Source organism: Achroia grisella, unplaced genomic scaffold, assembly GCF_030625045.1.
Source record: "Achroia grisella isolate CSIRO2021 unplaced genomic scaffold, CSIRO_AGI_Agris_v1 utg461, whole genome shotgun sequence".
In the NCBI taxonomy this organism is placed as follows: domain Eukaryota; kingdom Metazoa; phylum Arthropoda; class Insecta; order Lepidoptera; family Pyralidae; genus Achroia; species Achroia grisella.
Window position 1 is genome coordinate 558589 of NW_026712871.1, and position 288358 is coordinate 846946.

General features: G+C 34.2%; 8 protein-coding genes across 11 annotated transcripts; 4 read left to right on the forward strand and 4 right to left on the reverse strand.

Annotated features, from left to right (window-relative positions):
• Positions 1-4333: 4333 nt before the first annotated feature.
• LOC131845357 (uncharacterized) lies at positions 4334-6265 on the forward strand. The gene is made up of 3 exons (XM_059194412.1): positions 4334-4499; positions 4846-4972; positions 6182-6265. The coding sequence occupies exons 1-3, from the start codon at positions 4474-4476 to the stop codon at positions 6263-6265; spliced, it is 237 nt and encodes a 78-aa protein (XP_059050395.1). The 5' UTR covers positions 4334-4473.
• Positions 6266-15013: 8748 nt separating this feature from the next.
• Positions 15014-30004, forward strand: LOC131845250 (putative uncharacterized protein DDB_G0286901). Its single transcript, XM_059194288.1, has 15 exons — positions 15014-15046; positions 17033-17212; positions 17956-17980; positions 18253-18276; positions 18784-18831; positions 20487-20531; positions 22156-22176; positions 22852-22959; positions 23597-23791; positions 24248-24301; positions 24830-24880; positions 25786-25830; positions 26642-26662; positions 26876-26923; positions 27321-30004. The coding sequence occupies exons 1-15, from the start codon at positions 15014-15016 to the stop codon at positions 30002-30004; spliced, it is 3582 nt and encodes a 1193-aa protein (XP_059050271.1).
• Positions 30005-34507: 4503 nt separating this feature from the next.
• On the forward strand, positions 34508-37154 carry LOC131845251 (uncharacterized). The gene is made up of 3 exons (XM_059194290.1): positions 34508-34523; positions 34950-36949; positions 37068-37154. The coding sequence occupies exons 1-3, from the start codon at positions 34508-34510 to the stop codon at positions 37152-37154; spliced, it is 2103 nt and encodes a 700-aa protein (XP_059050273.1).
• On the reverse strand, positions 37151-42152 carry LOC131845252 (circumsporozoite protein-like). Its single transcript, XM_059194291.1, has 4 exons — positions 42035-42152; positions 38982-39227; positions 37960-38187; positions 37151-37332 (listed from the first exon to the last, which is right to left on the reverse strand). Exons 1-4 carry the CDS (start codon positions 42150-42152, stop codon positions 37151-37153), a joined length of 774 nt encoding a protein of 257 aa, XP_059050274.1.
• Positions 42153-52537: 10385 nt separating this feature from the next.
• LOC131845351 (uncharacterized) lies at positions 52538-98911 on the reverse strand. 2 transcript variants are annotated; one of them, XM_059194402.1, is made up of 10 exons: positions 98763-98911; positions 98397-98671; positions 65948-66034; positions 62780-63517; positions 60955-61139; positions 58534-58637; positions 56532-56684; positions 55255-55346; positions 54479-54639; positions 52538-53743 (listed from the first exon to the last, which is right to left on the reverse strand). In XM_059194402.1, the coding sequence occupies exons 3-10, from the start codon at positions 66015-66017 to the stop codon at positions 52817-52819; spliced, it is 2430 nt and encodes an 809-aa protein (XP_059050385.1). In that variant the 5' UTR covers positions 66018-66034; positions 98397-98671; positions 98763-98911; the 3' UTR covers positions 52538-52816. The 2 variants fall into 2 exon arrangements, with proteins under 2 accessions (XP_059050385.1, XP_059050384.1); XM_059194401.1 differs by having other exon boundaries at positions 98397-98911.
• Positions 98912-109529: 10618 nt separating this feature from the next.
• Positions 109530-117132, reverse strand: LOC131845356 (ras-related protein Rab-24-like). Its single transcript, XM_059194411.1, has 5 exons — positions 116686-117132; positions 115666-115754; positions 112493-112619; positions 110099-110246; positions 109530-109683 (listed from the first exon to the last, which is right to left on the reverse strand). The coding sequence occupies exons 1-5, from the start codon at positions 116797-116799 to the stop codon at positions 109556-109558; spliced, it is 606 nt and encodes a 201-aa protein (XP_059050394.1). The 5' UTR covers positions 116800-117132; the 3' UTR covers positions 109530-109555.
• Positions 117133-123672: 6540 nt separating this feature from the next.
• Positions 123673-153733, forward strand: LOC131845361 (zinc finger protein 397-like). The gene is made up of 19 exons (XM_059194415.1): positions 123673-124088; positions 126526-126682; positions 127738-127839; positions 131825-131944; positions 135952-136074; positions 137144-137194; positions 141400-141573; positions 144384-144475; positions 146212-146299; positions 147406-147483; positions 147856-147947; positions 148734-148878; positions 149651-149740; positions 150048-150186; positions 150680-150865; positions 151736-151864; positions 152161-152276; positions 152782-153002; positions 153510-153733. Exons 2-19 carry the CDS (start codon positions 126550-126552, stop codon positions 153585-153587), a joined length of 2157 nt encoding a protein of 718 aa, XP_059050398.1. The 5' UTR covers positions 123673-124088; positions 126526-126549; the 3' UTR covers positions 153588-153733.
• Positions 153734-158289: 4556 nt separating this feature from the next.
• LOC131845353 (cytotoxic granule associated RNA binding protein TIA1) lies at positions 158290-268401 on the reverse strand. 3 transcript variants are annotated; one of them, XM_059194408.1, is made up of 9 exons: positions 268372-268401; positions 189773-189860; positions 180367-180442; positions 176090-176192; positions 168519-168699; positions 166908-167037; positions 164169-164347; positions 163090-163222; positions 158290-161851 (listed from the first exon to the last, which is right to left on the reverse strand). In XM_059194408.1, exons 4-9 carry the CDS (start codon positions 176166-176168, stop codon positions 161792-161794), a joined length of 762 nt encoding a protein of 253 aa, XP_059050391.1. In that variant the 5' UTR covers positions 176169-176192; positions 180367-180442; positions 189773-189860; positions 268372-268401; the 3' UTR covers positions 158290-161791. The 3 variants fall into 3 exon arrangements, with proteins under 3 accessions (XP_059050391.1, XP_059050388.1, XP_059050387.1); XM_059194405.1 differs by lacking the exon at positions 268372-268401 and adding an exon at positions 252713-253141 and having other exon boundaries at positions 158290-161833; XM_059194404.1 differs by lacking the exon at positions 268372-268401 and adding an exon at positions 252713-253141.
• Positions 268402-288358: the final 19957 nt, after the last annotated feature.

Here is a 288358-nt window from a genome sequence, read left to right on the forward strand (position 1 = left end):
TCGTAGAAAACACACAGACCGATACAAACAATCATACTCATAAAGAATAATAATATTTGTGTCGTGTGAGAAATCAAACCCGCTAGACCACCGTGGCCGTCAAACACATAATTCGAAAAAAATTAAAAACCATAAATGCACTTAAAAAAATTAATACATCCGTTCCTTCGACATGTTAATGTTGTTCATATTTTGCAGTCATGTGTTACTTTTGCCCTAGGTTTCACATTGTACTAATCGCAATATTTTTTCAGTATTTTCAAGTTCTGTAGACTGCAGAAAATATAATATAGAATCTGAGGCATTAAAAATTTATGGAGAAGATTTACGTACCGTCCTCACCAGATTTAGAAAGACACCGGATTATCTAATAATATTAACTGACAAGGTAACTAATCTATAACTAACTGCGCCTCGTGTTTTAACTAGTACTTCCCGTGAAGTCGTAGAGTAATGTTATTTAGCCTATATTTTGCCACGCATAACCATATTCTGGAATCACCTTCCAGCAATGGTATTTCCGAACCAATACTATATTGAAACCTTCAAGAAAAGAGCTTATTCCTTCTTAAAAGGCCGGCAACGCACTTGCAATTCCCCTGGTATTGCGGGTGCTCATGTGCGGCGGTAATCACTTACCATCAGGTGAGCCGCAAGCTTGTTTGTTGCCCTCCGCTATAAAAAAATAAGACTCAGAAATAACGTGGCTTCTTATTAGTATATTTTTCTAAATCGGTTCAGTATAATAAAAGAGTAGCGACTTTAAAATGCCTTTGTGGGTGCTCAAAGGCGGCGATAATCACTTACCATCAGGTGAGCCGCAAGCTCGTCTGTCCCCTTTAAAAAATTAGACTCACAAATTTCTATTGGTAGTTATTCCTAAATCGGTTCAGTACAATAAAAGCTTAGCAACGGTACAATGTCGACTGCGTGTGTACCTCAGTCTCACCCATTTAACCCGCTAAGTAGCTTGCTTTATAATTTGTGTTTCGGTTGTAGACTGAGAAAATGTAGTTTTTTTTCGGACTACTCTAATGCTGTAGTCCGTAGCTGGCATACAGCTTCTGATCTTCTGACCTGGTTTTTAGTAACTATATTATATTAGTATATGTATCGATAATAACGTTTTAAATCATCATAATCTCAGCCCGTTTTAAATACTCAATTAAAAATCTATAAGATAATCTATTCTCCCAAATTTGAATTTGAAAATGACAGTTTCATTTTTAAATTCAAATTTGTGATATATTGTTTTAAATATGAACAAAAGTTCATTTGAAAAGGATAAGAGCCTAGTTTCTTGTCAGTTTTTAGCTCGAAAACACACCAAACTGACTTTAATTTTGACATATAAAAGTCCGTTTGTAGACCTACGTGAATAAAGATATTTTGATGGATTCATTGATTGTAAAAACTTTGTACCCCTCTTTACGAAAATTGCGTGGAGTATGAAATTTATGAAATATAAAAGAAAACTTCATATACTCCGGCTGGAGATAAACCATTGAGCGCGTAAATTTCCTTAATAACGCCATCTAGTAACAGTGTGACTAACTAAATATACCTTAACATTGATACCAAATATTTTTATAGAAAAAGGATTTACACGAAACATATCTAGACATAATGTTACAAGTTTTGGGTAATTATGAACATAGATTGGAGGTGAAACTGAAAGAAATCATTGGAATAGCACCAGACACTGAAGCCAAGTCTAGAGAAACTCTTCGGTAAGAAGGCATACCCACCAATTTCTGTAGCAGGGTTCCTTAATGGAATGTTGCAAACTGTGCACATTTTTATTTTTCTACCAATTTTAAATGTATTTTCTATATAGAATTGTCATTTTTATTATTGTCACTTTTGCCTTGCTACTGTTTGGGCCGTTTAAGTATTACGTAAGCAGATTTATAATACATACAGAATATACATAGAAAACACCCCGACCGATACAATCATACTAATGAATACAAATGTTTGTACTGTGCACCATCGAACACGCGACCATCGGAACTTAAGCGGTGTACTAAACAGGAGGCCCACAATAATTTACAGTTCAACGTATAACTACTTAGTTCTCTATTATAATTTGACACTGTTAATTTGTTTTTAGGAAAAAATCTAATTTGCGAAACGACCACAATAAAACCGGAGTAGAACTGCTGGATGGCTACCACAAGCTACATGAACATCTATCAGTACAGGAGAAAAATTCATACGTGGATTTAGCTTTTGAATATGCTGGGTTAGTAACTCTAATACAATTATTGCGTGTTCTGAGAAATGAAGTGGTTGCAGTTCTGTTCCTGTATACAGCCGTAGGTTACTTACCATAAGGCTGGCCGTCAACTTGTTGTTGTTAGAATTTATTATGATTTATTTATTACCTAGCTGACCCCACAAACTCCGTTCCGCCTCAAAATTAAATATGTCGAAGGTTTTTTGAAGTTTAGCTACGCATTTGTTTGACAGGATCAGCAGTTTGTATGGGAAAATAAAATTGTTATTTTTACTATTTCACATATAATTTCTTCATATTTTATCACCGTTTAAACCTTCCCTGGACTTCCACGAATATTTCGAGACTAAAATTAGCCAAATCGGTTCAGCCGTTCTCGAGTTTTAGCGAGACTAACGAACAGCAATTCATTTTATATATATATATAGACTAGCTACTCGCCTCGGCTTCGTCCGGGTGTACAAGTATTATATATATAAATCTTCCTCTAGAATCCCTATTAAAAAAACCGCTTCAAATCCGTTGCGTAGTTTTAAAGATTTAAGCATATATAGGTACGGACAGACAGCGACAGCGACTGTTTTATACTATGTAGTGATGAATTTCATTAAAACGAATGAGTGGTTAAACTGCAGAGCACTTTAAACCTACATCTATGCACATAAATACACATTTATATATACATACAGATATGGTATAGCGGTGTATAAATAGCTACTACACACAGGATCTTAACCAGACCTACAGAGCGTCCACGAACTTGTATAGTCCTTGCAGTCAAGGCAACAAATACCCATAAAATCCACTGACCTGCAATCCAATCTAGAGTACTGTTAAAGAACACGCACACCGGTTCCAGGCAGAAGACCTCCGGGTGGCAGGAAAACGGTTACAGCCTCTTGCGGAATATAACGAACTCCACTCGCGAAATAGTTTGTATTAACAGTACACACAGACGGTATCTCCATCTAGGAGTAATTTTTAGAACTATTCTGCAATACATCTAGAACTGTTGTTGCAAAAAATAATTATTTAATATAGAAAATGCAGAGCACAATGTCTAATTCTTATGACATTTTTTATAATGGAAAACAAAAGACGGCGTCGTACTTTAACTTTTTTATTTAAAAAAAACGTACACTTTAATATCGGCCAGTTAGTTTATATTTCAGAACTGCAGTGCGTTAGCGGTGCCCTCAGACTAAATTCGAATCCGTCAGCGGGAGTTGGCCTTCAGCCGCTCATAAGTCCTTCCTTTGGTTTGTGCTATCTGTACTCGCCCTCTATTGTCCGGTGAAGCTGTAGGCCAGCTGTGTTAAAAAGCATTAGACTAGTCTGAAAAAAAAATTCAGTGCGTACTTCGACCGGAATATACAGTCTATAGGTGACCGATAGATCATATATCTGAAGCCTCTCAAAAGTAAACATAGTTTGTGGAAGATAAAATAATATTTAAGCAACAACTACTGCCAGGCAACACTGACGATAAGTGTCACATTGCATTATAGTCTTTGACATATCACAAAAGTTCTAACACTTCCATCCGAGCAACTGCCTTGCATTCCCTATTTTTGTATATTTAGAATAGAATAGAATAGAATAGAAACATATTTTTCTTAATTTTTATTATATTATAATTATTTAATTAACCTGATTTGTCAAAAAAAAATATCACGATATTACTTTGTTGATATATTTTTTTTAATATCTTAGTTAGAACTAACATATTCAACATTATTATTACTTAGTTGATATTATTTGAGAAAAAAATGTTTCTATTCTATTTTATTCTATTCTATTCTAAATATACAAAAATAGGGAATGCAAGGCAGTTGCTCGGATGGAAGTGTTAGAACTTTTGTGATATGTCAAAGACTATAATGCAATGTGACACTTATCGTCAGTGTTGCCTGGCAGTAGTTGTTGACTGTCGTTCACCAAATTCCGTATCCTAAATTTATTTAATTCGTAAACAAGTTTCCTTAATTTTGTCTTTGGCAAATGCACCAACGTGCCAAGCCACGAAAAGAAAAAAATATATAAAATGAAAAATTCGTAGAAGTTATAAATATTGTGAACTATTTAAACTGTGATATTGTGCATTAGCTAGTGTATAGGGTGTCATTTGGTTAAGCCTTTTCGCTAGTGATATCTATTGCTACATCTCCATTTATACGATATACCAACACTTGAAGAGCTTGGATAAAATAAGGAATGAATACATTAGAGGAAGTATGAAAGTGGCGCCGGTGTCGGAGAGGTTGAAGAGTAATCGTCTATCATGGTATGGGTATGTAATGTGTAGGAATGAAGATAATATTTTAAGGAAGGTGTTATATATGAATTTGGATGGTTATAAGGGCAGAGGAAGGTCAAAAAAGAGATGGATGGAAGGTGAAAGATGATATGATAAGAAAGGGAGTAAATGACGAGATGATTGCGAACAGGGATGAATGGAAAAGAAAAACATATTACGCCGACCACAAATAAATGGGATAAGAAAGCGGCAGATGATGTACGAATATCTTTAAGTGTAAGGAGCCCTGTACACATGACTTTTAAGGAGACAGCTTTTTAACTGGTCAATTGTATGTTGTTATATTCAGGCACGTGATTCATGCGATCATAAAGGGTTTAGGTGATGACAATGATGCTGTGCAATCTACGAGGCTACCATACGGAGGAGATGCTGGTATAAAACAGACTACAACAGAACATGTATCTGTACATGAGGTAATTTTCTTCAAGTTAATTAATTTTGAAATCCATAATATAACAGAGTGGCAATCACTACAAACAATGCCACCAATGTAGGAACAGGCCGACCATTCCGGGGATTTTTTATAAATATGTACCAATAGGACATGACGTCGTCCTCAAGAACTTCTCAGCTTGTTTTTTTTTTAAATTGAATATAATGGAATGATTCTCTCGCCTTTGATAAGAATTTGGGCTTGCGAAGCACTAGTGGAGGATGATAAGATGAGTCCATCGTGGAAAATTAACCAGGAATTTATCACGAATGTTTCCAGGGGGTACTGCGTGGATGTCAACCTGACATAGTACATTGCTAACAATGGTATCATCGGTCTATAATTAACAATCGACTTCATATTTATATCAGTTGTCTAGTACCCATAACACAAGTTCCGCTTAGCTTGGAAATAGTTGGTGACTTGTATTCAATGTTCAGGATTATTATTATTATTTATGATGGGGGAAGGGGACTTTATAGGGATTGTTTACCTCATCATCATATATCACGGGTACACATGCAATCCTTTTAGGAAACCATTCAAATCCAGATGAACTGCTAAACCATCGAGATCTTTAAATATTTTTTTTATACTACGATGGTGGTAAACAAGCATACGGGCCATCTGATAGTAAATGGTTACTTTAACGTACGGACGTCAGAGATTAGGGGTGTCACGTGCGCGTTGCCGAACCTTAAGAAACCTTAATATACCCTTCTCGAAAAACGCAATGCTGATAATCATTAAACAATCAGGTTACTCAAATAAATACTCTAATAGACTACTGCTATTGAGTAAAAACAACATATGCATGATGACTAGGGTCCTCACAGAACACTGCAAATTAAACAAGCATATGGCAAAACTAGGCCTATGCACGACAAGTATCTGCAGATTCTGCCAAACTGAAGAGTAAACGCCGCTTCACATCCTATGTGGTTGTATCCCACTCATGTATAAACGAAATATCTCCTTTGGAAAGTTTACACTCTTTCCCGAGGGGATAAAAACCATCGCTCCAAGAATATCCTTCAATTCTTGTCCCTGACGGGTCTAGGTAGCGAACTTTGAAAAAGGGCGAGCACAATAGATCTATGTAGGTCGCAGTGCTACAGGTGCTACAAACATCTGGCAATAGCCCACACAACCCAATAAAAAAAAATCATTAAACAAACCTTTTTTGCAGGTGACCACTCATTCTGAAGATAAATACATAAGTACAGCACCAGCTCACTGGAGTCGTAACCAACCCAAGAGTCATTCTCAATAATTTAGAAGAAAAAGCAAAATTAAATATGTTATAATAACTACTACATTTTAACTACCGTTTACCATCGACAGGGATTCATCCCCACATTCTATAACCTAAGTGGTCTCAGGTAACAGTGTGGTTTCAGAGGAGCTTCATCCCGTGGACACTTAGATTGTGGAATCAACTACTTGCCAAGGTTTTCTCGAGAGACTACAGCTTGAGGTTTTTCAAGGATTAAGGTATTTTAAAGATCGGCAACGCGCGCGTGATACCCCTGGTTTTTCAGGTCTCTATTGGATACGGTAATCGTTTACCATCAGATGGGCCGTATGCTTGTTTGCCACCATGGTAGTATAAAAAAAATCCTTTTTTACTACATTTAACATTTCTAATTTACGAGTCAGTGTTTGTAGCAAAACTCCTCCGAAACGGCATGGCCGATTCTTACAAAACTTTGTGTGTATATTTACTAGGTCTTAGTTTTCGTACCCCTAAGTGATAAGAGGCCACAGGCCGACGCTGTTACTAATCCATCACCCTTCCCCCTTCTTCAATAGGTACTTTCCATTGAATTTATTTTTCGATCGTGTTAGTCGCAGCTAGCTTTTACAGCTTCACCTATACACTATAGGGGGCGAGTGCAGATGGCACTCCAAACCCGCGGAAGACCTTATAGAGCGGCTGAAAGCCAACTCCCGCCTGACTATGTTATGGTATTATCGGGATCAAAACCTTTTCATCGAAATGTACACATACATGTGTTTGCAACATTTATCGTTGTGTGTACACAAATGGGTGTGTAAAATATGTTTTATATATGTACGTACTTAACACAATAAGTAGGTACCTACAAAGCTTAGTACTTTATACGTAACTATAAAATACATATTACATAACATTATTAGCCAGCGTTATACAGCCGTAGAAGAGGGTACCGTCACGGCAGATGGGGTGACAAACGGTATTGTCGACGATGTGGTCACCGTAACGTGATACGTTCACAGTTCGCTTACTAATATGAAAGTAGACATGTTTGTTACACTTTCACGCAAAAACTACTAAACCGATCATCATGAAATTTTGTACACATGTTCTTGGAGGTATTAGAATGAAATTAGGATACTTTATACATATAAAAAAAGAAATTTAGCGCCATATAGCAGCCAGTAATGAAGTTATAAATATATTGTCTATAGTTTCAGCAAATTGAAATTTTTGAGGTTAGGTATCAGTATATAAGATGGAACGTTCCTATATTTAATGGATTCAATGCGAGCGAAGCCGCGGGTAAGCGGTAGCTAGTAATATAATATAATAAACGCGAAAGTCTGTAATTATGGATGTATGTAACTTTTTCAGGCAAAAACTATTGAACGGATTTTGATGAAACTTTACAGTAATATAGCTTATGTATCAGAATAACACATAGGCTGTATTTTTTATTGAATTTTAACGCGGGTGAAACCGGAAACAGCTTGTTATCTATATATGGTACATATTAATATGTGAAGTAAAAACTCTGTACCCCTTTTTACGGCAGACGGTGGAGTATGAAATTCGCACACTTATAATTTATATAGAAAAGTGCAATATACGCATATATCCGTTAGGCAGGAGTTGGCCTTCAGCCGCTCCATAAGTCCTTCCGCGGGTTTGGAGTGCCATCTGCACTCGCCCCCTAACGTCCGGTGAAGCTGTAAAGGCCAGCTGCGGCCAACAGCATTAGAGTAGTCCTAAAAGAAAGCAATATATGCGTAAAAATGCAATTATTTAATAAAAAAAAACCGCATTAGTATGTATTTATCACAAGCACATATGTATTTTTGTTTATTGTCGAAGTTCGTGGTCAAATTGAGAATAGATTAATATTGTTTGTCTATAATAGTATTTGTCTATAGTTTTATGTCGACAGCCTCGGTGGTTCAGTGGTTTAATACACCGCTTTACTATCCGATAGTCGTGGAATCGATTCCTCGCACGGTACAAACATTTGTATTCATGAGTATGATTGTTTGTATCAGTCTGGGTGTTTTCTATGTATATTATGTATTTATTTATAAAAAAATGTATCCATGTATTTATATCAGTTGTCTAGTACCGATAACACAAGCTCTGCTTAGCTTGGGACTAGGTGATGCTGTGTAAATTGTCCTGAGATATTATTATTATTATTATATGATAGAAAATAATGTTTAAACTTGTAATTTAAATTAATTATGTCTACTTTCAACCACTGGGAGACAACTAGTTATTCAGCGCTCTCCTGTTAGCCCATATCTCGATCATCTTATATATAAAATTCTCGTGTCACAGTTTTCGTTCCCATACTCCTCCGAAACGGCTTGACCGATTGTCATGAAATTTTGTGGGCGTATTGAGTAGGTCTGAGAATCGGCCAACATCTATTTTTCATCCCCCTAAATGTTAGGGGTAGTCCACCCCAACATTTTTTTTTTATATTTTCAGACAAAATTTTTAGTTTCTATTTTTTTATGATAAAACATACAATCCTAAATTTTCACCCTTCTATCATCAACCCCTATTTTTTTATAGCGTTATTAATTTATATGGCAAAACAACGTTAGCCGGGACAGCTAGTATATATATATATATATATATGCCTGTATCATATATATATGTATATTCTAGGCCTGGCTAAGAATTATCAAATAATTAACATGATTTGTATGAATCGATCTGTATTGTTAATGCAATAACGTTATCAACAACCGAATTTTATTGATTAATTTGTGCCTTTCATTGTTATTTGTCATGCAAATTATTGATTTGCGTCAGTAAATAAATAGTTTCAGTTGATTAAACATTCAATATAATAGATAAATAATAAAGTTTCATGGCTGTATCGTATTTGAACAGCATTGTTTTTGTTGCTCTAATGTACATACATAATAATGTGTGAGTCACAAAGGATGCTCTACCTATTCCTTCCGTAAAATGCAGTAAAATGATGAAACTCTATTTCTTTTTCATTTCCTAAATTAAGTTTTATTTATTTAGGTTGGTAGGTAGGTGGTGTAGGTTGTTTTTGAATTTGTCTCACACATTTAATCATCACTGACATCAACAGCTAACATTATCAATTACAATAATGTAAATATCTATTATACACTCGCGAGCAACCAAATCAACTCAAGCTCTACCTCTGCTTCCTACCTACCTCTTATTATAAAATTGAAGAATTTATAAATGATAATAATGTTTTTGTACAAAATATCTAACTTAAAATTCATAGCGCTGACAATGTTATCTGATTGAATAGAGATTAAGTGCGTAGCGGTTTCTATGTCATTGTCCCTAGTCCTTGTTAAATCAATATTTATTTAAAAGAGCAACACACGAGTTTCTTGCTTATTCTTCTTGTGATGAATCTGCATTCCGAATGAGCGGTAGAATAAAAAAAACTTGAGTATTCAAAAGTTTATTTGAATAAAGATTATTTCTATTTCTGCATTTAAACATTATTTTAAGTGAAAGTATACAACATTTTAATTAAAATGATACATTGTGCTGGAACTGGAACATATAGCAATACCAAATACTGAACCAATAAATTTTATAAGTCTGAACGTGTTTTATTTGTGTCAATTTTGAACAAGACTCCTTTACCCAAAATTTCTTCCATTTTTCTCCCATTTAAGTTCAGACGCCAATAATAAAAAAGAATTCATATATACTGAAGTTTCAAGCTTTTAAATAACATTAACATTATTTTTATTTCAATGTTGTTTACTTTTATTTAGAACAATGTTTTAATGTAGAGGTAGTGCTTGAGTCGATTTGGTTGCTCGCGAGTGTATATAACCAATCTAAGAAAGAAAATTGTTTATTTGGTACATTGAAAATAATTTTTAAATTTTAATTTACATTTTTATATTAATAATTACAGTACCAAATAGGTCTCTGCTCAGCATATGTCGTGACGGGTGCCACGACGCTGGTTTTCAGCGGATACCTTCATATATAATAAAATAATAATACACATACATACATACATATATAAACTAAATTTATCACATACACACGTAAGTTGATTATAATTATATTTAACCTTATAACAGCATAAATGACCAAAATTACGCTCGGGACCAATATAAACGGGGAGCAATACATCTTCCACTCACGCTACATTTTCATATATATTCAATAATCTTAAACCTAATATTATAAATGTGAAAGTAGGGATGTCTGTTACGCTTTCACGCAAAATCTACTGAACCGATCATCATGAAATTTTGTATACATGATCTTGGAGGTATTACAATGAACATAGGATACTTGATATTAAAAAAAAAAAATAGGCTTTGTTCAGTATATATCTAGTACAATATTGGTGTAATACAGAAATAAAAATTTTTGAAATTACACTTTAATACCACAGTTTTATAGTAGACTTTCCAAAATTTGTAATTTTTGAGTTAAGCCAGTATTAATAATAAGTGTGCGATATATTAACATATAATTTTTTATTTAAGTCATATACAGAATATCCCACAAAAATTCAATTGATTATTTCAATATTTTCAATACATCAATCAATCAAAGTGTGTTTCTATTATATACTTATGATATGTCAACTTTACAGTCGGTGTAGAGTCCTTTCGAGCCTTGACGTGACGTGAAGTAAAGCTTGCAGGAATGTATAATGCTGCTGAAGGAGACGACGTACCGAGTTTTGTGGCGAAGGGTTTAAATGTAATAATAATAATCCCAGGACAATTCACACAGCGCCATCTAGACCCAAGTTAAGCTAGCTAAAGCTTGTGTTATGGGTACTAGATAACTGTTACAAATACATATATTTTTTTCATAAACACATACATATTATACATAGAAAACAACCAGACCGATACAAAAAATCATACTCGGGGATACAAATGTTTGTACCGTGCGAGGAATCGAACCCGCGACCATAGGAAGTAAGGCAGTGTGCTAAACCAATTAGCCCACCGAGGTCGTCAAATAAACTTCCTCCAGTCACATTTGATAACCTCGACGTAGCCAGCATGCTTAAGGACATTGTCACCTTAAAAAAGAATTTGGCAGATGTGGCGCTGTTTCAAAGCGTTAGAAGAATCTTTCATGAATTGGGCAAGGAAGTGAACAGTATAAAAGAATGGAGGTCACCCGATGACGCTACCGCTGGTGCCCGGCCAGCGTATGCCATTAAAGTCTGTGAACCATTCCATTATCATCCCTTAAAAAGAAAGACTGTAGTCTGAGGACCCGGGGGTTCATATCTCGATCAATACTGTCATACGATCATTCCACGTTTGTGTAATAAATAGAGGCCGGATTATATGCATTTGCATATTTTAGCCATTCTCAGAGGTAATAGCATATTTTATCTAAGATCTAGTTATGATGCATATTATCGGTACAATTACAATATTTTTCACTCACCCTGCGTTCCAAAATGCGACCAAATTTAATATAATAACAGTCGCAAAATATACGGGCTATTGAGTAATAATTGTGACTTTTTACTGCATTTCGGAACGCAGTCAGTAGCCGCGCTCGTTTTTTTTTTGACAGTTATAATAATAAAATGAAAGATAGACCTATCACGCATATAAATTGTTACAAGTTCATACTTGCTTACGTTTGTAAAAAAATTACAAATTTTAATGTTACTGTACCTATTATCGTCTCTCAAGAAATAATTTACTAATTTTATGCTGATTTTGAAATAAAAAAAAAGGTGATAAATTTTGCATATTCTACCAATTTTCGTGCATATTTCAAGCATATTTGCATGCATATAACAAGCTTTTTATGTTGCATATAATCCGGTCTCTAGTAATAAATATGTACATGATTAAAGGAAGTGATGTGCAATTGCATGCATACGGAAGTAATATAAACCATAGAGCAGAGAAGCATAGAGCCAGAGACCCTAGTGTCTCTGGCTCTTGCAGTATGGTTTTTGCTAACAAGAAGCGAACAGGCGCTGGAATGTTCTTGTATGTGGGTACATATCACTCCCTTCTGAATGTAGGAGTTAACGAGAAACGTCTTGTAATTAAGAAATTTACCAAAGTTTTCTTAAATACTATCAATTAGTTATTTTTAAACTTTCGTGTTTAATATACATCTAAATATATATAACTCAAACGTGACTGATATAGTGATCTATCAACGCACAGCCCCACTGGACGCATCGGGCTGAAATTTGGTATGCAGGTAGATGTTATGACGTAAGCATCCGCTAAGAAAGAAATTTTGATTAATTCTACCCCCAAAGGGATAAAATAGGGGATGAAAGTTTATATGAAATTTTGTCAATTTTAAACCGATCGGGCTGAGACTTTGCATGCATAAAGCTACTATGCAGGCATAGGCATCCCCTAAGAAAGGATTTTGATAAATTCCACCCCTCAGGGGATAAATTAATGCGGGCGAAACCGCGGGAAAAAGCTAGTTATTTATATTAAAAACCGGGTCTCCACACGAACTAATTTTATGGCAAATAAAGTTTTAAATAAATTTACCTCTCTCGACGTTTCACTAGGTTGCACTAGCCGTGGTCACGAGCTGACTGGAGTATAGTCCTATCAGTTACTTCTGGAAAATACATAAAAATGAGACAAAAACGATTTCACTCACGATTGCGTGTGCAAGATTGTGTTGTGTAAACACAATTGTCGTCATAATTAACAAATTTTCAATTAAACAATATACATACATATTGGTATTGTTTCTTTGGACACTGAGTAAAAGAATTCTGGATTACACCAGTTAATACTAAGTCTGACGTTAATACGTGCTGCGGCTACGAAAGAATTGTCTTCAAACGCATTATCCATGTTTACAAATAATTGTCTGTCTCTCTGTCTATTTGTCTATATGTTACACTAGCTGCGTCCGCGACTTCGTCCACCTGATATTGTGACCAAATAAATATCTTGACCAAATGATTAAAAAAATAACCTAACCCAAAAAACTAAAGACAAAGTTTCATTGTTCTATATTAAAAAATGACAATACTTCCTTACAACTATTCATTTCACCTTTTAACTCCTTACAATCCATTTTTTGATAAAAAGTAGCTTATGTCCTTTCTCAGGATCTAGACTATCTGTGTACCAAATTTCACTTAAATATGTTCAGTAGTTTTGGCGAGACAGACAGACATATAGTTAATTTCGCATTTAAAATATTAGTAATGTTATATTTTCAACAATAAACGACTGAACATATCTTGATGAAAATTTAAGCAATAAACGAAAACGAAAGTGAAAGTATTTTTTTTATTTAAAGATGATGAGACTATTTTTTTTTACTAAAATAGTAATAGCATATGCTGGTAGTCACTCTATTCTTTCTAATAGAATTTAACAATGAATCTGTATTTTGTAATCATGTACAAGCTTATATCAACACAATAACATCTGAGTTTCTGCCTTTGCAAACGCAGATATATTGATTTGATTTATGACAGATAAACGGGTGGAAGATATTGAACTTTACAGGATATGAAAGATGACAGTTTAGTCTTCTGAAATGGCAACCCATAAGTGATATCATGGGCGTCACATGATCACATGATGTAACTACCGGCCCACCTGATGGTAAATATGTCCCCTACACATGAACAGCACTGTGAAGTATGGAGATCAAGATGACGAGCAAAGAAAACGGTACCGGTATGGTCGTAAATATATTGTATTTGACTTGAAAGAAAGAAGAAAGAGAGAAAGAAAGAAATAATAAAATTTATTTCTTTTATAAAAAATTTTTTTTTCTTCTATTATAAAAAACATAGATAATAAAAAAGGTACAAAAAATAGTCCGCAACATCGAATTTATCATGGAATTGACCACGACCACATATCGAATAACATAACAAGTCACCTGCAATTATTCTATTGTTGGAGATACTCATAGGCCACTTGACGGTAACTTACCATCTGGTGTACTGAAATCGTAAAATCCATACAACGACCACTTGTAGTTTCCAGCAGCTCACCTGCAATTATCCTGGTGTTGGAGATGCTCATTAGTGACGGCAATCACATACCATCAGTGTGCTGGAAATCGTAAAATCAAAAATAGATGCTTTCGAGATGTGGCGTTGGCGCGAAATGTTAGGAATATCATGAACGGAGAGCCGCACTAATGCATCTACATTGGAACTGGGTATCAGAGCTGATCTCTCTACTGTGTACTTCCAACGTCTGCCAACTTTGTTCGGCCACGTGGCCCATCGGAAACCAGATAATTTGGCAAAATGTTTAATTATAGGCCACGTAGACGGAAGAAGAGGCAGAGGTAGGGCAACTGTACGATGGACTGATTCTGTTCGAGATGCCGTCAAGCGAAATATTCAGTCGGCGGTCCACTTAGCTCAGGATAAAGATGCCTGGAGAGTTTTGGTTGGAAGAAGCATTTCTGATGGTGACGACTCTTGAGCTTGAGGAATCGACAAAGAGGGGTTTCATCCTATGCTATAAAAAAGCGATGGGTTGATCATTTGTACCATACCATATACCAGTAAAGTTAAAGGCAGGACATGTGGAATCGCAAAGGAGATCTTTGATGGCTGCCAAAACATATTTATTTGTTTTTTAAACAATTCTCTCTACTCCACAACAGTGTGGAAATTAATTGACACTTAATTATTCAAAACATAAATTACATTTTATTATAATAAAATGGAAACATCTGTACAAATCAATGGAGAGTAAACATTAAATTTCATATAAATATGGCCACAAAAAAGTATTGAGGAGTAGTGAATCATAAAACATGATGCTTAAATTCCTCGTTTTGGCAGCTCTGGTGAGTTAAATATTTTTCATTAATGAATTTGTACATAATTAAATTTAATCAATAAAATCTTTATTATATATATTTCTGAATTTTATTCCAATAATTTTTGAAAAATGAAAGTGTTCAAAAATTATTGGAATAAAATTCAGAAATGTTCCATTCCTACTATCTCGCTTTAATTTAAAAATGGAATTAGGCGAGGAAATTAAATTAATATTAGTAATGGAATGAAATTAGGCAATGTCAATTTAAAAATAATTAATAATTAAAATATTTATAATATCACCTAATTAAATTAAATTGTGCAATTTCAAGTTAAAATATAATTAAAATATTTATAATTTTAACTAATTAAACAAGTAGTTTATTGGTGGTTGATTAACATTATTAGTTGGAAAACTAAGCTTGAGTGTATATTTTAACTCAGTCTAACAAGGTTTAGACTGTAAAAATATATAACATCCACCGTATGCACAATATTGAAATTGTTGCAAATACAGATGAGACCTAGGTTCCTTGTCATCACTTGGGCTTAATTATAGTCGCAGCAGATATTGTTGTTACTCTAGAAACCAATATGGATGGGAACCTATACTTGAGTAGCAAAAACAAAACAACACTAAAGCCATTAAGTACCTACTGCGATATTCAAATGATACGCTGTCAATTGGATCAAAAATGTAACGAAAATATATTATAACGATTTCTGATTGGTTTAGCAATTAGTCCGTACAATACTGTATTTGTGGCAATCGCTGAAGTAAAAATACTATAGTAAAAATAACGATACTTTTACAACTAAAAATAAAAAACAACGGTGAACTCGATATGAAATGTCGAAATAAGCGTAACGACCTAAGTATAGTGGGCTGCTTATGTGAAGATGTCATATCTTTTCATAAAAAATACTGTAACTGTAAAGTTTTTATTTAACGCGTGTTAAGTAATAACATGTGGAATTAAAACGTTATTTTAATTACTTTTAATTGTATGAGGACTCCCTAAGACAACCATCGAAATTATTTTGCTTGGAGTTTTATGAGATTATAGAACTAAAAGAACCATATAAAAGTGACTTATTACTAGGTACCTAATTTGTCAATCTAGTACTGATCAAGATAACCTGTAAAAAGAGTTTTGAATAGTAACTTTGTATTAGCAAGCACAATGTAGTATAAACCACAGGAAATTGAGTTAACCTTAAAAGGCAGGATTTGTATGTTCAAGACCTCAGAGATGTTGTACAGGATGCCCGTGCAAACAAACATAGTCTGGTCTTCAAACTAGTATGTTCTAAATACCTAAACTAATTAATAAACATTAAAATAATGATGTCTCTGAACACTACACATAGCGCCATCTAGTCGCAAGTTAATCAGGGTGCTAGACAACTGATATAAAAAGATATAGTAGATACAAATGTTTGTAACGTACGAGAAATTGAACCCGCGACTATCAAATTCAAATTCAAATTAAAAAATAATTTATTCATGTAGGACATTTTAGCCGCTTATGAACGTCAAGTTTTTACATTATATTTTTTTTCCCCTACCGTCCAGTTCGGTATATAGATCCAATCGAGAAGAACTGACAAGAAACTCAATTGAATTACTTTTTTTTAAAAGTCGGTTTATTTACAATGTAAATAAGAAATATTTATATAGGTGTCTATGTCTAACATTAAATGAAAATCCCGTACACGAACAACTATTGCCATGCACGCTCGTCATTCAAGTAATCGTATAGTGAGTAATAGGCTTTGCTCAGTAAATATGATCAACAGACTATCGGAAGTAAATCACTATACTGAACCGCTAGACTACTGAGACTGTAAATTTTTTTAATTTGTTTTTTTTACTATTAAAATTGGTAAAAAAGGTTGACTGGGTTCTCTCCCAGTCACCCTTTGGGATGTGCAGAGATACTTGATTACGGCTAAAATAATTAAAATTCATTATGATTTGTCTGACTGAATTTTGCATTATATTGTTACAGGTCGTCGCCGTTAGCCCCACCCCCACTTTTCTGTTGGGGGGGAAAGGATTAACGAAGTTATGGAGACCATGGTGGTCCGGATGGTGCCGACACGACGGATTAGCACGTAAAGGAGTTGGAAGGCCTCTCATAGGAGGTGGCCATGGATCATACATCGATGATGATTACAAATACCAAGAAGTAAGGTCTTTTTTATATATATGTAGCAGACTTGGCCACGCGTTGCTGTGACTAAGGCAATAAAATAACATTGCGACTATAAATTGAGATGTAAGCTATCCTATCTTTCAAGTTGGATCAAATTACATACAATGTGCAAATCAAATTTGCAATCGCTTTAATTTAGGAGTTCATCGCGGACACGTAATTTTTATATATATAAATTGATAAAGGATATAGATGAGAATTCATTCTTTTATCACAGAAATGAAACAACGATTATTCTCTCATCCTGTAGTCCTCTTAACCTGTAATTTCACTGCCTCATCTGCACCCTCCAACCGAAATACATTTGACAAAGCAAGCTGCTTGGCAGCTGAAATAGGTCAGACTGAGGTACACCCACTGTCGAGTTTGTAATCTACCTCCTATATACAGTTATAAAATTGAATTGAATTTTCAATGTGTTAATTAGGTGGCATGATTGTATCAGTTTTTTGTGTATTAATTAGTTATTTAATGGTTAACTAGTTATTTAGTAGTTAACCAGTTATTAAGTAGTTATCTAGTTATTAAGTAGTGAACTAGTTCTTAAGTATTTAACTAGTTATTTAGTAGTTAATTAGTTGTTTTTTTATTTAGTAGCTTTTTTAGTTATTTAGTAGTTAACTAGTTATTAAGTAGTTAATTAGTTACCATTTTTATTGTCATGGTAAAAGATTTAGTTTCTAATTAATTAATTTGGTTTTAATTTTTGTTTTCAGGGTGACAGAGTACTGGCACCTTTTGGTAAGTCCTATTGACATTTTTGTAAAATTAATTAGTTTTTTTGTTAACTGAAATATCTAATATTTCTGAGAATTAATATTGTTTTTTAATTTGTAAAACGGTGATAGCAAAACGTTTTTCTTTTTAATTTGAATAAATATTATAAATATTCAATTCTATTTCTATTACATAATTTTTCTTTATAATAAATAAAAAAATGTTACCTCGTAATAATTGTTTGTTTTTTAATACTTTTTTTTCTAAAGAAAACTAACTTTGTATTTTATTTCTAGGTTACCTGGCTAAGGGAATCACTGGTAAGTGAATATTTTGTCACTACTTTATTGTTCACTATACCTAAGTTCTGTAATTATCTCATACGATCATTAATAACACAAAAATGCTTCAATTTGTTAATTAAGTAAAGAGAACCTATGACATGGGGTTCTAAGTTGAATTTTCTAAAATGTCTTTGCGGAAGAATATTATTTTATCTATACTAACATTCTAAAGACTAAAGATTTGACTGTTTGTTTGCATTGATTAAGCTCCGGAATAAAAGGGCTGATTTAAGATTTTTTTATTAATAGAATTCTACATTATCCCAGATATAAATAATTGATTTTTCATATATTTACTAAAAGAGAAATTGTAAAGTTTTGTACTCGGCGTAATATACGTAATTTTGAGTAGCTATTAATCCTAATTTTACTTAATTCAGTAATCGTTACTGTTATATATTTATTTCTACTTCATCAGATTAGTTTTTTTTTTAGTAAATTCATTTTATGTAATTTTCTAACGTATATATTTATTTATTATAGATGTCGCCGGAAATGCAGCTGACATATTGTTGGATATTTCACAATTGAGTAAGTTTATTTGTTAAACTTAATAATAACAACAAAACTAACGCTTGACAACATTAAACATTAGATATTATTTTTTTATATAATTTCATTGGTATATTAGCGGTCATTTTTGACAGCCTCGGTGGTCTAGTGGTTTAGCACACCGCTTTACTATCCGATGTTCGCGGGTTCGATTCCTCGCACGGTACAAACATTTGTATTCATGAGTATGATTGTATCAGTCTGGGTGTTTTCTATGTATTATATGTATTTATTTACAAAAAAAATATCCATGTATTTATATCAGTTGTCTAGTACCCATAACACAAGCTCTGCTTACCTTGGGACTAGATGACGCTGTGTGAATTGTCCTGAGATATTATTATTATTATTATTTTGACGGTAAATGGTAGCCGTGACATATATAAATGAACTGTACTACAAGCATCATTATTATTTGATATCTGGTCCCAAGATAAGCAGAGCTTGTGTTATGTTTACTAGACAACTGATATGAACACATACAGATATATACATTTTTTTTTTAAATAAATAAATATTTTAATAGAATGAAATAGAAAACACACAGACCGATACAAACAATGATATTGATTAATACAAGTGTCTATACCGTGCGAGGAATCGAACCCGCATTGGAAGTAAAGCGGTGTACTATACGGCTAGACCACCAAGCCCGTCAAGATGTAATGCATTCGAGTGTGGAACTCTACCTCACGACTTTTTTCGGACTACTCTAATGGTGTTGGCTGCAGCTGGCCTTTACAGCTTCACCGGACGTTAGGAGGCGAGTGCAGATGGCACTCCAAACCCGCGGAAGGACTTATGGAGCGGCTGAAGGCCAACTCCTGCCTGACGGATATGGCCTCACATACTACATGCTAGTTCTAGTATTGGAATATTCAAAATCCGATTAAAAACATATTATCTTTCGTAATGCTGACGTATTTTTATATTTATATATTTATGTATATATTATAATTACAATTTAACTTATATCTTATAATTTATTTATGTACCATTTATGTATGTCTATTGATACTTATAATTAATATCATTAAAACAATATTTTAATATCTCCTCTTTTCTTACACGTATGTATGACTATTCTATTTAATACACTATCCTATAACATTTTCTAGGTTTGCTGGAAGCAATCTCCAGATAAGCTGATCCTTGTACATTTATTGTATATAATTTTATTTACTATGTGCGTAATTTTATTTACAATAAAGAATAAAGAGTGCATGTAGTTCATATCCGACATCATTGTTTAACCGAGATTCATCGTACAAAGTAAGCTGCTTGGCGGCTAATATTGTTGAGACTGACTAATATTGTGTGGGGTACACACGCATTCTACATGTTATAGAATGCGAGTGTACCCCACACACGCATTCTATAACATGTAGCTCGGAAGGAATTGAAATTATACTCAGATTATGAATTTATTAGAACTATATAGGTCTTCTCTACATATAACAGCAGGGGGTTTTTCGAAATGGGTATATTAATGTTTCTTAAGGGGCAGCGACGTGCACGTAACACCCCTGGTGTTACAGGTACGTTGACCATTTACGATCAGACAGGTCGTATGCTTGTTTACCGCTGCTGTGGTATAATAAAGTATGATTAAATAAATAAATATTATTTTTCAGAATTTCCCGGCGCTTTCGATGACGTCGTCAACGTTGTCATCAGCGGTAAGTTTTTTTATAAACGATTAAAATAAGGGATCAATTATATCTTACGTCACACTTAGATAGCGGGGAAGTATGACAAAGAGTGACAATGGGTCCTTAATTTCGTGACGTCACCTTTCAAAATATATAGTATGTATTAAAGCAGAAAATTTTAACTAATACGGAAATCTTTAAAATGTTCAATTCGTCTATTGGTTCCGTAGTGTACCTATTAGTGAAATATGTAACTTCACATAAGGAAGACGAGTATGTCACAATTATGTGATCTAGAGTGACCTATGTGGCAAATAGGGATGGAAATTTATAAAATTTGTGTGACGAAAGTTGTGGTTGTGTGTCGATTTTTAATCGTAGTTAAAACTTAAATTTACTATATTTAAGTTTTAACTTCCCCCTCCCTCAGATAATGATTAATTCTTTTTTTTTCTAGTGGCACGAGCTCTTGCCCGTATCATTGACAGCCTGATTCCAAATCGTGAGTATTAATTAAAAAAAAAAAGAAAAATTAAGAAATAAACAAATACGTTTTAAATAAATCTGAGGACAAAGGAGACACCGTATAATGCCATGTGTCGAAGATAGCTGTCATGGAAGAAACGATCGCTCACGTAATCCTGGAGTACTTGGCCATATAACGCACACAAATCTTCGGAACGGTGAGATTGCTCAGTGAAGCCTGTGAAGACATAAGGAGGCTTGTGGTTCTTGGAGGAGTTTGGCTGGTTACTTTAGTAGTTTCCGCTCTACACGTACAACGGCCCAGATGAGAGACTAAATGCTGAGAATTACATTTTGCAATAGTTGGCATATCGTAGCTATATTATATACTAGCTGTGCCCGCGGTTTTCCTCACGTGAAATTTATAGCCTATATGTTATTATGATGTATAAGCTATATTACTGTAAAGTTTCATCAAAATCCGTTCAGTGGAATTTGCTTAAAAGAGTAACAAACATCCATCCATACTCAACTTTCGCGTTTATAATATTAATAAGATTTGGAATGGCAAAGAAGGCGGCTAACCTGATGGTAAGTGGTAACCGTGGCCTATATACATGAACAGCACTACGGACATCACGTTATCATGTGACAGCCGTGATACCAATTAGGTGTTGCCATTCTAGAGGACTAATATGACGCCTCTTACCCTGTAATATCACTGCCCAATCTGCACCCTACAACCGAAACAGCTTACAAAGTAAGATGCTTGGCTGAAATAGGTGAGACTGAGGTACACACGCAGAAAACATTTTCCTATACGTCGCGTCGCTAGGCTTTTATTGTATTTATAACTAGCTATACACGCGACTTCGTCCGCTTGGAACTTAACTTTATTTTAAAGGTAACTAAACTAAAATAGAGGTAGCCTAAGTTCTATCTACATCAGCTGTCTGTCAATAAAAGTTCCGTCAAAATCGGTCCAGCCATTTCAGAGATTTGCCGGAACAAACTGACAGACAGACAACAATTGTAAAAAATGTTATTTTGGTGTATGTACCGTATTTATATTCATATGCGTCTAGTAAAAAACCGTTATTTCAGTATTACAAACAGACACTCCAATTTTATTTGTATGTATGTATAGATAATGAATTTATTATTAATATTCTTTATTTTTTTTCAGTTGGAAAAATTTTGGCCAGAAGTGAGTATTTAAGTTCATTATTATTTTAATAAGTAGAAAAATTTGAAATTAATTACTTAGTTATCGAATAACTAGAGTAGAAAATTATTAAAGTACTAATATAGCCATTAAAAATAGGGGTTATTCTTAAAAAGTTATCGAAAAACTAGAGTAGAAAATACTACTAGTACTAATGTAGCTATTAATTAGGGGTTGTTGTTAGAAGGGTGAATATTTAGGGTTGTATGTATTTTTAATGACGAAAATTTTTTTAATGAAATCATAAAAAGACTAATGTAAAAAAAAATTCAAATAATAAAACCCCTTTATTACTTAAGAGCATGAAAAATAGTTTACGTTCTATTCTGAAGATACACAAAAAGTTTCATAGGAATCGGTCGACCCATTTCGGAATTTTTATATACGTATTAGATAACTGGAACAATTAAAAACATCTTTATTCGGTTTTTTAAAAGTATTTTTTTTATATTCATTTGATTGAAAAATATCCTATTTTTTGCATCCGTCCATATAAATTCTGATAAATATTCGTTGTTTTAACACTAGTTGAATAAACAAATTAATACTAATATAAAATATTACGAAAAAAATGTCGAATTTTTTTTCTTTTTTTTTTACATTAATTCAACATGGCGGACATAAAAACTTGGTTATAAAAAAGATTTTACTATTGATGTTTCATAATTTTCTTTTTCACAGTCGTCATTTCAATCGCCAAGATCATTATCTGCGTGTTGGGATCTCCAGGACTCACTGGAAAACTTCTTGGTGACAGGAGGCCAGGTAACTATCATGACTTCATATCTATTTCAATAAAAATAACATTTTCTAAATATTTATAAGACCTACTTCAAGGATGCACCGTTTAAAGTTACTTATTAAAAATGTAATTCTGAACAATGTTTATTTAAAAGAGCAACACACAAGTTTCTTGCTCGTTCTTCTTATGATAAGTCTGTGTTCTGAATAACAAGGTAGAATAAAAAAATGTGACCATTAAAAAGTGTTTATATTAAGTTTATTCGAATAAATTATTGAATAATCACTACATAGTATAAAACAAAGTCGCTGTCGCTGTCTGTCCGTCCCTATGTATGCTTAAATCTTTAAAACTACGCAACGCATTTTGATGCGGTTTTTTTAAATAAAGTGATTCAAGATTTTTACTTGTCAGTTATCCAATGTCGAGAATATAAAGTAATTAAAGTGTTAATATTGCTATTAAAAATAAGGGTTGATGATAGAAGATTCAAATTTAGGGTTGTATATACATTGAATTTAAAATAAAAAATTGGTGTGGACCACCCTTATCACCCCTATCTCTTCTCTCTCTATCTCTTCTCCTTGCATTCTCCCGCGTCAATTTGTCTTCTACAGTTTCATTATTAATCATATCAATTATTTTATCGTTATGTTCCAGGCTTAGGAAACCCAAAAGACATCCCAGCAATTTGCGTGAATGACTACGGCAAGAAATGGGGCTGGAGAAACTATGGAGGTGGATACTCCTGCGCTAACGATGTTGTCAAATTCTACGAATTGATTGACGTCCGTGCCCAGATTGATGTGGTCATTGGAAAGTACACAAATGGAAAAGGCATTGCATCCCTGTCAGGTGAGTTCACACACAGTACATTTTATAGAGGTTAGTCAAAATCAAGACAGATTCAGAGTAAAAGAAAAAGGCAAACTTAAAGTTAAAATAAAAATCAAAGTTAACGTAAGAGTCAAGGTCAAAGTAAAAATCAAGACAGATCAAAGTCCAAGTTAGAGGCAGTATCAAAGTCTAAGATAAACAAAGTTGAAGTCCTATAATCAAAGTCAAAGGCAATGTTAAAGGCAAAATCAAAATCAAAGTCAAATAAGAGGCAAGGTCAAAGTCAAAGGCAAAATCATTATTTCAGTCACAGTGAAAGTTATTTATTAATTTCAGTAATTCATTACATTGTTCTGACTATAGTTTTCTATTTTACTTTGACTCAAGAAGTCGTGAGATCAAATCTGGTTGACCCTATAGAAACTTTGTATCTCCATATATATTATATAACACCTGCATAATTTTCTGTTTCAGTTTCTGACAGACTCGTAGTGGACTTGGTCATCGAATTGGGAGTTCTGTTTGAACGTAAGTATATTCTTATTACATTTTCTTCTCTCATACGTATGTTCTTCTCCATACATTTCAAGAAAATTTGAGGTTTATACATGCCATTAGCTAGAGGTATGCTGCTTTATGAGATTAAATTAACAAAAAAAGTGACAATCCAAGTAATGGAAAGTTTGTCCTCTGCGTACTACCATGGTCATAATAGTTATATATCTTTATACATTCCCACTGTCATAATAATAATAATATACATATATTAAGTTAGCAGCATGTATATATGTATACACGCACCCACTCCAACATAGTAAAATATATTGCTACATACAGCTAAGATACAGCGCTGATTTTCAGCGGAGGTTTTGAGGCCTAATATCGTGTTCCACTCTCATTTCACTACCATATCTCGCAATACAAGCTGCCTGGTGGCTGAAATAGGCGAGACTAAGGACTAGGAACTATATAGCGTGTATAGTCATCCAATTAAGCCCTCTTGGACCTTTGGTAATTACGATTGTTATGATTATATATGAATATTTTTTCTTTCAGGCAAGAATGGTGGATGGTGCCGTGATGATGTCTTAACCGCTTTCGTTAAAGGTGAGTTCGTTTACTCCTTACTTGTGAAGAAATACTAATTTTTATGAGACTATTTAATATTCTTTTATATTCGCATTGTGGAGAGACATTGCATTTCTGTGGGTCTAAGTTCAAAACTCGATAAACGTAGCTATTGTTAGCTAGTTATTTGAATAAAGAATTTCTCAATATATTTTAAAATTAGAAGATCTCACTTTTTTCTTCACATGCAACCTTTTTTTCTAATGCTGTTGGCCGCAGCTGGCCTTTATAGCTTCACCGGACGATAGGCGAATGCAGATGGCACTCCAAACCCGCGGAAGGACTTATGGAGCGGCTGAAGGCCAACTCCTGCCTGACGGATACGGCCTCACATACTACATGCTAGTTCTAGTATTGGAATATTCAAAAGCCGATTAAAAACATATTATCTTTCGTAATGCTGACGTATTTTTCTATTTATACATTTATGTATATATTATAATGACAATTTAACTTATATCTTATAATTTATTTATGTACCATTTATGTATGTCTATTGATGGATTTATGGAGTTGAAGGGAAACTCCTGCATAATTTTAGTGTAAGAGTGCCTCTTCGTAATTTAAATCCCTGTTTAAAATGGACAGAAGCTCTTTGCTGTTAATATAAACATTTTGTTAATAGAGCAGAACCGGCCAGTAATGGGGTTTAACAGGGTAGAACCGGCTAGACTGGGTAGTATGAGTTTGAACGGGGCTAGAGTGAGGTGGAACGGGATGAAACGTAGAACAATGAGATTGAATGTGTTAGAACAGGTTGAATGAGTAGCAGCTAGTTCGTTAGTTAGTTCAGAAAACGCGGTATGTTGTAAAACGAAGTATATATTATACAAAGAATAAAGTATAATGTACTTAATTTAATAGAATTACGTATTATTTTTCAGTATCCACAATCATCGGTGTTGTTGGCAACGCGCATTCTGATGGACGTAAGTATTGGTTATATGACATTTCCCTGAGGTTGCCATGAGGTGGCACGATTACTAATTCTGTTGGACTTGGATCCAAAGGCTGAGTGAGTTCGAACCTGCCAGATACCGAAATCCTTTGTCAATAATAATAATAACCCAGGATAATTCACACAGCGCAATCTAGTCGTAACCAAAGTTCTAGACAACTGGTAGATATACTTAAACTTTTTTTGTAAATACTAATAATAATAATTTTTATTTTAAATTTGTACTAATACCTACAAAGTTCTTACAATTTACATTATATACATAGAAAAGGCTGATACTTTGTATCAGCCTTTTATATGTATATAATGTCAATCATACCGATAAATATATATAGTAATATAAAGAAAATTAATACAAATATTTGTATCGTGAGAGAAATTGAAGCCGCTACCATTGGAAGTAAAGCAGTGTCCTAATAGCTAAACCATCGAGGTCGTCACTGATGGAAACACTGATATTAAAAATAATTAATACTAGAGACGGCGGTAGGTTCGCTCCTTACCGTGTTGTATTCAATACGGAGCGAAATGTGGACATGTCAAATGTTGCGTTCACCACCACGGCCACAGTTGACTATACCTCTGACCACCCCACCTGGAATATTATTATATAATCGTTAAGGTTTATTATTATATATATCGTGTTATGACTATCACAATTCGACATTTTGTCATGAAATGAGAATTGTTACTATAGTTTCGTTTACAAACCCCTGACAAAAATCTGTCAGCAAATATTTTTAAACGCTTTTTATGCTTTATTTTTCGTTTGTTTTTTGCAGTTGGTGAAGATCTCGTTGACGGTAAGTTGTTTTAATTTTGTTTTTTTGGAAGTAATAAAGTATTCATTTCACATTTACTAAAAAAAACACTTAAAATACGCTTAAATTCTTGACACTTTGTTTTAAATAAAGTTAATAATTAGCGAGTAAAGGAAAGTACAGTTGAGTAGGAGTGTTTGACGAACTTTATTTGTTTACAATACAGCATATATAATAAATAAATTTATTTTTCAGCTATCATCGCCTATGCCGAAATCAGTTTCAAGGTTAAGGGATATACTGGTAAGATATCTTACTAATATTATTTTTGTACTTTTAAATTATATGTATATAATTAAAAAGAAATATAGAAAAAGACTTACAATGCAGAGTTATATGTTAGACCTCCAGCTCAGGTCATCATAATTTCGATACCCGTTTTGATTGGACGGGGAATCAATCGGCATAGTGAGCGACAGTTGCCCTTTCTACCAGGCGCGCCGTAAGCTTGTTTGCCAGTCCAATTACTTAAAAACGGTACACGGCGTAGAGAAATAGCCTATAGTCTACATCATTCCACTTATAATATGACAAAAAATTGAAATTAATACAAAAAATATAAACTCTCTACTAGTTTATACTAGAACTATAAATTGAACTTAGTAAAAAAACTATTCTAATTATTTTTTATCTCTTTCAGACTTAATATCATTGGGTATACAAATAAAGAAGAGAATTCGCGGTTATGGAAGACACAACTTCAATGGCGCTATCAGATGTGACTCTGGTTCAGATAGCAATTCCAACTCCAATAGCAATTCCAACAGTAACTCTAACAGCAACTCCAATAGCAACTCGAACAGTAATTCGAACAGTAACTCGAATAGCAACTCCAATAGCAATTCTAACTCAAACAGCAGTTCTAATAATAATTCCAGCAGCAATAATTCGAACAGTAACTCGAATAGCAATTCAAATAGCAACTCAAACAGCAGCTCTAACAATAATTCCAGCAGCAATAATTCTAACAGTAACTCGAATAGCAACTCCAATAGCAATTCTAACTCAAACAGCAGTTCTAATAATAATTCCAGTACCAATAATTCAAACAGTAACTCGAATAGCAATTCAAATAGCAACTCAAACAGCAGCTCTAACAATAATTCCAGCAGCAATAATTCTAACAGTAACTCGAATAGCAACTCCAATAGCAATTCTAACTCAAACAGCAGTTCTAATAATAATTCCAGTACCAATAATTCAAACAGTAACTCGAATAGCAACTCAAACAGCAGTTCTAACAATAATTCCAGTAGCAATAATTCTAGCAGTAACTCGAATAGCAATTCAAATGCTAACTCCAATTCAAACAGCAGCTCTAGCAATAATTCCAGCAGCAATAATTCTAGCAGTAACTCGAATAGCAATTCAAATGCTAACTCCAATTCAAACAGCAGCTCTAACAATAATTCTAGCAGTAACTCGAATAGCAATTCAAATGCTAACTCCAATTCAAACAGCAGCTCTAACAATAATTCCAGCAGCAATAATTCTAGCAGTAACTCGAATAGCAATTCAAATGCTAACTCCAATTCAAACAGCAGCTCTAACAATAATTCTAGCAGTAACTCGAATAGCAATTCAAATGCTAACTCCAATTCAAACAGCAGCTCTAACAATAATTCTAGCAGTAACTCGAATAGCAATTCAAATGCTAACTCCAATTCAAACAGCAGCTCTAACAATAATTCCAGCAGCAATAATTCTAGCAGTAACTCGAATAGCAATTCAAATGCTAACTCCAATTCAAACAGCAGCTCTAACAATAATTCTAGCAGTAACTCGAATAGCAATTCAAATGCTAACTCCAATTCAAACAGCAGCTCTAACAATAATTCTAGCAGTAACTCGAATAGCAATTCAAATGCTAACTCCAATTCAAACAGCAGCTCTAACAATAATTCCAGCAGCAATAATTCTAGCAGTAACTCGAATAGCAATTCAAATGCTAACTCCAATTCAAACAGTAGCTCTAGCAATAATTCCAGCAGCAATAATTCTAGCAGTAACTCGAATAGCAATTCAAATGCTAACTCCAATTCAAACAGCAGCTCTAACAATAATTCTAGCAGTAACTCGAATAGCAATTCTAATGCTAACTCCAATTCAAACAGCAGCTCTAGCAATAATTCCAGCAGCAATAATTCTAGCAGTAACTCGAATAGCAATTCAAATGCTAACTCCAATTCAAACAGCAGCTCTAACAATAATTCCAGTAGCAATAATTCTAGCAGTAACTCGAATAGCAATTCAAATGCTAACTCCAATTCAAACAGCAGCTCTAACAATAATTCTAGCAGTAACTCGAATAGCAATTCTAATGCTAACTCCAATTCAAACAGCAGCTCTAGCAATAATTCCAGCAGCAATAATTCTAGCAGTAACTCGAATAGCAATTCAAATGCTAACTCCAATTCAAACAGCTGCTCTAACAATAATTCCAGTAGCAATAATTCTAGCAGTAACTCGAATAGCAATTCAAATGCTAACTCCAATTCAAACAGCAGCTCTAGCAATAATTCTAACAGTAACTCGAATAGCAATTCAAATGCTAACTCCAATTCAAACAGCAGCTCTAACAATAATTCTAACAGTAACTCGAATAGCAATTCGAGTTCTGAATCAAACGAAAATTCCAGTGAGGAATCAGGTGAAAATTCTAAAGAGTCTAATGGTGGCAAACATAGGAGACACCATGGCAAGGGTAAAGGTAAAGGTAAAGGCAAAAAGCACTCCGGTGGCTGCAACAACAATTCCAATAGCAACTCAAGCAGCAATGAAAATAATTCCAGTAATGCAAATTCCAGTTCTAACTCAAGTAGCAATGCAAATTCTAGTTCTAACTCGAGTAGCAATGCAAATAGCTCAAGCAATGCAAATTCCAGTTCTAACTCGAGTAGCAATGCAAATAGCTCAAGCAATGCAAATTCCAGTTCTAACTCAAACAGCAATTCAAATAGCTCGAGCAATGCAAATTCCAGTTCTAACTCAAACAGCAATTCAAATAGCTCGAGCAATGCAAATTCCAGTTCTAACTCAAACAGCAATTCAAATAGCTCAAGCAATGCAAATTCTAGTTCTAACTCGAGTAGCAATGCAAATAGCTCAAGCAATGCAAATTCCAGTTCTAACTCAAACAGCAATTCAAATAGCTCGAGCAATTCCAACTCAAACAGTAATTCTAATAGCAGTTCGAGTTCTGAATCAAACGAAAATTCTAGCGAGGAATCCGGTTCTAAGGAAAATTCTAAAGAGTCCAAGGGTAAACACCATTGGAAACATGGTAAAGGTAAAAGACACCCAAAGGGATCTAGGGGATGTTAATAACACTGTTGTATCAACAACCACTGATCCGATGATGACTTGTAATATTAATAATGACATTTGTATTGTAATTTTACAATTATTATTGTTTGCAATTTATTTCCACAAGATTAATGTACAATCTGTTGTAAAAAATTCTTGTTAAATGTTTTAATTTTCTGTTCAATAAATATCCTTATATTTGATTTTCGTTTTTTACTTATTTTCATACTAGCGCAATCTTTCAGGCGTCCATAGGCTACGGTAACCATTTACCATCAGATGGGCCGTATGCTTGTTTGCCTCGAATTTACGTACGTAAATTCGACAGAATAGAATCAAGAATATGCTATTGCAATTTTATCAAAAGCAAATAGTCTAATCAGTGTTCGTAACCCAAACAGACCAGTCCACACAAGCACGTTCACGAGTATGACGGATGAGCCAGCCATCATTGCACTCGACCATATTAGAGGGAACACGTTGGTCTGGCCTTATTAGCTGTTTCAGTTGAAATTACAGGATATCAGTCGTGTTATATTAGCCTTCGTAATGACGTATGAGTAGAATCATCACATGATGACGTGATGTCCGCAGTGTAATCAAGTTTATAGGCAATTGTTACCACTTACCATCAGGTAGGCCGTTAGCTTGTTTGCATTGCAATCTATACATATAAATAAATAATTCTATGACCAGAGTGGTTACTATGACTACTCCGCATGTTTATTATCTGTTAGGGAAAATACTTAATGTGGAAACGTCTGTCTCGTACCTGTATGGTTCTGCGGATTTCTTGGGCTTCAGGGTCTCGAAGATATTTTCGCTAGCTTTCCAGTTTCACAGTAGGTTTAACTCAGTTCTAATTTATTTTAATTCACAACAAATGCGCGCGCGTCATGGCCGCCGTACGGTCAGTTCAGTACTAGGTAAGGGATGGGAAGTAAAAGCGCGGGAACAGAAACTAAAGGACTCTAATATAATAATCTGTGCTTACGATGGTACAGGGTAGATTTTGAACATTATTTAAAATTAACTGAAAAAGTGTGTTTCATTGAATACTGATACGTATTCGTACGGTATCTAAATACATATAACTCAAAGATGACTGACGTAGTGATCTATCAACGTACAGCTTAAACCACTGGACGGATCGGGGTGAAATTTGGCATGCAGGTAGATGTTATGACGTAGGCATCCGCTAAGAAAGGATTTTGATTAACCCTACACCCAAGGGGATAAAATAGGGGATGCAAGTTTGTATGAAACTTTGTCAATTTTAAACCGATCGGGCTGAGACTTTGCATGCATAAAGCTACTATGACGTAGGGGATGCCTAAGAATGGATATTGATAAATTCCACCCCTAAGGGGATAAATTAAGGCGAGCAAAGCCGCGAGCCGCGAGCAAAAGCCAGTAACTTATAAAATAATAGTGTTAAAGTGTTGATGTGTCTCGCGTACCTATTCGACCGATCCTTTCCATTGTGTAATACCGGTATCTGCTCTGTCTCCACCGTTTACTGAATTTGGTAAGCCACTACCACTAGCCACTAGTTATATTAGTGACGACCTTCCTAACATTACACACTACCATGCGTGCCGGGTCATTGTGCGTCGGGGACAGAAATCCCAAGTACCTATCATCCTCCACTGGTGCCCTGCCAGCGTAAACCGTTAGCGCAGGCAGGTGCACCATTCCATTATCATCAATAAAGAAAAAAAAACACCAAGTAGCGTCCGGGATTTGTTATACGAGTTTAAGGAGCCCCTTTTAGATATAGCAGCACTCACCTTCACAACTTGTGCCACTCTCCTTGCCTCACTAAACGGCATGAACTCGGGAATGCCTCCAATATTTACAAATACATTTTCACTTATTTGTGTTTCGTCTTCTTTATTTCGAATGGTTGTCACCAATTTTGATCTGTGATTTTGCCAACGGATAATAATGACTCGAACTTTCACCGTATGTTACGTCAGTCCATCCATCAATTTACTTGTCAATGTTACCACCTTACATTAGATAGCCAGTATTAACATGTTTGTTGTTGTTTACATAGTACAAACAATGTCACAGCGTCTGTCTGTTCACTTATATCTTTTAATTTACGCAACGGAAAAGTTTAAATTACAAATCTTAATGAAAACTGCATTCATTTTGTTAGAACGAGGTTTGCAATCGATGTCTAGACTGGCTGGTATGGCAGATGAAGTAGGGTAGGGCGGGGCTAGAAGTCCGTCGGGTAAGAAGTCCCAACATTCATATCACAATATAGAACCGCGTTAGAATAAAATAATCTACCTAGTTTTGAGCGGGGTGAGGGGCAAGCACAAAGCTGCAAGTCGAAGGTTGCCGCAGAATGCATATGCGAGTAACACAGTTAATAAACATTTTTTGCACTCGAAAGTAATGAAAATGTGTGTTTTGGTTTCGTTTATAGTGCCGCACTAAAAATAAATAAAATATTAAGGTAAGTTTGAAATGCAATATTATTGTATCTGTATGTAATGCATGCCAACAATATTTTCTTGCAGTTCACCATTTTTTTTAGAACCTTTAAAATCACTAGAGATAGGTAAGGATCAAAAAGTACACCGATGGGACTTCTTGCCCCATATGTTTAATTTCGTTGAACATGTTTAATAATAGAGTTTATTTGTTGTTATAGTAATATCAAGGGGTTTGATGCATCAGGCATTAGTCCATATAATACACACATATTTACAGATGCAGACTATGCTCCAAATAATGTAACAGATTGTACTAGTGTTGGTGATAATACCGAAAGTATATTTTCGGTTGATAAAATTATTGAGTCCGAGCAAACTCCAACAGATCAATCCAATATTATACAACAATCGAGAGCAATATCTCCTCAATCTTGTACATCAAAAGAAGTATTTCCCCTGAAGCCGTTCTACCTGTGGCCAAAGCTGGACCCCGAAAAACCCAAAATCATGAAGATTTAAAAGATTTCATCTATTTCATTATAAATTAAGACATTTGGAATTATTAGTATTATATTAAAAAACAAGCTTTTATGTCTGTTTAAGATCAAAATTAAAAATAATTCAATTTTGGTTTTGTTTAATTGAGTCTTGCTTGATTTTATGTTAATTATATTACAATTTTATATTATAGAATATAAAAGTATTAATAAATGTTGATTTTCAAATAATCATATTTAATTTTCCGTATTTGACCATAAATACTTAGCTACTAGGGTTAATGAATTTCTCACCTTCAGGATATGTCAGTTAACACATCGTGACATATTCACCAGGAATTAATTAGGATGGTTTCCAGGGAAACCTGAGGTCAACCTGATGGTACATTATACCATATTAGGCCTTATTACCAACAATTCCCATCCCCCAAGCAAAAGGGTTATAAGGCCCAAATTTCATTTTGCGGGTGAATGAAAAATGAAAAATCATCCGATTGAGCTGTGTGTCGAAATCGAAGATGTCCAGCACCTGTTGATGGACTATGATAAGAATCGAGCAGAGAGAGAACTATTTATTAAAACTTTTGAAATCAACAAATATGATACGGGCACTATTCAGAGCATACTACATGCATAGCATACGAACATAAAGCATACTTCTGAGAGTGCGCTGTGTTTGTGTGCGCTGATGAAAGTTTTTTTAATAAATAGATACCTCTCAGTTGGAAATTGCTTATTATTATTAAAATTTTTTGAAATTTGGGAGATTTATTGCATAAATCAAGCGATTGTAGTTAGTGCAAGGGATGGTTTTTCTCCCTCTCTTGTCTATCTTTTTCATGTACACTCTTTTACTCGGGTAAAGGCCGTTTCTCGCGTGAAAGAGTACTTGTAAAGGCAGATATTTTATAGTTTTAGTAACTAGTGCTAGTTGACATGGTATGTTGTAAGAAAAACAATAGAATTTCAGATACTCCTCAAAATTTTATTAAAAAGCCACTGAGTTGTATGCAAGTGTTTTCTAGTCTCAGAAAAAGCCTAATGGTGTTCATTTTCTCAACCCAACCTAAATTATTATGCCATGTCAATAATGGTACTTAAATTTAATCAGTACTAATATTTAATCTGTGGTATTAAAAACTCATACAGCTATGACGTGATCATATTACTGCACCTACATTTGGTGTGATATTGCGAATCTGTGGCGAATTTAATTTGCGCGGGAAAATTAAATAGTAGACATATTGTTTTGTTGAATTCCCGATTGCTAACTATTTTACATTTACAAAGGGATAAAATAGGGTATGAAAGTTTATATGAAACTTTGTCAATTTTGAACCGATCGGGCTGAGACTTTGCATGCATAAAGCTACTATGACGTAGGCATCCCTTAAGAAAGGATTTTGATAAATTCCACCCCTAAGGGGATAAATTAACGCGGCGAAACCGCGGGCAAAAACTAGTATATTATGTATAGGTAAAGACAAACATGAGTATCAATAGTCTATATCAATATAGACTTTATTCGGATTTCCAATATTCTCTAAATGATCCTAATATTTAAGCCAAAGATAATGATATTAAAAACAGGTTATTAAGTAAAAATATGTATGATTAGTCAAACATTTATTAACAGAAACTTGTAATAAAACAAAAAACTGTATGAAAAATAGCAAACGATGTGTCATATTTAACATTAATCGGAACACTTAAATTATATTTCATAGCCAATAGATTCTGCCACACAATTACTGAATCTGATCTTATAAATACATCACTGTTAGATGGTTTCTTCATGTTTATTTTTTTGGTTTTTCTGCGATTAATATCCGCTAGAGTCCACCCTGGAATCATCTCTAAATGCTTCGCTAAAATGATCACTAGAATTGCTATTATAGTTCGTATTACTATTGTAAATACAGGTTTAATATCGGTTTCTGCACTAGTTGGAATTACTGAGCTATTTGAGTCAATTATTGATGGCAGTAACAGAGTCGCTATTTTAATTTGATTCAGAACTTGCCTCGCTCGAGCTATTTGAGCTACTGTTGGAATTACTACCTCCATTTGAGCTTGAACTACTTGAGCCACCCGAACTACTGCTTGAGCTGCTCCTAGAATTTCCTGAGCTATTTGAACTGCCCGAGCCATTTGAACTGCCGGAGTTATTTGAACTACCTGAGCCATTTGAACTGCCCGAGCCATTTGAACTGCCCGAACCATTTGAACTGCCCGAGCCATTTGAACTGCCCGAGCCATTTGAACTGCCCGAGCCATTTGAACTGCCTGAGTTATTTGAACTGCCTGAGCCATTTGAACTGCCCGAGCCATTTGAACTGCCCGAGTTATTTGAACTGCCTGAGCCATTTGAACTGCCCGAGCCATTTGAACTGCCTGAGCTATTTGAACTGCCAGAGCCATTTGAACTGCCCGAGCCATTTGAACTGCCTGAGCTATTTGAACTGCCTGAGTTATTTGAACTGCCTGAGCCATTTGAACTGCCCGAGCCATTTGAACTGCCCGAGCCATTTGAACTGCCTGAGCTATTTGAACTGCCAGAGCCATTTGAACTGCCCGAGTTATTTGAACTGCCCGAGTTATTTGAACTGCCCGAGCCATTTGAACTGCCAGAGCCATTTGAACTGCCCGAGCCATTTGAACTGCCTGAGTTATTTGAACTGCCTGAGCCATTTGAACTGCCCGAGCCATTTGAACTGCCCGAGCCATTTGAACTGCCTGAGCTATTTGAACTGCCAGAGCCATTTGAACTGCCCGAGTTATTTGAACTGCCCGAGCCATTTGAACTGCCAGAGCCATTTGAACTGCCCGAGCCATTTGAACTGCCTGAGTTATTTGAACTGCCTGAGCCATTTGAACTGCCCGAGCCATTTGAACCGCCCGAGCCATTTGAACTGCCTGAGTTATTTGAACTGCCGGAGCCATTTGAACTGCCCGAGCCATTTGAACTGCCCGAGCCATTTGAACTGCCTGAGTTATTTGAACTGCCTGAGCCATTTGAACTGCCTGAGCCATTTGAACTGCCTGAGTTATTTGAACTGCCCGAGCTATTTGAACTGCCCGAGCCATTTGAATTTCCTGAGCCATTTGAACTGCCTGAGTTATTTGAACTGCCTGAGCCATTTGAACTGCCCGAGCCATTTGAACTGCCTGAGTTATTTGAACTGCCTGAGCCATTTGAACTACCTGAGCCATTTGAACTGCCTGAGTCATTTGAACTGCCTGAGTCATTTGAACTGCCAGAGCTATTTGAATTGCCTGAGCCATTTGAACTACCTGAGCCATTTGAACTGCCTGAGCCATTTGAACTGCCTGAGTTATTTGAACTGCCTGAGCCATTTGAACTGCCTGAGTTATTTGAACTACCTGAGCCGTTTGAACTGCCCGAGCCATTTGAACTGCCTGAGCTATTTGAACTGCCTGAGCCATTTGAACTGCCTGAGCTATTTGAACTGTCTGAGCCATTTGAATTTCCTGAACCATTTGAACTGCCTGAGTTATTTGAACTGCCCGAGCTATTTGAACTGCCCGATCCATTTGAACTGCCTGAGCCATTTGAACTGCCCGAGCCATTTGAATTTCCTGAGCCATTTGAACTGCCTGAGTTATTTGAACTGCCTGAGCCATTTGAACTGCCCGAGCCATTCGAACTGCCTGAGTTATTTGAACTGCCTGAGCCATTTGAACTGCCTGAGCCATTTGAACTGCCTGAGCCATTTGAACTGCCTGAGCCATTTGAATTGCCTGAGCCATTTGAACTGCCTGAGTCATTTGAACTGCCTGAGCCATTTGAACTGCCTGAGTCATTTGAACTGCCCGAGCCATTTGAATTTCCTGAGCCATTTGAACTGCCCGAGCCATTTGAATTGCCTGAGTCATCTGAACTGCCATCGGAATCATTGTTTGAGCTTGAATTGCCTGAGTTATTAGAACTGTCCCCAGAATTACTGCCAGAATTGCCGATGGAGTTTCCACCATTTCCTGCAACATATACAAATGTATTGTCACGGTTGTATTTAAAGGAATATTTAAAATTCCACATGTATATATAAATTTATGTAATAATTTATAATAAACACCTTATACGGCACGATGAATTTATGAATATTATTATAGAAGGAAAGAGAGGGAGAGGAGAACCAAGTTACAGCTTTATTAAGCAAATTAAAGACAAAATGGGAGTCGTGTCGTATCAATACTTAAAGAGCATGATAGAACATCGCGGAAAGCGGCAAGAGCTCCACCGAAAAAAGTGTAGCTCTTAAATGAATGTGCTCATTTATTGCTGGTTCATGGCAAGGTTTATCCACATGAGGATAGGTTGGTCTGAATTGCAAACGTGATATCACCAAGTGGCAATACTCTGAGTCTGTTACTTCATCTACAACAGTTACCGTATAATTAAATAGTTTAATTCTGCTACCATTAGCATGTTTAAAACCATAAATATTCGGTAGTACGGAAATCCGATTACTTTAAAAATCTCTCCGCACAATGTAAATATGATTATGTATATTCCTTATTCTTTATTGTACACACCCATAGTAAGTGAAATTATATACAATAAATGTAATGTACAAGAGCGAGCTTATCTCTAAAAAGAGATTTCTTCCAGCAAACCTAGAAAATGTTATAGGATAGTGTATTAAATGGAATAGTCATATATACATGTACAAAAAGAGGAGATATTAAAATATTGTTCTAATGATATTAACTATAAGTATTAATAGACATACATAAATATATGAATATATAGACATATATATGATTATGTATAGTTTTACTGTTATTTTATAAATTCATGTTATTAAGTAACAATAAATTTCCCTTCTTTATTTAAAAATATGAATTGTGTGCGTATCGAACCCGCTACCATCGGAAGAAAAGCTAGCTTTTCTTCCGATGGTAAGCTAGAAAACGTAAGGTAAAGCTAGTTTTGTACCTAGGTACAAAACTACGTAGGTCGTCCATATACGAATAAATTATTAATCGATTATACGGTATTAACCTGCCGATCCACGATTTCCTGCACTTCCGGCAACTGCTGCACCGGCGGCAATAGACGACCCAACAGCTGCGCCTTCTGCAGACTGAGCAGCTCCAGCTGAACCTGAGACTGCGGCTGCTCCAGCAATTCCTGAAGCACCACCTGCTGCTCTAGACCCAACAGCACCAGCATTGGAAACAGATTCGGCAGCGCCTGCGGCTCCTAATGCACCTTGAGCTGCAACTGCACCTGAAAGAAGTAGTGAAACTTATTTAAATTAAGATCAAAACAAAACATCTTAAATTTAAATTACACATTATCAGTCGAGTTTGTTGAAATTAGCTTGTTATTAAGACCTAACAAATTAATTTTAACGAAATAGTTTTCTGTGAGAGGCACAATAAAGATTTTAAATTTTATTTTATTTTCAAACTTAATAATGTGTACCCAATCAAATTAGATGCTTTTTTTGTTGAATAACTCGCTACGTTCGATCCCCTGTCTTGTTCCAACGGGAATCGATCTTACGATGCTTAAGTCGAGGTTCGAACTCCTAACGATGCCAGACTAAAGTTATATCCATCAGGTAGGAGGTGGCCACCAGCCGCTCAATGAAATGGCTGAATGATTCGCCGCGGGTTTGTAGTGCCATCTGCACTCGCCCCCTATCATACGGTGAAGCTCTAAACGAACTAAAGTTTGAAAAAAAAAACATGCTCAGGCATCGAACGATCGATACCATAAGCATAATATGACGACATAAAGTGACATATGTCGACAGCTTTTTTGTTTTTATCAAATCAAATTAAAATACCTTTATTCGGGTATGTCTATTGCAGGCTCTTATGATATATCTAATCTACTCTACTCACTGATCTATTATAGTTAATTTAGCAATTTGGTTTGGTTTAGATCTGGCAATTCTTTTGCTGACTGCCACGATACAGGTTCGCTTAGTGCGGGGTTGAATGTATAATCAGTTTTGATATATTTGTATGTTTTAAAAATAAAAAAGGGTTAATTTCCCATTTCAGCCATCTTACCTGCAGCACCAGCAGGGCCTGCACCTCCAGCTGCACCTGCGGCTCCTAGCGCTGCAGCTGCTCCAGCGCTGCCAGCAGCTCTAGCACCTGCACCAACACCTAAAGCGCCAGCTGCCGCTATTGAACCAGCTGCACCACCGGCTGTTGATGATCCAACACTTCCTGCAGCTTGCACAGATTTAGTAACTCCAATTGCTCCTTTAGATGCTGATACGCTAGCTGCAATAGCTGCCTCTCCACCAACACCTGCACGGACGGAGAATAATAATAATAATAATCTCAGGACAATTAACACAGCGCCATCTAGACCCATTTTTGTAAATACATACATATTATACATAGAAAATAGATGTTATTCATAAACGAAACAAATACATGCATATTACACTAAACTTGGATGCGATTAGCGGTGCAGCTGTTTTAATTAATATTTAATTACAATTTGATCCCTGTCAATTAGGAAGTAAAAGATTTTTAGAGCTATTACGTATAAAAACTATCCCTGAACAATTCACACAGCGCCGTCTAGTTCCACGCTAAGCAGAGCTTGTATGTATGGGTATTAAACAATTGATATAAATACTAGATAACATGCTATATAGCAGCTATATATACACATAATATACATAGAAAAGACCCAATTCGTATCCCTTATGAAATACCCCTAGTGGCAGTTGAATCTAAAAGGTATTTGGGTATGGACCGTCAACCAGGTGATGGTATATAATGAATTTCTAGCGAGTAATGCGGTAATGCAATTGAGGAGTTCGTAACATTGCGAACAATTCCTCAGAACAATCTTGGTTCCTCGCCAACGTATACCGTTAGCGCAGGCTGGTACACCATTACATTATCAACAAAGTAGAGGATGAAAACTTGAGAATAAAGTTACATAATTAATTAATTTAATTACCGAATGTTGGCAGGCAGACCGCTGAACCAACCTGAAATAAAATAAAAAGAAATCAATAAAAATAAACTTACACAAGACAGTTCAAGCGATTACTTCAATTTAGATAAAATTTGCTACAACTCTATTGTCAGATAAAAGATGGTCGCCATCCTAGAGATAGCAATCATCATCATCATCTTAGCCCGGAAAACGTCCACTACTGAACAAAGGCCTCCCCCCAAGATCTCCACGATGATCCGTCCTGCGCTACTCCCATCCAATGCCTTCCAGCGATCTTGACCAGATCGTCGGTCCACCTTGCTGGAGTCCTTCGCGAGAGATAGCAATGATTAAACTTAATTTTATTTCAGTTAATCATTATAATTATGTATATTATTTATTGTTCTTTGAAATACAATAACAAATTTAATTATAGATAGAGTGAGCAAAGACGATGTTATATCTAAAAGAGATCTCTACCAGTCAACCTAACATTGAGTGGAATAGCTGGGTAACACTAGCGCAACTGAAAGGAAAATGTAAAATAATAACCCATGACTATTCACACAGCGCCATCCAGTCCCAAATCAAATCAAGCTATCTATATTCATGTAGGTCTACTACAGACTCTTCAAATCTACCGTCATTTTGGGGTGCTTTGGATGTAACAAGAACTCCGCTCTTATTTTTTCGAAATGAGATTGTACAGGATTACAAAATTACAGATTCATTACAGCCATGTTAAGTAGAACTAACAGAACTATACAACTGATATAAATACTTCAGTACACTGTTTTGTATCTGGAAATAATGTACATAGCTCTCGTGATATGTCAAATTTACTGTCAGTTCGAAGTGCTTTCGAGGTAGTCTTCTTATGAGAGGTATGTATATTATTTACAGATATAAAAAAATGAGACTGACAAAAGACTCAGCTTTTAGTCTTTTCAAATGAGCTTGTTACAAAGCGGAATGATTACAAATTTGAGCGGAAGCTGTGTTATGGGCACTAGACAACGGATACGATTACTTGCAATAATGTAAATACATACATAGTATACATAGAAAACACACAGACCGATACAAACAATCATAATCATGAACACAAAAGTTTGTAACGTACATACAAGTAATTGAACCTGCGTTTAAAATACATCTTTCCTATAAAATCTCACAATTTTGAAGAATAAAAAAGTATTTATTTATTTGCGAAGAATACGATCACTGATAAATTTCATTCGTTCTTCTAAATGAAAGAACAGTGATAAAAAAAAATGATAAAGAGTATTAGAAAATAGTAGTTACCAGCGAGAGAAGCAGGGCGAATCTCATGTTGATGAACATGTTGTATCTATTGCAGAGGATGTCCCAGCACTTAATGATGAAATCGAATCTTAGACCATTTATATATCTACAGTTACAATGTAATTACGTAGTTACCATTTTGTTTGTTCGTGCTGTATTATATTATATTAATAACAGCATGGGAAAAGTAAACATAGATTTGGATACGTATATAAAAATGTACAGTCTGTATGTGAAACGTTATAAATTTTCAAGTATTATAATTTGTAAATTAACATAGTAATAATAACCCAGGATATCATCATCATCATCATCTGTTTTATCCTTATCCCATTTATTTAGATTAGCGTAATATAATTCTCTTTTCCATTCATCCCTGTTCGCAGTCATCTCGTTATTTATTCCCTTTCTTGCATCATCTTTCACTAGGTCCATTCATTTCTTTTTCGGCCTTCCTCTACCCTTATATCCACATTCATATGTATATTATCTTCATTCCTACGCATTACATGCCCATACCACGACAGACATATTAAATACTAACTGTGCTGAAAATAAAATGCTAAAAAAAAGCTGAATATAAAGCATAAAGCAAATAAAAAAGCTAAAAATTTTTAGCTTATGTGTAATTCTGATATATAAGCTATAACACTGTAAAGTTTCATCAAAATCCGTTTGTACTTTTTGCGTGAAAGAATAACAAACATCCATCAACACTTTCGCGTTTTATTACTAAGATAGTAATAACCCAGGACAATTCGAACAAAATTGTTTTTTCTTAGTTGGAATGTTAGCTCTAGATAAATATAGCTCCTGAACAAATTCGAGAGGCACTCCAATTCAATCGCTCCCGGACAAATGTGATCATTGAACATGATCTTAGTTTTATCCAAATTTATCCAAAGACCAATGCAATGATACGACACAGCCAGGCAGTTGAGCATCTGTTGGTAGTTCTGCAGCGATTCAGCCATGATCACAATGTCATCAGCAAATCGTAAGTGAGAGATATTCTCGCGGTGACATTAATGCCGTAACTTGTCCAATCCAGCATTCTTGACATATTAGATCGAACCGGCGACCATCGGAAGTAAGTCGATGTGAACCGCTAGAAACCACCGAGGCAGTCGGAAATTTTAATCTTATTCTTGTGTGTTGCTAATTTGTATTTTCCCAAACATCCTAAAAACATCTTAAAAACAATCACATTTGTTTAAAAGCAATAGCTACAATTATTGTGTATATAATAATATATTCTATAGTCCTCTTATTTCTGAATCTTATATATAATAATATATATATATATTATAAAATTCTCGTGTTTGTTACTTACCATACTCCTCCGAAACGGTTTGACAAATTTATATTAAATTTTATATGCATATCAGTAAGGCTGAGAATCGGCTATTATCTACTTTTCATACATCTAAGTGATAAGTGTTGTCTACCCTTAACATTTATTTTTAATTTTTTGGTAATATTTTTTATACTGTAGCATTAAAAATAGATACAACCCTAAATTGACACCCTTCTATCACCAACCCCTGTTTTTAATAGCGATTATAAGACAAAACAACGTTTGCAGGGTTAGCTTAGTAAAATTATATATTTAAAAGACTAATTAAATTTATTTTTAATTTAATTGGATTATTATTTTTATTTCTATTTAAAATCAAAGTCGGCGTGCAACAAATAAAGAATACATAGCGATTTTTTATTTGATTTTCTTGTTCTTATTTTTATATGCAATGATTCTTTAATTTAATTAATTGTTATATTTGATTCGATATAATAAAGTTATGCTGCTCTCAGCATCGTCATTATTGTATAATGATATATGATGTTATAAATATAATTCTAGTCTGTTTAAATTAAATTTAGTACACAGTACTAATTTGGTACAGACCCTGAGAAAGGACGTAGGCTACTTTTTTATGCTAAAAAATGGTTGTAAGGAGTTGAAAGGTTGCATGAATGTAAAATAAAATAGGGGATGAAACTTTGTATACAAATACGTCATTTTTGATGCAAGAAATATGAAACTATTTACTTTAGTTTTTTGGATTAATTTTTTTTTTGTTTATTTGGTCAAATTCACTGTTTCACGCGGAGTCGCGAGCACAGCCAGTATGTTTTAACTAATGCTGATGTTATTTATTCATTACGTAAATAGACAACTGTATCAATAGAAACTAATAATAAATTAAGCTATTCTGCTGAACAAACATACAAAGCTACGCTAGAACACGTAGGTTTATAACGCGACCTCGGATTTGGCACATTTACTCCCTTTTAATACCACTAGTTGCTCGTCCCGGATTCTCTTTGCTACAAGCATATTGTAGAATCACCTTCCAGCAATGGTATTTCCGATACGATATTGAGACCTTCAAGAAAAGAGCTTATTCCCTTTTAAAAGTCCTACAACGTACTTGCAAATGCCCTGGTGTTGCGGATGGTCATAGGCGGCGGTAATCACTTACCATCAGGTGAGCTGCATGCTCGTTTGTCCCGTGTTATAAAAAAAAAATCCTTCTTAATAATATTAAAAATGCGAAGGTAACTCTGTCTGTCTGTTTGTCCCGTTTTCACGCCAAAATCGGTCCAGCCATTTCAGAGATTAGCCAGAACAAACATACTTATAAAAATTTTAATTTTTTTCCGATACTGCATAAGTATGCAGTATCGGAAAAAAATTAAAATTTTAAATTTTCGTATGCATTTAGTGAAGTTGATATGAAATTACAAACAGACACTTCTATTTTATTTATTTGTATAGATAATCTATACGATATTATAAAGGAGTAAAGATAGAATAGCATATACTTTATTGGTATAGTATTGAAAAGATATAAACAATAGGTATGTTAATGAACACATGTATATATTCTAGTAAAATTAAAATTAAATTAACATGATGTGACCTTTTATAATTATTAATTAAATTTTTATTAATTCAAATTCAAATTCAAAATATCTTTATTCATGTAGGTCTATTACAGACTCTTATGATATGTCAAATCTACCGTCAGTTCGGAATGATATCGAGATGAGAAGAACTGACAAGAAACGCAGCTCGTATTTTTTTCAAATAATAGTGGAACATGTTTATAATATACAGTCATTAAAATTCAAATTTGGGAGAATAAAGTAACCACCAGCATATGCTATCGCAAAGAACAAAAAAAAGTTAATCAGTGTTCACAACCTGAACAGACCGGTCCCCACAAGCAGCACCCGTTCACAAGTATGACGTATGAGCCAGCCATCATTGTACTCAACCATATTTGAGGGAGCACATCGACCCGGCCCACCACGCCGCCACAAGTTTGAACTTTATAGCGAGCATGACTGTTTCAGGTTACTCCTAGATATTATTAATTAATTTATTCATTATATTTCTAAAACAGTTAGTAATTGAACAAATGTAATAGAAACATAGATACAATAAAAATATAAACGGAAGGAAGAAATTTCTATAATCAAAAAATTTTTTGATTTGATTGATAATCAAATCAAATAATTTTTCTGAATATTATAATTCAAGCATTTGCGGACTTATTTTTACATATTGCGCCAAAACTGGTCACATCATTTAAATTTTACTGGACTACATTGTTTTTTTTTATGCTTACAGGAGTATATACTTAGTTACAATAAAGAAAGCATGTTCAGGGTAATCTTCAGTACTATTGATATATTATAAACATTTCTTCCTTCCTTTTACATTTTTATTGTATCTATGTTTCTAATATATTTGACACTGTTTTAGAAATATACTCTTTATTCAAATATGCTTAATGTAAAATTTTGAATGGTCACATTTTTTATTCTACCACTCATTCGGACTCACTTATCACAAGAAGAATGACAAAGACACTTGCGTGTTGTTCTTATGAATAAATCTTATAAATAAATATTGTTCAGAATTTAATTTTGAAGTATTTTGTGTAAATGCTAACTGCCAAAATAGCAAAGTTGACATGTTATTTATTTTATTGTGGGTTTTAGGCTATTATCAGGTACTAAGACCTGTAGCACTGTCGAGATCTATTGCGCTCGCCTTTTTTAGAGTTCGCTGGCAGAGACAAGAATAGAAGGATATTCTTAGAAGCGATGGTTTTGTCTTTGGATATAGTGCATACTTTCCAAATGAGATATTTCATTTATGCATGAGTGGGTTACAACCACACAGGATCTGTAGTGGCGTTTCCTCTTCTGTTAAGTTAATATAGTACAGAAAGGATAGCCTATGTCAAATTCTATTAATATCTATTCAGCCGTTGAGCCATGAAAAGGTGACAGTTGAACAAACAGATGCACTATCGAAGTTATAATATTAATTACATATTTAAAACCTTTAATCTATACGTACAAATAAATTTGGAGTGTTTTTTGTAATATTGAAATAACCGTTTTTTACTACATGCATATGAATATAAATACGGTACTTACACCAAAATACATTTTTTTACATTTTTTGTCTGTCTGTCTGTTTGCTCAGGCTAATCTCTGGACCTATTTTGACAGGAGCTTTATTGACAGGTAGCTGATGTAATAGGGAGTAACTTAGGTTACTTATATTTTAGAATAAAATAAAGTTAAATTCCACCCGAACGAAGTCGCGTGTTCAGCTAATCTAATATAATACTTGTATATAAATAACACAATGGATAATATATAATATTAATATTAATATATAAACGTCATCAACGACACCTATAGTTATGTTTTTTATATAATAGGAATGGTAAATAACTGAATAGTTCGCCTGATGGTAAGCGATAACCGTCGTCTATATATAGATACATTAACAGTACCCCATCATGTACCACCACCCATATGTTGTCCTTCTGGAAGATTAAGCTCTCAGATCACAATTGTATCTCACCTTTAAAAAAAACCACACCCATTGCCATTACAGAGGCCTAATAAATAAGGACTATGTCATGCCTTTGATCCTGTAATTTCACTGCCTAATTTGCACCCTACAACCAAAACTGCTTACAGAGCAAGCTGCTTTTTTTTATATTAAAAATTGAGCGCGTTTAAGAACAAATCTCACCTGATGTTAAGTGATGATGTGGTCTAAACTGTTACACGCAAGCTCAAATAATACCTATTCACTCTTGACTTAAAAGACCCAATGTTGTAAGAGGCAGGAAAAATAGACGCTGGTAGAGAGTTCCACTCCTTAGCTGCTCGCATAAGGAAAGATGATGCAAAACGGTTAGTTCGAGCAGCTGGGTATGTCAATAGTGTAGGGGTGGGGCCGCTCTCTATGTCTTGTTGTACGTTGATGGAACGGTGAATGAGGAGGAGGACTGAGGTTGTGCAGTTCTTGAGCACATTCGCCAAAATGGAGCCTACAGAACACCGATAGACAAGTTACTTTACGTCGGTGATTAAGACTTTGAAACGTCTTAGCTACAAGTGATTCGTCCCCGATAAGTCTCCTTGCTCGTCTGTCGATTGAGTCGGCGGCTGAAATAGATAAGCCGAATTATAATTAGATTTTTAGAAAACCTGTCTCAGTAAACTAAATAAATATATAATCTTCAAAACGTCTGCATTAGATTCATATTTGGTTTACGTCAATACGACCGCATTTCATAATTCCGTACTCAGCTCAAGTGGCTCCCAGTTCGTTCTCACCGAGATTGGCATGTTATCTCTTTACTCTATTCTATCCTTTTTAACCCTATTACTCCATTATACCTTAAAGAATCTTTCACATTTCTCGGTGAGGTGCAGAATAGTGGCCTGCGAAGTGCAGATAACCTCTTGTTAAAAACTCCCACTCATACCTCTAGTTGCAAATCCTTCTCTGTACAGGCTGTGCGCCTGTGGAACTCGCTACCACCCTCCATACGTAATGCAATGAGCATTACGTATGGAGGGTGGTATCTTTAAGAACTTAGTAAAATCTCACTTTCTCTCCCTGTAAATACTCGCATGTTCACTTCTTCTCCACTTCTTTTGCTTCTAGTGTGTTATTTGTGTAATATTTATATGTATGTATACTTTTTATGTGTGTATATATGTATGTATGTATTTATCAATTTTAAATTATTTACGTAAGTGTATATATATATATATATATATTTTATATTTTGTTACCTTATTTCCACTCACGTGCCGCCTACTTTATTTTTATTTATACTCTCTTTCCTAAAGTTGTCTGAAAGAAATTGCGTTAGCGATAAGACCGCCATCTGTACTTTCTTCTTTCTTTAATGTATTGTTATATATTATTTTCTTTTTATGTATCTACTTTTAATATTGGTGCAATAAAGAATTATAAATAAATAAATAAATAGAATAGAATAGGAAAAATAATTAATTTAAGCACTTTATAGTCATAGTTATTTTATTTTATTATTAATCTTTATTGCACTATAACAACAAAAAAACATATATACAAAATAAAACAATATTTAGTATATGGGTACAAAAGGCGGTCTTATCGCTTATGCGATCTCTTCCAGACAACCTTTGGGTAGATGAGAAAAGACTGAGGGTGGTGGGTGGCGTATGATAATTATCATTTTTTTAATCTACCGCTCATCCAGAAAGCTATCTTATCACAAGAAGAACGACCAACAAACTTGCTTTGCTCTTTTATTACATTTCCAATTCGAAACCACCAAAGCACCAACTAGCACCAATTTATTAGGGTCAGATATTAAGTACACAATAGGATAGAAACAGTTGTAGTGATTAAAAGTAATTAAAGAAATTCTCGGTAATGTAAATATTAATATATAAAAATATTGTCTTTTCTACGTGATAGAAGCCTGAACACCTGAACTGATTTTAATAAAATTTTATATGCAGTTGGTTGGTTTGAGAATGGGTTGTTAACTTATTATGTATTTTATATACCCCTAAGTGATCATAAGGAAAATTAAAACATCTTTATTCAAGGAAGTATATTACTGACTCTTATGATATGTCAAATCTACCGTCAGTTCGGAGTGCTTACGAGATGAAAAGAACTAACAAGAAACTCAGCTCTAATAAGAATAGAATCCTAAACCCACTAAACCAATTTTGATGACATTTTATATGTATACTCAGTAAGACTGTGTAGGTTGTTATAATATTTTATATCCCTATGTGATAGGGTGACCGACCCCAAAAAAAATTTTTTTGTCATCTTTTTTTATGCATTAATAATTATTTATTTATTTATTCTTTTGCACACAAAAATGTATACATGGCGGACTTAATGCCTGATGGCATTCTCTACCAGTCAACAGTCGCGGTGATCAGAGATAATAAGGTGGTGCACTTTAATAATTAATTGAAAGAAAAACAAAAATTATAACAAATAGATACAGAAAAATAGTACATATATATACAGATGCAAATATAAAAAATACTATTATACCAATATAAAATATATAAGTTTATGAATTACATATAAATAAAATATAAATTTAAACTACATATAATAAATATTCATATAATCTCATGGAGTTTATATAATATCATATCTCAATAGAAGTTTGGTTGAATACTATTAAAGAAATTTGGAATAATGTTCACGCAAGGACCTCTTCAAGGTAAATTTGGTTTGACATCATCTAAGGCCAACAGGCAGTGCATTCCAAAGGTTAATGGCAGAAATAGTGAAAGATTGAGATGAGAAATTAGAGCGATGAGAAGGAGCATAAAGAAGGAGATTAGATGAAGAGCGAAGATCACGAGAATGTGATGAACTTAGAAATTGAAATCTTTCTTTGAGGTACTGAGGAGCTAGTGGATCGTATAGAACAGAAAAGAGTTATTATATACTATACAACCCTAAATTTTCACCCTTCTACCATTAACCCCTATTTTTAAATAGCAATATTAATTTACATAACAAAACAACCAAGACATCTAGTATAAATATAAATTATCTAAAGTTATTTCAAAATGACCACCTTAGTTGCACTTATTAATATTTATTCTTTGTGTAAATTATATCTAAATATAATTTTATTATTTAGTTTCCATTATAAAACTTTTAAACTACCGCAGAATGGAATATTACCATAATAATGACATACAAACAATGGCTTTATTCGTTCTTATTGTTAAACAATTATTAACACAGATGTAGTAATACAACTCCAGGTAACTACGCGTAAGTTATTTGTAGTTACACTTCAAGTTGTTGTAATGTCAAATATATGTTTATAGAGGGGAAGGGAATTGCTAGTAATGTGGACTGATGACCCCATTGCTAGCAATATACGCGGTTCCCCTTGGAAACCATCCTGGAAAATTCCTGGTGAATTTACTCATCATATCTCCTCCACTGGTGCCCCGCCAGCGTAAACCGTTAGCGCAGACAGGTGCTTAATTTCAACTTAAAAAAAAATACATTTTTATAAGTGCAATAAAAAGATAAATGAAATGAGCTGATATGAGAGGAATAAAATGAAAATAAATAACGCAACCTACAACCGAAACAGATCAAGCAGTTTGGCGACTGAAGTAGGTGAGACTGAGGTGTTCACACAGACTAGTTTTTACAGTCTACATCTGAAAAATATCATGTATTAAAGCAATCTTAATATTATTTCTTTTCAGTATGCAATTTCAATCTAAAAGACCAAGAAACCTATTTTTCTAAAACAAACGTTGGTACAACTTTACATCATTTAAATTGTAAAAACACGAGTTAAAAATTCTTATCAATTTTGTTTATTAATTAACTAGCTACTCGCCCCGGCTTCGCCCGGGTGTACTTGTATTATACATATAAACCTTCCTCTAGAATCACTCTACCTAAAAAAAATGCATCAAAATCCGTTGCCTAGTTTTAAAGATTTAAGCTAACATGGGGACGGACAGACAGCGACAGCGACTTTGTTTTATACTATGTAATGATATATATATATATATATATATTTGTTCATTACGTGCATCACCTACCATTTTCTTATCTTAATGTTACTTTCTCTACTGGTAGTCTGGAAGAGATTGCTTAGCGATAAGACCGCCATATGTATCAGTTTATGTAATATACAATTATGCGTTTTCCTTATCTGGTGCAATAAACTGTATAAATAAATAAATTAAGCAACAATTTTTATACTACGTTCAGGATGGCATTTTTTTTCATATAATAATATCAAAGGTACCTTCTCCTGCGCTAACGGTATACGCTGGCGGGACCCCAGTGGAGGATGATAGGATGAACATGAGGTCAGGTCAGTTAACACATCGTGACAAATACAGGAATTTATCAGGATGGTTTCCAGGAGTAACCGTGGAGGTGAACCTGGCGCGGTACTTTGCTATTTGGTCAACAGTCCACAACTAACAATACCATCCTGCCAAGGCAGGATGGTATTTTAATTTAATAAATACGAATTATTTCGCGTTCTGGACCGATCGTAGTGGAGATCTTTGGGGGATGCCTGTGTTCAGCAGTGGACGTCTTCCGGGCTGACATGATGAACTATTGCGCCTCAGAGATATCTAATTTTAGTTGTATATCAGATCTCTACATCAAATTTTAATAGAAAGAAGATTAATTAGAGAAAAGCCATGACATATACACTTTATTGCAAGCAACTGTACAGTCAACTTATTTATTTCTAAGTTATTCGATGTAATATTTACTTTTTAAGAAAAACATTGTCACGTGTTTTATATTTCAAAATACTCAAGGACATCTTTATAATAAACATATATTTGTTATTCGATCGTAGAATATCTGAAGTCTTAAATAATTCGCAACACTTGTTACAATATTAGTATTTCCAACGAGAATTAACAATTCGAGAATACACAAATACATTTTATTTCCTTTTAGGCATATTTTTAAACTACAATATACTAGCAAGCTCCTATCAGATTTGTGTGGGCAGGGAAAGAAACACGAGCGGTGAAGGTGAGTGTTCACGTACGTCGGTAAGGGGCACCTTAAACCTACACCATCAATATATCATAATGTAGTGGTCCACCCGCCTGCGCTAACGGTATACGCTGGCGGGGTACCAGTGGAGGATGGTAAGATGAACATGAGGTCAGGTCAGTTAGCACATCGTGGTTTGTTGAACGGATTCGAACTCACAATCTCTCCCAGTCGGGGCAATAAACCACTGCCACAACGCTCGCATAAAGAAAGGAAATTAAAATTAAACATTAAAATTAGTTAAAATTACATTTAATTCTAAAAATACTGTACAATTAAATACTTTACATATATTTATTTACCCGAGCGCAAAAGCCATCAAAATTGTATAACGTTATTTTAATGTTTTATTAATTTCTGTACATATTTATATTGATCATGTTTTTATACTATGATAGTGGCAACAAGTAAACGGCCCATTCGTTGGTAAAAAGTTACCGTAGCCTATAGACGCCTGAAACACCAGGGGTGTGCGTTGCCGATCCTTAAGAAACCTTAATATACCCTTCTTAAAACTCGATGTATTAATTATTTCATTTGTCTCTCCTTCTATAATCAACACGCCAACCAAACCACAAACCATGTTCAGTTCACTAAGAAATCCAATTATAATCGTATTATTAAAGGCTATCTCAAAACTACCGGTCAAACCTCTATCAAATTTATATCCGACCATACGAGAAAAATGAGATTTATAAAAAAAAAAATATGAAACTTCTTTTTTTGTGTTTGATCGTTCTAATTTTTTAACTTCTTCCGAACGGCACAAGAAGACAACCTTTATAATAAGTATATGTAAAACAAATCATTCGACACAGCCGCAAGTATTGGCACAAGTTTGTATGGAATTAAAATGTTCAGGTACCCGTAATTATATATTAAGAGACAATTTCAAGGTATCTGAAGAATTTCCAATATTTTCCAATCCTATTAAGGAATACAGATGACATGAATGCATAATAATTATAAAACCTGGACAATTGACAAAGCGTCATCTAGTCCCATGCAAAGCAGAACTTACGCTTATGGTATTAGACATCTGATATAATACATAATATACATAAAAAACACCCAGATTCTCAGAGTTATAATAAAACACAAATTTTGTATCATTATAAAAGCATTCTGGCATGATTTTTGGATATCTTTGTGTTCTTTTAGGGGCCGTCCATTGATCACGTGAGCCTCAAAAGGACGGGAGGAGAGGAGTTCGGGAAAAATCACGAAATACCACAAGAGGCAGGGCGATATAGTAAGATATCACGTGTATTTATTTTTGCGTCATAAACGATTTCTAAACCGAGTCTCTTTTCTAGAACGTTGACTTTTCTAGAATAAATTTAGATTATATTTTATACCTGAATTTACCGATATTTTAAAAATTTCCGAATTCTTTGATAATGCTAAAAAATACACGTACTTTTGGGTGTTGGAAAATTAATCTCACGACGTATCAATAAAGGAGGATGGTGTTAAATACTCTAAAAAAACGTGATTAATAGATGGCCCTCTACATAAAAAATTTCGTGAAATTTGTACAATATTGTAGACTTATTTTCTAAGTAACGTACGCCAAATTATGTTCTATTATTAATTCATTAAACAGGCAAATTCTCGGTTCTCTAATTAAAATTTATTATTATTAAATTTATTTGTTTATTTATTTCATATTTACACAATATTAACTCCAAAGCCTAATTTCTAAGTATCATGAGCTTTATTTTACTTCTTAGAATCAGGCCAATAAATAATATCCTCATTATTGGGACTATCATCACTAACTCTATATTGTTCTCTTTGTCTGTTATTATAATCTGACCTATGATTATTATCCCTAGAATCAGAATTAGCATTACCATAAGTATCATATCTATAACTATTCGTTGTTGGACGACTAAAATCATTTACCCTATAACTATTTTGACCGTATGAATCGTCACTATTCTCGTAATTTGGTTCATAATTTGAATTAGCATTACTATTATAATTCTGTCGATTATTTCTATCGTAACTCGTACTTTGATCTCTATTATTATTAGAATTTCTATTATTGCTTCCATAATTGTCATAATTTTCATTATTTACATTATAATTATTTTGTTGCCTATTATTATCGTAATAACTTTGACTTGAACTTTCATAATTATTATATCTGTTGTTTTCATTATTATTCTGTTGTTTATTTCTATCGTAATTATTTTGTTGTCTATTATTATTGTAATAACTCTGACTAGTAGTTTCATAATTATTATACCTGTTGTAGCCATTATTATTCTGTTGTTTATTTCTATCATAATTATTTTGTTGCGCATTATTATCATAATTACTCTGACTTGCACCTTCATAATTATTATATTTATTGTTATTATAACTATTCTGTTCTTTATTTCTGTCATAATTATTATTATCATAATTGTCATATCTTTTATTATCATTGTCTTGATGATTTCTATCATAGTTGTTTATTTTTTCGTCATTTTGCTGTGTCGTGGCTAGTTCACCAAATACTACAGCAGCGATGAATGCTCTGTGGACCCTGGCGTATAAGGCTGGCGTATTGGCAGCTCCGCATGATCTCCCAACTGAGGTCACAGCAACCACTCTCCAAACGCAGCCATCTTTGATCTGGGCTGGTCCTCCGGAGTCGCCCTGCAAGTTCGACAATTTTTTTTATGAAATTAGATTGACAAACAAGTAAACAAATTGAAATAGGAAAAAGGGCCGCTTGTAGAGTGGAGGTGATTATTAGCTCTGTGAGCTGGTCCAGTTGCAAGCAGCATTGGAGACCCAATGGCTAAATAGATGTGAATAGTCAGTAATTACCGTTGCACATGAGCACCACAATATCAGGGGTCTTTTAGGTGAGTTACTGGACTTTTAGGAAGGAATCTGCTCCTTTTTTAAGCTTTTTTATAATAGGCATATCAGTTCGTAAATATATATTACGGGTGGTAACTGATTCCATAATGTAGTTGTATGTGGTAAAAAGTTCTAGAATAATGCACGGTGATGAACCATCTTCGTCCACTAATTTAACTATTTTTTATTAATATCAATCATTTTTCTAAGATAAAACTAATTTTTAAATAATATTACCGAGTGGAAGTCCCGTCACAATTGATTTTTTTTAACCAGATCAAATAGATAAGTAATAATTATAAATATTTACTATACAATTAAAAAAAATACATTAATAAAAGGCGACTTTATCGCTCAAAGCAATCTCTTACAAAATTGACAAACGGGTCGCTTAAACCTACACCCGGGTCACAAATCCCGGGAACTGCTCGGAGTTTCCCTCTCTACCACACGATGGACCCGGCACCCGCACGCTACCCTGAAACGCTAAAATGTTTGTTTCTCTTTAAAAAAAATGACACATACCTGACAAGTGTCCTTCCCGCCCTTCCTCTCGCCAGCACAGATCTGGCTCTCCGATAATGGACCTTGAGGCAGTTTCCTGGTGACGCCCAGGATCCGTCTGCAGTCTTCCATATCCCATATAGGAATTGAAACGCCTCGCAATTCCAAAGACTGGTCGCCCCCTGAAGATTGTTTAAATCATGATAAGGTTTTTTTTTAATTTAATTCTGACCACTAATGGCTAATATTATAAATACCTTACAGACTAACATACATATGAATAATATTATAATTGCTATGAGTATTAGACATCTACCCAGATTCTCAGAGTAATAACAAAACGCAAATATTTGTAACATTATAAAAGCATTCTCACATGATTTTTGGATACCTTTGTGTTCTTTTAGGGGCCGTCCATTGGTCACGTGAACCTCGAAAGGGCGGGGAGGAGGGGAATTCGGCAAAAATCACGAAATATAAGAAGGCATGTAAATCTAAATATATGTATATAAATAAAATTGGGGTGTCTGTAATATTGAAATAACCGTTTTTTACTACATGTATATGAATATAAATACGGTACATATACCAAAATAAGATTTTTACAATTTTTGTCTGTCTGTTCCGGCTTATCTCTGAAATGGCTGGACAGATTTTGACGGGACTTTTTTTGACAGGTAGATAATGTAATAAGGAGTATCTTATGCTACTTTTATTTTAGAAATATAAAGTAATTCTACGCGGACGGAGTCGCGGGTACAGCTAGTATAAAATAAAAAAAGGTAACATATTATTACCATATTCCGTGCGACCCCATCCGGTAGCCACTACATGTTCTCCAACTGCAGGCGGTACTCCCAAACAGGCTGGCTGAATGACCTCGGAGAATCTGTAATAACATTATATAGAAAATAACTTAGCTGGTAGAGAATACATATAAATACAATAAATGATAGAAAAAAATGGAACAAATTTCTATTAACTAGTGGTCAAAATTCTAAAATATACAAAAATATTTTTAATTAAATTTATCTGAAGGTATCCTTTCGTGTTTTATATTTTTTAATACCCATTCCCATAAAAGACCCATTGTCTTTCTCTAAACGATACTTAGGAAAAGCAAGTTTGTCTTTAAATAAAGTATTAATAACAATCACATTTCAGGACAATTCACACAGCGCCATCTAATCCCAAGCTAAGTAGAGCTTGTGTTATGGTTACTAGACAACTGATATAAATACACATATACTTTTTTTCTGGTAAATACAAACATAATATATATCGAAAACACTCAGACCGATACAAACAATGATACTTATAAATACAAATGTTTGTACCAAGAGAGGAAAAGTTAATTTTAAACTTAACCGAGAGAGGAATTCCGAAGAAGAATCGAACCCGCGACCATCGGGTGTAAAGCGGTGCGCTGAACCGCTAGACCACCGAGATCGTCAAATATTGTAATGAATGTGGCTGTTTTTTGTAAAAAAAAAGGTTAATGTGACTGAAGCGGAAATAAAACGATGGAATGTAGATATTTCCGAAAAGGGCTCACAGCGAAGAAGTTACAACTAGTCAAAACTGACATAAAAAACTGATATTTAAAATACAAAGTTTATAAAAAAAATGGTAGACAAGCTGCCCCAGCGACATTTAACAATTACGATGGAAAAAAGAACAAATGGTACGTGATGATGCGGCTTGAATGCTCAGATGGTAGATGATGTTGCGGCTCGAATTATAGATGGTAGGTGTTGATGGATTCAGCAGATTACAGGGTTTTTGAAAATGTTAGATTACTATTGGGGAAGATTATTAATTGGCATAGGACAATTTTATATGACAAGTAACATGTAAAATTACACCGTTAATCTTCCTAAATAAATAAATAAATAAATAAATAAATAAATAAATATTCTTCAATTTAATGGGTAAATATTGTGATAAATTACAATTTTGGTGGAGTGAACAAATATACGTTCGATCAGTTGATTTTTTAGGTCTCAAAGTTTATGTGAATCAATGTTATTTGCTGCAAAAGCAACGTTCTTACTATTTTTGAAACAATACTCACGTGACAGTCCTGGCCAGTTTGAGCAGCGCTGTGTCGTAGTACGATTGAGCCTGAGTATACTTCGGATGTCGATACACCGCTGCCACTTTGACCACCAGAGCACCGGTATCGTCCAGATATGTGGAGCCCATTTGTACCACTCTTGGTCCTCCCCTAGATTTTGAAATAACTCTATAAATCTTCTAAAAAACACTGAAAATCAGCGCTGCAGTAACACGCTGCAGCACCAGCTGAGTGGAGCTTTAAATAAACATATATATATATTTATGGTTAATTTTATAGCCATATTCTAAACTATGAAAAATTAACTTATCTGTGTCTATAAATTGGTGCTAGTTGGTGGTTTGTAAATGTAAAATTACAATTATTATTTAGAAGAGCAACACGCAAGTTTCTTGCTCGTTCTTCTTGTGATGAGACAGCTTTCCGAATGAGCGATTAAAAGAATGATAACTATGACTATTCAAAAGTGCTTAAATTAAGTTTATTTGAATAAATGATTTTCTATTCTATTCTAAACCAAAGAAATTCGTCATTCTTGAAGTTAGAATGAAACTTATGTCTTTGGAGTTTTTTTGTTAGTTTTGTTAAATACCTTCCTAATATTAGGTATAGATGTGAAAGTACCTTTCTCTGACTGTCTGCTTACATGCCAAAATTACTGAACCGATTTAAATAAAATTTGGTACTCAAATAGTTCTAGATCCAGAGAAAAGACATAGCTTCTGGTGAATTCGCCACGGTGGGCAAACTGACATACTTTCATAGGTCAGGTAGTCGGGTCAGTTTACCCCACTGACCACGATGGTTTCCAAGGTCCGCGTGGTCGACCTGACATAGTGTATTGCTAGTAATGGGGCTAATATCCTCATTATTAACAAACAGGCGATGTATGGAACACCCCCTGAACCACCACGTCATTTTGGGGCTACTATTATCATATTCATATTAATTAACAACCACCCCCCCCTGAACTTGAACTAAAAGGTCATGCTATGATATGTTTAAAAAAATTCAAAATATCTTTATTCATGTAGACTGTATTACAGACTCTTATGATATGTCAATACTACCGTCAGTTCGGAATGATTTTGAGATGAGAGGAACTGACAAGAAACTCTCGTATTCTTTTCAAATTAATATTATACATGTTTACAATAATACAATAATACAGATGTTTTTTTTTTTCAAACTTGGGTGAATAGAGTGACCATTGTTATCTGATTGAATAATTCATTGTCATTGGGCTCCCTAAAATATGGTCGAGCGCAGTGATGGCTGGCTCATCCGTCATACTCGTGAACGAGTGCTGCTTGTAGGGACTGGTCTGCTCTTATCACTACGACTGATTTAATCTTATTGTGTTTTTATATTTGAGCCTAAATAAATTAGTGCAGGTCGGTAGTTTGTATTCACACGTTTCGACTTGTAAAATGTGAACTTACAAGGATTGTTTAAAAGAGCAACACACAAGTTTCTTGCTTATTCTTCTTGTGATGAGACAGCTTTCCGAATAAGCGGTAGATTTAAAAAATGTTGACTATTCAAAAGTGCTTAAATTAAGTTTATTTGAATAAATGATTTTCTATTTTATTCTATTCTAATGTTTGAGTGTGTAGCGGTTTGCTATGTTGATTGTCGCATGAGTAATAAAATAATTTCTTGCTCGTTCTTCTTATGATGAGTCTGCGTTCCGAATGAGTGGTAGAATAAAAAATAAAAAATGTGACCATTCAAAAATGCTTGTAATAATTATTTTTTATGACAATTCACACAGCGCCGTCTAGATCCAAGTTAAGCTAGCTAAAGCTTGTGTTATGGGTACTAGATAACTGATACATATACATAGTTTTTTTTTAAAACACCCAGACCAAGAAAGTCTGCTCGTTTTGTTTTCAAATAAATGTTATACATGTTTACAATAATACACAGTCATTAAAATCAAATTTGGGAGAATAGAGTGACTACCAGAATAAAATTATCGTTTAAGAATAAAACTCACGTGACCACACTGTTGTCTTTATTCTGATAAGCGCAGTGGCCAGCCGTTAGAACGAACTTGTCGCTGAGCAGAGAACCACCACACTTCCAGGAGTATCCACCACCCTGAAAGGCAAACGAAACCAATTATGAATCTGTAGCATCGCACGTTATTTTTCTTTCCCACTACTATAATGCTGTTGGCCGCAGTTGAACTTTGCAGTTTCACTTGATAGAGGGCGAGTGCAGATGGCACGTCAAACCAATGGAAGGACTTATGGCGTGGCTGAAGGCCAACTTCCGCCTGATGGATAGATTTTCTGATTGATGTCTGATGACACTACAAGGAACCGAACCTCGAACTCGGCCCAGGCCGTCCAGGAGCGCGCTTATATTGTTGTGTCACCCACTGTATTCGACCATCTGATTACATAGTAAACATTTATTTTAAACTTATATAAGTAGTAAATAAAAAATGGAAAGTCGTTCAACATATATTACTCGATTGTAATATTTTACTTATTCATATACCGTGGGTATATGAATATGTTCAGCAGCAAGTGTCTAGCTCACTCTTTGTCAGTGAACCACAGTGAAATTTCTTGGTTAGCAGATTCCGCGCTATTTGAACCATGTATGATCCGAGACGCGATCCGTTTGCGTCTGGTGGCATACAGGTCGAAATTCAAAACAGCAACACTTAAGTTTATTGCTAGTTAGTCATTATATGAGTGGGTTGCTATCCGAATTAGCGGTAGAATAAAAAAATATTGTAGACTATTCAATAGTGCTCACGTTAAGTTTATATGAGAAAATAATTTTCTCATATAAACTTAACGTGTACATATAACTTAGAATTCATCCCCACAAGTTAGAACCTAAGTGGTCGCGGAGAGTGCGGTTTCAGAGGTGCTTCCTCCCGCGTACACTTAGATTGTGGAATGAACTACCTGCTGAGGTTTTCTCGAGAGACCACTGCATGGGGTTCTTCAAGTAGAGTATACTAAGATTTCTTAAGGGTCGGCAACACGTGACACCTCTGATGTTTCTGGCGTCTATAGGCTACGCTAACCGTTTACCATCAGATGGGCCGTATGCTTGTTTGCCACCATCTTTACATAGTATAAAATGACGTCGTTTTCGCAATCTGTTCTTTTAGATCTTATAAACTACGCAACGGATTTTAATGCTCTTTTTAGCAATAGATAGTGATTCAAGAAGAAGATTTATATGTACAATATATGTACACCCTATGCGAAGCCGGGGTGGATAGCTAGTAGTATATAAAATTCAATTTAATTTAATAATAATTTATTTATTTACCAAAATTGTATCATATATTCACAAATAGCATTGATTCCTACACTAGGTTACGCCTGTCCTGTAGGAACCAGAATACAATATCCAAAACTATCTAACCAAAGTAATATAATAATGAGTGAGGCGGTGAGTGAGTACGTGTGACTGTAGGGTCTCTATGTGTGTAGGTACTGTATGAGTATGGTTGGTTTATGAAATTACCCTGAGTATGTTTTCAGGATCATCATAATTCATATTTTTTAAAAGATTGCTTACATTTTTTTCTCAAGAAGGGTATATTAAGGTTTCTTAAAGGTCGGTCGACAACGCGCACGTGACACCCCTGTTGCTGCAGGCGTCCATAGACTATGGTAACCATTTACCATCAGATGGTCCGTATGCTTGTTTGCCACCATAGTAGTATAAAATAAATACTTTTACCTCTTTGGCCGTGCAGTTTTTTATATTTGATAATTCGTTAACTTTACTGTAAACTAGCTGTTACTACTTCTTATACTAGGTAAGGGAGGGGAACGAAAGGCGCGGGAACAGAAAACTAACGGACTCTAATATGTATAATAATCTGTGCTTACGATGATACAGGGTAGATTTTTAACTTTTTTTTTCCAAAATAAATGTAGCCTAAGTTACTCCTTATTACATCAGCTATCTGCCAAAAAAAGTCCCGTCAAAATCGTTCTAGCCATTTCAGAGATTAGCCGGAATAAACAGACAGACAGACAAAAATTGTAAAAAATCTTAGTTTGGTGTATGTACTGTATTTACATATATTCATATGCATGTAGTAAAAAATGGTTATTTCAATATTACAAACAGACACTCCAATTTTATTTATATGTATAGATAAATGGAATTGAGGGAAGCGCCTGGGAAAACTATTTCAGTAGCAGGGTTAGGAAGGGTACAGAAACGCTTGGTTCTAGTTCTTTATTTGGCAGTTTTTTAAGTAAATTGTGGCCATAGACGACAGCCCCCATAAAGTACAACTTTCGGACGCTTAGAACTTTCGCAACGTTATAAAGGAATGTTGTGGTGTATTTAAAAGGCTTGCTAATCATAACTTTTAGTATAGAACGTTGAGCTCTTACGAATATAAAAAAAAACAAAATGTGATAGTACTTACAACGGTCTTCGTCCATCCTAGCAAAACCATATGTGGGAACTCCCGTATGCTCACTGCCTTCCCTCCAACCACAAGTGGCACTGGAGGAGCGCACTGGGTCACATTAAACTGGACAGGGTCTGGAGACGGCAGCAGTGGAATCGCTTGCAAATTTGTCACACTCCTCGATTTGTATTTGTCACACACTGAAACGAATGTTAATAGTGATTAGATAAACAAAATGGGATGTTAGGATGCTACTAATCAAGGCCATATGCTAAAACTACACACTACTACAATGCGTATGCTTCATTTGTTAGTTCGAGTTATGCTTAGTCCGAAAGAGGCAGGTAACGGGCAGTATCGGACTGATACCTATTACCAAAAAGCTTAAACAATATAGACTTAGGTGGTATGGACATAAAATCAGGTGGGCATCGACTCCATATTTGACCCTAGGGTCTCCACCCTTTTATTGGATTGTTAGGGCAATCCGAAGCTCACCGGGGAGGCATTAGGGTCTGGAGGTGGCGTGCAGAGACTGTTCCCTGCACGCCTAGATGGAGGTCCCTTCGATGGGAACCATGCCGGTGGTCTTGGTGAATGCTTTGCGTATCCCATGGCCACGGCGATTATGTCGAGGAGGAACAGTCGTCAGGTTTTTAGCAGGTAGGAGTCCGGCAGTATCCATTCGTCCCTAAGCGGATGGTTCTCCATGATGGATTTTCCTGACATAAAAAAAAAAAAAGGTGGTATGGACATATTCTGCGTAAACCTAAAAACCACGCTCTGAGAAAGTGCCTTTCCATAGCTACAAAGAAAAGAGGACGAGGTAGTAGGTCACTAACTAATTGGCTGACTAATGTCCATAGGAGGATATGAAGGAGTTGGGCCTGTTAAATGACGATGCTTACCAGCGAAATGTATGGCGCCCCAAGATATCGCTGGTATACCTATCGCTCCCACTTCGACCGCATATATATTAACCACATCTTTTGTTAATTCGTCAAATAATTTATTAATTGATTTTGTATAGAAAACTTGTCTCCTATGTTGAGATATACAGAAAATAATACCATTAACATCATTAAGTCAATATGTTAACTGCTAGGCAATTAAGTCGTCATTACTAGTAGGTATATCAAACACAAACTCAAAATAAGTGAAAAGTTAAGAAAATTTTCCAGTAATCAATAGAAATAAAAATAATCTTTATTAAAATTAATTGAATATAATCACTTTTGAATAGTACTAGATCATATTCTTTTTATTCTACCTCTCATTCGGAACGCAGATCACAAGAGCAAGAAATTTACGTGTTGCTATTTTTAATTTGTTCCCGAATTCACAACACAGACATGTAACTTTAGAATAAATATATATTATCTGGCAATATATAATCAATATGTAATATTTATATATCAAAATACTAGTGGTCTTATCTATAAAATACGCCATAAAACCATGTTGCTCCCTAATAATATAGTTTTCTATGGATGACAGAATTTTAGAAAATGTCATATGTTTGAAAAATTCCCAATCTGTCCTTTGTAACAAACCTTTCAAACAAACAATTCACAAAACGCCATCTAGTCCCAAGCTAAGCAGAACTCGTATTATGTGTACTAGACAACTGGTAGAAATACTTAATCATTTTTTTGTAAATACATACATAATATACATATAAACTAGTCAGACCGATACAAATACTCACACTTATATTTACAAATGTTTGCATAATGCGAGTTGAAACCACAACCATAGCAAAGAAGACGGTGCGCTAAATCTTAAGACCGGGGGTCGGAGAAATTTATAATATTAATGAGCATATGAAAATAAAACTTACTTCTTTCAGAGACTTCAATGTATCTTCTCTTCTCAACGTTGCTCATAGAATCCTCATCAGGTCCAGTCAGCATAGGAGGACTTGTATCAGGACCCTCTGGAAACCGTATAACACTACCATCCGTAGGCCTCGGAAATACTGCTAAAGGTCTTTTAGTTGCAGGTTTATTCGTTATTGGAGGCCCATAAGAATCAACCAATGCAGGTCTAACTCCAGGAACATTGTATAGTGGATTATAAGTCGTGTACCGATTATAGTAATTGGTAGTATCAAAATTAGGACTTGGCGTGTATTGATCGGCAATGAAATTATCAGCGTTATCCTGCCATCGTGTTCTACTACCAACACTTGGATTACCGCTCCCCACATTTCCCATTCTATAATCTTCTCGTACATTTGCTACAGTCGTGCTAACCATTTTAGTTGTAGCTTTAGTTGTACGTTTCGCAGGTTTGGAAGTTGTTACGAAGTTGAAATTAAATACTGGAACTGCTGTTACTATCCTTCTTTTAGGTTTATCTCTGGTTACTTGCCTATCTCTATGTGTGTCAGCGTTGCTTGCAACAGCTGATGGTTTCGTGTTTTGTCCTCTTTTCTCCTGTGTGGTAGTGTTACTGTTATCATTTCGATGATTGTATGCATATTTTGGACTTTTTGTTGTACGTTCCTCTTGTATGGGATTAGTTGTCGATCTACTGGTTTGGTAGTAAAACTGTGGTCGAAGTTCTGAGAATATGTCTGGAAAATTTACAATTTAGTATCAATAATATTGTCTTGTTTATATTTTAGTGATATTTATTAGATGCGATAGTCTAATTAATAAATAATGACGGACAAATCACACAGTGCCTTGGTGGGAAGGATTGTGAGAAATATTGACTAATGACTTCATTGCAAGCAATGGAGTTATTAGTCATTTTCCACTGGTGTCCCGCTAGCACACAACGTTAGCGCGGGAGGGTGTACCACTCCACTAACATCTATTAAAAAAATTCAAGCAGCGCCATCTAGTCCCTACTCAGAGCAGTGATTGTATTTGTTTGCAATGGCAATTAATATAAACACACACATAATATACAAAAAATCCAATTATTGAATTTGGATTTTTGTGTATTATGTATATATGTATCAGAGCCTTTCATACTAATATTGAAGCGGAGTTTACGTTCAAACATCGAAGTATGTAACATCTAATTTGGTTATAGTTTATATTAGTAAGCATGCTTCTAATGTTTTATAATAAAAGTAGCAGTCCAGACCAGCCCCGGCTTTTGGCATGTAACCAAAATTTCCAATATTATAAATTTTAACAGACACATATATTCCCTTGGATATTGATGTATCCTCATAGTACATCACTATGGTCTATTGTCAAGAATTTCCGCAGTATGCGCGATATAAGGATTTCATTTAGTATTTTTTCCTAAAATTTAATCGTATTTTAAAGTCGTCATCACGCACGCGACAACCCTGGAGTCTCAGGCGTCCATAAGCTACGGTAACCGTTTACTATCAGATGGGCTGTATGCTTGTTTGCCACTATCTAAATATATATAACTCAAAGGTGACTGACATAGTTATCTATCAACGCACAGCTCAAACCACGGGACGGATCGGGCTGAAATTTGGCATGCAGGTAGATGTTATGACGTAGGCATCCCCTAAGAAAGGATTTTGATTAATTCCAAACCCTAAGGGGATAAATTAACGCGAGCGAAGCCGCGGGCAAAAGCTAGTCGTAGTATAAAAACAAAGATTATCGAAGTTTTCTATCGACTATGTTCATTAAGGATAATTTACAAACAAACAAATGTTTCCTATTTATTATATTAGTATTTAAGTTGAAAATCATTTGTTTTTATGTCCACTGGACGCGACTACCATAATTAGTCTATAATGAAATTGTAGGTATAATTCTCACAATAAAACTACGTAACAATTAAATCTTATGGAATCTGCCGATCGTTTGCGGTTTCTGATTTGTTTGTTTGTATCTAAAAAGATGTATAGACTAATATATAATGTTCTCGTGTTACAGTGTTAGTTGCAAAACTTCTTCGATACTTAACTAATTTTGATGTAATTTTATATGTATACTCAGTAAGTCTAAAGATAGGTTGTTATAATAATAATAATTTATTAATAACTAGCTACTCGCCCCGGCTTTGCCTGGGTGTACATGTATTTTAAATATAAACCTTCCTCTTGAATCACTCTATTCATTAAAAACAAACGGCTTCAAAATCCGTTGCATAGTTTTAAAGATTACAACCTACAGACCGCGATAGCGACTTTGTTTTATACTATGTAATTATTTTGCAATAGCATATTATGCTGGTGGTCACTCTTTCCCCCTAAATTTGAATTTACAAATTAATCTGTATTATTATAAACATGTACAACATTTATTTGAAAAGAACACAAGCTGAGTTGCTTGTGAGTTCTTCTCATCTCGAAATCTTTCCGACTGACGGTAAATTTGACATATCATAAGAGTCTGTAATAGACCTACATGAATAAAGATATTTAGAATTTATTTTTAACTCCATTGCACACAGGTAAACAAAAAACATAAGAACTATATTTTACAAAAGGCAATATATAGCAGATATGGCAGTAAAATTATAGTATATAGAGACATGGCATCTTAGTTCTATGGCATCACATGATAAAGTGATGTCCGTAAAATAAATCCACGGGATCTTACTACATTTTATTTATTTTTATAGAGTTCCTTATATTACGACAGTATTTCAACCGCCATGATCACGGGTAAACCAAAGAGCAGCGGGTAAGATGGTAAATAAAATTATAGACAGAGATATTTATCTACCTTTTGTTGCTGTTATTGAAAAATATAATTGACTGCATAAAATTTAAAATAAAAAAAAACATTCCATTTCAGAAGTAAATAACAAGATAGGCCGTCTGCATGTTTCGCCTTTCAATAACAAAAAAAATCAACTCTAAATTTCAGGTATGTACTGTTTGTCTTCCTAATAACTGTCTCTCAGGCACACACCACTGTTCTCACTCATCGTTCACAACCTAACGCCCGCATGACGCCAGCAGTGTGCGCTAGAGACAACCTAATGCTTCCTTTTCTTTCACACATACTACAGGATACATACATTCGTCCTGAGCAAATAATTATGTTTTGTTACTAACCATAAAACTGTGCTTGTACCCGCGTCGTTATTGTAAAAACAAACAACAAATATATTGTTTTATCCACCATCTTGATACCATAATCGCCTGAAACAAATAAAAGTATAATATTAACCACAGAGCATTTTTTTAAATAATAAATATTTGGCCGCCGGCTTTTTTTCGTACTACTCTAATGCTGTTAGACGCAGTTGGCCTTTATAGCTTCACCGGGCGATATGCGCGAGTACAGATAGCACTTCAAACCAAAGGAAGGAGTTATACAGCGATTAGGCCAACTACGGCCTGGCGGACACGACTTTATTCTGAGGGCACCGCTAGGGGTTCGAACCCGAGGTTCGTCAGTAATTTCAACGACTATAACCGTATTTGTGGTAAACAAATTACTTCTAAAAAAATGCAATATTTGCGAAGGTGTATATATATATACATGATATTAATCCTTATCCAAATAAATATGTTATTTATTATAAGTATTTGAAGAAAATTGTTCTTTACACCGTTTGATTTCGACGAACATTTTAGAAGACATCTTATTTTTAATAAAAGAACATCAAATATTGGGCCTGTGTAAGACAGTCGGGTTGCAAGTGACTATAAAATAAAAAAAAAACCTTATGGCGGGAATTAGAAATTCGATTTTTAAATATTTGAACCTATTCGTTTTTGAATTGCGTCGTTCAACAATTCAATTTTGAATGACCGAAATATGTGTGGCAGAGGTTCTCTTACATATTTGCATCAATTCCATTTTTGTTTTTAATTGCATCGTACTAAAATACAATTTTGAATGATCGAAATAGATGAAACAAAGGTACCCACGCAGACGGTTTCACAAAGATCTACCTATTTCATTTCGTGTTATGAATCCGTTGAGGTCAACGGAAAGATTGAACATGAGCAAATAAATATTGAATGTTTATACAAGGAAAATGTTGGACATAACAAATTTTACCAAAATAAGTCTGCCGGACCACTTCAAATTCCTTTTGCCAAAATCAGTTAAGTTATACGAGATTACAACTTCAAGCCCCGAGCCAAGATCTAAATTCGACAAGCATTTCCTCTCGGGAGAAAAATTCTAGAATTGTTAACATAGTTATGCATAAGGTTTATTTTTTATTAAAAACGTTATACCATTACAAGTCTACCTCGGTAAATATATTCATTATCATCATCATCATCATCATTATCATCTTAACCCGAAAGACGTCCACTGCTAAACAAAGGCCTCCCCCAAAGATCTCCACGACGATCGGTCCTGCGCTGCTCGCATCCAATGCCTCACAGCGATTTTGACCAGATCGTCGGTCCACCTTGTTGTAGGCCTTCCCACGCTGCGTCTTCCGGTCCGCGGTCGCCACTCAAAGACTTTACTGTCCTACGAGCTATGTGCCCTGCCCATTGCCACTTCAGTTTTGCAATTCTTCAGGCTATGTCGGCACTCTGGTTCTTCTGTGGATTTCCTCATTTCTGATTCGATCACGCAGAGAAACTCCGAGCATAGCCCTTTCCATCGCCCTCTGAGTGACTTTGAGCTTATTCATGAGGATATATTAGTGCGACGGCGACTGTTGACTGGTAGAGAATACCATCAGGCATTAAGTCTGCCATGTATACAATTTTGTGTGAAACTGTTAATTATCGTGTGAGGCACCATTAATTAAAAATGGTAAGGCAATAATGATGTTTCTTTGTCAAAGGCATTTAGAGTAACCTGAAACGGAACGGCAGAGTTCAGAGTCTAAATAATCTTTGTGACATTGACAAGTAGACTGATGGATGGATTGAACTGACGCGACGTAGCGAGAGTTTGGAGCGAAAAGTTGCAAAATATATTTACCTATATATCATATATTTATTTATTTTATTTATTTATTTAATTAACACAATATAAACTTACAGCTAATTGCCAACACGTTTATATTTTAAAACTATTTAACTATACAATGATAAAAATATTCTTATTTTATTTATTATGGAAGGCAATTATTATTATTATGTACTCTATTAATATATATAATTACATTTATTTATATTACTCTATTAACTACTAACCAAATTTGTGTTGCCCCTTCCAGTTTCTACATCAGAAAGACTAAAATTACTTGGTCTTTTGGATATACTTTTTGTCTCCAGTGATACATGACGCTGGTATAAATGGTCGTAAAAATAACGACCGATTGCCATAGAAGAAAAGAAGAAGAAGTTGTAATGTTTGTTATTATCAACAAATAAGAGAAATATAATTGTGAATATTGTAGGCATTGGGGGGTTTATTAGTTGGGACTGGGAGCATACCTCAAGTAGTGAAGGTGAGTGTTAATGCATTCTAAAAGGGCCCTTTAATGCTACACCCATGACAGAAGTCACGGGCACTACTTGGGATTCTCACCCTGAATTATCGGTGATCAGCATCAGGGCCTAACTCGTCATCATAACTACTGATTTTAATAAGAAGAACAATGTTTCCTAGATATTAATTTGAAAACAAACACTCTGCTTTAATTTATGAATGCGTAGATATTCACTAGGTACAGATGTCCCACGCAGTTACCTAAGCCGGAAATGAAATATGTAAAACATATAATTTATACTTATATTATACAACACATACATATCGTGTCAATGTTATGGTTGGACTTAAAATAGTTTTTTTATACAAACGTGTATAATTTATATTATAAGGAAAATCATAAATAAATAATTGTAATTTACAAAACGATATATAAATTTAAAAATACGAGTATTCATTAGTAGTTAATAGTAGACCCCGCAAACATAATCTTCAATATAAATTAAAATTGCTATTAAAAAATAAAGGTTTATGGTAGAAGGGTGAACTTTTAGGGTTGTATGTATTTTAATGAAACACCACATTAAAATTTTTTGTCCAAAATAAAAAAAGTTAGGGGTTGACAACCCTTACCACAAAGGGGTATAAAAATAGATAATCTATTCTCAGATCTAACTTTGTGAGTTTTGTGCATACTAATTCGAATAGTAAATAAGTAACGGACCACCTGATGGTAAATAGTATGATGTGGGAAATGTCTTGTATTAAAATCAATATATATGAGATGTTACATGCTTGAATGATTCATAACAATTAACTAATTCTACATTACAAAGGCATAAATGACACATCAGAAAGGTAAGCAGTGAATAACTTAATTACTACGACGTAATATTTGAATATGATATGTTTATAAATAACAACATGGTCAACAGATCAGTTCTAGCTAGACATTGAAATTTTAAAATTGAGGACAGATCTGACATTTGTTTTTTTTTAACAAGGGTCTTAAACAAAGCTATACTATATTGATATAATTTATATAGCTACTATATAACAGTGATACCCATCGGCTATATACATGATCATCACGTTATCAAACCCGTGATACAAACTAAAAAAAAAATTCATTGAATTGTTTTTATATATCACAAGAATCGAAGTTCATATCAATCACTTGAATTCACTGTAGTCATTGCTTTTTATGATGTACCTATAGAGAAAATTACGAATAATCTGTTTCTAAAAATAGTTAATACTATTATTTTGCGGACAAAAAATGAGACCACAACGTCTGCGAATAACGATTATAGACTAAGAGCTGGAGTGCATTTTGATATAAAAAAATTGTATTTCATACTCGATGTATCACCAGAACCTATTTTACCCTCATCTGATAAAAAAAAACCCCTAAATAAACAATTAACACAACGCCGACACACACGTGATGCACACATGATATTCTCCGTAATAAATGCGGTAGAAAATATACAGAGATGCTATCTATCTCCGTAAAGTCAATAGGTCGAGTGTGTCACAAAGACTGATATGTTTTTTTTAATCTTATTAATAAACTGGGATTAGTAAATCCATAACTAAACTGAGAGAATTACTAGCTTCCTATCTCCAAGTCAATGAAGTATTTCCTTTCAATAACAAGTTACTTGCGGTTGGAGAATCAACTAATCTAACTAACATATATTAACTATGTGGTTACAATAATGTATATATATATGTATATTATGTATTATTGTAACTACATAGTAAGTGATGGATATATAATAAATAAGTAACCCTGGACAATTAATACAGCACCATCTAGTCCCACGGTAAGCAGAGCTTTTATTATATGTACTAGACAACTGATACAATACTTAAGATACATTTTTTATAAATACATACATATTATACATAGTAAATATTCAGACCGATACAAACAATCACACTTATGAATATAAATATTTGTACCGCGACCATCGGAAGTAAAGCTGTCTGCTAAACCGCTAGACCACCGTGGCCGTCAACATATACATGAACAGTTACGAGCATCACGTTATCATGTGATACCTGTGATACCACGTATCCGTCAGGCGGGAGTTGTCCCCCGCTCAAAGTCCTTCCTTTGGTTTGGAGTGCCATCTGCACTCGCCCCCTATCGTGCGGTGAAGTTGTAAAGGCCAGCTGCGGCCAACAGCATTAGAGTAGTCCGAAAAAAAACCCCACAATACTACTCATACGTTGCCATTCTAAGAGGAGAGGACTAAGATGTAATGCCTTGTATCCAATTATTTCTCTGCTCTTCAAATTCAAATTCAAAATATCTTTATTCATATAGGTTTATTACAGACTCTTATGATATGTCAAAACTACCGCCAGTTCGGAATGATTTCGAGCTGAGAAGAACTTACAAATTCCGATCGTATTCATTTCAAATAAATATTGTACATGTTTACAACAATACAGATTCATTTTTAAATTCAAATTTGAGAGAATAGAGTGATAACCAACATATTCGTGCCTGTAACTTCTTGATAATAATGTCTTTGAAGAAAAAAATCTAATTTAAAATTACAGTTGTGCAGTAGCAAGATCATAAATTACAACAGGTTGCCTAGAAAATATTATAGGCGTTTTAAATTTATTGTCTGTACCTACTATATACTGTACATATACCTATTACTGTAAAGTTTTATCAAAATCCGTTCAGTAATTGTTGCGTGAAAGAATAACAAACATACATCTATCCATATATAATCACAAACTTACGCGTTTATAATATTAGTAAAATATTAAAACAACTTTGAGAGTAGATTAGACACCTAAATTGTCCTGTTTTTATTATTACAGCCAATCCAAGCAATGTACATATAAGAGCAAAGGTTGTTTGTTAATTTACACGTGCCATTACTTATTTTAGTACTTACTTACGAGTAGATTTGTAGTAGGTTTATTATTACTTGTATTATGAATTACAATATGTTTTTTTTTATTGAGGGTTTTAGGCTATTGTCAGGTGCTAAGTTACGACCTGTAGCAATGCGATATATAGGTCTATTGTGCTCGCTCTTTATCAAAGTTTCCTACCTAGACCCGTCAGGCACATGAATTGAAGGATATTCTTAGGAGCGATGGTTTTTACCTCAGGATAGAGTGTTTACATTTCAAAGGAGATATTTCGTTTACGCATGAGTGGACTACAACCACATAGGAGGTGGCATATCCTCTTCTGCTTGGCAAAAAGCAAATTGTTAAGCTAGGGCCTACTTTTAGCTAAAGAGCCCTAAACTTAACACTCAAAATAATTTATTCACGTAGGACCATTCAACCTCTTATGACATTTTTTATATATTTTATCTTAGATTTAGGTGTTATTTTGCGAAATTCCATATGATTTTGTTTAATTCCGCTACAATTAGCATGTATGAGACCATTGGCTTTGCGGCGTGATATCGTCCTTCTTGTCGCATATATCCGGACATTGTCAACACCACCGTACCACCCGCCAGAAACTGAAATATATCCTGATCATCTGAATTCATCGCCTGAGGACTTTTTGCCTGCATTATGGAACCACCTTCCAACAATCGTATTTCCGAACCGATACTATATTGAAACCTTCAAGAAAAGAGCTTATTCCTTTTTAAAACGCTGACGACGCACTTGCAATTCCCCTGGTGCTGCAGGTTAGTAATTTACCATCAGGTGAGCCGCATAGAGTTTGTGTTATAAAAAAAAACATTTTTTATATAATTTTCTTAGATTTAGTGTTTTTTCGAAACTCCATTCTATTACTTAATGGATTTATATGATTTTGTTTCATTTGCCGCATCAGCATATCGTCCTTCTTGTTCAACACCAGACCTCTGAGCACCGGACGATTCATCGCCTGATGATACCTCGTTCAGATGGAAACACTCCAATATACCCATTTACCGCCACGTGTAGGATCTTATAGCGTTAGTCATTTAATCACCAATAGAGAAGGCCTGCTTTTCAGAAGCGGACTACTCTAATGTTTCCGCACTGAATATTTGTAGTTTCCCGCATGTTAATGGTATTGTAATTACACAAAATAATTTAAATCCTTTAAGTAATATTCTTCATTCATCATTTCATTCATCATTTCATTCATCATTTCATTCATCATTTCATTCATCATTTCATTCATCTTAACCATCAGATGGCAATTATGAGTAGCTATGACGTGGTCTGGTGTTTTGTGCAGTCATGCTCACTATAATGTCCAGACTTGTGGCGGCGTGGTGGGCCGGGTCATTGGGCTCCCTAAAATATGGTCAAGCGCAGTGGTGGCTGGCTCATCCGTCATACTCGTGAACGGGTGCTGCTTGTGTGGACTGGTCTGCTCTAATCACTATGATTTATTTTCTCTTATTAATTGTTTAACCAGTTGTTGTATATTAAATGTTTTTTCTATTTTATTATTTCATTGAATTAGTGCTAATCGGTGGTTTGTATTCACACACTTAAACTTAAATTGTAAGTAAGAATAAATTATTTAAAAGAGCAACACACATCTTCTTGTGATGAGAGAGCATTCCGAATGAGCGGTAGATTAAAAAAAAATGTAATGACTATTCAAAAGTGCTTCAATGTAAGTTTATTTGAATAAATGATTTTCTATTCTATTCTATTCTATTCTATTCTATTCTTACCATCCACCTTTCCTTCCTACCAACCATACGGTAACTTCAATTGAGAAGAACTGGCTAGAAACTCAACTAGTACATTTTTTTATCAATTGCCTCCTTAAACTTATTATAAGATATTTTTTATTAATAAAATCCTAAGTATATATGGGTAATGACTTATTTATTGAACCATGTGTAGTAATGACGTATGTTCATTCAGTTAAAGGAAATGACTAAGGAATAATGGTGAACAATTATAAATATTTATGACTAGCTGTATCTGCGACTTCGCCCGCGTGGAATTTAACTTTATTTTTCTAAAATAAAAATAGCCTAAGTCATTTATTTATTTATTTTATATTTACACTTTTTTGCACCAGTTACAGAAAATATAAGTTTTTATTTATTTAAATGCTCTCGTTGAGTATTACAGTATAATACCAAAGCACTCATCAAGGATTAAACTTACGCGATACATATATTAATAGTAATAATAATTATAATAACAATAGAAACAATTATATAAATTACAATAACAATAGTAATTTAGACAAGAATAATACCTATTCTAATATTGTGACTCCACAAAATTTGTTACCACTTTGTGAAACTATTTACTAATTAAGTTATATGTAACTTACTTAAGTAACTTACTTAATTACTAATTAAGTAAGTTACTCCTTATTACATCAGCTACCTGCCAAAAAAGATCCCGGCAAAATCGGTCCAGCCATTTCAGAGATTAGCCGGAACAAACAGACAGACAGACAAAAATTGTAAAAAATGTCATTTTGGTGTATGTACCGTATTTATATTCATATCCATGTAGTAAAAGCGGTTATTTCAATATTATCACAGATATTACAAACAGACACTCCAATTTTATTTATATGTATAGATTGTAGCATCGTATAGGCGCAGTTGTAGGTACCTACTGTTATAATAGTGGAAAACATGGCGCATATTAACCACTTTATTTTATTTATTACTTTATTACATACTAAAGTTTGACGGCCTCGGTGGTCTAGCGATTTAGCACACCGCCTTACTACCGATGGTCGTGGGTTCGATTCCTCGCGCGCCTCGCACGGTACAAACATTTATATTCATGAGTATGATTGTCTGGAAGTTTCATGTATATCTTATATTTCTCGTGTCACAATGTCAGTTACCATACTCCTCCGAAACGGCTTGACCGATTTTTATAAAATTTTATATGCATATTCACTAGGTATTAGCATTGAACGCACTACTTTTATTTTATGGATTTTTTTTATAATGTGACATTAAAAATACATATAACCCTAAATTTTCATAGTCCATAGAGTAAGACAAAATATTTTGCTGTTAATTCAAATGTATCCTGTAAAGTAATGAAATGTGTGTGTAAGTACAAAAGTAGGAAACCTGGAAATTTACATCCGGGCTGATGTATTATGTAAAAAAACATTGAATTTTCACCCTTGTACCTTTTTTATAGCGATTTTATTCTACATGGCAAAACAACCTTTGTGCGAAAAAATGGAACAAATAAAAATTTGCCGATAATTGTACGTCAGTTCAAAGTTACATCGCCCATTCGATCCCGACCTGTCCGAAACGAAACTCTGAGCGGCCGGACTGGAAGTTATTACTTATCTATGGTATAACTATGTAATATTATCTTATCTGTGGTATAACCAAACGTCGTTAATACAAAGATGATGTTTAATAAGAAATAAACATATTTATAGCATCATAATTATAGTACAAAACCACATTATCAGTGCACAAACGATTATAGCACTTAATACGTAATGATACGGGTTTATTTTGATTGCAAATGTGTAATATAATGATATAACATGAGATTCATCTACAATTAATAAAGGTTATGTCTTAGACGAAGCATCTTTATCTATACATATAAATAAAATTGGAGTGTCTGTTTGTAATATTAAAATAACCGTTTTTACTACATGCATATGAATATAAATACGGTACATACACCAAAATAACAATTTTTGTCTGTCTGTTTGTTCCGGCTAATCTTTGAAATGGCTGGACCGATTTTGATGGGACTTTTTTTGGCAGTTAGCTGATATAATAAGGAGTAATTTAGGCTATTTTTATTATAAAAAAATAAAGTTAATTTCCACGCGGACGCAGTTGCGGGTACAGCTAGTATAGTATAAAATGAAGTCGCTTCCGCTATCTGTTCGTTTAGATCAGAGGTTCCCAAACTTTTTTGTGTCGTAGACCCCTCGCCATGTTTTTCGTATTTAGATAGACCCCCATTCTTACCTGGTATTGATTTTTTGTAATTGTAGTAAAGTTTAGAGTTAAAAACAATGTAAAAATAACCAGATGACCACTATCGTAGACCCCTTATAGAGCAAGAGCCCACGACGGCCAGACATACGTCTTATTAGTAAATGTGAAAGTTCTTGTATGTGTGTCCCCAACACAGGTAAGAACGATCCCCAAACATGAAACCTGGATCGTGGTTCTATGGCAGGTAACAGGTAACAAAGGTGTAAAAATTTTCATATCAAATTCGTTATTTTAAGAAACTCTTTTTCAGATATTGTTCGTAGCAGTATTATAACTTGCGCTGCTCATTGCATTGACACTTAGTGTGGTTCCAACCCCCCGCCGGACCCCCTTAAACTATACTATTTTATAAATAAACTTACGTCATTTTAATAAAGCTGAAATTTATATATATTATTGAGAGAACTATTAAACTGAGTTTCCTAAATTGCCAGACAGTTTTCTTGGTTCTTCATCCTACCAGACTCATTGAAACAGTATATTGGGTAACAACGTTGTATACAATTTCATATCAAATTCGTTATTTTAAGATGCTCCATTTTTTCACATATTGCTAGTAACAGTATTGTAACTTGCTCTGCTCGTTGCCAGACCCTTAGTGTGGTTCCAACCCCCCGACGGACCCCCCCAAACTATATTATTTTATAAATAAACTTACATTATTTTTATAACGCTGAAATTTATATATGTTATTGAGAGAACTATTAGACTGTGTTTCTTAAATTGCTAGACAGTTTTGTAGGTTCTATCATGCTACCAGACTCATTGAAACCGTATATTGGGTAACAATGGCGTATACTATTTATTGTGTCGTATGCCGTCAATGGCACACGTGCCATTGGTTCCCCTACCCTGGCATACGCTGTACCAATCACAGTTTTCAGCCATTACAATATTTAATTGTCTTTATCTCAGGCGTCCATAGGCTACCGTAACCATTTCCCAAGGGGGGAAGGGGATTGTTAGTAATGTGGACTCTTGACCCCATTGCTATCAATGTACTATGTCAGGTTGACCTCCACGTGGTTCCCCCTGGAAACCATCGTGATAAATTACATGTGAATTTGTCACGATGGGCTAACTGACCTGACCTCATGCTCATCTTATCATCCTCCACTGGTGCCCCGCCAGCGTAAACCGTTAGCGCAGGCGGGTGCACCATTTCATTATCACATAAAAAAAAAACCATTTCCCAATAAAATGTATAACAATGGTATTCACTCCAACCACTTTCATAACTCTTAGGAAAGAATAAAAAAACCCGGTTCCTCACCATCAATACCATTTGTGTTGTTGAGTTAAAATGGTAATCACATTAAATGTCTCATAATTAAACCAGTTCCAATACAAGTAACGACGTCGAACTGTTTTTGTGGTCAATTGTAGATAGATACACGATTTGATACTAGTTAATTTACCTATACAATTATAAATATATATAAAATTGGAAATAACCGTTTTTTACTACATGCATATCAATATCGTGCGAGTAATCGAACCCGCGACCACTGAAGGTAAAGCGGGGTGCTAAAGTACTAGATCACAGAGGCCGTAAAAAGTTTGTCGTCTTTCTTGCTAATTTCCGAAACAGCTGGACCGATTTTGACGGGACTTTCATTCGTAAATAGCTAATATTATAGGAAGTAACTTAGAATACCTTTGTAACCTTAAATCAAGTCAAAACAGTTAAATCATAGTTACTGAGCATAGCTTATTACTCACTAAACGATTACTTGAATGACGAGCGTGCATGGCAATAGTTGTTCATGCACAGGACTTTTATTTAATGTTAGACATAGACACCTACATGCACACAACGTAAATAAACTAGCTTTTAAAATAAATAAATAAAATATTCAATTGAGTTTCTTGCCAGTTCTTCCCAATTGGATCTATATACTGAACGGTAGGGATCTAATAATAATATAAAAAAATGAACGTTCAAAGTTGCTATAATATCCGACATGAATAAATTATTTTTGCATTTGAATACTCAGAAGGCTGTATTAAGGTTTTTTAAAGTCGACAACGCGCACGTGACACCCCTACTATTTCAAGTGTCTATAGGCTACGATAACTATTTGCCATCAGGTGGGCCGTATGTTTGTTTGCCACCTTCGTAGCATATATTATGTAAGCAGACCCGGCCATGCGTTGTTGTGGCATTAAAATAATATTGCGACTATAAATTGAGTTGTAAGCTATCCTTTCAAGTTGGATCAAATTACACACAATGTGCAAATCAAATTTGCAATCGGTTCAGTATTATAGGAGTCCATCGCGGACAAACAACGTGACACGTAATTTTTATAAATCACTACCTACTCGGTCCGACTTCGCATGTATTATATATATAAACCTTCCTTTTGAATTACTCTATCTATTAAAAACCGCTTCAAAATCCGTTGCGTAGTTTTAAAGATTTAAGCATACATAGGGACAGACAGCGACAGCGACTTTATTTTATACTATGTAATGATGATGGTACTGAAGCCTGGTTTCATGGCTTAAAAAGAAAACTCTTATGGACAACCTGTGCTTTCTTCGGTCAGAGGGCATACTATGGAGTTCACATCAACTTGTATTATTATTAACTACTAGCTGTATCTGCGACTTCATCCACGTGGAATTGAACAAAAAAGTTAATTAGAGAATTTTTCTAAATTAGCCTAAGTTACTCCTTATTACATCCGCTACCTGCCAAAAAAAGTCCCGTCAAAATTGGTCCAGCCATTCAGAGATTAGCTGAAACAAATAGACAGACCGACAAAAATTGTAAAAAATGTTATTTTGGTGTATGTACCGTATTTATATTCATATGCATGTAGTAAAAACGGTTATTTCAATATCACAAACAGACACTCCAATTTTATTTATATGTATATGTAGATATCAATAGGCACTTGTATGTACTTGTATGTATGTTGTATGAATGTGTATGTATATGTACTATTTCAACCTTATAGCGGAAGTAACAATCGCCAATGCCGATAACATTGTAATATTTAATTGTTATGTTTTTATGCATTACCACAATATAAAAAATGTACTTAAATTACAAGCTATAGCGGGGAGAAGGTACCTCGACTACCTTGCGTATTAGTATCACTACATAATTACATAATATAATATAAAGTCACTGGCGCTGTTTGTCTGTCCCTATGTATACTTAAATCTAACTACGCGATGAATTTTAAAGCGGTTTTTTTTATAGATAGAGTGGCTCTATAATACATATGGCACAAATTGAAGTCATATCTTCTTAGTCTTCATATTAAATCTATTAAAAATAAATCTCATTTTGAAGTTAAATAGGTGAAGGTAAAAACAAACATTTAGATGGAACTTTAAGAGGGAGGCCAAGAGGCGAATACAGCTGGGCTGGGCGGCTTTTGGGAATCTTCGTCAAGTCTTCTCATTGTCGCTACCAAGCCTTAAAACCAAGGTTCAAGTCCAACCAGTTCGTCCTACCCGTTATGACATACGGTGCCGAAACGTGGACACTGACGATACGACTGGTCCACCAACTCAAAGTCGCTCTACGAGCTATGGTATAAGCTATGTTACTGTAAAGTTTCATCAAAATAGTTTTTGCGTGAAAGAGTAACAATCATGCATCTATACTCACAAACTTTGATAAAAAAGATTGGGATAAAGGCAAGAAAATGATGATGATGATGAATATTAGTAAGATTACCACCATTGTACCATATTCTGACATATATATATATATATATATATATATAAACACCTCTTTGGGCACTTTGTTGATCACGCCACAACCTAAACACTTGCCGATTCCACCTTTTGCACTGAATAACTTGACTCCTATCGCGTATATCTCAGGCGGTATGGCAACGTCGCATTCTATTTTGCGATGTGGCCATATATATTCGTCGATAGTACGATATACTCGACACTTTTTTTACTAATAATTCGTGACTGACTGGCTCCGAACGGCTAAATTTTTGGTATACACAAAGACTTTTTGGCTCTGAATATATTTCAAAAATCAATTAATTATGTTGATCACTTTATATACTCGTCCTTACTGCAATACTTACTTTCATCCGAATATATACAGATACCGTAACGGTCTATCAATTATGAATTTATTAATTTACTAATGTAGATATTTTATATTCGCAATGCTCCATACATAGTAACTCCACCGTTGCAGGGGGGAGCACCGTACACCGCACCCCGCGCACACAAACAAATTAGATATTTTTTGATTACACAAAGACTTTTTGGCTCTGTATATATATTTCAAAGATCAATTAATTGTGTTGATCACTTTATATACTGGTCCTTACTGCGATACTTATTTTAATCCGAATATATATAGATACCGTAACGGTCTATCAATTATGAATTTACTAATCTAGATATTTTATATTCGCAATGCTCCATACATGCAAGCTCCAGCAACGGTGGAGGCAGGGGGGAGCACCGTACACTGCACCCCGCGCACACAAACAAATTAGAATAAATTAAATTCATAAGATTATTTATGTATTTCGACTGCCTCGGTGGTCACACCGCTTTACATCCGATGGTCGCGGGTTCGATTTCTCGCACGGTGCAAACATATGTACTCATCGGTCATCGATTGATTTCATCGGTCTGGGTGTTTTATATGTATATTATATATGTATTTACAAGATAAAAATATCTATTTATATCAGTTCAGTATCAGTCTGTGTTAATTGTCCAGCGCTATTTATTATATTTTTATAAACGGTTATCTTTTTCCATCGCACCGCTCGCTATCGACAGTGAATTCATAGAAATGTCACTCTAAAAACAAAAATAGTTTTGTATTTCAAATACTAAATGCAAAATAGGTATTTTCAAAATAATTTTTCAAAATAAAGTACCTTTTGAATTTTTGTCCAAACCTCAGATATTTTATTTATTTTACATAGGTATATCAATCATTACATAGTGTAGTATAAAACAAAGTCGATGTCGCATCTAACAGTACATAAATAAAGAAAGAAGACTTTTTGGCTCTGATACCGTAACGGTCTATCAATTATGAATTTATTATACCTAATCTAGATATTTTATATTCGCAATGCTACATACATTGTAATATCCGCCTCCATTCATTGTAACGGTGGAGGGACTAAATAGTTGAATAAAACTGAATAAGCAGTTGCTCCACTCTATAGGTATGCGTCGTCGTCGTATGCTGTTCATTTTTTCACTCGTTTTGGCGCCAAGAGAGGGTCACATAGTCGTGGTCAAGTTAAGAACTTATAATTTAATTTTGATGACAATAGATACAAGTAAAAAGTAGGTATTATATTAATGTACGTAAGTACTGTACTTAAAAATATTTATTCTTTATTGTACATTTGAAAAACTTAACACTTAAGGACTTGTACATATACACGTACATACTGCCATTTTCTCTTAAAGACATCCAGAGAAGCACTATTTATCAAATACGCGGGGTGCACCGACCTTTGACCTTATAACAGCTGATTCGCGCGTAACGAATTACATTGCTACTTACATTACTATTTTATAGTGGATATTTCACTATAAAATATTATTATTTCTTTAGATTATGACATAATAGCATAGTTTACATGATTTTAAGGGAAACATACGATAAAAAAAATTCCCGTAAAATGTAAAAGATAAAAAATGGTTATTGTTGGTTATCCTTGAGAGATAGACATATACCATCACGGACTTTTTTGTTGACCTTATTTTGATACATCTCAAAGCACTAGACAATACGCATTTTCATTAAACAGTATTGTATTTTTTTTTATTTATTTAACTTTAATGCACAAAAAAATTTGTACATGTGGCGGACTTAATATCTTGCCGCGTTATTTACCAGGCAACCATGAGTGGTGCAGCGAAAGATTATTGGCGGTGCACTAATATAAATAAGAAATGTCAAAAAAAGATATATAAATACAAAGCAAAATATACATTTCTATAAAAAAATAACAATATACATACATAAATATATAACCCATAAATGTATAAATAAATACATAATGACCCGATAATCAAATTATAAGTACAGTCTCAAATTGAAAGTAAGAAAAACAGAAAATATAGAGAGAACTATAGGGATATAACAGAAAGATGTTAAAAAAGGAGAAGGACAGTAAAAAAGTTACAAATTTAAATAATATTCCCGCAATTTCTGTTTAAATGAATTTATTACATTATTATATATTTTAGGCATACGACTAGCCTTATGACTGTTACTTTTTTTTTAATCTATACATCTATACATGTAAATAAAATTGGAGTGTCTGTTTGTAATATTGAAATAACCGTTTTTACTACTTGCATATGAATATAAATACGGTACATACACCAAAATAACATATTTTACAAGTTTTGTCTGTCTGTCTGTCTGTTTGTTCCGGCTAATCTCTGAAATAGCTGGACCGATTTTGACGGGACTTTTTTTGGCAAGTAGCTGATGTAATAAGGAGTAACTTACGCTACTGTTATTTTAGAAAAATAAAATAAAATTTCACGCGGACGAAGTCGCTGGGGACAGCTAGTCTATAGATATACCGAGATTTAATATTTAAGTTGCTATTATGTTGTTGACAAAATTTTACTGTAATGTTACTATTACGTTATCCTACACAATTTGTATTATTTTGGATGAATAAATAAATAAATAAATAATAATCTATACATCTATACATATAAATAAAATTGGAGTGTCTGTTTGTAATATTGAAATAACCGTTTTTTACTACATGCATATGAATATATATAAGGTACATATACCAAAATAACAATTTTTATAATTTTAGTCTGTCTGTCTGTCGGTCTGTTTGTTCCGGCTAATCTCTGAAATGGCTGGACCGATTTTGACGGTACTTTTTTTTGGCAGGTAGCTGATTTATAAGGAGTAACTTAGGTTACTTTTATTTTAGAAAAATAAAGTTTAATTCCACGCGGACGAAGTCGCGGGAACAGCTTGTTTTTAATAAAAACATCTTTTTTGTGGTACTTGAGAATGTTGAAGCCTGTTGTTTGTAATATTGAAATAACCGTTTTTTACTACTTGCATATGAATATAAATACGGTACATAATACACCAAAATAACATATTTTACAATTTTTGTCCGTCTGTCTGTTTGTTCCGGCTAATCTCTGAAATGGCTGGACCGATTTTGACGGGACTTTTTTTGGCAGGTAGCTGATGTAATAAGGCTACTACCTAGTAACTTAGGCTACTTTTATTTTAGAAAAATAAAGTTAAAAACCACGTGGACGAAGTCGCGGGAACAGCTAGTGTATAATATATTAGAGATACCTACGTGTTTTTTTATTGACGATTAGCTGTACACGGGATTTCGTCCGTGTGGAATTTAACTTTATTTTTCTAAAATATAAGAAGTTAAATTCCACGCGGACGAAGTCGCGTGTACAGCTAGTTGTCGGTAGTCTAGCGATTTAGCTAGCACACTGCTTTGATTCCTGCTTGGTGGTCGAGGGTTCGATTCCTCGCACGCTGCAAACATTTGTATTCATGAGTATGATTGTTTGTAACGGTCTGGGTGTTTTCTATGTATAGATAATATATATGTATTTACGAAAAAAATCTTTGTATTTATATCAGTTGTCTAGTACCCATAACATAATCTTCAGCTAGCTTAACTTGGGTCTAGATGAAGCTGTGTGAATTGTCCTGAGATTACTATTATTATTAATTGGTACACAGGTAAACTACTAACTAGGCCATATTGGTGTTGTTTGTTATGGTGAAAAAACTAGTATATGTATAAGTTACACGTACAATTTCAAAGACTTATTTCTTCAAAACTACTGGCTATTCTGAAATAAAACTTTAGGGTTTGTATATGTAATGTTTGCATATAAAATATGATTAAAGGTTACCAGTGTATTTACACTTTTACTGAACAAACAGAGTTGTTTAATAGTGAAAATATTGTGTGGAAGACATCAATTACTTTCAGTACATGTATAGCTTTTCTCTTTTCCTAATTATTATTATTATTAAGTTTAAAGTGGTTGAATTTTACGTAAGGGGTATTTATACATTATTTCTAATTTACCATTTATTTTAAGTTTTTTAAACTCTATTCATCGAGACCTATCTAATGAGTCCAAACACGATATTTCTGCTGTAAGTTTTCGAAGAGTATGTTCATCATCTGACTGGTGCCAGCATGAAGTCAAGGTTAACAGATAACTAATTACTTTTATTTCGTCAAAATCTTTAGATTACGTGTAATAAATTCATAATATCGCTACCTATTCAAATCAAAACAAGTATTAGGTACTTCATGTACTAGTATATAAATTCATCAACACACAAGTAAATGATTTTTAAATATATTCAGAGCCAAAAAATCTTTGTGCATTTAAAAAAAATTGCCGATACGGATTCACTATTGCAGGAAATTGTTGAAAAAATATATATCGCGTATAGGTATCTACTACTATCGACGAATACATTTGGCAACAACGCGCAACATATGCGATGTTGCCGTTCCGGCCGAGACCATGCCGGAACGGCAACATCGCATATTAGAATACAAAGATAGTGATAGAAAGAGAGAGACAGTGGAATCAGCAATATCTACGGATCGTGGCTGGATCAACTAAGTGTGCAAGTTTATATAAATGTATATATATATATATATATATACATTTGTCTTTAATTCAAAGGAAATATAAATAATGAACGCATCACATTTAAAACAGTATAAATAGTTAATAATTTAATAATAAGTTAATAGTTTAATAAGTACGTACGTAATATTATCACATGGTAACAGCACGTATTATGGCAAAAATAAACATCGGCTGATTTGAAAAGATTTATTATAGTAATAATAGTAATCTCAGGACAATTCACACAGCTTCATCTAGACCCAAGTTAAGCTAGCTGAAGATTATGTTATGGGTACTAGACAACTGATATAAATACAAAGATTTTTTTTTCGTAAATACATATATATTATCTATACATAGAAAACACCCAGACCGTTACAAACAATCATACTCATGAATACAAATGTTTGCAGCGTGCGAGGAATCGAACCCTCGACCACCAAGCAGGAATCAAAGCAGTGTGCTAGCTAAATCGCTAGACTACCGACAACTAGCTGTACACGCGACTTCGTCCGCGTGGAATTTAACTTCTTATATTTTAGAAAAATAAAGTTAAATTCCACACGGACGAAATCCGTGTACAGCTAGTCATCAATAAAAAAACACGTAGGTATCTCTAATATATTATACAGTAGCTGTTCCCGCGACTTCGTCCACGTGGTTTTTAACTTTATTTTTCTAAAATAAAAGTAGCCTAAGTTACTAGGTAGTAGCCTTATTACATCAGCTACCTGCCAAAAAAAGTCCCGTCAAAATCGGTCCAGCCATTTCAGAGATTAGCCGGAACAAACAGACAGACGGACAAAAATTGTAAAATATGTTATTTTGGTGTATTATGTACCGTATTTATATTCATATGCAAGTAGTAAAAAACGGTTATTTCAATATTACAAACAACAGGCTTCAACATTCTCAAGTACCACAAAAAAGATGTTTTTATTAAAAACAAGCTGTTCCCGCGACTTCGTCCGCGTGGAATTAAACTTTATTTTTCTAAAATAAAAGTAACCTAAGTTACTCCTTATAAATCAGCTACCTGCCAAAAAAAAGTACCGTCAAAATCGGTCCAGCCATTTCAGAGATTAGCCGGAACAAACAGACCGACAGGCAGACAGACTAAAATTATAAAAATTGTTATTTTGGTATATGTACCTTATATATATTCATATGCATGTAGTAAAAAACGGTTATTTCAATATTACAAACAGACACTCCAATTTTATTTGTATGTATAGATGTATAGATTATTGTTTATTTATTTATTTATTCATCCAAAATAATACAAATTGTGTAGGATAACGTAATAGTAACATTACAGTAGAATTTTGTCAACAACATAATAGCAACTTAAATATTAAATCTCGGTATATCTATAGACTAGCTGGCCCCAGCGACTTCGTCCGCGTGGAATTTAACTTTATTTTTCTAAAATAAAAGTAGCCTAAGTTACTCCTTATTACATCAGCTACTTGCCAAAAAAAAGTCCCGTCAAAATCGGTCCAGCTATTTCAGAGATTAGCCGGAACAAACAGACAGACAGACAGACAAAACTTGTAAAATATGTTATTTTGGTGTATGTACCGTATTTATATTCATATGCAAGTAGTAAAAAACGGTTATTTCAATATTACAAACAGACACTCCAATTTTATTTACATGTATAGATGTATAGATTAAAAAAAAAGTAACAGTCATAAGGCTAGTCGTATGCCTAATATATATAATAATGTAATAAATTCATTTAAACAGAAATTGCGGGAACATTATTTAAATTTGTAACTTTTTTACTGTCCTTCTCCATTTTTCACATCTTTCTGTTATATCCCTATAGTTCTCTCTATATTTTCTGTTTTTCTTACTTTCAATTTGAGACTGTACTTATAATTTGATTATCAGATCATTATGTATTTATTAGATATTAACTATTATATTATGCATAAAAAATATTTGTAATAATAAAGAAAATACATTTAAAATGTTTTACTTGTTGTGTTAGTTATTTAAGATCTTACTATAATTGTTAGTTGCTTTACAATTTAGAAAGTACAATAGGTAATGTAAATTAAAATTAATTGAATACTTAACAACGTTTTGTTCGATTAAATTCATTTAATTATTAAATTAGTTAATTTAAAATTAGAATAAAGACAAAAAAAAAATAACAAAAAAAAATCGGTGGCGGGAATCGAACCTTGAGCGTCCGTTTGGTAAGTTGATTTGAAATTCAAAGGCTTATTTCTTCGAAATTACTGGTCATTTTGAAATAATACTTAGGGTTCGCATACCCTTATCGGATACTACTACTACACGGAGTTTCGTCAAAATAAAATATCTAGGTTAGGTATAATAAATTCATAATTAATAGACCGTTACGGTATCTGTATATATTCGGATCAAAACAAGTACTATGAAATAAGAACGAGTATATAAATTGATTAACACAAGTAATTGATTTTTGAAATATATTCAGAGCCAAAAAGTCTTGTTTCTTTATTTATGTACTTGTTAGATGCGACAGCGACTTTGTTTTATACTATACTATGTAATGATTGATATACCTAAAATAAATAAAATATCTGAGGTTTGGACAAAAACTCAAAGGGTAATTTATTTTGAAAAAGTATTTTGAAAATACCTATTTTGCTTTTAGTGTTATAGTACTTTAACTGTTATGTTTTAAGTAACAATGTTTAATTATAATTAATACTACTGCACCAACACTCCGATCGTGCAAAAAAATTTGCTGTTTCATTATTTTTTAGTTCAATTAGTGGTCTACCTAAGTCCTGGGCTAAGGGGGGGAGAGTCATGACGCCCCCATGACTCCCATGACCTCCATGACGCTCCCCCTGGATCCGCCGTTGCGTCTTCTCTTTATTCGCTCAGTAACGTTGTTACAAAAGAAAAGATTCCCGTCCAAAAAATAATAAGTATTGAGGTTTGATCTGGAGTCACGTTACTCCAGACTGATTTCTATAAATATTTAGATTAGATAGACTATTATTCTTGAAATACTAGCTAGACATTATTAAGTTACTGTAGCCATAATGTAGTAGCCCAAACGTGCCAATGAGGAAGCCCTTGGCAAATGCTGCACCCTGATTGGCCCGTTTGAATTGGATCAAGAAGTGGTCGTATGCCAAAAAGGTGGATTTGTATAAAATCGTGTATAAATCGCTTAATTATTATTATTACTCGTCGTGACAGTTGTGGCTCAAAACGGATCAACATTTATATATGGTCAGCTGGCATTAGATCAACAAAAGGCCTCCGGATCAACAAGTGAAAAAGGATCAACAAAAAACTACCTATACGGCACGTCTGAGCCACAAAGTGCCCAAGGGGATATATATATATATATATATATATATATATATATATATATATATATATAAACACCTCTTTGGGCACTTTGTTGATCACGCCACAACCTACACACTTGCTGATTCCACCTTTTGCACTGAATAACTTGACTTCTATCGCGTATATCTCAGGCGGTATGGCAACGTCGCATTCTATTTTGCGATGTGGCCATATATATTCGTCGATAGTACGATATACTCGACACATTTTTTACTAATAATTCGTGCATGACTGGCTCCGAACGGCTAAATTTTTGGTATACACAAAGACTTTTTGGATCTGAATATATTTCAAAAATCAATTAATTATGTTGATCACTTTATATACTCGTCCTTACTGCGATACTTATTTTCATCCGAATATATATAGATACCGTAACGGTCTATCAATTATGAATTTATTAATTTACTAATCTAGATATTTTATATTCGCAATGCTCCATACATGCAAGCTCCAGCAACGGTGGAGGCAGGGTCCCCCTGCACCGTACACCGCACCCCGCGCACACAAACAAATTAGATATTTTTTGAATACACAAAGACTTTTTGGCTCTGTATATATATTTCAAAAATCAGTTAATTGTGTTGATCACTTTATATACTGGTCCTTACTGCGATACTTATTTTAATCCGAATATATATAGATACCGTAACGGTCTATCAATTATGAATTTACTAATCTAGATATTTTATATTCGCAATGCTCCATACATGCAAGCTCCAGCAACGGTGGAGGCAGGGGGAGCACCGTACACCGCACCCCGCGCACACAAACAAATTAGAATAAATTAAATTCATAAGATTATTTATATATTTCGACTGCCTCGGTGGTCACACCGCTTTACATCCGATGGTCGCGGGTTCGATTTCTCGCACGGTGCAAACATTTGTACTCATCGGTCATCGATTGTTTTCATCGGTCTGGGTGTTTTATATGTATATTATATATGTATTTACAAAATAAAAATCTCTATTTATATCAGTTCAGTATCAGTCTGTGTTAATTGTCCAGGGCTATTTATTATATTTTTATAAACGGTTATCTTTTTCCATCGCACCGCTCGCTATCGACAGTGAATTCATAGAAATCTCACTCTAAAAACAAAAATAGTTTTGTGTTTTGTATTTCAAATACTAAATGCAAAATAGGTATTTTCAAAATACTTTTTCAAAATAAAGTACCTTTTGAATTTTTGTCCAAACCTCAGATATTTTATTTATTTTAGGTATATCAATCATTACATAGTAATATAAAAACAAAGTCGCTGTCGCATCTAACAGTACATAAACAAAGAAAGAAGACTTTGGCTCTGATACCGTAACGGCCTATGAATTATGAATTTATTATACCTAATCTAGATATTTTATATTTGCAATGCTACGTACATTGTAATATCCGCCTGCATTCATTGTAACGGAGGAGGGACTAAATAGTTGAATAAAACTGAATAAGCAGTTGCTCCACTCTATAGGTACTGCGTCGTCGTCGTATGCTGTTCATTTTTTCTCTCGTTTTGGCGCCAAGAGAGGGTCACATAGTCGTGGTCAAGTTAAGAACTTATAATTTAATTTTGATAACAATAGATACAAGTAAAAAGTAGGTATTATATTAATGTACGTAAGTACTGTACTTAAAAATATTTATTCTTTATTGTACATTTGAAAAACTTAACACTTAAGGACTTGTGTGTGACATATACACGTACATACTGCCATTTTCTCTTAAAGACATCCAGAGAAGTACTATTTATCAAATACGCGGGGTGCACCGACCTTTGACCTTATAACACCTGATTCGCGCGTAACGAATTACATTGCTACTTTTTGGTATTTTATAGTGGATATTTCACTATAAAATATTATTATTTCTTTAGATTATGACATAATAACATAGTTTACATGATTTTAAGGGAAACATACGATAAAAAAAATTCCCGTAAAATGTAAAAGATAAAAAATGGTTATTGTTGGTTATCCTTAAGACATCTCAAAGCACTAGACAATACGCATTTTCATTAAACAGTATTGTATTTTTTTTATTTCTTTAACTTTAATGCACAAAAAATTTGTACATGTGGCGGACTTAATATTTTGCCGCGTTATTTACCAGGCAACCATGAGTGGTGCAGCGAAAGATTATTGGCGGTGCACTAATATAAATAAAAATGTCAAAAAAATATTTATAAAGATAATAAAGATAAGCAAAATATACATTTCTATAACAATATACATACATAAATATATATGTAAATATAACCCATAAATGTATAAATAAATACATAATGATCCGATAATCAAATTATAAGTACAGTCTCAAATTGAAAGTAAGAAAAACAGAAAATATAGAGAGAACTATAGGCATATAACAGAAAGATGTGAAAAAAGGAGAAGGACAGTAAAAAAGTTACAAATTTAAATAATGTTCCCTCAATTTCTGTTTAAATGAATTTATTACATTATTATATATATTAGGCATACGACTAGCCTTATGACTGTTACTTTTTTTTTAATCTATACATCTATACATGTAAATAAAATTGGAGTGTCTGTTTGCAATATTGAAATAACCGTTTTTACTACTTGCATATGAATATAAATACGGTATACACCAAAATAACATATTTTACAAGTTTTGTCTGTCTGTCTGTCTGTTTGTTCCGGCTAATCTCTGAAATAGCTGGACCGATTTTGACGGGACTTTTTTTGGCAAGTAGCTGATGTAATAAGGAGTAACTTACGCTACTGTTATTTTAGAAAAATAAAATAAAATTTCACGCGGACGAAGTCGCTGGGGCCAGCTAGTCTATAGATATACCGAGATTTAATATTTAAGTTGCTATTATGTTGTTGACAAAATTTTACTGTAATGTTACTATTACGTTATCTTACACAATTTGTATTATTTTGGATGAATAAATAAATAAATAAATAACAATCTATACATCTATACATTTAATAAAAATTAGAGTGTCTGTTTGTAATATTGAAATAACCGTTTTTTACTACATGCATATGAATATATATAAGGTACATATACCAAAATAACAATTTTTATAATTTTTGTCTGTCTGTCTGTCGGTCTGTTTGTTCCGGCTAATCTCTGAAATGGCTGGACCGATTTTGACGGTACTTTTTTTGGCAGGTAGCTGATTTATAAGGAGTAACTTAGGCTACTTTTATTTTAGAAAAATAAAGTTAAATTCCACGCGGACGAAGTCGCGGGAACAGCTTGTTTTTAATAAAAACGGTTTATTTGATAGAAAAAACATCTTTTTTGTGGTACTTGAGAATGTTGAAGCCTGTTGTTTGTAATATTGAAATAACCGTTTTTTACTACTTGCATATGAATATAAATACAGTACATACACCAAAATAACATATTTTACAATTTTTGTCCGTCTGTCTGTTTGTTCCGGCTAATCTCTGAAATGGCTGGACCGATTTTGACGGGACTTTTTTTGGCAGGTAGCTGATGTAATAAGGAGTAACTTAGGCTACTTTTATTTTAGAAAAATAAAGTTAAAAACCACGTGGACGAAGTCGCGGGAACAGCTAATGTATAATATATTAGAGATACCTACGTGTTTTTTTATTGATGACTAGCTGTACACGGGATTTCGTCCGTGTTGAATTTAACTTTATTTTTCTAAAATATAAGAAGTTAAATTCCACGCGGACGAAGTCGCGTGTACAGCTAGTTGTCGGTAGTCTAGCGATTTAGCTAGCACACTGCTTTGATTCCTGCTTGGTGGTCGAGGGTTCGATTCCTCGCACGCTGCAAACATTTGTATTCATGAGTATGATTGTTTGTAACGGTCTGGGTGTTTTCTATGTATAGATAATATATATGTATTTACGAAAAAAAATCTTTGTATTTATATCAGTACCCATAACATAATCTTCAGCTAGCTTAACTTGGGTCTAGATGAAGCTGTGTGAATTGTCCTGAGATTACTATTATTACTATAATAAATATTTTCAAATCAGCCGATGTTTATTTTTGCCATAATACGTGCTGTTACCATGTGATAATATTACGTACGTACTTATTAAACTATTAACTTATTATTAAATTGTTTGTAACGATCTGGGTGTTTTCTATGTATAGATAATATATATGTATTTACGAAAAAAATCTTTGTATTTATATCAGTTGTCTAGTACCCATAACATAATCTTCAGCTAGCTTAACTTGGGTCTAGATGAAGCTGTGTGAATTGTCCTGAGATTACTATTATTATTAATTGGTACACAGGTAAACTACTAACTAGGCCATATTGGTGTTGTTTGTTATGGTGAAAAAACTAGTATATATATATAAGTTACACGTACAATTTCAAAGACTTATTTCTTGAAAACTACTGGCTATTCTGAAATAAAACTTTAGGGTTTGTATATGTAATGTTTGCATATAAAATATGATTAAAGGTTACCAGTGTATTTACACTTTTACTGAACAAACAGAGTAGTTTAATACTGAAAATATTGTGTGGAAGGCATCAATTACTTTCAGTGCATGTATAGCTTTCTCTTTTCCTAATTATTATTATTATTAAGTTTAAAGTGGTTGAATTTTACGTAAGGGGTATTTATACATTATTTCTAATTTACCATTTATTTTAAGTTTTTTAAACTCTATTCATCGAGACCTATCTAATGAGTCCAAACACGATATTTCTGCTGTAAGTTTTCGAAGAGTATGTTCATCATCTGATAATACTGGTGCCAGCATGAAGTCAAGGTTAACAGATAACTAATTACTTTTATTTCGTCAAAATCTTTAGATTACGTATAATAAATTCATAATATCGCTACCTATTCAAATCAAAACAAGTATTAGGTACTTCGTGTACTAGTATATAAATTCATCAACACACAAGTAAATGATTTTTAAATATATTCAGAGCCAAAAAATCTTTGTGCATTTAAAAAAAATTGCCGATACGGATTCACTATTGCAGGAAATTGTTGAAAAAATATATATCGAGTATAGGTATCTACTACTATCGACGAATACATTTGGCAACAACGCATGGTCTCTGCCGGAACGGCAACATCGCATATTAGAATACAAAGATAGTGATAGAAAGAGAGAGACAGTGGAATCAGCAATATCTACGGATCGTGGCTGGATCAACTAAGTGTGCAAGTTTATATAAATGTATATATATATATACATTTGTCTTTAATTCAAAGGAAATATAAATAATGAACGCATCACATTTAAAACAGTATAAATAGTTAATAGTTTAATAAGTACGTACGTAATATTATCACATGGTAACAGCACGTATTATGGCAAAAATAAACATCGGCTGATTTGAAAAGATTTATTATAGTAATAATAGTAATCTCAGGACAATTCACACAGCTTCATCTAGACCCAAGTTAAGCTAGCTGAAGATTATGTTATGGGTACTGATATAAATACAAAGATTTTTTTTCGTAAATACATATATATTATCTATACATAGAAAACACCCAGACCGTTACAAACAATCATACTCATGAATACAAATGTTTGCAGCGTGCGAGGAATCGAACCCTCGACCACCAAGCAGGAATCAAAGCAGTGTGCTAGCTAAATCGCTAGACTACCGACAACTAGCTGTACACGCGACTTCGTCCGCGTGGAATTTAACTTCTTATATTTTAGAAAAATAAAGTTAAATTCAACACGGACGAAATCCCGTGTACAGCTAGTCATCAATAAAAAAACACGTAGGTATCTCTAATATATTATACATTAGCTGTTCCCGCGACTTCGTCCACGTGGTTTTTAACTTTATTTTTCTAAAATAAAAGTAGCCTAAGTTACTCCTTATTACATCAGCTACCTGCCAAAAAAAGTCCCGTCAAAATCGGTCCAGAACAAACAGACAGACAGACAGACAGACTAAAATTATAAAAATTGTTATTTTGGTATATGTACCTTATATATATTCATATGCATGTAGTAAAAAAAGGTTATTTCAATATTACAAACAGACACTCCAATTTTATTTATATGTATAGATGTATAGATTATTATTTATTTATTTATTTATACAAATTGTGTAAAAAAATACAAAATAATACAAATTGTGTAGGATAACGTAATAGTAACATTACAGTAAAATTTTGTCAACAACATAATAGCAACTTAAATATTAAATCTCGGTATATCTATAGACTAGCTGGCCCCAGCGACTTCGTCCGCGTGAAATTTTATTTTATTTTTCTAAAATAACAGTAGCGTAAGTTACTCCTTATTACATCAGCTACTTGCCAAAAAAAGTCCCGTCAAAATCGGTCCAGCTATTTCAGAGATTAGCCGGAACAAACAGACAGACAGACAGACAAAACTTGTAAAATATGTTATTTTGGTGTATACCGTATTTATATTCATATGCAAGTAGTAAAAAACGGTTATTTCAATATTACAAACAGACACTCCAATTTTATTTACGTGTATAGATGTATAGATTAAAAAAAAAGTAACAGTCATAAGGCTAGTCGTATGCCTAATATATATAATAATGTAATAAATTCATTTAAACAGAAATTGCGGCAACATTATTTAAATTTGCAACTTTTTTACTGTCCTCATTTTTTCACATCTTTCTGTTATATCCCTATAGTTCTCTCTATATTTTCTGTTTTTATTACTTTCAATTTGAGACTGTACTTATAATTTGATTATCAGATCATTATGTATTTATTTATATATAATATTTATACATTTATGAGTTATATTTAAATGAATTTAATCGATAAAATCGTTGTTAAGTATTAAATTAATTTTAAGTGATATTAACTATTATATTATGCATAAAAAATATTTGTAATAATAAAGAAAATACATTTAAAATGTTTTACTTGTTGTGTTAGTTATTTATAAGATCTTACTATAATTGTTAGCTGCTTTACAATTTAGAAAGTACAATAGGTAATGTAAATTAAAATTAATTGAATACTTAACAACGTTTTGTTCGATAAAATTCATTTAATTATTAAAATAGTTAATTTAAAATTAGAATAAAGACAAAAAAAAAATAACAAAAAAAAATAGGTAGCGGGAATCGAACATTGAGCGTCCGTTTGGTAAATTGATTCAAAGGCTTATTAAAATCAAAATTCAAAATTCAAAGGCTTATTTCTTCGAAATTACTGGTCATTTTGAAATAATACTTAGGGTTCGCATACCCTTATCGGATACTACTACTACACGGAGTTTCGTCAAAATAAAATATCTAGGTTAGGTATAATAAATTCATAATTAATAGACCGTTACGGTATCTGTATATATTCGGATCAAACCAAGTACTATGAAATAAGAACGAGTATATAAATTAATTAACACAAGTAATTGATTTTTGAAATATATTCAGAGCCAAAAAGTCTTCTTTCTTTATTTATGTACTTGTTAGATGCGACAGCGACTTTGTTTTATACTATACTATACTATACTATGTAATGATTGATATACCTAAAATAAATAAAATATCTGAGGTTTGGACAAAAACTCAAAGGGTAATTTATTTTGAAAAAGTATTTTGAAAATACCTATTTTGCTTTTAGTGTTATAGTACTTTAACTGTTATATTTTAAGTAACAATGTTTAATTATAATTAATACTACTGCACCAACACTCCGATCGTGCAAAAAATTTAGCTGTTTCATTATTTTTTAGTTCAATTAGTGGTCTACCTAAGTCCTGGGCTAAGGGGGGGGGGGGAGAGTCATGACGCACCCATGACCACCATGACGCACCCCCTGGATCCGCCGTTGCGTCTTCTCTTTATTTGCTCAGTAACGTTGTTACAAAAGAAAAGATTCCCGTCCAAAAAATAATAAGTATTGAGGTTTGATCTGGAGTCACGTTACTCCAGACTGATTTCTATAAATATTTAGATTAGATAGACTATTATTCTTGAAATACTAGCTAGACATTATTAAGTTACTGTAGCCATAATGTAGTAGCCCAAACGTGCCAATGAGGAAGCCCTTGGCAAATGCTGCACCCTGATTGGCCCGTTTGAATTGGATCAAGAACTGCTCGTATGCCAAAAAGGTGGATTTGTATAAAATCGTGTATAAATCGCTTAATTATTATTATTACTCGTCGTGACAGTTGTGGCTCAAAACGGATCAACATTTATATATGGTCATCTGGCATTAGATCAACAAAAGGCCTCCGGATCAACAAGTGAAAAAGGATCAACAAAAAACTACCTATACGGCACGTCTGAGCCACAAAGTGCCCAAGGGGATATTTATATATATATATATATATATTTTATGTAAATATATTATATATCTCCCTTTGATGGGGTGTTAAACTTGTCATTGCGGGTGAATATCACCAAACAATGACAATTATAAAATAAATGATTACGAAGACAAATATTTGCGGACTATTCTACAGGTGTTCAGAATTACAGCTTTTTAGAGAAGTATGAAAGAAACTGGGTGAAGCTGTAATATTTTGAGGCTACAATGTAAAGATGCTGTAATGACACCTGTGGACGAGATAATAATTGGGAGAGTTTTTACTGTTTCTACCTGCCATTGCATTTTTAGTTCTATTGCTAGATCAGTAAACTTAGTAATTCTGTATGTGTTGATAGAAGATTATGTGTATTTTTCTTATCATGTAGTGTTTTTTTATAGAGGATGATAATGGAATGGTGCACCCGCCTGCGCTAACGATTTACGCTAGCGGGGCACCAGTGGAGGATTATAAGATGAGCATGAAGTCAGGTCAGTTAGCCCATCGTGACAAATTCACTAAGAATTTATCACGATGGTTTCCAAGGGGAACCGCGGGGAGGTCAACCTTACATGGTATATTGCTAGCAATGGGGTTATCAAGCCACATTACTAACAATCCCTTTCCCCCCCAACAACCTGTAGGTTAAACCACCGGCAGAGTCGAGTACTATCTGCGGGATGTATTTACAGTTGGCTATTTTTTCGGTGATTAATTAATATTTAACATATAGTTCAGCGCGGCTCATTGAGGTTACTTGTGACCCCAGAGCTGGTAGCTATTTTGCCCAAAGGCTAAGTATGACCATTCAAAGAGGCAACGCTGCCAGTATCTTGGGTACGCTGCCTCGATGTGCCGCGTTGGATTACAATGATTGTTTTTTGTAATTGTTTGTATTGAATTATGAAATTGATAGGCTGTTGAATAAATTTAGATAATAATATTGCATATTTAATAGTTAATAATGTACTATTGCAGAAACCTGGTCCTGTCTGTGTTTATAATCAGATTGTGTTATTGATTTACATGCACTAGTTGTGTTGTATTGTTACAGGACTACTATGGCACTTCCGGTAAGCGTCATTCCCAATTCGTACTGTTACGAATTATATGTTTCTTGTAATTTTTTGTGTCAATTACTTATTTTTTTTTTTCAAAAATTCTCTTCTTAAAAATCTTAAGGAGAGCAAATGGCAACTTACCCCCGGCAGAAGCACAGTCGGCCGGGGTTCAGGGCCCCAGGGAGAGAAACCGGCGTACAATGAGGGCAGAATCTAAGAGTACCGCTTTCTGCATCTTTCCCGGGAGTGAGCCGCCTCGGAATCCCAACCGTCCGAGATGTTGTTCCAGACTGGTTGGAATAAGACCATTCACCGACATAACGATTGGAATGATTTCGCTGGACTTCACCCGCCATATTTCGGTCACCTCGTGAGCCAGGTCGAGATATTTTTTATTATTATTATTATAATGTACATAACAAGTATAAAACTACGTGTCCAGTACGTCAGCAACAAGTTGTATCTTTGTTTTCTCTACCAATTATCCATAACCTTTTGCAACTGGCTTTTACTGAGGTCAGATCATCGATATTATTTCATCTTAAAATATACAGTTAACGACAATTTAAGTTTAAAATACATTCACTAAAATCACTCGCAACCTTTTGTATATATCTACATAAAAATATGTATTTTAAGTACCTCTAGGTTACATTATTTACTATCATTTATTAGGAAATATATCATATCCGGCTTGAAGGACCATATATCCAGGTAATCCTTCGAGCCGGATGCACTCTTTACTAGTAATATTTTTTTTGTAAGTACTACATGTTGAAAGCTACCTACGCACTTCTGCCACACTCTCTAATTAATTTTGCTATTATCGCTGTTCCCATCACCAGAGAGTTAATTAGAAATATATTTTTTATTTATTAGATTTGCGAAGATTTTTTCGTGTCCATAATAATTTTACTCACTACCTTTGAGGTGTAAATAATAAACCAGCTCCGAGACTCTGTATTTTTTTATTATTTCTTTTTTATTTAAAATACTAAAATCATAAATTATAGACTAAGTCATTGTCATTGGTTACTCATTTTGAACAGGTGGGCCTCTCGTTTTCTATTTTAAAACATGCTTTACCTTATAAATATATTAGCCATTACAAAAACTTGTTTAAATTGTATTGTATTTTTAAATAATTATTGTAGTTAATTTGCATAAGAAACATATGATAAAATTTTTTAGAGATGATAATGTATTGGTGGACTCGCCTTCGCTAACGGTATACGCTGGCCGGGTACCAGTGGGGGATGATAGGATGAGCATGAAGTCAGGTCAGTTAGCACAACCAAGTGAATTCACCAATACATTTATTTTTTCATAATTTTGCTAGTAAAAATTTATAAATGGCGGACTTCGTGCCTGATGGAATTCTCTACCAGTAAACAGATTAAAAAGACGATGAATTTTATAATAAATATTAAGATATAAATAATAACCACATAAAAAATATATTCATATACATAAACAAAATATACATGCTCATAGACTATATACAAATTAAAAAGAAAATTACAAATAAGTATATGATGAAAATCTCCAGGTACATATCATATTCTGTTTAATATAAAAGGTTTTTTATTTTATTTAATTGGTATTGCATTTGTACTAACAGAAATAAAAAATTATTCCGCCAACCCCTCATAACAAAGAATCAATATACACTAATTATGGAACATGAGCGTCATTATATTCTGTGTTATAATCAACATAATGTATCTGTGGTAAAATTGTAAAAAGTAAAATTACTACATGTTTTTAATTAATTCATAATAGAACATGTAGTTTAAATCAACTATAAAATTTTCCTTTGCCAAAATTAAAAATAAAATATTATGTTATCTGTAGTAAAACTGTACATCTCAATTACCTACCTTCGATGTTGAAAAAATGATGACTGGCAATTACCTGCCGTTTTTATTCCATTGTCTCTTGTCTCGGAAAAAAACACAATCGTAGTATTACAATCACAAACACTTTAAAGTTTTATAACCAAACTGTTATAACCATTTAAAAAGAAAATTCTTAAAACAAACACTAATACTTTACTATTCTTAAAAAAAATAGTTTTAAACACAGAGTAGATATAAAAAGAAATAAAAACAAATATGTTCTCTTTGAATGTAACAAAATCGTGGCTATCACGTTCCTAATTTAAATATAGAAGCACTGAGAATTAAAAATATAAAAACAAAAAAAGAATCTATTTAAAATCCCGCCCAAAATGTAGTCATACCAACTACTGTTTATAAGTTTTTTATGCTTAAAACTGTCTATGTATCAGATTTAAGTATGCAAATTAAGCACTTGAATAACCCGTTGTATATTTATAACAGGGCGATGGCGATTTTTAATGTTATTATTGAATTTATAGAACACGAGTGTCCGAAGAAGCTTGGCGTCGATACTACGGCGCAGTCGGATGGATTGGGTGCGGAGACTCTAGGGTTCGCACGAGCAAGTTACTTCATTACATAGTATAAAATAATTTTTAAATTTACGGACTTTTGTACCATCTGACATGTACTTAGATGTTACAAGTCCCTAAAATTAAAAAAAAAAGTCGCTGTCGCTGTCTGTCCGTCCCTATTAAATCTTTAAAACTACGCAACGGATTTTGAAGCGGTTTTTTTAAATAAAGTGATTCTAGAGGAAGGTTTATATATATAATACATGTATACCCGAGCGAAGCCGGGGCGAGTAGCTAGTTAAAAAATAAGTATTTATTACAATTTTTTTTTAGACTTTAATCAGTTATAATGAGAAAAGTTTTGTATATCTTACTGTTTGTACTCTGGATTACAATAATTGTTTTTTGTAATTGTTTGTACTTATATTGTTAGTGTTTGTAAGGACGGTTTGATGTTTGTTACTCTTTCATGCAAAAACTACTGAATAGATTTTGATGAAACTCTATAATAATATAGCTTCTATACCAGACCAATATATAGGCTATAAATTTCACACGGGTGAATCCTCGGGTACAACTTGTATAACATTTAGGTACCAAAGGTATATGACCAAAATATTGAATATATTTTTTACACCGTCTTACTTCCAATGGTCACGGATTCGATTCCTCGCACGATGAAAGCATTTGTATTCATGATATAATTGGATACGTGTGTTGTATGTATTTACAAAAATAAATCTAGTATTTCTATCAGTTGTCTAGTACCCATAACACAAGCTTAGCTCGAGACTAGACGGCGCTGTGTGAGTCTTCTAGGGTAATTAAATTAAATAGCGAAAAAAAAAATTGTCAATAATATAAAAAAATAAATATATATATATAAATAACAATAAAACTCTACTTGATAAGATAAGAACTATGGGGGTCGGGGGGTCTTTGCTTCGCTTGTTTTGGATGACATTGGGGGTGGGGAAGTCTAGATGACGATTACGTCATCGGTAGTTATTTACTTTTTTACGCAAATGGCAATGGAATTTGTCACGTTGGGCTAACTGGTCTAACTTCATGTTCCTCCTATAATCCTCTACTGGTGCCCCGCCTGCGTAAACCGCTAGCGCAGGCGGGTGCACCATTCCATTATCATCCTTTAAAAAAAATCATCCATAGGAAAAAATATATTATTATCTACCTGTGAAGAATGGAGACCAGAATATTTTTGTATTAAATTGACTTATGTCATACAAAAATAATATAATATTATAAAAAATATAGACAATAAAATAGTTTCCAAAACTACCATTATTATAACTCTGCAGTGGCAACCCTAAAAACCCAGTGTCATTAATGAGTAGTTAAGCGGTATGCGCGGGCGCACCTACGTCACAGCCTGCGGTAATGGAGCAAGACAATCTGAATGAAGTCAATCTACTTCAACCGACTGATATAAAGTGGCAGTTTTTAAATAGACCGTATTTTTTAATTGTTACCCTTTATTGACAGAATTAAAATAGATTTTTTAGTAAAAATATTGCTACAAAATTATAAACTTGTAAGTTCGTGAATATGAATGGATATTTGTTCGTCTTTCACGCAAAAACTACTGAACGGATTTTATTGAATACAGTAATATAGTTTATACATCAGAAATAGCATACAACATATAGGCGGGTGCAACCGCGGGCGCAGCTAGTATAGAATACGTAGTAAATAAATGTAAATCTTAAGTAAGTGAAATAAATCCTTACTAATATAAATGCGAAACTCTGTCTGTCTGTCTGTCTCGCTTTCAGGCCGAAACCACTGAACCGATTTAAATGAAATTTGGTTCACAGATAGTCTAGATCCTGACAAAGAACATAGGCTACTTTTTAATGCAAAACAAGGGTTTTGCATTAAAAAGGGTTTGAAAGGTTATATGGAAGTATTGTCATTTTACGCGGACGAAGTCGCGGACGCAGCTAATAAGTATATATATATTGTTGGACAATTCACACAGCGTCATCTACATAGTCACAAGTTAAGCAGTACCCATAACACAAGCATGAGTACTATAAACACTTAAGATTTTATCCGTAAATCATCATTATCTGCTTCTTCCTTATCCCATTTATTTGAGGTCGTCGTAATATGTTTTTCTCTTCCATTCATCTCTGTTCGCAGTCATTCCGTTATTTACTACCTTTCTCACCATATCATCTTTCACACAGTCCATCCATCTCTTTTTCGGTCTTCCTCTACCCTTATAACCATCCACATTCATATGTAACACCGTCCTTAGGATATGATCTTCATTCCTACGCATTACATATTCCGTAAATACATATATATTATACATAGAAAACACCCAGGCCAAGCCAAACAACCATTCTCATTAATACAAATGTTTACACCGTGCGAAGATCGCACTGGCGACCATCAAAAGTGAATCGTTGCGCTAAATCGCTAGAACTCCAATACCGTCATAGTGAAAAAAGAATTTTGAAATTAAAAAAAAAATCTTGTTAAAAATTTTTTGGTACAATAAAAATTAAATTATTGTACCAATAAACAGTATATATACAAAAAAATTAACGTTCATAAGTGGCTAAAATGTCCTACATGAATAAATTATATTTGATTTGTATCTGTACCCTACAACCGAAACACAGCTTGCAAAGCAAGCTGATTGGCGGCTGTACTAATATTAATAATAATCATTTATTCATTCATCATAATACAGAGTCTTATCACTACGACTGATTTAATCTTATTGTATATTTATATTTGACCCAAAAAATTTGTGCTGGTTGGTAGTTTGTATTCACTCGTTTCGACTTGTAAATGTAAACTTACAAGGATTATTTAAAAGAACAATACACAAGTTTCTTGCTCGTTCTTCTTGTGATGAGACAGCTTTCCGAACGAGTAGTAGATGAAAAACAAATTGTTATGACTATTCAAAAGTGCTTAAATTAAGTTTATTTGAATAAATCATTTTCTATTATATTTCTAGTAAAAATATAGAAATTTTAAAAATTAATAAATATTTTAAAAAGCGTGTCACTGTAGCGCTGATTCTCAGTGGAGCCACTCGAAAAATATGTGAGACTAGCTTTTGCCCGCGGCTCGCGTTAATTTATCCCCTTAGGGGTGGAATTTATCAAAATCCTTTCTTAAGGGATGCTTACGTCATAGTAGCTTTATGCATGCAAAGCCCGATCGGTTTAAAATTAACAAAGTTTCATAGAAACTTTCATCCCCTATTTTATCCCCTTGGGGGTAGGATTAATCAAAATCCTTCCTTAGCGGATTTCTACGTCATAACATCTACCTGCATGCTAAATTTCAGCCCGATCCGTCCAGTGGTTTAGGCTGTGCGTTGATGGATCACTATGTCAGTCACTTTTGAGTTATATATATATATATATACTGAGGTGCTCACGTAGACGTGTACAGTCTACCAGGAATGATTACTAATTTTTAACTAATTAGCTATTATTTATGCAACGGTACTCACAATGTACAGGCGTTAGAAAAACCCACGTTAAATTAACGGCTGTGAATAATTTCTAGTGATTCACATCATAAGGTAATTAACGATTGAACTTCGACCTCGGTGGTCTAGTGGTTTAGCACACCGCTTTACTTCCGATAGTCGCGGGTGCGATTCCTCGCACGGTGCGAATATTTGTATTTATAGATTGTTTGTATCGATCTTGATGTTTTGTTTGTATATTATGTATGTATTTACAAAAAAAAGTATCTAAATATTTATATCAGTTGTCTAGTACCCATAACGCAAGCTTTGCTTACCGTGGAACTAGATAACGCTGTGTTAATTGTCCAGGGTTATTTACTATTACTAATAGTATATTAGTTACATGGATGGAAGTGTGCTGTGACAAGAATGGACAAGATAAAGAATGAACACATTAAAGGAAGTAAGAAAAGTGGCGCCGGTGTCGGAGATTGAAGATAAATCGTCTGTCGTGGTATGGACATGTAACGCGTAGGAATGAAGATCACATCCTAAGGAAGGTGTTACATATGAATGTGGATGGTTATAAGGGCAGAGGAAGTCTGAAAAAGAGATGGATGGACTGTGTGAAAGATGATATGATAAGAAAGGAAGTAAATAACGAGATGACTGCGAACAGGGATGAATGGAAGAGAAAAACATATTACGCCATCTACAAATAAATGGGATAAGGTCACCAGGAAGCAGATGCATCATGAGATGAGCAGATGATGAGTGCATTATTTACATGGTCATTGCTGTAGGAGAGTGTAAACATCCACTACACGCAGGATCTGAACACGACATAGTCGCTTTTTCGGACTACTATAATGCTGTTAACTACAGCTGGTCTTTACAGCTTCACCGGACGAGAGGGGGCGAGTGCAGATGGCACTCCAAACCAAAAGGACTTATGGAGTGTCTGAAGAACAACTACGGCTTAAAGATACGGCTTTAGTCTGATCGCACCGCTAGGGGTGCGAACCACGATTAGAGGTGTTTCAAGCCAGTTGTAAGTATTATGAAATGAAATGAAATGTATTTATTTGCATGAAATATGGTATAAATATTAAAAGAATGTCAGTATTAATAAAATTGTCCACATATTTCGCCATCGTTTTGGTATGCAACAATTTTAGTAATATACAAATTATACAATAGAATTAATGAATTTACGTTTAGATTAATTTAATTGTACTATATGTCAAATATAGATAGATACGTGACATTTATTTTAGTTAGGTGTATTTATATATCATTATAAAACCAACCCTTATTATTGTGAAGGACGGTGAGGGATCGTTAGTAATATGGACTAATACATCATTGCTAGCAATGTCCAATGTCGGCGCAAAATAAGATTTCATATTATTGTATATGCAATCTAAGAATTCATAATGTAACAATACAACACAATGTAATGAAAACTGTGAAATTAGTAGTAGTGTAAGTAGTTTATATAATTGTATATGCATATTGGTAAATGTAACTGGCTCCTAATAAAGATGGGTGACACTGCATGTTGTCAACTCACCCGGCCGGCCAGCGGTGGTTCTGGGCCAGACGGATAAGGTCTGCCTCGGTGCCACTGTTAGGCAAATTGTAACATCTCGGCTGGAGTTGTACAAAAGTGGAAATTAAAGAAATATAATAATATTAAAGTAAATTAAAAAAAAGGCACGGACGAATATGTCTGTGGAAAATTGTATATAAATAAAAAAATAAAGAATAGAATAGAATAGAAAATCATTTATTCAAATAAACTTACATTAAAGCACTTTTGAATAGTCATCACATTTTTTTTAATCTACCGCTCATTCGGAAAGCATCACAAGAAGAACGAGCAAGAAACTTGCGTGTTGCTCTTTTAAATAATTTTATTATTACTTTACATTTTTAAGTTTAAGTGTGTGAATACAAACCACCAATTAGCACTAATTCAATTAAATACTCAAAAAGAAAAAATCTTGAATACATAACCAACTGGTTAAACAATTAATAAGAGGAAATCAGTCATAGTGATTAGAGCAGACCAGTCCCTACAAGCAGCACCCGTTCACGAGTATGACGGATGAGCCAGCCATCACTGCGCTCGACCATATTTTAGGGAGCCCAATGACCCGGCCCACCACGCCGCTACAAGTCTGGACATTTTAGTGAGCATGACTACTCAAAACACTAGACCACGTCAAAGAAAACGTATAAGAAAATGTCGGCGCAACAAGTACCCATAAAATAACGGTACCTACTGACCTGCAATCCAATCCAGAGCACTGTTAAAGAACACGCACATTGGGTCCAGGCAGAAGACCTCCGGATGGCAGGAAAACAGAGACAGTCTTTTGCGGAATATAACGAACTCCACTCGCGAAATAGTTTGTATTAACAGTAGACACAGATGGTATCTTTGTCATGGAGTAATTTTACAGAACTGTTCTATAACGCGTGTAGGACTAAATAATTATTGAATGTAGAAAAAGCAGAGCAATATCTAATTCTTATGACATTTCTTATTTATAAAATAAGATGGCGAGCGTTCTTTTTATTTTTTCTTCTTTTTTATTTAAAAAATGTACGATTTATTAGCGGCCAAGTTATTAAAGTTATGTAATATTATGTTCTTTGTTGAAATATAACCAGACCACTATCATCACACCATCTCGACAGAAATATTCGGCTAATAGGTGACCGAGAGATTATAGGTATCGGACAGCCTCGGTGGTCTAGTGGTTTAGCACACCGCTTTACTATCCGATGGTCGTGGGTTCGATTCCTCGCACGGTACAAACATTTGTATTCATGAGTATGATTGTTTTCTATGTATAATATGTATTTATTTAAAAAAAATGTGTCCATGTATTTATATCAGTTGTCTAGTACCCATAACACAAGCTCTGCTTAGCTTGGGACTAGATGGCGCTGTGTGAATTGTCCTGAAATATTATTATATTATATTATTATTATAGGTATCTTAAAACTATCAGTCGAATAAACTATAAATATATATATATATATGTAGAATATAACAAACGTCTTAACCACCCCAACATACACCCATGAGATGAAACCTGACCGACATAATGGAATAAAAAAAACTCTGTGTCGATTTACATTTCTAACTCTCCGGCGAGGGGGGAAGGGGATTGTTAGCAATGTGGACTAATGATCCCATTGCTAGCAATGTACCATGTTAGGTCGACCTCCACGCGGTTCCCCCTGGAAATCATTGATAAATTCCTGGTGAATTCACCACTATGAGCTAACTGACCTGACTTCATACTCATCATCATCCTCCTCTGGTGCCCCACAGCTTAAATCATTAGCGCAGGCTGGTGCGCCATTCCATTATCATCTATAAAAGAACTATCCGGCGATAAGGGAAGTGATTGTTAGTAATGTGGACCGATGACCTCATTGCTAGCAATATACCTCAACACAGTTCCCCCTGGAAACCATCATGATAAATAAGATCTGAGTTTCTTGTTAGTTCTTCAGGGCTCAAAAGCACTTCGAACTGACGGTAGATGTGACATATCATAAGTCTGTAATAGACCTACACGAATAAAGATGTTTTGATTTAAGATATCTTTATCTGTAAAAAATAAAAGATACCTTGAAAATATAAAAGCATTTTTATTTTCAATACAAAATTAATCTTACTGGCATTAATATAAAGTTATTTATTACATGGTACGCAAATTCAACATGAAAACCGTAAGACTGAAAATCTGCAATAAAGTAAAAATAATCTACACTTGATTATAAAAAAATGTAAATAAATGGCTTATCAATTAAAGTTAATTGATAAGCCATTTATTTAGTTAATGATAAGCATTTATTTAGTTAATTGATAAGCCATTTATTTAGTTAATGATAAGCCATTTATTTAGTTAATTGATAAGCCATTTATTTAGTTAATTGATAAGCCATTTATTTAGTTAATTGATAAGCCATTTATTTAGTTAATTGATAAGCCATTTATTTAGTTAATTGATAAGCCATTTATTTAGTTAATTGATAAGCCATTTATTTATCACTATCTACGCGCCCCAGCTTCACACGGGTGTACATGTATTATACATATAAACCTTCCTCTTGAATCACTCTGTCTATTGCTAAAACAGCATTAAAATCCGCTGCGTAGTTTAAAAGACCTAAGCAACATGAACCGAGTTGATGAGTTGATATAGTTTATGATGAGTGTTTGTTACGAAATGAGTGCATTCTCGTAAACAAGCGTTTACAAGTTATATTCAGAACATGAATTGAATTAGTAATGAAATGTGTTTGTTACCAATTTAATTTGTGACAAATTACATTTATGATTTCTATTTGTGACAAAAAGCTTTAGTGATGAATTGAGTTTGTGACAAAATGAATTTCTTATGAATTGTCTTTGTGACACATTACCAACGATTTTATGACGGGACCCTTCTGTTGCTACTTAAGTTTACGATGCTATGAGTTTGTTGCACAGTGAGTTTGTATTGAATGAGTTTGTGACAAAACTCATTTGTTATGAATTAAGTTTTTGACAAAATGAGTTTGTGACAAAACGCATTTGTTGTGAACTGAGTTTGTGGCTATCTTTTTAACTTTACAAATCAAATGCACAAATGTAAAATATATATTGTTTTATTTCACAAGTAATCCATCAGTCTTACGGTATAAAATAATATTTTTTTAAAATTACCTATAATTTAAATAGCTACATATATTTTTGGTTCTGAGGAATAAAAAAAAATACAATATCACATTTTTTTTAGAGATAATAATGGCAAACTGTAAATATGCCAACATAGCTGTATCTAAGCGTATACTTAAAAAAAGTTACTAAGAAGTATGTAAGATATAATTGCGTATTTTTTAATATATGAAATCTAGAATTGCATATAAGCTGAGGGTCTAGTAAATGGATAGAGGTAATCGTCGAGGGGTTATCCATATATTGCGTCACACTATTTATTATTTCATGATATTCCAACTCCCCTTCCCCCTTCCAACTTACCTCGTTATCACTGCTGGACATTTATCTGATAAGGGACGGTCAAGTATTACGTTAGCATTATTACAATAATTTACCCCCCATCCCCGTTGTCAACAAAAGTAAGCAAAGCTCTTACCACCCCCCATGCTTACGTAAACATTTTTCAATTAATGTATTGTTTTTTTTAGCAAAGACAATGTGAGGGTTGCCGTTAGTGTAAAAAAGTAAATAACTGGCAGTGACGTCATCATAATCTAGACTCCCCCACCTCCCATGTTATTCAAAATCAGTAAAGCCAAGCTTCCAAACGTTCCAAAGGAGATATTTCCCCCCAATGTGTTTGCGTAATACTTGAACGCCCTTAACCCCACCCATAATGTGACGTCATCCTTAAATAATGTCATCAATACACAAAATTCATGATTTTTGTGTATATGTCTAGCTCCGGTTTTACTTGCGTTACATCTTAGGACATTTTTCTGATAATCCCCATCAAAGTCCCCTAGTATGACGTGACATATTTTAGGCACAAATTATTAATAAAAATCTGATTGTATATATTATATATATATACTAGCTGATACTTCGTTTTGTGATCAACATTTTTTTTTATTGTCAGTTAGCAAACGCCGAGAGCAGGTCAATAGAAAGGTGGTCACCCTTCAAATTATTATAAACACATTTATATTTTATTTTTAATATTTCAATTCAGAGTCATATATAATTAAAATAAAAAATATTGTCCACTAAAAATAAGAAAATCATTTTTTTGGGTTGGTGTAATCACAACTTATGTTTTTAGAGTATGAAAAAGTTTTCACACACAAATTTGCAAAGAATCGGTCACGCGGTGTTGGAGGAGTTTTGTTACAAACAGTGTGATACGTACAACTTTATAATAACACAGCTGTCCCGGCAAACGTTGTTTTGCCTTACAAACTGAAAAAAAATTTAGTTTTTTTTTGGACTACATACATAATATTTAGTAAACACCTAGGATGAAAAATATATGTCGGCCGATTCTCAGACCTACTCAATACGCTCACAAAATTTCATGAGAATCGGTCAAGCCGTTTCGGAGATATGGGAACGAAAACTGTGACACGAGAATTTTATATATAAGATTTATAGAAGCAACAGATATATTAATATTTTTAAGACGTATTTTATAGTGAGGTTGTTTTTTGAGCGGTATAATAAAGATTATTATTATTATGCAATATGACGTTGTCACGAATTTAATATATATAATCCTATGTTTGTATAAATGTCACAATTACTCCAACCCCCTTGTCCCTTTTTTTTTTTCAAAATATAATATATTTATTTATTGTCAGAAGAGTTGTAGCACTGCGACCTGCAATGGTTCTTTTTCAAAGTTCGCTATTAAAACCGGTTAGGGACAAGAATTGAAGGATATTCTTAGGAGCGATGGTTTTTATCTCCACAGGATAAAGTGTAAACGTTATTGGAGATATTTCGTTTGTTTGACCACGAGTGGGCTACTTTTCCACATAGGATGTGTAGTGGCGTTTCTTATTCTGTTGTTTCGCGCCTTATTTTGACATATTTATGAATAACCCCTTGTATACAACAGTACCTTGGAACTACCGTCTTCATGAAGAATAGAAGTCATCCGATGTTTATACGAATTATATCTTACTAGCTGTGCCCGCGGTTCACTCGCGTTAAATTTCAATAAAAATATAGCTTACATGTTATTCTGATGTGATAAACTATGTTACTGTAAAGTTTCATCAAAGTCCGTTCAGTAGTTTTTGCGTGAAAGAGTAACATACATCCATCAATACTCACAAACTTTCGCATTTAGAATATTAGTAACATTAACAATTTTGTGATAACAGACAATATTACAATAGGATAAACAACGCTGAAAACAATTTAAAAAAATCATGACATTTAACACTTTCCCGCCTAAATATTATTTTTTATTCATCCCTTTAGGAAAGGCAAAAGCGTAAGCAACACAGCCATGTCTGCAATTGTGCGCCTCCAAATTATTATAAACACATCTTATATTTTTTTATTGAATGTTACGGTCAGAGTTCTTGCCTTTTAAATCAGCGCAAACTTTACTCTTACTAGTTGCCGTACTAAAATATTGTTACGAATAATGTCAACATGTACAATAGCGTTTAGTTTTCGTCGCCTCTATTGTTTTTAGATGCTGCCTATGTTCTTCGACGTGTTTCATCACTTTCAAATCAGCTGCGCAGTCGTCGACAATTTTTTGGAAGAGCTCCTCTGAAAAGTAAAATATGTAAATGTTAAAAATAGAAAATACACTAACTCTATAATAATATAATTAACACAGCGCCATCTAGTACCACGGTAAGCAGAGCTTGTGTTATAGGTACTACACAACTGATATAAATTCTTAGTTTTTTTTTGTGAATACATACATAATATACACAGTAAACACCTAGAAAGACACAAACAATCATACTTATGAATACAGATCTTTGTACTGTGCGGGAAATCGAACCTGCGACCTTCGGTGTTAAAACGTAAACCCGATTTTTTTGTTCGGTCTCAGGGAAAGGCAAAGGAACTCAGTTCATACAGCCATTGTACGGTAGGTATATACATAGGAAGGTTTTTGGTTTTTTTTTTTACAATTTTAGGTCGCTAAGGTACATATACAAACTGCTGTACTTACCAACATTCTCGCCAGACTTGCTGGAAGTGAGGAAGTGGCCGTTCAGACCTTGAGAATACGTGGCTACTATATCTTCTGGAACTTCTCTAGTGACCGCCCCAGAGTCTAGTAGGTCTTTTTTAGTTCCACATAGATACACTTTGCAATCCTGGAAAAAATATTATCATTACATAGTATAAAAGAATTAGGAGAAAATAAAATAGATAATAGTAAGGAAAAAAATGGAATAGAAAATAGAAAAATAAAATATGAACTTATTATATTTCTGATGGAGATTTTGTACTAAATCATTACATAGTATAAAACAATGTAGCTCTCGCTGTCTGTCCGTCCCTATGTATGCTTAACTGTTTAAAACTATGCAACGGATTTTGAAGCGGTTTTTTTAATTGATAGAGTAATTCAAGAGGAAGGTTTATATGTATAATACATGTACACTCGTGCGAAGCCGGGGTTTTTTTTGAGGGTTGATAATGGAATGGTGCCCCACCTGAGGATGATAAGATGAGCATGAGGTCAGGTCAGTTAGCCCATCGCGACAAATTCACCAGGAATTTAACATGGTTTCCAGGGGGAACCGCGTGGAGGTCGACCTGACATGGTACATTGCTAGCAATGGGGTTATCAATCCACATTTACAACAATCCCCTTCCCCCCGCGCGAAGCCGGGGTAGAAGGCTAGTAAATACTAAAGTTTGTGAGAATAGATCAATAAGAAGAATGAATGAGTTACTCTTCAACAGAATAACTACAGGACTTTACAGAAGATGAGAAGAACTGGCGTGAAAGTGAACTAGTGTTTTATATTATTTTAGTCAGTTATAATCTTGAAATCTATACATATAATTTCAAGATTAAAATAATTATTGAAATAACCGTTTTTTACTACATGCATATACGGTACATGCACCAAAATAGCATTTTTTACAATTTTGTCTGTCTGTTTGTTCAGGCTAATCTCTGAAATGGATGGACCGATTTTGACGGGATTTTTTTTGGCAGGTAGCTGATGTAATAAGGAGTAACTTAAAACTACTTTTATTTTAGAAAAATAAAGTTAAATTCCACGCGGACTGTTATCTGACGCACTACGCTATCAAAATATTGTATATCTTTTTTTTTATATAGTTAATTTTATTATTATATTTATTTATTTATAATTGCACATGCATATACATAAATTTACATATGATAAATTAACAATACACATGGACTCTGTTTAAAGAGTATGGTAATTTCGTAGATGACTCATTCCCATAATGAAATTTAAAATTTAGATCTGTTGTAGTGTCCAGTTAGCTCCTATAGTACGTCTCTTAAAAATTATTTTACTGTATAGTAAAATAATAAGCTTCGTCGGTCAGTAGTTCTTTAAGCCTTTTTTTAAATAAATTAATTTTATCTTCTTGTTTTATGGTTTCCGGGATTTTATTATATATTACAATGGATCGGTAATACGGACTCGCCCTAAACATTTCTATTTTAGGTTCTGGTAGGGCCAGTTGGCTTTTTAATCTATTATATTACATTTAAAATTAAAATATGATAAATCATGAACAAATACAGCTATCTCCAATATATAAATAGACGGTAAATGTACGTATATATATATATCCTTACTAATATTATAAATGCGAAAGTAATTCTGTCTGTCTGTCTGTCTGTCTGTCTCGCTTTCACGCCGAAACCACTGAACCGATTTAAAAGAAATTTGGTACACAGAAAGTCTAGACTGCAAAAAAAGAGTTGAAAGGGGATGAAAGGTTATATGTAAGTATCGTCATTTTACGCGGACGAAGTCGCGGGAACAGCTAGTATATAAATATACACGATACGTCGTTCTGTTCTTTGTCATTTTTTAATAAATACATATAGGGGTGCGCACAATGTAATTAATATAAATCTACCCATTTTCTACACAATATTGTAGTCAGACCGGAAGACGCAGCGTGGGAAGGCCTCCAGCAAGGTGGACCGACGATCTGGTCAAGATCGCGGGAAGGCATTGGATGCGAGCAGCGCAGGACCGATCGTCGTGGAGATCTTTGGGGGAGGCCTATGTCCAGCAGTGGACGTCTTCCGGGCTGCGATGATGATGATGATGATGATTGTAGTCGGATTCAGACCATCGCGGTGACGCTCGGTGTCACATACAATAAGTGCGTTCTCAGTTTGCGAAAATAAGTCGGTGTTTTAGTTCCATCCTTTACAAGGACGAAGTCGAGGGAACAGCTGCGCGCTACCATCGGAAGTAAAGCAGTGGTAAACAGTTAGACCACCGAGACCATCAAGTTATTCCTTTAGTCCAGTTTGGAGTGCCATCTGCATATCGTCCGGTGAAGCTGTAAAGACTGCGGCCAATAGGATTAGAGAAATTAAAAAAAAGGTACATACCTCTTCTACGACCCTTAACTCTTGCATCCAGTGTCTCAGTCTGTCCCACGAATGGATGCATGACGCGTCATAGCAGATGATAGCAGCGTGGGCCCCTCGATAGTATGTCTTCGTCATAGCTTCATATCTGTAAGAGGCGTAATTAAAATATTGCGTAGTAAAATAAATCTAAATATATATAACTCAAAAGTGACTTAGTGATCTATCAACGCACAGCCCAAACCACTGGACGGATCGGGCTGAAATTTGGCATGTAGGTAGATGTTATGACGTAGGCATCCGTTAAGAACGGATTTTGATTAATTCTACCCCCAAAGGGATAACATAGGGGATGAAAGTTTGTATTAAACTTTGCCAATTTTAAACCGATCGGGCTTAGATTTTGCATGCATAAAGCTACTATGACGTAGGCATCCCCTAAGAAAGGATTTTCATAAATTCCAGCCATAAGGGGATAACTTAAAGCGAGCAAAGCCGAGGGCAAAAGCTAGTATTATATATATAGGATTAAAACTATTAAAAAATCAAAACGATTACCATGTACGTTTGTCACATATCAGTATATATATTTTTTATTTTACGGAATAGTGCACACGCCTGTAACGGTTTACGCTGGCGGGGCACCAGTGGAGGATGATAGGATGAGCATGAGGTCAGGTCAGTTAGCACATCGTGACAAATTCACCAGGAATTTAACATCCAGGTGTAACCTTGTAGAGGTCAACCTGACATTGTATATTGGTGGCATTAGAATCATTACTCCACATTACTAACAATTCCTTTACTCCATGCCTGGAAGATAACTCTATTTAGCAATAAGGCCGCCCACTGTCACCTTTGTCATGCACATAATGACGGGAGATAGTCTAGCGGTTTAGGCGATGGTCGCGGGTTCGATTCCTCGAGAAACATTATATTATATTTTATTCTCTTTTATATTCACAGCCCTTTCCTCACTCCCAAACGTGTGTTATGAGACATCTGATAGATACACTTAGATATATTTTTTTGTTAATACATACTGTAGTAAACACAGACCGATCAAACAATCATACTCATAAATACAAATGTTGCATCGTGTCAGGAATTGAACCCGCAACCATCATATAATAATAGTCAACAGAAATAGCTAGCCGAACAGTACGGTGAGGTTAAGGCTAAAAAAATATGACGTGTATAAATAAATTTATTTATTTATTAAAACTTTAATGCACATAATTAAGTACATATGGCGGACTTAACACCATGCGGCATTATCTACCAGGCAACCATGGGTGGTGCAGAGAATAACTGTTGGCGGTTCAAATATAAAAATATAAACGATACACATACAAATAATACAAATATATCTGAATAAATAAAATAGCTACATCTATATATATAAATAAAATTGGAGTGTCTGTTTGTAATATTGAAATAACCGTTTTTTATTACATGCATATATATGTAAATATGGTACAAACACCAAAACATTTTTACAATTTTTGTCTGTCTGTCTGTCTGTTTGTTCCGGCTAATCTCTGAAATGGCTGGACCGATTTTGACGGGACTTATTGGCAGGTAGCTGATGTAATAAGGAATCACTTAGGCAACTTTTATTATAGAAAAATAAAGTTCAATTCCACGCGGGCGAAGTCGCGGGAACAGCTAGTATATACAAATGAAGCTGAAAGGTCCTGAGCAATGAATATTTTGTTATTTGATTTTATTTGATTTGATATATATTGGTATACCACATAAACAATAACTGTTTGTAAATCTGTTTGTTTTAATAAATTATGTACAATTGTAATTTATAGACTACTACCGACCGACCCGGCTTCGCATCGATGCATTACAATTCTTTGAATTTCTCAGCTTATTCTATAAACCGCATGTATTATACATATAAACCTTCCTCTTGAATCACTCTATCTATTGCTGAAAACTGCATTACAATCCGTTGCGTAGTTTAAAAGATATAACCGAACAAACAGCGGCGACGACTTTGTTTTATATTACACAGTATAAAACAAAGTCGCTGTCGCTGTCTGTCCGTACCTATGTATGCTTATCTTTAAAACTACACAACGGATTTTAAAACGGTATATTTAGTAGATAGAGTGATTTAACAGGAAGGTTTATATATATAATACATGTACACCCGTGCGAAGCCGAAGCGAGTAGCTAGTATACTATGTATAGAAGTAAATATTTACCTTAAAATTACGTATATTTTAATAATGTATGTTGTTGACTAACATAATATATATAAATAAATAAATACAAAATAGAACAAAGAGATAACAAAACTATTGCGTGCTATTTTTGCGCAGTGTAGGTAAATCTAGCAATAATAGTGGTTCCCTAATGGTCGAAATCCGACCATAATTAAATTAAATTATATGTTTGAACATTGCTAAGGTTATTGTTGACTATACATCTATTATTACACATTTCGCCAAGGCTACACTGTTAATTTGTCTAACAATTTATATGGTTATGTTTGATATTCAGTAGGACTATAGAAATAATATTAAGGAGGGTAACCAGTTTAGACTGATCAAAAAATCGATTTTTATTATTGCATAAATTGTTAGTATAATTAGTTAAGAATATGTGGTCAAAATTTTAAAGCAAAATTTGCATAATTCCCAATGCTATGAGGACTTTACGTGGATTACAGCGCGTGACGAGGCAGGCGCAGCTCATTGGAGACGAAGGAAGTTCGTATAGCTCGTCAGGAGATACAAGCCCGAAATGACGAGAAAAAAATTGTGATAATTTCAGATGAAAATTGCGGTCACAAGAATGCCCCTCAGCAAACCAATGGCAATCGTCCATGGACACGATCTTACGACACTATTTCCAGCGGATATAACTTGAAAAATTTTTGCCAAGACTTATGACTTGACCAAACTTCTTGCTCATCTTAACATCCTCCACTGGTACTCCACCAGTGTAAGCCGTTAGCGCAGGCAGTACATGATTACATAATCATCCTAACAGTGAGGTTGCTCCGTCAAGTCATCATGAGACTTCTGTGAAGACACCATGAGATTTCTGTGCTTTTGGGAGGAGCTTCGCTGACTACTTTTGTCTCGCCTCTGCATGGACTATGGCCCAGAAGAGGGGCTGATTGTGGAAAATGGAGTTTAATTTACATTTATATTATCATCCATAAAAAAACTTACCTTTCACTGCCAGCAGTGTCCCATATCCCAACATTGAAGTCTCGTTCATTGGAATGCATTTTCTTAGCGCAGAAAGCTGCACCAATGGTCTGAAAATTAAACATCCTATATTTTCAATATGCCACTGTTTTTTCGAACTACTCTAATGCTGCTAGCCACAGCTGCCCACACACACTGCCTGCACACAGGGCGAGTGCAGATGGCACTCCAAACCAAATGAAGGACTTAGGGAGCGGCTGACGGCCAACTCCCGCCTGACGAATAAGACTTTAGTCTGAGAGCATCACTAGGGGTACAAACCATGGCTTGAGCCATCATAATATCGATCCTTGTTTGAATTGGACAGGAAATCAAAGGGGAATATACCATTAAAATGATTTAAAAAAAATAAATAAAATAATTTAGTTTCTTGCCAGTTCTTCTCAATTGTATCTATATACTGAACTAGATGGTAGGGAAAAATTATAATATAAAAATTATGTTCATAAGCGGCTAAAATGTCATACAGGAATAAATTATTTTTTAATTTCAACTTGAATTAAAAGAAGCAACTTGGTTGTGATTGGGAGCAAAACTTTTTAATATTTATTCATCATAATTACATAAGTACACTCACATAAATCAACTTACAAATAAAAACATTTTTTTTTTATATTAAATTATGTAAAGTTCATAATGATACTTAATGATAAAAATAACAGAAAGTTCTTAAAAATAATAAAAAATATTATGTAACTGTAACCTAACATAAATATGTTAAACATGAAAATGGTAAGATAGGATAATCTCTAATTTAATTATTAAACTGAAAATTTGTTATCTCTTTTAATTAAGTCTAAAGTAAATATTTAAAAGTATGTCAGTTACAACTTTTTTTCTTTGTTTTATTTCAACTAAGGAATGAAGAGAAGAGACAGGAAGGAAGGTTAAGGAATGAAACCAAGCTGCCTAATCTTCAATGTTCTATTCTTTGTTTTATTAATGATATAATTTTAATATTAAAACAAAAATTTTACTTACATTTTGATACGGAGTATTAGAATTAAAGCTGCAATTAACAAATCTTATGACTAAACTGGTTTTCCCTACATGCTCGCTACCTAATAACACCACTTTGAAATCACATCTAGACATTTTTATTTTTTTTAAATAATCAGCTAAAAATTACTATACTGTTATATTGTAATTACTAATTTATATTACGTTACATGCTTCGTATAAAATCACATGTTTTAACTCGTAAACAATAACAAAAACACTGATTCTTTTGTCTACATTGAGACTAACGTAATTAATATTTCTTTGATATAGACTGTTCGTTTTTATTTGTTTAATTCACAGACTAGTAAGTAAGCCCACTTATAAAATTCTATAAGGTCTTTGAAATGAAACAAAAAGTAATTGTGGAAGTGAATTATATTGAAAGCAAATTCAAGGATAAAATACATTGATATCTACTCATCTACTGTCATAGCCAGTGTTGCCAAGTTAATATTGCTATTTTCCCCTTTTGGTATATTTACTTTACTCTTTGTATTTTCCTAACATTCAGAGTCGATTAATATAACTAGTCCCTAAATTAACAGCGACGTAGTAATTTTTTTATAATAGACGGCTAGGGTGGTGCTATGTTACTGGCCAGACAAACTTTCAACTTTAATTAAATCATTTATTGTGTACACATGCTTCCATGAATATTAGTACGTATATGTTTGCTCTTAACAATGAAATAAATTATTATCTGTATTTATCTAAACAATGAATTCTTAAATTAAATTAAAAATAATTATTTTTACCCTAAATCAAGACAAAACATTTTAAACAGGCAATATTATTATATACTGAACCAGTCTACTACAGTTTTATAAGTCTGTCATCAGTCAAACGTTCAAAACACTGCAATATTTGACATTTGTAAATATAATGTTGCCAGATGAGTATATTTAATACAGTAGTTGTAATTTTTCACATACTTTATTTATACAACTTGGGCAATATTTTACCTAATTGGAACCTCACGTGACCTACTGACCTTTTATTTGTATGATAGTTGTTCTGTTCGCATTGTTGTCTTTTGTTACTGCTCCTCCTCATTCGTTTCAATAAAATAACAGATTTTGTTGATCCCTATGAGTACTGTATATATTCTATGACAATATTAATCAAAATGTACATTTCATTCGCCTACCTATATACTTACTTGTAAATTGTAACTCAGTACAAGCTTTTCACTTATTTAATTTGCTTTATGCACAGTTGCGTCCTTACAGTCCATTTTTACAACGTTCTCAAGACATTGTTGCTTTAAAAACTCAATGCAGGAGAAGCTTGTAATTGAGAAAATACTTACTGATACATTATTGAGCTGAATTTTTTAACTTAGCATCTATCATTTTCAAATCAATAATCACAGAAATTAAGTATAAAGTCATAATTAATATTTTTTAAAATTTCAACTTATATTAGATACCATCTAATAATAATAAAAGACAAAAGATGTCTCATTATTGATCAATAATTATTTTGATAGCTGATTGCTATCCATTTTCCTAGAGCGCCATCCAGTTTGCTTTTGTACTTAGGCCTTGTGTCTAAATTGTACAGTTAGGCACAGTCCCATTCCCAATTTCATGAGAAGAATATTTTACACTGTTTTTTTTTATATATATGAACATTAGCATCAATGAATGCATCCTATTGAAGGACGAAGTTAAAGATTTTTTTTATTTATTAATTTTCGAAAAAGTCATGTAAGGTTAAGGTACCTACATTTATACAGCTTTGTTCTGCATTTTGTAAGATTTTTGCTGAGATTTTGCGCATGTGCCATGGCCGGTGAATGAACTCAGAATGGGTGAGGCTAGCAGTCAATTGCTAGCCATAGTATGTGATACAGATACGTGAAAATTGTTTTTTTTTTATAAAAGTAAATAAAAGCAGTTAAATTGTTAAATATCCCACGATTTGTAAATTGATAAATAAATATTATCATCAGTAAGATTGTATTAAGATTTTATAATACCAATATAGCTCTTTTATGATGTTCCGTAGTATGCATAAGTCCTTATTAAAATGAAAAATATTTTGCCGCCAAGAAGAGAAAACAAATTTTTTAAATATTAATTTATTAAGAGATTTAAGATGACAAGAAAGAAATAGATATTTAATATATTGTGATACTATTTAAATGTTGATGGCTTAAAATAAATCTGCAATAAATTAAAAAGAAATAAAAACATTTTAGTACTATAGTGATATATTTCATTCTTTAACCCTATATGTATATAAATATACAGTTTAAAAGTTATAGTCGTCAAGTTTATGTTTTGCTCGTCAATATGTTCTTGGCCTTGTTATTAAAAAAAAAGTTAATATTTCAACGGCTTACTTGTGGAAGTTCATAATTGGTACCTATAGAATAATAAACAGTTCTTATTCTTATAAATTTATTTGAATAAAGATTATTACTATTTCTACTTAAATAATAACACTGGAGAATCCACACAGCGCTATCTAGTCTCAAACTAACCAAACAGATCCAGTGTTAGGTACTAAATCTGCCACCAGACATCCTGTATTAGTTCGCAATGATTCAATAACACCACTTTAGTTTTACACTCATCTGATTATTACAAAAAAAGATTAAAATCATACTACCTATCTGCCATTGAATGATTATTTTTATCATTATTTATTTGTTTATTATGATGAATATATTTATGTATTATATGATATGTATGTTTATTCCTATATTTTTGTATTACTATTTATATTTATGTATATTCGTATTTATGTATTTTACTTTTGTTTTAGACTATACAATTTGTTATTTGAATTTTATTTAGTATCTATCCTTTGACATTTTTTTTGTTTGCACCAATTATTACCCACTCAGTACCACATATCCCACTGTTTTAGGTTGACTGGAAGAGATCTCTTCTAGGGATAAGTCCACCTTTGCTTAGTTACCTTTGTCTCTAAATTATAATATCTTTTTATTATCTGTGCAATAAAGAATATATATATTATTCATAACAATTACGACTATTATCAAAGATGGGGTAATCAGAGACAGTGTAGAGCAGAGGTTCCCAAACCTTATTGTATGGTAGACCCCTTGCCATATATATTAAATTTCTAACTGGAGTAAAGTTTAGTATTAAAAACGTAAAGTAAAAACAAGAAGATTATAAAAAATAACATTACATTTTTTTTTAATTAGAAGCTATATAAGTCTGTAGTAAACTATATAAGTAACCACTCCCCGTCTTAATCGTTATATAAATACTTCAAAAATGATATATAATATATATAATATATATCATTTTAGAAGTCTATAGTTTTTACGGCTTCAATGGTATAGCGGTTTAGTGTGCTACATTCGTGCGGTTTATTACCGATAGTCGCGGGTTCGATTCCTCGCTAGTTGCAAATATTTGTAAGTAAGCATTATTGTTTGTTACAGTCTGGTGTTTTCTATATCGTCGATTAAATAGATAAATGTCATTTTTCAAAATTAGAAGCTAGAATTCCTTTTATATAAGTCTGTTAAATTAACCACGCCGTCTTAATCATTGTCTAAATACTTCTAAAATTATATATAACACTTCTGTGTAAATTGAAAACTTTAAAAGGAAAAATAATTTAAATAAATTTAATAACTTTAAATAGTTCTCCGTAAAGACAAGACAAAAATATATATTTTGAATACTGCCATTTTTCTATTTGACCGACGATATATGTATATCTAGTACAATACTGGTCTAATTCAGAAATTTGGAATTTTGAAATTAAGACTTTAATCGCACAGTTGTAAAGTGGACATTCCAAAATTTGTAAGTTTTGAGTTAGGCCAGTATTATAATAAGTGTGCGATATGTTATAATTATATATATGTTCAAACTCAATCATTATTAGAGAATCATTATTATTGAATTTAATGACGTCTGTACTATTGTTATCGTAGTTTGTGAATGATGATGTAATTCATATATTACTCGTTCTTTGTCTCACTCTAATAATCTATACTTCCCCACTACTCTGTTTCAGTGAAAGAGTATTGATCTGAACACAAAAGGTCATACAACCAGATCGATATATGGCCGACATCAAATGCTCATCCATTGTTATTATCTTATTACAGTAGGTAGCATTTCGAATTATAAAAGCTAAATATTATATTCAGTACTAGCTGTAACCGCGACTTCGACCGCGTGGAATATAACTATATTTTTCTAATATAAATGTAGCCTAAATTACTCCTTATTACATCGACTACCTGCCAAAAAAAGTACCGTCAAAATTGGTCCAGCCATTTCAGAGATTAGCCGGAACAAATAGACAGGCAGAATAAAATCGTAAAAAAAAAATAATTTGGTGTATGTACCGCATCGTATTTATATTAATATGCATGTAGTAAAAAACGGTTATTTCAATATTACAAACAGACACTCCAATTTCATATATATGTATAAATGACGATTCTTAAGTGCATTTCGGATATACATTTTAGTAAATTCAAATAATTATCTACTTATTAAATAAAGCTGTATAGCATGACTATTCCGTATCGAGTTTTTTTCGTGATCAATTTTAAAAAAAAATCAAAATTTAAATTTAGAATATTTTTTTAATATAATTTATTACTCTATATTAAATTATTATACAACAATAGAGTATGGCTTTTATTTTCTGATGATAATGTAATGGTGCACCCGCCTGCGCTAACGGTTTACGCTGGCGAGGCACCAGTGGAGGATGATAACATGAGCATGAGGTCAGGTGAGTTAGCACATCGTGTACACGTGGATATCAACCTGACATGGTACATTGCTAGCAATAAGGTTATCAGTCCACATTAATAACAATCTCCTTCTCATTCGAGTATGGCGTTACACTATTAGAACCACAGATAACATAATATTACATAATAATAACACAGGATTCCTTTTTTAAAAGATGAAAAAAGTTAACATTTTTTTTATTTCTACTGGTTTTAAATATAAATAAACCTAAGAATATATTCTTTGCACGTTTATAATCGCAATATCATTTCAATCCATTTTTGTAACTTTAATTTTAAACACACCTTCGATCAAGTCAAAACTGAATAAATCCATAGACAATATTAGTTTGTTTTTTAATTATCCACGAACTGTAGAATTAATGTTAGTGATAATAATAATAACCCAGGACAATCTACAGCGCCATTTAGCCCCAAGCTAAGCAGAGCTTGTGTTATAATAGACAACTGATATGAATATTTAAATACATACATAATATACATAGAAAACACCAAGACCAATACAAACAATCATACTCCTGAATACAAATATTTGTACCGTGTGAGGAATCCAACCCACGACCAACAGAAAGTAAGGCGGTGTACCACCAAGGCCGACGAATTTCGCCTTCGTGACTAATTAATAAAGAATTGACCACTAGCAGTTTCCTGATGGACACCGCGTGGTGGTCGGCCTTATAGGGTAGATGATACGCGGTCCTCTCTGAAAACTATCGATAGTTTTCAGAGGGGAAAGTCAACCAGATCCGTACTAGCTCCCATATTAACAAATTGTTCTTCTCTTATTTGAGGATTACAACCGGCTATCATATATTTTGAGTACAAACAGATTCTGCTGACACCACTGAAAGAAAAAAGGATGAAGTAAAAACAGGTTGCGAAGAATCGAACCCGCGACCACAGAAAAAATGTGTGCTAAACCACAACTGTGTTTAGTGACGACCGAATTTAGGTTGATCATACCTATATATTTTAGTAATGATGGGTGTGGTTAAAAACTTCCCGCTCTAATTGGACTAAATATTTTGTATATAAAAAAAAATAGAATAAGAAAAAAATTGTTACATTGTTTTATTATGCCTCTCATCATCATTCTGATGAATAGTCATCATATTATTGGATGATAAAATCGAAAGGTAAAAATTTAATTAACATTTGATTGTTTATTGAGTTCTACTTACCTACCAATTACTAATAGTTTATAAAAAATAACAAATAAAATTAAAAAAAAATATATAAACTACTACCAGGTACCTAGTCTCCAAATATTATTATTTTAAAAAGAAAGAAAAATTATGGAACCACTATTTTAGTAATTACCTGCCTAGTTTAAAATAACAATTAAATATTATAAGTAATTTATTATAACAGCAATTTTATTCAGGTTAAATAAAGACACATTCATTTTATTAATACCACTGTCAATTTTTTTTTCTTTTTTATGCCCACTGTCTAAGGAAACGAAAGAAAAATAATTAATGTCTTTTTAAATCATAAAACATAAGTAGGGAATTCAAAATTCTGGTCGAATGAACGTAAATGAGTATTATGCAAACAAATAGGCAAGGTGAAGCCACACACAACACAAAGTAATAACCTCGACTCGACTCGACGACGCGATAACATTACCAGCGATAACGCGATCGAGTAGGTACAAAACTACAATCATACAATGCCAACTCAACGCTCGACCTACCTATAACTATCGCCATTTCATACTGTCTTCCTTCTGCTTGTCCCACACCCATCACAATGTTGCACGTATTTATGCTTTAAAACAAAAATCAAATAAGAAGCTATTAATTTTAATATTTCTTTATTGTGTATAATTAAAATAGCTATTAATTTTAAACCAAGTAGAAATATTTTTCATTGTTTTCTTTATTAATTTAGTTCATTTTGGTATAACCCGACTAAATTGAGCAACCAAGACATCGGTTAATTTATATTGTTCCAAGTTATACTTACATGAGACGTGGCAATGGATGAATGTGGATTAAAATAATAAAATAAAATATTTGTCAAAACGCGAAAGTAAATAGTTTATTTGAATAACTATTATTACTTATTAATTTTTTTAGTACCTAAAATTAAAGAAGATTGATAGGAAAATTGTAGAGCACATAGGATACAATTTTATTTGGTCGAATATCCAAACAGTGTTGCCAGTAGAAAAATAAGTTCGTCTTTTTTACGCTTTCCGTAGGCAGTAGCATTACTTCAATGGAAACGTAATGGACGTTCTACAGCTAGGTTTAAGGCTTCGCGATTTTGTTTATATCTCCGATAATCGGCATCGAAAACTTTTGTAATCACTTTTAAATGCAATTTTATTGCACAAGGATGTAGTGCGTGCATTTATTATTAGTCCAAATCGTGTGTTTTATGTATTTTACGTCTCTTTAATATTGCACCTTTTGTAGTTAGTAATTGATTGATGTAAAGTGGAACCAAGCATATTTTTTCCATAGTTTTATTGTTTGAAATTAGTATTTTGTTGTTATTATTAAGTTTAACTAAACTTATATTTGTAAAATAGTTGTTATCGTATAAGTTATACTTTACAAGTGTTTATTACTGGTTTATTCCAACGAAGTTATCAGAATGGTTTCGCTGTAAGGTGAGTGAGTTACTTACGACATTTCTCAATTTATGTTCACGATTTAATGCTTTTCTCTCGTTTGATAACACCTGTTATGATATCCTAGTGCTTTATTTACAACTACAGCCATATCATTACTCGTTTACTTAAATATTTATTTAGATATTACTTGTTACTGTGAATCATTATATTCACTTCTATGAAAATATCGTCCGTCTAGTAGGTAGGTCTTGTTTGTCGGTACATATTGTGTAAAATAGTAATTTCAGGAAACGTCATTTTGAAATATTCAGTGCAATATTGGAGCCATAAAGTAGTGTTGTCAAAAACTATTTTTTTTAATAACATATGTGTACAAGGAACGAATCCATAATGCTTATTTTAGAAGCACATTAACATAATTAATTTAATGACTTTCACCACAAGTTCTTTGGTCAATTAATAACCAGTATTAATAATTGTGTTCCAATATTGACATGTTGTACATACAAATCAATCATCTATATATTTTTTATATGGTTTCTTAACTGCCAGCACATACAAACACTTCTATTTATAAATGTGTATGTTTGTTCACTGTATGTAAATTGTTTGTGTTTACAAAAATACTATATTTAGGTATGCCTAATAGTCTAGTAGGAGCCTAATAGTCTTAGGAGCTTTACCTGGATTTGTACTAGATGGCGCTGTATCAGATATTCTGTGTTATTTATTAATTAATCTAGAATAGATATAGACAATCATTTATTGGAACAAATTTCAATTTAAACACTTTTGACTAGTCATACCTATTTTTTTTTATCTACCACTTATTCGGAAAGTTGTATTATTACAAAAATAATGAGCAAAAGTTTTGTGTGCTGCACTTTTAAGCAAATGTAGTAATTTTACATTTTTATGTTTAAATATATGTGAATACAAAATACCAAATAGCACTAATTCATTAGAGTCAACATATTAAATATACACAACTAATTGTTGAATAGTTAAATAAGAGTAAATCTGTTGTAGTTAATGAACAGACCAGTCCCTATACAGCAGGACCTGTTTACAATGGGTGAGCCAGCCATCACTGCACTCAACTATAGTTTAGGGACCCTAATGACCCGCTCCTTGTATGTTGTGGCATCTTATGGGTACTGACAACCATCCCCTATATTTGTTAGTAAATTGTTAGTAATGTGTTTTAATAACACCATTGCCAACAATGTACCTTGTCATGTTGACATCAACAAGTATAATGGGTGAGCCAGCCATCACTGCTCTCGACCATATTTTAGGGACCCCAATGAAATGGTCCATCACCAATAATATTTTAGTAGCATGACAACTCTTGTAGCAGACCCCCTTCATCATATAATCTTGAACAATATTGGTGCTTGCTATGCATGAAATTAATCTAAAATACATAATTTATTACGAGAGAAATAGAAATAATCTTTATTGAAATAAACTCAATACAAGCATTTTTTAATAGTCATTTTTGTTTGATTCTACCACTCATTCGGAATGCAACTCATCACAAGAAGAATGAGCAAGAAACTTGTGTATTGCTATTTTTTAAATAAACAATTACATAATAACAACTAAGATGCATGGGATTATGAACATAGAAACTGCTACACACTCAATCTTAGTGCAATCAGATAATATTGTCAGTGCTATGAATTTAATGTTTTCTCTACAAAAATATTATTATTATTTACAAAGTCTTCAATTCTATAAAATGCTTTTTTACAAAGGAAGTGTTTTATACAACATTTGAATCTTTTTCAAGCAGATTTAGAACACTAAACTTAATATATATAGATAGATAACTCAAAAGTGCTTATATCCTATTTAGAGTTCTAAATCTGCTTGAAAAAGATTCAAACAACATTTGAGTTTTTTTTCAAGCAGATTTAGAACACTAAACTTAATATATATAGATAGATAACTCAAAAGTATATCATAATTTTTTATTCTACCAAAATTACAATTGCATCAATAAGGCGAGTAGGTAGACGGAAGAAAAGATGGTCTGATGACCTCAAAGAAATAGCAGGTGAAAATTGGATGAGTGTAGGTACAAGTAGAAAATCATCGAACAGTTTGGAGGTGCCTTTTAACCACATGGGACCATATATAAAAAAAACCATATTAGTTAACTTGAAATGTACATTTAAAATTACAATTATGTGAAAAAGAAAGCTTAATAATAATAAAGTTCTGTCATTCACAGGAATACCAAGAAGTCTTTCCAAACACCAAAATAACATTTTTAAAAATTTTTGTCTATCTGTTTGATCCGGCTAATCTCTGAAATGTCTGGATCAATTTTGACGGGACTTTTTTTGACAGGTAGCTGATGTAATAAGGAGTAATTTAGGCTACTTTTATTTTAGAAAACTAAAGTTAAATTCCATGCAGATGAAATCGCGGGAACAACTAGTAATATATATATATTTTTTTACAGTAATCACAATAGAATATAATAATAATGGCGTTGTGCGAGAGTAAGTTGGATTCACCTCTTCCATCTCTGAAGCACGAGGAGTCGTCTCCGAGAAGCGAGGAAAGTCAAGAGTCACCCGAAAAGAAACCTAAGCTGGAACCAAATGGAGATGTATATGGTAAGTATTATTTTACTAGCTATCCACCCGGCTTGGGTGCACATATATTATACATATAAACTTTCCTTTTGAATCACTCTATCTATTAAAAAAAAACACTTCAAAATCCGTTGTATAGTTTTAAATATATAAGCATACATAGGGACGGACAGACAGCCACAGCGACTTTGTTTTATACTATGTAATAATTATTTTTTTTGTTTTTTTTTCCGGGGATATTTCTAACCAGTCCTAAGACTATGAGTGAATCTGTTTGATGCAGTAATGTAGAGTGGTTTCCCATTGGTTGATATATTATTTTATTTATTAGATTTCTTTTTTGTTTTTTTTATCTGAGTATATTTGCAATCAGTCCTAAGACTGAATAATTCTATAATGCCATGTAGAGTGACTTCCCATTGGTTGATATATTATTTTATTTTTTAGAAATAGAAATAGATATAATCCTAACTCAAATATACTTAATATAAGCACTTTAGAATAGTCATATTTTTTTTATTCTACCACTCATTCGAAACGCAGACTCATCACAAGAAGAATGAGTATCAAACTTGCCTGTTGCTCTTTTAAATAAATGTTGTTCAGAGATTCAAGACTTTTGTGTGAATATAAATTGCCAAATAGCAAATTTGACATAAATAGTTACTTGATTAACAAAATAAATCAGTTATCGTTATCAGAACAGACCAGTCCTTACAAGCAGGACCCGTTCACGAGTATGACATATGAGCCATCTATACTGCACTATGTACTAGTGCACTAGTGTTATGAATATTATCCTAGTTTGAAGGAATTTTCTAAATGCGATATATGTTTAGAATTACAGGCTTCTGTAGTTGGCAGTATATACTAGGTGGCAACTTTAGCGTTTTTACTACATCCATATGAATATAAGTACAGTACATATACGAAAATAACTTTTTATTCAATTTTTGTCTGTCTGTTTGTTCCGGCTAATCTCTGAAATGGCTGGACCGATTTTGACGGGACTTTTTTTTGGCAGGTAGCTGATGTAATAAGGATAATATTAATATGGAATCTCTTTAATTTTTCAGTGACAGGAGGTATACCTCTGGTGGACTACCGGTCGCCAGTATCACATTTCGTGCCTCCAGAGTTGTATGCTGCAAGACATAAACCTGAGTTGGTCTCGTCTCGTGAGTACATTTTTTTTCCTCTGAGTCCCAAGACTTAGCGAATCTGTTCTGCAATGCTGTCATGTAGAGTGGCTTCCCATTGGAAACTTCTACTCATATGCATCCTAGAACTACTGCCGATCGTCTAGCTCCAGGATATGATGGCGTTTTAGTCTCACATGCTATTCTATAGTGAGTTGTCGAGCAATTTTGTTAGGGTGATGATTCAACCGTTCCTTACATTTGGCTGCCAAACTCCGGATTTCCTCCTTCACTGTAAGTACATATATATTTAGAAAACTGTGGAACTAGTCAGAGCCCAGAATTGGTGGCTTACCAGTAATAGCTAAATGGCGGTTTCCTACTATTACCAGAAATAAAAACGTATATTATATTCGTAATCGTATTGGCACGTCTTAACAGAACTGTGGCCAAGACAAGAATGAATTATTTGATCTAAATATGGTTTACATATCAGTCTACCCTCACTATTTTAATAAAAAATATTAAAATAATTAATTATTAATCTGCATATAGGATCATGTTAATATTCTATTGTTATAAATATATCTATATATACAATTGTGTATATTTATTGTCTATAACTATTAGAATCTAACACCAAGAAGGAGAACTCCTCAGACCAGTGTTTCATGAACTATATTTGACCACCCGCCCATTTATAATAATATAATAATAATTTATTTATTTGTTTATATTTAAATAAAAAATGTTAGGAGGCAACCCTATGGAAATCCTACGGAGATCCATCTTATCGGGAAGGGGAGGAACTTCTTAGACCAGTGTTTCATGAAATATTTCTGTCCACCTGTCCATTTATATTCAAATCAAATTGTTAGGAGGAGATCCTATTAAGATCCATCTTATCGGGAAGGATAGGAACTCCTTAGACCAGTGTTTCATGAAATATTTCTGTCCACCTGTCCATTTATATTCAAATCAAATTGTTAGGAGGAGATCCTATTGTGATCCATCTTATCGGGAAGGAGAGGAACTCCTCAGACCAGTGTTTCATGAACTAATTCTATCCACCCCTCCTGAAACTAACGTAAATACGAGATTACCGAATGGATTAACTTTTTATATTTCAGTTTAATGTGAGCAAAACATTCGTATATCATCTACTTAAAATGATACACAATGTCAATATTCGATATTTATCTACCATCATAAAAATAAAAAATTATAAGTAGGTAGTTGGAACCAGAGAATAAGGTGATAAAGTTAAATTATATGTTGCAGTAAATATATTCTTAAATACAAATAAAAAACATGTAACACGTCCATACTATCCCTGATCAACGCGACTGTTGACTGGTAGAGAATGCCATCAGGCATTAAGTCCGCCATGTATACAATTTTGTACGCAAAAGAATAAATAAATAAATAAATTTATATTTAAATTCTACATGGAGGAGGCTATTCTACGGAAATCCTAAGAGTATCCATCTCTCGGATAAAATATTATTTTTTGCATCACTGTGGACTCTCATGTCCAATTTTGCGTTCACTACATTTTCAAGAGAAATATAATCTTTATTAAAATATTCTTAAATTTTGTTACTTTTAAATAATCACATCGAACAGTAATTGTAACGGGATGTCCAACGATGGAATTTAGGTGGTATCGTGTCACATTTACGACTATATCCCAGCGAGGGTAGTCAGAGGAATAATCAACTGTGAACAAAACAGTTGCAATTACTGTTCCGTTACAATTACTGTTCGATGTGGATAAACGGGGATTCTCCACAGTACCTTTCTCTAGAAACTATTTGCAACAGCACATTTTTAATTTATGATAATGGAAAGGTGCTACTATTGGTCATTGGGCTCCCTAAAATAAGGTTGAGCGCAGTGATAGCTGGCTCACACGTCATACTCGTGAACGAGCGCCGCTTGTAGGGACTGGTCAGCTCTTATCACTACAACTGATTTAATCTTATTGTCTATTTATATTTGACTCTATTAAATTAGTGCTAGTTGGTAGTTCGTATTCACACGTTTCTACTTGAAAAATTTTAATTTACAAGGATTATTTAAAAGAGCTACACACAAGTTTCTTGCTCGTTCTTCTAGTGATGAGACAGCTTTCCGAATGAGCGGTAGATTAAAAAAAAAAAGACTATTCAAAAATTAAGTTTATTTGAATAAAAGATTCTCTATTCTATTGCGTTAACGGTATACACTGGCGGGGAATTGGTGGACGTTAATAAGACACCATCGTGACAAATTCACCAGGAATCTATCACGATGGTTTCCAGGGAGAACCGCGTGATGGTCAACCTGACATGGTAATCACTACCAATCATCATGATCATCATCATCATCGCAGCCTGGAAGACGTCCACTGCTGGACATAGGCCTCCCCCAAAGATCTCCACGACGATCGGTCCTGCGCTGCTCGCATCCAATACCTTCCAGCGATCTTGACCAAATCGTCGGTCCACCTTGCTGGAGGCCTTCCCACGCTGCGTCTTCCGTTCCGTGGTCGCCACTCGAGGACTTTACTTCCCCAACGGCCATCTGTCCTACGAGCTATGTGCCCCGCCCATTGCCACTTTCAATCACTAGCAATGGGGTTATTAATCCAAATTACTAACAATCCTATCTCCTTCCCGCATAACCATATTGTGGAATCGATTCCCAATAGTACTTTTGAAGTGATACGATATTGAAATGATTAGCAAAGCATATTTCTTACTAAAAGTTTGGCAAGTCATCTGCAATTCGCCTGGTGTTGCGGGTGCTCATGGGCAGCGGTAATCACTTACTACCAGGTGTGCCTTGTTGTCCCCAATGTTATAAAAATGTACTTTATGTCCGGCTCGATAGGACCAGGTTTATAATGAATGCGTTATTTACCCAAATAAACTTCTTCTTTTCGTGTTAGTTCTTAGCTCATGCTTTGCGGGTGCTCATGGGCGGCGGTAATCACTTACCATCAGGTGAGCCGCGTGCTCGTTTGTCCCTTGTGTTATAAAAAAAAAAAAGCTCGAAGCACTCCGAACTGACGTAACAAAACTACATTGTAAAATAATCAAGTATAAACAAATTCTAATTAAGCTATCTAAAGTATTACATCGCTCAAATATAGAAAAAAACTCGCTAAACAACTTGTAACAAAACTTTTTCTCAACTGTTTTTACGGGAATCTGTAACAAACCTGTATGAATAAAAATATTTTGTTTTTTTTTAATGCCTATTTTAATTGTCTGTTTTGTGTTCTGCTAGGCAAAAGCCACATCCACACGCCTCCGAACCTCTATCCTGAACTTGATTTGACCATATCGTATTATTACTTTAATTTAATTATATTAGTTTTATTTACCAAATAAAGCAGCATGTAATTGACAAATTTCATACGAGAATTATTCTCTACTTAACCTTTGGTATGGACAGTTCACGGATAGTATCTTTGAGTTTGTTTTCGAACTATTTTAATGCTGTTGGTCGCAGATGGCCTTGACAGCTTCACCGGACGTTAGCGAGTGCAGATGACACTCCAAACCAAAGGAACGCGGCTGAAGGCGAGCTGACGGGTACGACTTTAGTCTGAGGGCACCGTTAAGGGTTCACTCCGTCGTAATTTCGATCCCCGTTTGAATTGGACGAACCTTAAAGTTTGGACGGGGTATTGTTGAGTATGATTGTTTGTTTGGTCTGAATGTTTTAGTAATTAATGTATGTTATGTATGTATTTACAAAGGAAATATTTATTTCTATCAAATGTTTAGTACGCATAGTACAAACTCTCCTTAGTTTCGGACTAGATGGCGCTGTGCGAGTTGTCCTGGGTCATTATTTTTATTTTCTTTTTAAAATACATTTTCATAAATAATAAAATAGTATATTTTTATAATTATTATTTAGTTTGCATTTATCTAATTTATCCCCATTTTTGTTTATTTATTTCGTAATTAATTTCTTTGTGTTTTTTTCTTTTTTTTCTTTTAGTCATATCCATTTTGCGTCTGAATTACAGCGCCTGAACCAAATGATTCTCCAACGCCGACTAAGAGAAAACGAGGCAGGCCACGCGTGGACAAGACCAGTCCTGAATATTTGGCCAATATGGCTGCCAGGAAACAGGCTAGGGAAATGGGTGAGTTTATAGCGTAGGGGCCAAATTGCCGTCCCGCCGGATGGTAAGTAATTACCGTCATGAGCACCTGTATCATTTGGGGAGTTAAAGGTTGCTGGACTTTCTGGAAGGGTACGGGATAGGGCGATGGGAGTTTTTTTTATGGATGATAATGGAATGTACCCGCCTGCGCTAACAGTTACCGCTGGCGGGGCATCAGTGGAGGGTGATAAAATGAACATGATGTCAGTTAGCCCCATCTTGGTAAATGGCAATTTACCACGATGGTTTCCAGAGTAAACTGACATGGTATATTGCTAGCAATGGGGTTATTAATCCACATTACTAACAATCCCCTTCCCCCAGGAGATGGGAGTTCACACCCCCTCACCCACTATGCACAATATGCAAATTGTTACTGCACTTGTGTGTGACATCTGCACTCGCCCCCTATCGTTCGGTGAAGCTATAAAGGCCAGCTGCGGCCAATAGCATTTGAATAGACAAAACACTTGTGTTTTTTTATTGGATGATAATGGAATACCCTGGCTCGTCACCAGTGGACGGTCATAAAATGAGCCTCATTCTCAAGACAGTCCGTGGTGAAATCACCAGGAATTTATCACGATGGTCTCCATTGGAAACTGCGAGATCAACCTGATCATAATGGACCTGTAATGAACCATTAATTGCCAGCTATGGGTTATTAATCCACATTACTAACAATTCCCTTCCTTCCGCGCTTAAAGTGTTATCAATTAGTGCCGGCATTATTTGGGGTTATAGATTTTATAGTTAAAGAGCCACCACAAGCAAGAGTTTTATTCAAACCATCGTCATCATCATCAACATCATTATCACCACCACTACCACCACCACCACCACCACCTTCATCATCATCATCATCATCATCGTTATCATTTGCTTTTCCCTAAAAAAATGTAAAATGTTCCCTGTAAAAATGTTTGTTTGTTTGTAATACTTTATTATACGATATATATATAAGTATAGGGCACATTGAACTTTTAAATAAATGCGTACAATCGCGGACTTATCCTAAAAAGAGGGATTTCTGCCAGTCAACCTTTGAGTGACTGAGTGAAATTGTGGAGTGGTGGTAACAGTTAGGATAAATCATATCTAATCAAAAATTATTTATTAATGTAGGACATTTTAGCCAAAGACATTAAAAAAAAAAAAATGACGTTCGTAAGCATGTCAATATTTTTGTATTCATATTTTTTTCCCTACCGTCCACTTCATTATATAGAACTGGCTAGAAACTAAGCTAAATTTCTTTTATTTTTAAAGCCAGTTTATTTACATTATGTACTTATGTAGGTGTTTATGTTTAACATTAAGTGAAAATCCCGTGATTGAACAACTATTGCCATGCACGTTTGTCGTTCGGGTAATCGTTTAGTCTGTATATAATACGAATCACAATGTACATAAATTATGTTCTTCTAATCTATTCATCTCTGTTCGCAGTCATCACTTTCTTTCGCCATCTTTTTTATCTTTCTCTGCCCTTATATATATACATTAATATAAGATCATCATTCAGTTTCATCGAAACCAATTTTGAACATGACTATTTAAAGACTTTCTAAGGTTTTCTTTACTTAAGAATAATGTCGCAAAGAAAGGTATTAAACAATTGTATATTTTATTTCTATGGGTACTGTTGGAGCAAAATAAAATTTCTATTTTTTTGTCTCCTGGTCTATACTAGCAATTTTTTTTCTTTTATGCAATTGTAATGGCAAAGAAGCTAACCCATCTGATAATAAGCAGTAACTGTCGCCTATATACGTGACAGATATCACGTTATCATGTGACACCCGTGATACCACGTATCTGTCAGGCGGGAGTTGTCCTTCAGCCGCTTATAAGTCCTTCCTTTGGATTGGTGTGCCATCTGCACTCGCCCCCTGTCGTCCGGTGAAGCCGTAAAGGCCAGCTTCGGCTGACAGCATTAGAGTAGGCCGTAAAAAACCCCCGATACCCCTCATATGTTGCCATTCTAGAGGACTAAGATGTCATTCCTCTTATCCTATAATTACACTGCCTAATCTGCACCCTACAACATTGACTAGCTGAATCTGTAAATAACTAGCAGTTTTATCTGTCTGTTACAACCCTTCTTCTAAACTATGCAACGGATTTTGTTCAAAAATTTAACTTTCATTTAGAAAATTTCTTCGTATAATACACGTGGATATTTAGCCACTTATGTACGTCGTAATTTTTAACATTATCTCTAGTCCTATATGAATAAACCATTTAATAATCTGAAGAGGATGAAATAGGGGATGAAAATTTGTACAGACGAAGTCGCAGGTAATATCGAGCTTATAACCTTTTTATGACAATCCTGTATACCCATTACATAATAACTAAATTATAGGGAAGGGATGAAATACGGGATGAAACATTTTCCAGAGGAAGTCACGGGTAAAGCTAGTATAAGAGGCATAATACTCACAACACCTCAAGTGTCTTGACTAAATGCAGAATAGAATCCAAGATACAATAGTGGTAGATAAAAAACAAATTGTTATGACTATTCAAAAGTGCTTAAATTAAGTTTATTTGAATAAATGATTTTCTATTCTATTCTATTCTATTCTATTCTAATAGAATCTTCACATAGTATAAAACAAAGTCGCCGCCGCTGTCTGCGCGCTTATATCTTTTAAATTACTTAACGGATTATAATGCAGTGTTCAGCAATAGATAGAGTATTTCAAGGGGAAGGTTTATATGTATAATACATGTGTGTTATAATATAGAACAAGCCGGACATTCAAACATTTGAAATGCATCCGTGCTCAGCCGAGTCTACTAGTTTTTATATAAAAGCGCCATCTATCGGGAGTAATTGGTTAATAGCTAAAACTATCATGCGACAGCCCTATTATTTAAAAGTACATGAGTTTTCATGAGACATTTTTATTCATGAGTATGATTGTTTATATCTGTCTGTGTGTTTTCTATGTATAATATGTATGTATTTACAGAATAATCTAAGTATTTATATCAGTTGTCTAGTATCCATAACACAAGCTCTGCTTATCTGGGACTAGATGGCGCTGTGTGAATTGTCCAGGGTTAATTATTTGTTATTACACTTACCTATAGCACAGGTGTAATAGAATAGAATAGAATAGAAAATCATTTATTCAAATAAACTTAATTTAAGCACTTTTGAATAGTCATAACAATTTGTTTTTTATCTACCACTCGTTCGGAAAGCTGTCTCATCACAAGAAGAACGAGCAAGAAACTTGTGTGTTGCTCTTTTAAATAATCCTTGTAAGTTTACATTTACAAGTCGAAACGTGTGAATACAAACTACCAACAAGCACTAATTTTTTGGGTCAAATATAATCATGCAATAAGATTAAATCAGTCGTAATATCTAGTTTAGGGTATCATGGTCCTCATTTTGTATTGCGCAACTTTCTGCCATTTGATTACCTAACTAACTTCAACTATTATGTACTGCTCCTTCTTAATATTGTAATCTTGTGCTTGTACAAATAAAACATTATTATTATTATTTATTACTAGCTGTGCCCGCGACTTCGTCTGCGCGGAAAAGTAACCTAAATATAAAGTAAAAATGACTAAATGAAGAATACAAATGAAAAATCTTACCAAAAAAACAAAAATAAATGTTTCAATATTTTAGCTTCCAAAATGACGAAATTCCATACAAATTTTCACCCCCTATTTTAGCCCTTTAAGGGTAATGTAATATTTATTTATATGTAATCAAAAGCCTAAAAATATAAGATTCAAGCTTCTAGCTTAAAAAAATTACGATACTTCCATACAACCTTGCATCTCCCCTTTCAACCCCTTACAACCCTTTTTTCACATTAACAATTAGCCTATGTCCTTCCTCAGGGTGTAGACTATCTGTGTACCAAATTTCATTTAAATCGGTTTAGTAGATTTGTAAAGATTATTATTTATGTTAAGTAACCATGTTTAATAATATACTGTTTTTGAATCCATAGCGGCAGTTATCAACAGCAGGACCTCGTCTCCAAGCGATGCTGGTGAGAAGCGGAAGAGGGGCAGACCTAGAGTTGACAAGACCAGCGCCGAATATCTAGCCAGGAAGCGTGCTAGGGAACTAGGTAAGTACCTCAACTTGGAGTTGAAGGGATCTATACTATGTGCTCTGTAGTATGGTACGAGTAACAGTTGCTTCAATTAACAATTGCTAAATTTAATTTACTACAGTTATTTATGATTTGATATATTACAAATGTGGTACAGCTGTAATACTAAAAGAAATAGAGGTAGACAGAAAGTAAAATGGGAAGATGATATCAGGAAAATAGCCGGTCCAATATGGACTCGTAAAGCAAAGGACAGGACAGAATGGAAATCTTTAGAGAAGGCCTATGTCGGAAGACAAGCTGTACCGTTTATCGATAATAATATTAACCAAATGTAAAAATATTAGTATAGCAATAAAGGCTTTTTTATTTTTTTTTTTATTTACAGCTGTAATACTAATAATTTGTAAATCGCGGCAACTTTCAAGAGCGAAACGAAACTGTCACCCGCACCATGCTATACAGAAGTAGAAATAGAAATAATCTGTATTAAAATAAACTTAATACAAGCACTTTTGAATAGTCATATTTTTTTTATTCTACCGCTCATTCGGAACGCAGACTCATCACAATAAGAATGAGCAAGAAATTTGTGTGTTGCTCTTTTGAATAGATGTTATTTAAAATAAATAATTACACAATAAGAAGTAAGAGGCATGCGATCATCTACATTGAAACCGCTACGCACTCATTCTTAGTGCGGTCAGATAATATTGTCATATTGTTGTAAAAATTATTATCGTTAACGAACTTTTTAATTTTATAATAGCTTTTTAAAGAGGAAGTGTTTTATAAGAAATTATAATAAAACCCAGAACATTAGACAGCGCCATCTAGGCCGAACCTAATCAGAGCTTGTGTTGTGGGTACTAGACAATTGGTAGAAATATTCAAATACATTCTCGTAAATTCATACATAATGTACATATAAAACATCCAGATACAAGCAATCATACTCATGAATACAAATGTTTGCACCGTGCGAGGAATCAAACCAGCGACCATCGGAGGTAAGGCGATGTGCTAAACCGCTAGACCATTGGAGCCGTCAGTCATTAATGAGTATAAAATATTTCTTTTCCAGAAACGTTGAACAGAAAAGCCAAAAGGGAATACAAACGCCGTGGAGCTGGCGGTGAGTTGTTAAATATTTATTTATTTATTACTATTTATTAATAATATTAGAGTAATGGTTAATTATATAATAATATGACAATAGATGGCACTTTTTATAAATTTCATATGTCACGAACAAGATTTATAAATATGGAATAGACAACAATAGAAAATGTATCTTATTTCAATACCCATATGGTACATTTTCTTCAGAATTAGTGTAAAAATCATCTTTACATAGTATAAAAGTCACAGCCGCTGTCTGTTCGGTTATATCTTTTAAATTACGCAACGGATTTTAATGAAGTTTTCAGTAATAGATAGAGTGATTCAAGAGGAAGGTTTATATGTATAATACATACGTATTATAGTATGGAAAAAGCCGAGAATTTCAAACATTTGAAATGCATCCGTGCTATACCGATACTGATAGGTTTTTATATAAAAGCGCCATCTATCGGGAGTACTTGGTTAATAGCTAAAACTAATGCAACAGCCCTATTATTTGAAAGTACATTAATAAGGGTACACTATATTTATCTATATTAAAATATTGTTTCTAAAATAAATGTAGTCTGTCTGTTTGTTCCGGATAATCTCTGAAATGGCTGGACTGATTTTGCCAGGTAGCTAATGTAATAAGCAGTAGTATAGGCTACTTTTATTTTATAAAAATAAAGTTAAATTCCACGCGGACGAAGTCGCGTGTACAGCTAGTAATAAATATATCAGTATATATTTGCTATAAAAGTTCTCTTCAATCTATAATATCTATACAATATTATTTATTTTTTATTTTTTTGTCAGTATTTTAGCGCCAAAGTAAATTTACTTTTTTAATGTGGACTAAAGGCAACGGAAAGACATGATAGAGTTATATTTACATATTAAAATTAGCAAATTGATACAAATTATATTAAAATTTGTATATTTAACGCCGGAATGAGTGTCTCGTGCTTTACACATTTCAAGCGTTAATAAGGCTGTTGCATCATGGTACCTATATGGTTTTATATGGAATACACTGGTGTAACTTTACCATTTAAAGCTTATGGCAAAATCGATTGGGATTTCTATATATGTTTAACCCATGATAACACTGAATTCAATAGTTAATAATTTATTTATCGATACTCAGTCATTCATAACTTAGAGCTGTGCTCTTGTCGGTGGAGCTCTTACCACCTTCCACAATCTTCTATCAGTCCTTTTAGCTGTTGATACGACACGACTCCAACTTTTTCTTTAACTTGCTTGATATAGCTGTGTCTCGGTCTTCCCCTTCCTCTCTTTCCACCTAGTTTTCTTTCAATAATGTTATTTATTAGTTCGTGGTGTCGTATCAAGTGCCTCAACATTTTCCACCGCCTATTCTATAATTATAATATCGATAATAATTATCAAATAAATAAACCTGGAATGTGAACTGACTTTTATTAGATATATAAACTCCATGTACTAGTAAAAGTATGTATTATAATAAAATAACAACTATATAACATTAATTTAACTATGTCTCTAACTCAATTCACTTTAGCAATTAAAATACAACCAGCACATCCTGTGCTCAAACACCGAATGCCGCGGCCTACAAAAACCCTCCCTTTTATACAGAGAAGATATGAGTGGGGGTTATACGCAACTAGTTTAACGATACCGAGTAATAATGAAACTACCTTCTTTTAATATAAAATATCAGATTTTTCGACAATATCGATGTGAACCCTAACACTTCCTTATTAATTAATTGATTTTGTTTTAACGGTCTCTTCAGCAACGGGACCCCGGTGTCCCTTAATAGTTTACACGCTCTGTTATACTATAGTTACACCACTGTTTTCAGACCCATATGTTAATTTAACCGTGACTAATACAAGCATATTCTGATTTACTATTTGCATTGAGATATCATGCCCTAATGTACTAGAGAAACTGAATAAGTATATTTTTTTTGTCATCTGTATAACACCATTCGATTTAAACTACCTCTAAATAAGAAATGTAAACCTGAATCATTTTCACATACATAACCTGTTGTACGAGATCATAAAAGGTTTAATACCAGAATGCTTTTAATGCGTTTTCTCACGAGACTACAGCATGTGGTTTTTCAAGAAGGGTATATTAAGGTTTCTTATGGGTCGGCGCACATGACACCCCTGGTGCTTCAGGCGGCCATCGGCTACGGTAACCATTTACCATCAGATGGGCCTTATGCTTGTTTGCCACAATAGTAGTATAAAAAAAACACTAGTACAACACGGTTTTCTATAACGCGAAACTCATGTTATATTACACATTACTGAATGTTATCTAATTAAAATACATATACATTTTGCTTTATACATTCAATTTTGTCTATGTACTTCAATAATAACAATAGCGAAAGATTGTGGTTCGATCGAGTTGAGTCGCGGTGACATCACCGCAACTCAACTGTGTTTTTAATCTAGTATGTTATTACATAATATCTCAATGCTTGGTATTTCAGATCATAATATACATGTGTGTTTTCAATTGTAAATATTTCTGGTATGGTTCATTCACTTGCCGTTTTAAGTTCGATGCTCACTGTACAAGAGTGTACGGGGAATACCAAATCAATGTACAGGATGTTACCAAACCAATATATACAGGATGCTACCTAATATATCTGTAGTCCAATGGACCATATTAAATGATACATTGTCATTATGACATTCGGAGGACAAATAACTAGTCCAGAGTTTGAATCTAGTCTGCTTGTTTAGTAACTACTACTAAACAAGCAGACTAGATTCAAACTCTGGATTATTATTATATTTTAGTCGGCGCGGCTCGTCCGACTCTTACTGGACATGTGTGGCCACCCTAATACTCAAAGTAGTGGATATTTTATACATGCTCTATTATTGTTTGATTTCAAATGCTAATGACTCTTGTGTAGTGAGCGTTGATTTTTACACTTTTGTATAACAATGTAACACTATGTCTAAATTATACAAATTATATTATGAGTTATTATATAAATTATATTATAAATTATTTATATCATAAATGTATACTTTTATATAAAGTGTACAATTGTGAACAACCATCCAACCAACCATATAACAAGAGTTAATAATTAATTACCATTCAGAAGAAATGTTTTATTTGTATATTTTAGACATATATCATGACTAATTTTAATATACAGCGTGTTATAAAAAATAGTTTAGTTTTTATGAGGTGAATAGATGTGGTTACATTTGTATTTATAGTTAATTATATGACGGTATTAAAAACTTTAATTATATATTTATATTTGGAACAATTAACGAAGCAATTACATATTATTCAAACTTCAATATGTATAACGTAACAGTCACATAAATGTGACCTACTGTGACAATGTCGAGGTTAGGATTAAAAGAAATCACAAATTCCGTGTGACATAATTCATGAATGGTCCCTAAGATGTGTCACAGGCAATTCAATATAACAAAGAATTAAATATAATACTCATCAATTGATGAAAGAAAGAGGTAAAGATTTTTTAATGCCGTTTTTCTAGTACTTAAACACAACACGTATTGCACAGAAATGGCACAGAAAACCTACTCTAGAGAGTCGACAGCTAGTTAGCCATTGCAAAAAAAGCGTTTCCGTGTAGTAAATATATTCTTTCTTTTTTTACACCTTAACAACATCAATTAAAATAATTCTAAGTAAAGTTACGTAGTTTGTAATATCGAATATAACAATATGAGAAATATTACAAATTTGATTATCAACATCACTTGGGAAGAAATTAATATTATATATTTAATACTTAACTATACGATATTATATTAATATTTAATTTATTCACATATAAAATATAATATAGTAATGAACTAATGATATATATACATGATATTTCGCAGAATTGGTATTTTTAATTCTTGTAATGCAGTTGTAAGGGGTCATCCATAAATTACGTCACAAGTGGGGTTGGACAACGTGTGACAAAGGTTGGCAGTTTTATATTTCGTGACGTCACATTTCAAAATCTATAACATCTAATTATTAATATACGAAGTTTTAATGATAAGGTTTAAATTTATTCATGAGTTTACACTCTGTTTACTAGTATTACAAAATATGTGACGTTACAATAGGCGAGTCTCAGAATGACAACTGTGACTCAGCCGGCTAAAAATACGCGAAAAGATGTGGCTTGATTTATGAATAGCACTTAATAACTGTATATAATTTTAATAGCGAAACCAATCAACAAAACGGCGATTAAAGTGTCGTCGCGTATTAAAAAATTACCGCCTGGCAAAAAGATAAACACCACAAACAGGAAATTGTCGACTAAAATTGGAACAATCAGAAAAGTTTCCGACAAAAAAGTTATAATGCGACGGAATACGAAATTTTTAAAGCGAAAAGGTAAACAAATTACGTAGAGTCGGTGTGCATGTATGTAGACAGTAGAGTAGGTCGTGACGGTATAGGAGAACGGAATGGTAGAATAGAGGGAGATTATTGTTGCATGGAAACCTCTCTATCTCAAAATCGTATCTATAAAAAGAAATATTTATACATTTATGAGTGAATAAGCTGTAGCGCGATGGTTATCAACTCATCACTGTAGCATTATATCTGATGTGATGCGGTGTTGCTAGATAGTGAGTATACAGCTGTAATAGAAATTGAAATAATTTTTATTCAAATCAATCCAATACAAGCACAGTCATATTTTTTATTCAACCACTCATTCAGAACTCAGGCTCATCACAATGAGTAACTGTACTACATTAGTAAGTTTATTTGATAGTGTATAGTTATACATGGATTATTAATAACCCGTACACTCAACGCAGTCATTTAAGCCCTTTTATTGAGGAAGGCTGTAGTCTATATAACATCAAAATACGACCAATAGGAGCAAAGTTGTAATGAAAAATGTAGAAACGGGTAAATATTACGCAGACAAAGTAGCTCGGGTCAAAAAGAAAGAGTTAGTGTACAGAGATTTACTGAGGTGTTGTCAAAAAAAGGGAAAGAAACAAAATTGTACTGGCAGAGAAGTATATACACAAACTAACGGACAAGCAACCGTTGTTTTGTCATATAAATTAAAGTACTATAATCGCTATAAATAAATAAGGGTTTATGGTAGAAGGTTAAAAATTAAAATTGTACTTTTCAATGTTAAATCATAATAAGATATGGTAAAAAGTAGCCCTCCACTAAATCTCTTTTTTTACCATTACCCTTAACCTTGAGGGGTATGAAAAATAGATGTTTTTCGATTAACTGACCTTACCCGATAAGCACACAAAATATGTAGAGAATTTTGACTCTTCAGTCAATTATTGTAACAGATTACAATAAATTATATATATTTTTTGTTATTGTTGTTTTGTGATACGCTTATTCGATTTTAAACGGCGTAGTTTTAGAATATATAATAATGCGGGTATTTGGGAATGTTAGTATTCTTTTTTAATTGAAGTAGTTTTTTTCAAAATTTTTTCTACGGCATGTCGAGTAAAATTGTATGATGCTTTGAATGTTAAAATTTTATATTTATCATTAAGATTTGAATTCATATTTATATATATTTCGCTATGATATACATATACATTAAGACCAATATTTTATATATTTATACTTTCTGTACTGTATTCCCAAGAGGAGTATCAGATGCGTTGTCGTAAAAATTTTGTTATCGGTCAGACTCAATTTTACGTCCTTTAAGTTCTGTAAGTCGAGTTTAGAAACTACTAGGCACAACTTTTTCAATAATAATAAATATTTGATTTTGTTCTAAGCTAAGTATAACTTGTACTATTTGTGTATTAAACAATTGATAGAAATATTTGATGTATCTGTATGTATTTATAATACAATACAATATATATATATATATATATACACATAACCTAAAAAATGTTCCATAAAAAACTACAACTACATCAGATATTCTCCACACTATCAAATGTATTGAAAGAATTATTAATTGTTTATGTTCGATATTAGTAAAAAACATATGAAATGTTATTTAGATTTTTTATATTTATTTTTCATTTTAAACGTTACAAATTTATGAACAAACTATTTTTAAGATATGTAATTATTAATATTTTTTCTATTCTATTTAAATAAAATATCAACGAGTGTTTTGTCAGTAATCTGTGCATGGTAGATTTGATTAAGTTTAATATTTGTTTTAAGGGCATATCACACTATAATACTTAAATCTCCGCCGTCCTTGTCACATTTGGGAGAATCTTTTCGAATGTTATGGGCACATATTTTGTTTTTTTTTACCTGGCCTTTTTTTGATATCATACAATTTATAATCTCCCTTGTCACACTTTCTACTTGGTCTTCTTTTTTAATGTTTTATATATTTGACATCATTCAATTTATAATCTCCCTTGTCATACTTTTTACTTGGTCTTTTTTATTAATTATTTTTTTATGTTTTATATATGTGATATCATACAATTTATAATCTCCCTTTTCTCACATTCTATCTGGCCTTTTTTATTTATTGTTTTATTTTGTATATATGGGACATCACAAAATTTGTAACCTTCCTTGTCACATTTTTTACCTAGCCTTTTTTATGTATTTCCATTGACTTGTTATATCTATATATAAATTACCATGTTTGTATGATAGTGTAATATGCCTCTTATTGCTATAATATTAATTATGTGGAATGGTATTTACTGTATTGTGAAATATATAGATATAGTTAAATTATATATATGTATATATTGTAAGATATACAATGCATGCTATGATTTATTACTGAGGTAGAGTTTGCAATAAGTCGTCTACGTGTGTACCTCAGTCTCGCTTATTTCAGCCGATAAGCTGTCTTTTGGTTGAATGGTTAATATATATAATATATTACTTTTTAAGTTTTACAATCAATTAGCGATAGTTGACTGGTAGAGAATGCCCTCAGGCGTTAAATCTGCCACAATTTTGCGTGAAAAAATTATATATATAACAAGAAAAAGGCATGACATGACACCTTACCTGGCAATGACCATTCATGTCTGGGGAAGCCTATGGTATCATTACCACACCTGTCATATGACGGTGATGTCCGTAGTGCTGCTCATGTATATATTTAACGGTGGACAGCATGTTGTTATTCCAAATACATAAAAAAAAGTTAAATAATAAATTTGGCATTTTACAGCTTCCAAGTCCATGAAAATATAATCTCATTACAGATTCAGCAGCGTCTTCGTCCACCGGTGATACGACGCCGCGTGTGAAACGTAAATATACAAAACGTAACCCGAGCACGAAGAAAAATGATGCGGTAAGTTTTTTTTTTCTTAATTTTCAGCAGACAAAGTAGATTGGGTCAAAAAGAAAGAGTTAGTGTACAGAGATTTACTGTGGTGTTGTCAAAAAAGGGAAGAAACAAAATCGTACTGGCAGAGAAGTCTATACACAAACTAACGGACCCAGCAAACGTTGTTTTGCCATATAAATTAAAGTACTATAATCGCTATAAATAAATAGACGTTTATTTATTTATTTATTCTTTTGCACACAAAAATGTATACATGGCGGACTTAATGCCTTATGGCATTCTCTACCAGTCAACCGTCGCGTTGATCAGAGATAATAAGGCGGTGCACTTTAATAATTAATTGAAAGAAAAAAAGAAAAACAAAAATTATAACAAACAGATACAGAAAAATAATACATATATATACAGATGCAAATATGTTAATATACCAATATAAAATATATAAGTTTATGGATTACATATAAATAAAATATAAATTTAAACTACATATAATAAATATTCATATAATCTCATGGAGTTTATATAATATCATATCTTGAATACTATTAAAGAAATTTGGAATAATGTTCACGCAAGGACCTCTTCAAGGTAAATTTGGTTTGACATCTTCTAATGTGCATTAAATCATAGTGAAAGATTGAGATGAGAAATTAGAGCGATGAGAAGGAGTATAAAGCAGGTAGAAGGTTAAAAATTAAAATTGTATTTTTCAATGTTAAATCATAATAAGATATGGTAAAAAGTAGCCCTCCACTAAATCTTTTTTTTTAGTAAGTTTTTTTTTTCATAATTTTCAGCGCGCCGGATGTAATTTGTTTTTCTTTTCCATTTCGTTGTTCATTCATTGTATTAAAACAAGTAATAAATTTTAAGTAAAACTTACCGTAATATTAGTATTATTCTACGATGGCAAACAAGCATACGGCCCATCTGATGGTAAATGATTACGGTAGCCTATAGACGCCAGAGACACCAGGGGTGTCACGTGTGCGTTGTCAACCCTAAGAAACCTCACTTCAATCGATAAAGACGTTTCTGAGATCTGAGAGACCCAACGGAAAATGAGACAGATATTCTAAAAAGCATTGTTACATAAGCTATTATATATGGTATACTTGCTTTAGCCCGCGGCTTCGCTCACGTTAATTTACCCCCTTAGGGGTGGAATTTATCAAAATCCTTTCTTAGGGGATGCCTACGTCATAGTAGCTTTATGCATGCAAAGTCTCAGCCCGATTGGTTTAAAATTGACAAAGTTTCATACAAATTTTCATCCCCTATTTTATCCCCTTGGGGGTAGAATTAATCAAAATCCTTTCTTAGCGGATACGTCATAACATCTACCTGCATGCCAACTTTCAGCCCGATCCGTCCAGTGCTTTGGGCTGTGCGTTGATAGATCACTATGTCAGTCACCTTTGAGTTATATATATTTACATATACTAAAAAAATCAGGGTATTTAGAAAAAAGTATGTAAGTATTATATCAGTTGTCTAGTACTTATAACACAAGCTCTACTTAGCTTGGGACTAGATGGCGCTGTGTGAATTGTCCAAAGTTAGTATAGTGGAGGGACTCCACTATACTAACTTTGGACATATATCACACCGTCATATGACAGCTGTGGTAATGGCAGTAAATGTCGCCTAGTGCGGGGTTCATTATGTCACAATGTTATAGTATTTATATGTTTTAAAATAAATTATTATTATTATTATTATTATTGTTTATTTTACAGGCGTCGTCAAATGACAAAGTTAAAGGCAAGAGAGGTAGACCCCGCAAAGAGCAACAATCAGGCAACAATAAGTTACCTGAACAAGCGAGTGAGTTTTGTTTTATTTATTTAAGCTACACGCCCCGGCTTCACACGGGTGTACATGTATTATATATATAATATAAAACTTCCTCTTTAATCACTCTATCTTTAAAAAAAAACCGCTTCAAAATCCGTTGAGTAGTTTTAAAGATTTAAGCATACATAGGGACGGACAGACAGCGACAGCGACTTTGTTTTATACTATGTAATGATTCAAAAGTGCTTGTATTGAGTTTATTTGAATATTATTTCTATTTCTGTAGATCCCTTCAACCCCAAGTTGGGGAACTTACCTAGTTATATACTTTTGTTTTATACCATGTAGTGATTGCAGTACCACAAAAATATAAATCACAGAACGTTAGAAATAATCTTTATTCAAATAAACCTAATATAAGCACTTTTGAATAGTCATATTTATTTCTACCACTAATCCGGAACGCAATCTCATTACAATAAAATGAGCAAAATCAGAATAAATAAATAAAAATAGTTTTTTTTATGTAACTGTACGAGTTTAGTCGGAGGGCAAAGGTAGGAGTTCGAACCTCGGCTCGGGCCGTTGTAATTTCGATCCCGGTTTGAATTGGACTGGGGATCGATCGATCGGGAGGACAACTTTTATCACTTAGGGGTATGGAAAATAGATAGAAGCCGACTCTCAGAACAACTGAACAAGCTTATAAAATTTTATAAAAATCGATGAAGCCGTTTCGGAGGAGTATAACTAACATTGTGACACGAGAATTTTATGACATTATTAGCTGTGCCTGCGGCTTCGTTCTCGCACCGCACACATGAAATGAAGCCTTCAAAGATAAATAAATAATTTTCCCTGTTTTTACAACATTTTTCACTGATGCTTCACTTCTATTGGTCGTACCGTAATGTTATATAGCTAAGGCTTTAAGGAAGGAAGGGTTTCCTCGACAAATAGACTATCCAACACAAACAGAATTTTTCAATTCAAACCAGTAGTTCTTGAGATTAGCGCGTTCAAACAAACAAACTCTTCAGCTTTATAATATTAGTATAAGTATATAGTATATATTATAAAGGGGTAAAGTTTGTGAGGTTGTGGGGCATATACTGTAATTTCATTTTTTTTTATAGAGATCCGTGTGAGAAGCAACCTGATGCCTGTGAATACGGAGCCCATCACCTTGGACAGCGACGACGAGCCGGATTTAGGTGAGTTGTGTAACTACTATTATATTACTAGCTGTGTTCATGCTCATCATGCTAGTTACACCCGAGTTAAATTTCAATAAAACATATAGTCTATGTGTCATTCTGATGCATAAACTAGAAAGTTCCATCAAAATCAGTTCCGTAGTTTTGCGTGAAAGAATAACAAACATCTGTATATACAAACATTCGCGTTTATAACATTATTAAGATGAGATATTAACGGCCTCGGTGGTCTAGCGGTTTAACACACTGCCTTACTTCCAATGGTCGCTGGTTCGATTCCTCGCACGGCACAAACATTTGTATTCATGAGTAAGATTGTTTATGTCGGTCTGGGTGTTTTTTATGTATAATGTATGTGTTTATTACTAGGATCACCGAGCCAACAGTCTGATTCGTTGAGCCTGGACGAAAATCTACGAGCGTTACGGCATCTGCACGAGAAATATGCAAATTTAGATAAGGTACGTCCACATTTAGTACACAGATAGTCTAAATCCTGAGAAATGACAAAGGCTACTTTTTAATGCGGAAGAACCTTTTCATCCTCCCTTTCAACCCCTTACAACCCGTAAGGGGTTGAAAGGGAGGATGAAAGGGTGTGTGGAAGTAGCATCATTTTTAAAACTTGAAGCTTATTTGTTAGGCTGTTTATTAGATCTAAATAAAGAATAAAGGGTTGTAAGGGGTAGAAAGGGGAGATGAAAGGTTGTATAAATGTATCGTCATTTTTAAAGTTTGAAGCTTATTTGTCAGGCTGTTTATTAAATATGAATAAATATTACATTCAAAGATGAAAATAATTAGTTTAAGTATTTTAAAATGCTATCCAAAGTATTTATTCCACGCGGACGAATTCAGCAGTATTTGCTATTTTGTTTATCAAATTTCGAACTGACTGGCGCTCGGTGCCGCCAGTAGGTATAAAATAAGAATTTATATAGACTAAAGGTTGGCTGGAATAAATTAAAATTGATAATCGATGGTCCTAAATGATAATAATGGTTTTGTAGAAAAAACTCAAAATTCATAGCGCTAAAAATATTATCTGATTGCACAAAGAGTGAGTGCGTAGCGGTTTTTATGTTGATTGTCGCATGCCTCCTATTTGTTAATGTGTATTTATTTAAAAGAGCAACACGCAAATTTCTTACTCGTTCTTCTTGTGATGAGACAGCTTTCCGAATGAGTGGTAGAATAAAAATATATGACTATTCAAAACATAAAATTATTTCTATTTGTATTCTTAGGACGACATGTACGGCTCCCATCTGTTAGCGGCCAGTTTCAAGAAACCTCCTACAGAGAACTCTGTGAAAATGAACAGCCAGACTGCAAACCAGGTGGTGAGCGTCCGTGATGATGATGAAGTGCTTTCAGTCAGGAGTTCTGAAGGTAATCTTACCGTAATTAATGGCATTCTAATGGGAAAGTCAGGGGTTTTGTTAATTGTCTACATCCCGAAGAACCTTGTACATTGTTTAAATTTTTTATTTAGATAATATTTTGTTATTTAAAATCACAATACTTATTGTTTATTGTTAATAAAATAATAAATCTATACTAATATTATAAAGCTGAGGAGTTTGTTTGTTTGTTTGAACGCGCTAATCTCAGGAACTACTGGTTCGAATTGAAAAATTCCTTTTATGTTGGATAGTCCATTTATCGAGGAAGGCAGGAAGGAAATATAACATTACGCTACGACCAATAGAAGCGAAGCATCAGTGAAAATGTTGCAAAAACGGGGAAAATTATTCATTTTTGAGGGCTTCTGTTGCATGAGCTGCGTAAACGGTTCAAGTTACCCCAAAAATATATATGAACGAATTATTCCCGTTTAAATGATCTAAAAAAGGGCAATCAAAAGATAATCGCAATAGTGTTTTTGATAACCACGCGAACGAAGTTACGGGCACAGCTAACAAATAAATATATATTGAAAATATTGTAACTATTTCACTAAAATAATATCACAAGATATAAACTACGGTAACATAGTGTATATAAGAATAAATAAATAAAAGAATAAATATGTGTATGTGTTGAAAATCTGTTTCAACAAAATACTTTTCACAAGATATAAACTATAGGAATATCGTGTACACTCTCTATGCTTAGCGACCCTGATTTCAATGGAAATCCTGATCGATGGCATATTTTCCAGGCTGCCCGTCAGTCAAAGAATTGGACACGCGAGTTGAGAAACTAGAGGACAGTTCTAATTCCGACTCGGACAGCAGTACTTCTGGATCTGGTAAGATTTTTTTTGACAGTCCACAAATAAATCTATTGAACCCAACAAGGTCTAGTGATTTAGCACTCCGCTTTACTTCCGATGGACGCGGGTTTGATTCCTCGCCCTGGTGTAAACATTTGTATTCCTGAATATGATTGTTTGTAACGGTCTGGGTGTTTTCTATATATATTTACAAAGAAATATCTATGTATTTATATCAGCTGTCTAGTACCCATAACGCAAGCTATGCTTAGCTTGATACTAAATGGTGCCTATGTGAATTGTCCTAGCCCTCTGAGTAATTATTGTTATAATTAATTCGCAGGCAGTTCCAGTTCCGGATCTAGTTCGTCGTCAAGTTCGGACAGCTCGAGCTCGTCGGACAGTTCGGACAGCGAGTCGGACGACGAGAGACCTAAGACTGACAACGCGGCACCCGTCAATAACGTTAACGAGGATGATAGGTTAGAATCAAAAGTGGCTCTGGTTTTACAACACTTTTAGTGCTTATTAAAAAATCGAACTTGATGGATAAGTTTGATCATGATGGACTCGCTGGTCTGGCGGAATAGCACTCCGCCTTAATTTCGATGATCGGGGGTTTTAGTTTTTGCATAGTGCACACAATATCTGAACGTTTTCTATGTATATTATATACAACAAATATGTATTTAAGTATTTATATCAGTTGTCTAGTAGTACTAATACCATAACACAAGTTTTGCTTAGCTTCGGACTAGATGACGCCGTGTCGAGTTTCAGGTTTAATATTATTAATCATTATTATTGAAACTTTCTGTTCTCTTTATTCTTTCTGGATCTTAAAATCCGGCTCGAAGGACCGACCTTATCGAGTTCTTCAATAAAGTGGACTGTATTATGCAACGCGTAGTAACGGTACTGGTACTGCGCGATGAGGCGCCGTTGGTGATAGCGTGTGGTGTGCGTGCGGTGCAGGTCGTTCGGGTCGGAGTGGTACAGCGGCGCGCAGTCGGACTCGGACTCGGACCCCGAGCGGCTGCGGGGCGCGCTCGGCCCGCCGCCGCACCACGACGAGATCAGCGAGTCCGACAACGAGTCGCCCGACAAGAGCTTCCAGTGCCACATCTGCCGCAAGTGGTACTCCACCAGGGTCACGCTCAAGTGAGTCCACGCCCACTACGACATCTACTACTACTCGTAGAGCTTCCGGTGCCACATCTGCCGCAAGTGGTACTCCACCAGGGTCACGCTCGAGTGAGTCCACGCCCACTACGACATCTACTACTCGTAGAGCTTCCGGTGCCACATCTGCCGCAAGTGGTACTCCACCAGGGTCACGCTCGAGTGAGTCCACGCCCACTACGACATCTACTACTCGTAGAGCTTCCAGTGCCACATCTGCTGCAAGTGATACTCCACTTACCCTGTTATTAAATGGTGCTGTGCATTTGTTTATTACTAAACTAGCTGTACTCGCTACTTCGTCCGCGTGGAATTTAACTTTATTAAAAGATTTTTTTCTAAAATAAAAGTAACCTAAGTTACTCATTATATCAGCTACCTGCCAATAAAGGTCCCATCTAAATCGGTCCAGCCATTTCAGCGATTAGCCAAACAGACAGACAAACAAAAAATGTTATTTTAGTGTATGTACCGTATTTATATTCATATGCATGTAATAAAATACGGTTATTTCAATATTACAAACAGACACTTTAATTTTATTTATGTGTATAGATTTAAACACGTTTGACCGCAGTTTCACCTGATGTTAAGTGATGATGTGGTCTAAACTGTTACACAGAAGCTCAAAAAGTGCCTACTGTACAATAGTACTCTTGACTCGCCCAATGTTGTAAGAGTCAAGAAACACTGACGTTGGGAGAGAGTTCTACTCTTTTACTTCTCACATAAGGAAAAATGATACAAAATGGTTTCTACGAGCAGCAGGAATGTCAACTGTATATGGATAGAGCCACTCTCTAAGTCTTGTACTGTGGAATAGTCCTAAATTTTTTTTTTTGTTTGTAGAATCCATCGACGGATCCACCAGAACCGCGGGGGTGGCAACTCGCGGTCCCGCGCTCGCTCCTCAGACAGATACGAGTGTGACTGTTGTAACGAGACGTTTAATCGCCGCGAGAAACTTTGGGATCATAAGTGAGTAAAATTTGTTATGGTCTACTGAGTAGACCGTAAGTCTGTTGAGAAGATTGTTGATTATTCTAGTAGATTTAGACTAGTCACTCGTGTAGATTAATGGTCTTTCGAGTAGACTGTAGGTCTTTTAAGTAGACCGAGAAGACCTGTTGAATAGACCCTCAGTTTTTCGAGTAGACCATCGCTCTTTTAAGCAGTCTGCTGTTCTTTTGAGTCAAAAGTTGGTCTTTCGAGTAGACTGCTGGTTATATCAGTCTACTAAAAGTCTAAAAGTATATTTTCACTATTTAATTCAGGGCTGAGGTGCATCGTGGCACAATGACGGTGCGCTGTGAAGTGTGCCGCAAGTGTTTCGAGGATGACGCCGAACTGGCTGCACACGATCGCACACATTCTGCAGATGAGCGCGCAGGTGAATACTATATCTAATCTCTATCTGACTTTTATTTTTCTTGTTCCGAAGACGGAATATTTATATTATAGATACGTAATGTTACAATTTTCTATTAAGCTATACTAATGTTATGTATCGGAAGGACGATGATAGGTTACTTTTGTATCAATAAAGGTGACGAGCTCTTGTCTAACAGTAATATTTGGAATGAAGATTTAACCAAGAAAGATCGAGACTAAACTCGTATCTGTCAGTCGGAAGTTGCTCCGCTCCATAAGTCCTTCCTTTAGTTTGGAGTGTCATCTGCACTCGTCCTCATCGTCTGAAGCTGTAAAAGCCAGTTGCGGCCAACAGCATTAGAGTAGACCGAAAAAAAAAAACAGTATAATTTTATACTAGTTCAAAAGGCACTATTATATCTGTATGATTGAATATATTTCTATTGTTGTGAACTTAACTATGTAACACAATGCAACAACATTCTTTTTTGGTTAATTGATTTTGATTACACAATCGTGTGCAGGCCGGTGCAGCGAGTGCGGCGCGACGTTCGGCCGCTTCGAGCAGCTGCGGCGGCACCGCGCCTGCGCGCACTCGGGCTCCGCCCCCGCCGCCGGGGGCTCCGCCGCCGCCTCGCTGCCGCACGCCTGCGCGCAGTGCGGCAAGCGGTTCTCACACGCGCACTCGCTCACCAGGCACATGCAGAACCACGCCAAGCAGCTCTACAGATGCGTCGTCTGCAAGGTCCGCGCTATATATATCTATCTATCTATCTATATAATATTACACTACGATTCGAAGCAGCTCTATAGATGCGTCTCTAATAATAACAATAATATATAATAATAATACAGGACAATTCACGGTTTTCATGTAAAAAAATATAATTATAAAGCTGCTCTATAGATTCGTTGTCTGCAAGAACGCCTCTAGTCTTATCTATCTATCTATATAGTAGTAGTAATATCTTCAGACAATACGCAAAGAAATAAAAGAAGAAAAATATATAATAATCTTTATTTAAAAAAATTAAAAGCAGCTCTACAGATGCGTTGTCTGCAAGGTCCCTTCTAGTCTATCTATATATCTATGTATATGTCTATCTATATGTCTATTAATAATAATAATAATAATATCTCAAGACAATTCACGTGCTAGGATAGAACCCGTGGTTATAATAAAGCGTGTGCTAAACCGCTCAATCATCGAGGCCGTAAAATTAAAAAAATAGTAAATAATAATTATTTACAGGCATCATTCGCGCGAGCTGACCAGTTGGCACAACACCTGAACAGCCACCTCGCAAACTACAAGAGACTCAAGCCCTAAGCTTTCGCTCAGGAGTCAACACCTGAGCGAACTCAGAGCAGAACACCTGGGCCAAAGCTGAGGACTATAGGGACCGAACGGGAGCGTGCAAGGATGAAACATTTTAATGAATTACAACACATGATTATTATTATTATATTATATTAATATAGAGTTTTATTTAAATACTGAAGTTTCATTATTCATATACATCAACAAATAATAGGTAAAACAAAAATGTTGTACCCCTTTTTACGAAAATTTCATGGAAATAACTCATGAAATTTCGCACACTTATAGTTTATATAGATAAGGAGTGCAGACGCGATATTCAGACAGCCCAAAAACCTCGAAATGAAACACCACATATGAGGAAAAGAGTATAATGATATCAAAAAATGGTGTTACAAAATACTGTATATTTTTTTTTTCGGGCTACTCTAATGCTGTTGGCCGCAGCTGGCTTTTACAGCTACGTCAGGGGGCGACTGCAGATGGCACTCCAAAAAGGACTTATGGAGCGGCTGAAGGCCAACTCCTGTCTGACGGATACGACTTTAGTCTGAGAGGGCACCGCTAGGAGTTCTAACCTAGGGGGCTCAGGCCGTCGTAATTTCGATCCTGGAAATTACGACGAATTTGAATTGGACGGGGGGTCGATCGGAGGGGCGACCGGGGACGAGTGTAGATAGCACTCCAAACCCGCGGAAGGACTTATGGAACGGACGGCTGAAGGCGAACTCCCGCCTGACGGATACGACTTTAGTCTGAGCATCACTAGGGGGTTCGAGAACTTCGGGGGGGCTCAGACCGTTGTAATATCGATTCCCGTTTGAATTGGACGAGAGATCGATCGGAGGGGCGACCGGGAGCGCCGGACATACTGAGTAATGAGATTTTTACAATTATATATATCTTTTGATGAAAACGAAATAATATCGAGTTTTAGAAATAGAACAGCGCCATCTAGTATTCATTTCGGAAGTAAATTACGTAAACAAAATTTGCATCCTTTGGACAATCATTGTGAAATATATAACCTATTTGCTACATTATTTTTATACTAAAAGTCCAATTTAATTATACAGATACTATATTTATAATTAATAAATACTAGATATAGTGGCGCCCTCAACAGTGATATATTTTTAAAATTATGCATAAAAAAATATTACACTCGCTACCATGTTTTGAAACACACACGCATGTACTCTTTTCTTTATTATTAGTCTGTGGTCAAATTGTGAATAAATTGATATTGTTTGTCTATTGTCTAGTGAATGTGAAACAACCATAATGTAGTAGTAGTAGTATGTTTATTAAATAAGTTTTAACTTCTAGTCTAAGTTTTTTTTAAATTAAATATTTCCTTGCTAATAAGACTCCTTGTGGTGAGGTACCAATAATAATTTCGTACGATTCTTACAACGCCATCTATTGCTAAGCTAAGCAGAGCTTGTGTTATGGGTATTAGACTAGTGATATAAATATTTCAATACCCATTTATACTCACAAATACGGATGTTTATAGTGGGAGGAGTCTAGACTATGGAGATATCAAAGTATCGACTTACATTTAATTGAACGGTATGTCTTGGAAGTGAGGAGTGAAATAAAACACAACTTATTTTATATTTTTTATTTCGCATCATTCTTAATAACTAGTGTCATATGTATGTTTTATAACTATGTTTATGCTATAGGTAGGTACAGAGTATATTGTGTTATAACTATGAATAATATCTCATATTAAAAAAACAGTAAAATCAACGCTTAACAGCATCCAGGGATAATACGTTTTTAAATTTTCAGCCATTGACCGCTAATTACTTTTTTATTTTATTTTTGGGTTGCTAGATGAGAGCTCTTTTGAGATAAGTGTACTGAGCAAGTAATCACTACATTACAAGAGCATGCATTCTGCAAGCCCAATAAAACGTTAAAAGAACTGAATATATATTTAGGAAATCGTCTTTAATGGTAAAGTTGATTACAAAATAGGTTTTTTGCAAAAATTGCATTTTACCAGAAAAGTTTCGTGAAGTAATGTGACTGTATGTGTATTTTTTTAATTATTATATTATCTGTTAAGTTTTTTGTTCAATGATAATTATTTCAAGTTATGTATAAATTTAATAATAAATAATAACTATACTGAATTATTTTACTTCAATGGATATTTAAAACTTATCCAAAATTAATATAAAAACATTGTCAATTTAGCTATGGCTGAAAGAAAAAAAACGTTTTATCCCCGCCGTAATATAATAACGGTTATAGATCAACAAAAACATTGTTATTTAAAAACCAAATAGGAAATTGTAACACACAAACATAACAAAGCGTACAAGACTTATAATTACTTAATATACTACGCTTTTAAATCTACTTCCTTTCACTAATTTATGCGAGCTTTAAAAAAAATAACCTAACAGGGTATAAAAATAACTAAAAAATAATTGTTACTACACTGGTTTACACACAACGAAATTTAAGTAAAACTTTTTTTATAGTTTTTTTTCTTTGTGCATCGCACACGTCGATATTACCATAAATATGTATATCAGCTTATGTTTATCATAGCTGTTTTCTAGTAATCAACTGTGAATTTAAGTATAACTTTTTCATGTTTATTTTCGTTGTGTATAACCAGTCTTGGAGTATAGGGTAAATAGAAATATATCCTTAAATAGATCACATTATTCAATATATAAAGTAGCGTAAGGGTTAGTTTTTTTTAATAAAATATAAAAATGGGGAAGGTAAAATCACTAACTTCTCGTGGTCAATTTGTAAGTTCGAATAATCACATACGATTTTGTTTCAAACAAAAGCTCGGTATTTTTTTTTAAGAATAAAACGTTTAAATGTGCATTGTAAGTTATACGTTTTATGAAAATAAAACAGATTTTGAGCTGTATACAAAAGAAATCTTACCTAACTCTACATTGAGACAACACCAATGGACGGTAGAAAAAATGAAGGGGGGAGGGTAGAAATAGGGGAATTATAATAACAAGACAAATGAAACGGTGCAAGTTAAAATATTACTATTCAATCTTTTAAAATCTCCATTTTGAACCTTCATTTTAAATAGTACATGAAAAAAAATAAGATAAAAGACGTATCTTTTATCTTTTTTAATAATGAACTAGCAGTACATGAAAAGAAAAATCTACTACACATCTATTGCGTTATTATTGCTGTGTTTTATTTTATATGTTTGACATAAAAATCGACGTTTTTCCATCTTAGTTAATCAGTCATATACGCCTTATAAAATTATACACGTTTTTTATATTCTAAAATGTATTACTTCCTCTTTATATATATAAATAATTTTAGAATATAAAACACTATTTCCTTTACCACCTGGTTATATCTTGCAAGAATTACAATATTACCATTTTGTCATCCATCTTTCATTAAAATAAAAGTACTTATAAACATTAATTCCTCAATCGCAACGTCGATAATTATATCAAATACATTATAAGTAGTTTAATTTTAAAGATATTGCTAGACAACTAAAAATACAGGACCATTACAAGATAGGACCAACATCAAAACACCATCTATACGTACATTTATATAGACAGGAAGTAAAATAAAAATTAATAAAAGTCGCTTAATAGTCGTGGGGACTCCACTTTACACGATTCAAAAAATATTTTTTTTTGTGTACAAAAACAAGTTTCTTAAGCATGCGACGAGTATCTTAAGATTGGGACATTAAACTCTACAAAACATCGAAAGTCTAGCTCATTCTAAAAAAATAAGTCAAATCACTACTTGATATCGATAAATTAAAACATTTACTAAATCACGATTCACATCTCTACTAGGTACATCAATACATATATACAGTTATAACCTTCAATGTGTAATTTTCAACATCAATATTTTTCGCGCCAATTTCTTTGCACAGACTTACAATTTATTCTTAATTCGTTCCATTCTTTTTTTTAAATCGTGTATAACTTCATACATTGACAGCTTGACCGTCATAATATAACCACAGAGTTTGATTATCTACCTTTGCGTCTATACTTTTTCGAGCCATTTCTTTTATATTTTTGTAAATATTTTACTATATTTTTGTAAATATTTCCGAATTTATGGCAATTTTTAAATGTATTGTTTTGAAAATTAAAAATTAAAATAACGTTTAATTTTCAAATCAATACGGTTAATAAGAGGTTACCTTACTTACCAAGTTTACTACTAAATCGATTCTTTGTCCATATTAATATAATTCGATTTTTATCTTCGTTTCGATTTCAGTGCATTATACTCGTTGCTTCAACTTCTTTATATAAATATTGTCCTGAAACTCTACCGAATTCAAACGAACAAATTATTTATTTTAAATATAGTTTACGCCCACCATTTGTTTTAATAGAGGAATCACAGAGTAGTAATTATAAGCTAGGTACAGTTGACAAAATGAGTAATGTCACGGACTGACGCCATGATACCGTTTATGTATAGAAATTGATCCTGATGATATAAATAAGTTTTATCCGATAAATTTTATATGTTAATTAATGATTTTTAAAATTATATTTGGATAACTGCATAGTGACATAGTTTTTTAAATGCTACTTTATTTTAACAGTATCTAATCAGAGACATTGGGAAAAACTAAACTCAATTTAAATTTCGAACTTCTGCCTCCTGCCCAAATGTTGAGATGAGATGATGTTGAGAATAAGGTTATAAGTCGAATTACTACAAATTATTTAGGTTTTAATGATTTAAGTGTTACGAGATTGCTCGTTTTTGGAAGACGCCCGTATCCAGGTTTAATAAGCTTAAAAAAATCTGCTATCTCGTACATTAGCTCAATTTGGTTCTATAACCTCATACATCATAGTATTTTGACCAATTATCATAGGTCAAAACCCTCGTACCTCAGGTCAAAAATCCTGTATTTACGAGGATACCTCGTACAGCATTCCTGTTCGTATAGAACCTGTTTATGGTGGCGAAACTGTTCGATTGTTATTCATTACTTTCAACCCTATCATTAAAAACGAGTAGCGACAGTTGCAATTGACTTCGCGTGCTTTTTGAAGCACTAAATACACATTGAAGGCCATACTGTTTCATCCTTAGAGGATTTATGCAATTAAGTCTGAATTTGGTGTTATATTTAATGGGGAGACGGACTTGATATGACTTCCAAAGAAACCTAATATTTGGCACTGGTTGTGTCAAAAATGGTATATTCAACAAAAAAACAAAATTATATATGTAAACGATTATACATTTACATGTAAATTAAATGTAGTTTAATTTAATTATGCATTTAAATGAAAAATATTGTTTCATTTACATAAAGAAGTTAGATTTAAAAATAAATGAGTATATAAAAATGTTAGTAAGTTGAAAAATACAATTTTTAACACGCTGTGACAATACGATAAAATCATAATGTAATTAATAGACGACAGGATTTCTATAAGGCATTTTCAAGTTTTTAATTTTTTTCCAAGGATTTTTTATTCATTTATAGCCAATTCTACGTTTTATTATTATAATGTCGAGCATTATAATATATTTGGTGTTATAGTTTGGGACTTAAAATTATATAATATCATATCTTAATTTCAATGGAATGGACCAACAAAAAATGAAAATAAATGTAAGAATTATACATATAAATGAAACTAAAACAACACTTAAAATTTCAATAGCCTATCTAAACGATATAATGTTTATGTTATTTTGCACAATAAATTTGTATATATAATATACTTTAATATATCTTGCAATTTCACCTAGCTAACACTTTAATACTCCATTTTATAATGGAGAATCTGCCTGATTGTTAATATATTGTAATATATCTTAACTAGCTTATATTTAATGGAGACAACGAAGCCGTCTGTCTATGTAATCTTATAATAGATAGCATTTATCTATATGTATAGTTGAAGGAAGTATATAGCAACAAGAAAAAGGCAACGACTCGTCTGTTTTGGACTATGGGATGAAAATGCATCCTTTCCAATGCACGAGACGGTCGGCAGTTTAAATTATCATTATATTAACTTACGTCTACTCGGATATATATGTAATGCTTATTTTATTCACTAAGTCAAGCAATTATAGGCATAAATTAATTCATTTACTAAGAACTAGCATCATTATATGTTGACTAAAACTAAATTTGACTATCTAATGGTTTTGTCATATTTTCGTGATATAGTATATTTTTTCGTCGAGGTTCGACCTCAGTGTAGGCACGTGTTTTAAATAATGACAAAATTCATTCTCATAATCATAATTAACTTCATTTCTCGTAGTCATCTGTCGAATAATCATTGACGCTTTTTAAAATGGACTTAATATTATACTAATAAATGTAATTGCATTGTAACGGCACATGACTTTATTTTATTAAATTTCAACATACAAATATCAGTATTTATCTAAAATTCTTTAGACGATTGACATATATTCTTATAACAATTAAGAAAAGCCCTACCTTCAGTTAATCGAGTCGTATTTGCTAATTATTTAAAACACGTTACCACTTCTTTCACTTTTCCGATTGACAGAATGACAAAATTGACTGAACAATTCGTTCCTTAATAGAAATGAATTATATAATATATTTTTAATATATAAATATCTTATTATAAGTACTAACGATATGTCTCTCAAGTTTCCACTACATGCTCAAAACAATAACGCTAAATAGTAAAAAGAAAGTAACTACGACAGTCAACCGATAAATATGTCAATATAATGTATAAAATACATGTTTTACAAAATATTATATAGAATTAGAGCGGCGCAACACCGCCGCATCAAAATGTTTCAAAAAAGACAATTAGTAAACTACTGTTTTTATTTAATTTATATTCTTTTAGAACACTAACATACCTCTGTAGAGGGACACACACAAAAGTAAACACAAAATTAAACAGATGGACTGTATCCGTTGAGAAATAAACGAAAGAACACGATACAACAATCAGCCAAACTCTTTTTCAGAAAAGAACAACAACGCGTCGATTTTGAGAGATAAACCAAACAAACTGTTCTCATATCCGCACATACCCATTTTATCTAGCTACAGTAAACGATTAAATGCATCTTAATATCTATGCAATAAATATTTTTTCTTTTCACTTATCAACCTATTCAATAAATAAATCTAATATTTTCACTACATTTCGGTATTTTTTCAAAGTCATTAAAGTGTATCTATTAATATTTAGACACAACCATTTTTATAACAGTAGTTAATAAGTTTATCGTGATTTCGTTATTTTATGGTTCTGAATTTGGCATTGTCTCGGTTTCAGAAGGGAAATAATGCACGTCCAAAAAAGATGACTAAAACACCTCTCTATTATTCGTATTTTATTCTTTTTATACTATTTCTCGTCCTTACGTCCCTAGCAATCTCAGCGGATATAAAATGTCTTAAAAAACGTCTCACTCACTGATCGGAACCTTGCCTAAATTTTTCACTACAATCCTACTAAACATGTTTCCAAAAATCTACATTTTTTCCACTAATCTTATCCTATGCTTGTGCTATCAGATGTTTGGTACATTAAGACCTCATTCGTCGGAAACCGCTTCATGTTCCACAATAAAATCGCAACCTTTTTTGGCCCGCGTGACAAATGATATAACCATCGACTTATACTAAGCCTTATATGTAAATAATCTAATGTTTAAATAACTATATATTTTCTAAAATTATTCTTTATGTTAACTTTTAATGCATTTCTCATGCAGTCATAAGCAGCAGTAGAAACTAAAATATTTCGACGAGACTGACTCACATTTTGCTTTTCTCAAGAGTAAATATTCCACCCGTATTATGATGGCGAATGTAACTTATCTAAAATGTTTACTGGCTTTCAGCCGCTTACATATTATTTCATAATATTTAGCACTATCCACACACGGTCCGTATCTGCCGCTTCAAAAATCTTTGGTATAAAATAATCACATTGAAATACACAAACTAAATATCTTTGGCATAGAAAATAAACGTGTAAATAACTTTACATATATTCTCATAATCAGGCGATTATGAGAATATATGTAAAAGCAATTTTATATGTAAAATTAGTTTTAAATGTAAATGTAAGATTATGCACATAAATAAATAGCGAGTGTGCACAGAAGCGACCAGTTCACACCCAGTCTTTGTGCAAACAGCAGCAGGGCGGCTCGGGCGGTGCGGTGCGTTGACCTCACACGAGTAGACTAGGGGCCAGCCACTCATCTTCACCGATCTGGAAGTTCCGTTCAGACTACATTACGCTTTGCAGGCACTGATCAATACTATAAAACACCGGAGTCTAGAAATAGGAAATCTTTCGTATTGGTTTCATATAAAACAGTCAGGTATGAGAACCTCGCTGATTTAACAGTTTAGCTGCACCACTTTACTTTCCGATGATTATTTATTCGATTAATAAACAATAGAAACTGAGGAAGCAATTTTTTCAAGGTATCCATAAAAAAAAATCTTTCAGTAATAATGCTGCCTTATTGTATTCATATACATATATTTCGTATACTAATAAATTATATATTCATATATTGGACAATGCAATTAGAGCTTACTCTATCTATGTAGGAACATTTTTGTTCATAAGTAGATCTATTTACCATAGAAAGTTTTTATCTTTTTATGTGACACTGGCATGGAAAACAATTGGCCCACCAGATGGAATGTCAAAATTTAAATTCAAAATATCTTTATTCATGTAAGTCTATTACAGACTCTTATGATATGTCAACTCTACCGTCAGTTCGGTATGATTTCGAGATGAGAAGAACTGATAAGAAACTCAGCTCGTATTATTTTCGAATAAATGTTGTTTATAATTGTCCTGTTGCATTTGTCAATGAAAATTATCAGGGATATATGTGATTATGTGACCATCATCAGTTCATCATCATTGGTTGCTATTCCTGAGGTATGATACTGGTGATAATTCACCCAATGTCTCATTTCTTTCTACCCTATAATTTTACCGCCCCCTGCATCTCACGTCTACAAATCAAATCAAATCAAAATCATTTATTCATGTTGGACATTTAATCTGGTTATCAATGTCAAATTTTTTGTATTCATTGTTTTCCTCACTGTTCAGTTTAGTATACAGATTCAATTAAGAAGAACTGACAAGAAATTTAACTGAATTTCTTTTTTAAAAGCCATTTTATTTACTTTGTATATAGGTGTCTATGTCTAACATTAAATGAAAATCCCGTGCATGAACAACTATTGCAATGCACGCTCGTCATTCAAGTAATCGTTTAATGTGTAATAAGTTTTGCTCAATAAATATGTTTTAACAGTTTTAAATTTATTTAAAGGTAATTCCAGTATATCTTTTGGTATCTTACTGTGTAATAGAAACACAGCTTACAAAACAACCTGCTTGGCGGCTGAAATAATTGAGACTGAGTTACCCACGCTGACTTTGATCAAAGTGTACTTTGGAATTAAATGTAATAATATTGAGGAACTTCCACTTACGGGCTGAACCTGGAAGTGTTGTACGGGGTAGTGGAGCACCTGAGGGGGCTGAGACATGGCGGCGACGCCCCCCACCGACCCCACCCCGCCCACGCCCCCGCCAATCGCCCACGGGAGCTGCACTCCCCCCATCCTGAAAAATACCTTTAATTTAAATCAAGAAAAGGGGCTGTTGTTTTTTGCACTCTCCATTTTGAAAAAAGACCCCTAAATTATATTAATAAGGGAGGGGATAGCATTTTTTATGCACGGAGAGTGCATAAAAAAAGCTATCCCTGAAAAAAGACCCTTAAATTAAATCCAGAAAGGGAGGTGTTTGCTATTTTTTACAACCCTAAAAAATCCCCTAAATTACACTCAATAAGCGAGGAGATCGTTTTATTTTATACGCTGCCCCCATCTTGAGAAAAAACTCCCTAAATTAAATCAAGAATGGGAGATCATTGTTATTATTTTATAATGAATCATTCATTACTTTTTTATCACATCTTTCAGACGACATTTCATCTCAATTTGATCTTGCACGTAACCCCCTCCGACCGATCCCCCATCCAATTTAAACGGGGATGGAAATTACGACGACCTGAGCCGCGGTTCGAAGCCCTATCGGTGACCTCAGACTAAACTCGTATCCGTCAGGCGAGAGTTGGCCTTCAGCCGCTCCATAAGTCCTTCCTTTGGTTTGGAGTGCCATCTGTATTTGCCTTTTTTGAAAAAATGCGTTTTTCAATCGTTTTTTATATTTTATTAATTTCTTTTCCGTCGACTTAAACCGAAATTAATTCAAAATTCTTTCTGAATATTATTATACACGTATGTGCGGACTTATTTTTATATATTACGCCAAAACTGGTCACACCATGTTTAATTTAATATTTTATCTTCATATTTTATAAAAATGAACCAATTGCAAAATATATTTGCACATTGTGTGCAATTTGATCCAACTTGAAAGATAGGATAGCTTTCATCTCAATTTATAGTCGCAATATTATTTTATTCAAGAACCTTAGCCACAGCAACACGTGGCCGGGTTTGGTAGTTGAACTATATGACAAATGGAATTTTGTAATGCGTACCCCATGTACTGCTGCTGGTATCCTGCGAACTGGCCTGCATAGGAGTACCCCTGGACCCCCTGAACGCTTTGCAGGAACCCCCCCAGCTGTTGGGGGTAAGTGTTGTACCAGTAGGAGGTAGGGGGCACCCCGCCAGCCGTGTATGCTGCACCGAAGGGGCTGTATGCAGTACCCCCAAGCTGAAAACAAAAGAATAACCATAATAAATAAACTATTTGACCCCGCAAAACGCCATATAAATTAAAATCGCCATTAAATAATAGGGGTTGATGTTACAACTTAGATTTCTTTTGTAAATACATATATAATATTACATACAAAACATCCAGTCCAACACAAACAATTATACTCATGAATAAAAATGTTTGTAGTGCGAGGAATCGAACCCGCGACCATAGGAAGTCCAGCGGTGTGCTAAACCGCTAGACCACCGAGGCAGTCAAAAAAGAAACAAGTAAAGTCAGTTCTATAGTACCTAGTCTGTTTAGTTTTTAACAAGATGGCGCTGTGTTGTTAATTCTGTATCATTATCATCATTATATAGTATAAAACAAGGTCACTGTCGCTGTCTGTCCGTCTCTATGTATGCTTCAATCTTTAAAACTAACCAACGGATTTTAAAACGGTATTTTTTAGTAGATAGAGTGATTCAAGAGCAAAGTTTATATATATAATACATGTATAAAGCCGGGGCGAGTAGTTAGTTATTATTAATTTGCTTCAGATTCGTAATAACTGAGTGAAATGTCATTAAAGTTAAAATTTAACTACCTGACTACAGTTTGCCGAGCACAGACTAAATATTTATTAATAGTAAATTAATTGTATTACAACGTCGTTAACACTTGATTACATCCTGTAAATTTAATATGAACTATGTGTGGAAGGGGCTTGTTAGTAATGTGGATTAATAATAATTTTTTTATTCATTCATTTCAGGCATTCATTCATAATGCTTACTATAAAATTGAAGAATTCGTTAACGATAATAATGTTTTTGTAGAAAAATTTTAAATACATAGCACTGACAATATTATCTGATTACACTAATAATGAGTGCGTAGCGATTTCTATGTTGATTATCGCATGCCTCTTACTTGTTACACTGTAATTATTTATATAAAAAAACATCTATTAAAAAGAGCAACACACAAGTTTCTTGCTCATTCTTCTTGTGATGAATCTGCATTCCGAATAAGTGGTAGAATCAAAATATGACTATTCAAAAGTGCTTGTAATGAGTTTATTTGAATAAAGATTATTTATATTTCTATTTCAATGTAAGAGCTGTGCTCTTGTCGGTGGAGCCCCCGCCAACTTCCACGAACTTCTATCAATCTCTTTAGCTGTTGATACGATAACTCTCCAATTTTATTTTGAAATTTACAAATTTAAAAAAACTTATACATATTGGACTCCATACTAGGTAAGCCTGTATCGATAGATTCCAAAAGAATTGTCAGATGTTATTAACAGATCGAAATACTGGTGATTCTGCCAAGATGTTAACTAATCTGTGCCGCGGAGACTATAAAAGTATTGCCAGATCTTATATGGTTAACTATTACTTATTAAATTCCTGGTGAATTTATCACGAATTTGTAACTGAGCAGACCTCATTCTCACCTACACTGGTGCCCCGCCAGCGAATACCGTTAGTGCAGGCGGGTCCATCATTTCATAATCATTCATTAAAATTATACACACCGCCGTCTTAATAGGTTGGGGCCCTTGGACACACAAGGAATCGGGGCCCTTTTGGAAAGTAAAAAAAAGAGAAAAAAAGCTTATTAGGTATAAGAACATAGGAATAGGCGAAGTAATCGGTATAATGTCGTAGTATATGCCTTGTAAATACCTTTTGATAATATTACTGATTTGTAAAAACAGTGTATTGTGCCCGACAAAAATCTGAATAAAATTGTGGGAAAAATTGTCAGTCCTTCGGGGGCCCCCTAAGAATGGGGGCCCTGGACACGGGCCCCGTGTGCCCTTATGGTAAAGACGGTATTGATTATATATCGGCGGTTGCTCCATTACAATGCAACTTTACAAATATGTTGAAAATTAAAACAGTCACAGTGTCACAGTTACTTGCAGATTGCATTATTTTTGTTGTGTATCTATTTATATTGTGTTGCATGTTGCATATATTGTATATGTGTATATATATGTGTACATATATATATGTATGTGTCTATATATATATATATATACGCACACATAAATTTATATAGGTGTACTAGTTGACCCGGCAAACGTTAATTTTCCATATAAATTAATAACGCTATAAAAAATAGGGGTTGGTGATAAAAGGGTGAAAATTTAGGGTAATTATAAATTTAAAAATATTCCCAAAAAATAAAAAAAGATATTGTTAGGGGTGGACAACCCTTATCACTTAGGGGTATGAAAAATAGATAGTATCTGATTCCCAGACCTACTAAATATGCGTATAAAAATTCATAGAAATCGATCGCCGTTTGGAAGGAGTATGGTAACTAACATTGTGACACGAGAATTTTATATATAAAATACTGTTTATGTATGTAATATGTTATGTTATTCATTATTATTAATTTGTAATAATATTGTCATTATTATTATTATTATTTTTTCTACTCTAGTGCCACCACCTTTTCTCTATCATTATCACCGCCTATTGTACCCTCTTAATTTTAATTACTCTGTTAATTTTATTAATGGTGCAATAAAGATATAAATAAATAAATAACTCACCTGTCCCTGAGCCTGTGCGTTATTGGGGTCCCCTGACTCCTTCCCCCACGAGCACTTCACAGGCTGTCCATTGACGTCCGTGTTGTGGACAGCCACGATGGCATGGGTGGCGCTCTCTTTCGTCGAGAATCTGGAATCAAACAGAAATATGAATATTCTATACTAGCTATGCCCGCGACTTCGCGTGGAATAGACGACGAATGACAAACTTCCTTTTTTCATCCCCTATTTTATTTTACACCTTAAGGGTAAAATTTATAACAAAAATTGAATGTCATATTTATTTAATGAACAGCCTAAAAATATTTTTCAAGCTTCTAGTTTTAAAAATGACGATACTTCCATATCCGCTTTCAACCCTTTACAACCCTTTTATCGCATTAAAAAGTATCCTATATCCTTACTCAAGTTCTAGACTATATACCTATCAAATTTCATTTAAATCACTTCAGTAGTTTAGGAGTGAAACTGCGATTGAGAGAGTTAGTTACTTTCGCATTTATAATATTAGTAAGTATTCAAATAAACTTAATATAAGCACTTTTGAATAGTCATATTATTATTCTACCACTCATTCGGATCGCAGACTCATCACAAGAAGAGTAAGCAAGAAAATTGCATATTGCTCTTTCAACTAATTTTTCTTCAGAATAATATTTTTAATAATTCTGGAATAGTTCAAATAGTAAATAATAAAAGAAATATTACGAGTCTAACCCTGAAAACTAAATGTTAGTACACTTTATACGGCACTATGCATTTATGAAAATAATTATTGAGAGAAACATAGAAGGAAAGAGGGGGAGAGGACGACCAAGGCACAGCTACATCAAGCAAATGAAAGACGGAATTGGAGTCGTGTCGTATCAACATTTAAAGAGATGATGGAAGATCAGAGAAAGTGTCAAGAGCTCCACCGACAAGAGCGTCGCTTTTAAATTATGAATCAATGAACTATTGAAGCCTTAAAGATAAAAGAGTTTATTCCTTCTTAAAAGGCCGGCAATGAACTTGCATTTCCCCTGGTGTTGCTTGGGTTGATGGGTGCTTTTGGGCGGCGGTAATCACTTAACATCAGGTGAGCCGCAAGCTAATTTGCTCCTATCCATAATTAAAAAAAAAGCAAAATATCTTTATTCATGTAGGTTTATTACATACTCTTATGACATGTCAAATCTACCGTCAGTTCGGAATGATTTCGAGATGAGAAGAACTGACAAGAAACTCAGCTCGTATGCTTTTTAAATAAATGTTGTACATGTTTATAATAATACAAATTAATTTTTAAATTCAAATTTGGGAGAATAGAGTGACCACCAGCATGTGCTATTGCAAAAGCAAATAGTCTAATCAGTGTTGGTAACGAACAGACCAGATCCCACAAGCTGCATCCGTTCACGAGTATGACGGATGGCTGCATTATTGCACTCAACCATATTAGAGGGAGCACATACCTCCGGCTCACAAGTTTGAACTATAGCGAGCATGACTGTTTCAAGTTAATCCACGTCATTGATAGCATAGGACGTACCAATCACAGTTTTCACCCATTACAATATTTAATTTACATTATTTAGATATACATAAAAACAATTTTTTTCACCAACTGACCTGATGAAAGCGTAGCCCTTGTCCTTGAAGACCCTAATCTCCTGTATGGTGCCGAAGGGTTGGAAGGTCTTCTGCATCAGCTCCTCGGTGAGGCCGGTGGTCAGACCGCCGCAGTACACGGTGCAGTTGGTCGGGGAACTCTGGTTGTAGACCTCGTCGAAGGTCAACGGCTTCGAGTTCACTGGAATGGAAGGTACCGTTATAAGATTGTTTATTATTATTTATTTATACACAATTTTTCTCTTAGTTTTATTTTTTATTTTAATTTAATTTAATTTTTTGTATATCTGTTTTGTACATATATATACTGTTCAAAATCTACCCTGTACCATCGTAAGCACAGATCATTGTATTGGAGTCCGTTGGTTTCTGTTCCCGCGCTTTCATTTCCCCTCCCTTACCCGGTACTGAACTGACCGTACAGCGGCCTTGACGCGCGCGCGCATTGTGTTGTGAATTAAAATAAATTAGAACTGTGTTAAACCTACTGTGAAACTGGAAAGCTAGCGAAGATATCTTCGAAACCCTGAAGCCCAAGAAATCCGCAGAACCATACAGGTACGTGACAGACGTTTCCACACATATTTTTCCCTATATGTATACATAGTATTTTCCCTAACATTTTGGTAGCAGAGTAAATTCCCTAACAATACCTATATATAAATTGTAAATAGCTGTGCCCGCGTTTTCATCCGCATGGACTTTATAGCCTATATGTTATTCTGATATAGCTATTATATATATTACTGTAATGTTTCATCCATCCATCCATACTTACTATTATACTTATAACTATAATTTGTGCTGGTGTTCTAGCAGTTTAGCACAACGCTTTACTTCCGATGGTCGCGGATTCGATTCTTTCCAACAGTGGAAAACTTTGTACAAACAAATATAATGATGTCGTATTAGTTCTGCCATTTTCAATGTATGTTATGTATATATTATATTATATGAGTGGTAGATTTAAAATCAAAATACTATTCAAAAGTTTGACTATAAAAAACATTATCTTTACTGGTGCCATCAATTCAATGGTGATTATATAACATCATCATCACTGCATCACCGTTAACTACATAATATATCGATAAAAAATAGTTATTATGGAACATCATCTTTACTGGTTAACCAATTCAATGGTGATTATATAACATCATCATCACTGCATCACCGTTAACTACATAATATATCGATAAAAACAGTGATTATGAAACATCATCATCACTCCATCACCGTCAATTAAATAATATATCGATAAAAAACAGTGATTATGAAACATCATCATCACTCCATCACTGTCAATTAAATAATATATCGATAAAAACAGTATTATAGATCATCATCATCACTCCATCACCGTTAACGACATAATATATCGATAAAAAAACAGTGATTATAGAAAATCATCACCATTCCATAATCCACTAAATAATTACAGGCCAATCATAATAAAAATACTAAAGCACTCCGAATTGAGATCTACTCTCGCGAGCAAGTATTAAACAGTGATTTTTGCAACGTTTTATTTTTTAAACTCTCCCGTTACGGGTAATCCCCTCCCCTCCCCACCCCCCTCTATCTCTTACTCGGGTATTAAATGCTAAGCTATTGCTGCTTTAAACATACCGATGTTATATAGATGAAGGACAGTACATGGTGCGTGAGGGATAGCGGTTTATTAAAGTATTTTTTATTGTGGAATATTTATGTTTTATTAGTTTGTTGATAGAGGATTATAATTTGAATGTTATGGTCCTCGTTGACTTTATATTGTCTTGCTGATATTGCAAATGAGAAAGTGAGTATGAATGGATATGTGGACGGATGTTTGTTACTCTTTCACACAAACACTATGGAACAGATTTTTATAAAACTTTACAATAATATAGCTTCTAAATTAGAACAATACGTTGGCACGGTTAGTAATAAATAATACTGAAATCTGAAAATGAACTAATCTTTTCATTTCATCTTGAGCAGAGTAGTTGGTAATAAATTTTAGATTAGTAAAATTTTAAATGGATACATCACAATAAATAATAATTAAATAGCAATGAATAAATTTCGAGCACAATTTATCGTTAATACATCGATATTTGTATTGTCCATGTCTATAAGCAACATTAGCTATTTACCATCAGGCGAGCCGTCACCTTGCATTCCAGTTACATAATTGACTACTGAATAGACGACCTCACTAATCTGCACTTCCCAAAGGATGACAGAGAATAGAATAGAAAATTTATTCAAATAAACTTAATTTAAGCACTTTTGAATAGTCATAACAATTTGTTTTTTATCTACCACTCGTTCGGAAAGCTGTCTCATCACAAGAAGAGTCTCATCACGAGTAAAAAACTTGTGTGTTGCTCTTTTAGAGTAACAGAGCGAGAGAGCTATATCATTAAGCCCACTTTTTGTATCAAATTTTATTGGTATACAATATTAAAAAAAACAGTTAATTTTCTTCCTAGTTCTTCTCAATTGTATCCGTATACTGAGCTGGACGGTAGGGAAAAAAATTAATACAAAGAATTTGACGTTCATAAGCGGCTAAAATGTCCTACATGAATAAATTATTTTTTATTTGATTTGGTGAAAAAAGTATATAAAAAACTAAACGGTTAAATGGATCTTAATGAAATTTAACGCGAGCCGCCATCTTGTGTCCCACTACTCTCGAAAAATAGTGATAACAAATATTTCGTTAAAAATCGTACAAGTTCATTTTTAGAAATTGTAAAACGCTATCGCTCGTGTAATATTGCAGCTATCTAATACAGCATTATCGCTGCCACTCCCGCGGGGGTACATACCGATTCAATTTGCTGGTATAATGCTACTTTTTATATATCTACATATATATATATGTATATATATACAACCATACGGACTGGGAATCCTCGGAATTGGGATCCTTTTGTTGGTGTAAGCTCACTATGTATATTTTAGTTGGGTTTTTTAATTCAATTTGAATCTGTATGATTAGAGAAGCCATTTTGTTTTTATAAGACTAACCATTTCTCAAGAGTTTGTCTACTGTCTATTTTTAAACTTTCGTGTTTTATATACTTGGCAATATACTTGGCAAATTATAGTTTCCAGGGGGAACCGCGTGGAGGTCAACCTGCCATGGTACATTGCATGCAATGGGGACATTAGTTCACAAAGAAATTCAGTTGAGTTTCTTGCCGGTTTTTCTCAATTGAATCTGTATACTGAACTGGACGGTGCGGAAAAATATTCATACAAAAAACTTGACGTTCATAAGCGGCTAAAATATCCTACATGAATAAATGATTTGATTAGAGGATTATTACCTCGATTTTTAACTTGTGGTAGAATTCGTGCAAAATCGTCTATGTGAGTACATCTGTCTTACCTATTCCAGTTACAAAGAAGTTAATGTTGAGATATGCCAGTGAAATTACAGGGTACGAAAACTTGACACCCTATTCTTCTGGAATGGTAAAGTATGTACAATAGAAATAGAAATAGAAATAATCTTTATTCAAATAAACTTAATATAAGCACTTTTGAATAGTCACATTTTTTTTTCTACCGCTCATTCGGAATGCAGACTCATCAAAAGAAGAATGAGCAAGAAAATTGTGTGTTGCTCTTTTAAATAAATATATATTTACTTATATTTATTTAAGAAGAAGGATTAGGCATGCGACAATCAACATAGAAACCGCTACGCACTTAATCTCTGTTCAATCACATAACATTTGGATACACGTGGGTCACATGATATTTTCATGTATATAGACGACATTTATCGTTACTTTGTCTGTCATTTAAGCTCACATAAACCTTAAACACATATCACAGCAATGTCCTACATGATAGGTATATGATTTGATTTGATTTGAAGGAAAAACAATGACAGTTTTAAAAAAGTAAGTGATTACACTAATAAAAGCTTACGTAATATCAACAAACTAGTTTTACCTAAGTGCCGTTTGACGAAAGTCAGTAATTCGTTTGCGTAAGGTTTTACAACAAACTGCCATAATCTGTACGCAATTTACCAGAATAAATTTAAATGTCTTATAAAATATTTTCTTTGTAAAACAGCTTATTATAGAATTAAAGAATTTATAAATGATGATAATGTTTTGTAGAAAATATCTAACTTAAAATTTATAGCACTGACAATGTTATCTGATTGAATAGAGATTAAGTGCGTAGCGGTTTCTATTTCGATTGTCGCATGCCTAATCCTTGTTAATGTAAATATAATTAAAACAATATATATTCAAAAGAGCAACACACCAGTTTCTTGCACATTCTTCTTGTAATGAGTCTGCATACCGAATGAGCGGTAGAATAAAAAAAAACTATTCAAAAGTATATTAAGTATATTAAGTTTATTTGAATAAAGATTATTTCTATTTCTATTTCAATTTGACATTACTAATTCCGTTCCATTTGCTTTGATTTGATAGCAATGGTCAAACGACATTAGAAATATCAAAATACTCGGTCTTGTGACCAATACCGGGCAGTAACTGTCTCTGAACAGTAATATATAACTGTGCATCGGAAATTTGTAATACCACTTTATGACTATAAGCTGTACTTCTATTGGACAGACAGACAGATAAATCTCTACGGACGTTTATGTACTATAAAGGTTTATTCTATCTTCTTGATAGAATATGAAAATCTATTCTATAAATATTATAATTACAAATTCAAAATATCTTTATTCATATCTCTTGTCAGTTCTCATCTCATCGAAATCATACCGAACTGACGGTAGATTTGACATAGCATAAGAGTCTGTAATAGTTGACATATCATAAGAGTCTGTAATAGAGGTCTATTACAGACTCTTATGATATGTCAAATCTACCGTCAGTTCGGTATGATTTCGAGATGAGAACTGACAAGAAACTCAGCTTGTATTCTTTTCAAATAAATGTTGTACATGTTTACAATAATACAGATTCATTATAAATTCAAATTTGGGAGAATAGAGTGACCACCAGCATATGCTATTGCAAAAGCAAAAAGTCTAATCAGTGTTCGTAACCTGAACAGACTAGTCCCCACAAGTAGTATCTGTTCACGAGTATGATGAATGAGTCTGAGTCTGTGTCGATGGATGTTTATTGCTGACTTAAATATATGACAAACAAACATATGGATAGAGGTATTTTCGAAGTTACATCAAATTGTTAAATAAATATATACAGATATATATCTTCCATATGTACTTTTTATGTTTAAAAGTTTGTGTGCATTCAAGTTATATAAATAAATAATTATATTAATATCTCAGGACAACTCACAGACCACACTCTAGTCCCAAGGTAACATGCATGCATGACAACTTGGTCATCCGGAATGGTAATCCTATCACGTGATGTCGGAACCAGTGTATAGTATAAAAGATAGTAGTCTTATAACTATATGCATAAATATTCTGGAAGAAATTCTTACTTATAATGAGAGCCATATCAAAATTCGTTACGTGGTATAGAAGAAAGAACGTAGGGAAGCTTGTGTTATAGGTACTAGACAACTGATACAAATACTTACATATATTTTTTTGTAAATACATAATATACATAGAAAATACCCAGACCGATACAAACAATCATACTCATGAATACAAATGTTTGCACTGTACCAGGAATCAAACCCGCGACATTTGGAAGTAAAGCGGTATACTAATGTTAGACCACCGACGCCGTACGGTGAGGTAGTTTAGTAGTTATAAGGTAACAAACAGACAGATTTTAATTTAGTTTGTATATTTATAAGAGGCCAGTCAACAAAAACAGTATCTCGAATATTCCATATAAAATAAGAGATTCCTTTTAATCTTGTCTTTATGAATTTCAAATACAAAATCCACTTTTCGCCTTTTTGCTTAAGTACGGCACAGATTGAAATGTTAAATTTTAATATGGTAAACGCGAAAACTAATTAATACTGAATACACAACGCGAATGTCTACTCTGTAGCACGAATACCGATAATTATTTTAATTATGGTACTCTGTGCATTGCAGCACTCTATAGATATAATTATAATATCACAGAATTTAATAATAATACTATATAAAAAAATGTTTTTTGATTACCATAATTAAATAAGAAATTTTAATAAATATATCAAATTCAAATTCAAAATATCTTTATTCATATAGGTCTATTACAGACTCTTATGATGTGTCAAATCTACCGTCAGTTCGGAATGATTTCGAGATGGGAAAAACTGACAAGAAAGTCTAAAAATAAATACCCTATTACTTCAAAAAATATATTACTATTTGAAAAATTCTTAACGTGGCCGTGTTCTATAATCTGTGGTGGCGCCATAAATTAGCAGCCAACACGGGTATGTGTTTAACGAATCTGTGTCGCAGTAGTCCTGTGTAGTTCGCAAACGTATTAGTTCGATTGACCGCTCTCAATTATGAACTACGCGAACTGATTCGCAGATCCCGCTCATTAGTATAACTAATGAGCGGGATCTGCGAATCAGTTCAGTTAATGATACATCTACACAATACACACAACGTCATCTACTCCCAAGGTAAGTAGAGCTTGTGTTGTAGGTACTAGACAACTGATATAAATAGAAACCTAGAAAACCTATATACCCAGGAAACACTCAATCTAATATAAACAATTATATTTAAGACTACAAATATTTGTCCCGTGCGAGGAATCGAAGAAATTTTGCTATGGTCTATTTTTTTAATAATTAAATACTATTGCCTCACTCAATTCCTTTATTATAATAATACATATAATTAACAATATGCCAGAGATGCATTTTTGTTTAAAATCTTTACATAGTTTAAAATGAAGTCGCTACCGTGGTCTGTTTGTACCGTGATCTTTTAAACTACGCAACGGATTTTAATGTAGTTTTTAGCAGTAGATTGTGATTCAAGATGAAGGTTTATATGTTTAATACATCTACACCCGTGCGAAGCCGGGACGAATAGCTAGTTTAAAAATAAACGAGTTGCTTATTCAACTTTAGTTAAAGTAATGGTGTATCATACCATATCTACCAAGATACTAAGTTACTTGCTGAAAAATATAAGAACCCAAGGCCACAAGCCTTAAAAATGTTAATTTATACAAGAGGCTGTCAATTTTATTCATATTATTTGACTCGAGTTCGGAACGAAGATCTTGTTCCCTGAAGAGCAGCGAACTAAATAGAGCGCTCCGAGTCGCAAACTATTGTGGACAAGACTATGTCGCAGTGTACGCAAAATCTGAACTACTCTGCTCCACAGATTACTGCATTACCATAGAGTATTAAACGAATAGAACGTGCTTATACTATTTTTTCTTTTTTTTGTAACTGGAAGCACAAATTACATGACGTATCATTTGACATTTACGTAATAGTAGCTTATATATCGACATATATATATACTAATATATATTAAACCACGTCCATTATATTGCTATGACGCCCGTCATACTAGTCATGCCTTGCCCTACTATCGCTCACCCGCCAAATTCAAACGGCGATCATAATTACGATTGACTAAGTCAAGGAAAACAGCGAATAAAATAGAAGCCACTTACGCTCATTCTTAGGTGCTGGAGGTTTCCTCGTCGCCCAGTTGGTGCGGATTGACCTGGACCCCAGCCATTGTCCGTTCATCGAGGTGATAGCCGACTCGGCCTCCTGGAACCCAGAAACATAATATTAATACCCTATCCAGCATAATGAAAAAATTGTTATTATTATTGAAATGTTATTTGTATTTGTCTGTGTGTTTTTTTACATATATTATTATTATATTAAAATATTTATATACCTAGCTAGCTTGGGACTAGATGGCGCTGTGTAAATTGTCTTAAGTTTTTATTATATATTCCTTAACCTAATGCCTTTGACTACCCTGGTTGACTACAAGTAGCTATTATTATTATTAGTTAATCGAATTCATATTATTCAACCGTCATACTCGTGAACGAGTGCTGCTTGTAGGGAATGGCCTGCTCTAACCACTACGACTTGGGGTGAAGAGAATTTTTAGTAATGTGGATTGATAACCCCATTGCTAGCAATGTACCATGTCAGGTCGACCTCCACGCGGTTCCCCCTGGAAACCATCGTGTTAAATTCCTGATAAATTTGTCACGATGGGCTAACTGACCTGACCTCATGTTCATCTTATCATCCTCCACTGGTGCCCCGCCAGTGTAAACCGTTAGCGCAGGCGGGTGCATCAGTCCACTATCATTCACAAAAAAAAAACACTACGACTGATTTACTCTTATTTAGTTACTCAACCAGTTGGTTATATATTTAATATTTTCTACATTTGAATATTTCATTGCAATAGTGTTAGTTGGAAGTTTTTATTCACACATTTCAACTTAAAAACATAAAGTAACAATAAAATTATTTAAAAGAGCAACACACAAGTTTATTTCTCATTCTTCTTGTGATAAGACAGCTTTCCGAATGAGCGGTAGATTGAAAAAAATGTGATGACTATTCAAAAGTGCTTCAATGTAAGTTTATTTGAATAAATGATTTTCTATTATATCCTATTCATAATTACTTTGAAAGTGTTTAAAGTAATCTTAAAATGATTGTGTACTAGAATGAAAGTTAGCTATTGTGATGAATAAATGATTATATTGTAAACCAAAGTTTATAATATATAACTTTTAAATAGGTTTTATTGTTGTCTTCACTTCCACAATTAAGTAGGGCGAAATAGGTCGCCCTAACAACGAGATGGGGCATGCCCAACACCATCTACAGAGCAGGTCAACACCGCCATGACAATTGTTAGTAATTTGGACTGATGATCTTATTGAAAGAAGAAAGAAAGAAATGTACCATGTTAGGTTGACCTTCGCGCGGTTCCTTCTGGAAACCATCGTGATAAATTTCCATTTGCCAAGAGGAGCTATGTGACCTGACTTCATGACTTCATGCTTATCTTATCATCCTTCACTGTGCCCCACAAGGGTGCCCCACAAGGGTAAACCGTCAGTGCGTGCGGATGCATAATTCCTTTATTATCCATAACAAATAAAAAAACCCGCTGGAATACGGTGGCCCCTCCACATTGGTAATAATGTGGATTGATAACCCCAAAGTCTCATGCATCATGCTCATCTTATCATCCTTCTCTAGTGTCCCGCCCGTGTAAATCGTTAGCGCAGGCGGGTGCACCATTACATAATCATCCATAAAAAAAAAGTCGCCGTAGTGGGGGAAAGGGGATTGGTAATAATGTGGATTGATACCCTCATTGCTACCAATGGACCATGTCTGGTTGACCTCCACTTGGATTCCTCTGGAAACCATCGTGACAAATAAACTAAGAATTTGTCACGATGGTTTTCTGCCTGCTAACTGACCTGAACTCATGTTTATCTTATCATCCTCCACTGGTGCCCCGTCAACCGTTAACACACGCAAATGCACCATTCCATTATCAAAGAATTAAAGAATTTATTAAAACCAAAAAGAAAGTTATAACAATGACATGTTAAACGTAAACAACTACATTAGTTTATGAAAACTGTGTTGCAGTTATTTGCGCCCATCTCCAGAGCATCGTATACAATTGAAAATAAATGATGTTGTGAATTAAAATAAATTAGAACTGTGAAACCTACTGTGTTAAACCTACTGTGAAACTGGAAAGCTAGCGAAGATATCTTCGAGACCCTGAAGCCCAAGAAGCCCGCAGAACCATACAGGTACGTGACTGACGCTTCCACCTACATATATATATACATAGTAAATTCCCTAACATTTTGGTAGCAGAGTAGTTTCCCTAACAAATGAATATACTTAAAAACATTTAGAGAAAGACAATGTATATAAAATAAAATAAATAATACTTATAATTTATGAGCATTAGAGCGTGTGTGTGTATGTATGTATTATATGTATCATCACAGCTCTTTTCAGCTTGAAATCATTCCGAACTGACGGTAGAACTGACATATAAGTCTGCAATAGACCTACATGAATAAAGATATGTTGAATTTGCAAGGTAGACCATGAATAATGGAAAGATGGAAGTTTGTTATATAATTTTGGAGTCATTACAAATCAAGATGGCGTCATGGTTCTACAAACTGACGTGGGATATCGTGAGAACAGCAATGAGGTGGTAATCGATTGGTATTTAATAGCACGTAAGTTGCTTGTTTCCCAGGGTATTTTATTATGTAATTGTAACGACTTTCTATGCTGCAGGATATGTGTTCCACCAGTTATAATTCAGTGTTCGTTCTGATTACAAAATGACCTACCCATTTTGTAATCAACTGGACTAATACTACAACACAACTACAACTACAACTAATAGACTGGGTTTATTGCGACACACATGTTTTTACAAATGAGACGTGCAGTGTTGCTTACGTCTAGGTGCAGACTGGCGTTCTTTTTATTATTTTTTTTCGGACTACGTTAATGCTTTTGGCCTTTGGCCTTTGCAGCTTCACTGGACGATAGGGTGCGAATGCAGATGGCACTCCAAAACCCGTGGAAGGACTCATGGAGCGGCTGAAGGACAACTCCCGCCTGACGGATACGATTTTAGTCCGAAGGCACCGGTAGGGGTTCGAACTTCGGCTCAGGCCGTCGTAATTTCGATCCCCGTTTCAATAGAACGGGGGGTTGATAGGATTTCAAGGGGATTAAGATGTCATGTTGATTACCTTGTAATTTTACAGATTACAAAACAAGCTGCTTAGTGGCTGAAATGGGTGAGACAAAAATGGTCGTGAGTTTTAATCCGGCCAACATTCCATTAATTTTGTGAATTTATATTTGTCGGTCTCTATGGTTTAGTGGTTTAACACGGCACCTTACTTCCGATTATCGCGGGTTCCATCCCTCACCGAATAGTTTTCATGTTCGGGATTTTCATTTAATGTTAGACATAGACACCTATATAAATACCTATGCATTGTAAATAAACTGGATTAAAAAAAAATAATTCAATTGAGTTTCTTGCCAGTTCTTCTCAATTGGATCTATATACCGAACTGGACGGTAGGGAAAAAAAAAATTATAATGTAAAAACTTGACGTTCATAAGCGGCTAAAATGTCCTACATGAATAAATGAGTTTTGAATTTGAATTTGAATTTGAATACACAGATTTGTATTCATGAGTATGATTGTTTGTAATGTTTGGTTTTCTGTGGATATTATGTATTTATTTACATAAAAATCTATCTATATATTATATGAGTTGTGTATCTAGACACAAGCTTTGCTTAGTTTGTGGCCAGATGGTGATTTAAATTTTTGGCGAAAATCAAATTTGAAGTTATGACCGGATCGAAGTCGGGTATAATCCACTGAGACAGGACGGTGTGAAATTTTTATTTTCTAGCATATAAATATGCTACATCTACCACCTTCTGTCTCTTCTCTTCTATCCAAAGTTCTCTGCAAGAGATTGCTTAAGCGACAAGGTTGCCATTTGTATCTTCATTTATACATATAAATAAAATTGGAGTGTTTGTTTGTAATATTGAAATAAACGTTTTTTACTACATGCATATGAATATATAAATACGGTACATACACCAAAATAACATATTTTACAATTTTGACTGTCTGTCTGTTTGTTTCGGCTAATCTCTGAAGAGGCTGGACGACGACGATGCTGGCTGACGATTTTGACGGGCCTTTTACTAGCAGGTAGCTGATGTAATAAGGAGTAACTTAGGCTACTTACATTTTAGAAAATTGTTTTATTTTAGAAAAATAAAGTTAAATTCCACGCGAAACACGCGGTCACAGCTATACTCTATAGATTTTGTTTGCAAAATTTAATTTCAGATGCAATAGAGAGAAATATAACTTACAGTTTTTTTCAGGAACGAAACAAATCCATAGCCCTTGGATTTCAGTGTTTGTGGGTCTCTCACCACGCGGCAATCTCTGTAACAAACATAAATATTTTTTATTATTCATAATTTTCATATGCAGACGAGCATAGTGGCGACCGAGGACCGGAAGACGCAGAGTGGGAAGGCCTCCAGCAAGGTGGACCGACGATCTGGTCAAAATCGCTGGAAGGCGATGGATGCGAGCAGCACAGGACCGATCGTCGTGGAGATCTTTTGGAGAGGCCTTTGTTTAGCAGTATACGTCTTCCAGGCTGAGATGATGATGATGATGATGATATGCATATATTATGGCGAAAAGAGTAGAATAGAAAATCATTTATTCAAATAAACTTACATTGGAGCACTTTTGAATAGTCATTACATTTTTTGTAAACTACCGCTCGTTCGGAAAGCTGTCTCATCACAAGAAGAACGAGCAAGAAACTTGCGTGTTGCTCTTTTAAATAATTTTAATATTACTTTACATTATCAGTAATTTCAATTTTAATTTTGTATTGAATTAATTAATTCAATTCATAATTAGAGAATAGAGTGACCACCAGCATATGCTATTGCAAATCTGTTAAAAGGAAATAGTCAATCGTTGGCAGTAACCAGAACAGACCAGTACCCACAAGCAGAGCCCGTTTATGAGTATAATAATAATAACATAATAATCTCAGGACAATGCACACAGCGCCATCTAGATCCAAGTTAAGGTAGCTAAAGCTTATTTATTTATTTATTATTTTGCGTACAAAATTGTATAAATGGCGGACTTAATGCCTGATGGCAATCTCTACCAATCAACACTCGCGTTGATCAGGGATAGTATGGAGCTGCAATTTTACAGGTATTAAATATATTAATACAGGAAATATAGGTATATCTATAAACGTACAAATATACTTCTAAAATTATATAATTACATAAATAAGCGAAATTTATATGCTTAAAGCTTGTGTTATGGGTACTAAATGACTGATACATATACATAGTTATTTCTTAAATACATACATATTATACATAGAAAACACCCAGCCCGATACAAACAATCATACTCATGAATACAAGCGAGGAATCGAACCCGCGACCATCGGTCGTAAAACGGTGTTGTAGATCGCTAGACCACCGAGGTTGTCAAATGTATATATATATATATATAGTATGATAGAAGTTATTCTATTCTCATGTTGATAGTACCAGACTACGAAAAGCTGTACATTCAAAGTTAATTTAGTTAACTTGAGCAAGAGGCTTTAAAACTTTATATGACATTGAAAAATTAATGGTCCGTGAAGATTAAGCTTTTTGAAGGCATATGTGCTTAACTTCAGCACTTTATACGTAAGCTTGTCTCACAAACTTAGTCATATTACGAAATAAGTTCTCGTAAATTGGCAGATATTTTGATTGGGCGATATCTCTTCTTTTTATACTAGTATGGTGGCAAACATGCATACGGCCCGTCTGATGGTAAATGGTTACCGTAGCCTATGGACGCCTGAAACACCAGGTGTGTCACATGCGCGTTGCCGACCCTTAAGAAACCTTAATATACCCTTCTTGAAAAACCCCATGCTGTAATCTTGCGAGAAAACCTCGGCAGGTAGTTCATTCCATAATCTAAGTGTACGCGGGAGGAAGCTCCTCTGAAACCGCACTGTCTTTGTGAAAGCCGCAGAATAGAATAAAAAAGATTTTTTTTTCAAATTACGTATCAAATATTTGACGGCCTAGGTGATTTAGTGGTTTAGCACACTGCTTTATTTCCGATGGTCGTGGGTTCGATTCCTTGCACGGCACAAACATTTGTATGATTGTTTGTATCGGTCTGGGTGTTTTCTATGTATAATATGTAAGTATTTACAAAAAAATATATATCTAAGTATTTATATAAGTTATCTAGTACCCATAACACAAGCTGCTCAACTTGGATACTATATAACTTATAACTAGATGGCGCTGTGTAATTCACACAATTTCTGAAATTATTATTATCATTACATAGTATAAAACAAAATCGCTGCCGCTGTCTGTCCGTCCCTATGTATGCTTAAATCTTTAAAACTACGCAACGGATTTTGAAGCGGTTTTTTTCTAATAGATAGAGTTATTCAAGAGGAAGGTTAATATCTCTTTTTGATTATACCACTCATACGGATCTGAGATTGGACAATAGATGTATGAGCAAGAAACTTGCGTGTTGCTCTTTTAAATAAATACACATTAACAAGGAGCAGGCGTACGATAATCGATATAGGATTTTATGCAGTTTTTAGCAATAGTTAGTGATTTAAGAGAAAAGTTTATAAGTATAATACATACGAAGCCGGGGCGGGTAACTAGTACATATATAAAGCGGATTATTTATATTTTGATAAGCACGTACTTTTTAATCTTTAATATTTTCCGTAACTTTTCTGCTATTATTTATTTATTTGGCATGGACATATTTAATTAACATATTTTTATTACAAAAAGCAAGAAATATTAAGTGTTGAAGGTCCAAGGTAATTAGATAGAGAAAATAAAATAAACACAGATAAAAAATGTTCCATAATTTTTATGCCGGATTATGGCTGTATGAAATTCGTTCATTTGCCTAAAACAATTTATAATATTGTAGGCATTATTTTCTATGTATTAATGTACTTACTGTGTACTATCTATACATATTAAATAAAATTGGAGTGTCTGTTTGTAATATTGCAGTAACCGTTTTTTACTACATGCATATGAATATAAATACGGTACATACACCAAAATAACATTTTTTTACAACTTTTGTGTGTTTTGTCTGTTTGTTCCGGATAATCTCTGAAATGGCTGGACCGATTTTAACGGTACTTCTATTGGTAGGTAGCTGATGTAATAAGGAGTATCTTAGGCTACTTTTATTTTAGAGAAATAAAGTTAATTTCCACATGAAGTCGCGGGTACAGCTAGTTTCATATAAAAATTATACATTGAAATAAAATCTAAGTAAATCTTATAGAAATAGAAATAGAAATAATCTTTATTCAAATAAACTTAATATTCGGAATGCAGATTCATCACAAGAAGAATAAGCAAGAAACTTGTGTGTTGCTCTTTTAAATAAATATTGATTTACTTATATTTAATTAACAACAAGGATTAGGCATGCGACAATCAACATAGAAACCGCTACGCACTTAATCTCTGTTCAATCAGATAACATTGTCAGCGCTATGAATTTTAAGTTAGATATTTTCTACAAAAACATTGTTATCATTTATAAATTCTTCAATTTTATAATAAGCTTTTTTACAAAGAAAATATTTTATGACACATTTGATTTTTTTTCTGGCAAATTGACTACAGACTCTGGGAGTTTGTTTGTTTGGTTTGTTTTATATTATAAAATTCTCGTGTCACAATGTTAACTCCGAAACGACTTGACCTTGTTTCGTGAAATTTTATACGCATATTCAGTAGGTCTGAGAATCGGCTACTATCTATTTCTCATACCCCTAAGTGATAAGGGTTGTCCACCCCCAAATTTTTTTTTTTGTTATATATATAATGTGGCATTAAAAATCCATACCACCCTAAATTTTTACCCTTTTTTACCCTTCTACGATCAACCCCTATTTATAATAGCGATTTTAATTCATATAGCATCAAAACATTTGCGGGGACAGCTAGTAAATATATATAAAATGCAAGGTGTCATATTCTGTCTGTCAATGTCACAGTCAGATTGGTATTTATTATATGACTACCTCGGTGGTCTAGCGGTTAGCCCACCGCTTTACGACCGATGGTTGCGGGTTCGATTCCTCGGACGGCATGAACATTTGTATTCATGAGTATGATTGTTTGTATCGGTATGGGTGTTTACTATGTATATTATGTATGTGTATGAACAACTACTGCCATACACGCTCGTCATAGGCATAGTCCTTTTCATTCAAGCTTGAACGAAGAAATATAGCACTATAAGAAAAAAACCTTTGCCTCTCTAAGTGAATATTAAAAAAATGAACACTTTATAAAAATATTAACATTGAGTTGGAGGGAAAGGAATTCTTAAAAAAAATAAATCGTTGAATGACAACGCAGTGCGTCCCTTTTGCACGTAGGGTTGTATTCTGCTGTCTTTGTCTAACGGAGTGGCAAAGGAGCTAAATTTTTAATGCTGTACCATAAAAGTTTACGAGCCCCAGTTGAAGTGGTTTCGTGATAAGGAAATTTCACCAGTCAATATTAAGCTTCTAGACTAGTTTGTCACGCGGCATTGCTCAGTTTTAATATGTATCTTACTAATATTATAAACGCGAAAGTTTGTTACTCTTTCACGTGAAAACTGCTGAACGGATTTTCATTAAACTTTGCAGTAATATAGGTTATACGTCAGAGTAACACAGGCTATATATTTCATGCGGGTGTAACTGCGGGCATAGCTAGTACACACACTAGTTTGTCACGCGGCATTGCTCAATTATAATGCACATTAATATTACAAAGTTATGGTTATATAATGTAGGTACATTTTTCAAATCGTATATAGATATTTTTCAAAGAATTAAAAATTGATCTACATTATATACATGGTATATATTAGTTTCATGTTGTTATGTTTTAAAATACTTATTACCTTTGACGACCTCGGTGGTCCAGCGGTTTAGCACGCCGCCTTACTTCCGATGGCGCGGGTTCGATTCCTCGCACGACACAAACATTTGTATTCATGAATATGATTGTTTGTATCGGTCTGATCTTTCTATGTATAATATATGTCTTTACGAAAAAAAATCTATGTATATGTATCAGTTATCTAGTACCCATAACACAAGTTTTAGCTAGCTTAACTTGCGTCTAGATGGCGCTGTGTGAATTGTCCTGAGATTATTATTAACGCCAAACATTATGTTGGTATATTCGATATATTGCTTGTCTATGGTCGAAATTAAATTATGATCCGTGTACATGTACATATAGTATATGCAGTTACGCGCTATAAGTTTGCTTGTTTGTTTGATTAAATTAATAACTACCTCCATTTTTAAGAACATTTTTAGCCTATATGTGGACCATTACTTAAGAAACTCTTTGAAAAGTCCATCACTATTTCATCAATCACTCTATCACGAAAAATACCCGTATATTTTTTTGTCGCAGGCTCAAATATAGACGAATTCTAACAATTTTCAGTTATCATTATTCACTGTTTAAAATTACACAGTAAGTATTATATAATTTGTAATTATAAATTGTTAATATAAAAAACGATAGATGTGTAAAATTTATGTACTTTTCTTAAAAATTCATATCATTAAACATTTGCGATTTTATTAGGTCCTATCTGACCCCACGAACTGGGGTCCGCCTCAAAATTAAATATGTCAAAGGTTTTTTAAAGTTCATTGATGATGGTGATGGTGATGAAACTTATTTCAATACAATTTAATCAACGATTTAGGAATCCATAGACAACAAATCTAGAAACATTATTTTTTATTTAAAGACTGTATTCAAGTCGATATATTCCTTGTCTATGGTCATCGTTCCACTAGAGTGGCCATCACTGATGTTATACCATTGAAAATTGAATTACGATCCGCGTTCCATTTCCAGCTATGTAGGAAATAGTTAGCATATAATAATATGTAAACATTTCTATTTTTTTTTAATAATCATTTAATTAAGTATGTTTTAATCCATAGACAACAAATCTAGAAATATTAATTTAAATTTATACGACTGTATTCAAGTCGATATATTCCTTGTCTATGGTTACTGTTCGATCAGAGCGGCCATCACTGATGCTATAAATCCATAGACGACGAATCTAGAAATAATAACTTTTATTTATAAAGATTGTTTGTATTCGATTCGATATATTCCTTGTCTATGGTCATCCGTTCCACTAGAGCGGCCATCACTGATGCTATATCATTGAAAATTGAATTATGGTCCGCGTCCCCAATTCCAGCAATGTATACTATGTCAATACCTACTACTAGCATTTGGCTGACAGACATGAATTCTGGCGGGAACTCCATTTGATAGGCTGCGGTTTGACTGATAGCGGAATTACAGGAGACAGCGGATAATACGCGATAGCGGGTAGGTACGTAACTAGAGGGCTCTTCAGTTCAGTTACAAGGGCAAGATTGTTTCATAATTCGCAGATTTTGCCAAGCTGAAGAGGAAACGACACAGTAAACTACACCTACTATGTGGTTGTAGCCCACTCATGCGTAAACGAAATATCTCCTTTGGAAAGTTTACACTCTTTCCCGAGGAGATAAAAACCATCGCTCCTAAGAATATTAAGAATTCTTGTGGATATAGTGTAAAGTTTTCAAAGGAGATATTCCATTTACGCACGAGTGGACTACAAACTCATATAATGTGTAGTGGCGTTTTGTCTTCAGCTTGGCTAAATCTGCAAATTAAGAGACAATCTTGCCATTGTATATTATTCCTAGCATAGCACTGTTTTTTTCTTTTGTGTTTACAGTAAAGAAAAAACAGTGACTTTGTTTATAAATCAAAAATGACGGAGAAAACAAACGAATAACTTCATTTAAAGCATTTCATCTTATCCTTTCACTTCCCTCATCCTGGAGCTGATGTTACAGAATATAGGAATACACAATACGGAATTATAGTGGCCATCCTATGCGCTAAATATCAAATCCAGGGGGGTAAAGGATTATAATATCGTAATATAATATTGACATCGGAAAATTGATAGGTTCGTACTGGGTACAACCGTACAGTGATCTGACTTCGCTGACCTTGGTCGTCACGCTCCATGCACGTGGTCAACCTTTTGTGTGACTTCAAATTCCAGCAATTTACTAACAGACCATCAAAACACGGTGGCATATTGACTATTCTATATCTTCATTTGTTTTAGAGGTTTGAAAAGCGAAGATAAAATTATTAGTAATGTGGACTGATGATCTTATTGCTAGCAATGCACCATGTCAGGTTAAACTCCGCGCGATTTTTCCTGGAAACCATCGTGATAAATTCTTGGTGAATTTGTCACGATGGGCTAACTGACCTGACCTTACGCTCATCTTATCATCCTCCACTGGTACCCAGCGTAAACCGTTAGCGCAGGCGGGTGCACCATTCCATAATCTATAGATATAATTAAAATTGGAGTATCTGTTTGTAATATTGAAATAACCGTTTTTTACTGCATGCATATAAGTATACCACCAAAATAACATTTTTTAGAATCATAGTCTGTCTGTTTGTTCCAGCTAATCTCTGAAAAGACTGGATCTATTTTGATGGAACTTACATTGGCAGGTAGCTGAAGTAGTAAGGAGTAATTTAGGCTACTTTTATTTTAGAAAAATAAAATGGAGACGAAGTCGCGACTACAGTTAGTCATATATAAAAAAATCAAATCCGCTCCGCTACTCTACGCTACGCTCCCCGCTAACAGTCACACCATACGACGTCTGGCTTCGCTCCAAGTAGGAAAACCTACGTTTTGTTTATTGTCTGGCCATGGTTTAGTATATCTGTATACATTCATGGATATATTTACTTGATTAGGTTTATACTAACAATCTTACAAACGCTTCTAGATTCTTATTTTGTAAGGAGAAGAATTGAATACAGAAATAGAAAAAAAATGAACATATTATATTTCCGATGGAGATTTTGTACTAAATCATTACATAGTATAAAACAAAGTCGCTGTCGCTGTCTGTCCGTCCCAATGTATGCTTAAATCTTTAAAACTACGCAACGGATTTTGAAGCGATTTTTTTTAATAAATAGAGTGATTCAATAGGAATGTTTATATGTATAATGTATGTACACCCGTGTGAAGCCGGGGTGGGTGGCTAGTAGTCTATATATTATACTACGTTTTACCTATTTCAGCCACCAAGCAGTTTAAATAACCATATATTAATACGTGCAAGCAAGAACTTTGTACCCCTTTTTACAAATATACGCGGACGGAGGTGTATAAAATTTCGCACACTTATCTATATGTAATCTATATATATAAAAAGAATCGCTGCTCGTTAGTCTCGATAAAACTTGAGAATGGTTGAACCGATTTGGCTAAATTTTAGTGTTGAAATATTCGTGTAAGTCCAGTTTAAGTATGAAGAAATTGGATATAAAAACAATAATTATATTTTCCCATATAAGCTACTGATCCTAAACTGTCAAAAAGGGTGCGTTCAGAAATTGACATATTTAATTTTGAGGCGGAACGGAGTTTGCAGGGTCAGCTAGTAGTATATACTCGTATATGTAGAGAAGGGGTAGAGAAAGCTAATATTTTATTTTATTCTTAAATTATGCTTAAAAATACACAAAATCAAAATAAAAAAAACATTATACACACTACCATGTATTTGACACACGCATATATACTCTTTTGTTTATTGTTAGTCTGTGGTCAAATTGAGAATAGATTAATATTGTTTATCTTTAATATTATTTGTCTTACTGAATGTTAAATTAATTATGGATGAATATTAATCTGTGGGATCACTAGTATATATATAGGCAATAAGCCCTTTCCAAGAATTGGTTAAGACTCAAAAAGTTATATCCAAATTCGTCTGATAGTTCTAGAGTTTACTAATAATAATAACTGTTCGCGCCTAGAAACTATCATCTGGTAATTTTTAACAATTTTAATTAGAAACTATCATCTGGTAATTTTTAACATTTTTAATTTATGATTCAAGAAGAATTGAACAGCAAAGTCATTCAAATACTTTGTCGTTTGCATCCATCTATACATATATACGCATTTTATCATCTGGTAATTTTTAACAATTTTAATTAGAAACTATCATCTGGTAATTTTTAACATTTTTAATTAGAAATCAATCTGGTAATATAAAGCTATCATTTTTATATAATTAAAGCATCTGGTATTACAATTTTAATTAGAAACTATCATAATAATAATAAATATACAAAGCAATAAATCTAGTATTGAACAAGAAAGAGTTACTCTTCATAATCCTTAAGCTCCAGATGTCATCGTAGATAATAATAATATGTCAAGACAATTCACACAGCGCCATCTAGTCCCAAACTAAGCAAAGCTTGTGTTATGGGTACTAGACAACTGATATAAATACATAGATATAATGTTTTTTGTAAATATAGAAAACACCCAGATCGATACAAACAATCATACTCATTGTTGCAAATGTTTCTATTGATGAAGATCATGCGAGGAATTACATAAACCCGGGACTATCGGATGTAAAGCGGTGTACTAAACCTGAAGCTGTTCATATATATCATTTTTTCTTCGGCCATCCTCTCCCTTTACATTTCATCTTTACATTTCATCCAAGGTCAAATTAAACAATATTCTTGAATTAAGAAAGAGTTTAAAGAAATAACTTACGATATTTCACCAAATGGTGCGAACGCATCCCTCAGGCTTTGGGTCTCGATTTCTGGACTTAAGTCCCCGACGAAGATGTGGTAGTGCTCTGAAACAAACACATAGATAAACATTAATATATAGATTTATAACTGCCTTTAGACGTACGCTTTTCGTACTTCATGCAGGAAAGAATTAGCTGTTTTTTCGGACTACTCTAATGCTGTTAGTCGCAGTTGACCTTTACAGTCTGTACCTACTCAATTTGCCAGAAAAAAATTCAAATGTGTCATAAAATATTTTCTGTGTAAAAAAGCTTATTATAAAATTGAAGAATTTATAAATAATAATAATGTTTTTGTAGAAAATATCTAACTTACAATTCATAGCGCTGACAATGTTATCTGATTGAACAGAGATTAAGTGCGTAGCGGTTTCTATGTTGATTGTCGCATGCCTAATCCTTGTTGTTAATTAAATATAAGTAAATCAATATTTATTTAAAAGAGCAACACACAAGTTTCTTGTTTATTCTTCTTGTGATGAATCTGCATTCCGAATAAGCGGTAGAATAAAAAAACTTGACTATTCAAAAGAGCTTATAATAAGTTTATTGAATAAAGATTATTTCTATTTCTATTACAGCTTCAGCGGACGATAGGATTTGAAGATGGTACTTCAAGCCAAAGGAAGGACTTATGGAGCGGCTGAAAGCCAACTCCTGCCTGACGGATACGAATTTCGGAGGGTTCTGTGACACCGCTAGGTGTTCGAACCTCAGCCCAGGCCATCGTTATTTCGATCCCTGTTTGAAATGGACGGTGGATCAATCAGAGGGGAAAAGAAGCATGTGAATGTAGACAAAGAAATTGAGTAAGACTGCTCGCGCATACAGTGAACGCATTCCCGCGTACAACAACCATACGAGTTTTAGCGCCATTTTGTAAAATTATCATTTCAAAATGGCCGTCGCGACATCTGACTATAGAAGTAAATATAATTATATAGTTCACTTATTTATTTACTCTTTATTGCACCAGAAGTATATTATATAACATAAATAGAGGTAATAAGGTACATAAGGAAAGAAAGAAAGAAAAGAAAGAAAAATAAGGCGGTCTTCCAGACAACTTTTAGGTAGAGGAGAAAGGATAAAATGGTAGATGGCGCAAAATGGACTAGAGAAATAAAAAAAGAGTTATTGATGAAAACATATGTTTAGAATATAATCTGTGGACTATGAAATAACACTTTAAACATTTTAATCCACCGCATCGCTCTAGTATGTTTAAGACCATTGTGTTTGTGCCATTGTGTTGAAGCAAGTCGCTGGGACCAGGAGACACCGATTAAAAGTAAGATAAATGATATGCGAGAACAGTAAAATTTTTTTTCTAAAATAAAAGTAGCCTAAATTACTGCTTATTACAACTACTTGCTAAAAAAAATCACGTCAAAATCTGTCCAGCCATTTCAGAGATTAGCCGGAACAAACAGACAGACAAAAATTGTAAACATTGTTATTTTGATGTAAGTACCGTGTTTATATTAATATGAATATAGTAAAAAACGGTCATTTCAATATTACAAACAGACAGTCCAATTTTATTTACATGTATAGATTGTCTGTCGAACTTTTTAAGGAAGAAACGGCTGAATATTATAGAAGTTTGGTGAGAAAATAGATTTTTATCTCTAGGCAATCTTTTATTTCTAAAAGCAAACGAAGTCTCGAGTAAGCACTAGTGTCCAATATATTCATATTACACTAGTTTGCATATTCAGAGCTCAATTTATAGTATTCCGAACTTAGATTAGGGTGACGCCACTTGTTATTTTTGATGGGACAAATAAAAAAATAACAGTTATAGAATATTTATTTGTAACTAGCTGTCCCCACGACTTAGAACGTGGAATTTAACTTTATTTTTCTGAAAAAAAGTAGGCTAAGTTACTCTTTATTACATCAGCTACTTGCCAAAAAAAGTCCCGTCAAAACTGGTCCAGCCGTTTCAGAGATTAGCCCGAACAAACAGAAAGATAGACAGACAGACAAAAATTGTAAAAAATGTTATTTTGGTGTATGTACCGTATTTATATTCATATGCATGTAGTAAAAACGGTTATTTCAATATTACAAACAGACACTCCAATTTTATTTATATATATAGATTATGTACGTCTATTACAGACTCTTATGAACGTAAATCTACCGTCAGTTCGGAATGATATCGAGATGAGGAGAACTGACAAGAAACTCAGCTCGTATTCTTTTCAAATAAATGTTGTACAAGTTTACAATAATACAGATTCATTTTTAAATTCAAATCTGAGAGTGACCATCAGCATTCTTCTGAATAGAATAGAATATAAAATCATTTATTCAAATAAACTTAATTTAAGCACTTTTGAATAGTCAGTCTTCTTCTTCTTAATCGTTCCCTCACTGCTGAGGATCGCGACTCTACAGTATCTTGTCGACCAGCTGTCGCCATCGGTTGCGCTCAGACGCCTGGTGTAGTAGATCATCAGCATATGCTATTGCAAAAGTAGTCGTAACCCGAACAGACATTCCCCATAAGCAGCACCCGTTCATCCACGGATACGCTCCTTAATTTTAACCGCCAATACAATGAAATTCTTGTCTCTAATAGAAATATAGATATTTTCCATTCAACGCTGGTCCAGTTCCGGAGACAATTAAATTTCCACCGTAAAGAGACAAATTATATTTAACATTGTACCAATTTTCTGTTCTTTAATGTAAATAAAATTCTGTTAACATGATAATTCATTGCATTACGTAGTTATATATCATTTTCTATTTAGTTTACTTTTTATTATATAACCTTATCTAGCTATCTAGCGTATATTGAATGCGTCTATATAATTTAGCTCTTAGGCATACACAGTGTTGGATTACAATCCAGTTCTGTACCGAACTACACGCTCCTAATTATATTATTATATTGACTGTAATCTGTTTTGTATGCTAATAAATAAATAAATAAAAACCCTTCTACCAGCAACTCCTATTTTTTTATAGAACCGGCTATTGTATATATTTATACAGCTACATACAAACAGATTCATTTTTAAATTCAAATTTGGGAGAATAGAGTGACTACCAGCATATGCTATTGCAAAAGCAAATAGTTTGATCACAACAGGTACTACCCGTATATGCTACGAACACCGACAACTAATATATACAATATATATTATACTAGCTGTGCCTGCGACTTCGTTCGCTCCGCGCACGCAACGGAAGCTCTCAAATATAAATAATATTCCCCGTTTTTTATATTTTTCACTGATGCTTCGCTTCTATTGGTCGTAGCGTAATGTTATATAGCTTAAAGCATTCCTCGACAAATGGACTATCCAACACAAAAATAATTTTTCAAATCGAACCAGTAGTTCGTGAGATGAGCGCTTTCAAACAAACATACTCTTCAGTTTATAATATTAGTATTGATAAAATTTATCTCGTACGTTACGTAACGTGTAGCCACCCTATTTGAATCTCCCGCCGCCCCAGCATCAGGCCGGGATTGTATTCTATTACACGGGAAAGGATTTAGATGAGCATCTCCCCAGATCTATTTCATTACGAAAACTAGTTTTGTTACGATTTTCGCACGGGATTCTGTATACACGCGGTTTATACCGCGGTTTTACTGACGTGGTTTAACATATAAAGAGTTTTTGTAACTAGAATCAACAGGCTTACGGCCTGCCTGATGGTAAGTGGCAATCGTATTATATACTATACATATCACTATGAATATAAATAAATAACTCTATAAAATTAACACAGGGTCGTCTAGTCCAACGGTAATTGCAGTGGCAAATAAGCTCCCGGCCTGCCTGATGGTAAATGGTAACTGTAGTTATTTATAGGCGTAGCTATATGTATGGTAACATATAGCTACGCTTATAAATGAATAACTCTATAAAATTACCACAGGGCCATCTAGTCCAACGGTAAGCTGAGCTTGTGTTATGAGTAGTAGACAACTTACAACGGGTTCGATTCTTCGGACGGTACCAACATTTGTATCATGAGTATGATTGTTTATATCTGTCTGGCTGTATATTATATATTATATGTATATTATGTATGTATTTGCAATAAAAAAATCTAAATATTTATATCAGTTGTCTAGCACCCATAACACAAGCTCAGCTTAGCTTGGGACTAGATGGCGCTGTGTGAATTGTCCAGAGATATAATTATTATTTCTAGATGTTGAAAAACAAGCTAACGGCCCGCCTGATGGAATACCAACTGTCGTTGTTATATATTTTTTGCGATGTGTGCCCTCGCGAATCCGGGGCGAGACAGATTTCGTTAGTCTTAACATAGTATAAAGCAATGTCGCTGCGGCTGTCTGTTTGTTTATACCTTTTAAATTACACAACGGAGTTTCATTCAGTTTTCAGCAATAAATAGAGTAATTCAAAAGGATTTTATATGTATATTACATGCGTGTTATAGTATAGAACAAGGCGAGAAATTCAAAGACTTGTAATGCATACATGCGAAGTCTGGACGGGTCGTTAGTCATTACATAGTATAAAACGAAGTCGCTATCGGACAGACACCGGTCCGTCCCTATGTATGGTTAAATCTTTAAAACTACGCAACGGATTTTGAAGTTTTTTTAAATAGATAGAGTGATTCAAGAGGAAGGTTTATATGTATAATACATGTACACCCGGGCGAAGCCGGGGCGAGTAGTTATGAAAGCAGGTAGTGATACAAGTTATCTAAATATAGAGCGAGATAAACTAATTTGCTATATCAAATCTCGTTCACCGTTGATTGCATAATCAACTTAGTTATCACCCCGCAGGGTTGGTACAACTGTATACAGGTTTGCCACCCTTAAAATATTTAGTATCGTAACATGATGTCAGAATATATTTAATAGAATTAGGTGTTATTTTGCGGAAGTCCATTTCGCTGCTCGATGGATGTAGAAGTCTTGTAGCGGAATTAAACAACATAATATAATTATGTTGTTTAATTCCGCTGAGAATTAAACAACATAATATAATTATGTTGTTTAATTCCGCTACAAGACTTCTACGCTTTTGGGAGGAGCTTGGCTGCCTACTTTAGTAGCATGGCTCTGCACGCACAACGGCCCGAATGAGAGGCTAATTGCGGAGACTGGAGTCCAACATACAAAATTCCGCTACAATTAACATCACGACCACGAATCGACTACAAACTCTTCGGTGACCAAATAGCGACTGAAAAACGATCGCGGTTTGGTCACCGAAGAGTCAATACTAAGCTTCCAAGCTGTATGCGAACTCTATTCAACGACTGATGATGCCTCGTTTAGAGGTGAAACACGTATCGCAATATGGGTGTAGACTCAATAACGGTCGGAATTTGATCACCATTAGAAGGTCGTAACGGTAGTCAAGTTTCCACACTGAATATTTGTGGTCTCACACATGCTAATTGTAGCGGAATTAAACAAAATAATATAGATCCATCAAGTAATAGAATAGAATAGAAAAAATCATTTATTTAAATAAACTTAATTTAAACACTTTTGAATAATCATAAAAAAAAAATTATCTACTGCTCGCTCACTCACTCACGCTCATTACCGCTCATTCGGAAAGCTGTCTCATTACAAGAAGAACGAGCAAGAAACTTGTGTGTTGCTCTTTTAAATAATCCTTGTAGGTTCACATTTACAAGTCGAAACGTGTGAATACAAACTGCCAACCAGCACTAATTTATTAGGGTCAAATACAAATATGCAATAAGATTAAATCAGTCGTAGTGATAAGAGCAGACCAGTCCCTACAAGCAGCACTCGTTCACGAGTATGACGGATGAGCCAGCCATCACTGCGCTCGACCATATTCTAGGGAGCTCAATGACCCGACCCACCACGCCGCCACATGTCTGGACATTTTAGTGAGCATGACTACTTATTCCACTCGACCACGTCATAAATCTGATAAGGATATTTTTTATGTCTGTTCGGGTTACAAACACTGATTACACTATTTTCTTATGATAAAATTGCTATAGCATATGCATGCATATAGCATAGCATATTTCATAAAAACATTCCAGATCAATTGAATTTGATTGCAACAGTCATACTCGCTATAAAGTTCAACCGTGTGGCGGCGTGGTGGCCTGGGTCAATGTGCTCCCTCTAATATGGTTGAGTGCAATGATGGCTGGCTCATCCGTCATACTTGTGAACGGGAGTGAACGGGAACTGGTCTGTTCGAGTTACGAACACTGATTAGACTTTTTGCTTTTGCAATACCATATGCTTATGGTCACTCTATTCTCCCAAATTTGAATTTATAATGAATCTGTATTATTGTAAACATGTATAACATTTATTTGAAAAGAATACGAGCCGAGTTTCACGTCAGTTCTTCACATCTCGAAATCATACCGAACAGACGGGAGATTTCACATATCATAGGAGTCTGTAATAGACTTACATGAATAAAATTTTCATTGCATTCTCCAAATTTGCGAAGGCTACGGAAAGTTTTTTTTCGTATAGAATAGAATAGAAAATAATTTATTCAAATAAACTTACATTGAAGCACTTTTGAATAGTCATTACATTTTTTTAATCTACCGCTCATTCGGAGAGCTGTCTCATCACAAGAAGAACAGTGTAAGAAAGTTAGAAAGTTAGTGTAAGAAGTTCAGAGTTACTAATAGAAGAAGCTATTTCCTCTTCTATTATATCTCTGATATTTTGAATTTTGAATATTATTAGAAAATAAAATAAAATAAAAAGAGTGTAACACTTTACATTTTTTTATTTAGTTCTTGCGATGATATGAGCATAGTCCAATAAACACAGTCCAGACTTCGTATCTCGCAGACCTTCACAAATCATGGGAGATGCTATTTCCCACTGGACATGAGTAGGGTCACAATTTGTCCGATTTAATCGGGACGTCCCGCTTACAGACCGCTCTGGTCCGATGGATGAGGCTATTTGTTCCAATCTATAGCACGACAGTTCAAACTCCAGTGGACTAAATTCAAATTCAAATTCAAATTCAAAAATCATTTATTTATGTAGGACATTTTAGCCGCTTATGAACGTCAAATTTTTACATTATAATTTTATTTTTTTCCCTACCGTCCAGTTCGGTATATAGATCCAATTGAGAAGAATTGGCAAGAAACTCAATTGAATTACTTTTTTTTTTTAAAGCCAGTTTATTTACAATGTATATTTATATAGGTGTCTATGTCTAACATTAAATGAAAATTCAGTGCATGAACAACTATTGCCATGCACACTCGTCATTCAAGTAATCGTTTAGTGAGTAATAGGCTTTGCTCAGTAAATATGATTTAACAGATGTTTTGAATTTATTTAAGGGTAATTCCAACATATCCTTTGGTATCTTATTGTAAATTTTTATACCTATTCCCATAAAAGACCTATTAACTTTTTCTAAACGATACTTGGGGACAGCAAGTTTGTCTTTAAATCTTGTATTAATATTATGAATATTGCTGTTTTTTGGAAATAAGTCAAGATTTTTATGAACATATAGGATATTTGAATATATACTATTATGTACTATTATATAATAGTATATATTCAAATATCCTATATACTATTATATATAACTAGCTGACTTGCGCAACTTCGTTTGCGTTTCATTTCCCCACCTTTTGTAGTATTTTTCATTACAGCACCGTTCATTTTGGTCGTAGCGTAATGTTATATACCTTAAAGCCTTCCTCGATAAATGGACTATCCAACACAAATGGAAATTTTCAATTCGAACCAGTAGTTCCTGAGATTAGCGCGTTCAAACAAACAAACTCCTCAGCTTTATAATATTAGTGAAGTATGTCAAAGTTGGATAATCTGTAAATTTTGTTAACTCTTTTGTTAAGTATCTGTCGTTGTGTAAGTTTATAAATTTCCTAATAACTTGCATGAGCACAAATGTGTAATATTTGCGTATAAAAAATAGTAGGCGCTTTGACTTCACAACATTCTAAATATATATAACTCAAAGGTGACTGACATAGTGATCTATCATCGCACAGCCCAAACCACTGGACGGATCGGGCTGAAATTTGGCATGCAGGTAGATGTTATGACGTAGGCATCCGCTAAGAAAGGATTTTGATTAATTCTACCCCAAAAGGGATAAAATAGGGGATGAAAGTTTGTATGAAACTTTGTCAATTTTAAACCGATCGGGCTGAGACTTTGCAAGCATAAAGCTGCTATGACGTAGGCTAGAAAGAATTTTGATAAATTCCACCTCTTAATGGAATAATACAACGCGAGCGAAGCCGCGGGCAAAAGCTAGTTAAATATAAAAGATAGACTGCATATCATTATAAAATACCATATAAAACAATTAGTATATGTAGATTGTATAAATATATAGAACAATACACTGAAGTATTAATGTAACAAAGGACTCGATGGTGTAGCGGTCAGCATACCGCTTTACTTCCGACGATCGCGGGTTCGATTCCTCGCACGGTGCAAACATTTGTACTCAGGAATATAATTGTTTGCATCGGTCTGGGTGATTTCTATGTATATTATGTATATATTTACAAAAAAAATCTAAGTATTTATATCAGTTGTGTAGTACCCATAGTCGCTGGTTCGATTCCTCTCACTGTACAAACATTTGTATTCACGAGTATGATCGTTTGTATCGGTCTGGGTCTTTTCTATGTATATTATGTATGTATTTACAAAAAAAACGAGTACCTATGTATTTATATCAGTTGTCTAGTACCCATAACACGAGCTCAGCTTACAGTGGGACTAGATGGCAATGTGATAATTGTCCAGGTTTTTATATTATATATATAAACATTATCACTACTATTAGGTAACTCTTCTTTTTAAAGTATATTTAGAAGGTTATATCTATTCAGTTAATCCTGAAAAGCTCTTTATCAGAGTTGGCTAACCTACAATCTGTGTTTGTCCCACACGGCACCTTTGGACGGGAGGGGCACATTATTTTTTATTCATCCAATCGTTTGATGTATGGAGGGAACAGCCAATAAATATTTAAACAAACTCTAGAAAATGTCTTTGTGAGAGTTACTTCCTTTAGTATTTTAAACCGACTTCAAAATAGGAGTGTTAGGAACTCTTTGCACACTTCTATTTTGTTTATTTCATACTAGCTATGTCCTCGGTTTAACTCGCTTGAAATTTATAGCCTATATGTTATTCTGATGTCTCATCATTATCATAACATAGTATAAAAAAGTCGCTGTAGCTGTCCGTTCCTATGTATGCTTAAATCTTTAAAACTACGCAACGGATTTTGAAGCGGTTTTTTTGCTTGCTATACCTGTAGCACAGCGACCTATATAGATCTATCGTGCCCTTTTTTCAGAGTTCACTACCTAAGCATAGACCCTACCTGCTTTGGCGCTAGACAGGACTATAATGTGGAATAGGGCGATCGTTGATGCGCTGATTGCGCTAAAATAATCAGCACATAGAAAACCGGAACAGCTGATGCATCGGCGGGGCTCTTTGGACTGGAAAGGGCGGAACATGCTCGCTAAAAGTATAATAAAAAAAGGGAAAAGAAAAAAAAGAAACCCGAATTACGACAAAAAGTGAACTGTGAAATTAAACAATCAATAATTAAACAAAACCTGGACTATAACAAATAGTGAACTTTGAAAATAGTGTTAAAATAAGATTTCATATAATTGTATATGCAATGTAAGAATTCATAATGTAACAATACAACACAATGTAATGAAAACTGTGAAATTAGTAGTAGTGTAAGATTTATATAATTGTATATGCATATTGGTAAATGTAACTGGCTCCTAAGTGACACTGCATGTGGTCAACTCACCCGGCCGGCCAGCGGTGGTTCTGGGCCAGACGGATAAGGTCTGCCTCGGTGCCACTGTTAGGCAAATTGTAACATCTCGGCTGGAGTTGTACAAAAGTGGAAATTAAAGAAATATAATAATATTAAAGTCAATTAAAAAAGGCACGGACGAATATGTCTGTGGAAAAATGTATTTAATTTTACAATAAGATACCAAAGGATATATTGGAATTACCCTTAAATAAATTCAAAACATCTGTTAAATCATATTTACTGAGCAAGGTCTATTACTCACTAAACGATTACTTGAATGACGAGCGTGCATGGCAATAGTTTTCATGTTCGGGATTTTCATTTAATGTTAGACATAGACACCTATATACCTATTCAATGTAAATAAACTGGATTTTTAAAAAAAAGTAAATCAATTGAGTTTCTTGCCAGTTCTTCTCAATTGGATATATATACCGAACTGGAATGTAGGGAAAAAAAATTATAATGTAAAAACTTGACGTTCATAAGCGGCTAAAATGTCCTATTTCAATAAATGATTTTTGAATTTAAATTTGAAAAATAAAAAACACAAATGTGGAATAGTGCAGATTATAAACTCTGCCTTTCGCCCAGGGGGCGGGTATTATGTTATTTGACTAATGTATTCAATACATAATATAAAAACATCATTTGTATTATTGAATAGCATTGTAAATGCGAGTATAAAGGGATAACGTGACCTCGTTACCAGGGTCTAGTCGCCATTTCATTTCACATAACTGTCATGCAATCAATAAAGTGTTACGCCACATTTAGGTGCTTTAATGTTTTTTTTATACACTACGATGGTGGTAAATAACCATACGGCATATCATCATCATTGCCTTGCCTTTATCCCATTATTTGGGGTCGGCGCAGTATGTCATTCTCTTCCACTGCTCTCTATCAGTCGTCATATCTAAACATACTCTTCTTTTATTCATATCATCTTTCACACAATCCATCCATCTTTTCTTAGGGCGTCCCCTCCCTTTACATCCATCCACATTCATATTATACACTTTCCATAAGACATGGTCCTCATTCCTCATTCCATACGGCATATCTGATCGTAAATGTACACCGTACCCTTTGGACGTCTGACACAACAGGGTTTTTTTTTTACACAGGATCTGCTGAAATCCTGTTATTTGGGAGCCGAAGGGCATCGCTATTGGAATACAATGCACAGCGGTGTATATATATGGTAAGGTAATTTGGTTTTTATTTTTATGTTTGATTTTTGTTTGAATAAGTTAGTTTGTAATATTTGTTATTTATTTTGTATTTACATTATTCATTTATTGTATGTAGTATTTTTATCTTATTTGATTTATGTATTTATTATATATTCTTTTTTTTTTAATTTATTTATTTTTTCTTCTTTTCTTTTTTTTTTGTCACGTCCACGTTGCTGGTCGTCGTAATCTTAATATATACTTGAAAAACCCCATGCTGTAGTCTCTAGAGAAAATCTCGACAGGTAGTTCATTCCACAAACTAGTAGATTGGGGAGAGGGGATTGTTAGTAATGTGGACTCATGACCCCATTACTAGCAATATACCATGTCAGGTTGACCTCCACGCGGTTCCCCCTGGAAACCATCGTATAACCATATAAACGTAGAACAATTATAAAAAAACAACTAAGAATAGTATTAAACGTAATACGTGCCTATACATATAGAGTGAATTATTCACAGCTCTTACTATCAGCCACGTTTTAAATTATGTAAATAGTGTGTATGCATATGTATCTTCACGTTACACCCTCAAAGGGATGACCTGGATGCATAAATTATGAACGACAGTGCGCGCGTTAACGGGGCACGTCATAAAAAATGCACGGACATACATTCCGATTATTTTATATAGATATTTGTTAGTGCTTTTTTAAATATTTATATTGTTAACACGAATAATGTGTGTTAACACCGAGAGTAAATCATATAATTTACCTATATTTGCCAAATAAAGTACATTATTATTTTTACTATTGTCGCATTTTCTCATTATTATTATTCTCAATTTATCTTTTCTTTTTTCTTTTATAAATTTTAAAAAGTTAATATTCACCTACACGTGCCTTAGCCAAGTGAGGGAGAGGCTGTGCTGTGTGAAGATTGTGGCTTTTATTATTATAATAATTCTATGGTAAATAAAAATATTTACCTTTATCGACATTTAAATTTATTTTTATGGATGACAATGGAATGGTTCACCTGCCTGCGCTTACGGTTTACGCTGGCGGGGCACCAGTGTAAGATGACAAGATGAGTATGAGGCCAGGTAAGTTAGCACACCTGACAAATTCACCAAGAATTTATCACGATGGTTTCCAGAGGGAACCGCGTGGAGGTCAACTATATTACTAATAATCTCCTTTGCCCCCGACGTTTCGATTATGTTGCACTAACCACGGCCACGAGCTGACTGGAGTAACAGACCTATATGTATATCATTAAGAATGAATGACAAGCGTGCATGACAATAGCTGTTCATGCACGGAATTTTCATTTAATGTTAAATTACATAAATACTTATATAAAGTGAATAAACTGTCTTTAAAAAAAAAGGTCCTGATCATCATCATCGCAGCCCGGAAGACGTCCACCGCTGGACATAGGCCTCCCCCAAAGATCTCCACGAGGATCGATCCTACGCTGCTCGCATCCAATGCATTCCAGCGATCTTGGTAATTAAAAAGTAAAAAAAAAGGTAATTCAGTTAAATTTCTAGCCCTTGCTTCTCAATTGAATCTGTATATTGAACTGGACGGTGGGGAAAAAATCTATATCTTATATATAAAATTCTCGTGTCACAGTTTTCGTTCATACTCCTCCGAAACGGCTTGACCGATTCTCATGAAATTTTGTGAGCGTATAGAGTAGGTCTGAGAATCGGCCAACATCTATTTTTCATCCCCCTAAATGTTAGGGGTAGTCCAACCCTAATTTTTTTTTTATTTTAAGGCAAACAACGTTTGTCGGAACAGCTAGTATCATATATATAAATGAATTGCTGTTCGTTAGTCTCGCTAAAACTTGAGAACGGCTGAACCGATTTGACTAGAAAAACAACAATTATATTTTTCCATACAAACTGCTGATATCTGTAAAACAGAAATTCTTCAAAAAAACTTTGACATATTTAATTTTTAGACACAACGGAGTTTGCGGGGTCAGCTAGTTATAATATATAAAAAAAATGACGTTCATAAGCGGCTAAAAGACTAAAATGTCCTACATGAAACGATATGATATTGGAGCTTACGACCTTCTCTATTAGTGATCAAATTAAGGCAGTTATTGAGTCTACCGTGTCATGAGAAATAGAGTTCGGATATAACTTGGAAGCCTACTGACTGTTCGGTGACCAAACTGCAGGTAGACTATATATTACCATCGCACCGCTCGCCATCGACAGGGAATTCATCCCCACACGCCCGAACCTAAGTGTGAGACCATTTGCTTGCACTTGCAATGATTGCTGAACACCTTCCTTCGGCCAGTGGTAGAAACAGCACATTCAGGGTCGTAATCATCAGGGCACGAGATCGGGCAGCGGTGGGAACAGAAATGGCCGTCGATACCTTTATTTTGTGATCTATAGTCATAGGTTTAGAGCTTAAATTAATATATTTACCATCGCACCGCTCGCCATCGACAGGGAATTCATCCCCACACGCTAGTAAGTGGGCTCAGACAGTGCGGTTTCAGAAGAGCTTCGTCTCGCGTACACTAAGTTGTGGAATGAATTACCTGCTGAGGTTTTCTCGAGAGACAACAGCATGGGGTTTTTCCAGAAGTATATATAACGCGCATGCATGAAAGATCAGGGGTTATACGTACCCCTGATGTTTCAAGCATCCATAAGCTACGGTAACCGTTTAACATCCGGCCGTATGTCTGTTTTGCGGTATGTCGTAGTTTATAAATTTATAAAAACATATAGATCCTATATGCCTTTTTATGGTAATCGCGTAAGGTTTTATAACAAACTACCAGAGTCTATTCTAAATCTGAAGAAGATTCGAATGAATAAAACACTTTCTCTGTAATAATGCTTATTATAAAATTGAAGCGTTTGTATATGATAATAACGTTTTTGTTGCAAAGCCCAAAATCCATAGCGCTGACAATATTATCTGATTGCACTAAGAATGATTGCGTAGCGGTTTCTATGTTAACTGCCGTATGCTTCTGACTTGCTAGTACAAGTACAAGTAGTACAAGTTTCTTGCTCATTCTTCTTGTGTGAATCTACATTCCGAAAGAGTGGTAGAATCAAAAGTAATTGTATTGAGTTTATTTAAACAAAGATAATTTCTATTTCTATAAATTATTAATTAAAATGAAACCATCACGATGATGATCATTCTGGACTCAAAGTATAATACAAATCGCTGGCTCCTTTAAAACATACCTATGTAGTTATCCCATGGTTAAAAAAAAGGTTGTTTATAGAGGAATTTATGGACGCGTCATAAAATTCGTAAATCACACGCGTATGGCGTGAGTTGTTAACATTTTTAATTAAATAGGTCATTAGGGGTCATGATAGCCTGCTAGGGCGGTGGATATGGGTGTGTCTGAATTGTTGTTACATCATTTATATATATACTAGCTACTCGCCCCGGCTTCGTTCGGGTGTACAAGTATTATATATATAAAACTTCGTCTCCAATCACTCTATCTATTAAAAAAATTGTTTCAAAATCCGTTGCGTAGTTTTAAATATTTAAGCATACATTGGGACGGACAGACAACAACAGCGACTTTATTTTATATTATGTAACGACGATTTTAACAGTAATAACCCTAAGTTTCGTTTAGCAAAAGTCTGTATAAATCATAGTTTAATTTGTGAAGAAATAGAAATAGAAATAATCTTTATTCAAATAAACTCATTACAAGCACTTTTGAATAGTTATATTTTTGATTCTACCACTCATTCGGAAAGCAGATTCATCACAAGAAGAATGAGCAAGAAACTTGTGTGTTGCTCTTTTGAATAGATTTTTTTATATATATAAATAATTACGGTATAACAAGTAAGAGGCATGCGGTACTCAACATAGAAACCGATACGCATTCATTAATTATGTTTGTAGTTTATTGTCATTAGAAATATTATTATGGGGAAAAGCGGCAGATATTAAAAATATATTCATATTACAAAAACGTGCCATTCGAGCGATCTACTGTATGAAGAGTCGTGACTCATTAAGAGAGAAATTCAAAGAGGCAAATATTCTCACCGTTGCTTCTCAATTTATATATTCAAATATCCTATATGTTCATAAAAATCTTGAATTATTTAAAAAAAAAAGCAATATTCATAATATTAATACTAGAATTAAAGACAAACTTGCTGTCCCCAAGTATCGTTTAGAAAAAGTCAATAGGTCTTTTATGGGAATGGGTATAACAAATGTATAATACGATACGAAAGGATAAAAAATTGTGACTATTTAAATGAAAGTCTTATATTGAAATGCGTATAAAAATATACAAAAATAAAATCAAATTAAGTTTATCTGAGTAAAGGATTTTCTATTCTATTCTCTTCTATTCTGTCCAGTTTTCTTGCGAAATTGCTGTCCTGGGAATGATGTAGTTAATACGACATAGCGAACCATTAACAAGCAAGATTACAGTAAATCTTTGACGTCCAACTTAGCACTTAGCCGTTTCTATCCCTTTCGCACTCGCTTAACAAATGGCCGCCATTAGTCGAATCATAGAACGTGAAAATATTTAATGGTTTACTAGCAAATGCAGACAATATTTTTGCAACTTTCTTTAACCGTGTTATACAGTTTAATAATAATAATAATATTTTTTTATCATCGTCATGATTTATTTTATAATTGTCATTGTTTGGTGATATTCACCCGCAATGACTAGTTTAACACCCCATCAAAGGGAGATATATAATATATATATATAAAAAAATAACAATAATAATATATATACACACACGCGCACACGCGCATACATGCAAACATACACACACACTGCACTTACTTGGTTTTGGCCCGTAAGTGTGGTATACGCCACAAAGCGTAATAACGCGATCGGAAAGTGTATTAAATGTACATGAAGATACTGTGAGTACAGTTTGCCGAGATGAATATCGAGCGAGTTCCAGTAGTAGCAACAAACGAAGACGTGTGAAGGTAGACGCATATGTCTGCCCATAAAAAAATTTCATTTTCCATCTACCCGCTGCTCTTTAGTTTACCCGTGATCATTGTGGTTGAAACACTACCGAAATATCGGGAACTCAGCAAATAAATAGAAAACGTGGTAAGATCCCGTGATTTTTACTAATTATACGTATATTTCATTGTGATCGAATCAGAAATGAGGAGATCCGCAGAAGAACCAGAGTGACCGACATAGCCCGAAGAATTGCGACTCTGAAGTGGCAATGGGCGGGGCACATAGCTCGTAGGACAGATGGCCGTTGGGGCAGTAAACTCCTCGAGTGGCGACCACGGACCGGAAGACGCAGCGTGGGAAGGCCTCCAGCAAGGTGATCGACGATCTGGTCAAGATCGCTGGAAGGCATTGGATGCAAGCAGCGCAGGATCGATCGTCGTGGAGATCTTTGGGGGAGGCCTATGTCCAGCAGTGGACGTCTTCCGGGCTGCGATGATGATTATGATGATTTCATTGTGATGCGTATTGTACCTATTTCCACCACTCCGCACTTCCTCTCAGTAACCCAAAGGTTGACTGGCGGAAATCCCTCTTTTGGTATAAATCCGCCATTGTACGCGTTTAAAAGTCAATTATATTCTTTTATTTATAATTTTATTGTACAACTAGCTGATCCCGCGACTTCGTCCGCGTGGACATTAACTTCATTTTTCTTGAATAAGGCAACCGCTCGTTGGCTCGGAGCTCTGCCACACAACGGACCCGGTACGTCTGTCTGTCTGTTTGTTACCACTAACGTCTGAAACTGCTGGTCTAATTTTCACACTTTAATATTATAACGAGTAACTTAAGCTAAGTTTTATTTCAGGAAATTATTTAAATTTAATAATAGAAAAATTCTGCACAAAACCGCGGAAAACAGCTAGTATAGACATAAACGCCTGCATTATTGTGGCCAACTTTTTCCCCTGTACAAAGTATACAGGAAACTTAACCCAATCGTTATTTCTACCGTGTAATTTCCCCAGCGAACAAATCAGTCCATTGGCCGAAAATAAATTTACTTTTTATTGGTTACCCAAGTTAAGTCGAAAATTCCGAGTAATATTAATATATCATTGTATTTATTCTTGCAATTTTACGTGTTTCTAAGAATATGGAACCCTATATAATAGTAGTAACTTTGGAGAATTCACACAGCGCCATCTAGACCCAAGTTAAGCAGAGCTTGTGTTATGAGTACTGGACAAATGATAAATAAATAAATAAATGACTCTGAACAATTCACACAGCGCCATCTAGTCCCAAGTTAAGTAGATCTAGTATTAGGGGTACTGGACAACTGATAAAGAAATAAATAAATGACTCTGAATAATTCACACAGCGCCATCTAGTCCCAAGTTGACCAGAGCTTGTATTATAGGTACCAGACAACTGATATAAATATTTAGATTTCTATTATTTTCTAAATACATACACCGATACAAACTATCACACTCATGAATGATACATGAAACGTGAGTGCACGTTGCAAACATGAACTCACGTTTCATGTTTGCAACTTGCAAGGATTCGAACCCGCGACCTACGGAAATAAAGCGGTGTGCTAAACCGCTAGACCACCGAGGCCGTCAACATATACATAAACATCCGTTTAACGTATCCGTTAGGCGGGAGTTGTCCTTCAGCTGCTCATAAGTTCTACCTTTAGTTTGGAATGCCATCTTCACTCGCCCCCTATCGTCCTGTGAAGCTGTAAAGGCCAGCTGCGGCCGACAGCATTAGAGTAGTCCGAAAAAAACCGGTAAATCACCAGCTAATATTAAACTAGCTGTACACGCGACTTCGTCCGCGTGGAATTTAACTTTATTTTTCTAAAATTAAAGAATATTTCTAAAGTAAAGGTAGCCCAAGTTACATCAGCTACTGCCAAAAAGTCCCGTCAAAATCGGTCCAGTCATTTCAGAGATTAACCGGAACAAGACAGACACAAACTGTAAAAAATGTTATTTTAATGTATGTACCGTATTTATATTCATATGCATGTAGTAAACAACGGTTGTTTCAATATTACAAACGGACGCTCCAATTTTATTTATATGTATAGATTAGATATATAGTCTTTAAGACACCCAGTCGTTAAAGCTACATGATTTATGACTTTTGATTTGATTTTATTTGATTTTTATGAACGTAATTTAGAACTATTCCCTTTACTAATAACCCCCTCCCCAAAGGAGGTACAGTTAACGCAATATATTATGAACTGCGACGTCTATTGTCACATTGTACAGTTGTTTCATCCCCTAACCCCCATTTTAGGGCGGCTCAAAACGTGACAGCGTCTCTTAATTTCAGTTTCAAATGACCCCCAACGCGGCTATAGTGCACCGCTCCGAGATAAGAAGGTAGATCAGATAGGGTTGTCAATTTTAATTAAAATATTTTTTATATACTCATAATACTAGATTTAAAAACAAACTTGCTGTCCCCAAGTATCGTTTAGAAAAGGTCAATAGGTCTCTTATGGGAATAGGTATAAAAATTACAATAAGATACTAAAGGATATACTGGAATTACCCTTAAATAAATTCAAAAGATCTGTTAAATCATATTTACTGAGCAAGGCCTATTACTCACTAAACGATTACTTGAATGACGAGCGTGCATGGCAATAGTTGTTCATGCACTGGATTTTCATTTGATGTTAGACATAGACACCTATATAAATATACATTGTAAATAAACAGGCTTTTAAAAAAAAGTAATTCAATTGAGTTTCTTGCCAGTTCTTCTCAATTGGATCTATATACCGAACTGGACGGTGGTGAAAAAATTATAATACAAAAAAATTTACGTTTATAAGCGACTAAAATGTCCTACATGAATAAATGATTTTTGAATTTCAATCAATACCACGATGGTGGCAAACAAGCATACGGCCCATCTGATGGTAAACGGTTACCGTAGCCTATGGACGGCGGAAATACTAGGGGTGTCACGTGCGCGTTGCCTACCCCTAAGAAACCTTAATATGTCCTTTTTGAAAAACCCCATGCTGTAGTCTTTCGAAACAACCTCTGCAGTTAAGTCATTCTACAATATAAATGTACACAGGAGGAAGCTCCTCTAAAACTGCACTATCCGCGACCACTATTATAAATGCAAAAGTGTCTGTCTATCTGTTTAAACGGCTGTATCGATCTTAATGAAATTGAATGATGCACCCATCATTCCATTATCATTCATTAAAAAAAACCTATAACTTTCGCTCCCCATTTTTGCAGTGTGATCATACTTTCCGGTATAGTACAGTGTTATCTTGTGTTTTTATATCTTTATATATAAAAATTTCGTGTCACGTAATTTGTCCGCGATGGACTCCTTACTACTGAACCAATTGCAAATTTGATTTGCACATTGTGTGCAATTTGATCCAACTTGAAAGAAAGGATAGCTTACATCTCAATTTATAGCCGCAATATTATTTTATTCAAGAACCTTACCCACAGCAACGTGTGGCCGGTGGGCTAATTATGTAACACGATATGAAATTGTTTCTGTTGAAGTTGTGATGCAATATAAAATCATTTCAATTTAAAAAATGCGATCAAGTAAGGTCGAATGACCGCAACATAAATCATTTCTATCGATAAAACACTACTATGAAGTTGCAGCGGAATATTGTTAATCCGACCAATTTAAAAAGTCAGTACATTAGATAGCTTATACCTTTAGAGGGATACATTTTAAATTATTGGGTTAATACACTAGTTGGTTGATTTGAAACAATTTTTATTGCGTTCAAAAATTACAAAATATACTGCAGCGTTCACTTGTTCTTTTATTTTAATTTTATTAATAGACATTTAATAAAATAAAATAAAGAAAGTCTATTCTATTCTAATGAAAAAATAAGGTTAATAATTTTGAATATAAAAGCATATTTTATACAAACTATTTATAATCATTAATAATATTAATCTAACCTACAAATTAAATTTTCTTTTCTGCTATAGATACCTAGGTAAGTACGTAGGTATCCATATAAATTTAATATGATATGGCCACATCTTTTTAAATTTGTACATAATTGTAAAAACTTTAAACCAATAAATTTATTTACTTTAAACAAATCACAGAGCAAATCATAAACGTTGTATTCCGTTCACAGAGCACCGTATTCATTGAAATAGTTTTTTAATTATATTAATGTCATAATCAACCCTAATTTTATATTAAACGTTTACTCTAGTTAATACAACATTTTTTATTCTATGTGATTTGGGACGAAAATAAAATATCGAATTGGCAACACTGATGTCATGTTGTGAGTCGTGACAATTTTCCCATTTTAATAAATTTAAAACCTTTTCACGACTTTCTACGTAATATTTAATATAATAAAAATATATGTAATACTGAAAATTACCAAAACAAGATAAATAATGCTGCTAATGCTGATATTTTAAAGATTGTAACCAAAAGAAACACCTTCTAAATTGTTTCTCATAATGTAAAAACCGTTTCAATTCCACGCTGTCATTTCGGCAAAATAGCGATTACGTGACGTTGCAACGAGGTTACTAAATCGACATTCGATAGAAATAATTTTTATCGATATGTAAAGTTGCGTTTACGTTGCAATGCTAGTTGACAGCGTCAAATGGCGTCTATATAATCGCATTATTGACAGATGACGTCATTTTCACTACGTTACATACGAAAATCGTTGCGAACGAAGTTACATAATTAGCCCACGGGTCTGCTAGTATAATATATATAATATATATTAGCTACTCCCCTCGGCTTTGCCCGGATGTACATTAATTACATATATAAACCTTCCTCTAGAACAGGGTAGGCGAACCAATGGCACGCGTACCACTGACGGCACGCGACACAGTATTTTGGGCACGTCGTCGATCATAAAACTGTTTGAAGAAGCTGGCTCATCCTATTTTAACAATATTTTCACCTACCTACGCCTGCGAGTTATTATTTTCAGAGATGAATAACATTAAAAACTCAGTTAGAAACCGTTTGACAGATGAATCCAGTTCAGCATGCATTTTGGTAAAAGTAACATCGTACAAGCCTGATATAAATTATTTGTCATCTAACCTGCAGCAACAGAAGTCACAATAATTTTACGGTAATTTAATTTATGCGTGTAATGAAAACAATCCAAAATGTACCTCTTTTGTTTACTTTATTTCATAGAGAGTTTTGATAGTATTTATTATTATTATTTTCCAAATAATCAGAAAGTCAAAATTATTTGATGGCACGTCAATGACTCCATTAAACATTTTTTGGAAAAAATGGCACGTTGATGCATAAAGGTTCGCCTATACTGCTCTAGAATCACTCTATCTATTAAAAAACCCGCTTCAAAATACGTTGCGTAGTTTTAAAGATTTAAGCATACATATAGATATGGATGGACAGACAGCGACAGCGACTTTATTTTATACTATGTAATAATGATGGTAATGATTATTAATCATGTATTACTTTTTTTTACTAAAATAAGAATATATTTATCATCGTATAATTTTAAGTAGTATAAATAGTTTTAAAATATAAACGTGTTGGCAATTAGCTGTAAGTTTATATTGTGTTAATTAAATAAATAAATAAAAAATAAAAAAGACTGTGTTGACAGCCCTAGCCGGACTTCAAAAACTCAACAAAGTTTGTCGAGTAAAACAAAAGATAACCGTTTTATAGCTAAACTCTTAGTTCGAAGTCTTTTCAGAGCGGCAGGCAGGGTTTTATTTATATTCCAATACCGATATTTAAATACTGACATTAAAAAGTATAAACTTTTGGGTTTACTGTGATTTTCGTATCGACTTATTTATCTCTTTTTTTATGAAGCTGTAATGGCAACAAGCTGTCTACTTGACGGTAAGTGGTAACTATCGCTTTGCCTTTGTCAGTGACTAAGCTCAAGTCCACCTGACGGTAAGTGGTGACCATCGCATTTAATTTATAAAAATAACATTCTGATGCATAAGCTATATGACATTTTATGAAAATCCGGTCAGTAGTTTTTGCGCGAAAGAGTGACAAACATTCATCAATAGTCACAAATTTTCGCGTTTATACGAGTAATATTAGTAAAATGTATGTGAATCTATAAGGTATTTATAATATGGGCCATATGCTGTTATATATATATATATATATATATATAAAATATATATATATATAGCTTTGCTTAGCTTGGGACTAGATGGCGTTGTGTGAATGGTCCAGGGCTATTATTATTATATTTAAAAGTGAACAAAGTGTAACTGAGAAAATTTGGTTGCTGACTGGACATATATCTAATAATAAAATACCCAGACAGATAAAATACAAATACTATTGTATTTTATCTGTCTGGGTATTATATATAAATATATACACAAAAAAGATTTGACTGTATTTGTATCAGTTGTTTAGTACTCATAACACAAGCTCTTCTTCGCTTGGGACTAGATGGCGCTGTGTGAATTGTCCAGGGTTATTATGATTATATTTAAAATAAACTATAACAAATTGGAAGAAATCGCTATTTAGCGATAAGGCCGCCCATTGTTACCTCTATATTGTAATTGTTGTTTTTTTTTATATATGGTGTACATATTAATTTACGTAATAAAGAGTTTTTCATTTTCATTCATTCATATTTGTTTGCTGACTGTACATAGATGCTTTTAATTTTCTCAAGCCGCTTTAAGTTCAGGCCGCTATGAAGATGCAAACATTGGTATCCATGAGTATGATTGTTTTTATCGGTCTGGGTGTTATATATATATATATATATTTACAAAAAAAGATATGTATGTATTTGTATCAGTTGGCTACTAACCCATAACACAAGCTCTTCGTCGCTTGGGACTAGATGGCGCTATGTGAATTGTCTATGGTTATAATTGTTCTTGTTCCAAGTGAACAGTCTAGCTCAGAATATTTGTTAACCGACTGTACATATATATGCGTTTAATTTTCTCAAGCCGCTTTAAGTTCAGGTATTACATATAATGTATTTGTATCAGTTGTTTAGTACCCATAACAAGCTATTTATATTCGGTGAACATATTAATTTATGTAATAAAGAGTTTTTCATTTATTCATATTTGTTTGCTGACTGTACATATATGCGTTTAATTTTCTCAAGCCGCTTTAAGTTCAGGCCGCTACTGAAGTATTTCAATAACTTTTTTTATTTCGGCCTCTTAGGAATTCCGGGGCCCTTATTGTTTGTGGTGTAAGTTGGGAGCGGAAAGCGAGTTTCTGTATATTATAGGAACAACACTATTTACATTTGCATATGGGCGATTCTCTGTACTTTAGTTCGAACTAGCTGCGCCCGCGTTTTCACTTGTGTTAAATTTCAATAAAATATAGCCTAGTCAGATCGTGACGACTGCTTACCTAATCGAAACGTCGAGAGATATATATACCTTTATTTACCATAAAATTCCTCATGTTATCCGGTTAACAATCTAAACAGCTAGCTGTGCCCGCTTCGCTTGTATGATATTTTTAGCCTATGTGTCATTCTGATGCATATGCTATATTACTGTTGTTATGTATGTTCGTATACACGGTACGGTAGGGAAAAAATAAAATTATATTGTAAAAATTTGACGTTCATAAGCGGCTAAAATGTCCTACATGAATAAAGATATTTTGAATTTGAATTGAATATCCAGATGTCAGTTAAATTTAACTCTCTGTTACTAGTCGTAATTAGAAATCTTCTACACTGACTTACAATGGATATTCGCTTGATATAATCAAAGACAACTGGACATTTCGTTGTAGATTTTACATCTTACAACAGACAGATCTATTACAGACTCTTATAATATGTCAAATCTACCGTCAGTTCGGAATGATTTCGAGATGAGAAGAACTGACAAGAAATGACCTTTTCGTTTATAGTACTGATGTAAATGGACAGACAGACGACGGGTGAATGTCAAATTATAACCAATATTATCTATATTATTAGTATAAATAATAAATACAAATATAAAAATAATTTATTCTTGAAACACATTTTAGCCGCTTATGAATGTCAAGATTTTGTATTAATTTTTTCCCTACCGTCCAGTTTAGTATACAGATTCAACTGAGAATTGGCAAGAAATTCAAATATTTTTTTTAAATGCCAGTTTATTTACATTATGCGTATATAGGTATTTCTACCGCATATATCACGGGGAGTGTTCTGAGGAATTGTTCGGATTAATACCAGCTGTTGGGTTTCACCACCGTACCATCCGCCAGAAACTAAAATACCAACCTGGATGAATGGCGGTCCTCCACAGTGTGGTTTTCTAGAAACTTTTTGCCACGCAACAACCACGTTGTGGAATCACCTTTCACCAATGGTATTTCCGAACCCATACGACATTTAAACCTTCAAGAAAAGAGAATAGAATAGAAAATCAGAATAGAAAATCATTTATTCAAATAAACTTAATTTAAGCACTTTTGAATAGTCATAACAATTTGTTTTTTATCTACCACTCGTTCGGAAAGCTGTCTCATCACAAGAAGAACGAGCAAGAAACTTGTGTGTTGCTCTTTTAAATAATCCTTGTAAGTTTACATTTACAAGTCGAAACGTGTGAATACAAACTACCAACCAGCACTAATTTTTTGGGTCAAATATAAATATGCTATAAGATTAAATCAGTCGTAGTGATAAGAGAGAGAGAGAAATCTAGATTGTTGAATGTAGCCCAAAAAAATATTTTTCCTTAATAGGTCAAGATCACTATAACAAGTGTCTATAAGAGATATCAGTAACAAAATATCAAGCACTAAATTCTGTGGAACTTTCTAGTGATTTTACAATGCAAGAAACTGACATTAATTGCTTTGTCCCCAAAAGTTTGTGTGTTATATCAGGAAATTGTAACGGGTACAACAACTATGGACCCCCGACCCGTCCCCGGGGCAGTTCAGAATGGTAACGACTTTCTAAGTAACTATTAATTAGTAAATAAGTTTTAAGACACACAAATTTCGACTTTAAAGCTTATAATTCAAGATTAAAATGCAGTTAAACCAACCGAGTTAATATATTTATACGTGAAGCGACAACTATGCATGCATATGAAAATAGCGCGGACAGTGGAGTATGAATTTCATAATAAAAATTTATTTAGAAAAAGATTGCAGAATGCTTATATTTTTTTAAATATGCATAAAAATATATTTAATCATAAATGAAACACTACACACTATGTGTATTTTAGCGGTTTAGCACACCGCTTTATTCCCGATGGTCGCGGGTTCGATTCCTCGCACGATGCAGACAGTTGTATTCACGTGCAGCTTTTTTTTTATGGATGATAATGGAATGGTGCTCCCGCCTGCGCTGACGGTTTACGCTGGCGGGGCACTAGTGGAGGATGATAAGATGAACATGAAGTCAGGTCAGTTAGCCCATCGTGACAAATTCAACAGGAATTTAACACGATGGTTTCCAGGGGGAACCGCGTGGAGGTCGACCTGACATGGTACATTGCATGGGGTTATCAATCCACATTACTAACAATCCCCTTCCCCCTCATATGTAGCATTGTCTATCGGTCTGAGTGTTTTCTATGTAAATTATGTATATATTTGCCTAGTATCCATAACACAAGATCTGCTTAGCTTGGGATTTGATGGCGCTATGTGAAGTCTTGATATATTATTACTATTATTGTATGTATGAAGAAGAAAGAAAAGAAAGAAAAATCGTCAATTTCTCAACGATTAGACCCGACTCTTAAGAATAATTAAAATATTTTTTCTACCTCTATATCCGTCTTAACACTTCGCAGTGTAGTAATGAAGGTATGTTAAAACGGCAAGGTGTATTTATATAAATGGAGGTCTTTTTAATGTATGATAATGGAGTGGTACACCTGCCTGCGCTAACGGTATACGCTGGGGCACCAGTGGAGGATGATAACTTGAGGCGCTATGGAGTACTAGCTCTGGTGTCTGTTTACTACATACATATCAATATAAATACGGTATATACACCAAAATAACATTTTTTACAATTTTTATCTGTCTGTTTGTTCCGGCTAATCTCTGAAATGGCTGTACCGATTTTGATGGGACTTTTTTAGCAGATAGCTGATGTAATAAGGAATCACTTAGGCTGCTTTTATTTTAGAAAAATAACGTTATATTCCACGCGAACGAAGTCGCGTGTTCAGCTAATCTAATATAACACTTGTATATAAATAACACAATGGATAAACTAAATATATAAACGTCATCAACTGACACCTATAGTTATGTTTTTTATATAATAGGAATGGTAAATAACTGAATAGTTCGCCTGATTCACGCGGACGAAGGACGACGCGGACGAAGTCGCGGGCACAGCTAGTAGTATAAGTCGTAGAAGATACATTGTTATAAGTTAGAGCTGGGGAAAGCTATAGAGACAACCATATCATGACGACCTTGGCACCCACCCAATTACTTAGACTGACACAAACTAAATTATAGCCTCTTGGATATATATGTATATATATATTTATTAGTCTACGCCAAGTATCCTTGAAATTTGATATTTTAAGTGAAATAGAAACAATCTTTATTCAAATAAACTCATTACAAGCACTTTTGAATAGTCATATTTTGATTCTACCACTCATTCGGAATGCAGATTCATCACAAGAAGAATGAGCAAGAAACTTGTGTGTTGCTCTTTTTAATAGATGTTTTTTAAGTATCGTACGAAATCCTTATTTTATACCGTAATATCTACCCGCGCAAAGTCAGCACCACTGTTCTGACATCCTTTTCCAATCCCCATATCATTGTATTAAGCAACGATCAATAAGAAGATATTTCATTCGTTCAATTAATTCCAAATTCAAATATTCCCGCCAACCGGTGCTAACTGCGTGAGCGTGTGAACGCCGAAAAAAAAAGAAAATGTGCAATTCATCATGGCTGCCATTAATACCTGAGTTAACATTACTCACACTCTAATTGAGATTTAACAAGAAAATCTGTGTGAATTCACTTGTCCAGTGCATTATAAGTGTGAAATAAACTGCTGGTGGTGTTTTTTTTATAACACAGGGGACAAACGAGCATGCGGCTCACCTGATGGTAAGTGATTACCGCCGCCCATGAGCACCCGCAACACCAGGGGAATTGCAAGTACGGTGTCGGCCTTTTAAAAAGGAATAAGCTCTTTTCTTGAAGGTTTCAATATCGTATCGGTTCGGAAATACCATTACTGGAAGGTGATTCCACAATGTGGTTGTGCGAGGCAGAAAGTTTCTAGAAAACCGTACTGTGGAAGACCGCCATTCATCCAGATGATCAGGATGGTATTTCAGTTTCTGGCGGGTGGTATGGTGGTGAAACTCAGCAGCTGGTATTAATCCGAACAATTCCTCAGAACACTCCCCGTGATATATGCGGTGCGGTGCGGAATCGGAGTCAAGGACGAAGGGTGCACCCAAAGTCTATTTACAATCAAATTAGCCCGGTCGGTGAGTCCCGCTTTCTCCTTCCTATTTCTGTCATTACACAGTCTTCAGCTGGTTTCTGGGGATATTCAAACCTTTCTCAGGCAGGTGAATAAAATACCACAGATTTCTTCTTCAATTCAAAGTCATAATCTACCAACCACACTTACCTGACATTTATCATTATATTTACATAATATCTTATTAAATTATAGCCTATATGTTATTCTGATATGTAAGCTATATCACTGTAAAGTTTCATCAAAATCCGTTGAGTAGTTTTTGTGTGAAAGGGTAACAAACATACATACTTACAAACTTTTGAATTTATAATATTATTATTAAGACTATTGAACCGTTCCGGCTTCAAACGCATGTATTATAGATCTCTGAATTTCTCGGTTTGTTCTACATATACTATAAATCGCATATATCTTATATATAAAATTCTCGTGTCACAGTTTTCTTTCCCATACTCCTCCGAAACGGCTTGATCGATTCTCATGAAATTTTGTGAGCGTATTGAGTAGGTCTGAGAATCGGCCAACATCTATTTTTCATCCCCCTAAATGTTAGGGGTTGTCCACCCCTAATTTTTTTTTTATTTTAAGGCAAAACAACGTTTGCCGGGACAGCTAGTCTTATATATAAAATTCTCGTGTCACAATGTTAGTTACGATACTCCTCCGAAACGGTTTGACTGATTTTTATGAAATTTTATATACATATTCAGTAGGTCTGAGAATCGGGTACTATCTATTTTTCATACCTCTAAGTGACAAGGATTGTCCACCCATAACATTTTTTTTATTAGACATTTTTATTTTTTCATAATGTGTCATTTAAAAATACATATGACCCTAAATTTTCACCCTTCTATCACCAACCTCTATTTTTTAATAGCGATTAATTTTATATAGCAAAAGAAGTTTGTAGGGTCAGCTAGTTATACATAAAATCGTTCCTCTTGAATCAAATTCAGAAATCATTTATTCATGTAGGACATTTTAGCCGCTTATGAACGTCAAGTTTTTACATTATATTTTTTTTTCCCTACCGTCCAGTTCGGTATATAGATCCAATTGAGAAGAACTGGTAAGAAACTCAATTGAATTACATTTTTTTTTAAATCCAGTTTATTTTCAATGCATAGGTATTTATATAGGTGTCTATGTCTAACATTAAATGAAAATCTCGTGCATGAACAACTATTGCCATGCACGCTCGTTATTCAAGTAATCGTTTAGTGAGTAATTGGGTTTGCTCAGTAAATATGATTTAACAGATGTTTTGAATTTATTTAATTTCCAATATCTCCTTTGGTATCTTATTGTAAATTTTTATACCTATTCCCATAAAAGACTTATTGACTTTTTCTAAACGATACTTGGGGACTGGGGAATCACTCTATCTATTGCTGAAAACTTGCGTAATGCAACGGATTTTAATGCAATTTTCAGCAATATTGAATCTGTTGCATTATACAATGACTTTTAATGCAATTTTCAGCAATATTGAATCTGTTGTATTATACAATGACTTTTAATGCAGTTTTCAGCAATATTGAATCTGTTGCATTATACAATGACTTTTAATGCATTTTTCAGCAATATTGAATCTGTTGCATTATACAATGACTTTTAATGCAGTTTTCAGCAACATTAAAAGCAATTTTAAAAGATATAAGTGAACAGGGGGTATTTCCAGAATTAAATATTTATATCAGTTGTCTAGTACCCATAACACAAGATCTGCTTATATTGGGACTGGATGGCGCTGTGTTAATTGTCCTGAATATACATATAAATAAAAGTGGAGTGTCTGTTTGTAATATTGAATTAACCGTTTTTTATTACATGTATATAAATATAAATACGGTACATACACCAAAATAACATTTTGTACAATTTTTGTCTGTCTGTTTTTTCCGACTAATCTCTGAAATGGCTGGACCGATTTTGACGGAACTTTTATTGGCAGGTAACTGATGTAATAAGGAGTAACTTAGGCTACCTTTATTTTAGAAAAATAAAGTTAAATTCCACGCGAACGAAGTCTCGTTATAATATCTACATTATCCATCAGTTTTATAAAACAAACACAATTTTCAATTTTCTACAATGTTTGTTTCCTTGCAATTTTCTACAGCTCTCGTGTGGGGAACTACACCGTCATAACAGAATGTGTTGTAGCTAAATCCATTATAAACAAAATTGTATATGCTTTAAATATTACTTTTAAAGTTTCCAATACTCTCTTCTATACTCTATACTCTTCTATAAGGAAGATTTCATATTGAAATGTTATCTCAACGAGATACAAATAAAATTATTATGTATTAGATAGATAATATTTTTTATTTGTAACTATAATATAATTTTTATTTATAAAATCACATAACAAGTGTAACAATTAAAAAAGGGTAAACTTGCATGTGTGTGCTACAGCAATACAAAACTGGTACATAGGTCAGTGTGGAGAATCACTCAAGGAGCAAAACACTGATTCTCAGCTTCAGTCCTCGAGGCTGAATAATGTAGGACTTTTATTTTCTATAAACAATAGTAAACTGAACGAAATGATATCAAGGATTATTTCCTATAAATGAAAACTATAAATTGTTATCTATACATATAAATAAAATTGGAGTGTCTGTTTGTAATATTGAAATAACTGTTTTTTACTACATGCATATGAATATAAATATGGTAATACACCAAAATAACATTTTTATTTACAATTTTTGTCTGTCTGTCTATCTGTATATCGAATATCGGAACGAACAGTTCCGATATTCGATAATCTCTGAAATGGCTGGACCGATTTTGACGGGACTTTTATTGGCAGGTAGCTGATGTAATAAGGAGTAACTTAGGCTACTTTTATTTTAGAAAAATAATATTAAATTCACTACTCGATTTCGATCTTATTATCGATTTATATTATTTTGTTTAATTCCGCTACAATTAACATGTGTGAGACCACGAATATTCGCTGTGTAAACCTGAGCAGCGCTATGACTTTCTCCAGTGGTGATCAAATTCCGACCGTTATTGAGTCTACACCCATATTACGCGCAAACTCATCGGCGACTCAACCGCGACATCGCGGTTGAGTCAACACTAGGCTTCCGAGCTGTACCCGAACTCTAATTAACGCCTGATGATGCATCGTTCAGAGGCGAAACACGTGTCGCGATATGGGTGTAGACTCAATAACGGTCGGAATTTGATCGCCACTGGAGAAGGTCGTAGCGCTGGTCAGGTTTCCACACCGAATGTTTGTGGTCTCACACATGTTAATTGTAGCTGAATTAAACAAAATAATATGAATCCATCGAGTAGTGAAATGGACTTCCGCAAAATAACACCTAATTCGATTAAATATAATATTAAATTCCACGCAGATGAACTTTGCGGGTACAGCTAGTTATGTATAAAAGTACAAGATTATCTTATAAAATAGTAGAGTTACATAGTTTCATATAAAAAACTTATTCTTATGAGAGACTACTCTACAGTTTTCGGTGATCCAGCAGTTCGATTCCTCGCACGCTGCAAACATTTGTATTCATGAGTATGATTGTTTATATCAGTCTGGGTGTTTTCTATGTATATTATGTATGTATTTAAATATTTACATCACTTGTCTAGTAACTATGACGCAAGCTCTACTTAAGTTGGGACTGGATGGCGCTGTGTGAAGAGTTGAGGTTTTTTTGGTATTTGCAATCTATCCTACAAAACACAGAAACTTAACCATTTTGATTTTGTATGACCTCTTCCTAAATACGCGGACGCTCTAGTAGTAACTTGTTCTAATCTATACATATAAATAGAATTGCATGTCTGTTTGTAACATTGAAATAACCGTATTTTACTACATGTATATGAAATATATACGGTACAAACACCAAAATATCATTCTTACAATTTTTGTCTGTCTATCGGTCTGTTTGTTCCGGCTAATCTCTGAAATGGCTGGACCGATTTTGACGAGACTTTTTTTGGCAGGTAGCTGATGTAATAAGGAATAACTTAGGCCATTTTTATTTTAGAAAAATAAAGTTAAATTAAATTAAATTAAAGTTAAAACAGCTAGTATATAACAAAACTTGTATTTGTACAACGTAATTGTTTGGCTGAAAGGAAATTTCCAGAGCCGTAAAAGTAGTTAATAAAAAAAAAACAGGGAATGTTAAAAGGACTAAGCCCATACAGCCATTGTCTGTGGTAGTAGTTAGTTGTCCAGTGTTATCACTATTGTGAATATTATAATTTCAATATTGTTATCAGTGATCTAATAGTGTCATAAGTGTCGATTATTGTTTGTGTACAGTTTAATCGTGCATTATTTTTTCTATTTGATTATTTAATTGAATTAGTGCTAATAGATAGTTTGTATTCACACACTTAAACTTAAATTGTAAGTAAGAATAAAATTATTTAAAAGAGCAACACACAAGTTTCTTGTTCGTTCTTCTTGCGATGAGACAGCTTTCCGAATGAGCGTTAGATTAAAAAAAATGTGATGACTATTCAAAAGTGATTCAATGTAAGTTTATTTATTAATATTATTTGTAAATTTATTTGAATAAGTGATTTTCTATTCTAAATTTGCAAAAATCGACATTACAAATAGTGTACCGCCCATCTGTTTTTCTTTTGTGAACAACTAAGTTTAATAAATTTTTTTTGTCTACGTTTGACCGCAATCTCACCTGATGGTAAGTGATGATGTGGTCTAAGCTGTTACACGCAAGCTCATAGTGCCTAGTGCTCTTGAGTTGAAAGACTCAATGTTGTAAGAGATAGGAAAAATAGACGCTGGTAGAGAGTTCCACTCCTTAGCTGCTCGCATAAGGAAAGATGATGCAAAACGGATAGTTCGAGCTGCTGGGATGTCAACAGTGTAGTGGAGCCGGTCTCTACGTCTTGTTGTACGTTGATGGAACGGTGCTGGAGGAATGAGGTTTGTTCTTGAGCACATTCGCCAAAATGGAGCCTATAGAACACCGATATACAAGCTACTTTACGTCGGTGATGAAGACTTTGAAGCCTCTTAGCTACAAGTGATTCGTCCCCGATAAGTCTCCTTGCTCGTCTGTCGATTGAATCTAGAGCGTCAAGTTGGCACTGAGCGGATCCATCCCACAATGTAACTGTTTGTTGAATTAATCCCAAGATTCCACAGAGCAAAATATTGCTCTGTGGAATTTGTCATATTTATCAAATCTATTGTTACCATAAACAATATAATCATTTAACCCTAAACTCTAAAGAGATACGATTAAGCGAAAACTTTCTCTTGAATCTGAATTCCCTAGCACAAAGTACGCAGCGCAATAAAGGAAAAAGGCGGGAAAAAGGAGGAAAAAAAAAGAAATAACACCCCGCTTCACGCTTGCGTGAGTAGGGATGTCACAATACTTAATAAATATTTTCTTTGTGGCAAAATGGGTTTTATTAATGCCATTGTAGAAGAATTTCTTTCATTTCTATAATAAAAATATTATTTTAATGGCATTTCGGAATGATAATATTTTTGTGCTCGACTGCTAAAGAAAGGTGTGTTATGTTATTATATAAACTGGCTATAACTGGCTATTAAAAAAAATAATAGAGTTTCTTGCCAGTTCTTCCTAATTGAATCTGTATACTGAACTGGACGGTAGGGAAAAAATATTAAAACAAAAAACTTGACGTTCATAAGCGACTAAAAGAACTTACATAAATAAATGATTTTTGGTTACAAATAAAAACAGACTTTAGTATTTAGAAATAATGTTGATTTCAACTTAATTTTAAGCACTTTTGAATAGTTATATTTCATTTATATATATTTAGTTTCAACCACATATAACATAATATTGTTTTAACTAACAAGATTGAGCAAGAAACTTGTACGTTGCTATAGTTTCTCAGGTTATTTACATTGTATCTATGTCTAACATTAAATGAAAATCTCGTTTCTCTCATGAACAACTATTGCCATGCACGCTCGTCAGTCAAGTAATCTTTTTTTATTTATTGAAAAATCATTTATTCAATAGGACATTTTAGCCGCTTATGAACATCAAGTTTTTTACATTATAATTTTAATTTTTTTTCGTACCGTTCAGTTCGATATATAGATCCAATTGAAAAGAACTGAAGAAACACAATGGATTTACTTTTTTTTTAAAGCCTGTTTATTTACAATGTATAATTATATAGGTGTCTATGTCTAACATTAAATTAAAATCCCGTGCATGAACAACTATTGCCATGCACGCTCGTCATTCAAGTAATCTTTTAGTGTGTAATAGGCTTTACTCAATAAATTTTTAATATCGGATGCTTTTCACCTAGTAATAATATTCCATAATACAAAAGACTATGAAAACATCTGACGGCCTCGGTGGTCAAGCGGTTTAGCACACTGCTTTAGGGATCGCGGGTTCGATTCATCGTCAAACAAAACCGTATGAGGAAGTTTATACTCTTGAATATGATTGTTTGTATCGGTCTGGGTGTTTTCTATGTATATTATGTATGGATTTACAAAAAAATCTAATTATTTGTATCAGTTGTTTAGTACCCATATCACAAGCTCTGATTACCATGGGACTAGATGGCGCTGTGTTAATTGTCCAAGATTACTTAATCCTATTATTGTAACTAAAATAAACTCATCTAGCAGTACCAGTATCAGTATAATGTTTAACCTTACGCATAGATTATGGATAAAGGATGAACAGAATAAGAATTAAAAAAAAGAATCAGTAATTCTACTGACTGTTGGATTGGCAAACAATCTAACGGCCCACCTGATGGTAAGTGGTGACCATCTCCTATAAACATGAATGGCACTGCAGAGGCAGTCATGACTTGCAGAAATTTGGCATGCAAGTAATGTTATGACGTAAACATCCGCTAAGAAAGGATTTTGATTAATTCTACCCCCTAGGGGATAAAATAGGGGATGAAAGTATGTATGAAACTTTGTCAATTCGAAACCGACCGCTTGTTTGGTCGGCTCACCCGATGGTAAGTGGTGACCGTCTCCTATAAACATGAATGGCACTGCAGAGGCAGTCATCACGTTATCATGCTCAGAATACCATTCATGAGTTGTCTTATCTTATTTTTTAACCGAAAAACAGCACAGAAATAGTTCAGACTGGGGTGCCTAGACGAAGATATACTTTGTTTTTGGACTCCTACACTTGTAGCTTTGGATAAATAGTGTTTGAATACTTTTTGGATAGGATTTGTTTTTAAGTATGGCAACAATGTCGTAACTATGATTTTTTACACAATCAGGTAGATGGTAAATAACAAGAAAATATCAAAATATCTCTATTTATGTAGATCTATTATAGACTCTTTTGATATATAAAATTTACTGTCAGTTCAGAGTGCTTTTGAGATGAGAAGAAAATTATGACGACCTGAGCCAAGGTTCGAACCTCTAGCGGTGCCCTCAGACTAAAGTCTTATACGTCAGGCGGGAATTGGCCTTCAGCTGCTCCATAAGTCCTTCCTTTAGTTTGGAGTGCCATATGCACTCGGTCCCTATCGTCCGGTGAAGCTGTAAAGGCCAGCTGCGGCCAACAGCATTAGAGTAGTCCGAAAAAAAACCGGCACAAGAGGAGGAAGACCCGTACTAACCAGTTCGTTATCAATAACGACCTAAAGAAAACGGAAATAACTGGCTCGGGGACCCAAGGTGACGAAGGACTAGACACGACTCTAAATGAAATAGAAAATGACTAGCAGATAGAGAGAATATATATAAATATATATAAACTCAAAGGTGACTGATTGACATAGTGATCTATCAACGCACAGCCCAAACCACTGGACGGATTAAAATTGACAAAGTTTCATACAAACTTTCATCAAATTCAAATTCAAATTCAAATTCAAATTCAAAAATCATTTATTCATGTAGGACATTTTAGCCGCTTATGAACGTCAAATTTTTACATTATAATTTTATTTTTTTCCCTACCGTCCTGTTCGGTATATAGATCCAATTGAGAAGAACTGGCAAGAAACTCAATTGAATTACTTTTTTTTTTAAAGCCAGTTTATTTACAATGTATATTTATATAGGTGTCTATGTCTAACATTAAATGAAAATTCAGTGCATGAACAACTATTGCCATGCACACTCGTCATTCAAGTAATCGTTTAGTGAGTAATAGGCTTTGCTCAGTAAATATGATTTAACAGATGTTTTGAATTTATTTAAGGGTAATTCCAACATATCCTTTGGTATCTTATTGTAAATTTTTATACCTATTCCCATAAAAGACCTATTAACTTTTTCTAAACGATACTTGGGGACAGCAAGTTTGTCTTTAAATCTAGTATTAATATTATGAATATTGCTGTTTTTTGGAAATAAGTCAAGATTTTTATGAACATATAGGATATTTGAATATATAAATTGAGAAGCAACGGTGAGAATATTTGCCTCTTTGAATTTCTCTCTTAATGAGTCACGACTCTTCATACAGTAGATCGCTCGAACGGCACGTTTTTGTAATATGAATATATTTTTAATATCTGCCGCTTTTCCCCATAGTAATATTCCATAAGAGAGTAAACTATGAAAATAACTAAAATAGACTAATCTAGCAGTATCAGTATCAGTGTACTGTCTAACCTTACGCACGGCAAAAGCTGCTGAACTTAGTTTCGCTGCAAGGCTTTGAATTTGTGCACCCCATTGTGTTTATCCCATCCCCTATTTTATCCCCTTGGGGGTAGAATTAATCAAAATCCTTTCATAGCCTTACTTAGGATACGTCATAACATCTACCTGCATGCCAAATTTCAGCCCGACCCGTCCCGTAGTTTAGGCTGTGCGTTGATAGATCACTATGTCAGTCACCTTTGAGTTATATATTATTAATATATATATACATATTTGTGCATTGTAGTTTTAATAAATAAATGAATATTATTACATGTGTAGTAGCAACCCTAACCGTTCCTTATTCGAATTAGCCAATAGGAGCGTAAGGGACTTCTCAAAATGGCATTCGATTTGCCAAATTACTGACTTTTTTTGACATATACGAGCAAATTATATCTGCTTGGACTTTTTTTATTGCGGATTCGAACGAATGATATGAAACGTCGTCAGCGTTTTCCCCAACTGATTTGCAATCAATTCAATAGGATAAATTATTTGTGTATTATAAAATTGAATCGTCTGTTATTGATTACCTATTTTCGATTCAAATATGTTACATATTATTTTTCATATATAATTCATATATGAAAAATAATATGTAACATGTTTAGTCAATGAATAAAATAAGAAACAAAAAGAAGAAAAAAAGGCAGATATGTAATGCAATAGAAAATAGACGAGAAAAAATGTTAGTACACTTGATACGGTACGGTGCTTTTATGAAAGTTATTATTGAGGGAAAAATAGAATAGAAAAATAATTGAATCAAGAAAGCAAGAAGGAAAGAGGGGGAGAAGAAGATCAAGGCAGAGTTACATCAAACAAATGAAAGACGGAATTGGAGTCGTGTCGTATCACATTTAAAGAGCATGATGGAAGATCGTGGAAAGTGGCAAGAGCTACATCGACAAGAGCTCTTAAATTATGAACGAATAGTCAATGTAAGACTCCTTTATATATTCCGCACTCCATAATCTATACATCTATACATATAAATAAAATTGGAGTGTCTGTTTGTAATATTGAAATAACTATTTTTACTACATGCATATGAATATAAATACGGTACGTACACCAAAATAACATTTTTAACAATTTTTGTATGTCTCTCTGTTTGTTCCGGCTAATCTGTGAAATGACTGGACTCTCTGACCCTTGATGAACTCGGCACCTATATGGTGAATCCTGGTATGATAACAAGTTCGTCATTCTATTGATATTTTGCAAATTAACAATTTAATAATCCTGGACAATTCACACAGCGCCATCTAGTCCCAAGCTAAGCTGAGCTTGTGTTATGGGTACTAGACAACTGATATAAATACATAGATACTCGTTTTTTTGTAAATACATACATAATATACATAGGAAAGACCCAGACCGATACAAACGATTATACTCGTGAATACAAATGTTTGTACAGTGAGAGGAATCGAACCCGCGACCATCGGAAGTAAAGCGGTGTGCTAAACCCTAGACCACCAAGGCCGTCATGAAGCCGTCATCAATACCTATTATTCTATATTATAAATACTGTATAAACTTGATAAATAAATTATTTACTTATTTGAAATTTTTGTTCTAGCACTCACTTTGATAACTTTTAACAAAGAACTGATACTCGTAAACTTGTTGTTATTCTTTTATAATATAAACAAAAATAATACCAGTTCAATAATTTTGTATATATATACATACTATAGCTATATATATAGCTATATATATAGCTGACTACACGAACCCGGTTCCGCCTCAAAATTAAATATGTCAAAGGTTTTTTGAACTTAAGTTACGCAATAAATTTCTGAACGCACCCTGTTTGACAGGTATCAGCAGTTTGTATGGGAAAATATAATTGTTGTTTTTACTATTTTACATGCAATTTCTTCATATTTTATCACCGTTTAAACCTTCCCTGGACTAACACGAATATATCAACACTAAAATTAGTCAAATCGGTTCAGCCGTTCTCGAGTTTTAGCGAGACTAACAAACAGTTCATTTTTATATATAGTATATATATATATATATACTGATAACCAGGCGGAAGTTGGCTTTCAGCCGCTCCATAAGTCCTTCCTCTGGTTTGGAGTGCCATCTGCACTCGCCCCCTATCGTCCTGTGAAGCTGTAAGGCCAGCTGCGGCCAACAGCATTAGAGTAGTCCGAAAAAATATATATACCGATAAAAAACAAAATTAAAAATATCTTTTTCAAAATATTTACATAGTATGAAATGAAGTCGCTTCCGCTGTTTGTTCGTTTAGATGTTTTAAACTACGCAACGGATTTTAATGCAGTTTTTAGTGATAGATAAAGTGATTCAAGAGGAAGATTTATATATATAATACATGTACACCCGTGCGAAGCCGGGCCGAGTAGCTAGTTAATTTTATAAATGCGAAAGTTTGGGAGTATGGATGGTTGATATAGTTTGTTACTCTTTCACGCAAAAACTACTGAACGGATTTTGATGCAATATTTAAAAAAACCGCTTCAAAATCCGTTGCGTAGTTTTAAAGATTTAAGTATACATAGGGACGGACAGACAGCGCCATTTATAAATATACTGATTATTTATTTCTGGAAATTCTTCAATCACGTAGTTTATATTAATTTGCTTTATTGATAGAGTATTAATAATAAACTTTGGAAATAAAACGTATTTATTAAAATGATAAAGGATCTGATGTTTATCTAAGAAATATTGTGAAGGAATTCTGCGATGGCTGTATATTCAGTTTTCCTTTAACCTAATATTCTCAGAACTAAAGTAAATAAACTTTATGGTTTGCGCTTGAATAAACTTTCATATATTTTTTTAATGTTTCAATATTTATACATTGATTTATGAATATAAATGACAGAAAATCAAAGGCAGTATCTTTGGTACGTTTGTTTAATCAATCTCAGAAACTGTTTGTACTTGGTTTACAAGAGCTTTGCTTTTTGTTACCCCAATAGTCAATTTATATACAAAGTAAAATAACTGTTTACGTCATATTCCTTTGCCTTTCGCAGGAGAAAAAAATGTCAGCGCCAATTCTCGTACAAACTCGTTTTTCTTTTTAAAACAGGAACAAGAGTGTATTTACACATAAAATATCTACAAAGCCCAGCAATTCAGTGGCAATTCAAATAAATTTACGTGACTGAGCTACTCGAAGAAACTCCCTTAGCACAGCGCGGTCTTAAGGAAAATTCGAGAGGACCATAACCACGATAGCTGTATGTAGTTAGCTGCCTATGTCTAAACAAAAAACAAACGACACATCACCGCGAGTTATGTAAAACGAATTCCATTTTCAAATCTCGTAAACGACCAATCAGTTGATTGTTTTCGGAAGCGCCTTCGCGCGTTCGCAGTGTAGCCTTTTCGAAATTTAAAAAATGAGACTGAACGCTCGGCTTGTTAGTGGCCATAAACATTTATTATCTGTGCGAATGAGTCTAAATTGAATTAGGTTTCTTAAATAAATGTATATGTAAAACTTATCAAATGCAGTTGTAATATTTAAACACTGGAATATCAAATATAGATAAACTATATTTATAAGCACAGATAAAGAATAGATAAGCAGAACAAATATTTTTTTTTAATTTCTGTTATGTTCCATTTTTGAAAAGTTTTGACAGTTTATTGTCGCCATTATTTTTAATTTAACAGCCTCGTTGGTACGGTTTAGCACACCGCCTTCCTACCAATAGTCGCGGGTTCAATCCCTACAAATATTTGTATTCATGACTATGATTTTTTGTATGTCTGGGTGACTTCTAAGTATATTACGCAAGTATTTACATAAAAATCTTAGTATTTCTATCAGTTGTCGAGTACCCACAACACAAACTCTGTCTACCGTGGGACTAGATGGCGCTCTGTTAATTGTCCAGGGTTATTTATTTATTTATTTATACCTTAGTTTTTTTATACTACTGTGGTGGTAAACAAGCATACGGCCCGTCTGATTTGTTTTAAGTTTTGCTGTAGTAGTCAGTTCTTGAAGTTCTAGTATAGTTATTAATTGTAATTATAATCCGACAAGTGACAAGTGAGAAGGGTGTACTCGTCAAAGGGATTTCAGGTAAACTATGGAAGAATTTTAGAGACGCTGGTATGAACAGCTCTTGCCATGTTGGATACAAATATGCTGAGCGAGGTACAGGCATGACTGGCCTCTGACTACCCCATCATGTATTTATTTATTGCACTATTTAAAATAATGTGCAATTGGCGAGCTTAATGCCATATGGGATTCTCTACCAGCTAACCATTGGGTAAAAACAGAAAGCGATTGAATGGCAGCAATGGAAATAGGCGTACTATTTGTATTTACCTAACTTAGGTATATATATCAATGGTAATATGCTTACATAACAATAAAATATACGTACTTAAATATTTGCTATAACAGGTATATGTAAAGCACACAAAAATATAAATAAATAAATATAAAGAATTCTTTATAATAATATAATTAAATATTTCTACAGTGGGACCAGATGGCGCTGTGTTAATTATAATAGTTTCTCATCTCTGACCACACTCATCCAGGATTACGTCGTGAACATATACATTAATCGGTTCTGTACTGTACTGGTATTAATTAATGTGTTAATTATAATAGTTTCTCATCTCTGACCACACTCATCCAGGATTACATCGTGAACATATACATTAATCGGTTCTGTACTGTACTGGTATTCCAGAAAATTCTTATTACCTGCCAAAACACAAAACGCCCAAAGGCCGGGCTCAATATACGAAACTTTAGGCAAATTTTTTTATACCTCATTGCGTTGTACATAATTTAATTTGTGAATGCCCGAGGCAAAAACGGTGGAGGTACCTCCAACATATTTAAATTTTGAGGTATTTCCTTTTATAGAAACTTTAAGGGGCCATACTAGTCTAGTAGCAGGGGGTAAGGGGAGGGGATGAAAATAATAATTAATAATTACTATTAACACAGCGCCATCTAGTCCCATAGTAAGCAGAGCTTGTGTTATGGGTACTAGACAACTGATATAGCAACTTAGATTTTGTTTGTAAAGTACATTTTAGGTATTCAAGTACATGTTATATATTAATATTTTTTATTTTTTTATCTTTATGTATATTGTATTAGTATCTGTATTTTGGACATTATATGTTTAGTTTTAATTATTTTTGACATTTTCATAAAAAATATAATTTGCACATTTTAACCCACTCAACACTTCCTATGCCACGCTCTATTGGGTTGACTGGAAGAGATCTCTTTTAGAGATAAGTCCTCCTTTGTTAACATTAGCTGTAATTAATATACTTACAAATGTATTTAAGTGCAATAAAGAATATTAATAATATGTTCCCCCTGGAAACCATCGTGATAAATTCTTGGTGAATTTGTCACGATGGGCTAACTGACCTGATCTCATGTTCAACTTATCATCCTCCACTGGTGCCCCGCCAGCGTAAACCGTTAGCGCAGGCAGGTGTACCATTTCATTATCATCTATAAAAAAAAACATTGGAGGGGGAAAAAGGGATTGTTAGTAATGTGGACTCATGACCCCATTACTAGCAATGTACCATGTCAGAACGACCTCCACGCGGTTCCCCCTGGAAATAATCGTGATAAATTCTTGTTATATTTGCTCATGTTCATCTTATCATCCTCCACTGGTGCACCCGTCTGTGCTAACGGTATACGCTGGCGGGGCACCAGTGAATGATGATAAGATGAACATGAGGTCAGGTCAGTTAGCACATCGTGACAAATTCAACAAGAATCTATCACGATTGTTTCCAGGGGGGACCGCGTGGAGGTCAACATTGCATGGTATATTGCTAGCAATGAGATCATCAGTCCACATTATTAAAAATCACCATACCAAAAAAGTCAACAATACCAAAAAAGGGGGGACCCTTTTTTATTTAATCTGTCAAATTAATATGTGAGTTTGTAATATAACACCTAGTTAAAGATTTTTCATTGTATTTCTATACACAGTTTATAAATAAATAAACAAAATTACTAAATAACTATACATATATATATATAACTTCTTTACTAATTTTCTATAAAACTTATTCAAGTTCAACCACCCCGCACTCGCAGTAAATTTTGCATTTTGTCTAACGTATACACAGACAACAATATACCTTATTAGTTTAGTTTTAAAGCAACTATTCCCTTACACTGAGATTTTATTTTAAATTCCTCCATGCAATATTCGACCTTCCATCCAGGGTATACGCTTCAAATGCTCCTTCTATAGTCGTAATGTGAAAGCACCAAACGAATTTTATCTTTACATCACTAGATATAAGATATATTTTTCTATGCAGAAAAAAGGACTTCGACCCCGACAATTTTGACTAAGCAGAATAGATACAGGCTGATTTGAATTTTTTATACAATATTTTTTTTTACGTAAAGCATTTATGGTCGCTTTATGTAGTTCAAAGTTTTTCTCTCTGGTTTTTCGTGAAGTTTGTCCGTATTATTTATTACTGGCTGATAACGTTTGTTGTGGCTGTATAAAAATTTAAGAAACAACCACGTACTAACTAACTTTATAGGCGAGCCATTTGTTATTTCTTAAACGTTTCTAAATTTTCCTTTAAAATGTCTAGATAAGGTTTGTTACATTTTTTATTAACATATATTTATGTTTTTACATATATTTTCATCTCCGCTATTTTTATATAATAAGCATATGAATTACACATCTTTTACACAGAACTTGAGGAAGGCAAGCGGAAGTATGGCGGACAATACCTCGGTACAAAGATGTGCTGAAGCGACACATGAAGCAGTGTGACGTCAATCCTTCGCTGTTGGAGCAGCAGGCTGCCGGACGGTCGGAGTGGACAGCGCTTGTTAAATCTAGCGTTAAAGCTTTTGAAAAACCTGCAGCTTCTTGAGCTGGATGATAGATTCGACGAGCTGAAAGCCCGACCACTTGCAGCTACCAGCTTTATTATCTGAGCGGTGTGCTCGCATGCCCGCAATGTGCGAGGATTACAAACAAAATTGGCTACATGTGAGTTAGTCACATGTGAGCACATCAACGGCAAAACCAGAGTTGAACACAGTCGCGTGGCCGAAATCGGCCGGGATCACATCATCATCGTATTAATTAATAGACGTGGTTTAACCGCCACGAGATTTATAGCCTATATGTTATTGTAATGTATAAGCTATATTACTGTAAAGTTTCATCAACATCCGTTTAGTAGTTTTTGAGTAAAGAGTAACAAACATCCATGGATAGATGGTATCCATACTCACAAATATTCGTGTTTGTAATAAGATAAATTACTAACAATTTAACTGTCATTCACATGATCTAGTTAATTTAATTAACCAGACAAATATTTTTTTTTACTACGTTTGGATCCCATGCAAATGATAATTTTAAGCAGGGATCTTAGGGAGCTCCACAACCGTAACCGAAACTATCGGATATCCGATATAAAAAATATCCGTAACCGTAACCGAATCCGAAATAAAAGTTACGGATAATATCGGATAGGGACGGAGCCTAATTGAGACACGTTATGTAACCATTTTATTAGTTATTTGTATTTTACTTTTGAAATTCCTTAAAAAATTAATATCCGTAACCGAAATTATCCGAAACTAACGGATAATCCAAAATAATTTCATATCCGCATCCGAAACCTATCCGTATCTGAAATTTTATATCCATAACATCCCTGATTTTAAGCCATCCTCTCTGTAATTGCAACTAGGTTACTATCCACATTGACATCGCTGTTACTCCATACCAGCTCATGACCACATCTAGTGCAGCCTAGTAGAAACATCGAGAGGTTTATTTAACACAAAATTATTCTTCTTAAAACCCGTTTAACTGATAAACGGGTTTATTTAACTAATAAAGAACTAGCTAGTCGCTCCGGCTTCGCACGGGTGTATAAGTATTATACATATAAACCTCCCTGTTGAACCACTCTATCTATTAAATAAACCGCTTCAAAATCCATTGCGTAGTTTTAAAGATTTAAAAGCATACATTGGGACGGACAGACAGCGACAGCGACGTTGTTTTATACTATGTAGTGATAGACAATGCTATCGAAAGTAAAATAATATAATTATTATTAACACTCTAATAATGAATATTAATCGATACATATAAATAAAATTGAAGTGTCTGTTTGTAATATTGAAATAATCGTTTTTTACTAAATGCATATGAATATAAATACGGTACATACACCAAAATAACAATTTTTACAATTTATGTCTGTCTGTCTGTTTGTTCCGGCTAATCTCTGAAATGGCTACACCGATATTGACGGGACTTTTTGGCAGGTTTCTGATGTAATAAATTCACAATGGATGAGATGTTAAATGTGGAGAGTAAAGTCCATATCACATCCCTTCTTTTGCATATCTCGATCAACAATACCTCGTCGACAGAATCGAACCGAAAAACCGAAGTTGTTGAATGCAAGGTACACAAATAACACACCCTGTATATATGTGTACCGATCCACAAACAGTTCACAAAATGGCGACAGACAACAACAAATTCTGTACTTGATCTCGTGGTTAAATAGTGAGAGGGGTACGAGATCAGGCTTGTTTGTATAAAATTTTCAAGGTATTATTAATAATTCTGGTCTAACAGTATAGACTGTTTTCAAAGGATGAATAGGTGAGTATATATCTATAACATAATATATATATATGCTGGTATGTATATACTAGATGTGACGGCGACTTCGTCTACGTAAATTGTCGATGTTCGTATCCATCAGGCAGGAGTTGGCCTTCAGCCGCTCCATAAGTCCTTCCGCGGGTTTGGAGTGCCATCTGTACTCGCCCCCTAACGTCCGGTGAAGCTGTAAAGGCCAGCTGCGGCCAACAGCATTAGAGTAGTCCGGAAAAGTAACATTAAAAAAAACTTATAACATATAACTATAATTATTATAAACATATATAATATTAATTTGAAAACAATACGAGCTGAGTTTCTTGTCAGTTCTTCTCATCTCGAAATCATTCCGAACTGACGGTAGATTTGACATATCATAAGAGTCTGTAATAGAGTTATATGAATATTTATTTCTATTTTGAATTGATTTTGAATCTGTAAAAATATTTTTCTTAAATAAGAAGTTACATGTTACCCAATAAGGACAACAGAGTCATTCACAATATTTTATTGTTCAAGAACTTTAGCCACAGCAACGCGTAGCCTAGTCTCCTACTATTTACATAATTTTGGTAAGCTCTTAATTTTAGTGTCATTTGACACTATGACACTGGGCATTATAATGGCCCGTATGAAGAAAGAAAGAAAGAAAAAAAGTAAGAAAGAAAATATATTTATTTAACGCATAAACAACAATAATATCAAACGTATAACAAGTAAATAACATGCATAATATTACAAACATATAATTGTGATAATGAATCCTTCATTATCACATATAATTGTGATAATGAATACTTCATTATCACAATTATATGTTTATAATATATCTGTTACTGGATATATATATGATATATATATAATATATACAGTAACATATCCTAGTTGAAAATTTAGATTAAATTATTGATTCTGGAATGAAGAAAGAATATTGTGTTCAAGTTAATAAATACCAATGCTTGGATGCAAGTTGCATGGTACATATATGTGTGTGTGTGTGTGTGTAAATAAGTGTCAAATAAGCAGATAAAGTCGTCCGAAATCGCTAGTACATGAACATACAAATCAAATAAGCAGATTAATATAAACAATACACCTGAATACAAATGTTTGTATCATGTAGGAATTGAACCTGAAACCATTAGGAAGTAAAACAATGTGCTAAGCCGCTAACCGAACTCGTATTGTTCAGTATGTCTGTTTAAACCATTAAACTACAAAACTAATAACATATAATATTAATTCTTAGTATAATTCACACAGCGCCTTCTAGACCCAAGTTAAGCTAGCTAAAGCTTGTGTTATGGGTACTAGACAACTGATACAAATACATAGATATTTTTCGTAAATACATACATAATCAAGATTCAAGATTCAAGATTCTTTATTTGTATAATATACATAGAAAACACCCAGACAGATACAAACAATCATACTCATGAATACAAATGTTTTTACGGTGCGAGGAATCGAACCCGCGACCATCGGACGTAAAGCGGTGTGCTAAACCGCTAGACCACTGAGGTCGTCGAAATAATTAAATATTGACACAGACATTGTGTTTGTTTGTGTAATGTAATAATTACTCTCGCTTCCTTTGAAGTTACATAATGAAGAATCAATCTTATATATAAAATTCTCGTGTCACAGTTTTCGTTCCCATAACTCCTCCGAAAAGGCTTGACCGATTCTCATGAAATTTTGTGAGCGTATTGACTAGGTCTGAGAATCGGCCAACATCTATTTTTCATCCCCCTAAATGTTAGGGGTAGTCCACCCCTAAATTATTTTTTTTATTTTAAGGCAAAACAATGTTTGCCGGGACAGCTAGTATATATATATATGTCTGGCCATAAGTACCGTTACATAAAATATTTCTTTTTTAAAACTTTGTAATTATTTTGAATTTGGAACTCGTATATTATTTTAAAAACTTTATTCCACTTCGCGCCATTTCACATCAGCCGTTTGTATATCGTACTATCAACAGATACAACACTTCGTCTGTCGAATACCAGAAAAGATCGGGGCTGCCGCGTCCTTTCAGAACTACAAAGACTGTTAATGCTGTTGCAGCCAGAATTCGTCGAAACCCCATTAGGAAGCAAAAAATCATATAGCAAGAAATGAAGATTCCAGCTAGAATAGGGTTGCCAAGCCCAAATTTAAAAAACCAGGATTGAAAGTCCAAAAAACAAGGACTAACCAGTTAAAAACAGAACGTAGTAATAATGTTGCAATAGTTACATTAATATATAGTAAAATTCAAGTAATTAATATAATCAGGTTTTAATAAAAAGTATTTGATAAAATTATACTGTTGAAAATCAGGAATTAAGAGGCGCGGATATTTTATACACCCAGGACGCTGCCAAACAACTATTCAGGGCTTCCCAGGACACTGCAAATACTAGGACATGTCCTGAGAAAACAGGACGGTTGGCAACTATATGCTAGAAATCTATCGCGTATTAAAACTTAAAACAAGACCTGAGACTCAGTTCTTATCGTCTATTCTATCACGGGTATATATGTAGTATACAAACCTTTCTCTTGAATCACTCTATCTAAAAAAAACCGCTTCAAAATCCGTTGCGTAGTTTTAAAGATTTAAGCATAGGGACGGACAGACAGCGATAGCGACTTTGTTTCATACTATGTAATGATACAGGACATACCCTAAATTAATCTTTACAATTAAAGAGAGTGGATCGATAAAACGCCTTCTGTCGAGATACGCAGGTGAAGGCACAGAAATATCCTCTTTACTGATGAAAAAATTTTTCACGATTGAAGAACACTGCAATAAGCAAAATGATAAAGTGTCCGTTTTATCATATCGTGAATCCTCTCAGCAATCATCACCATCTACTTCTTCCTTATCCCATTTATTTGTGGTCGTCGTAATATGATTTTCACTTCCATTCATCCCTGTTCGCAGTCATCTTGTTATTTACTCCCTTTCTTAACATATCATCTTTCACAGAGTCCATCCATCTATTTTTCGGCCTTACTCTTCCCTTATAACCATCTACATTCATATGCAACACCTTCCTTAAAATATGATCTTCATTCCTACGCATTACATACCCATACCACGATAGACGATCACTCTTCAATTTCTCCGACACCGGCGCCACTTTCACACTTCCTCTAATGTATTAATTCCTTGTCTTATCCATTCTTGTCACACCACACATCCATCTCATTCGCATTTCAATTGCATGCAGCTTTCATCTATTGCCTTTACGAGCCAGCACTCTGATCCATAAAAGACAACAGGCGAGATCGTAGTATTGTAAATTTTTCCCTTAAGCTTGAGCAAGGGACACTTGAGTCACACGTTGTCGCCGTAATCTGCGGTCACTTCATCCATCCTGTGTTAATTCGTGCGTGAAACCTCTCTGCAATAAACTTTTTAAAAATATACCGTGGACTTTCCAGCAAGACTTCACCTCAAGGTCACAAGGCACGAACTACCCAGGCCTGGATTGAAATCAACGTTCCGGACTTTATAAGAGCTGAAAACTGGCCCTCATGTAGCCCAGACCTCAACTCTTCAGACTTCAAATTATGGTCAGTTTTAGAGGACATGACCTGCTCTAAAATACACAGCGACATTGCTCCAAAAATTTTTTAAGAGACTCAGTCTTAAAAAATTTTTGGACCAACCAGTAGCGAAATTTCCCTTGGAAGCAGTGCGTAAATCGATAGATTAAAGGCCTATATAAAAGCCAGAGAAATCGGACCCGCGACCATCGGAAGTAAAGTGGTGAGCTTACCCGCTAGACCATCGAGATCGTCATTTCCAATTATTTATTCATCCTGTACATACATATTTTCATTTTCATATAAAAAAAAATATCGAAGAACAACATCTAAATAGCCATTAGCGGTTTTATATTATACATACAACATCACGCTGTATACAAAATTAATTTGCACGCTACAAAATATGGCACCGCCTGTATATATGTAAATTATAGCATCAACCGTCTCTCGGTTCGTTAGCCGATCCTTTTACGTCATGCTGTGAATTAAGGCATGAGCGGTGGCGGGTGCTTGTTCATAAGCGGTAGCAGTTTAATATTTACCACACAATTATGATAAAAATTTAACTAATAAATGACTAATATTATTTTATTATAATTATATTAAACGCTTATTTAAAAAAAGGGCATAGGTACGTTGTTCATAAGCGGTAGCGGTTTAATATTTACCACACAATTATGATAAAAATTTAACTAATAAATTACTAATATTTTTTTATTATAATTATATTAAATGCTTATTTAAAAAAATGGCATAAGTTCTTTTATTGCGTTCTTTTCAATGATTTTGTCTATATATACTTGTATGTTAACCTTAGAAACGATTTAATAGATTTAAATATAAATAAATAAGTAAAGCTGGACAATTAACACAGTGTCTAGTTATCCTATTAGTTCCACGGTAAGCAGAGCTTGTGTTAGGATACTAGACAACTGATATAAATACTTAGATATGTTTTATAAGTACATATATAATATACTTAGAAAACATCCAGACAGATACAAATAATTATACTCATGAATACAAGTTTACACTCTTTCCTGGGGAGATAAAAACCATCGCTCCTAAGAATATCCTTCAATTCTTGTCCCTGACGTGTCTAGGTAGCGAACTCTGAAAAAGGTCGAGGACAATAGATCTATGTAGGTCGCAGTGGTACAGGTCCAAGCACCTGACAATAGCCAATTTCACTGATTCATCCCACAACCAAAACATAGCTTACGAAGCAATCCACTTTGAACAAAGTCTGTTTCAATTATTCTTAATAGTTCTTCCGCTAACATCTCTTAACTTGGACCATACAGAGAGTTACTAAGGCCCTTTCACACGGGTGACTACGCGGACTGTGTCGCTTACAAGTTATATTACATTTTTAGGCGTTTCTCTGAAAATAAATGTAATATTCCACAACTAAATGTATTAAGTTTCTACTAGGGCTGTCAACTAACAGATGTTTTAATTTAATTAAAATGGCAAATTAGGTGAAATAAATTTCTGTACTAAAAGATTTCTGATTCCTACACAACCCTTGAGATTGCAGGTATTTTAGTTAAAACATTTTATCTATATTCATTAATGTAAAAGTTTACAAATAAATAAATATATATAAAAACACCCAAACCAATACAAACAGAACTTATGAATACAAATGTTTGCACCGTGCGAGGAATCGTACCCACGACCATCGATAAGGCTGTGCTCAACCGCTAGACCACTGAGGTCATCAAATATATTGAGAATTAGACTAGAGTAATCTACTTTATTTCTGTACCCGTAGCTTATAAGAGCTACGACCGTTCGTAGGACTAAAGTCGTAGCAAACAGTAAATCTGTTCGTAGCAAATACTACGATAAGACCTACGAAAAAATTAAATTAAATTAAGTTAATTTTTTTTTATGACACAGGTGACAAACGAGCATCCGGCTCACCTGATGGTAAGTGATTACCGCCGCCCATGAGCACCCGCAACACCAGGGGAATTGCAAGTACGTTGTCGGCCTTTTAAAAAGGAATAAGCTCTTTTCTTGAAGGTTTCAATATCGTATCGGTTCGGAAATACCATTGCTGGAAGGTGATTCCACAATGTGGTTGTGCGGGGCAAAAAGTAAATATTAAACCGTGACTGTTATTATTAATTGATGATTATGAAATGGTTTTCGTCTAACGGTATACGCTGGCGGGGCACCAGTGGAAGATGATAAGCATGAGTTCAGGTCAGTTAGCACATCGTGATAAATTCACTAGAAATTTACTATAACAACTTTCTTAAGGAATGTATATTTTATATCAATGATTTTAATACGAACACAAACTAACGTCGCTGATGGTAAAAGACATGTATTTGAAATGTGACAAATAATTGAACAATAGAATAATGCATTTTAAAATAGATATAAAAATATGCAACTCTAAGAGGGTGCGTCGTGAACATTTTTTTTAGAGGATGATAAAGGAATGGTGCACTCGCCTGCGCTAACGGTTTACGCTGGCGGGGCACCAGTGGAGGATAATAAGATGAGCATGAAGACAGACCAGTTAGCCCATCGTGACATATTAGAGAAGATCAGAGCTGGCCAAACAGGCTCCTATTTCTCTGGCATTGCGTCTACTCAACGGTGTAGTTAGTCGCTTTCCAGATCTAGACATATTTACTTGTAATTTGCTGGAGTTTCGTAGGATGGCAGTAGATTATTTAGGTAGTATGTTAAATGGAGATTAGGTATTATTATTATTATTGTTTTTATTTCTCTTTTGTTTCTTGTGTAATTAATGCTTATAATTGTGTGTATTTGTATATTATCTTCCTAAGTGGGCATATTGGGAGACTGTAAAGCTCACTTAGTACGATGTAAATAAATAAATAAATATTCACCGGAAATTTAGCACGATGATTTCCAGGGGGAACCGCGTGGAGGTCAAACTGACATGGTACATTAGAGTAATTATCTACATTACTAACAATCCCCTTTCCCCCTCGTCGTGCACATTTACAATGATGGTTTATGACTGGTTTACCAGGGGGAACTGGAGATAAACCATGGAGGTGATATGGTACAGTGCAAGCGATGGGGTAATCAGTCCACATTACTGGCAAACCCCCTTTTCCCCCTAACCGTATTGCGTAGCATGCCTACATAATTTCGTAGCCTATTAGTAGTCTCTACGAGCGTAGCAAATGTTGTAGCAAATTCGTAGCAGACCGATATAAGATTTAAAATCTTTAAACGTTCAAATAAGTATGTATATTTGATGGCCTCGGTGGTGCAGCGAATTAGTACATCATTTTACTTCCTAAGATTGTAGGTTTGATTCCTCGCACGGTGCAAATATTTGTACTTATGTGTATGTGGATGTTTTCTATGTATATTATGTATGTATTTACAAAAAAAAACAGTATTTATGTCAGTTATCAGCCTGGTTCCCATAACAGAAGCTCTGCTTACCGTGTGATTAGATGGTGCTGTGTTAATTGTGTTATTTATAAATAGACCCTACAAATCGCTTGTGACATTGTGTTGTACACTTCAACCCAATTTGGAGTGAAGGCAATATTAATTAGGGAATTACAAAAGCAACGATGTAAGGTTACAATTAAAAATGTAGGGTGGGCGCGGCGGGGGTTAGGGGGTGTGTGGGGGTGCATGCCGTGCTAACGGATATTGTAGTATTATGCTCGTTTAATCATAAAATATGAGTATAAATCTGCCACTAAAATACTAAATCATTAAATGGACATATACAAAATTTACACAGCGCCATCTAGTCCTAAGCTAAGCAGAGTTTATGTTATGGGTACCAGACAACTAGTAATAACACAACAATAATAAATTAACATACTGAAAAATCTTAGTTCTTCTATAGGTACCGGCATTTTCTTTTTTTGTTAATTATGTAATTTTTTAAATATGTTTTTAGTGTACAATCATTTGAGGTAGACATTATTTAACCCCTAGATTTATTTCAATTAAAGTGCCCACGGGTGATCACCCGATCCCAACGTGTAAATTTCGTCGGGGAGGGGAGTGACCCACCGGTGGGCATGCGATCTTAAATGCATTAATATTTTTTTATAAATACTTAAACAGAAAACCCAGACCATATGTTTGTATTGTGTGAGAATACAAATTTACAAACATTTACATTGATGAGTTTTTTTTTCGAAATATTCTGATGCTGTTGTCCGCAGCTGACCTTTACATCTTCACCGGACGATAGGGGGCGAGTGAAGATGGCACTCCAAACCAAAGGAAGGACTTATGGAGCGGCTGAAGGACAACTCTCGCCTGACGGATATGTCTGCAGGCATCGCTAGGGGCTCGAACCTCGGCTCAGGCCGTAGTAATTTCGATCCCCGTTTAAATTGGATGGGGGATCAATAGAGTGGGGTATTTATGAATATGAATGTTTGTACGAGCCGAATAAAATGAAGTTGCTTCCGCTGTCTGTTTGCTTAGATCTTTTAAACTACGCAACGGATTTTACTGCAATTTTTAGCAACAGATAAAGTGCTTCAAGAGGAAGGTTTGTCTGTATATATAAATACATATGTATGTTATGTATGTAAGTACAACCGTGCGAAGCCGGGGCGGGTAGCTAATATATATATATATACGGTTACCATTTACTATCAGAAGGCCAAAAATGTCTATCTATCTGTCAGGACAAGCATCATCATCACTATCATCATCTGCTTCTCCTTATTCCATTTATTTGTGGTCGTCGTAATATGTTTTTCTCTTCCATTCGTCCCTGTTCACAGTCATTTCGTTATATACTCCCTTTCTTACCATATCATCTTTCACACAGTCCATCCATCTCTCTGTCAGGTCTAGTCATCATCATGAACCTACTGCAGTCCACTGCTGGACATAGTCCTCTCCCAAGGTACGCCGCTGGGCACGATCTTCATCCCTTCTCATCCAGTTTCTACCCACAACCGTCGCTCCACTTAGCTGCGGGGCGTCCTACACTACATTTGCCAATTCGCGGCCTCCACTCTAGAAGACGCTTACTCCAGCGAGCATGGTTCTGCGACAGATATGACTAGCCCACTGCCACTTCGACTTACAAATACGAAGAACTGTCGGTGACTCGTAGTTCTCTGGCGAATTACTACGTTTTGGATTTTATCCCTCAGAGATCATCACTCACTAAACGATTACTTGAATGACGAGCGTGCATGGCAATAGTTGTTCATGCACTGGATTTTAATTTAATGTTAGACATAGACACCTATACAAATATACATTGTAAATAAACAGGTGCTTACAAAACTTTAAAAAAAAAAGTAATTCAATTGAGTTTCTTGCTCGTTCTTCTCAATTGGATCTATATACCGAACTTAAATGATTTTTTATTTTTGAATTTTGAATATAGGCTATTCAATACAATACAAAAACGTAGACTAATTATAATATTAATTGTGTCGCATAAAACATAACCCTATTGTCCTCGCAGCAGTCGGCTAAGGTCCGCCCATCCCTAGAGGTCGGTATATCGTAAATTTAAGTAATTATCACCCCCAACCCTTACCTACCCTTACCTGCCGCTAGATAATTCTAGTTTTATGGCAACTCTACCATTTAATATTAGTTTACAAATGTAACGTACATACATAAATGTATTTACTGTTCAATAAAGTGTTTCAAACAAACAAACTTTATTTATATACTATAACTATACTATTTTACATTACAGTTCGGCTCCTATTGGTTTTAGCGTGATGTTATATAGCCCATAACAGACGGTCAGACAGCGACAGCGACTTTGTTTTATACTATGTAATGATGATAAGGAATTTAAATAAATAACTGAGTGTATACAAAATTCGCATCTTTACATAGTATAAAACATAGTCGCTTTCGCTGTCTGTACATATCGTTATGTATATTAAAATACGCAATAGTTTTAATGCAGTTTTCAGGAATAGATAGAGTAATCCAAGAGGAAGGTGTATGTGTGTACGTTTAAATCTTGGGCAGTTGGTTAGTAAAAGATAAAAACTACATGTCGAACAATTATCCAGAATTCTCAACTAATTCAATAATATAAGAAAAGTTGTGAATAATGAAGAAAAATTGTTATATTTCTTATTCGATGACCACGGTGGTCTAACGGTCTAGCACACCGCTTTACGACCGATGGTCGCGGGTTCGATTCCTCGCACGGCACAAACATTATAGAGTATGATTGTTTTTATTAGTCTGGGTGTTTTCTATATACAATATGTATGTATTAACAAAAAAAAATATCTATGTATATGTATAAGTTATCTAGTACCCATAACACATGCTTTAGTTAGCTTAACTTGGGTCTAGATGGCGCTGTGTGAATTGTCCTAAGATTATTATTATTATTATTATTTCGACTGGCAATAATAATTCTATTATTTTATGGCAACAATAACCACACCTCTTTGACATTGGTCTACTGTTGTCTATTGGTCTATTCTTAGATGGCATCAAAATATAACAATAATATTCTCAGGACAATTCACACAGCGCCATCTAGACCCAAGTTAAGCTAGCTAAAGCTTATGTTATTGGTACTAGATAACTGGTACAAATAAATAGATATATATTTTTTCGTAAATATAAACATATTATACACTGATAACATCGAGATGAATACAAACAATCATACTCATGAATATAAATGTTTGTGCCGTGCGAGGAATCGAACCTGCGACCATCGGAAGTAAGTTATGTAATTTTCACAAATCAACTGTTCATATGATTCGATTTAATGGACAGACAGCAGAAGCGACTTCATTTTATACTACTATATATAAAGATATAATGCCTGTAGGTATGATATAAAATCACAAGCTCATCTTGGAGTTAATTGGTATTCAAATTAGCTGCTTACGTTAATATTAAAACAGTTATTAACGTCTCCAGTGTATGAAATAAATTAATATATGTACATATTATATTGTATATATATTTAACACTAGTTGTACCTGCGACTTCGTTCGCTCAAAATTGCCTCAAAAGTGGCCTTGACCAAATAATGAAAAAATATTGACCCAATCCAATAAAAGTTTCATCGTTTTAGATTAAAAAATGACGATTCTAGCACACATCCTTTCATCCCCTCTTTCAACCCCTTACGGGTTGAAAGGGGTTGAAAGATTTTTCGCAATAAAAAGTAGCCTTTGACCTTTTTCAGGGTCTAGGCTATCTGTATACCAAATTTCAATTGAATCGGTTTAATAGTTTTGGCGTGAAAGCGAGACACACAGACAGACAGAGTTACTTCGCATTTATAATATTAGTAAGGATTATAACTCTGAAAGAGTGTCTACTTGTCTGTTTACCCATGACGGTCTGGGTGGTCTAGAGGTTTAGATCACCGCTTCATTTCCGATGGTCGCGGGTTCGCACGGTAGATTTGTATTCACGAGTATAATTGTTTCTATCGGTCTGGGTGTTTTCTGTGTGTATTATACAAGCTTTTAACCGCGGCTTCGCTCGCATTGAATCCATTGTATATTATTCATTATAGGCTGCTAGATGGCGCTAAAGTAGCAAAATGTTGATATTTTATTTTTTTGTTTTTTTTATAAAATATACTTAGTTTTTTTTATTAAAAATTAACCTATGTTCATTCTAATACCGCCAAGGACATGTGTACGAAATTTCATGATGATCGGTTCAGTAGTTTTTGCGTAAAAGCGTAACAAACATCCCTAATTTCTTATTTATAATATTAGTAAGGATGTATTAATACGAGATACAAAAACCTTGTACCCCATTTTACAAAAATTGCGATGACGGAAGAGTATGAAATTTTGTAAATTTATAGTTCATAGAGAGGAGAAATGCAAAAATATAATGTCTTAAAAATTACATACACACTAGTTTTTGCCCGCGGCTTCGCTCGCGTTAATTTATCCCCTTAGGGGTGGAATTTATCAAAATCCTTTCTTAGGGGATGCCTACGTCATACTAGCTTTATGCATGCAAAGTCTCAGCCCGATCGTTTTAAAATTGACAAAGTTTCATACAAACTTTCATCCCCTATTTTATCCCCTTGGGGGTAGAATTAATCAACATCCTTTCTTAGCGTATGCCTACGTCATAACATCTACCTGCATGCAAAATTTCAGCCCGATCCGTCCAATGGTTTGGGCTGTGCGTTGATAGATCACTATGTCAGTCACCTTTGAGTTATATATATTTAGACTACCATGTATTTGACACACACTCGCATATATATGTACTCTTTTGTTTATTGTTAAAGTCTGTTGTTTGTCTTTAATATTATTTGTTTATAGTCTTATTGAATATTAAATTAATATTGGTCGAATTTCGAGGACTGGGCGACCACTAGTTATTCTAAATTGACATAATTAATTGTATTAGTAATAAATAATTACACTTAAATTTAATTTAATTGAACTGTGACGTTGGATTTTAGAGATATACTAGCTACTTGCTTTGACTTCGCACGGATGTACCTGTATCTATATAATACATATAAATAAAATTGGAGTGTCGGTTTATAATATTGAAATAACCGTTTTTTATTACATGCATATGAATATAAATATGGTACATACACCAAAATAACATCTTTACAATATTTGTCTCTCTGTCTGTTTGTTCCGGCTAATCTCTGGCTAAAAATGGCTGGACCGATTTTGACGGGACTTGTATTGGCAGGTAGCTGATGTAATAAGGAGTAACTTAGGCTACTTTTATTTTAATAATGGAATTATATTTAATAATTTTAATAATGGAAGAGCTTGTTATATATATAAACCTTCCTTTAGAATCACTCTATCTATTAAAAAACTGCTTCAAAATCCGTTGCGTAGTTTTAAAGATTTAAGCATACACACGGACAGACAGACAGCGACAGCGACTTTGTTTTATACTATGTAATGATGATGATTAGATATTTTGGTTTAGCAAATTGTCCGTACATTTAGAACCCTGCGTAGTGTAGGAATCAATTTAAATATAAACATATGAAAAACTTATGACCCCATTACTAGCAATGCATTATGTTATATTGACCTCCACGCGGTTCCCCTTGGAAACCATCATGATAAATTCTTGGTGAATTTGTCACGATGGGCTAACTGACCTGACTCATGCTCATCTTATCATCTTCCACTGGTGCCCCGCCAGCGTAAACCATTAGCGCAGGCGGGTGTACCATTCCATTATCATCCATAAAAAAACAAATGAAACAATTTTGGTAAATAAATAAATAATTATTATTAAATGAATATAGATAGACAAAGGCAGGCACACGAAACCGCGGGGTAACGTAGTAATATAATGAACATAAGATAGGATCTACATCAGCATCAAAGATCTACCTACGCCGGATATCCTGTTCACGTAGCTCGAGATCCTTACTATTAATTAAGGTATACATTATAAATTCATACGCACTAACGATCCAGATAACTTCCGTACTAATATCCGGCTGAAACTACCGATATCCACTTGAAACCAGTTTGAACCGGTTAACACCGGTCAAGACTGGTAGAAAACTGTTGATGGATTGTGAACTTAATTGCTTATAATATAAGATGGTATTTTTGATATTCTATAATTATGTATTTGTTTACAGTCTTACTGAATGTTAAATTAATTAGAAAGACCTCATGGAGGCTACTTTATGGTCCATCGAGCCGAAAAACAGTGTTTTTGTGGAATTTTGGCACAATACCGAATTGGCCTGGTTGGCTTCCCACAAACGGGTCCTTTTTTGAAATGGAATGGAGCACCCGCATGATGCGCTAACGGTATACCCTGGCGGGGCACCAGTAGAGGATGATAAGATGAGTTTGACTCATCTCTACTAGTGCCCCGTCAGGTGGTCAGGTCAGTTGGCCAATCATGACAAACTCACCAGGAATTTCGACAAATCAATGTAAATTCAAGTCGAGATATATATCCCACGACATGCCAATGCAATCTGCTTAACTCTTCCTCCAGTTCAGTTAGCTTCTCGTCGGTCCGCAGCGTTTGGACGTTGTATGTTGTCAGGGCCAGTGGTCGACGTTTGTGGTAGCCTGGTCCTACCCAAGGATTCTTCGCATTCCATACCCCGACGTTTCCATGACCACTAACATGAAGACTAGCGGCGCTGCCGGGGACTGGTGGCCGGGACCCTGGGTGTAAATCCATTTGGGGGGATATTGCCATAATCGCCACGTTTGGCATGTGGGTTGGCGACCGCAGTGTGATGGTAGTTACTCAGTAGAACGCTGTTGATCGTCCACTGGTCGATGAATCCCATAGTCGCCTTCTACGAGATCCAAGGGAAGAGATGGGTTAGTGCGATTCTTACGGCGCCACCACGTTTAAATTTCGACCTTTAGTGTTTATACAAAAAGTAGTTTTTAAGTGTGTAACAAAACTTCGTTTGTTTAATAAAACAGCCATGTTTCCAACTGCCGTGGTCATTATTAACAACAATCGAATTTCGACCATTAGTGTTTATAAATAAAGTATTTTTCTAAATGTTTTATCAGGGTTACCGGAATCCGCGAGCAATCTTCTGCAAGACCACTTAATTTTTTTCGAATTGCGACCTATTGTATTTGTAAATATACAATTTATAAATATAAATTGCTGCGCAACCAAATAGATAATCCCGCAGTTGTAGAACGGATAGGATTCAATATCCCACCGAAATACGTGAGAAGTGTCACCCGTCGTCGTGTCCGACTGTTTGTAACCGCGTCGGTAGGGGGGAAAGGAATTGTTAGTAGTGTGGACTGATGATCCCATTGCTAGCAATGTACCATATCAGGTTGACCTCCACGCGGTTCCCCCTGGAAACCATCGTGATAAATTCCCGGTGAACTTATCACGATGGGCTAACTGACTTGACCACATGCTCATCTTATCATCCTCCACTGGTGCCCCGCCAGCGTAAACCGTTAGCGCAGGCGGGTGCATCATTCCATTATCATCCACTAAAAAAAAAAAACCACGTCGGTACGCACAAGCCACGCTAGCAATTCTCCCACTATGCAATTATTAAATTTATTTTTAGGTAAGGTCCAAGATGCTGACGTATATACTGAAGCCTTGCCTTCCATAATTAATAAAATAAGAATATTTTTATCATTGTATAGTTTAAGTAGTATAAATAGTTTTAAAATATAAACGTGTTGGCAATTAGCTGTAAGTTTATATTGTGTTAATTAAATAAATATATAAAATAAAAAATAAAACGGCAGCATTTGATAGTTTTCGCTATTCTGCTACGAAGTGCTGGAATAATATCCCTCTTTCTATAAAGGATTCATTAACTGTGCAGATTTTAAAAATAAATTTAAGAAACTACTACTCCTCACTCAGAAAACTGCGCTGTGATGTGTGTGCACTCCAAATGCATGGTAATGCAAGGTGTCAGCCTACTAGTGTCACCAGAACATTATGTTTATTTTATATTTCAGTGTGTAGTTTTGTTTGATATCTATTTATATATATGTCGTAAATGTTTACTCTATGTTATCCGCCTAGATCTATGTATGTATGTATATTATTATATGTATAAAGGTATCCGCAGAATACCAGCGTCGTGGCACCCCTTCACGACTTATGCTGATCGGAAACCTATTTGGTACTACGTAATTAATATAAACCGTATCTTCTTTCTTTTGCCTGGCCTTAGTCCATTTATTTAGGGTCGGCCCGTCTGGTCAGTCTTCGCCAGGACGTTCTGTCCTGGGTCGTCTGGGGTGTTATTTTGGCGCTTTTTATATCCCTCTCAATAACGGACATCCATGTGAGACGGGGTCTGCCGCGTCTTCTGGGCTGGGTACTTATGTCAAGCACTGTTCTTGTCATGTGGTCTGATGGTCGCCGCATGACATGACCGTACCACCTTACGTCTCTAAAATCTTCTCCTGTATGGGAGTCACCTTAAAACTACCTCGACCGTGGATGTTTTTAATGTGATCCAGCATTGTTATGCCACCAGCCCATCTTAGCATTCTCATTTCTGCGACATTGAGTTTCTGCTCTTGGTGCTTTTTCAGCGCCCAGCATTCAGAGCCGTACGTCATGGCCGCACGCACTGCCGCTTTATACTCTGCCCTTGTAATTAATACAAACTAGTATATAATTTAAAAATTAAAAATTCTTTTTATTATTGTTATGTACCAAATAAACTATTTTCTTTCTTTCTTAAATAAAGTATTTTTAAAGTGTGTAACAAAACCTCGTTTGTTTAATGAAACAGCCATGTTTCCACATGCCGTGGTCGTTATTAACAACGTTCGGTTGCTATCGATTGTGACCGCAGATGTGAGAAATGGAGCGTTACTGTTTATTCGGTCCAGAGACCCTCTATATATAGCCAAGCGAAGCCGGTATCGCCATTATACGCTTAAGGTGAACTGGTCTTTATTAAATGAAACTTGTTTTTTTAATTTCCTTTCCATTTTATAATATTACTAGCTACTTGCCCCGGCTTCGCACGGGTGTACACGTATTATATATATAAACCTTCCCCTTGAATCTATCTATATATTAAATGAAAACCGCTTTAAAATCCGTTGCGTAGTTTTAAATATTTAAACATACAGGGACAGACAGCGATTGCGACTTTGTTTTATACTATGTAATGATGACAGTCTGTAGAATAGAATAGAATAGAATTTTATTGACTCGTTTTTTTTATTTTGTGTTGGATAGTCCATTTTTTGAGGAAGGCTTTAAGCTATATAATATTACGCTACGACCAATAGGAGCGGAGCTGCAATGAAAAATATTGTAAAAGGTAGGGAAATGCAACAGCGAGCTCCCAAACCAATACAAACAGTCATACTCAAGAATATAAATATTTACATTAGGAATCGAACCTGCGATCATCGGAAGTAGAAGACAACTGATATGAATACATAAATATGTTTTTTTTTTGGAAATACATACATAATATTCATAGAAAACACTCAAAAATACAAACGATTATACTCATGAATACAAATACACAGTAAGAGGAATCGAACCTGCGATCATTAGGAAGTTGTAGACAACTGATATAAATATTTTAATATTTTTTTGTAAATACATACATTATATATACATATATCGTCGGATAAATAGAAAAATGTCAGTATTCAAAATGTACATTTTTGTTGTATCTTATAGACAAGCATTTAAAGTTTTTAAATTTGTTTAAATTATTTTTCCCTTTAAAGTTTTAAATTTACACAGAAATATTATATATAATTTTAAAAGTATTTAGATAATGATTAAGACGGCGTGGTTAATTTAAAACTTATATATATCTTTTATCAATAACTTATATATTTGTACCTAGCGAGGAATCGAACTGGCGACTATCGGTAATAAACCGCACGAATCTAGCACACTAAACCGCTATACCATTGAAGCCGTAAAAAACTATAGATAGAAAAAATATATATATTTTATCATAACATATAGGGTGGTCGTACCCCATTCGTAATCCCATACGCTGCCCATAAAACCTCTGTAACATCTTTTATGGTCCATTACCACAGGTAAATAATAATAATGATCACTTTATGACACTCTATCATAATTTGGATGTCTTTACATGCGTGTTTTTTTTTATTTACCTTTTTTATAGCCGCAACTGACTGATAGTTTGATGTCTTTATTTGTATTTTTTTATGTAACTAGAAACATCAATTGACGGCATATTTGGGCAAAGTTTTTATATTATAAAATGTTTATAATTTTAAACTTTCATGAATATTTTTTTTATTTACCTTTTTTATAGCCGTAACTAAAGGATAGTTCGATGTCTTTATTTGTTTTTATATTATGTAACTGGAAGCATCAATTGACGGTAAGTGGTAACCTATCTATCATGAACATTTCTCTTTGGTGGAATCTGAAGTAACATTCTAACACTCATCCCAAGACATGAGGGTTAATTTCGTCTGAAAATAATAGGTACCACTCTTGATATTTGACTTATATCAAGTTCTGTACAGATGTATCGAATCACAGCATTCAATGGTCATAGATTCGATTCTCGCACGACACATTTGTATGATTACAAGTGTTTGTTTGTTTTGGTTTGAATAAATATATCATCAATATTTATAGGAGTGCTTTTTGTAGCATATAGTACACTTATATTGTGGAATGAACTACCAACGAGGTTTTTTCAAGAGACTACAGTATGGGGTTTTCAAGAGTATATTAGGTATGGTTTCATAAGGGTCGGAAACGCGCACGTGACAGCTCTGGTGTCTCAGGCGTCTATAGGCTACGGTAACCGTTTACCATCAGATAGGCCGTATGCTTGGTATAATAGTATTTATTTATTTGTTTGCAGAATACGGTGTTACAAGTAGATCTTATAATTTGAATATTTGTCCAAGGTATTCAACCTGCATACAGTACAAAAAGATAACCTTAAACAAAACTAAAATTACACAAAAAACTAAAGTTTCTAAGGTTATAAGACCATTAGTAGCCTGAAATAAATAAGGCATAAAAAAAATCACTCACCAAGTTTGTTATTGTTGTGCGGATGTTGATGATGGTGCTGCTGAGGCTGTGACTGCTGCGGGATCTGCTGCATCAGAGCTGGATGAGGGAGCTGCAAGAGTTTCGCTGGCTCCAATTTTGTGGTGGCGGCTACAGGAATAGGCCCAGCGTTGGTCATCGTGGTCATGGTGGCAGCCGGCATCATTAAAGTGGACATTGTCAGCATTTTGTTATACCCCCCTATTTATATAAATTATATATCCCAATATATCTACTACCAATATCACTACACTATATTCATATTTAATAAAGTCTCGTTCAAATTAAAACATCAAAATTGTCGTTGAAAATAAAACAGCTACTTTGGCGTTTGTTTATTGCGTTTAAAAATTGCTAATGTTTACGATATATAATATATTATTTATATATTTTGTTTTGTATATTACACTAGTGTTGTTTTTGTTTGTTATTGGTGTTTTCACTTGACAGAATCACATCGTTTTCCGTTGTTTCACGGTTGTTGAATTACGCTTATATTTATTTTCTAATTATATTATTATATTTAATATCAATCTTATAACGCGTCTGTAAATTTAAATTAGTTAATTTAGTATAAAATAGTTTTTAATTTTAATTTCACTACGCAGAATTGTGGCCATTTCGTTGTTATAAAATTGCGATTTATGTTTTTAATGATAAATGTAATTTAATATAATTAGTTTTATTACAATATATTTAAATATTAAATATGAAAATTGTAATGGTTTATTTTTTTATTATATATCTAAAAAAATGTTAAGTAAATTTATTAGTAGATATATTATTTTATTTTAAGACTCTGGGTGGGACAGGTAATACGTCAAGGATTATTTTGATTTTATTTTTTAACTAGCTTTTGCCCGCGGCGTCGCTCGCGTTAATTTATCCCCTGAGGGGTGGAATTTATCAAATCTAGGGGATGACTACGCATAGTTGCTTTATGGATGCAAAGTATCAGCCCGATCGGTTTAAAATGGACAAAATTTCATACAAACTTTCAACCCCTGTTTTATCCCCTTAGGGGTAGAAATCAATTCTATCTTAGCGGATGCCTACGTCATTACATCTACCTACATGCCAAATTTCAGCCCGATCCGTCCAGTGGTTTGGGCTGTTGATAGATCACTATGTCAGTCAGTCACCTTTGAGTTATATATATTTAGATTAATAAGAAAGGTTAAGTTATTATTTATTGTACACACACATAGGAAAAAATAACAGTAATAAAGTAAAAGTAATGTACAAGAGCGGACTTATCTCTAAAAAGAGATTTCTTCCAGCAAACCTAGAATGTTATAGGATAATGTGGTCACTAGATCAACCATACATACGTGTACAAGAAAAGATAGAAAAGGAAAATACATTAAGATATCGTCGTATATATAAATTATGTTATTAATAAAATTGATTATATTGTCTGATAATATATTACTATTATTTGATGGGGTGGTAGACTTGTCTTTTCGGGTGAAAATCACCAAACAAAGATAACTATAAATTAATTATATTTTTGAAGATTTATTATTAGATTATATTCTTTACATCATGATAAATTCCTTGTGAATTCATCTTGATATGCTAACTGACCTAGCTTCATGCTCATCATATCATACCCCACTGGTGCCCCGCCAGCATTATCATTCATTAACAAAATAACCGATACAAACAATCCACTAGCCGTCGAGGACGATTAACCAAAAACCTACGAAGAACCATGTATAAAATCGAGATTCTGGTTATCAGGGTCGTATTGTATTAGTTGAATGAGAATATAGTTATGAGGTTACAATTATAAAATTATACAAACGAATAAAGTTTTTTTTCGAACTATTCTAACGCTGTTGGCCGCAGCTGGCGTTTACAGCTTCACCGGACGATAGGGGGCGAGTGCGGATGGCACTCCAAACCAAAGGAAGGACTTATGGAGCGGCTGAAGGCCAACTCTCGTATGACGGATACAACTTTAGTCTGAGGGCATGTATTCGAACCTTGGCTCAGGCCGTTCTAATTTCGATCCACGTTCGAATTGGACAGGGATCGATCGGAAAGAATATGTATATGTCTCTATAAAGTCTAACAAACACAACTTAATAACGCGTTGTAGAAAGTTATATGAATGCAATGATGGCTGGCTGATTCGCCATACTCGTGAACGGGTGCTGCTTGTGGGGACTGGTCTGTTCAGGTTACGACTGATTATTTAGATAGGTCACTCTATTCTCCCAAATTTGAATTTAAAAATGAATCTGTATTATTGTAACACTTATTTGAAAAGAATACGAGCTGAGTTTCTTGTCAGTTCTTCTCATCTCGAAATCATTTCTAACTGACGGTACAGTTGACATATCATAAGAGTCTGTAATCCGTAAGACTTACGTGAATAAAGATATTTCGAATTTTTTAATGGTTTAATACAGCGCCATCTAGTTGTACTAGTATAAAATAATTGACTGTAACACTCACGAATACTAACGGTTACATCTTTATCCTAACTAGGGTCTTCATATTTTTTCCCGCGTAAACATATAACAGTAGTTTTTTAGGCGGCACAGATTATGAAATATCACTGGCCACTAATAAATGAGGTCATTACTGCAGCGGGGAGCATAGTGCCGGCCGACTCGAAAAACCTCTTAATCCCCCCGACAGGGGGTGAATTGTTTATGGTGAAAAAGCGGCGCTTGTTACGCTCGGTTTTGGGACTTTTGCATTATTTTTATTAGACATAACACTACTCTAATGCTGTCCAGAGAGACCATGAACAAAATCTAGGTTCTGGAGATCAAGATCGTTTTGTACTAACTGAATGAAAACACAATTATGTGGTTACAACCATATATTGATTCAAGCTAATAAAGAATTTTTTTTCGGACTACTCTAATGCTGTTGGCCGCAGCTGGCCTTTACAGCTTCACCGGACGATAGGGGGCAAGTGCAGATGGCACTCCAAACCAAAGGAAGGACTTGTGGAGCGGCTGAAGGACAACTCCCGCCTGACCGATACGACTTTAGTCTGAGGGCACCGCTAGGGGTTTGATTTGGACGGGGGATCGATTGGAGGAGGGATTTTTTTATTTATAATGTGAGTAAATTCAACATTGTGGAATGTTATCTCATAAGAATGGTAAAATATTAGTTGATGGCCTACCTGACATCATGTTATCATATGATATATTATTATATATTGGTAATTAGCTATACCCGCTATTTCACCCGCATGCAGCCTATACGTTTTTCTAATATATAAGCTATATTACTGTGAAGTTTCATCAAAATCTGTGCAGCTGTTTTTGCGTGAAAGAGTCTCAAACATGCATCCATACTCACAAACTTCCGCGTTTATAATATTAGTAACATCAACTATAATTAAGACGCAATCCTAGCAAAGTTTCTCAACTGCAATGATGCCTAATTAACCGACTGCAAATAAATGTATGTCAATTTACGCTGCGGGGTGCGGTATGAGGGGTGGGGGGTGGGGTGTACAAATAAGCTTTAATGTCAAACAGCGTACCCTTTTTATTTGACATGACAACTGGGAGTCAAGTGTGGTTTGCAAAGAAGTTTATATATGTACAATAGCCGGTTCTATAAAAAATAGAGGTTGCTGGTAGAAGGGTGAAAATTAAGGAATGTATCCGTCATACTCGAGAACGGGTGCTGCATGTGGGGAATGTCTGTTCGCGTTACGAACACTGAATGGACTACTTTTGCAATAGCATATGCTGATGGTCTACTACACCAGGCGTCTGAGCGATGGCGACAGCTGGTCGACAAGATACTGTAGAGTCGCGATCCTCAGCAGTGAGGAACGAATAAGAAGAAGAAGAATGCTGATGGTCACTCTCAGATTTGAATTTAAAAATGAATCTGTTTTATTGTAAACTTGTACAACATTTATTTGAAAAGAATACGAGCTGAGTTTCTTGTCAGTTCTTCTCATCCTGAAATCATTCCGAACTGACGGTAGATTTGCGTTCATAAGAGTCTGTAATAGACCTACATTAATAAAGATATTTTGAATTTTGTATGTATTTTTAACTCTTGTTGCTTGCTGCAACACCGACCACAGCAATGTACCTGTTCCGCCTACACATCACCAAGGAGCAGGGCATTGTCGACCCCATACGGACCAGGAGTAACCTGACATAAGGGTGACGTTGAAGTCGAGTCACAACACGAGTTTCAAGGAGTTCGTGGTTCGGGTCCCCACGAACATGCTGCCCACCTTCATGAAGGAGGACTGCTGGCCGAAGGGGGTGTACCGGACCTACCGTGGCAGATTACCGCCGTCAGTTCCGTGATCACACAGACAATTTCAATATCTTAATTATATATTATTTCATATGTATGTTAGTCTATAAGGTAGCCTGAAATAAATAAATAACACAAGCTTCGGTAGCTCAACATGGGACTAGATGGCGCTGTGTGAATTGGAATTATTATTAATATTTTATACATATAATAAAAAATAAAAAAAAGCCACCCGATGCCTCTGCTGACGGTACACGAGTTCCGCAGTACGCATCCCGGGTAGGGCATTAAAAACGTGCCCAAGTTAGTCTCGGTCCCAATAATAATTACAGAATTTGCTCCATTGACTTGGTAATAGAAAGGGAATTCAAAAGTTTTTAAACCTTATTTACTTACATTAGAGTAGCAAATTGAAATTGATTTTCCTATGCTATTACTGTGCGGGCCTTGCTATCAAACGCAAGCTCATTTATATCCGCCAATTCGTTCTTTGATAATGGAAATCCGGTTTTTACTTTATTTTTTAAGTAGCTTGAATGGCTAACAAGTGGATGACCCACCGGATGGAAAGTAACAATCGTATTAAGAGTTATTAAGTAATTGTATGACATATTGTAAATTAAATAATGTAAATTTAATATTGTAATGGGTGAAAACTGTGATCGGTACAGCCTATGCTGTAAATAATATAATTGACGTAGTGGAGTAACCTGAAACAGTCATGCTCGCTATAAAGTTCAAACTTGTGGCGGCGTGGTGGGCCGGGTCGATGTGCTCCCTCAAATATGGTTGAGTACAATGATGGCTGGCTCATACGTCATACTCGTGAACGGGTGCTGCTTGTGGAGACTGGTCTGTTCAGGTTGTGAACACTGATTAAATTTTTTTTGTTCTTTGCGATAGCATATGCTGGTGGTTACTCTATTCTCCCAAATTTGAATTTTAATAACTGTATTTATCATAAACATGTTCCACTATTATTTGAAAAAAATACGAGCTGAGTTTCTTGTCAGTTCTTCTCATCTCGATATCATTCCGAACTGACGGTAGATTTGACATATCATAAGAGTCTGTAATAGACCTACATGAATAAAGATATTTTGAATTGAATTGAATTGAAATAAATTAGATTAATAATAACAATAATAGTCCACCGAAATCATTCCAATCGTTATATCGGTGAACGGTTTTATCCCAACCAGTCTGGAACAACATCTCAGACGGTTGGCATTCCGAGGCGGCTCACTCCCGGGAAAGATGCAGAAAGCGGAGCTCTTAGATTCTGCCCGCATAGTACGCCGGTTTCTCTCCCTGGGGCCCTGAACCCCGGCCGACTGTGCTTCTGCCGGGGGTAAGTTGCCATCTCCTCTCCTTAAGAGGGGAGATGAGATTTTTTTTGGAAGTTAGGAATAATAACACCTAGGTACGTTGTAAATCCCCTCCTCTAACAGAACAATTACACAAAGCCGTCATTCTTAGTAAGGAAAATTTCTTTCGTCATCACTTTTGTTAACATGATATAACTCATCCACGCTTGGCTAAGTCCCGCGTGTTTGAACGTATTACCCCCGTCAAAAGGGAGATATATAAAATATATATAAATAATAATAGTGACCTCGGTGGTCTAGCAGTCTAGCACACCGCTTTACGACGGATACGCGGGTTCGATTCCTCGCACGGTACAAACATTTGTATTCATGATTGTTTGTATCGGTCTGGGTGTTTTCTATGTCTAATATGTATGTATTTACAAAAAAATCTATGTATATCAGTTATCTAGTACCCATAACACAAGCTTTAGCTAGCTTAACTTGGGGCTAGATGGCGCTGTGTGAATTGTCCTGAGATTATTATTATTCTCTTTTTCAGAGCTTAAGTTGGTGATTACCGAGGACGGGACATGCCAAGTCTCTCGTTACTTTATTTTGCTTGTCCATCAATTATTATTATTATTATTATTATATTATTATAACACTTTATTGCACCAACATATAAAGGACATGAACAAATTAAAAACAAAAAAAAAAACTAAGTACAAAAGGCGGTCTTATCGCTAATGCAATCTCTTACAGACAACCTTTGGAAAGAGAGGTATTTACAAAAAAAAAAAATAGAGTAGGTGGCGCATTAGTGGAAACATAAAAATTGTATACACTTATGTAAACAAAATAAAATATAGTACATACACAAATTTACATATATATACATACATATGAATACACAATAATATAATATAATAATATAGTATACATCAAATAATTAAACATAATCAAATCATATGTCTAATTAAACCGCTTTAAAATCCGTGGCGTAGTTTTAAAGATTTAAGCATACACAGGGACGGTCAGACAGCGACAGCGACTTAGTTTTATACTATGTAATGATAATATAGGATATAGTAAGGTTATGATTTATTAATTTGGACAGGCAAATCCGCAGGCAGTCTGTATTTTTTTTTTTATTGGGTATTTGGGCTTTTGTCAGATGTTTGTAGCACCTGTAGCACTGCGACCTACATAGATCTATTGTGCTCGCCCTTTTTCAGCTTGTATTGCGAAGTCCTACTTAGCTACAGGTTAAAAATAATTCAATATGCACAAAAGCAGTGGCTTCCTATTAATTTCATTATTAATAAACAACTATAACAAAGTCTATTGTGTAAACAATTATGAAAGCAACGGAATATTTTAATGCTGATTATGATGAGGTTATCATAATTAAATAGACCTAATTTGTAGCTTATTAGTAAAACTAGCTGTTCCCGCGACTTCGTCTGCGTGGAATTTAATTTTATTTTTCTAAATTTTTTTATTTTGTTCGTCTAAAGTTATTCGTTCCATTGGGTACTGATAGGTTCAATTTAATACATTTACATCCTGCATCATCCCTTATTTTATCCCCATGGGGGTTGAATTTATCAAAATCCTATTTGAGCGAACGTCTTCATCATAGTAGCTCCAATTTTTAATTTCAGTTCAATCAGTCGAAAATCTAAGATGATTTATACAAACTTTCATCACCTATTTTATCCCCTTAAGGGTGGAATTTATCAAAATCCTTTCTTAGGGGATGCCTACGTCACAGTTAGCTTTATGCATGCAAAGTCTCAGCCCGATCGTTTTAAAATTGACAAAGTTTAATACAAAATTTCATCCCCTATTTAATCCCCTTGGGAGTAGAATTAATCAAAATCCTTTCTTAATGGATGCCTACGTCATAACATCTACCTGCATGCAAAATTTCAGCCCGATCCGTCCAATGGTTTGGGCTGTGCGTTGATAGATCACTATATCAGTCACCTTTGAGTTATATATATTTAGATTCTTCGTATATAAGTAATTTATATAATCAATGTTTCTGTACAATTCACACAGCGCCATCTAACCTCAAGCTAAACAGAACTTAGGAATACAAAACACATTTTTGTGTATACACTCAGACCGATACAAACAATCGTACTCATGAATGCAAATGTACTATACGAGGAATCGAACTGGCTACCATCGGAGATGAGGCGGTGTGCTTAACCGCTAAACCGCATAGATCCTCATAAATGTTAACGGTTCGAATAAATATAATATTTGAACAGAGATTTCTTACATTTCTCGTACCTCACTGTTTACTTTTAATTTGTAATACCTATTCGCTGAGAGGAATATAATGTATTTTTTCCTTCATTACACTCGCTCTCTTGTTCAAATAATAAATGTTTCGTTTTCATATATTTTTTTGTTTCTATTATATTTATATGTATAATGTATATTTATCAACCAATTTGTGGTAACTTAATTTAGTTTTTATAAATAATCGAGTCGCGGTTTGGTCGCCGAGCAGTCAATACTAGGCTTCCAAGCTATATCCGAACTCTATTTAATGCTTGATCAAACCTCGTTCAGAGGTGAAACACGTGTCGCAATATGGGTGTAGACTCAATAACGGTCGGAATTTGATCACCATTAGAGAAGGTCGTAACGGTAGTCAAGTTTCCACACTGAATATTTGTTCTAATTGTAGCGGAATTAAACAAAATAATCTAAATACATTTATTTAGTTTTTATAATTAACTAACGGCCTGTCCTGGAATCGCACGAAATTATTACAATTTTTTTTTATTTCTCAGCCTGTTCTATATAATAACACGCATGTATTATATATATAAACCTTCCTCTTGAGAGGAAGGGATTGCTAGTAATGGGAACTGGTAATTCTTGCTCGCAATGTACCATGTTAGGACCTCCACGCAGTTCCTCTTGGAAACTGGATAAATTCCTAGTGAATTTGTCACGATGGGCTAACTGACCTGACCTCATGTTCATCTTATGATCCTTCGATGGTGCCCCGCCAGTATAAACCGCAGGCGGATGCATCATTTCATTGTCATCCCCCAAAAAAAAACCTTCCTCTCGAATCACTGTATCTATTGCTGAACTGTATTAAAATCCTTTGCTTAATTTAAAAGAAGTAATTTAAAAAAGGTGAACAGACAGCGACTGCGACTTTTTTATGCTATGTAACGAAATTTTGTAATTCTACCTTTACTACTTTCTAATATGCTCACAATCTTGGTGGTCTAGCGGTTTAGTACATCGCTTTATTTCCAATGGTCGCGGGTTCGATTCCTCGCACGGTGCTAATATTTGAATTCTTGAGTTTGATTGTCTGTTTCAGGACTTTGGGTGTATTTAAAAATATGTATTTATGTGTTTCCATGCAAAAAATATTGATAAAATTATTTCTGTATTTTTTCTACATATTCATAAAAATACGAGTATATTCAATCTTTCATTGTCGACCATATATAGTAAACTTTTGGACAGTTTACACGAACCTTATATAGTAGTCTCTAAGGAGAGGCTTGAAAAGTATCTTATCAGACAAGACTCTTATTCTACGGTAACTTTTTTTCTACCAAGTTTACTACTTGGTAGAAAAAAGGATGGAAATTCAATGGATTCGAAATATTTTAAAATAAATCAAAAAGTATTTTTCTACACAACTATAATGACAATCAAACTAACTAACCGTCGCCTATATACATGAACAGCACTACGGACATCACGTTATCATGTCAAATGCTTTACCACTCATTCAGAACGCAGACTTATCACAAGAAGAACGAACAAGAAACTCGCGTGTTGGTCTTTTAAACGTTGTTTAATTTATTTTTGTATACTACGATGCTGGTAAACAAGCATACGGCCCATCTGATGGTAAACGGTTACCATAGCCTATGGACGTCTGAAACTCCAAGGGTGTCGCGAGATACCGGTCCTTGAGAAACCTTAATATACCTTTCTTGAAAAACCCCATGCTATAGTCTCTGGAGAAAATCTCACGAGGTAGTTCATCAATCTAAGTGTATGCGGTAAGAAGCTCCTCAGAAACATTACATTTAGTAGAAACTAAGACGTTATCCATCTTATCCCGTAATTTCACTGTCTTATCCTCCATCCAGAGGGATAAAGATGAGATAGTAAAATTACAGACAGGTCCGGACCAAAAAAAAAATAAAAACACTGACAATTAGTAAAAAAAAGTCGTCAATATACAGACTTCTATTATTTAGAGGATTTACCTTTAAATCAACATTTTGAGGGATTTTTTTGATAAAAGTTGAGGGAAATTCTTTGGTATCAGCTGGCAACACTGCCTGTAAAAAGCTCATGCCTTTCGAGACGAAATAAAGTGTTGGAAAGTTTTAACGATTAAAATTCAGTTGACCTGGAAACACGGGTAGTGTAATAATAAACTGGTTCACTATATTTTAATGATATATTCATTTATTTATTTGTTTATTTGCTTTGAATAGGTCGCATTGTTCTTAAATATTAATTCGCAGTTTCATATTCAGCTAAAATGTTATAGATGTCCAGGTTAAGATACAGTTCGTATCGCACTGATATTCACCAATTATTGCACTTGTTCTCACACCTTTTGTAAATGCATAAATAATATACTGTTCAAAATCTACCCTATACCCGACTAACTAACAGATTATTATATTAGAGCCCTTTAGTTTCTGCCCCCTATCTCGTCTCTTAGCTATGACAGTACGGACCGCCATGTCTCGTGCGCGTACGTTCCTTAATTATAATAAAAATTAATTACAAACTGAGTGCAAAAGTGTGTGAAAGCTAGTGAAAACATCACCTGGACACTGACCCGTTTTAAGGAGCTTAGGAAACCTTATCAGGAGCATACAGGTACGAGACAGACGTTTTCATATATAGTATTTTCTCTAAAATATACTTAGAAAACAGACAAATACAATTTATTTTGGGACTACTTTAATACTGTTGGCCGCAGCTGGCCTTTACAGCTTCACCGGACGATAGGGGGCGAGTGCAGATGGCACTCCAAACCAAAGGAAGGATTTATGGAGCGGCTGAAGGCCAACTCTCGCCTGACGGATACGCCTTTAGTCTGAGGGCACAGCTCGGGGTTCGAACCTCAGGTCAGGCCGTCGTAATTTCGATCTCCGTTTGAATTGGACGGGGGATCGATCGGAGGGGACAACCAATACAATCTGAAACACACGCTGGAATCTAAGTGATCTCGGACAGTGCGGTGTCAAAAGAGCTTCCTCCCGCGTACACTTAGATTGTGGAATGAACTACCTGCCGAGGTTTTACTTACAGTAGCAGCCGCTTTACTTACTTACAGCATGGGGTTTTTCAAGAAAGGTACATTAAGGTTTCTCAAGGACCGGCAGCGCGCGTGTGGTACCAGGGGTATCCCTGGTGTTTCAGGCGTCCATAGGCTACGGTAACTATTTACCATGAGATGGACCGTATATTACCATCAAGTGGAAGACGATTGTTAGTAATGTGGACTGTTCACCTCATTGCTAGCAACGTACCACGTCAGGTTGACATCCACGCGGTTCCCTCTGAAAACCATTATTGTTAATTTGTCACGATGTGCTAACTGACCTGACCTCATGTTCATCTTATCATCCTTCACTGGTGTCCCGCGTAAACCACGCAAACGAGTGCACCATCTTACTAATATTATTACCGCAAAAATTTGTGAGTATGGATGGATGTTTGTGAGTATGAATGGATGTTTGTGAGTATGAATGGATGTTTGTGAGTATGGATGGATGTTTGTGAGTATGGATGGATGTTTGTGAGTATGAATGGATGTTTGTGAGTATGGATGGATGTTTGTGAGTATGGATGGATGTTTGTGAGTATGGATGGATGTTTGTTACTCTTTAACGCAAAAACTACTGAATGGATTTTGATGAAATTTTATAATATTTGAGGTTATTGTATTGAAACTAAGATATCTCCTAAATTGGTCGTGGAAATCAAATGACGTAAAGGACAATTTTGTTTCAAAACATTAAATGGGACATTTGTCATTGCTGCTCCGCTCCTATTGGTCGTAGCGTAATGTTATATATCTTAAAGCCGTCCTCGACAAATGGACTATCCAACACAAAAATAATTTTTCAAATCAAACCAGTAGTTCCTGAGATTAACGCGTTCAAACTAACAAACTTTTCAGCTTCATAATATTAGTATAGATTCCAGTAGTATTGGCATCATTATTCCATCATCATCCATAAAAAAGCCACTTAGTAACACGTCTTTTTTGAAATCGGTTAAAGCATCCATCATCAGGATAGATATAGTAAAAAGAGGAATCAATTTCCATACCCGATAAACACATACAAACGATACCATACCTTATTACAAATGCATTAGGCAGATATTCGCTTGCAACGTAAGTGAAACGGTATGAATTCAGCGATTTTTTATTTATATTAGTTTTCATAAAGACAGCTTTGATAAATGGGGGTAGATAGTTAGAATTTCTACGTCGATGTGTTCGATAATTTAATAAAAAATTGAAGTAAGCACGGGTATAAATTTTAAATCATACTAGCTGTGCCTGCGGTTGTACTCGAATGAAATTTATAGCCTGTGTTATTAAAAAAAATCAAAATATATAAAATGCATATATTATATATAGAAAACAGCCAGACCGATACAAACAATCATATTTATCAATACAAATTTTGTGCCGTGCGAGGAATCGAACCCGTGATCATCGGACGTAAAGCGGTGTGCTAGACCGCTAGACCACCGAGGTCGTCAAAGAACTGACAAGTAACTCGCAAGATTTATTATTATTATTATCTTCAAGTGCGAGTTTAAATTAATATCAGTATTATAATCGAATGTTGAAACTTAACTGCTGAACGTACGCGAAATCGAACGTTGTACTTTTTGCTTAGTTACCGAGTTAAACTTATCAATTATTCATTCTCCACACAACAAATAATTCATTAGGAAATTTGCTGACAACAGACCACTAGAGTTAGTGATGTGCATCGACCTATATCGATATCGATTTTTACGTAAACCGTCGAGCATCCTAGCTTACCGAGTCTGCATTTTTCGCTGACTAGTAACCCCAGCTTCTTATAGGCATTATAAATCTTTGAACTTTTCAGCAGTTCTGTACAATAATATAGTGATCAGGCGACGAATCATTGAATTACTCGGCTTTTAAAATTGTACACATGGCGGACTTAATGCCTGATGGCATTCTCTACCAGTCAACAGTCGTTGATCAGAGATAGTATAACTTCAGAGCTTTTCTGTACTTATATGCAAGATTGTTTGTTTGTTTGTAAATCTTTATTGTACAGATTAAAAACAGAAGGATATGACTTTGAAAATGGTACAATGCGGACTTATCCTAAAAGGATTTCTTCCAGTCAACCTTTGAGTGAATGAAAAGAATTGTGGAGTGGTGGACAGAGGTACAACAAAAATACGTGTTGCAAAGCAATATACAAAATATAGTACAAGTAATAATAATAAATCTACTTACAATATTAATAGAAACATAAATATATAAATACGCTTAAATATATATAAACATATACACGCAACAGAAAAAAATTAAAAAATTAAAATAATTGGAGTATTCAAAGAGCGCGCAAAGGATTGACCCCAGAGCTTGAAAAGGCACCTTTTATGGGTGCTAGTCGAAGGAGATAATTAAATAATTTAATCTATTTAGGTATTTCATAGTGCAAGTATTTATACATATAAATTTTGGGTTGAATAACTCTATATTATTTTTAGCAAATTTTTTCCTATTTAACTCTGAAATCTTCCAGTATGTTGTATATATGTATATATATATATATATATATATATATATATATATATATGTATGTCTATTAATTCGTTTGATAATTATAGTGTCTTGTGTGTGCCATCTACCTCTTCTGTGTATGTTAGTCCTATCTTGCAGGTTGACTGTAAGAAATTGCTTATAGCGATAAGACCGCCTTTTGTTCATGATTTTCTATTTATTGTTTTTTTCTTATTGTATTTCTTCTATGTGCACAATAAAGAGTTTATTATTATTATTATTTCTAAACTTCAAAAAAAATCTCATCTCCCCTCTTAAGGAGAGAAGATCGCAACTTACCCCCGGCAGAAGCACAGTCGGCCGGGGTTCAGGGTCCCAGGGAGAGAAACCAGCGTACTATGCGGGCAGAATCTAAGAGCACCGCTTTCTGCATCTTTCCCGGGAGTGAGCCGCCCCGGAATCCCAACCGTCTGAGATGTTGTTCCAGACTGGTTGGGATAAGACCGTTCACCGACATAACGATTGGAATGATTTCATTCATCATTCATATTATTATTATTATTATTATTGCTATTTACGGCTGCATTACAAAACAGAATTTCTAAAAATTTATGTACTACAATATGCGTGTATTATACATAGAAATCTTCCTCTTGAGTCACTCTATCTATCGCTGAAAACTTCATTAAAATCCGTTGCGTAGTTTAAAATATATAAGTGAACAGACTGGGGCTGCGATTGGTTTTTATACTATTCCTACACGAATTAATTTTTTTTTATGATTTGTTTGTATAATATATAAAAATATATGAATTATTATAATTTATTCAAAACCAGCAAGTCAAGGATATTGAATATCAAAACCAGTTGTCATTTTATAAAAGTTCAAATATTAAAAATATTTTTTTATCTATTTCATCTATTTTATATGCCATGCAATGTTTTATTGTTCCACAAACGTATTATTTTTATATGTATATTAAATGCTAGTTGGGTACATTTACCTTCGTGATTTTAAATACTTAAACAGAAGTTATCGATAACTGAAATATACTTCTTTATCGACAACATTCACATTAATTCCCATCACTAGACGAATTCTAATTAGCGAGTCGACTGTCTATGTAATGAAATTTTCAAATAAACAGCGTCCCCTGGGACAGAAGGACAGACGGACTGAATATTGTGTAATTGTAGTTTGTTTTACTTGTACAGTTACTGTTTCATTAACCAACTTCAGAAATATTGTCTCGATTTGACTGTATATTTTATACTAGCGTGAAATTTATAGCCTTAGTAGTTATTCTAATGTATAAGCTGAAATGTTTCACCAAAATCCGTTCAGTAGTTTTTGCGTGAAAGAGTAACAAAGTACCAAACATCTACCCATACATTTTATTAATGGTACAAGAATGAGGAGGTACATGCCGCCACGAATATTTAATAAAAATTTTAACGAAAACGATTGTTAATGTAAAAAAATATTTGAAATTAAATTAAAAAAGTGGTTACTCGAAAAAATGCAGTAGTATAAATTCTATATTATAGTTAAATTGTAAATTAAGTGTAAATAAAAATTTGTGTTCTTTTTCGCTAAAAAACTGCCAAGCAGTTTGGCGATAATTGCAAATAAATTGTATATATGTAATACTTATTAATTAATTAAAATTAAAAAAAATACTCACAATCTTTCGCGTTTATAATATTAATAAGATTACACTAGCTACGCGCCCCCGTTTCGTACAGGTGTACATGTATTATATATATAAACCTTCCTTTTGAATCACTGTATCCATTCCTAAAAACTTCATTGATATCTGTTGCGTAGTTCAAACTATCAATAATATTAAGAATATTCTTGGACAATTAATACAGCGCCATCTAGTCCTAAGTGAAGCAGAGCTTGCGTTATGGGTACTAGACAACTGATATGAACTTCTATAGTGTCACGTGACCTATTACATCATATATTATGTTCCAACACTATTTTTGGGACAATTCACACAGCGCCATCTAGTTCTAAGCTAAGTAGAATTAAATAGAATAGAAATTTATTGATTCGTTGTCTTGTGTCAAGAAAATCAATGATATTAATACATAATCACAACTCTATGACGGATATATTAAACTTTCCTAAGCGCACGTGACTATGGTGTTTTAAGCGTCTACAGACTACTATAACCGGTTACCATTAGTTGGGCCATATGCTTGATTGTCAGAAAAGTAGTTTTAAAAAATAGGAAAGGATAAAAAGATCAAATTGTAAACACCTGAATCCTTGTTCCCCCTTGCAATGCCGGGACAGCAATCTGTAACAATGAAATTGAATCGTGTTAATATGTGAAGCAAGAAGCAGTGTTGCCATCATATAAAATAGATTTTTTTTATCTCAGGACATTTCATACAGCGCCATCTAGTCCCAAGTTAAGCTAGCGAAAGCTTATCTTATGGGTACTATATAACTGACACTAATATATAAACATATTTTTACATTTTTTTTTGTACATACATACATATACCGATACAAACAATCATACTCATGAATTTAAAAAAAAATCGAATCTTTATTCGTTTATGTAGGTCTATGTAGGTCTATTACAGACTCTCATGATATGTCAAATCTACCATCAGTTCGGAATGATTTCGAGATGAGAAGAACTGACAAGAAACTCAGCTCGTATTCTTTTCAAATAAATGTTGTACATGTTTATAATAATACAGATATATTTAAATTCAAATTTGTGAGAATAGAGTGACCGCCAGCGTATAATAAAACAAAAAACAAAAAATCTAATCAGTGTTCGCAACCTGAACAGACCATTCCCCACAAGCAGCATCCGTTCACGAGTATGACGGATGAGCCAGCCATCATTGCACTCAACCATATTTAAGGGAGCACACATGAATACAAATGATAGAACCGTGGTAATCGAACCTGCGACCATCGAAAGTGACGAGGCTCTATTGTAGCGTATACTTTAAAATAGCTAATTAAATTGTTTTATGACGGTTTATCGAAGTTTTTAACATCACCAGATTATGTTTAAATACAGTAGGCCGAGGCTCATAAATATTCATTAATCTATATAAAAACATTGGCCTGTACCTCGCAAATTTTACATAGATAGGGCGGAACGTGATAAATAAAATATATTGTTGTAAGCCCAAGTAATATACGGCTTTGTTGGTATTTATAATAGATTTTCACTTTAAAAATTATAGATTCTCCAAATCTTATTCATCATCATCATCATCTGCTTCTTCCTTATCACATTTATTTGTGGTCGTCGTAATATGTTTTTCGCTTTTCATCCCTGTTCGCAGTCATCGCGTTATTTACTCCCTTTCTTACCATATCATCTTTCACACAGTCCATCCATCTCTTTTTCTGCCTTCCTCTGCCGTATAACCATCCACATTCATATGTAACACTTTCCTTAAGATATGATCTTCTTTCCTATTCTCTTATTCATATTATTAACGCGAAAGTTAAAAGTTAAGTTAAAAAGAAAGACGGCCTCGGTGGTTTAGCTGTTTAGCATACCGTTTTACTTCCGATAGTCGCGAGTTCTATTCCTGGCATTGTACAAACATTTGTATTCATGAGTATGATTTTTTGTATCGCTCTGGGTATTTTCTATTTGTATTATGTATGTATTTACAAAAGTATCTAAGTATTTATATCAGTTGTCTAGTACCTATAACACAAGCTCTGCTTACCGTGGGACTAGATGGCGCTGTGTTAATTGTCCAGGATTATTTATTGTATCTTTTGTTGATGGATAATAATATCAAATCAAATCATAAATCATTTATTAATTTAGGACATTTTAGCCGCTTATGAACTTGATGTTTTTTGTATTAGAATTTTTTTCCGAACCGTCCACTTCAGTATACAGATTCAACTGAGAAGAACTGGCAAGAAACACAACCTTATTCCTTTTTAGTCATATAGTCAATTTATTTATATTGTACACTTATGTAGGTGTCTATGTCTAACATTAAATGAAAATCTCGTGCAAGAACAACTATTTTATCTATAATAATATCTGGACAATTGACACAGTGTTATCTAGAACTAAACTAAGCAGAGTTTGTGTTATGGTTACTAGACTCAAAATTCAAAATTCAATATATCTTTATTCCTGTAGGTCTATTACAGACTCTTATAATATATCAAATCTACCGTCAGTTCGGAATGATTTCGAGATGAGAAGAACTGACAAGAAACTCAGCTCGTATTTTTTTTTAATGTTGTACATATTTACAATAATACTATTTCATTTAAATTCAATTTTGGGAGAATAGAGTGACCCTGGTGGTCCCATATGCTATATAAAAAAAATTAAAAAAATCTAATCAGTGTTCGCAACCTGAACAGACCAGTCCCCACAAACAGCCATCGTAAGCAACCAGACTACTGATATAAATACTTAGATATATCTATCTCTTTAGCTGAAATTTAAAAAAGAATCTGTATTTTTGTTAACATGTACAATCTCATTTTAAAAGATTAAGAACTTATAAGAGTTTCTTGTTACCCCTCTCAAATCATTCCTAACTGGTAGATTTGAACTATCATAAAAGTCTGTAATAGACGTACATGAATAAAAATATTTTGATTAGATTTTTTTTTGTAAATACATACATATAATAATTTTGTTCAAATTTTTAGGTGCAATAAAGAGTTCCGGGTCTTGTTTACACCAGGTCACATGTTGAGGGCATTCATTATTAAAAACTGAACCTTGGACCTTGACCTATTGGAATTTTTTTGAGTGGTAAACGATGGATGCGAGCAGCTCAGGACCGATCGTCGTGAACATCTTTGGGGGAGGCCTTTATTCAATGGACGTCTTCCGGGCTGACGCCCTTCGATGAAATTTTGGTCTCGATCAGCCAAGCAGTTTCGCATCGTTACAAAGAGTGCAAATCTGATCTCTAAAATCTCTCCGCGCTTCGTGCAGTAAAAACAAATGTTAGTTATGTTTTACTATCATAATTAACTACCAAGTCTGAGAGAGTCGTATACAATACAAAAGATATTTCTACCCCGTGCCACTACAATAAGAGGGTAAAAATGACAAAAATCGTTTACAATACGTTATCCCAACGAGGTAGGGATGTCTGATATTATAGAAACATCGATATCGACGTTAATACATAAGTATTTACAACCAACGTGAGTGTCATGCCAGATGTGGTAAACAGAAGTTCCATATTTTCGGACTACTCTAATGCTTTTGGCCGCAGCTGGCCTTTATACCTTCACTGGACGATAGACGAGTTCAGATGACACTCCAAACCAAAGGAAGGACTTGTGGAGCAGCTGAAGGCTAACTCTCGCCTGACGGATACGAGTTTAGTCTGAGGTCACCGCTAGGGTTTCGAACCTCGGGCTCAGGCCGTCGTACTTTCGATCTCCGTTTGAATTGGACGGGAGATCAATCGGAGGAGCGACCGGAGCGGAGGCACCGGTGTGGAGCCCTCGGGCTATCCCATCTAGCTTAACAGACGAGTGATGATGCCCAGGTGAACGCAACATTTGATATGTTCACATAATAATAATCTCAGGACTATTCCCACAGCGCCGTCTAGACCCAAGTTAAGCTAGCTAAAGCTTGTGTTATGGGTACTAGATAACTGATACAAATACATCGATTTTTTTTCGTAAATACATACATAATATATATAGATAACACTCAGACCGATACAAACAATCATACTCATGAATACAAATGTTTGTGCCGTGCGAGGAATCGAACCCGCGATCATCGGACGTAAAGCGGTTTGCTAGACCGCTAGACCACCGAGGTCGTCAACATATTATTCAACGTGGCAGAAACTGTCACACGGATTAGTTTGGTTTATTATCGGTGTTACCTTCACCGGAGAATCAGTGGGAAATATAAATTGACGTACAAAAGTATTTTTTCTTTCAGCGCAGAAACTCTAAATCATACCTTGTTTAGGAGGGAATGTATATATTCTGCTTCGTGCTAAGAATCGAACCAGCAATGTAAGGCGGTCTGCTAAACCACTAGACTCCGAGGCCATTGACTGAGAAAAATCAATGTAATTAAACAAAAATGTTTTTTCCCAGCCTATCTATAACCACATGTAAATATTTATTCCGAATTACCTTTTTTGCCTTTTACATCGATATTTTTGCTCTAAACATCGATATTCATCGATCATCCCTAATTCAAGGACTAAAGGTCCGCCGGAAGGGTTGAAGCCCTGACTGACAACGATACCCTTATTAGATCGACTTGAAAATATGGGGTGCAGGGTGTCCATATGTAAAAAGCATTTGAAAGACTTTGTCCTAACACGATTGCGTATTACGATACAGTTGGGTGGATATGTTCATTTTTCTGAACGCCAAATGACTTCGTGCAAAGTAGGCTGTGAGTTTATTATTATGGTGATTGTAATAAAACTAAGATGATATCTTAAGGAAGGTGTTACATATGAATGTGGATGGTTTTAAGGGCAGAGGAAGACCGAAAAAGAGGTGGATGGACTGTGTGAAAGATGATATGGTGAGAAAGGGAGTAAATAACGAGATGACTGCGAACAGGGATGAATGGAAGAGAAAAACATATGACGACGACCACAAATAAATGGGATAAGGAAGTAGCAGATATATGTATGTGTATATAATATGTAATTTGTGTTTCTTTAATAATACTTCCAATAAATAATTGTTATGCTTCGACCAGACACAGTCTAATCACTCCTCTCCATCCTAAGGTTACCTGAAAAAATCGCTATTTAGCGATGAGGCCACCCATTGTTACCTCTGTATTGTAATTACGTTTTTTTTGTATTGGGCGTATATATCTAAATATATATAACTCAAAGGTGACTGACATAGCGATCTATCAACGCACAGCCCAAACCACTGAACGGATCGGGCTGAAATTTGGCATGTAGGTAGTTGTTATGATATAGGCATCCTCTAAGAAAGGATTTTGATTAATTTTACCCCCAAGGGGATAAAACAGGGCCTAAAAGTTTGTATGAAACTTTGTCAATTTTAAACCGATCGGACTGAGACTTTGCATGCATAAAGCTAACTGTGACATAGGCATCCTCTAAGAAGGATTTTGATAAATTCCACCCTTAAGGGGATTAAATAGGGGATGAAAGTTTGCATAAATCTTCTTAGATTTTCGACCGATTGAACTAAAATTAAAGATTGGAGCTACTATGATGAAGACGTTCGCTTAAATAGGATTTTGATAAATTCAACCCCATGGGGATAAAATAAGGGATGATGCAGGATGTAAATGCATTAGTTTGAACCTATCAGTACCTAATGGAACGAAAAAAGAAGTTAAATTTATGTAATAGTTATTTTCTTTCTGTGAGAGGAACAATAGAGTTTTTCATTCATTCATCAACATATTAACATGATCCTCTTCTTTGCTGTCGGTTAACTTATTCGAGCATATGACGTGTTCGCACATGTTTAACTTACAGTCAAACGGTAAGCGTTGTTCAGAACAAGCTATTTACATGTTGAATAAATACTGAATTTCATGTAACGCTTTGTGTTAAGGGAGACTGTTTTGTATTAGTGTTGTATAAGTAACGACAGATGCAGTACCCGTATACAAAACAAGTACTCGTTACTTTGATTTGTTTAGTTAATAATAATAATGAAAACATTTATTCAGCATTACAATATTCTTATATGCTATCTATCTTATATACTTAAAAACTTAAAAGATAAAACGTACTAGTAACGCTGAATATGAAAAAAGTTTCTAGAAAACCGCACTGTGGAAGACCGCCATTCATCCAGATAATCAGGATGGTATTTCAGTTTCTGGCGGGTGGTACGGTGGTAAAACTCAGCAGCTGGTATTAATCCGAACAATTTCTCAGAGCACTCCCCGTGATATATGCGGTAGAAAATGCACAGAGATGCAATATCTCGGAGCAAAGCCAATGGGTCGAGTCTGTCACATAGACGTTGATTACAATGATTCTGGCTGCTCGGTTCTGAATGCGGTAATAAAATTTATTAATTAATAATATTTAAATATATAATATACATAAATAGTGTAGTTGGTATATGTTTTAGATGCTTACTATGTTGATATTAATATTTTTTAGAATTAATTTGTACTTCAGTTTTTTTCAATTGTTTCTGTATACTGAATTTGACAGTAAGGGAAACATATTAATAGAAAAAACCGGAAAAAGTTCCTCATTTTGGGTGGATTAGCTGAACGGGCAAATGAGAGTATTCGTGAAGCTACTGTCACCGTCATATCCAAACATCTTGGAATCCGGGACTTAACACCAGATAAACTTGAGGTCTGTCATCGTCTTGGTGCACCTTCTACTGGTCGCTGTCGTCCCATTCTCTTCAAGCTCAAGGACCCAACAATTCGTCAGGCAATATGGGCAAAAAAGGCTCTATTTAAAGGCAGCTCATATTTATTGTCTGAGTATTTGACACGTATGCGGCAGACATTGTTTATTGAAGCTAGGAAACACTTCGGGATCAATAAAGTCTGGACTTTGGATGGTGTCATAAGTGTGAAGCTTCCAGACAACTCGCGGGTCAAGATATTTATGCTTGAGGACTTGGATAAGCTGATCGCTTCACAGAAGCCAGTGGAATCTTGTGCAGCACCAGTTGCTGATAGTGCAGCCTCTAGTAGCAGGTCTACATCAGCTGCTCCCAAACAGCATCGGTCTACAAGGGCGAACAAGAAATGATCTATTATTGTTAAAGTGTGTATCGTGTTATGTTATTGTCGCATTCTGGTATGAAACTTGAATCACTTATCGTCTTGTCTTGTCGTTGTTATTCAATCAGTGTAGAAGTAAACTTTATCTCCTCTCATAGTATAACATCATAATACCTTCACATATCTTATTTTCCTAAGTACCGTTCAGATATCTTAATATTTACAATTTCATTTAATTTCATTATTGTTTATATTCCGATTACCGTTTTAATTTTCTTGTAAAGTTTTATTTACGCAAACACAAGTCAACACAATTGTTATTATGACGTATGTCATATGACAGTGTCACTTTGACTGACATTTCTACTTCAATCTGTCTGACATAACTTTTTTGTATTAATTGCGTTTTGTTTCACCAGAATGTACATATAAATAGTATTATTGTTTTGTGTTGTATATTTAATATAAGTTTGTTACAGCGAGCCGGCAGGTAAATAGATTATAAAGCGATTTGGCTTCTATATCTTTATAATTTTTTTATTTTAAATTTGATTCATTATATATTTATCTTTTATTTTCTTATTATTTTATATCATATTTAACATACATATATATATATATATATATATATTATTATTTAGTTATTTAAATCTTCAATGCTTACAGACGACGACTCATTTTATTCAGCGAGTGATAGTAGTAGCTTATCTTTGCATTCTGCTGACTCAAGCTTTAACGATGATATCATTAGTATTAAAAATTTGCTAAGTAGTAAATTAGTACATCCTAAATTCTTTAATATATGCCACATCAATGCTCAGAGTATTCCGGCACATTATACTGATTTACTTGACTCTTTTTCTGAACCTAATCTCCAAGCTGTACTTATTTCAGAATCGTGGTTAAAACCTGCTTTGCCATCTACCACATACGCCCTTCCAGGTTATATCTTAATCAGGAATGATCGCACGGGTAAGGGTGGTGGCGGTGTCGCGATTTACTTGCGTAGTCACATTGCCTATAAAATAATTTTATCTTCTCCTACTGAATACAAGGGCTCCGCAGAGCTTTTATTTATTGAAATCGATTTTAATGGGACGAAGGTCGCTGTCGGAGTTGTCTACTGCCCACCTTCAACAGATTATTTCACGGATCTCGACGATGCTATTGATAATATAAATGCATCTTATAGTCATGTCATCATCATGGGTGATTTTAATACTAATCTGTTGAAGGATTCAACGCAATCGCAAAAGTTAAGATCGATATTCAATTCTGCCGATCTGACTATTTTACCTTTAAGACCGACCCATCGAAACATCGACACGGACGATTCATGGCTGGACCTTATATGTACCTCTTTAACAAATCACGTTATTGAATATGATCAATTGTCTGCTCCTGCTTTTTCTCGTCATGACCTTTTGTTTCTCTCGTATAAAATTAAACCAAATAAACCGAAGCCTATCATTACCAGTGTACGTAATTTTAACAGAATCGATGGCAGTCAACTTAGACGCGATGCTGCACTTATTGACTGGAAACCGCTGCTAGATGCTACTGATATAAACATGAAAATCTCCATTTTTAATGCGCAAACTTTAACTTTATTTGACAATCATGCACCAGTCCGTGTTGTGAAATTGCGTCGCCCACCTGCACCGTGGATTACGGATGAAGTACGTAAATCAATGGCGAGAAGAGATAGGGCTTTCCGTACTTTTAAGAAGGATAGAAACGCTACTAACTTTCAGCTCTTTAAACGTGCTAGAAATCGCTGCAATCAGATGGTAAGGGCTGCAAAACGCCAACATATCCATAGAAATGTTTTAAACTCTCCTTCAGCAGATGTTTGGAAATTCCTTAATTCTCTTGGTTTTGGAAAGTCCCCAATCATCTCCAACTCTAACGTCCCAATAAATGATCTCAACAAGCACTTTTCCTCTGTGACACCACTCGACGCAATCACTAAACAATCCACCTTACAGGAAATTTCATCCATGCCTGCACTTTCATCTGACCTTTTCAAGTTTTCTCCAGTAACTGACGACGACATACGCAAAGCAGTTCTTTCCATCAAATCAAACGCTAAGGGTTATGACGAAGTGAGTAAAACTATGATCCTTTTCTTATTAGATACATTTCTTCCAATTCTTACTCACATTTTCAATTTCTCTTTATCTTCTGGTAATTACCCTAAATTATGGCTAAAAGCTTTCGTTATTCCTCTTGCCAAAATCTCCAATCCAACTCTTCCCAATCATTTCAGACCCATCTCTATCTTGCCTTTTCTCTCGAAAGTTCTTGAAATGATTGTAAATAAACAAGTTTCGTACTTTATAGCCAATTGTAACTTTTTAACACCCTATCAGTCTGGTTTTCGGGCTGGTCATAGTACCACCACCGCACTTCTTAATGTAACTGAAGACATCCGTGAGGGCATGGAGAACACTCGAATTACTATTTTAGTTCCAATAGATTTCTCCAATGCCTTCAACTGTGTCGATCATGACCAGATCTTGATGTTACTTTCTCACCTCAACTTCTCGCCGTCAGCACTGCATTGGTTCTCTTCTTATCTTCGTGGTCGCCAGCAGGCTGTTCGCTCTGGGCAGGACTTGTCTAACTGGAGTGATTTGGTCGCAGGTGTTCCACAAGGCGGTATTCTCTCTCCTCTTCTGTTTTCTCTATTTATTAATCTTGTTGTCTCCCATCTTAGTTGCTCTTACCATCTATATGCAGACGATTTACAACTGTATGTTCAATCGGAGGTTAACGACGTCACTGCAGCCTTGGGTCGTCTGAATGTAGACCTCGAAAACATAGCCCGGTGGTCCCATCGTTTTGGTATATCGGTAAATCCGAATAAATGCCAGGCAATAATTATAGGGAGCTCAAAACTTCTCTCAAAATTCAACTCGGCAAATCTAAACGTACGTTTTGAGAAAAATATTATCCCTTTTTGTTCCAGTGTTAAAAACCTAGGCCTATTAATCGATCCTACTCTTCGATGGCACTTGCAAGTGGATGAGGTGTGTCGCAGGGTTACAGGTATTCTCCGTATACTATATCGCTTTAAATTCTTCCTTCCTTCTTCCACTAAATTGCTCCTCGTCCAATCTCTAATACTTCCGCACTTTGACTATGCTGACGTGTGTCTTTCTAACCTCTCTCAGGATCAGCTGAATAAGTTGGACCGTCTGCTCAACAACTGTATTCGGTTCATCTTTGGGCTGCGGAAGTTTGACCACGTATCTAATTTTCGTTCTCAACTTAAATGGTTGTCTATCCGAAATCGCAGAGATTTGCGTATCCTGTGTACTCTCTTCTCCATACTTTTTGATCCTTCGTCTCCCTCTTATCTGAAAAATAGATTTCAGTTCATCAGTGACTCTCATTCCCGTATTCTTCGTTCATCCCATAATCTCCTTCTCTCAACCCCTTCCCATCACTCAGGTTTTATGTCTAATTCGTTTACTGTCACTGCTATTAGCCTCTGGAATAGAATACCTGTAAACCTGCGAAAAGCATCGAGTAAGCCCATTTTTAAAAATAAATTATTTAATTTTCTTCTGAAAAATGAGTTATAACTGTATTGCATTGTATTAGTATTATATTTATCTATATTTAACATTAATGTATGACATTATATAATATCAGGTATACTATATATATTATTATTTGTATATATTTATTTGCATTTCATATGTATTATATAATATTTATTAGTAACTTTGTGTTTGTTTTTGACATAACTGCCCCACAACGCTTTCTGTATACCTAAAGGTTAGCTGGTGGAGAATGCCATATGGCATTAAGCTCGCCTTTGTACAAGTTTTTTTTGTGCTTTAAAGAATAAATAAAAATAAAATAAAAAACTTGACGTTCATAAACAATGTCCTACATGAATAATTGTGATATGATTTGTTGATATTTGAGAAATAGAAATAATTCCCGTTTTTTTTATATGACTCAATTTTGCGTTTCTATCTTTTTTATAGCTTATGCAATGAAATGTTATAACATTTTCAAGCAAACTTCATAACATATAGGAGGATCGATTGCAAAATTTTTAGTTTTTTTTTATGTGTGGGATTTTTGTTTTACATCTTTTTATTGAATTTGATAGCTTGGTCCAACCCTTATTGTTTTATATAAAACTAGCTGTCCCGGCAAACGTTGTTTTGCCTTAAAATAAAAAAAAATTTAGGGGTGGACTACCCCTAACATTTAGGGGGATGAAAAATAGATGTTGGCCGATTCTAAGAGCTACTTAATACGCTCACAAAATTTCATGAGAATCGGTCAAGCCGTTTCGGAGGAGTATGGGAACGAAAACTGTGACACGAGAATTTTATATATAAGGTGTATCAAGATCTTAATTTTTGAGTTATACTAGATATCACTATATCTCACCTATTTTGTTGACGTTTCTTTAAATGTTGCTTCCTGTATTTATTTTTTGTAGCTTGTTTCATTGTTTAACTATATAATGATCTCTTATTTAATAAACCTACAACTAAACTCTGAAAATATCTATGTACATACATTAACTACGAGTATGTCTGTATAGTAGCTAGGTAGCGTTACTAAATATAAGTAACGAACAAGCACCGTCACGATGTCATATCAGTATCTAAACAACTATATACACAGAGTAACCAAAGTAATCGTTACTTAGTAACAGATACTAGTTACTTTATACTCGTTACTATTTGTAACAGCTCTATAGTTTTAAGACGCTGTTTATGTTGTAATCTATTCTTAACAATTCAATAATATGGTTACGAATAAATAAAGCAATACAGGGTGTACTTTAAAGAGAGGTTTAAAGATACATGGTGTATCACCCGACATTGCCCGTGATGAATACAAGTCTAATCCATAAATATCTTAAATACAGAGACCTATACTAATATCATGGACCTATGACGTGGTCGCTAACTATGGGCTCCATCAACAAGCTCAAAGTCACTCAGAGGGCAATGGAGAGGGCTATGCTCGGAGTTACTCTGCGTGATCGAATCAGAAATGAGGAGATCCGCAGAAGAACCAGAATGACCGACATAGCCCGAAGAATTGCGAATCTGAAGTGGCAATGGGCAGGGCTCGTAGGACAGATGGCCGTTGGGACAGTAAAGTCCTCGAGTGGCGACCACGAACCGGAAGACGCAGCGTGGGAAGGCCTCCAGCAAGGTGGACCGACGATCTGGTCAAGATCGCTGGAAGGCATTGGATACGAGCAGCGCAGGACCGATTGTCGTGGAGATCTTTGGGGTAGGCCTATGTCCAGCAGTGGACGTCTTCCGGGCTGCGATGATGATGATGATGATGATACTAATATTATGAATAGATACAGTTTGTGAGGCTATAAGGGGTCATCCTAGATCTACTAAACCACAAGCGTGGGTACCATATCCTGCGTATTTTTTTTAATAGATGATAATCCATAAAAAAAATGCACACTGTCAAAGAGTAGATCACACTTCCAGCTTTTAAGAGAAATACAACTCGGACTTTTTAATTGTATGGTGAATTTCATCTGGGTAAGTGCGCTGTATTCCAAGTCTCGCCATAATTTTCCACCAGATGAGGAACAAGACCTAGGACCAGATGAGGACTAAGCACAAATACTTTTATATAGTATAAAATGAAGTCACCGGTGGCAGCCAGTATAAAACATACTAAAATTATTTTTATACTGGTATAACGCATGCTTTATGCGAATGCTAAGACGAGGAAAGATATTTTGATTTGATTTATACATGTACGGACATCTGCTCTAATCACTACGACTGAGTTACTCTTATTTAGTTACTCAACCAGTCGATTGTGTATTTAACATTTTGACAATCATGAGTTAGTGCTATTTGGTAGTTTGTATTCACACGTTTCAACTTAAAAATGTAAAGTTACAACGGTTATTTAGAAGAGCTACACGCGAGTTTCTGACTCGTTCTTCTTGTGTTAAGATAACTTTTTGAATGAGCGGTATAAAATAGGTGCTTAAATTTAAGTTTATTTGAATAAAGAATTTCCTATTCTATTCATAAAAATAATTTCTTTAAAGTGAGGAAGAATTTTGAAAATGTCGGATGCGTGTGTAACTCTGGCACACCTATTTCCCAAGCAGCTTTTTTTTTATCTATACATCCATACCTATAAATAAAATTAGAGTGTCTGTTTGTAATATTGAAAAAGCCATTTTTTACTACATGCATATGAATATAAATACGGTACATACACAAAAATAACATTTTTTACCATTTTTGTCTGTCTGTCTGTTTGTTCCGGCTAATCTCTGAAATGGCTGGACCGATTTTAACGGGACTTTTTTTGGCAGGTAGCTGATGTAATAAAGAGTAACTTAGGCTGCTTTTATTTTAGAAAAATGAAATTAAATTCCACGCGGACGTAAACGTAGAGAGTTTATATCGCGGAATATGCTACCCACATACGTGTAACAATACGCAATATATAAACTATGGTTAAATTTTAACTTTAACCACTTTAACTATAATAATAATCTTGGTTGCCTCTTCAGATAAGGGAAATTCAAATTAAAAAATCATTTATTCATGTAGCATTTTTTAGCCGCTTATGTACGTCAAATTTTTTATTTATATATTTTGTCCCTACCCACCAGTTTAATATACAGATTCAATTGAGAAGAACTGGAGAGAAACTCAAATTATTTATTTTATTTAGTCTTAATTTATAAGCTGTGTTTCATTAAACGATTAATCCGGATTTCTTTGCCATTGCAATGAAATAGAAAAAATAAAGATTCGAAATTTAAATAAGTTACTACAAGAAAACATCGTAAGTGATAACTTCTCACATTCGATTTAGAACCTTAAAACAAATGAGAGAATAGTCTAAAACGAACCAATATCTTTAGGTTGCGGTCAAAAAAATAACCTAAAATATTTTGTTTGCATAGCCCACACTAGAACGTATACATATATGAAAATGTTTCGGAACAAAGAGAAACGCATCGCGCACGCGCGCCGCGAGCGAGACGGAGTAACGGTCGAAACTAATAGCGGTGTCCGCGTTAGAGCAGGATGGGTGTAGTCATAAATTTCAACGACGATGGCGCTACGAGTATAATTTTGTATGTGTGTGTATATGTTAATAATTATACATGGGGTATGTTTGTGTTGGATTTTAGGATAAAACATAGGAATGTTCGTTTCGCAACAAGATAGGGAAGTTAGATGGGCCAAGTCTGAGTGAAATTCTCAAGCGATTACAGTACAGATGACGACCTCAATAGTCTAGCGGTTAAGCACACCATCTTACATCCGATAGTCGCGGGTTCGATTTCTCGTACGTAAATTTGTATTCATAAGTATAATTGGTTGTATCGGTCTGGGTGGTTTCTATGTATATTATAGATGTACTAGCTGAGCCCGCGGTTTTACTGGCGTGAAATCTATATGTTATGAATTATGATGTATAAGCTGTATTACTGTAAAATTTCATCATAATTTGTTCAGTAGTTTTTGCGTGAAAGAGTAACAAACATCCATCTAAACTTACAAACTTTATAATATTAATACTAATAAGAAGATTTAAATCACAAAAAAAGTATCTATGAGTATGTATTTATATCAGTTGTCTAGTACCCATAACACAAGCTCTGCTTAGCTTGGGCCTAGATGGCGCTGTGTGAATTGTCCTGAAATATTATTATTACTAATATTATTGTATTCACATATTATTACTCCCTGACTCTATTCAGGAATGATTTAATAACACTCTCATAAAACTGAAGACTTTAGTTACTACAAAATTATTAATTAAAAGTAACACCACATAATAGATCGTACACTGGACAATTATCAAAGAGATACGTTCAGTATTGCCATCATATAAAACATAATTATAACCATTATTGCCAGTGCAAATTCTACAATATCGTTTATTTTATTATATTTATACGTGAAGTAAAAACTTTGAACCCTTTTACGAATATTGCGCGGACGGAGTATGAAACGTACACTTATAGTTTATATAGAGAAGGAATGCAGAATGTTAATATTTCATTTAAAATTTAGCATAAATTTAATAAAAATCTATAAAAAAAATTACACAAAATACCATATATTTGACACACACACGCATAGAGATATAGTCTTTGAAACTGGCTTTAAAAAAAAATTCAGTTGAGTTTCTTGCCAGTTCTTCTCAATTGTATACTGAACTGGTCGGTAGGGAAAAAAAATAAAAATTATTTCAGGACAATTCACGCAGCGCCATCTAGACCTAAGTTAAGCTAGATTAAGCTTGTGTTAGGAATACTGATAATAGATTTTTTTTTGTAAAAACATACATATTATACATAGAAAACACCCAGACAGATACTAACAATCATACTCATGAATACAAATGTTTGTGCCGTGCGAGGAATCGAACCCACGATCATTGGAAATAAGGCGGTGTGCTAAATAAATAGACCACCGAGGCCGTCAAATAAAACTTGATGTTCATAAGCGGCAAAATAATTGTTTATGAATATTTTTTTTTACTTTATTTTTGATTATGACGCTTCTAGTATCGCTCATAGGTCATCATTCCGGAGGAATAAGTTGTCATGCTGTACCCTATAATTCCACTGCTACATCTCAGTCTGTAACTGAAGCTTAGCTTACAAAGCAAGCTGTTTCACGACTGAAATTGGTACAGTCAATTTTCTTTCTAAACTTCTTTAAATCATTACATAGTATAAAACAAAGTCGCTGTCGCTGACTGTCCCTATGTACGCTTAAATCTTTAAAACTACGCAACGGATTTTGAAGCGGATATTTTTAACAGATAGACTGATTCAAGAGGAAGGTATATATATATATATATATATATATTATACATATACACCCGTGCGAAGCCGGGGCGAGTAGCTAGTTTTGTATAATTTCTAGATTGTAGCATTCTTTCAAATTAAGAACAAAATGGCTGATAAACAAAGACAATAAATAAAGAAAAACAAAAAAATAAAAAAACAGCATTTGTATAATTCCAATTTCAAAAAGACAACTATCGAAATTATTATCGCCAAGCGTGCAGTTTGCTTTGTCGATAGCTGTACAAAAGTTTCCCTTTGTCTCGCTACAGATATGAAAAGTAAAACTTTCGAATCAAACTTTGGCGCGACGAGTTAGGAAAAAGATGGCCGCGATTTCGCGCCCTTTGTCTTGTAAGCGACGTTTGCGATTTTAAATCAAGAAGTTGGTTCGTTATTTCACTATACAGTTGTATTGGTGTACCATTTAATTCTGAAGTATTAAAAGTTTTTGTGCAATTATTCTGTTTACCATAGCACTGAGTAAAAATTACATTAAAAAATTGAATAATTTTATATATTTTATATTTATATAAAATACAAGAAATTATATAAAATAAAAGTAGACTAAGTTATTCCTTATTACATCAGATACCTGCCAAAGAAAGTCCCGTCAAAATCGGTCCAGCCATTTCAGGAACAAAGAGACAGACAGACAAAAATTGTAAAAAATATTATTTTGGTGTATGTACCTTATTTACGAGTATATTCATATGCATGTAGTCAAAAACGGTTATTTCAATATTACAAACAGACACTACAATTTTATTTATATCTACAGATAAGATATACTATAATAGTATTGTTATTAGTTTTTTTTAAAGTAGATACACAATTACATTAGTCAGTCAACATAATACAATACAATACAATACAATACAGATATACAGATAAAATATAATACAGGTACAAAAATAAAAATAAAAAAACAGTGAGAGTAACGTCGTGTGTGTGCATAGCCCATACGCAAAAAGGCAGCACATCAGTGTATTGTTTGCAGCATCCAAGCAGCAAACCACTGACATTCAGGCACTGCCCAGAGACATCACGTACGCGAGGACGCATGTAACATGACCTCCGGGCTGATAAGATAGCACTATACATTATCATTAATATTAATAATAATAAAAAACAGTGACTATAACAGAAATAGGATAGGTATAACGTAAAATATATAGAAAATTATTATCAATGGACGTAAAGATCTCATCTCAAAAAGTAATCTAGTAGGGAAGACTATGGAAGTTTGTTCAAGCAAGTGTCTTTGTGATAGACTACATAAACTTCTTGGCTCTGCGGAGAGACATTGCACCTCTGTGCATTTGCTACCATATCTGAGGAATTATTCTGTTTAATACCAGCTACCAGAAACTGAAATATCATCCTGATCATCTGGTTGAATGGCGGTACTTCACCGTGCTTTTTTCCAGAAACTTTTTGCCACGCACAATCACACTGTGAAATGAATTTCCAGCAAATTGTTTGTTTGTAATACTTTATTGCACAACAAAATTATAAATAAAAGGATACAATTGACTTAAAAAAATGCGTACAATGGCGGACTTATCGCAAAAGAGGGATTTCTTCCAGACAACCTTTGAGTTACTGAGAGGAATTGTGGAGTAGTGGAAATAGTTACAATAAATAATACGCGTCACAATTAAATATATACACAACATAAATTAATATAGTATAAATATTACGAATATAACTACTTATAATAAGATAATAAATAAAAAAATCAGAAATACATAAATATATATACATACATACATATGTATATACACACACCAGAAAGGAAACAGAAAATAATTTAAATAAATGGAGCATGAAAAATTGTATTTATGAACGATATTTAAACCTTGATGAAAAGAGTTAATTTCTTCTTAAAAGGCCGACAACGCACTTGCAATTCCCCTGGTATTGCGGGTGCTCATGGGCGGCGGTAATCACTTACCATCAAGTGAGCCGCAATCTCGTTTGTTGCCTAGGCTACAAAGAAATGAAGTCAAGGATAAGAGCTAGTTTTAAATAACACTGGATTGTTCGCATCAACTCGCATAGAATCGATTCTCACTCAACTATCTACTCCTATTTCGTCCTCTTCAAACATAAGGGGTCATCTCGTACGCATCACATTATGCTGAGAACAGGTACTAAAGGCGATTCAAGTGTTGATAGAATTACAAATTATCTTCATGTATTAGGGACTGGAATTACTTTTTTCACACACATCAAAATTGTATGCAGGCTGAATAAATTGGACAAAATAATCAATATTGTAAGACCTGCTTGTAACACTGTATTGTCCAAACAAATACATAATGAGAATAGAAACTTTTGAAATGTGGTGTTCGAGAAGTATGAAAAGATAAAATAAGAAATGAATAAGTACTGCAAAGGGTTAAAAGAAAGAGAAAGATCATAAATGTTATTGAGAATAGACGGGAGGAAATGTTGGGTCACTTGATACGATACGACGAACTTAAGGATAATATTATCGAAGGTAAGAGGGAAGGGTGAAGACCAAGACATAGCTATATCGAGCTGATCAAGGAAAAAGTTGGAGCCGTGTCGTATCAACAACTAAAGAGACTGATGGAAAATGGGCAAAGCTCCATCGATAAGAGCGCAACTCTTGAATTACACATACGGCTACAGATTAGACTATTCCCTTTTGACAAAATTGCAATAGCATACGCTGGTGGTCACTATATTCTCCTTAATTGAATTTAAGAATGAATCTGTAAAGATGTACAAGCTCATTTGAAAAGAATAAGAGTTGAGATTCTTGTCAGTTTCTTTTAGCTCAAAAGCACTCTGAATTGACGGTAGATTTAACATAAGTCTGTAATAGACTTACACGAACAAAGACATTACAATTTGATTTGATTTGATGTAGTGTTAATGTATAATAATGGACTGGTGCACCCGCCTGCGATGACGGTATAAGCTGGCGAGGCACCAGTCGAGGATGATAGGATGAGCATGAAGTTAACACGTTACTTAGATATTAGATAACACGTCATGGTCTAGTTCTTCTATGACTAGGAATTAATTTGGATGACCACTTAAAGAGGGTGAGGCTTGTAATCCCCTCTTCCTGCCTCCAGCCCCCCATCCTTCCTAAGCAAGAATTAAGGACCACAACATCAGATAGAACAGTTAATAACCAAATTTGAGTTCTGAAACCTTACAATTAAGTTCAGTTTACGAGGATAGTTGAACTATTTCATTAATATTTGGAATGGGATAAAGTTTGGTAGCCATCGTAATTGGGGGGTTATGGATAGTATTTTACATTTTATGGCTTTTTTATGGCGTACTTCTGGGGGTTTTGTTTCATTATTATGTTAGTACAGTCAGTTTTATAAATATAGATTATAAATCAATGCTTGTAAAGATAACTGTCTTTTTTTGTTAATCAAGTAGCTGTTACATTTATTTATTGTAGTTTTGTCAATATTTTTCAGTTTGTATTCACACATATTCCTAAATATATTACGCTGCACAATATTTACTTAAAAGAAGAAACACGCAAGTATCTTGTTCCTTCTTCTTGTAAGTCTACTTATTGAATGAGAGGTAGAATTAGAAAAATATTATATGACCATTCAAAAGTGCTTATTTTAAGTATATTCGAATATTTATTATTCTATTTTTATTTCTAAATGCATACTATATATATACAAAATACATAATTGTATGTATTTTGTATATGTATGTGTTTATATATTTTATAATACATGTGTATTCGAAATATGTAATTTGTATATATATATGTACCTATTTTAATGTAATGCGTAGGAATGTGGATAATATTTTAAGAAAGGTGTTACATATGAATGTGGATGGTTATAAGGGCAGAGGAAGGCAGAAAAAGAGATGGATGGACTGTGTGAAAGATGATATGGTAAGAAAGGGAGTAAATAACGAGATGATTGCGAACAGCGATGAATGGAAGCGAAAAACATATTACGACGACCACAAATAAATGGGATAAGGAAGAAGCAGATGATGATAATGGTATACCTATTTTAATATAACTTCTCACTATTTATTATTGTTACACGTCGACCGGACTCAAGTCACTCCTCTCCATCCTAAGGTTGCCTGGAAGAAATCGCTTTTCAGCGATAAGGCCGCCCATTGTTGCCTCTTCCCTTTGAGAATGTTGTATGTTTATACATATTTATACTAATTTATAAATTAATAATGTATATAAATGCTTGTTTAACCTTGGTGATTTAGCAGTTTACTACATTGACTTCTATTGTCATTGTCATGGTTTCGATCTTAACACAATGCAAACATTTCTTTTTATGATTCTTTTTTTGACTTCAATGATGGCAAACAAGGATACATCCTATCTGATGGTAAACAGTTAGCGTAGCCTATAGACGCTAGAAATACCAGGGGTGTCACATGTGCTTGGTTGAATCTTAAGAAACTTTAATACCCTAAAATCTCACGCTGTAGTCTCGCGAGAAAATCTTCTCTATATATGTTATTGGTGTAATAGTTTTAATGTAAAAGAATTACTTGCATTATATATTGAAACAGATATAGTCGATTTTGTAACTGTTTTTTTGCACAATAAACTTATTTATTTTTATTTCTTTTTATTTATTTACTCTTTATTGCACCAGAAGTATAGAATAGAATAGAAAATCATTTATTCATACATTGAAGCACTTTTGA

Coding starts and splice junctions, on each gene's coding strand:
- LOC131845361 (XM_059194415.1), top strand. CDS start 126,550: ATGGCGTTGTGCGAGAGTAAGTTGGATTCACCTCTTCCATCTCTGAAG. Junction 131,945..135,951: donor GAAACAGGCTAGGGAAATGG/GTGAGTTTATAG, acceptor TTGAATCCATAG/CGGCAGTTATCAACAGCAGG. Junction 147,484..147,855: donor CGACGACGAGCCGGATTTAG/GTGAGTTGTGTA, acceptor GTTTATTACTAG/GATCACCGAGCCAACAGTCT.
- LOC131845252 (XM_059194291.1), bottom strand. CDS start 42,152: ATGGCTGAATCGCTGCAGAACTACCAACAGATGCTCAACTGCCTGGCT. Junction 38,188..38,981: donor AGGCCCTGCTGGTGCTGCAG/GTAAGATGGCTG, acceptor TACTTCTTTCAG/GTGCAGTTGCAGCTCAAGGT. Junction 37,333..37,959: donor AGGAAATCGTGGATCGGCAG/GTTAATACCGTA, acceptor TAACTGTTGTAG/ATGAAGTAACAGACTCAGAG.
- LOC131845250 (XM_059194288.1), top strand. CDS start 15,014: ATGATGCTTAAATTCCTCGTTTTGGCAGCTCTG. Junction 17,981..18,252: donor CAGAGTACTGGCACCTTTTG/GTAAGTCCTATT, acceptor TTTTATTTCTAG/GTTACCTGGCTAAGGGAATC. Junction 24,302..24,829: donor ATTGGGAGTTCTGTTTGAAC/GTAAGTATATTC, acceptor TTTTTCTTTCAG/GCAAGAATGGTGGATGGTGC.
- LOC131845357 (XM_059194412.1), top strand. CDS start 4,474: ATGAAAGTGGCGCCGGTGTCGGAGAG. Junction 4,500..4,845: donor GTGGCGCCGGTGTCGGAGAG/GTTGAAGAGTAA, acceptor TGTTATATTCAG/GCACGTGATTCATGCGATCA. Junction 4,973..6,181: donor AACATGTATCTGTACATGAG/GTAATTTTCTTC, acceptor CCTTTTTTGCAG/GTGACCACTCATTCTGAAGA.
- LOC131845353 (XM_059194404.1), bottom strand. CDS start 252,917: ATGCTGACAATGTCCACTTTAATGATGCCGGCTGCCACCATGACCACG. Junction 180,443..189,772: donor GCACCATTTGGTGAAATATC/GTAAGTTATTTC, acceptor TGTTTGTTACAG/AGATTGCCGCGTGGTGAGAG. Junction 161,852..163,089: donor AACACTTCCAGGTTCAGCCC/GTAAGTGGAAGT, acceptor AGCGTAATGTAG/TCTGAACGGAACTTCCAGAT.
- LOC131845356 (XM_059194411.1), bottom strand. CDS start 116,799: ATGTCTAGATGTGATTTCAAAGTGGTGTTATTAGGTAGCGAGCATGTA. Junction 110,247..112,492: donor AGTTAAGGGTCGTAGAAGAG/GTATGTACCTTT, acceptor TATTTTTTCCAG/GATTGCAAAGTGTATCTATG. Junction 109,684..110,098: donor CAAGTCTGGCGAGAATGTTG/GTAAGTACAGCA, acceptor TTTACTTTTCAG/AGGAGCTCTTCCAAAAAATT.
- LOC131845351 (XM_059194402.1), bottom strand. CDS start 66,017: ATGGTGGATAAAACAATATATTTGTTGTTTGTTTTTACAATAACGACG. Junction 58,638..60,954: donor TAGGATGGACGAAGACCGTT/GTAAGTACTATC, acceptor TTTGCCTTTCAG/GGTGGTGGATACTCCTGGAA. Junction 54,640..55,254: donor ATGGGGTCGCACGGAATATG/GTAATAATATGT, acceptor AACAATCTTCAG/GGGGCGACCAGTCTTTGGAA.
- LOC131845251 (XM_059194290.1), top strand. Junction 36,950..37,067: donor TTCCTGCAACATATACAAAT/GTATTGTCACGG, acceptor ATATTATTATAG/AAGGAAAGAGAGGGAGAGGA.